The sequence below is a fragment of the Bolinopsis microptera genome, chromosome 3 (assembly GCF_026151205.1).
Source record: "Bolinopsis microptera isolate Bmic1 chromosome 3, MBARI_Bmic_1.0, whole genome shotgun sequence".
Taxonomy (NCBI): domain Eukaryota; kingdom Metazoa; phylum Ctenophora; class Tentaculata; order Lobata; family Bolinopsidae; genus Bolinopsis; species Bolinopsis microptera.
The window spans coordinates 17,288,241-17,538,367 of NC_087074.1; the positions used below are offsets into that span (position 1 = coordinate 17,288,241).

Consider the following 250,127-nt stretch of genomic DNA (forward strand, 5'->3'; position numbering starts at 1 on the left):
TATCCTAAAAAGCTAAAAAGGATAATAAAACGTTTTAAAAATGCATTAAGAAATATTAACATAAGAATACAAACCTGTTGGAAGGATGAGATAGCTTGAGCTACCTCAGTAGTTGCCACATTCTCTCCCTTCCACCTAAACGTATCTCCGATCCTATCAATAAAGTACATGTTCCTGTATTGGTCCTCTTTAAACAGATCCCCTGTATTAAACCAACTATCTCCCCCACTAAACACATTCCGTAATATCTTCTTGTTAGTTATGGACTTGTCTCCCACGTAACCATCAAACGGGTACCGGGCTGACATTTTACCTATCAATAATCCAACTTCGTCAGCTGCTGCTTCTTGGCAGTATCCGTTAGCATCAGTGTACACTTGGTCTGTTTCTATATTGTATCTGATAATCCTCGCGCAGTGCAGGAAGGGAAGAACACAGGGAGCGAAGCCTACTGAGTGTCGTACATTGTGCCGGTTAACGAAGATAACATTTCCCTCGGTCGAAGCGTAGAATTCTCCGATTTGTGGAATGTTGAATTTCTCCCTGAAGATATCCCAGACATCAGGCCGGAGACCGTTACCAAATGCAAGACGGAGCTTATGTTGCTGCTGAAAAGGAGAAGTTGGAGTGTTACAGAGATATCTACACAACTCTCCTACATACTGGAACACAGTGACGTTCTCTTCCGCCACATCCTGCCAGAATCTGGTGGTAGAGAACTTTTTCCTCAGAATTACAGCACACCCAGTTGTTATCATGATACCGAACCCAACAGTGGAGGCAGCACTGTGGTACATGGGTAGGGTGATGTAGAGCCGGTCTTCTTTTGTGAAGCGGAACAGAGCAGCGTACCCGTACGCTACCCACATTGACTTCTTATGCTTCATGATAGCAGCCTTGGGGAGACCCGTCGTTCCACTGGTGAATATGTAATAAAGTGGGCTGAGGTATGTTACATTCTTCCTGAAGATAGCGGGAGGAGCACACGCGGACCTAGTTTCGGGTTTTATTGAGTTAGAGTCATCGCCACCAATGGTGAAGGAGGAAATTAGGAGCTCACACAGTTCAGACTGGATTGGCTGCAGAAACTCTGCCAGCTCATGGTTTACAATGACTGCTCTTGCTTTGCATGTTTTAATTCCGTGTAGCAAGCTAACACCTCTGATGTTGTTGTTAAGAAACGCACATTCAACCCCAACCTTAGCAAAACCCATCCACAGAGCAAAGAAATCCGGACAGTTTGGTAGGAAAAGAGCGATGACATCTCCCTTGATAAACCCAGAATCAAGTGCCCAGTGAGAAAATTGGTTGATCCTCGATTCAACTTGTCCGAATGTTAATGTTTTACCCTCGAACACGATACAAGGTCGATCTTTGTGCTTGGCAGAAGTTATCTCCCACTGGTCCACGAGGGTGAAGTTTCCTTTTATCAACTGGATCAGGTCCACACCAACCCTCACTTTGTAGTTTATAAAACCAATCCGGGCATCTCGGAAAAATGTGGGGTATTTCCAAAGAAAGATGGAGAACAAAACCACAGACCCCACTGCCAACCACAATACCATGCTTCTTCCAAGATTTAGTTCATGATCTGAAAATAGTTTAAATAGTTTACATTTATGATGTCATGATATGGTTATCGTTGCTATCTGTGAAAAAATGTACGATAGAATATCTGAAATCGAGAAATACCTTAAAAATCGAATTTCATTGAATTAGTCTTTTTTTGGAATTATATTACATAATGTTATACATTTCAAGATGGAATTATCATGTTTTGAAAAGCAAAGAAAACAATTTAGATCAGTAATAAATAATATATCATCATTATATTTGATAATCAGAATAAATTCAGAATATAATGTAAAATTTTTAGTTTTCAAAACTAAGTCTTAAAATAATTTATTAAGTTTACAGGATATAATGACTTCGTTATCCGTACAAAATAGACAATCATATTCAATTCCTGGGAACCGAAAAACGTTGCAAAATATTATGCGTTCAAACATTCCTAGTTTACATTACATATTCTTAGGTACATATTACAAAAGATCACACGCAACATTCGTAACATCGTAAACCATAATTTTAAAACAACAGAGATAAAATTTAACAAAAACCAAGAAAATTGCAATAGAATTGGGGAGAATTAAAAATAAGTCATATAATATATTAAAAACAAAGTAAGTTGATACAATGATGGTGCTTACTGTTATATAAGATTTAGATAAATCGAGCTTCAAACATGAATTCATGAAAGTTGTCGTAAAGACACGACAATTAAACGGGGCGTTGAACAATCCATCCTTTTCACCCATGTTTCATAAAATTAGAATCGCTTGTTGCTTGAGACACTTTTCTTTTCTACAGCTTTGCTAAATTGAAAACTGTCCAAAATAAGGTTCTTTGTCAAGCAGCAGTTTCATTTTGTAATCCTTGAAGATATCTTGATGGGGCTGTCAGGTGTAGCACTTCGAATCTAGGTGATCTACTCGTCACAATCTATGAGTACAGAGTAAAGGACTCAGGCTTCGTTAGCTGTAATTATGTAGGTTTCACTAGCTTGATCTGGATGGGTCGACTTCTGAGTGACAATTTTAAGGTATCATAAACATGAAAGATTCACTATATAAAAATTCCCTCGACCACACCCTTCAAATATTGCAGATACGATGTTCTAAATTGACGTTCCCTCCTGTCCGAATCACTTGAGACTCGCTTCTTCACACTCCGACAAGCGTTCGTAGCAAACGCTGGGTCCCATATTATGGATGATGTCGATCTGTGTTCTTTACAGGGAATGAGTAGCTGCGTGATGATTGCAATAGGATATCCTTAAAGAGTGGTCCTTCACCCACCCCCACAGGAAGAAGTCACACGGTGTAAGGTCAGGACTTCTAGCCGGCCAGTGTGTTCCAAGATGTTGTCCGATGGTTCTGTGGGCGAACTTGTTAGCGAGGAAATTCTGAACTGGTCGAACGATGTGAGGTCGAGCTCCATCCTGCATGAACCACCAGTCCGTGGTGAGGTAGGGGTTGTTGAAGGAGAACTGCGACAGATCAGGATACTTGTTCTCCAGCAGATCCATATAGCGAACTCCGTTGACTGTCACTCTACTTCCGTTTTCTTCGTAAAAGTAAGGTCCTAGGATTCCACGAGAACTGATGGCGCACCAGATCGTGACCTTTTCAGGAAAAGCCGTTCTCTCCACCACTTCATCCGGTCTAGTAGAGCCCCAGTGAATTGCATTCTGGGAGTTGAAATCTATCCTCGATTGGAAATCACGGTCCAAAAGTTTGTGTTTCTTTGTGATTCGGTAGGCTCGGTTAGAAACGTCTTGCTTTAGGATTCGCTGAAGGGTTGTTCTGCTGATGTCTAAGGCAGGAGCTCGTTTCCGGGTGCCAATCTTAGGTGTGTCCATCACGTCACCAACAACCATCGTGATGTTTTCTACAGTCCTCACAGTTCGTCTTCTGCCGACTCTTCGCCGATCGTGTGCAGAAAACGTAAACTTGATCTTGTGATGAATGTCAAAGCAGCTTTTCCGGCAAGGGGGTGGTCGGTTGAATTTCATCTGAAATTGTCGTTTAATCTGAGGGTAGAACTCCCCATTTTCTTTCTTCAGGTAGACGAACAATCGTTGTTCTGCAGTAAAGGGAGGATAGTGAACCATTTTCGATGATTCAATGGATTGTTCATTCCTTTTTATTGATTGTAAGGAACCTGTGACTAGCAGGGCTAACAAGCCCTGAAATGGTGACACCACCATAAATTCGTGTGATAGCGTTTTAGGTGCTGTCAGCTGTATAGGCCGGCCCATAAGCAGGCTGCAACCAATCAAGCGGTGCATGTGAGCCAAACAGGCCATTAACCAAGTGACGAGATCACTGACTGAGTGCTCGGATCACGTATCCGATGAGTTTTGAAATGGTCATAACTTAGCCATATTTTAACCAATGAACTTGAAACTTTGGGAAAAGTTTTCAATTATCAAGCCAAATGTGTGCAAAAAATTTTGAGTTCTTAGCTTAAAGCGTTCTCATTTTATGAAGACAATAGTGAAAAAGAGGGAGTGTCACGCCACGCCCACTGTAATTGGGCGTGGCTTACGAAACTTTCAGGAAATCTAAGTTTGACCCATATCTATAATCTCTGACATTTTGGTGCAATTTGGAGACGAATTACGTGAGTTATTAAGAGGTTGCGTGTGGGTAGTCACTTATGGGCCACCCTGTAATATAAAATAATCAAATAATCTGGCACTCCTATTAAAACTCTCATGCGCTGTTTCCGAAACAATTAGTTTAGGCCAAAATTGAACTAAAACTGATTTAGCATAAATCAACTTCCAAAGATGAAAAATTCATTAATTTAGTAACAGTAAAAACTTAAGAAATAAACGTCTTAACTAAATAAAACCATCCTGTGCTACCTCCTAGTAGTATAAACATTATCCGAATCTGACAGTTCCCGTTGCTTGGGCCACTTTTTCTTTTTCTCAGCTCGCTCACTCTCGGACATGTCCTGGCTAGAATAACTGGTACTTTGTCGAGCAGCAGGTTTCTTTTTGTAGATCCTTGAAGATCCAGCTCTTTGATGTGGCTGCTTGGTTTCAGGCACTGTCGATCTAGCGTAATCCTTGTACTCGTCAAAGTCTATGAGGGAAGGTGACATTAGCTCACAAGCGAACTCCTCAAAGGTCACGTCTCGTTTGTAGTTCTGCAATTTGTCCAGATTTCTAGCTCTATCCCTGTAGAATGTGGGTCGGTTCTGGGTGACAGTTATGGCTCTCTTAGCGTTGATGATGGTTTTCCGGACTAGTTCAGGTAAAATGTCCCTGTCGACCAGGGCCCCGTCAAATAGCGGCCCGATACCATGTTCTATCTTGGACTTCTCCTCCTTGTCACGGAAATTAACAATGACTTGAACTCGGCACTTCTTCAAATCCTTCATAGGGTAGATAACGATAACGTAATTCAGGTAGGACGATTTGAAAGTGTCTATGTTAACATCTCGGTTATGTTCGGACCAGATAACCCCAATGTAATCGTTCCCGATGTACTTAAACCGGTAAAGAGCAGCTTCTTGGTTGCCCGGTTCCAGTCTAGTTCCAATGTGAAACACAACCTCTACTGTAGCAGTGGCGTAGTGCACTGTTGTGCTCTTCATCACGTCTGTACCGATAGTTGGCACGTAGCCATGCAGATCGCTCCAGTTTACCTCCCATCCTAAACCTTGAACGAATTCTTCAAATTCCTTAGATCCCACGTTGTGACTGAGAGCATCCTTGCGTTTCTCGTCCCCCAGAGCGATGTAGATGAGACCGAACTTGTGTATTTCTCGATTGACAACGTTGTCCAGTTCATTTATAGCTCCCAGCACATCTTTCTCCTTCTCGATAATCTTTGATTGGTTGAGGAGTTCTACTTGTCTACCGTACTCCTCAAAACGCTTGTTCCAGGAGAGCAATCCTAGTGCACTTGCGAGACTGCGACATTGTTGAAAGGGGGATCCTGTCTCAAAGAAGATGGACCGGCTGGCCGAGACATCGCTCCCTATTGTCAGATTATCAGGTGTGTCAGATGTCATGGAATTCTCATTCTCCTCGTTAATCTTCTGATTACGGAGCATGCTGCCCACTTTGTTAAACAAATCCTCCTGTCTGTTTGGTTTCTTCAGTTCACGGTAGAAGGGCAGTTCAGGTGATGTTGCTTTTATGTAATCTATCGTCTGATAAAGTCTGTCCCTCCCATTATCAGGGCAAGATGGAGCACCAGAGTCTGTTCTGCAGAGGGTTCGGGAGGGAGTCAGAGTGGGACAGTCTTCTAAATCAACTTGATCAGAAGTGCCATCAACCAGCTCTGAGGGGGGAAGGGGAGAGTCTGGAGTCTCTTTAAGAGCAAACAACTTTTTACTCAACCAAGAAAACCTTCCGGCAATGTTTCTGAAAATAACCCTGCTGTAGCCAGGCTGAGATTCAAACGGTAGGTCGAGGAAAAGTTCAACCTTGTGGGGCAAACTACCAAACTCCACCAACGAAATAACGCTGCTTTTGTCCATCATAAGAATTTGCAGATCCTGCTTCTGGCTGAGGTGGGTGGTCTCCCCATTATTATCCTCTCGGTTGTACTCGTAGACCATGCTAGAAGAGTAGTCAGGTCCACCACATAGAGGAAACTGGTGATAACGCTGACATAAGATGAGCAGAGCAGCAGCTGCACAACACTTGATGTTCTTGTGGATATGGGGTTCTTGAGAACCTGGGAGGACAGGGTAGGACATGTCGATAGTTTCCAGGTTCACGTCCCCTTCCCTCATGTCTGTTATCTTGTAGTCTCTCAGTCTATCTAGGTGTGTTGAACAGTATGCTCCCACCTGATCACTGAATGTTTTCTCCAGTGCCACCAGTTGGAGTACTTTGAAAACAGTTTTAAGAAGTGAGGTGTACTCAGCATAGAGTACATTCCTAGGTCTGCTCAGATCGTCTGGTGAGGCATTGGTGTTGTGGATGTTTTCTGGCATGCACAACACCCAGTCAAGTAGTGCCATAATAGTTGTTGTGATAACTGCCTCCTGATAAGATTTCAAAACATTATCCTTGGCAGGAGGAGGCTTGGGAGTAGAATTAAAACTAGAGCTCTGGGAACTAGAGATAGGGTCAAACAGAGGGGTGGAACCTGGGGTAGTGGGACTACCACAATCATACTCATCATCAGTCAGGGTCTGAGCATCCATGTATTGGTGCAGAGAGGACAGTAGTGTTTCTATAATTTGTTTAGGAAGAGTGGGGTCGACCTGGAGGAGTTTGTTAAAGTCATCAGCAACGTCTCTGACAACGGAGAGTGCGGATAAAGCAACCTTACTGTTGGTAGACCGCACCTGTAACATCACGATATTGATGAGATCTGTGAGGTTCCTGACATCAGCATACTTGGTGTTGGATCTTGAGGACGATATCTCGCTGGGTGATGATATCTCTATTTTGTTGATAATCTGAGTGGGAGACTCGCGACCTGCTTCCACTCTCAAATCTGTTCTCTTTGAGAGCAAGGTAACTATCACGTACCCCAACATCTGGATAGCTTGGCTCCTGTTGAACTGATCAGTCTCAGATTTAGCAACTTCCTTCATTGTGATAACTATCTGCTGTTTGAGTGATTCATCAGCCCACGGGTACGTATAGAGGGAGCCAAGTAGAACGATTGCATCTGCTTTAGGACCACTAGCTAGGGTCGGGTCCAGGACACTGATGGCTCCCTCGGACAAACACTTCATAAGATCGTGCAGCTGACACCCGTTCAGGTTGATGGAGAAGAGGTGTTTTGTTCCTTTCACCACTTCAAACAGCAGGTCTTGCTTCGTTTTCTGGTAGCACCTGTTGTTACCCATGTAGCTTATCTTCTCTACCGGTCTAACTCCCTCTTTCTTAAGGCAGTTCAACAATACATTGTAGAACAGATGAAGCATTGGTACAGGAGGTTTTATCGGATTTAACCTGACCAGGCACTTGCAAAGCATCCTCATGGCCGACTTCTTCCCGGGTAGGAACTCTTCTGACGGGTTCATGAGGAAAGCTTCAAAGAACCAGGGAAGAATATGGTAGATGTAGGTGAATACAGGGTGGTCAGGCACGTTGTCTCGATAGTTGCTGCCTGTGTGCTTCCTGTCTTGCTTTCCCTTGTTGTCATCTAGCCACAGTAACATGTCCAGAATATCACTCAGACTCTCAAACATCCTCTTATGAAGGATGGCGCTCTTCGAGAACTTGTTTGGGTTTCCCTTCAATGTAAGGAATCGTCTCCAGAGGATTATGGGGTGCTCTCCGTTGTTAGGTCGCAACTCATCATCATCGTTATTGTGGTCATCCCATTGCTGGTTGTTCCCGTTTCTTATGGAGACAGATTGTATGAAGATCTTGTTCAGACCGTGATAGTGATACTCGATTGAATGGCAGGGATGAATCCTCTCTCCACTTTTTGTTTTACTTTTCTGAATCGTCGATTTTTCACTTCTAAAAGGACGTTGAAGTTTTGGAAGTTTTGCCAGGGCAGCGTTGAATTTAGCATTTAGATGCGACTTTTCCTCGATATGGCTCTGTAGTTTACCTTTTGCTTTCGGAGTTTTTTCGTCTTTTTCACAGTGAGGTTTCCACTCTACACCGTACACCTGAACAAATATCTCTTGAGTGAGTGTTTTCATGACTTCGTGCCAAAACTCGTTTGCCTTTGGAGCAGTTTCGTCTTTCTCCTCAAGTTTGGATAGAAGGTTTCTAAGATGTTTCCACGTGTTGATCGGCAGAACAACCTTCCTGCCCACAAACCTTACAACGTGCAGCAGGTTTAGAAGCTGCTTCTCGTACGTTTGTATGGGGAAGTTGTTGTCGAAGTTATGCTCGATACCCTTGATCATGCAGAGAATAATCCTAAAGCAGGTGTTAGCATCTGCCTGCTCTATCTGCTGAACAATCAGACTGTAATATCCCATGGTAGTTTGAGCAACTAACTCGATCATTTTCTTTGTCTGCCCTGAGAAGTTCGAGTAGGAATAAGGATATCTGAGAAGGGGAGCAACGTTCAGAGTCGCTGACTTCAGAAAGCTCCTAATTACTTTAGAGTTTTTCTGCCTCCGTCTCTTGCTGTTCCTAGGATTATCAGAGAGGAACTCGGGACAATGCTGGCTCTCCGTCTTGTTCCCCAGCACATTGCAGTCTTTAATGTTGTAGATCAGTTCGCTGTACAATGTTATCATCTTGATGAAGCTAAACTCCTGGTGTTCCTCTAGCGACATGAGATCTGCAAAGTTACTCTCCGTTCTTCTCTGCAAAATGAGAGGTCCATGTTCGAAAGCGTCGTTCATAAGTTTAACGTTGTCTCTGTCCGTGAAGAGCACTCTATCCACTATCCGACACACTTCAATCTGTTCTTTATAATTCTCCGCCTCTGTATACGTGTCACCCATTTTAGAAACAAACATACAATTGGTCTTTTCGTGCGGTAAAATTGATTTCCCGTGCTTCACAAACCACTTCATGATCTTATCACTCAGCAGGAAGATGCTCTCCAACTGATCGTTTGGCAATTCATTCATTGGTTTGTTGAAGTGGTCTCCCACCTCTTTCTCAATGATCAGCGGGCAGTCAGTTCCCCTGTGGTTAGATTCACAGCGTGGACAAAGCGGACAGTTCCTGGTGCTGTGTCCGGAACTTCTACATTTGGTGCACCGCTCCTCTACCTCCTCGTAATCGTGATAGCTAAGGGGCTTGATAGCAAAGATATTATCGTCTGTGGGCAATGACTGAGGTAAGGGTGAGTCGGGAGTGCCTGTGTCCGGGTCGGATCTGTAGGAGGAGGTAGAGGAGTGGACCCGTTCTAGTCTGTGTTCACGAGGTGGGAGAGCTGGTGGCAGTGACGCTGACTGACTGTGTTCACTCCGGTGTTCGGGAATGTTCTCGTAGAGTCTCACGTGACCACTTGAGGATAACGTTGAAGAGCGTTTACACTCTGACGTTGTCCGGTGTTTCGAGCTTCTTTCTTTACGTTTTTCGTAACCTCGAAGTATCTCTTCGAGGTAGTTTTTCTTGCAGAGGTTAAAAACTGTTCTAAACCCTTTGATGCGGCGTTCTTGCAGCTCCACTTCAGTGACATTGGGCCAGTGTATGTGTGTTATGTTGCAAGTGAGACTGTCCAGTAGGAACTCGAACCGTGGGACGACTGTTTCTCTGTCAGGACTGTCTTGTTCGGGATGCTTTATTTCCGGTAAGATGTGGTTGAAAACATCAACCGCTATTGAGTTGTGCTTGTGTTTCAAATCCATGAGACCCAAAATCCAAAGTACCGTTAGCCTTATACCTTTTTGTTTAAGTGTCGCTGTATTATTTGGAGCGAGATTGACGGTTGATGATAATATCTCTTTGAGCATCCCAGCGATCCCATGGTAATGCCACAAATCATTGATTTTGTCCGGTAGGTATTGTAAAACTCTTTCTAAAGTCGGTATAATAACATCCAATAAATCAGCTTCCTCAGCCCCACTTTTCTTGTGTTTCTTCATTTGTACATGGTCAAGATAGTGCCAGAAAGCTTCGTAGATCAAGAATATGATCTCACCACAATTATCCCTCAAGAAGGAGGTACCTTCATACGGGTCCTTACTGCGACCATCTTTAGCATGTAGATAAGCCTGTAACCGCTCCTTTGGACTCTTGCTAGTGTCCGCAAACTTGCTGATGCAGCCCCCATCTTTGGGCTTCTTCAGTTTCATTATTCAGGTGATCATTTCTACTCAGATATAATTAGTTATCAAACAATATTTAAACTCGTTATATTATAATTGAGAGTTAAAATGGATCAAAGAATTATAGAATAGACATAATATGTTACCATGGGGAGGTGACATGAATTTTCTTCCAAACATTGAGCCAGGAAAACTAAGTAATATGGCCTTGAAGAGGATGCAAGATATTCCTAACAGCCACATTTAAACGCCTTCTATAAGCTATAATTTTTATAGCGAAAATTTAGGCCGCCTCCCCATAGCCGTGATTTCCTTTATCTTTAGACCTACAATCATTCAGTTACAAAACAGTAATACTAAAACTAAAATTGGTTACGAAATCAATTATAATTCATTAAAAAACAGCACGGCAATCATCATGATCTATCAGATAGTGCTATCTGCTTTATTCATTATTAATTGTTGAATATAGCACTTAAAAAAAACATGATAATCTTACAGTCAAACACAAAGTAACAAATTATTTAGATATGTTTTTTGAGACATCGATTAAATCGTTGATTTTTGATCAATGAAACTAAGCTCTACTCTTTGCATGTAATATTTGGGCTTGGCAAATTGCATAAGATTTTCTGGATAATCTAACTGTAACAAACAAACAAACTATCAAAAGGTTGAAAGCGGCAATTTTCTAATTTCAAGGCGATAAATAATAGATGGAATTACATTTTGAGAAGAAACAGCTAGGGTCAGAAAAACAAAATACCGGAAATGTTTCACTAGGCCGGAAAACATTCAGCTATCCTAAATCATCTGCCGTTAAATTCGGAAAAACTTCAAAGTCATGATTTAATCCAGAGAGTTACGTAGTGCTCCATTACATAATATAAATATGTACAATATAATGTACATTGTACACATCATGTTGATTTGGAAACAGAATTCTAGTTGCGGGATAATGGGGTTGGTGAACAAGTGGTGAACGTATTGTTGGGTAACTTAATGAAAACAATTGACATAACAATTAACAACAGACAAATTAAGAAGCTTGCAAGGAATGTGAAATTTGTGTAGGGACCTAAAATGACAATTTGACCAATTATCCGGTTCAGCAGTTCGAGTTACGTTACACATTGTGTTACACATTGTGTTACACATTGTGTTACACATTGTGTTACACATTGTGTTACACATTGTGTTACACATTGTGTTACGTGTCAAACCTAATGTTATGCTCAGTTTTGTGACATCATTATACAACCAGCACCAATCACCCTGTCAATAGTATTTAATACACTGATGAACGCTATGTACCCAGCTTGTTACGACATAATATGTGTAAGTATAAAACTGTATATTTCAACAGGTAATTTAAACTATTTCTAGGGTACAAAAGAAGTACGTAATTTCATAATTACTCTACCATGCCCCTTGTTATATGTTAGCTATTCTAGGTCCCCTACCTTCTGTCAGGGATGACCATAAAAATAGGATCCGGTTGGAAGTTTCTAATCCTCTAACTGCGCTAATAATTACATTGCATTAATTAATTAATTACACGTTATGCAAGTGCAAACACTTGCAACAGTTCTACAATGTTCACATGCTACGTAGTGATTTACAACAAGTTAATGTATTACTTCTGAGTTCTGTTAATGACCACATATCATAGACTTATAACAATGCTGATCGCTCTTTTTGTGAATTTAGTGTAAAGAGTCGCAGATGTAGAAGGAGCAGATTTTAAGCCGGTATTCTTTAATACCATCGACATCACTTAAACGATCTTGAATTCAAAGCTATAAAAGATTGGTCTGTGATCACAGCTATAGCTATCTAACTTAATTAATCGTATAAAGTCTGATGTGCTCATAATAAGCACCAATAGCAAGTAAATGACATCATTATTACCATTCTCCAAAAACACTTCCCAGAGTCAAATTACCACCATTAAATTTACCAGCATTCATAAATTATCACTAGTTCAATCATCACTGTTCAGGTAGCAAACGAAATAACAAAACATCCTCCAACTGATTCAAACCTCTAGTTAAATTACTTTTAGTACTGTGACAGTCAGATGTGACCCTCTCTAGGTTAGCTTGTAAAGCTTTACAGTCAGTGTTTAGAAATCTTATCCTGTTCACAACTCTATCAAAATAACCGTTAACTAAACCGGTTATCTGGTTTGAAAATACTGCGTTCCTTTCTCGTAAGTTTTCCTCGAAGAGGGTGAGAGAAGGAGAAGGAGGAGGGAAGGAGCTTGTGGAGACTACTGATTTCACTTCAGTGTCAGGTCCTACAACTGGGGAGACATTGTAAGTTGTCATGACAACCGGGGTGGAGTCTGCAGGTATTTCCTCGTTATTCGTGGTAGCTGGCTTAGTTGCTGAATCAGGAATAGTAGAATTGTCAATAGCTTCAGAAAATTCCTCTTCTGAGTCAGAGTATTCTGATTCTGTTTCTGAGGCCTCGCCGTCAACAACAACATTTGCATCCATGATGATAACCTGGAGTATTAGTTGTTATCTACAAATTATATCACATTTTCAGCATAACTGCTCGTTTTAATTTTTTCTAAATTTGAATACAGAAGAACATGATTTAAAAACTTTAGTATATAAAATACTAAAGTTTTTATATAATATAATCAACTTTGCAAGATTATTTATTTTATCAGAGAGAATGAAGTAAAACTCAAAGAAATGAAAAGTTGGATTTATAAAAATCAAAATGTATTATTTCATCTCAAATAGTATTTAATTTTGCAGTATTATATATATATATAATTATTGAACAACATAATATCAATACCATCGTTATATTATATTATAAAGATTGAAGTGTAGCGTGCAAGTAAGGTTTGACTTAACTTATAATATCGATACAAAAAAAGATCTCATGGAAAGTTAATAGTTTAATTTGCACATAGCTGTTTAAACTTTTAAAGTTTTGTTAAAATATTGTATCTTGATATTCGCTCTCAACAGTTTTGCTTCAACACTTTGAAATTAACAAAATTTTATACCAATTCAAAAGCAGTATGGAAATTGATGTCAAAATAAACTGAACTTTTCTCGAAGGTCTACGAAGGTAGATGTTATGACCTAAAATACAAATCAAAATTAAATGGTTAATACAAAAATCAACCTCATGTATGAAAAGAGTTTTTACAAATGTATAGTATGCTGTAAACCAGCCAGCAGCAACAATCAACATCTATGACCCAGAAAAAATGATGTAATACATGAAATATCAGATCAAAATCATTACTTATCTATCGACCACAGAAATCTAGAAATTAATCTCTACGGTACATATCATTAAGATTTGGCTATAATCTTGTTCATGTCCTTGGTAAGCTTGTTGACCCCAAGATTAGCCTTATCAGCCTCCTGATTCACATCTACTAGTTTCTTGTTCTGCCTATCCAGTTCCCCTCCCATAGCTAGCGCCATTTCCCTCATGCTCTGTACACCCACACCTATCTGCTGCAAATTGTCGTGTGTCCGGTCTGTGTCCAGCCTGTGTTTCTCCTGTGTGAACACTGGGCCAGATCTCACATCTCTCCCTGGTCCTGCGGCTGGGCGTGGTGGAGCTGCTACTGGTTCTACTTTAGGAATGTTGACTTGCTCTTTCGGAGGACCTGTTGCTCTGTTCCACAGGGCCCCGAATATGCTCTTAATCCCCCTCACGTGATGCTCGCTCTTCTTCACTGACTGGTTTATATCCACCAGGTTGTCATGGATCTTGTCTATCTGTTTCCCCTGACCCTCTAGTTCAGCAGCTGTTGCAGCTCCCATGTTCAATGTTTCCTGGACTAATCGGAGGGATTCAGTGGTGCTGTCCTCGATATTCTTCTGTTTCTCCTGACATTGTTCCTGGACAGCTTGGTGGTCTCGGTAGTTGTACGATGTTCTGGGTCGGGAGTAGTTTCGGGAACTTGAACTTGGCTCGTCAAACGGGTTAGACATAAGAACTGAGAAACAGGAGTTTTGTTAGACAGCTTATAATGTGTACACATTCTGCATTATATACGTATTTATTTTGAACAATGAAATACTTGAACGCTACTTGAAGACCAGCGAAACATAATTAAGATGTTTTTGAAACTTGTAAATACAATAAAACCAATTTCGAATATTTCATGCAAATTGTTTATATTTGTAACAAATGCAGTTATCTATTATCGTACAATGTTTATAATTCATATTCATAGCTATGGATATACTATTTACCTAGTTGTACGTTATGTAAATATTTAATGTCTAATACGAAATGCAAATTGATTATGAATACTTTGTGGTATGTTAAGTTGATTAAGTTGGAATTTACAAAAACGCTATTTCAACCAAGTACGGCAACAGAACAATAGATTAAAATACTTACTTGTACTTGTACTTGAAAAGGTCTCCTCCTAGTCGTTGGAGTGGCCTGCACCACATAGTAACTCCTTTCTCCGGTGTATTAGACCTCTCCAGTGAACCCTATCTGTAGCTTGTTGTTCTGCATCTTCTATCGTGATGTTATCGACACCTGTGAAGATTGCTGCATCCTCCCGGACGCATGACAACCAGTTTTTCCGAGGTCTGCCTCTTGATCTTTTACCATGTTTTGGGATCCAGTGCAGAAGATAGTTGGGAATTCTTTCTTCTGGCATCCTCACCACATGGCCAAACCATCGGAGCCTAGCTGCTCGTACGAAAGTATCAACAGGGGCGATGTTAGCCCGCTTAAGTACGTCAGCATTAGATACGTGATAAAACCATTTGATTTTCAGGATTCTTCTCAGACATCTATGATGGAACACCTCGAATCTTTTCATCTGCGTCTGAGTGGTATTCCATACCTCACTTCCATATAGCAGTATAGTGAGGACAGCCGCTTTGTATATCCTGATTTTAGTTGGTGTCTTGATGTTGCGACTGTACCATATACTGCTAAGCTGATAGAATGCCCCAGAGGCCTTTTGAATTCGAGCTGACAGTTCTTTGTCAATTGTTCCATTCCCACTGATGATAGCACCCAAGTAAGTGAAACTGCTAACCTGCTGTATTGGGAGACCTTCCACACTGATGTCCATAGTGTCGTCTTTAGAATACGGCCTCTGCGATGCACTTTTACTGACAACCATGCTCTGTGTTTTGCCAGCATTAATCTTCAGACCCGCATAGGCACTGTATTTGCAGAGAAGGTCAGTGGTTTCCTGCAGCCCTTCTTTTGAGTTATCTAACATGGCCATGTCATCAGCGTAATCAGTGTCCAAGAGATGTTTTTCTTCTACCCCGGGGGCTGGCAGCTGTAAAAATAAAAAAATACACTATCAAATTATATCATTATGTCAAACAATTTAGCTCATGTTGAAAGTCAAAATAGTACAAGGTTAAAAGCAAGATTATCAAAAATAATAATTTAGTCTTTAAAATATACCTACCTAAAGTATTCTTTAAAAATTTAAATTCACAAAAACCTGAACCATGTGCAACAACAACGATAAAAAAGGGCAGCAGCATTCAGGAATGATTAAAAAAGCCGATTGACTTGACAGCTGTTTTTGTGATTGCAATTTGTTTATACTAGTTTGCAATAATTTAACCAAAGTAATAACATTACGTGCGTTCTCTAGTAGGATTAAATAGGATTAAACCCGATCCCACACATCTTCATACCGGTACAATGCTTATAATACCCATGCTATACTGTTACTCATGTACATGCTTCATCTACCCCACATACTAACAAGTTTAAGTGATTAGTACGACCAGCTTATTGTACTCGAAAATCCATCAAATAGACAAACTAAACATCACAAATTCTTCATAAAACTAACTAATAATTCAATCTAAAATGGAATAACTTTTTCTTCTAACATCCATGTCCTTAATTTGGGTGCAAGCAGTCCACCTAGCAGAATCTGACAAGGGTGATACATCAACAGAGGAATGGTAATGAAGCTGAGAGTCGGATCTCCACTATACATTATTTTCAGCATGGGAATACCAAGAGTGAGACTTTTGTGAGTAGCACAATACATGGCACACACTGTATCAGCACGACTGAAGCTGCACCACGAGGATTGGGAGACAGAGAATACGGTGTAGAGAAGGAACATCTGGATGAGAAGAACACAGAACATAACTGTTACCAGCTCAGAACGTGGCAGATCAATGTCCTTGTTAGAGAATGTATCACAAAATGCAGAGTAGATAATGAGCAATAAAGTGCAGCTCGCTATTGTACCAAAAGGAGGTTTCTTCTCCTCCATCCAGTGGACAATTTTAGGGCGGATATATTGTCCAATCATAATAGGCAACACAACAGTGCAGCACAACTGAGCAAAGATTTTGAAGAAAGGGACATCTCCAGAGAGACCTAGTGTCATCAGTATGAGGACTGGAGAGACAAATATACCAATGAAGCTACCTAGAGCTGAGTTGAATATGGCAGCAGCATCATTTCCTCCAACAGCTTTAGTGAGAATAGCAGCAGAAGAAACAGGTGGGGGCATACAACTGACCACAATAAATCCGTTAATCAGGGTGGGGCTGAGCAGGCCGTGATTGGTGAGAACAATTGCCACAAACTGCATGAAAACAGGAATAAACATCATGGTAAACATCTGGATGAAGGTGTGCAGTTGGACCTGAAAATGTAGATGGTTAGTTATCATAGGTGGCTAAAAGATGATAGGTGGTCTGCTTTCAAGGGTCTTATAATAAGGCTTATAATGATACAGAACTTTTAGTAAGCTATCCATTTTTTTGCCTCCATTTTATAGTCAGAAAATACAGTTAAACCAGACAAACCTGAGACATTGCCTTCTTAAACTCTTCTGATTTAAGGGATAGTCCACTGTTCAAAAAGATCAGACAAACAGCAAAGTACTTTATTGTTATTTCAGGCATCAGAATACCACCTTTTTTACCAACACTGGGCTCTAATTTAGCAAGAAATATTGCCATGAACAACCCAATAAGAAACCAATTCTTCGCTATGAAGGTGGTCATAATCAGTCTTGACACCATCTTTCACGATTTGAAACTTCCTGATTAGTTAAAGATTAGTTAAGTCTAGAGTAGTTGAGAGTGCATCAGCGTACATGTGTTCACAACAACCGACAATGTCTATCACAAGAACTTGCAATGACAACTTGCGAAAGAATAATCATTAAAGCTGTACTTGTAGAGGTGATGTCACTGATGCATGTAATCAACACTGTTTAATCTGTAAGTATTGAAACAGGACGGCAGTAAAAGCAAGTTATAACTACGACTAAATAAAAAGAATTACGATTCTGCAAGAAATTAAGAGTAGAAAAGCGGAGCAAAACCACAACACAATGCATTTTTTGTTCACTCAATCTAAGAGTGCATCATGTGGGCAAAGGATTCGATCGAGAAGACTCTTTTGGAATCTTTCCTTCACAATCCGTTGTCTAGTTGTTTCGGTAGTGAAATACCTGCTTCATTAAACATGTTAATAAATCTAGATTCAAGAAGGACTTATTATTACTAATCAGGCCTCCATAGTTGATGCTGATACACAACCAGTCTCTCAACTCCCAAGAGACATCAGGCAAATTAAAATCTTCTATCAACAAATTTCAAAATCATGATCTACATTACAAATATTTTTAAATATTCATTTGAAAATTTTTTCAAATAAATATTTAAAAAAAGATAAAAGAAAAGAATACCGGGTATCTCGGTATAGGTTTGCCAACCGATATTATCGACCAATAATTATCAGCGATAATTTTCTAAAAATCGTTAATTTTCGAGAATTATCGCGATAATCAACAAATTTTTATAATGGTAAAATGGCCAACATTTAACATATTTTTCGAATCTATTTCTCTGTTTGTAAAGTTAAAACCCAGTGCTAGCATAATTTGCAGTGTGATGGTCTACTGACGTGCTGTGTAGTGTGTACTGTGTAGTGTGTATGAATTTGTGGCAGTGAAAATTGAAATGTTGCGTTATCACATCTAGTAGGTATAACTTGGAGGTTTAGTTGTATGGTCAGACCTCGGCGAGGCCCAGTCATGCAGTGTATTTTGCCGATCTACCGAAAAGAAAAATTATTTGATGCGCGGCACGGCCCAATAGTAAATAGCCCAGGTCAATATCATTACATTTTTTTTTTTTTTTTTGAAATAAATTTTCGTGCACATACAGAATGAATGGTTAATAATTTAATATATATGTAGACCAAGGTCTGTGCACGGGATGCTTCCTGGAAGAATCCAGTTCTTTTAGCGGGGCACCCTACCTAAAGCCAAATTGAGATATAATAATCATATTCCTAGAGAAATAATCAGAAATCGAATACCAATCAAATAATATGATATATAGGAGTAGTAACCATATTTACTATGCAAAATGCCCCAACCACATAGTGTAAATTTATATAGAATTCAAATTCCATATCATCATTAAACCTCAATAGTCAATATAATAGCCCAAGCAAAATTAAATAACTTCTTATATATATATACCTTACTGTCATACTACAAATTAATTAAACATTTGAAATCTGTTAACCAGAGAATAAATTTCTAAACCTAATGCAAGTGAAATAATTTAGATGCAATAATGAATGCCTAATGTGAGTATCATCTGTCAATGTCCTTGTAAAAAAGTCTGTAAAAGAGATATGAGTAACTAATATAGAAGAAAAAACAGGAAGTTGTCGTCTGTTGAAAAATAAATAAAATATCTAGAATATAAATTAGAATATAAAATAACATTCAGTCAATGTGTCGTTAATAAACTGTACAATTATCAAATGTTAAAACTGGGTGATACAGTCACCAAAAATAAATACTAAGTATAATAAGTAAATAAATTAAATGTGGTCTATAAAACTACCACTAGGTATAATAGGTCAATAAATTAAAAGTGGTTTATAAAACTACCACTGTGCGAACCCTTCCTCCAGTTAAAACATGTCAGTCATGTGCAAAATCAATCAAAAAAAGGTAAAAAAAAGGGAAAATCCTTTCGATACATCAATTATATATGCCTCAGATTTAAAAGAATTAGAAGATACTTAGTTATCGTCGACTATGATTGCAGTGTAAAATTTGTCATATGAATTGTCGACGGTATAATTAGGGTCTGTTGTTATAGATGAGAGTAGCTGTTTCTTATACGAATCACTTAAGCTTTTAACATCGGGCAGATTTCGTAGATCTGTTGGAACATTATTCCAACATTTTGCCCCCAAGTATTGAAAGTTTTTATGTGATGTTGATCTATTAACATATAGGTTGCAGCTTTCGCCGCTCCTACTACCTCCTGATATGTAACTAAATTTGTTCATAAAGTTTGTAGGACAATTGTCATGGATGATTCTAAACATATAATTTGACAGATGGAGTTGTCGTCTAAGATGGAGTGGTAACCATTTCATGTCTCTATAAACATTAAGGCTGCTCTCTGTTTGTGGAACGTTGAGAGCTATTTTGGCTACCTTTTTGTACAGAGTGTCAAGTTCAGCAAGTTTTGTCTTGCCAGCTCTACAATAGATCGTGTCTAAATAATCGAATTGTGGCAACATGAGTGCATTGGCAAACATTTTCCTATATTTAATGGGTAGCAGTGCTTTACTTCTATACATGGCACCAATTCTCTTCATGACCTTCTTAATAATATAATCTACATGGCTTTTGAAGTTTAATTTACTATCTAGAATGAGGCCAAGATATTTTGTCTCTTTGCACTCCTTGATTGTGAAAGTTACCTCATTACATTCAATGGTTAATTCATCATGTTGATCAACAGAATCAAACAATAGGAATTCAGTCTTCGTTTCATTGAGTGATAATTTATTTACACTGAGCCATTTAAAGATTGTCATAAGTTCTATTTTCATGTTTATAAATGTGCTTCTGCAGGTTTGATCAAAGAATAGTGCACCATCATCTGCAAATAGAAAGGGCTTAGATAGGTTACAGGCATAAATGATGTCATTTATGAAGATACTAAATAATATAGGCCCAATGATGCTTCCTTGTGGTACACCACTCAGAACTTCTAAAAATGAGCTTATTTTGCCATTGATCCTTGTGCATTGATATCTACAAGATAAGAAGTTCTTAAACCAGGTTAAAGCAATGCCACCAATTCCATAATATGCCAATTTTTGAAGCAATATTTCATGATTCACTGTGTCAAAGGCCTTCTTAAGATCAAGAAAGATGATTCCTGGTTTATAAGACTTAGATTTACTCATATATATTTCGTCCATCAGATCGTACATCAAATAAGTTGTGGAGTGATTAATTTCGCATATTATATATAGATGACATATTTCGCATATTAATATACGACATATTTCGAAGGAAAACCACGACATAACAAAATTATTGTTAAATTAAGTTACAAATTAATTTAATTTCAGAAATAGTTGATTACAGAATTCCTTTTTAAAAAATTTTTTCGAAAAAATTTCTTGAAAAAATTTTGCGAATATTTTGATATTTTCATGACATCCGAAATCATGACATCCGAAATCTTGACATCATGTCATGATTTACAAATATCTGAGAAAGGTGACGCATATTTTTACCTGTATTTTACAGGCAAAACTTGACATGAAAAACGTCCCCGCATATTTGATAAGATGAGCGCATATTTGACATGGATCTAAATATCTGACGGGGGATATCATATAAAAAATATCCTTGTGTTTGAAAAATTATATCAAAAAAGTTAAGAATTTTTTAATAAATTTTTCTAGGACTCGCCTGTAACAGGCTTTGTCCCCCTGGATCGGGCTCTGCCAATTTGGATCATTGTGGGGCCCAAAAATGCCCCATCGGGTGATAAAAACCATGACATATTTCACCCAGATATAATAATATACGACATATTTTTAATGATATTGACCTGGGGTAAATAGTGCATTGTAGTAGAGGCTCTTACGGGCATTGTCTGCTCGATACGCTAGGGACCCCAGATACACCTTACTAGACGTATTTTTGACCGTAGAATCGATTAAAAGTGGTTTTAAGATGATTGGACTGACTTTTTGGGGGTAAAATTGCAAAAAACCGATTTTTGGGCAAAAATAGGCCAAAAAACCATGTTTTTTGATATTTTGAACAAGTTAATTTTGTTGGCATGTCGGCAAAACTTGCATGGAGATAGCTAAAACACAGCCGCACAAGATGATATAAAAATTTGAAAAATCCCTCTATTTTTTTGGGGGTAAAAATCCAAAAAAGTGGTAAAAATTTGACTTTTTTTGCTTGAAGTTTGAATAATTTTTTGCAGTTGCATTAAATCAACCCAAAAATAGTCACATCGTGTTTGCCTAAATTTTTCCTTTCCGAGAAGTACCCACTTCATATACTTTATCGAAGTTTGAATATTGTCACTCCGCAAGCGTTTTTGCCAAATTTTCGACGAGGTTAAGTGAGTGAGAGTTGTGTTTGAGGTCTGTGTAGAGTAACGTGCAGTGATAGTGAGTGCAGCGTTAGTGTGCTAACCCATTACCAATTTGTTAACAATTCATTTACTAACCCATTTAACCAATTGTTACCAATTTAGTTACTAACCCAAATTACAACTTGTTTTACTTTGTCTCCCGTGATTGATCAGAACATACAATTTAACAGTGGTAGCAGGAAGGAACGATTAGATCAATCATGGGGGAAGACAAAGTCCCTAGGTTAACAGATACAACGTGTTATGGGGATTGGAAGAGAAGGGTTACTGTATGGGAAGTCTCAACAAGCACAACTAAGAACAAGAGAGCAGCTACCCTTATAACGTGTATGAGCGGTAGACCAGAGCAGGCTGCTATCCAACTCAAAATCGACGATTTGAAAGGAGAAGATGGAGTAAAGAAACTGATAGCAGAAATGGACAAACTGTTCCTACCAGACAATACCCAGCAAGTGTTTAACGCTTTGGATGCTTTTTTGGAGTATAAAAGACCAGCTGATCTATCTATGGAAGACTACTGCAGGTAGTTTCACTACAAGAAGAAAATAGCAGAACAGATGAGCGACAAGACAGACAGGTTTGATGATGGTGTCCTTGGCTATTTCCTACTCAAGAACAGTGGTCTTGAACAGAACAGTATGACCTTAATTAGAGCTACAGTGACTAAGCTCGAGCTCAGTTTGGTGGAAGGAGCTTTGAAGAGAACGTTTGGAACAGGACTATCAGGTACGCTGATGGGTTCTTCGGGACTGGGAACATCAGCTATGTCGATTAAACAAGAAGTGATGTACAATCGACACTCTTCAAGCGAGACTGATCAGTCAGGGGACTGTTCCTCAAGAAATCAAGCATCTACATCGCTCACTAGTTCAGATGAGGCAGAGAACGAGACCTTCTACAACAAAGACTCAAAATCGTATGGAAACAGAGGATCATACCATGGTTATAAGGCAGGAAACAGTTTTAGCTCAAGAGGTAACTACAGAGGTAACCACAGCGGTGATTACAGAGGCAGAGGTAACTACCAAGGGAACTACAGCAACAGAGGAGGCAGATACGGCAGCAGAGGGGGTTCCAGCTTCAGGGGAAGAGGAAAGTACAGTGTCCAGAACAACCAGCAGAACAACAGGAAGGATCAGAACTTTGTTTGTTTCTACTGTGGGGGTGAAGGACATAAGATTGCAGACTGTCCCAAGAGACTAGCTGAGAAGTCTACGCAATACTTCCAGTCCTTTGCTAACGTCCAAAACAGTGAGACTTTCTTGTGCCATAAGACCTATAACGGTGCCTTGTTGGATTCAGGCGCTAGTGCTACAGTTTGTGGGGAACAGTGGATGACGAAGTTTGAGTATTCACTGACGACTAGGGAGAAGAAACTGGTGCAAGAAGAGCCGTGTCATCAAGTGTTCAGATTTGGTGACAGTGACCCCATCATATGTACGACGAGGAAGAACATACCCATAACCATCTGTGGGAATGATATCATGCTATGGACATACGTTGTGGAGAGTGACGTACCCTTACTCTTGTCCAGAACAACTATGTCAAAGATGGGCTGTCAGATAGATTTCCAGAGGAGCGAAATCAAGGTATTTGGACGGACAAAGAAGCTTGTTATAACAGATTCTGGTCACATGATTATCCCATTCGAAGCCAGAAAAGTGATCAAGTGTGATGAACCAGAACCAAGCCCAAAGACTAAGCCAGCTTCAACTGATCAAGCATCATACATTGTAGATTTGGAGAATAGTAAAAAGACGGCAGAACATCTACACAAGTATTTTGCCCACGGATCTGCTAACAAGATCAAAGAAGTTGTGTTAGAGTCAAGCTTGGAAAAGAAGAGCGAAGTGTGCAAAGAGCTTGATCTGATAGAAAAATCTTGTGATCAATGCCTGAGACACAAGAGTAAGAAGATACCGCATAGAAAAGTTGCTCTACCTGCAGGGAAAGCTTTCAACGAAAGAGTTGCGATGGATCTAAAGATGCTTGAGTCTGGGGATACTATTTTGCACATGATCGATTGTGTAACCCGATATGCAATGGCGATCAGTGTAAAGAGCAAAACAGCTACTGAAATACTGGAGAAAATATTCAGAGTCTGGATCTCAGTATTTGGAAGACCTGGTCAGTTCTTAACTGACAACGGAGGAGAGTTTGTCAATCAAGAGTTTAACGAGATGTGCCAACTACTTGACATCGTTATCTCCACTAGTCCTGCAGAATCACCTTTCTGTAACGGTATGGTTGAGCGCCATAATGGCATCCTGGGAAAGATGATAGACTCAACTATGGGAGACACAGGATGTAGCTTGGAAACTGCGATTTCCTGGTCTGTAAATGCCGAAAACACACTGACTAACGTGCAAGGATTCTCCCCAAGTCAGCTAGTGTTCGGCTACAATCCTAGCAACAGCAGCTTACTTGATGAAAGACTGAAGCTATCAGTTCTTAAGACTGAAACTACAAGCAAATTGGTAGCTAATATGATAAACGCCAGGGATACAGCAAGAAAGAAGTTTGTACAACTTGAGAACACCAGCACCATCAAGAAAGCTCTTACTGAACGTGTGTATGCAGGGAGGAATAAACAGTATAAGAATGGAGATAATGTTTATTTCAAACGTGAGAAAAGCAAGTCATGGCAAGGACCTGCTGTGGTAGTTGGACAGATTGACAACATAATTGTTATCAAGCATGGGGGACTGCTATATCGTGTCCATCCTTGCAAGATAATAGAGAAGCACGAGGCTGACAGTCAGATTAATGGGGATGCAGAAGAAGGAAAATCTGATCAGTTGGAGGAGCCTGACACAGCAGCTGTCAAACGAATGCTATCAACACTGGATAGTGATGCAGATCCAGATTCTGATAGCAACTATGACATCCTTGAACCCAGTGACTTGGTTCAAGAGCTGGAAGAAGACGAGATTCAAAGACCCTCGGAAGAACAGAGTCAGGTGGGAGTTGGAGGACAAAAACCCTCTGAAAAGCAGAATCAGACGGGAGTTGGAGTTCCCAGAATGAGCCAGAACGCTGCTAAGCCTAATACAGGAAGTACACCTTCGCAATCCAGCGGATGGAAGCCTGTGCCAACTTCTAACGGAAAGTTGAAACTGAAGAAAGATGATGTGATACGGTACAAGAATAGTAATGAAGAAGAATGGAAAAATGGTATCATCATCGGCAGAGCTGGTAAGGCTACTGGGAAGATGAAGAACGAGTTTAACATCTTGACAGAAGATATAGAAGACCCAGAACCCATACTGCTTGATAAAGTTGAGGTTGAGGTACAAGGTACCTACCACCTTGTAACGGATGTTGAAAAGGACGACCCAGCTCTCATCAAGGCGAAAGAGGAGGAGATCAAGAGATTTCAAGAATTCGACGTGTTTGTTGAAGTTAAAGACCATGGACAAACCAGTGTAACGTCTAGGTGGGTCATAACTTCAAAAGGAGATGGAAAGTACAAGACAAGACTAGTTGCCAGAGGATTCCAAGAAGAACTTAACGGACAGTCCGATGCTCCGACTGTGAATAAAATTAGTAAGAGGCTCATGTTCACAGTTGCTGCATGCCGAAAATGGGAAGTAAAGAGTTTAGATGTAACAAGTGCTTTTCTCCAAGCAGATGAACTCGACAGGGAGATTTTTGTCAAACCACCAACTGACATAAGGAGAAAAGGCATTGTTTGGAAGCTAAAGAAATAGTGCTAGAAGATGGTATCTAACTTTAAGAGATAGACTCATAGAGGCTGGATGTGTTATCTCAGTTCTAGATCAGTCAGTATTCAGGTACTATGATGAGAGGAATAGTTTGTGTGGTATCATAGTAACCCACGTTGATGATCTACTGTATGCTGGGAACACCAAGTTCCAGAGAGAGATTATGAGAAAAGTACTGTCATACTTCAAGATATCAAGAATGAACGGAAAAGATTTCACATACCTTGGATGGTCAATAACTCAAGAAGATGGTTACATATCTGTGAATCAGCGAGAATACTGCAAGTCAATTGAACCTGTAACTGTCAACTCAAAATCGCCTAAAGACAGTGAGCGTTTCTTGAATGATTCAGAGAAGACCAAATATCAAGAAACATTGGGGAAGTTGTTAATGGTTGTTATGGCTACTCATCCTTCAGCATGTCAGAACTCGACACGGTTCTGAAGTCCGCCAAATCCTCCAAGTCACCCGGTCTGGATAGCATCCCTCCCTCAGTCTGGAAGCTTCCCCAGCTACGTGAAAACCTCCTCGGATTCTGTAACAAAGCACTCATGGATGGTGTGATCCCTCAAGCCTGGAAAACGGCCTCAATCATTCCTATCCCCAAAAAGGGTGATCTTACTAATCCAGGAAACTACCGTGGCATTTCACTGGCACCGGTTGCAGCAAAAGTTTTTAACAAGCTCATCCTCAACCGGATCTACCCATTCATTGATCCCCTCTTGCGGCCAAACCAAAATGGTTTCCGTAGAGGAAGATCCACACTCCCACAGGTCCTTGCTCTACGTCGTATACTCGAGGAATGCAAGATCGGAAATCGCTCAGCCGCAATTGTGTTTGTCGATTTTTCGAAAGCGTTCGACAGCATTAACCGGGATGCCCTTTTCCACATCCTCTCCCTCTACGGTATCCCTGCTCCACTTGTAGATGCTATCAGGCTTCTTTATGACTCATCATTCTCTCGTGTCCAGACCATCGACGGCCTTACTGACTTTTTTAGGACACTTATTGGAGTTCTCCAAGGGGACACTCTAGCACCCTTTCTCTTCATCATCGTCCTTGACTATGTCCTCAGAAGCTGCATGGGTGAAGAATTCGGTCTTACCATCGTGCCTAGGAAAAGTCGAAGAGTGCCTGCGGTCAAAATCACAGACCTTGACTTTGCTGATGATTTGGCCTTAATGTCAGACACCATAGAGCAAGTCCAACTTCTGCTGACAGACCTTGAAAATGCAGCCGCACAAGTTGGTCTTGCTATGAATGCTTCTAAGACCGAGTTCATGACCATCAACATCCCCGACACTGTCGACTTACATTCCATCTCAGGCCGCCAGATTAAACAGGTTGATGACTTTAAATACCTCGGCTCTTTCATTGCGGACAGTAGAAAGGATTTCAACACAAGGAAAGGAATGGCCTGGTCAGCCTGTATTAAACTGCAAAAAGTCTGGTCCTCTGGCATTTCCGAACAACTGAAAGTCAAGTTCTTTAGAGCCTGTGTCGAACCAGTATTGCTCTATGGATCAGAGACATGGACCATAAACAAGCAGCTTGAGAAGCGCCTCAACGGATGCTACACCCGTCTTTTAATGAAGGCCAAGAACATCTCGTGGAAGAAACATCCAACCCTCAAGCAGATCTATGGCAACCTTCCATCTATTGCCTCAGTGGTTGCGTCGAGGCGTTCCAGGTTTGCTGGGCATTGCATGAGAGCTTCTGACCAAGTTATCTCCACTATCCTCCCCTGGCGACTTGCCCAATCCGGCCGTGGAAGGAGACCACTCACCTTCCTGGACGTAGTAGCTCGTGACACTGGGCTCCAGTTAGACGACCTTCGAACTGTTATGTGCGATCGAGACGTGTGGAGGCAGACAGTGAATGGGATTTCGATTGAGGATCGCCCAAAGTAAAGTAAAAGTAAGTAAGTTATGGCTAAGTAGTCAAACCAGACCTGACCTCAGCTATGACACGATGGAACTGTCGACCTACACAAGTTCAGCTAAAGTCAAACACCTCAGTATTCTTAACAAGGTCGTTAAGAAAGTTAACTATGGACCCCAAGAGATCAAATATACCGAAATGGATATTGATCAAGGTGAACTGCAAGTAATATTCTACTCAGATGCCAGTTTGGGTAACCTGCCCAACAAGATAGACAGTGGGAGAGGCTATCTAGTCTTTATATCTGATGGAAGGCGAGCTTCACTTGTTGCCTGGTCTAGTAACAAGATCAAGAGGGTAGTTCACTCTGTGTTTGGAGCAGAAACTTTGGGATGTGTAGATGGTTGTTCAGCAGCCATTTATGTCAGACAACTGATATCAGAGATACTCTACGATGATCCTACAAAGGCAGTCATACCTATTGTTGGATATGTGGATTCCAATCAGCTTTACCAACAGGTTACATCTACAAAACAGTGTCTAGACATGAGAATGAGGCTAGACATAGCTGGTATCAGACAGACAGTGAAATCAGGAGAAGTTCAAGCTATCAAGTGGATTCCTACTAAAGAGATGCTTGCTGATTGTCTCACAAAGAAGAACGCAGACTGCAGTAAACTGAAGATCATATCATATTTTACCTTTAAGTTATTATATTCATAGACATGTCTGAGTGGTTATGTTTTGTTGTTTCACACACACTCATTCCCTTAGCATGTAAATACAACAAAGATGTAAATATAGAGGATTCAGGTGAACGGAACGAGAGCTAACCCTGAAGGGCAGGTAGTGTAATGTTTAGCTTATTTTGGTTTCTATGTAGTAGTTTCAGTTTCTTTGTAGTAGTTCCTTTAGTCCTAGGTTTGTAGTTTTGGGGTTACTACTTTCTAACATACTTTCTTATATTTACAGGGTTGTTTTTAGTTCTAGTGAGTGTCTGCTGCTGTAAGAGTGAAAGCCAGACAAGTCAAGTTCCAGTGTGTGTGTGTGTGTCACGGAGACCACACAGAAGAACCTAAAGAGAAGATCTAGTGTTTGTGAGTAAGGGAATTATCACAACACGTTCACATCACTTCTGGGGAAGTGATAGAAGAATTAGTTTCTAAGAAGTTAGAAGAAGTAGTTTCTAAGAAGTTTGAACTGTTATTAAGAAGGATTTACAGTTTTGGGAAGATTTGTTTGTAATCACATTACCACACCACTCACGAGGTTAAGTGAGTGAGAGTTGTGTTTGAGGTCTGTGTAGAGTAACGTGCAATGATAGTGAGTGCAGCGTTAGTGTGCTAACCCATTACCAATTTGTTAACAATTCATTTACTAACCCATTTAACCAATTGTTACCAATTTAGTTACTAACCCAAATTACAACTTGTTTTACTTTGTCTCCCGTGATTGATCAGAACATACAATTTAACACACTACGCGCAAAAACATTTAGTTGTTATCAATTGGCAGCCGCCCGTTCATCATAAATTTCAAACAGCTATAACTCAGCGAGATTATGTCCGTTCTAGCTCATATTTTCACACTAAATAGAAAATAATGTGATCTTATTGCTGACAAAATATGAATATAATTACTCTATTTGCCTTAGAGTAATAGACTGTCAAAGTTTAAAACGCGCATTGGTATAGCACGTGACTAATAAGGCCAAATTTATACTTCTTAACATATTATCGATCCTTAGACATCATACTATTGTGTCCAATTAGCGGTTAGGTCTCTAAACTCGTAGCAGAAAACACGTCTTTTTGCCCGTAAGACCCTCTACTAATATTGTATATGCATAATTAAAGTGGATGTGCTTTCTGTGCAGATATAGCAGTATAGCATATTACTGGGCCGCGCTCAGCCTGTCATTCCGCCGAATCTCTATTCTATGTTTATGAACATGATAGCCTGAGGTCCCCAGGTAAATAGCACATAGTGCGCGCCTTATTATTTTAATTAAAATAAAATTGCCGACTTTGAAATAGCTAAGGTCGCAAAAACTTGCAGTTAAATTTAAATTACGCTTGCACTTTACTGGGCCGCGCTCAGCCTGTCATTCCGCCAAATCTTTATTAATGAACATAATAGCCTGGGGTCCTCAGGTAAGCTTGCACTATACTAGTATGTACCATTTTTATAACTTTTAATTTATTATGTATTGTTATTCGAACTGTTCATTTTCGAGAGTGTCTATCCTTATAGCTAGACAATTACCATTGTTGGAATTATCTGTATACTGTTAGAAACATTTTTAATCATTCTAGCATATAATATTTGTATTTTAAATTTCGTTGGGTACATGTTCATTTCTTTAGTAATTTGTGCACAAATTACAAAAACCTAACATGCTACCTTTGTAATGGGTAAAATATAGTTTTTCAGGAACTACAAGTAATTCATAGCTCATTTAAATTTGAAATTGCTTCCTAGTATTTTGTGACTCGAAGCCAAGACGTATTTTAAAGTACTTTTATACCGATCTTCCATGCTTAAAGATTTTTACTCTTACTCCGGTACCCTTCAGTACAAATTAAATGAACATATTTTTCCTTATCTGGAAGTCTGTGAATAAAGCGCAATGCTGGAATTTAGATTAAACATATTTTACAACGAAATATTATGTACAGTTCAATTTTAGATCCTGGAAGTAGAGAAAGGAAGCTTCACGCCGTTAGTTTTCTCAACGTCTGGTGGAATGGGTGGTGAAGCTGAAAGACTAGTAAAGAAGCTGGCTAGTAAGATGGAATACCACACAGGGCAGAGGTACTCAGATGCTGTGGGATACATTAGGAAGCGCCTTCGTTTCGAAATCTTAAGAACGACGGTAATTTCTCTCCGGGGAGACAGAGGGGCGAGAAAGAACTTTGTCAATATAGACAGTTTAGATTTGAACTTGGAGCCGCAAGGCCAAGGGTGATTTTCAAAATATTGAATTTTTGAAGGGTTATTTTTATATAGGGTCATTGTGACATTATGTGTATACTGTTTGAAACAATTTATTATTTTAGATCTGTCTTTTTGATAGGCAGTTTACAACTCGTGGTGTTCTTAATTGTCTTGCAATGCTTCCACGACCTTATCATTTCCAATCTAAGGCGATGATTGAATTGATAGTCACATATCTTAAGCTTTGTTTCACATGAAAGGGAAAATGTATCTATTATACTTGCAAGTGTGTCTCATGAAACTGCTCTAGGTTAGCCTTGTACTGCCTTATGTTAGCCTTATGTTAGCCTTAAATTGTGGGGTTGTGAACAAAGGAAGAAAGATCTCAAGGTACCCTACACAGCAAACCATGGAACAAGGTGTCTCCAAAAGATGCCATTAAGTTACTTTTGTCAATACTCTCCTTATCTTTAAACGTTTAAGTGTCTAGTGCACTGTGTCCCAAATCGAAAGCCAAATTGACTCCCTAAATTTCAAGGCTCTAACTCCTTCAAGAGCTGAGCGAAAATCATCATATCTACCTTGTCAACAACCACAGGATCTAATTAGCGTGTGGGACCTCATTTATCGATTAAATGCCTAGTACTTAGCTGCATGCTATTGAGTCAGCAATTCTGTTTTCGAGTGAAACGAATCGATCAAGTACCCAATCAGCACATGGCCCCTGCAATAAATTGCTAATTTTCTTTGTTTGACAATTCCATTTGTCATTGTATGTGCGAATCAAGCATTACAATTTCATTTTTACAACATGCCTTTGCTATTTATTCTTTATATTAATGATTTACCTGATATTCAGTTCAGTTAGTTCACTCCAATATTCTCTGTTTCATAGACTACTGCAACTCAGTCTATTATGGTATAACAGAAAAGAATCTCCATAAGCTACAAAAGATACAGAACAATGCTGCTAGATTTATTTTTGGTCTTTACGGAAAAAATATACGTGAACCTATCATGCCTTACCTCAAAAAGCTCCACTTTTTACCTGTTCGGTTCAGAATCAAGTTCAAAATATCACTTCTGCTCTTCAAGTGTCTTAATAACATAGCCCCTCAGTACTTACAAGGACACATCAATCTAAGGGAAGTACGAAGACAAAGTTCCAGACTAGATGATGACTTTTATTTGTTGAAAGTTCCTCCTGCTCCTCATTTCAGACGAACGGATGCTGCATTTATGTTTTGTGGACCAAAAATTTGGAATGAACTACCCTACTCAGTGAGATCATTATCATCTGTAGAATGTTTTAAAAATGCTCTAAAGACGTTTTAATTCCACCTAGCTTTTGATAATATTTCTAATATTTGTCCATAAAGTCTGAACTGATATGAAAGTGCATAATTTTGGGAACTTCATGCAAATATTTGTTCATAAAATCTGAACTGATAAAAGTCCATCCAACTGATAAAAGTCCATAATCTTGGTATTTCAACACTAAGTCTCGCTTGAATGACTTAAATGTACATCTTTGTTGGGTATATTTTAATGTCGAAGCGTGTAATAAATGTTAGAATTTATTTATTTATTTATATAGTCAAGAATAAGATTAAATTATTTGCAGATGACCTCAAGTTGATTGATAATGCAGCTAACCACAGCAGTGTTGCTGAAGATATTGTAGAACTGCAGGTCTGGGAGAGTATTTGGCTCTTAAAGTTTAATCCTGCCAAATGTAAAGTTGTTCATATTAATCTTAATAGCAACCCTAACTTAAATTATTACACGATTTTTACACGATTTTTACACGATTAGAAAATTTATTTGTTATACTGGAATAATAACAATTTTAAAATATAAAATAAATCACTTCCCTCTGAAGTAGAACAGATGATGGGAGAGCTTCAAACATGGCGATGGAGGGAAGCGGTGTCTCACCGCTGGGAGGTAAATTAATACCCGTATCGCGATGGTAAAATTTTATGATATGAGATCTCAAGTAAAAAATAACACAAAAAATAAAAAGTGAATGTTGTCAGTGTAGTGAAATCGGAGGCAACATTAATAAAGACGTATACACTTAAACCGTTACAATTATAGTCCCCATCTTGTTTTAAATACTCACAATAAAATACACACAAAAAACACACAAACGTCCCCAAAACATTAACTTCAATTTATATTTCCCTAGTTGAAATTAACTTATTTTATGAAATTGATACATTCGAGAAGATGTCGTGATTACATGGTAGCCATCCATGATCCCCATTTAGCCCTAGGTTTTGTATATGAAGCAAATGGTTCTTAAATCTGTTTTTAAATAGTGAAATTGACAAAATATGATACGGTACATCATGATCAAGGAGATAATTTAAAATTTTGGATGCATTAAAAACAAAATTACTATTCTTGGTCTTAGACATTGAGAATTTAGGATATAGAAGTCTGCATGATCTACTTGACTTGCTAAACCGGCGATAAACATCAACAGGAATTTGTTCTTTAAGTAGCCTCATTGCAATACATCCAGTAAAGTATGTAAATAAGTTAAACAAGGTTAATAATTTCAAACGAAAGAACATTGGTTTCGTATGTTGAAACTTGTGATCAATCTTTATTGTTTTTCTACTCACAATACGAATACATTTTTTCTGCAACACAAACAGTTTTTGCAGCAAAGGATGGTGAAAAACAGCACCCCACAGTGGTATACAATACATTAAATATGGTTGAACAAGTGAAATATATACTTGTCTTAACACTTTGGCTGGTACTATAGAACTTATGGAGTAGAGTGATCCGCAAGATTTTGAAACTTGCGTTATTACATTGGTAATATGATCATTCCACGTTAAATTAGAATTAATAATGACTCCCAAAAATTTACACTTATTCACTTGATTAAACTGGTTGTTAAGTATTATTTATTAAATAGTGAAGAACTTGAAGTTTCTGATCAGGAAAAAGATTTGGGGGTTATTACCCATAGTTCCCTGCTTTGGAATGAACAGATAAAAGCATGTATTTCCAAGGCAAATCGTATGATTTGCTGGATTGTAAGGAATTTGATAATTAGAGAAAAATGTGTAATGATAGCCATCTATAAGGCTTTGATAAGACCTCTTCTAGAGTATTGTGTCCAATTGTGGAATCCAGTTGCGGCTTATGGAAGTTGGGGGACTGTTTTGGAGCTGGAGAGCGTCCAGAGGCGATTTACCCGTCTGATTGATGAGGTGAGTACTCTTCCTTACAGCGGTAGACTGGAAATCCTTAATTTGACAATGCTGGCAGAGCGGCAAATACGTGGGGACCTTATTGAAGCTTTTAAGGTAATTAATGGTTTGACTGAATATGGTTCAGACTTGTTCAGACAAAGCAGATCAGGTCTTAATCTGGTGTCATCCAATAGATATAGTAAGAGTATGACAAAGGTCAAGAATCTTCAGTGTTCTTTTCTTCCAGAAGGTTGTTCCTTATTGGAACAAACTCCCTTCAGAGGTAAAGAACTGCTTGACAGTTTTCAGTTTTAAAATTGGATTGGAAAGTTTGAAAAAGGACATGATTTCTTAATGTATTGTAAAATACATACATAAAATAAATCAATCCTGTCTATGTTGGTCTGTCAGTGTGTCAGTCTATAGATTCTTATTATGATTATTTCTATATAGCTATGATATTTCACATCCTTCACGTTGCTCATTATTATACTCTATACTACTCTTCTCTCTCCCAGGTCCTGAGGCCTGTCTGACGGGACACCACCCCGAACGGTCCACCGGCTGCCCCCGCCTTTTCTCATAATCATGGTACACGATAGATCTCTACGGAATGCTCGTCCTCACAAGGCTCCACCCAACGATCCGAATAACAGCCTCTATGACTCACCTCAATCAAGAGTTTCCCTCTTCAAGGAGCAACTGAAGAGTAACACCGAATCTCCTACTGTCATACCAGAAAGCCCCATTGATGTTACTGGAGACAAATTCTTTGATGCAGAGTGCCTTGTCCCCAAAACCCCATCAAACCAGGGTACTCCTAGTGCAAGTGCCAAGAGCACACCTTCTCAAAACAAGAGAACTCCTACCCAAAACAAAAAGAAGTGTCCATGCAAGAAGAGTGACAAAAACTCAACCTACATCACCTGCAACAAGTGTCAACAGCAATGGCATAATAGGTGCAGTAATCTACTCGGCCTTTCACCATCAGATATTAAGAAAATGGAACTGTGGGAGTGCCCAAGCTGTTATGTCTGTCCCGCACTTAGTAAGGTACCTTCATCCCTCTACGCTGACATCCGTTCAACTAAGGAGGTTGTCACTGCATTATGTCTTAGCGAACGCTCTTCAAACCAGGGGTTGGTTAATGATGATGTCACAGAGAAACTGAACATGCTACAGCAAGAGATAAAAGGCCTCCGTGAGTCTGCCTTCCAGAGAGTTGACCAGCCACACCCAGAGAGCACGACCCTGTTGACAGCTGAAGCTGTCACTAGCATCCAAAACAGCCTATTACACCTGACTGAACAAGTCACATCCATGAAGTCGTCGCTTGGCAACAGAAGCAGCAGCAGCCCTCGGCCTCCACCAAACAGGATGCCACAGCCTAACCATGGTCCTGGTCCCACATCCCCTCCCCTACCTAATACTGTCTCTCCACACACAAAGAAACATGTGACACCGTGCAAGCCCTATGAAATGTATGACCCTCTAGCCCTTACACCAGAACTTAAGGAGGAAGTCCAAGCGTTCATCAGTGGTAACTGTAGCGAATTTACTAGTGTTGGTGAGAACTCTCGTGAAGTAATGTACTTTGGTGACTTCTCGTATAGGTACACTGGCACTGAGCACCCAGCAAGAGAAATGCCGCACGTGCTGAAGAAGCTTATTGACACAATTGTTCCTAAAATACCTTCTCCAGTGAATGATAGGAATATCAAGATTAACTCGTGTCTCATTAGTAAGTATAGCTCTGGTGCTAACCACATTCCAATGCACAGAGATGATGAGCCTGTGATTGATCCCGAATCTCACATCCTTACGATCTCACTAGGAGCTGCCCGTACCATGTCCTTCTGCAATAATGATGACAGCCAATCAGAAGATCTCCCCCTTCAGGACAACAGCTTGTTAGTCACAACGAGATATGCGCAGGACTTTTGGAAACACGGGATCCTCCCAGACGAGAATGTCTCCACAGAGAGAGTGAGCCTGACCTTTAGACACATTTCTCCTCACTTCATCAATTCGACCATCATTCTGGGTGATTCAAACACCTCCAGGATGACATTTGGTGACTCAGTACAGGTACCTTTGGTCGTTGGGTCCCTGGGAAGCGTGTTTTGGTAGGTCACATGGAGGCTCTCCCTGATGCAATTGAGATTGGCCCTTACCGTAATATTGTCATCCATACTGGAATCAACAGTATTAACTCCCGGTCTCATCCACGATCAGAAGCCTACCTCCTCCATGTCCTCGAATCCAAGTGCAGAGACATTACTGAAACCTACCCCAAATCCAAAATCCACTTGTCAATGTTACTTCCAACTAGACTAAACTCTCTAAATAGAAAAGTTGAAAGCTTTAATCGGGGCATCCTCGATGTGTCTTATCAGCAAAGAAACATTTTTATTATTGATAACTCTATTTTTGGTCGCCAGCTCTCTGATGAGTATGGCAGATGGGATATTGCTGCAAATGGCCCTCTTACCTCAGATATTGTCCACCTTGGTAAAAGTGGTATCCGTAAATTTGCTGCGAATATTAAGGAATCTGTAGCTGGCAGAAGGAGTAGCCAGTCTAGAGCACGTTTTAACACCAGTCAGGGGAACTTCGGCGGAGCGGTAGAGGGTGGTAGGCGCCCACCATAATTATGATGATCAAACAACCACAAATTACTAAGAATGTTTGCAAGGGATGCAATAAATTTATCTCAACACACCACAAAATTTTGAACTGTAGCTCCTGTGGAACAGTTACTCACTCTAAATGTGCCAAAAATCTCTTCCAATACACCCACACCAATGATAGCTGGCAATGCTACATCTGCATCGCCAGCTTACCACAACGGTACTGCCCATTTGCTTCTGCACTTATACGTGACAAACATGACCCAGTCCACCTTGATGAAATTGAAGATGTTTCTGAAATCAATGAAATCCATAAAAGCTGTAAAAATTATGATCATAAAAGCTTTAAGAACCTCATAAAGCTGTATCATAGAAATGGGCAGAACCTTACTGGTATTTTTAACAATATTGATGGAAATGCTGCAAATTTTGATACATTTGTCACAGAAATCTCACAGTACAGTCATCCACTCTCGTTTATTGGCTTGGCTGAGACAAATATTGATGCAAACCTCAAAGACCTGTATAGGATACCCGGTTATCTCTCTGAATACACCAATAAATTACGTGACAAATCTAAAGGTAGTGGAGTGGGAATTTACATCAATGAGTCACTTACTTACACCCGTATTGACAAACTATGTATGTGTACCCCTAACCTTGAATCAGTGTTTGTCTCCATAACAAATGTTGGCAGGCCCCAAACAGTTGGCGTCCTATACAGACCACCTGGTGGATCTGACAAAGATGCCCTACACGAATTTGAGAGCCTTCTTAATCAGGTTCCTGATAGGAACGTTATCCTGCTTGGAGATTTCAACTTTAATCTATTTAATAAAGGCTCTGCCAGCTTTGAAAACATTTTATATGGAAATAACTTCATCCCACTTATATCACTGGCAACGCACCATAAACCAGGCTGTGTCCCATCGCTTATTGACAATATTCTGACAAACTCCACTGACAATATTGTGTCAGCTGGACTACTGGATACCAGGGTTTCGCATCACTCTCCAATTTTCTGTATTCTCGAATGTAGCATGCCTGAAGAACCAGAACTTGACCCTTGTAAACCAAAATACGACTACTGTGAATCTAATATGACCAAGTTCTTAGAAGATATTCAAACAAATTTTTGTGGGCAGGTGTGCTACAACGTAGAAAACTTTGAAATTTTTGCAAATAAGATAAAACTTTTGATCGAAGAAAACTTTTTAATTGAATCTGAATCGTTCAAAAAGTCAAAAAGAAATATGATTGCAAACCCTTGGATCACACCAGGGATCATTGCATCAGTGAAAAAGAAAGAATATCTTTACAAGCAGTGGAAGAGTACAATTAAGGAACCCAACCCTCTTGGAGACTCTGATCTATACTTAACCTATAGTAAATTCCGTCGACAGTTAAAATACATTATCAGATCTGCCAAGAAATTGTACTATTGCAGAAAATTCTCAAAAGTCTCAGGTAATATGAAGCAAACATGGGCACTGATCAATGAACTGAGGGGAAAAACAAAAACTGGAATAAAGGCCTCGTTCAAAATAGATGGTAGTTTAGTAAAAGACAAGCGTGTCATATCGAATGGCTTTAACATGTTCTTCTCTTCCATTGCAGGTAAACTTAATGCGAAGCTCTGCTCCTCCAAACCAATAAGTCGTGACACAGCTTGCCAGAGGCCCCTTAATTATAAGAACTACTTTAACAAAAGAGTTACCAACAGTATGTTCTTAAACCCCTGTGATTCTGAGGAAATCGAAAAAATTGTTAAAACCTTCCAGGGTGACAAGGCTAGTGACATATCAATAGCTGTTCTTAAGAAATGTTGCACTACAATCTCTAAACACCTAGCTGGTTTCCTAAACTCATTCATGAAGCTGGGTCTATTTCCAAATATTCTCAAAATAGGTAAGGTCACCCCCGTATTTAAGAAAGGAGACCCACAGCTGTTTGATAACTACAGGCCTATATCCATTCTACCTATCTTTGGTAAGATATTTGAAAAAGTAATTTACTGCCGACTATATAGCTTCTTTACTTCACATATGGTCATATACGATAAACAGTTTGGATTCAGATCCAACCACTCAACGGCACATGCCATCAATTACTCCATTGACCACATTCTTAAAAACCTAGAAAGTAAGAATCATGTAATTGGCATATTCATTGACTTAAGCAAAGCGTTTGACACAATCGACCACAGAAAATTACTTGTCAAACTTGAACACTATGCTGCATAAGAGGGCCCTGTCTTGACCTAATTGAAAGCTATTTGTGTAACCGACAGCAGTATGTTGATTTCCAAAATACACACTCTGATCACTGCAAAATTGAATATGGGGTACCACAGGGATCAGTTCTAGGCCCTCTCCTCTTCTTACTCTACATTAATGACATTACCAACTCTAGCAAACTTGGACACTTCATACTGTTTGCAGATGACACGAACATATTTGTTGCTGGAAAAACTGAACAAGAAGCCTATTTGAATGCTAATAAAGTACTTGAATCTGTAAATGACTATATGGAATCTAACTTGCTGCACATTAACCAAAGCAAATCGGTCTACATGTTATTCAGACCTGGCCGGTACTCGTCCTGTGCACGTGCTCGTGAATATGGCTCTGAGAACTCACTCACGTTATCAGGCAACACGCTTACACGAGTAGATAAAGTGAGATTCCTTGGTGTTATCATAGACCATGAACTATCCTGGGAACCCCAACTAGATAACATAAAAAGTAAACTAACTACAAGTATAGCTATAATTAAACGTATTATGAAGTTTATTCCAGAAACAGAGTACCATAAGCTGTATGACTCCTTATTCAAGTCTCATATGAGCTACTGTATCAGTAGCTGGGGTGGTGTCACACCTTATAGACTATCTAAACTGTTCTCCATCCAAAAAAGATGTGTACGCCTTCTATTTGGAAGCAAACCAAGCTTTGACCGGGCAGAGTATTATGAAACATGTGCACGTGCAAGACCATACAGTGAACACATCGCAAAAAGGAGCTTTGCTTTGGAAAACACTAAGCCAATATTCAATACCGAGAAAATCATGTCAATCCACAACCTGTACACCCAACATATATCCACTGAACTGTTTAAAATCTTGAAACTGCATCAACCTATCTCTCTGACAAGTTTATTCCAAACAAGTTCCAGAGCATGTAGCCAAACTATGCGGGTCCCCCGACACAAACTTGAAATTTCTAAACACAATTTTGTCTTCAAAGGTACGACTATATGGAACAGTTTGGTTGATAAAATATTCGACAAATGCACTCCTAATGAAAACAATGTCATGGTCCCTGGCTCTAGTAAATTTTCCGACCTTTCCTCCCCCATCTCAATTATCAAGAGCCGTATCAAAAAGCTCTTACTTGAAACCCAGCAATTGACAACACCTGGGCGTGAAATTGAGTGGCTCCCCCTAAATAGCTGGGGCATTGAACCAGCTTAGTCAATCAGCATCCCATCCCTTGCATACAACTAATTACAAAAGCGCTAATTATACCTGTTTCAAAAGCATCCTGTCTGGAAGTTCCCTGACTGCCGTGTGAATCTTTGGATCTATTTTTGGATCTATTTTTATATTGATATGATTTTTATATACCTATATATTCCTCGCATAATTTCCATGTCCGCCTGAACAAACCTGGCACCATCAAATCTTACTCTAGAAACCCCAGAACTCATCAAGCCTAGTCTGAATTCAAAACTAGTTGACCAGCTACGTACAGTTTCCTGGACAGCTGGAACCTTTTGGGCCATGCACAAGCCAATAGCATGTATGGTCCTGCAGTGGGGTCTCCTTGTCCTTGGATCTGTGTTTTGATCCGTCTTTTCTTAAAATTTTCCATTTGTGTCACTTAGAATCACCTTTTAAAATGTTAATCGACACCACTGGTCCTAGTTAAATTTAGCCATGGCACGACTACTCGAACGTAACAGTTAAATAGGTGTGACATACTATTATATTCTTATAATTATATCATATGAATTGATTGCACTGCTAATAAATAAAATACTTTGTTTTACTAAAATACTTTGTTTTACTAAATGACTTTCATTTTTGGAATGTTTCGAAAGAAGTTTTAACAAGAATTGAAGGTACCAATTATGTCAGTAATAAGAAAAAACACAATAATTATCTTTGGTTTCATCCTTATGTAGCAAATCTTTACTCCACTGGAAAGTATGAATAAATGTTTAATGTTGTTGTTATTCATGATTAATATTTGATAAATTATTACCTTTAAATTTGATGGAGAAATAGTTACTGTATATTTTTCCATGTAGTGCGATGATACTTTGTAGACATTGGTGATGATTTTATGTCATAATTTTTTCCCGATCCATGACTCAAAGTGCCGAAGGCACAAAAGAGTCAAGGACAAGGGTTAGCGAACAAGGTTTTTTTTGTATCAGAATAAAACAAATATTCAGAATAAAACAAATATTATATTCAAATCTCTTTATTCAACAATATTAAATCATTATGGGGACCTAATTTGTGGCGTGATCGTTATGTTAGGGCTATTCTGTTAGCTGATGCTGACAGGCACCGCATGGGGCAGAGACTTAGGACCATTACGCTGAAGGCTTACAATGACCCTTTTTGAACCCCATGGCAGTGCTAGTTTTATTATGGTACAAATTGTAAATCGAAGTTATGAAAACGATCAGGTCACTCCTGTTTTACACTATCAACAGCTACTTAAAACAACCTAGATTGTACAACTCACTTTGAAGATTAAACTGTTAAGTGATGAGTGATTTTTTTTTTTTTTTTTTAGAGAGGCTGGGCCTGGTTGGCCCACGAGAGGATAGCATATGAATGCTTTGCCTACCTCTGGGGTATGGCAGTCCTGTGGGAGGATGCCAGTGGAATCAAGATGTGTAATCAAGGATGATGGTAAGTGTTGTGGGGTGTGTCATAGATAAACGCTTAAGTGGTGGTTGAGTGTGGAAGATAGAGGCGAAATAAGACGGTGATGAGTGATAGGGCTCATTAAGGGGGCCGGGGGGGTCTTCATCAAAATTCTCTCGAAATTGACTTTGTAGTTGTTTCTGATGGAGGGGATTGATGTCTATCAGCTGTTTTTGGTCCCATGGAAAAATATTGTTCCTAGCCGAAATTATTGCCGGTCAAAGGTCAGCGCTTATGTGTAATTGTATTGCGCGAGCAATTTTCAATCGCGCGCCCTGAAAATCGAGTCTAAAAATCTATCTTCTCCTACATTTTTTGAGCAATCACTCTGAAACTTTCAGGATATGTTCTAAGGACCATTTAGAAGAGATTGTCGGGCCAGAATTTTGAGATAGGCCTTAGACATTTTTTTATTCGATTTTGAAAATCTTGGACCTGAAAAAATCGTCAAAATACGAGGTCCAAGATTTTCAAAATCGAATAAAAAATGTTCTAAGGCCTATCTCAAAATTCTGGCCCGACAATCTCTTCTAAATGGTCCTTAGAACATATCCTGAAAGTTTCAGGGTGATTGCTCAAAAAATGTAGGAGAAGATAGATTTTTAGACTCGATTTTCAGGGCGCGCGATTGAAAATCGCTCGCGCAATACAATTACACATAAGCGCTGACCTTTGACCGGCAATAATTTCGGCTAGGAACAGTATTTTTCCATGGGACTAAAAACAGCTGATAGATATCACTCCCCTTCATCAGAAACAACTACAAAACTTCAATTTCGAGAGAATTTTGATGAAGACCCCCCCCCCGGCCCCCTTAAACATTTTAGTAGCAGAGACATGCAGATCAGCTTCTTTAGGTTCTAATAGTTCATTCAAACAAGAAATTTTACTTTTTCAAATTTAGTCGTTCAAGCTGCCTGAGTTCAGAAAGTTTGCCAAAGGGGCCCAGGTATTCTTGTCACCTTTACCCTGGGACGAGAGAAAAACTTTTTTACCTTTGATTTGAATACACCATGAGTGATTTCAAGGTCGTTCAGTGCCAACATCTGACGGAATGAATTCCAAAGGCAACTAGATTGGTAAACAAAACTGTTTGAGGGCATGGTTGTTATAAGAAGAGTTTCTTTGCCGGGTCTTTTAGACAAACAGAAAAGTTCAAATAGTGCAATTGGTGTTCAATATTTAAAGACTTTAAAAAGTTCATTGCAGCAGTGATACGCGTATAAATTATGCAATGTCATGAGTGATTGACGGGCATAAATTGGCTTGGTGTGCTCTCTCTCAAAGAATTTGCTCGTAAGTTTCTGTTCACTGATAGGTCTAGTTCTAGCACATATCATAACCCCAGTGACATAAAGTGATGAATCTAAGAATCTAATTCCTAGCCATATTAATTTCCATAGCCACGCCGACTAATTTTTGTCAACAAAATTATTAAATCAACTTTAAAATAGTCGCTCTCGGTTGTTACACACTGTAACGCCGCGCACTGTACTTTAATTCTATATTTATCCGAGAAGATGTTCAAATCGAGCGCAAATGCCAGATTCCTGCAGATTCCTAGTTCTTGCGCTTAACTTGCGCGTTACCAAATAATCCAAGATATTCCTGTCAGGATCCAAGATTTTCCTACTACCAGTATGGCCTGGTAGTATGGACTGTTTGGTAGTATGGTAGTATGGTAGTTGCAGGAACGCGCGAAGACCTATATGTAAATATTACATTAGCGTACATGGAATCGTGGCCTAGTTGGTAAATCCGTCGGTACTATATTGGCAGATCGCGAGTTCGAGACCCGGAAAGGAAATCTTTCACAATCTTTTGGCAATTATGAATAACTATACTAATGAATTAATAACTATACTAATGAATAACTAAACCTCTGTAATATAACTAGCAAAGTAAAATGAAATCGTTATCCGGCCGCGGAGCGGCCGAAAAATTTATGGTAGTCGTTTTAAAAATATATGGTAGCCGTTTTTTCTTTCCAGACTGGATTCCTAGTCCCTTTTTAAATTTATGTCACTGGGGTCATAACTTTATCAAGGTATGCTTTTTTGTCACCAAACATGATACGAACACACTTTTTCTGGGCTACAAATAGTGGTTGAAGTTTATTATTACTTGCACCTCCCCAAACGGTAATACCATAAGATAGGTGACTTTCAAACAGTGTGTGGTACAGGTCCTTATGGATTGATGATGGAATTTTATCCTTAATCATGTACAGCCTCCCAGAACAGGACGAGAGTTTTCTAACTAGTTTGTCTCTATAGGGATTGAAAGTTAGGCCTTTGTCGACAATTACTCCCAGGAATTTCGTTTCCTGCACCTTTGAGAGAGGTAGGCCGTTGAGGTAAAGTCTATTTTCGATTAAAAAAGATTGCTCATCAAGATTTCTTTTAGCTGTATTGAATTCTATATAGCAACTTTTCTTGGTGTGTATATGGTAGCTTGCGACCGTGCGTACGTGCCCTCGCCCCCAGTTATCGCCGTGCCCACGTTTCTACCTGCGCAAAGTTATTTTGCGCGATGTAGTTTGTGCGTAATGCGTATTCCTTACGGTCTGCTCTCTAAGATCAGCCTGCTTATCCCTTTTACCGTGCTTAAATTCTAGTTTCTATAGATAAAATTCAAGAGCATGTTTACCAATCTTAATCTGCTTAACTACTCAGAATGATAGGAAACTTAATTGAGGGTTAAATGAGAGGTATGTACCTGTTAAAAGTTCAAGAAACTTCCTAGGATACCCCTTCAGAGCATACTGTAAACATAGTACTATTAACTATTAACTATTAACTATTAACTATTAACTATTAACTAATATTAACTATTAACTATTAAGGGGGCCGCGCCGGGGGGGGGGTTGGTCTTCATCAAAATTCTCTCGAAATTGACTTTATAGTTGTTTCTGATAGAGGGGAGTGATATCTATCAGCTGTTTTTGGTCCCATGGAAAAATATTGTTCTTAGCCGAAATTATTGCCGGTCAAAGGTCAGCGCTTATGTGTAATTGTATTGCGCGAGCAATTTTGAATCGCGCGCCCTGAAAATCGAGTCTAAAAATCTATCTTCTCCTACATTGTTTTAGCAATCACCCTGAAACTTTCAAGATATGTTCTAAGGACCATTTAGAAGAAATTGTCGGGCCAGAATTTTGAGATAGGCCTTAGAACATTTTTTATTCGATTTTGAAAATCTTGGACCTGAAAAAATCGTCAAAATCGAATAAAAAATGTTCTAAGGCCTATCTCAAAATTCTGGCCTGACAATCCCTTCTAAATGGTCCTTAGAACATATATATCCTGAAAGTTTCAGGGTGATTGCTCAAAAAATGTAGGAGAAGATAGATTTTTAGACTCGATTTTCAGGGCGCGCGATTCAAAATCGCTCGCGCAATACAATTACACATAAGCGCTGACCTTTGACCGGCAATAATTTCGGCTAAGAACAATATTTTTCCATGGGACCAAAAACAGCTGATAGATATCACTCCCCTCTATAATCAGAAACAACTATAAAGTCAATTTCGAGATAATTTTGATGAAGACCCCCCCCCCCGGCCCCCTTAACTATTAACTATTATTGCTTAACTACTCAGTAGTCTAAGTCACCATACATTCCTCAATAGTGGAACAATTTTTATGTCTAAATTCAGATAAAATTTAATTGCTATTAATTGAAATACAAATTTGTTGTTTTCTATAGAAATATTTGGGCATGCAAATGAATTACTACACAAAACGGTTTCTGTCAAGTGATATAGTTCAAATTAACAGCACATTCCCTCTATTACCAATACCCGCTTACTGTATATTTTTTCATTGTTAAATGTAGATTTGCACTAACAAATTCCTCTATTTTAGCTCAATAATAGTTCAGTAATTGGACAACAGCTCCTGTCAGTGAGACAACACAAAATCCCCTGCGATCCGGATTGGGTGAGTTCAATTCTTATTTAAGAATATAATTATCATTTCAATTCTGTTTGGTCACGCAAATTCTATGACAATTGCAGTATGGAAAAATGTTTTTCATTTCTTTCAACTTGAGGTTTCAAACTGAAATATCAATGAAACTATTATAAGTACGTTTTAGGCCTAAGGGCAATTAATTCAAATTAGGAATAATTCCATGCTGGCATATTTCTTCACTCGGATGTATTCTCATTCTGTAATACTGGAGTTTTATCTCAAAAACCCACTAAAATGGATAATTTTAGATAATAATTATCGCCAATAATATTAATATAATATATCAAATTAATGATAATTTAATATATTAGGTCTTGATGCCAATCATTTTTCAAAGCTCTATAATTATAATAATCGTTTCATAATATAGTTTTATTGCCTGAGGTATTTCTAGGCCAATGCTAATTCTGAGTGTTTTGGTCAATCATTCTATCATCCAGCATTGCCGTCAGTGCAGGCAAAACTTGCTCTGCCTCATAGTCCCTGCCTAAATAAAAACGTGATTTAACCTCTTATTAAAATGAATAAACGGATACTAAATACGATTGTTTTCTCTAACCAATCTAGCGCAAGCTATGCCCTAAAATTACAATTTACAACTAAATAACTCTCAGTCTTTAACAAAACAGTCTTTATCCACCATCTATCCACGTAATGATCATTAAAAAGCTATTTGACTGGTTACTGTGTTTGGAATAAAACGTGCTATTTAAAAAAATGTTCTACAGAAGTCTAACAAATGATTGGTATAAGTCTACAGAAATTAGAACTATTATATCTTTAGAATAGTACATGCAACTTTATTTTTCAACTTTTGATCAAATGAGACTACTCCTAAAGACAAAGAGAAATTTGGATTTGGGGGAAAAAGTACAATGTCCACAATAAGCAGTAAGTATTAATGATTACACTCAGCCGACAGTAGGACGTTATGCTGGGCCTTAGACCCAGTTTTCCCAACACTAAATCAAATTTAAGTTCTGTAGAATATTTGGTGGCATTTAAGTCGGGACAGATTCTTATCTTTGCTTCCAGTCATGCATTAGCGAGGCTATATACATTTAAGACTTTTCAACACTAAATAAAATAATTCATTTGAGCAAACCATGGAGCTGAGGGACCAGGCTTTTTGTTGGACAGATATTGGTCAAGAAACAACTATGAACATTTCAAGATATAACTCCACTTTTGACCTATTTGACGGCCACTTATTATTTTCATTATTGCACCGGTTTTTTTCATGGAGTGCGATTACAAAACTAATTGCACTGTTTTGAGAGTAACCGAAAACATATTCGGTGCGATTACAAAACTAATCGCACTGATTTTCTGAAAGATACTGTGATATATTAATAGCTTTCAGAGGTGATTTAACGGGTGGTCTGAAAATCCACAGCAGGCAAGCAAAACGTTCAAACAATCATCACAACTGCAGATAATAGGGACGGGCCGATTCTTGGTCCATCCCGTCCTAGCGGCCAATCGCAATCGATGAGTTATGTCACGTGACTCAGATCCGACCAATCGCATAACAGGAGCAATTAGCATCGGACGGTTATCCTATGTTTACTTTTCTTATCTGTATTTGACCCTCCATTGAGGTGGTTATCAGACATTTTTGTGGAGTTACTAGATTGTACAAATCAACCGAGAGAGAGAGTCGGCGGATGACGTCACTTCGTTTCTCGGAAGAGGTTTCGGGTTGAAGTGGAGGGTTGAAGTGCGCTGTTCTTGCTCAGTACTCTCAAACAGTGCGATTAATTTATAATCTTACTGATTTTAGAGCAACTAACAACACAGTCCGTGCAATTATAAACTAATCGCACCTATTATATAATAATACCAGAAGCGTGTAGTTATACACGAATCTAACTGCATATGCAGTTATAATACGATTACACCAGTTATTGCACTCGGCTGTGCCTCGTGAAATAACTGCAATAATTGATCGCACTTTATCAAATCTGCATCATCATCTCGATACCTGATATTTCAGCTGCTCTAAATTATTAACTTTTATTTCTACTCAGCTTACTCCGTATTTGGCTGTGAGACTACTATGCACTAGTAAAATAAGCCTCTGTACTATTAGTATAATATTGCGTGCTTACAAGTGTCATTGTAAAATGTACATGAGAAGTGCGGTTTTTGAACAATAACATTGCCAACATCACGTCTGTCCCAGGAATAGGGATACTTTACAATTTACATTGTCCCTTCCCAACACTCATGATGCTTATTTCATCTGCCCCACGAAAACCCCACCGAACCTCCACGCGGTGTGGGGTGGGTGGCTCGAACGGGAGGTGCATGGGTGTTTCTAACCTATGCAAAGGAAGGGACTAGCCATCTCTACAACAAAGGAAAGGCTCTAATAGCCTCTACTAACCTTAGAACCGCAGCATAACCGCTTTTCCCACAGGCAAATAACACCTTCCGCAGGAAACTAACACGCTCACAGGCTCCCACATCTCGTGTAACCCCAGGGTTTGGTTTTAAATCGGACATTCAAAACAACGATAGAGGAGAGGTCTACACGCTCACAGGCTACCATGTCTCGTGTAAATCCAGGATTTGACACGCTCACAGGCTACCATGTCTCGTGTTAATCCAGGATTTGACACGTTCACAGGCTACCAAGCCACGTCTAGTGTAACCCCAGGATTTAAAAAGCTCACATGCACAGGCTACCACGTCTCGTGTAACCCTAGGACTCTTAACACTTAACAGACTCTAACACGCTCACAGGCTTCCGCGTCTCGTGTACCCTAGCATTTGGATTTGGATCGGACACTCAAAACAACGATAGAGGAGCGGTCTACACGCTCACAGGCTACCATGTCTCGTGTAACCCTAGGATTTGGTTTTGGATTGGCCACTCAAAAAAAAGGAAAGAGGAGCAGTCTACAGTGACGTTACAGGAACATTGCATACTCCTACGAGTTGCACGTTGCTGGCCATGACCTCCCCTGGAAGTCCCTGTCTCTCTGTCGTTAATCCGGCGGGGTTGCACCAGGGGCGGTGGTAACAGAACTTCAAGACTCTCGGAGTCTGTTGTTGATATCTATGTTCAATATATTTATGGTATATAATTTGGGAGTCTCTCTCTCCAGCAGCAGGAGTTGTGAAAGCCACCGTAAGGAAGGCTTACTGTCGACGCCGACCAATCAAAAGAAGCTTATTTCATCTACCACTGCACTGACCCCCTCTCCCAATGTACATCCAACAAAACATATCTTGTTCTAACTTGATAATTTATTTGTGTTTAGGTTAAAGAGGAAGTGACTTTACAGGTTTACTGAATACATACATGTTCTCATTAGGACACGTTAACGCTTTAAACATTTGTACTCTCACTAAAATGTGTAAAATGTGTAAAATGTTTGAAACATTACACGAGTGAGATATATCATATATTGAGTTTATTTGTATACCTTACTTCTATATTGCGACATATTTCTGCTCTACTTGGTAAAGTATTCCTATTAGCTAACAATGCCCCAGCATATCTCGTATCGCACATATATTAATTTGCGGGCTCTACTTTCAATCACAACGAATACAGCGAAATTCATTTTCTGCGAAATCTAAAATGGAGCCCATATAACATGCACTACAATCCGATTCTTCATAATATACTTTTCTTTCTATGAGAAATTTACAATAAAGGAATATGTCGCCCCATTTGAACAAAGAAGAAATATTTGGATATATTGTCATTTTTATATGACGGCTCTCTCATATTATGCCTTTTGGGGGCAAGGTTGCAGCACTTTGTACTACCAAATTGAGTATTATGAGTTATGAGAGTGAATATTAGAAATTGTTTGAATTACCTAACAGTTTAAATGGAGTAGTGATCTACACACATTTTAGTGAGTGAGTCTTCTGTGTTATCCGTTTTGTAAGTAAATACCCTCAATGCAAACAGTTGCGACACCGTAAATTGTGAACTGTTATTACCCAAATAATAACTTCCACTGCACTGCACTTGACAGAAAAATGATGGGTATTTGAACTCTCACCAACTTTTTTCTCGGGATCTTTATTGCCATTGCCAACTTATTACCGATCACATTCTATGTAGATACCATGATCTGTAGATACCATGGTACAATTTGAGAAGCTCCGATATCAAAAGTCGATCGGTTATAATTTTAATGACGTTTCAGATGGAGTGAAAAGTTGACGGCAGCAAACTGAAAAGGAAGAAATAATGATGGAGAATGATAACCGTAAGTTATTCTTTAAACTATGATAAATTATTGCATAAAGTAAGTAAATAAGTAGTTGCTTTTTTAATCTGTTAATATGTTAGATTACCAGTTGGTCAAATCAATAAACTTAGCTTCTTGTGGGGAAGTGAGCCACGTTCCTCTGACACGTGACACCCATTTACCAATCAGATCGATGCATTGACCACGTGTCTAGATAGATCTGGCTTACCTCCCCACTAGTAACAGAGTCGATTTGATTAGAAATATCTCGCTCAATGTTATTAATTTGTATGATTTGGCAGCGAAGTGGTAGGGTTACGACTGTTCTCATAACTTATCTAGCCAAATGTGAGCAGCACATAAATTATCCGTACTGCCCAATAGAATGAAGTGCTTAGAGTCAGGTACTGTTGTTGAGCCTTACCATTGAAACCACTAGGAAATGCCTTAATTTGGCATTCAGCCAAAACGTAACTAGCAGTAGTTTTGCTCATAATTTGCAAGGAGGATGTTAATGCAATCCTTATGCAATCCTAATGAGAGATGCTAAACCATCAATACATACTTTTAGTACCTAGTTGATTGAACAATCGGTGTACAGCATGTACTGGAAAGGCTGTAACTTTGCTTAGGCGACATAATAAATATTCATTAAGTATGATTGTGATACTGAAACGGAACGCGCGCAGCTTTCAGTGTTATGCTGGCGCAATCAAGTTCATTGCAATTTCCGAGTATATTTGCGCGCAATGCGCGCTTTTTGCAATTCGTTCGCATTATTTAGCTAGTCACGCTTAGTAAAACTGGGAAATCCAGAAACCTAATGCCATCCTAGCACATTAGAGATCATTCATAATTAACCAAGATTATGAAACGGGTTAAATGTGAAATTAAATCCCTTAATACTTCAGAACAAAACAACTGTGTCACTGGGAATCGCAATGAAGGTAAAGAGTGAAAATATTATCTTAGTTGTTACATTAGATCCTACTCTCACAGCAAGATATTGCACACGATAAGCTTCTTGACTTGAAAATTTCTTTGTCAAACATTCTCCATATAGTTATTGCTCACTACCTACTATATTTCAGCTGGATTCGGATCTGTCGAGAGCACGACATCCTCAAATTGTAAGTCGCACTGTGTTATCAGTACTGTTAGGGATCATTTATACTATTTATTTGCATTGATATCTTAGTTTATTAAATAACGAAATTTACAACAAAGAGATAAGGTTGCCGGAATGCAAGTTCTTCTGTTACCTAGTTCTATTTTCAGCTGACTCTGAGGCTATTTGTGGTGGTGAGTTTTTGTTATTTTTGTACTATTTTGTACAGCATGTTCATTATTCTCCGTGCGTGATACAAATGGGGATGAATGCCTATTTAGACCTAAACGGGTCTAAACAGCTATATTGTTACCCCTCCTAAACCGACACAAGAAGATGTTGTACAGAAGCCGGATAGGAAAGAGTTTTAAAAGTTATTGTTATGGTGGATTGATATGTATATAAAGTTATTGTCGTTCTCTGATGAGGTCATTGTGCTTAATTGACCCGCCAATTATCCTGTCTTGGAGATGGATGATCTCATACTGAACACGTATGTGAAGTTATTTGGTTCAGATGAAGTATTATACCCATTATACCATCTCAAAACCGTCAGTCTCTCAGTCGGTGAAGTATAATCATCAATTTTCTTTGTCGCGCCACATCTCATGTTATGTTTTAATAGAGCGGTCGTGCCGATAATGTTTCAGACTGTAAGTAATGTTTTAAGTTTAATGTTTTAAGTTTCATATGTCGTGCATTTCATTGGTAATTCAACAGTACAATGCTTTACATAAATCTGCTTGAGAAATGTAAGTGTTGTTGTGATGCACGCTTTTGAATCTCTGCCTTCTATTCACATCGTGTCTATCATCATGATAATCTCTTTATTCGACTCGCAGCTCTAAATTATTGACCATTGTTATTTCCCGACCTAATTCCATGACGCAACCCGATCTAATTCCATGACGCAACCATTCATCTTCCCCTTAATTGGGAACCTCCCTCAATATTGTGATATTCCCCCTATCTGGCCCCATTATATTGCGTAAATGTATTGACAACATAGAATTGTCCACTTGTTCCGCCCCCTTAGGTATAAAGGAAACGCCGTTTATTTAAACTATTGTGTTATCATGCTGCCTCTAGGTAGCAATGGTATTTTAGCTTCCCTCTCCGATGCTCTGTTTATATTTTGTTCCCGTTATCAAAATGTTGGCATGTTGCTGCCGGGGGGTATTTAAGATATTGTCGTAATATCGCCTTTGTTCTGATTAAATACATCAGTAAACCATCAAATAAACTCTCAAACATTATAAAAGAACGGCAGGTCTATCCACGGCCACGGCTTGCATCCCCTTTTCTCTGTAAAAATGCTGGACTGCGCTTTGATCTACTCAAACCAAGATTAAGAGCCCAAGTTGCATTATATTTCATGTGGTACCCGGTAGTACAGATATATTCTCAGATGGGTATGATTTTATTTAAAGTTCCGTTTCAGGGGTGTACAATCCTGCACGTGGTGCATAGTGTCACGTGGCGTATAATGTTTCAATACCACGTTTTACACTAGGCTCCACTGCCATGTGACCGCTGAGCTCCTACTCAAAGTCAACACTTAGTAGCCAAGTCAAAGGTGCGCCGCCCTGTACATATCTACATTGACACTATTGTAATGCTAATAGATTGCACAACCCCGAGAATACGAGCCTCATATCCAGGTTTACTGTCTATCTGAATGTCTTTATCATGCTGTGTTTACAGCATAGTAACATTCTTCTCAGTAGTCAGCAACATTCTTCTCAGTAGTCCGCGTATCCCCAGATACTGAGATACTACAACTAATACTACTTGTGAGATGCTGAATAAAGACACCTGCGAGCACAGAGCGTCCATTGTCAGTAATCCCTCCTTCTTGTGTCATTATACTTCACATACTCAGACCGAGAGAGAGTGTGGGAGAGAGAGAGAGAGAGAGAGAGAGAGCGAGCGCAATCCAAGCTTCCAGCTCACCAGTCTCTTGCTTCCCCCCTTCCCTTGTTAAATGGAGTGACATCTTCTTGCATTAATGTATGGGAGGCGGAGGCGGCTATGATGGCTAATGTATGAAGCTGGCATGATGGCTAATATCTGTTAATCACCATGCCCGCTAATGAGCCCATTCAGGGGTATTGAGTAGGAACTGCTCGTGAATCTCCCGTTCCATGATTCATGATCTGTTCCAGGCACGTGGAGACTGCCGCTCTAAATTCACATTTCCTCCACATACTTGCCTTCTTTCTCTATATACACGTACCTACTTTCTACCACCCTCCCTTAGTCCTCTCTTTTTCTTACAGTTCCCCTGGCCTCAAACCAGTGGTAATAGGGAATACCCAACCGATTATACTCACTTATCTCACTTTAAAATGTCCCTGATATTATGGTAATCTGATTTCTCTATCAGATAACACCTCCAGTATGTAGATTATTGAAACTAAAACTACTAAAGCAAAGGTGTCCAGAACACGCCCTCTAGCTCTCATAATAATGGTTTCAGGTTAAATTCAAATGTGTTCAGTTCCGCAGTATGTCTCCACTTAGTCACTTTCGTGGAAATCCAGCAGCATTTTGAGAAATAGGGTGTTTTAGACGACATTTGGCATTACAGAAATTTGTAGAACAGCAATAAACTGGGACTGAAAAGAATCAAGTACTCACGTAAATTTTGTAACTTCACAACAGCAATCCGCATTCTCCAATAAGAATTTACGACTTACTCAGGCCTCATCGTCTTAAGATTTTGACATTTCCGCAGCCACCCCCCGGAAAAATTTTGAGAAATAGGGTGTTTTAGAGTTAGGGGGCTTATTTTTTTTCTGGGGTTCATTTTTTTTCCGGGAGGCGCGGCCCCCTGGCTACGTGCCTGATAAGAGTGTATTTTTTTTCTTTTCAGCCTTTTCTTCAATTTCGTTAATAAATTGGCTGCTTAAATCTGAATTTCATGACTGATCATGACGCATATGTTCATATTTTGTCTATATTTTTGCCATGATTGGGTTGTTGATTCCAAGATCCCTAAATACATAACCAAATGTATCCAGATACGCCGGGCTAAAACTAGTTAAACTCAGAATTCTTTCCTTTACTCAATTATCATTACATTTTCTTGTGATAATCAAATCTCCGAATGTTGCATTATAATATTATTTGCAACAAGATATAATTATACGGTTCAGAGGTTCCAAAGCTCACGAGTTGGTGTAAGGTTGGTATGAAATAACCCAGAAAAGGATCTGATTTAACCCGGCATTATACAAATGACGAGTCGGGTATCTGGAACCAGTATCCGGTTTCAAATGGTTAATTTGCCAAGACTAGAGTGTTTCAGCTCTCTCTCTGTCTCTGTCTCTCTCTCTCTCTCTCTGTCTCTCTCTCTCTCTCTCTCTCTCTCTCTCTCTCTCTCTCTCTCTCTCTCTCTATCTCTCTCTCTCTCTCTCTCTCTCTCTCTCTCTCTCTCTCTCTCTCTCTCTCTCTCTCTCTCTCTCTCTCTCTCTCTCTCTCTCTCTCTCTCTCTCTCTCTCTCTCTCTCTCTCTCTCTCTCTCTCTCTCTCTCTCTCTCTCTCTCTCCTCTCTCTCTCGCATTATTGATGAACACGTGGAATTCAGACTCACCCTCATTAAACGTGTGGAGGGTGAAGCACGTTTCCCTTCCCGGCCCACTTTAAATGTAATGTGTGTGGTATTACAATATGTGTTCCCTGACTGTAATAGTGTAGTGTACGACCTCGTCTCCCATGAGGCCCCCCCCCCCCCCCCCCCCCCATTCCCCATCCTCGTGGCACCCCCTGGTACCCTGGAACTGGTCCAGGAACTGGAACAACTCATGACGTACTCTGACGGGGAGAGCTTTAAGCCAGCAAGGAAGGTGGCAGACTTCCTTGCAATGGTGTTCGGTGTCAAAGCCCAACGATATATGCCACCTTGTCGGTAGTTATATCGCGTGACGACTATGCTGGCATCTGATTGGTCGGTTCTAATCTAAGAGTCCGCTGACTGGTCAATACAGTGGATCACAGGAAGGCGTGATGGAATAATAATATGTTCTACACCTGTTACCATGGTAACCATCTGCCCCTGCTTCACGTGTACCTGCATTATATTTTGTTACCCTCCTTTTTTCTTAAGTTTATTCATCTTCCAGAGCTATTATTCGTAATAATGGTTCCTTTGTCATCGCTCACCTACCACTCCCTTAATTCAAGGCATTATTTTGTTGACCATCTGTCGCTATCTTTTGTTTTATCATTCGGACTGGTTCAGAATTTCTGAATTAATTTCATAAGCTTTCTTTGTTACCGGCTCTATTCCACTCTTCGCAGCTGTTGGATACTTTCAAATCTTATTACTGCCCAGGCTAAATCAATTTACATTTTGATTTGACAACTTAACCATGTTAATTGTTAACGCATCGCGAACTTAGTTCATACTTTATTTTAATTTGTTCTTACTTCTATTAAAGATAGCCGACATAAGATGAGACCTACCTACTACCAACAATGTTAGTGAACTTTACAATTCTATCAATATTCTGTATTTTAGTGTGCATGCATTTTACGGAACACACGTATTATTCTGCCAGCACAATAACTTTTGCTTTCATATCACGTGACTGCAGAGTGCTTGAAACAGTGCTTGGTAACGGTCCTATATCTGAATAAAACATCTCAATAGTATTATATATGTTTATATATGTGAGCCAGAGCCAATCAGAGAGTTGTCAAGCTGAGTGATGCTCTGCTTGTCCAATCAAATAACATGCTCTGATTGTTTCTCTCCGTGTATTACAAAGGATCATGATATTTTGATCATTTCAAGAGATAAATGTACTGGTGCAGGACTGTGATGTGTACATAATAGCTTCATACCTCGGTGCTATTTCAGGCGGGTGTGGTAAAGTTCTTTTCTTTCTAGGAAGATCCATTTTAATTAGCAGCTTTGGTATTACCTTATTTATTCGAACTTTCAGAGCGGTTTCGAATTTTAATTTTAATGATCATTTTGATTTTATACCGTAAATGTATGCTACTGCTGAATAAGCTGTACCCTGATCGATATTTTAGTAAAATAGAGCTAACATTTATTAAATAAATTAGTGTAGCCACGTTGTTATGTGAATATCATAATTAAACAGATATCTAGCTTTATAGATCTAAAATCAAGTAAAAATTTTAAATTCCAGTCCTGAAAATGGAATGAATCATGACTTTGGAATGAATAACGACTTTAAGTTGCTTTAAACTAAGAAATATTCATATTGCCCAGTTAAGATCTAACCCTGCTCCATCACTACTACTATATAATCACGAAGGTAGTCGAACAATGGTAGCAGCTCTGCCATGTCTAATATATAAGCGACCACATCTGACCAGTTTAGCCAAACGAACGCGTTGATTTTAGATTTTAATCAAATATTTAATATTTAATATTGACAGAAAGGGAAACTAGTAAAAACTAGTAAATACTATAACTTTCCCTTAAAGGCCTCTAACTTTAGTGAATTTACCTACCGCAAGGCGCAATGATTTGATCATTGATTTTAGCCGGCCTCAGGACCATACCAAGTATCTGGTCTCTATAATATATTGAGTACAGAGTGTCTGTTCTGCGTGATTACAGAGAGCTTGTGAGCACACTTACTGCCGCACTTGGAATCCAGCCAAGTTCTGTAATAGTCCCGGAACTGCGAGTATAAATATGCAACGATCTTACCTTCTACATTAGAGTTCTAGATCATTAGATAGCTCGGGGTATGTTTCAATGAGTTCCAGACAGAAAGAATGAAGCTACCTGGTGTTCTTCAGGGAGATATTGACCACATATATTCTGTTGCACTAATGGAAAGTTGTGCCGATTTATTATATTATTATATTATTTGTTTCCTCCGAGACTAGAGTGACGTAAACACCTAGTAGGGTATCCAGTGAGCTCATATCTAGCGGAAACTACCCGGTACCAGTCCTCAGTTCTCAGCAGCCATTATGTCACATGAAACATGGAGTACCGAATAATATCTAGTTAGTGATGAGTCACGTGGGGTGTGTCACGTGGGTGCGTCACGTGGGTTGGTGTGGCACGTGCGCGCCGCTCCATTGCCACGACACGTGACCCAGCTCTGTGTGGTATATTATGAATGTAATATATTAGATTGTGGTCTGGGCAGCTCATTATGAATTAGAATGCACACGAATATATTATATACATGTTTGCAGTGTAGCTACGCACGATGTGTGTTACGTCGCGGCTGCTATATTCTGCTCTTTGGGCTTGTCGTTATGTAGTCGCTAGTGAATGTGGTGGTGGGGCCTTGCCTCGCTCCTGCCCCGCCCCGCTCCAGAGTAAACCTACTGAAACCCAACTTCCGTGTCACCGGTTTAATTGAATTTTCCTGTACTTCCATTAAACAACCTATAATACAATGAGCTTTATGATTATGTATTTAGCATATTTATTCAGAGGCCCTTGACTGCTTTGTCGGTTATTTGCGCTTCTTTGTAGCCCCCCCCCCCCACAGTTTACCACCACTTAATTAATGCGGCTCTCATTCCCTCTTTACAGTAAGATAATTGATATTTGGTACCTGGTTTGGTGCACACGACTGGTCATTACCTCCTATCTCCGGGAATATGGTCAAAATATCACGAGATTGAGCAGTTTTTGCTGGCAGCTACAGAACCACTACTTTGTCAGTCCTCCAGTTCCACTTAATTACTAGGTTTCATGAGGTTAAAGGTGTCACCCTCTGTTGTATTGTCGCACTACTTAGCCCTTAGTTTATGGTAATGGAATACGGTCGTTGACCGCGGTTGTTTATGAATCTAATATCAATCTAATATCAATTATCTGAATTTTACAATGCTAATTTTCTGTGCTGAGTCTCTTGTGGTTTGTGGTCACAACGGGCCCACCTTGCTCAGTCCTCTAGTCAAGCAGAGCGCTATTGTAGTTTTGTTGCTATGATATATTACTTCATGCTTTTTATGTGAACATGCATATTATGGACATCATTATTGAAATAATATTGCGATTTTATAGAAATATTATTATAATCTAGCCACGTCAAAACCTCTTCTACCACGCCAAGCAAATTGTGGTTGTCGGCCAACTATTAGTTGAGCCGCAACAAAAGAACCTCAGATTTGTTTGCCAATTCAACTACTAGTTATGTTTAGTTAGTGTCCATGATAATTTATTACCGGTCACAAGCATCTGCATATTCAGTGTGGGTTTTCTCATATAATGCACAGTTTAGATTGGTAGAATCTCATTATTTGTTCAAACGCTCTGCCAATCCTGTTTAAACAACTCTTGTTTTGTTCGAGAAAGATTCCGATTGTACACGTGGCACCAGCTTGGTCAGAGTAAGCGTGACTATAAATTGCTGTCAGGTGTTAGCACAGCTATTATTCTGATCCGTATATTACCGGGGAAGGAGCCTGTTTGTCGCGGTGTCACTTCTCAACAATTACCAAATCACAAAACCATAGTCTTCGTTAACCTAGTAATTGCTCCGCGTTGACACTGCTCTTTTTGACACTGCTGTTTTTGACACTTCTGCTCCCAGCTCCATATTATTAAGACATACGATATCTAACAGAGCGCCTGATCTGAAACCAGTTAATCATTGTGTTGAAGCTAGGCTGCACTCTGAAGCAAGGCTGCACTGTGTAACGTGTGTTGTGAAGATGTGTGTGTTGCTCTATAGTACTATAACTACGCTAACTACACCAACCCACACAGTCTTGTCACCAGGCTCCGTTCTGGCGTATCATCACTTATCAGAGGTAACTGCTATAATATACTAGAGCAAGTATTGTATAAATCTTCCACCTCAACTTTTAATGCTCTAATCACTAACTGCTTTGCATTTACCCATTGTTCGGCAGGTTTATATGGAGTTGTGTTTTGTGTTGGAGTATCACGTAGACTACGGACTGGCGGCTCCACAGACTGGCACCCTGTTCCACCTTTGTTCATCTAATTGAGCCACGATTAGCGCACTTAACACTGTTTGAGAACTTTGCATAATTTTGCCTCTGACCGTGAATTCTCATAAACTCAGTTGAGGGCGTCTTTAAAACACGATTTTAACTTCAATTCTTAGAATTTCATGTCCAGTTTCCGGCTTATCGCAAGATATATTGTTTGCCATTCAAGGCGTTAGAGTGTACTTCACATTATCATGAGACTGATAAACAGCGAACCTCTCCAGAATCTCATATTATGTACTTCACATTGTTTCACACATTATGCGTTATGTTTGTCTCATTGCTTGATTAATCCATCTGCAGCTCAGTCCACTATATTCTGCTCTAATTCCAAACTCAGTCGACAGTCTCTCACCCAAAGTCCCCAGCTCAGTATCCCACCCGAAAGTCCCCAGCTCAGTCTCCCACCCCGAAAGTCCCCAGCTCAGTCTCCCACCCCAAAGTCCCCAGCTCAGTCTCCCACCCCAAAGTCCCGAGCTGAGTCTCCCACCCCAAAGTCCCCAGCTCAGTCTCCCACCCCAAAATCCCCAGCTCAGTCTCCCACCCCAAAGTCCCCAGCTCAGTCTCCCACCCCAAAGTCCCCAGCTCAGTCTCCCACCCCAAAGTCCCGAGCTCAGTCTCCCTCACGACCCCAAAGTCCCTAGCTCAGTCTCCCACCCTAAAATCCCCAGCTCAGTCTCTCACCCCAAAGTCCCCAGCTGAGTCTCCCACCCCAAAGTCCCCAGCTCAGTCTCTCACCCCAAAGTCCCCAGCTCAGTCTCCCACCCCAAAGTCCCCAGCTCAGTCTCCCACCCCAAAGTCCCCAGCTCAGTCTCCCACCCTAAAATCCCCAGCTCAATATCCCACCCAAAGTCCCGAGCTCAGTCTCCCACCCCAAAGTCCCCAGCTGAGTCTCCCACGCTTAAGTCCCCAGCTGAGTCTCCCACCCCAAAGTCCCCAGCTCAGTCTCCCACCCCAAAGTCTCCAGCTCAGTCTCCCACTCCAAAGTCCCGAGCTCAGTCTCCCACCCCAAAGTCCCCAGCTTAGTCTCCCACCCCAAAGTCCCCAGCTTAGTCTCCCAGCCCAAAGTCTCCAGCTCAATCTCCTACTCCAAAGTCCCCAGCTCAGTCTCCCACCTCAAAGTCCCCAGCTCAGTCTCCCACCCCAAAGTCCCCAGCTCAGTCTCCCACCCCAAAGTCCCCAGCTCAGTCTCCCACCCCAAAGTCCCCCAGTTCCATACCAATGCTCCAGGTGTCGTTCTGTACACCCTACACTCTCCTAAAATTGTTAAAATACCCAATATTCTACCCTCACGGGGTATCTATTTTAAGTGATGTTCCATTCACTGCGCAGTTCAGCTCACGATATTCCAGCAGCCAATGAGCGACCAGCATGTTTGCTTTGGTCATGTGATCCCACGAGCTCTTAGCACACGTCTGCAGCTGAGAATCCTAATATGTTTTAATGGAACAGCAACTTTATGGGTATACATTCCTTTCTTTTATTCTCCGGCCACTATATGAATTCCTTTCTTTTATTCTCGTAAGGGACAGAATTGTTTACATTCCTTGAGCGAGCAACTGAGGCACGTTTGTAGTGATTTGCGAAGGAGATACTATCAATTGATGTATATCCGTAAATATGATTTGTCATCAAGTAAGTCCATACTTTACATACCTGAGCCTATCTCAATAATATCATGATCTAGTTTCAAAGCTTTGAAGATGACGTTGTTCGTCTGCGGTAATTGATGACGTGACGGTGAAGGAGAAGCTAAGGAATTAGTGTGACCCTCCTCAATTTGCTAACTCATTTGTTTAATCATTCTGAATATTTTATAAGTCATATTAAATCACCGCGTATGATTATGGTAGACTACATGAATGCTATTATTATCAATGTATCCTATTTAATTCCTTCCTAAACTCCGAGACGTTCCCCCAATTAAATCATAAATTACACCGAATATTTTACATACTTTTCGTCACGAGAGCACCTTTTTCCTTTCTCGTCCTGATTCTGCTGCTTGTTGAATGTTCATTTTCGTGCATATTTCTGTGCTCAAATTAAACAAGTAATTAATTTATGAAAACATGTATGATGTGGCGATCATATGTTAGATTCTCTTCCCTTGCTGAATGTCATTGCTTCAGTAGCACGTCTAGTAGAAGTAGTAGTAGTAGATCGTCAGATCGTCTAGTTCAGCAGCCTGCTATCGATATAGGCTGCTCAGTGCTCAGTGCTCATTGCTCATTGTTCATTGCTCAATGCTCTCTGCTATTTCAGTAGGACCTCTTGCTGTTAACCTCGTACTCACATTCACAATGAACTGTGGGTCCTCATTGTCCTCTGTCAGACATTAGCTCGTCCCTGTATTGTGCCTAAAAATAGAGACAGGGAGAAAAGGCTACTCTCAAACCCTGCCAAGGCAATCATATTATGAAAGGAGGGCATCATTATGCTCTATATTGCCACTCTGCTCGACAGGAAGCATTCAAAATATAGTGCCGGGTACCTTCTAGGTATATTGTTATATTATCTCGGACAGTATCAATACACACAATAACATAATTGTCTGCTTTTTGTCGCGTCACCAATATCCCATTAAGGTCACTACATTCATATTTAAAGCTTTGTCGACGGCTCTGGAGTCTGGTACTCAGGTGGTATTGCAATTTAATGCACCTAGTGCTCTTATTTAATACTTCATTTCGGTTAAGGTTTGTAACTTAGTGAGTCTCGTATATAATACTATAATAAGATAGTTAGTTGGTTGACAGCTCCTAAAAACCTTGCTTCTGAATTTAATTTGATCATATCAAATGTCTAGCGATATCTTAAAGAGCTGGAAGTTATAATAAGGGTATAACTTTAAAGGTAAATGCTACCTCTCTCTCTCCCTGAGATACCTAATGTATATAATGGGATAATATCTTCTGTCGGGACAGATAAATGAGCGGCGGAGAGAGAGAGCCACATTTCATCAGTTGATGGGAGATTAACTCAATACCAGTTCCTCTTGACTACCCTCATCATTAACCCCTTATTTTACCTGTATTAACTGTAGTAGTAGTATTAACTGCAGTTGCAGGTGAAATAGTTGTTCATCTAGCAAGCCACCGTGCATATGAACCAGTACCACTTTATCATCACTCGTTAGGTCCAATTCGGAGCAGTTTCAATCTGGTATCACGTGTCGCTAAATCAGTCTGGTGCACCAGATATTGTTGTAATATTAAATTATAACTAAGGAAGCTTCGTGGATTCAACTAAAGTTATCTTGGATTGGCTGCGTACTTAAATCTGTAATTGGCGACGTTTGAGATAATATCTATGTGGTTATGTCGATTGTCAAAGCGGCCGGATGAGCGAATGTCGCTCTATTTAAAATATTTCCGGGTACAGTCTCGATAGCTGGACCAGTCCAGAAGTAGATGTGAAGTGGGTATTAGCATGACACACCTAACGTGCACAGATACTCGAGACTATTATCCAGTTATCTTGTACTAATTGTCGCTAAATGCTCAAATAGATACTTTCTTTGCTCATGCTGGATCCCCCGCAAAGTTATTTCGTTAGAATGTTAAAACGTTAACTCATCATGGTAGGACCTGGGAACTAAATTTATTTTACTTAACCTGCTGCGCTTGTCTTCTCCCTCCCTCCCTCCCTCCCTCCCTCCCTCCCTCCCTCCCTCCCTCCCTCCCTCCCTCTCTCCCTCTCTCCCTCCCTCCCTCCTTCCCTCCCTCCCTCCCCCCCCTCTCTCTCTCTCTCTCTCTCTCTCTCTCTCTCTCTCTCTCTCTCTCTCTCTCTCTCTCTCTCTCTCTATCTCTCTCTCTCTCTCTCTCTCTCTCTCTCTCTCTCTCTCTCTCTCGCTCTCTCTCCCCCCTCTCATTATTCCCACAAAAGGAATAATGACCGTATATCTAGGGGATGGATCAGAGTTAAGAGGATTATGTGAGCTCCAGAAATATCTTACAGTACCATACCCTGGCCCTACCTTGCTATATCAACTCCTCACGTTTGAAACATGCGCCTGGACAGTATGCAGCATGTTCCTTGCTCCTTTCTCTATTTCGTCTTACTTAGTCGACAGTTGTTGTGAGGGGACCCAATATTGAGTCGTTAGTGTCTAGACACATATCATCCAGGAGTCAGCACTCTGCCATTAGTGTTGCCTCTTTGCAGACTGTTTCGTGTGGTTGAAAAACACAAGTTAACGGGTAATAACGAAACTCTCGTAATATTCTCAATATTAGTAGTGTTTTGCAATTTTACAATTTAGGGAACTTTTCAATTTCCAATTTCCAGGTCACAGGTCACACTTTGTAACTCGTACCCACCACATATTACCACACATATTATGTGACCTTCAATTGGGTAATTGTAATGGTGTATAATATGTAACTCAAATGGTGTGATAAATGGACAGTTGCGTGTGAACCGAACTTTACGCAACATTGGAAATTTACCACCAGCGGCGCACGTTCCGTGATGTGTTTGATGTGGTCAAAGAAACTGTATATATGCAGAAATAACCATGGAATTATATCGTTTCTTTGAATGCTGGCACTTTACGGTGAACTTCACGCCCATTGGTGATATTAGGTCACGTGATACGTGTAGTGCACGTGATACGTATCTCCTTGCCTGATTGGTTGCTTGGATACGAGTATTTGGTTGCCAGGCATCGCGCTGTGTGGAGTCGCGTGATCGCCAACTTCCACCTACATGAGGATCACGTGGGCTAGCGCGGCCAATGAGCGCCCAGTCCCCTGCATATTACGGTTATCTATTATACTAAAGACGCGTATATTATACCTTTCATTAAGCGCACGTGAGCTGCCCTCACGTGGCCCCTGGTAACCAATGACAACGCGGCTTGCCCGGCAGCTGTGTGGTGATGTCCTGATATTATGTTAGAATTATTATGAGTGCCACATATAATTCATTCGATTGAATATGTTCTCTCTTAGTCTTCGAAGTGTAGATTTTTATTTGTTATAGTTTAATTGTTATGAGGGATCAGTATTATAATTTGATTAGTGTGATAATCACACATAATCGCATCACAATCGCACATAATATACATCATTTGTGTACGTGTCGAGCACCTTGGATTATTGTCTCTCACTGCCTGTAGTTCCCATATCACACTGATACAATATGTTGTATTATTGGGGATATGCCAGGAAGGAAATAGTGTTTACGTGGTACCCTTACATGCCGAGCTCTGAGAAGCCACATTTAATTTCATTTTAAATGATATATGTTGGTTGTACATTTCGTCTCTTTTCTCGTTACGTTTCTTCCTCCGATGTGCCGTATCTATTCAGTAATGCAGTGCAGATATATCCATTGTACAATGTCGTCGTTTGTTTAATATAAAGCATGCATTATGAAGGAGCACATGCACGATGCCGTACAAAACATTCAATTCAACAAGCATAACTATTACACACGCCCCCTACTATTATGCTTATTTGTGCTTATTTCAGTCTCTTTATTTCATATATCTCTATTCCGTATAGATGTTATATTAGTGTGTGTATGAGAGTGTAAACTTGTATAATGAGACCGCTCTCCGTTCAGCCTGGAATTACAGCTCTACTTGTATCTTATACCGGAAATAAGATGGCACGGTTACATAATTTTAGCGCATAGTGAAGGAGTGATGTAACCTGTGTGTTCGCTTCAGGGATGCAGGATGTTACACATATCTCGCATTTCCCATTTAGTAGCGCTACTCTTTTAGTTAGTTTCTTGTTTGAGTTAGTAGTTGCCATTTGGCATGCAGCCAATCCTTATGACGCTGGAGCTCGGTATATTTATTGAGCAGACTGGCTATTACCGCTTTGAATATTATGTACATATCATTTTTCGTCTGGCTGCAGTCACATCAAAGTGGAGCCCCGCCCATGAGTGGTCTCTGCTAACCACGTAACATTTGCAACACAGAACGATTTATTACTTATTAGCTTTGTTTATACGCATCAATTTCGTTTTCTTAGTGACGTCTTGCGGTCATACTCATTCTTGCTGTATTGTGGCTCTTTGTGGGCCTTTTTTTTGTGTTGTGCTCCAGTATAAGTTGATATTTTGGTGTCCGGACTCTACGGTGTAAGACTCTACGGCGTGAGACTCTACGACGGGTTACGGTTACGGTTACGGTTACGGTTAGGGTTAGGGTCTCACGCCGTAAAGTCTTACGCCTTTGAGTCCTGGACCCGATATTTTGCATTGGCATCGACAAATAATGTTACGTCACATGAACTTTTTTGAGCCTATCTCTCTCTCCGCTACCATGTAGTTACCGGACTAACGATCCTTCTAATCGATTATCTTGTAAAACTGTATCACATTAATCATCCTCCTCCAGTGGTACAGGTTGTTGTTTTATCTGATAATCACATCATCACACAGCGACCCCTCGTCCTATTTGGGGCCCACACTGTAATACCACCCCCTGAATAAGGCCTGAATAAACGTGACCTCCAAACCTCCTATCCTGATTAGATTACGGTCGCCTCTTTCAGGCTATCAAATATCCCCATAAGCCCGGAGTTGGGTTATGCTTTTTTGGAGCTCTTAATTGCATTTTACATTTCGGTTATGCCAGAATATATTGTTGTGACCTGTGGCCTGTGGGTCTCTGTCTTATCTTCTGCGCAACACGTACATTTTCTTATATTCTAATTACTCTTGGACCGTTTTCTAATTCCAAGAGCACGTGTTTCGTACTTTCCTATAAAACACGTACTATTTCTTAGAAACATGATTAGATCTAAAGACTAGACATACAGTTTCATAACTGTAATTATCTCAATACATACTCTGTAATATCTCATTAACATTGTACCTGATTCTGATGTTACCGTTATGTCGTGTGTATAAAATAACAATATAACCCCTACTCGCATATCTTCCCTTTGTCTTATGCTGTAGACCGAGACGAGAGCGAGGGGGGGGGGGGCATGGGCACCGCTGCTTTCATTTTATAAATATGTTCACTTAATGCTCAACATCTTTACATTATCTGAGAATAGTCTAATTGAATACTGCTACATTTAGAGCGTTCAGAAACATTAAATAGTTGCTTTTTTTTGCAGACTCAGCGGTTGCGTTGTTTTCACTTATTTTACTGTTATTAATAAGTATAACTTGTAAATTTACTCGAACGACCATTCACAGGGCTTGCTGATTGCACTGTCTTGCTGATTCCATTCTCTCTAATAAAAATAGTCAGCACACACAATAGGTATATGACCGAGTTATTGTGCGTGTGTAACTTACACACAATAATATGTCGCTCTCTAACAAAGACTCTGCTCAATTCAACCCTACACTCCCAACACGTGACATATTGAAATTTGAATAGCATTAGCCGCTCTCTCTCTCTCTCTCTCTCTCTCTCTCTCTCTCTCTCTCTCTCTCTCTCTCTCTCTCTCTCTCTCTCTCTCTCTCTCTCTCTCTCTCTCTCTCTCTCTCTCTCTCTCTCTCTCGCTCTCTCTCTCTCTCTCTCTTGCGAGATAATATCTTCCCTGTGTTTAATGTGAATGTAATTACATCTCCTGGTATCTCCCCTTACATACGTACCAGTTTAATTGTGTTTGTGGCTCGTACGTTTGTGACCCGTGCATTTTGGGTTAGAGCTGAGAATTTTGTATTATGACGTCATGGGAGGAGGTGCTTAAACTTGGCGGATATGACGACATTTTTACAACTATGTAACTTGCTGACGTACAATTTTAACTGCCCCTAAACATTACCCGTTGAAAAGTAATCTTCCGACATTAATTTGCTCTCAGCTCAGTTTGTTCTTGCCAATTCTTCTTCTCGTCGTTTTACTATTTGAAATCGAAATTATTTACCTCAATTTGCCCGAAATCAATATGTTCAAACTCTACATATATTTTATACCGTGCTTATCGCCGATATGAACGGTATAAAATATATTTATCGGTATATATCCCGAATAATCATTTCCTGCTTGTATTACATAATATGAATATTCTTATTAAACACTAATAGTAGCGTACTGTATACCATTATATGCGCATTCCTTGACATGGTCCAATAGTTTTGACGATACTTGGCTAGCAGTTTACCATTAATTTTTACACCCCTATGAGTCTCCAACTCTGAGATAAGTTCGGGTACCAGGTACCCGAACTCATACATCGTGATTCCAGATACCAAACTTTTAATCGCTCCACAGAGGGGAGATTAGATTTTGGAGGGGAGATAGAGAGGGGAGATAGAGAGAGGAGATAGAGATTTTGTTGTTACTAGGGACCCTATGGATCAAGTTCATGTAGAAAACCTGATGCCATAAATTGTTGCTAACATTCTCGCACTATTTGAGGATACTTGGCTAGCAGTTAAACTGTGTACGTGGATATTCGTGGTAGCACGTGACTCTGGACACGTGGCTGGGATCCCGCATTTTATACTCATATGTAACATTCCAGGAATGCTACGTTCCGGGAATGTTTCTGTTTAATGTTACAGTTTGTTGTCTGTTTCAGTGTTGCGTAATGTTCACTTGTATAACAGCGCCTATAGCAAAAACGCTGCTGCTCTTTTCTTTCACCACGTTGTTATTTGAAGTAAACGTAATTGTTTGGCAAAGAGAATACGTTGGGGCTTGATTTTTAATATTATAGTAATGTTTATTTCTGTCCGCTAGATTGTGCAGGGTGCAACATATGACATTATCATTGATTAAGCCTTATACAGAGGATTCTCTGAGTTGTTGATTTTCTACAATAATGCTATGTCACCTATCTGATGCTATGTAACCTACCTGATGCTATGTTATGTGGTTCCTGTGGTTACGTTGTTCCTGTGGACCAATCAGCTAACAGACAGTCTCAGGATCCAGACGTCAGCTTTATAACATAGTCGTTTAGTTAACTAGTATCTCTCTTATTATGTTCCTGCTCTCAGCAGTTTGATATCAAGGTGTTTTATTGTTGATACGATACGTATCCGCTAATCTCCGGTAGAGGGTCCGCAGTAGTCCCATTACCTTAGTATTGCTGTTATACAGCCACTACAGAATCTGATTCTGAGAATCATACCTTTTATTAGAAGGTTTCATTGCCCAATACCACGGACATTGGTCACATAGGTGGCCAATGCTTTGTAAGATATGAAATTGCTCGCATTTTCGAAGAAATTGTGCTCACAGGCGCTACTGTGATTTACATAGACTTTGTGTCGCATGTCCTCCTCGAATCGTGCTGGTTTATGTGCCAAATAGAGAAGACGCACCTTTTAATTTGCACACGTTGTGGTACACAAGCCATATAATGCATTTTATCTGTATAGATGTAATGAGCTGAGCGGTTTGCAGCTTTATATGAGGCGTAATTGGGTTGATTAGTGTGTAATTATGGTAGATATGAGATATCTTTCTCATTACACGCATTAATTACCTCGCTATCCTATGTCCTTTATACCAGTTAGCACACGTACACGTATGGCTTCTACTACAATTTTCGCCCTTAAGTTTTTTGCGAACGACTTGTTCGAAAATTGACAACGCTTTGTGCCGTACAACTAAACATAAGTTAGGGCTTGGAAGCCCGTGAAATGTTCTATCACTAGTTTACCACGTGGTTTGTCACATGTGTTGTCATGGTCACGTGGTTACCACGTGCCTAATCAATGGGTGGATACTAGGCGGCTCTCTAGTATCTAGATAATATATTTGTCATGGCATACGATATTTAAAATACAGTAGTTGTGTTTTTCCTTGATTTTGCTTTGATAATGTTGTTATCGTTTGTACACCGTTAGAACCAGGATTTACTAACCTATTTTTTCAGCATTAAAATTTTAAAGTTGTTACTCATAAAATAACGCTTGAAGTTGAAAAGAAAGGATGCATTAAATCCGACCACACAATTTATCAACTTATTCTTTTTAAACTCATTTAAATAACCTACTCGGAGTTTTAAAACTCGATAAAATTTGCGATGCCAATAGTGCGATGTGCATCTTTTCTGATTGCTGATCTTTTGAATCTCCTGTTAGGCGCATTTTACGAATCTGATGACATTGACCCGAAGATGCGAATTTGCACAGAGGATATCTTACTCATTCAAGACAACAGTAAGCTTTCTCATTAAGTGAACTCTTATTTATGGGGGGCCACGCAAAATTCAACTTCAGATTTGCCTTCTGCTGGATTGAACGCTTTGATTCCAGCTCATTAAAAACTGTGGCTTTTTTTGAAGTTCAAATCAAAAGTTTAATTTTGCTGGTCTTCCCATAAAACCCATTTAATATTCTTTAATCCTTTCTTTCGAGGCACTTCCCTTTACTATCATGTAACGGCAGGTTCCCTTAAATTACCCTTCTTTGTCAAATGATTGCGTCAGAGACAACGGAAATATGCAGTCTTGCCAAGTTATCAACGAGACGCTAGATACACTTTCCGCATGAATACATATTAAGATATAGACCAGGATGTTGAGTCAAGGAAGTGCCTTGTTGGGAATATCTTTGTGTGTACGTTATCAGCTGTTTAAGTTATGACATCTTCAACTCTTTCAACTCTTTCAAAATCTTAAAATTCCTAAAATGAGATGACACCTATTTCTTCTCCCTGTAAACTTGAAGCATGAAACGAAAACACACTAAACACACTTGGGGCACAAAGTTACTTGGGGCACACTTAATGTCACTAAGTTATTGACATGTTACTGTTTGTCCTCACTTTATGTGCCAAGAACTAACTTTGGAACTTGTACTACACTGCCCTCAATATCATCATGGAATGGGATGGAATCGTGAAATAATACTGGTCACTGCTACCGTTAAAATATGATCATTTAACGTTAGTTTCATTAAGTTAGGGGCAATATTTGGAAGCTCTCACTTTCCTATCATATGGGTGGTACGAGGGCCAGTACCTATGAAGTGAATATCTTTTAGAATATTGTCGGTTTGAAGCATTTTGGATGATGGCCAGATTTTATGTCGTATATGAAAGGTGATTGACCGGTGAGAAAAGCAGGACAATTTAGCCTTTTAAGGGATAAATATCCCTTTCCGGTGGTACGGCGACAATCTCAAAAGCATGAAAATGATATTTTATTTTCTGAAAGGGAAGTGTCGCACTGCATTTCTTGGGCAGAAGATGCTCGTTATATAAACAATAAACATAAAGATTAAAGGGTTACGATAAAGGTTTACGCTTCCCCATAGTTATTTTCTGCTATTTTGAATAGTTGCTGACTGCTGTGCTGGTCAGTTACAGGTAGGTATCATTATACGGTAGTAAAGGTAGGTATATAGTAGTGTAACCCAGTATTATACAGTAGAGAGAGAGAGAGGGAGGGGGGATGGAGGGAAGGAGGGAGCGCGTTATCTGGTTTATACTTTGTAGCATACTATTCAACAGTTAATGCCTGTAGAAATGCCTGCTGCCTTTTAATGTAGCACAGATTGATGGAGCTGCAGAGCTGCTGTGATTGAACTATTTTCAGAGCTCAGATGTATTATTAGATGAGTTGAGTTGCGGATGTTGGCTTCGCTCCAATGAATTGCAAGTCCATCAAGATACCGGAAACTTAATATAAGGGTGGATTATAATGCTTCAAGCGACCCCGTACTGCATGACACATGTTCAACTTATGTATATATATGTATATATATACCATTCTCCCCAATTCTCCCCATTTATTTAGGTTATATATAACCTAAATAAATGGGGAGAATTGAAATGTTTGATAAAATGTATCCTATCTAGGTATTTAAATATTTTGTCGAGAACTAAACTGAGTGTTTACATTGTAAATTCCACCTGATGTTTACATTACATGCCTCATCAAATGATTGAGGTGCATACTACAGGGTCAGGGAGAAACAATGCTAGGTATATTTGTAGAACATGGAGGAACACTGCTAGTTATATTTGTAGAACATGGAGGAACACTGCTAGTTATATTTGTAGAACATGGAGGAACACTGCTAGGTATATTTGTAGAACATAGAGGTACACTGCTAGTTATATTTGTAGAACATGGAGGAACACTGCTAGGTATATTTTGTAGAACATGGAGGAACACTGCTAGTTATATTTGTAGAACATGGAGGAACACTGCTAGGTATATATTTGTAGAACATGGAGGAACACTGCTAGTTATATTTGTAGAACATGGAGGAACACTGCTAGGTATATTTTTAGAACATGAAGGAACACTGCTAGGTATATATTTTGTAGAACATGGAGGAACACTGCTAGTTATATATTTTGTAGAACATGGAGGAACACTGCTAGTTATATTTGTAGAACATGAAGGAACACTGCTAGGTATATTTCTAGAACATGAAGGAACACTGCTAGGTATATTTGTAGAACATGGAGGAACACTGCTAGTTATATTTCTAGAACATGGAGGAACACTGCTAGTTATATTTCTAGAACATGGAGGAACACTGCTAGGTATATTTCTAGAACATGGAGGAACACTGCTAGTTATATTTCTAGAACATGGAGGAACACTGCTAGTTATATTTCTAGAACATGGAGGAACACTGCTAGGTATATTTTGTAGAACATGGAGGAACACTGCTAGTTATATTTCTAGAACATGAAGGAACACTGCTAGTTATATTTCTAGAACATGGAGGAACACTGCTAGGTATATATTTTGTAGAACATGGAGGAACACTGCTAGTTATATTTCTAGAACATGAAGGAACACTGCTAGTTATATTTCTAGAACATGGAGGAACACTGCTAGTTATATTTGTAGAACATGGAGGAACACTGCTAGGTATATATTTGTAGAACATGGAGGAACACTGCTAGGTATATATTTTGTAGAACATGGAGGAACACTGCTAGGTATATTTGTAGAACATGGAGGAACACTGCTAGGGATATTTGTAGAACATGGAGGAAAACTGCTAGTTATATTTCTAGAACATGGAGGAACACTGCTAGGTATATTTGTAGAACATGGAGGAACACTGCTAGGTATATTTGTAGAACATGGAGGAACACTGCAAGTTATATTTCTAGAACATGGAGGAACACTGCTAGTTATATTTGTAGAACATGGAGGAACACTGCTAGTTATATTTCTAGAACATGGAGGAAAACTGCTAGTTATATTTCTAGAACATGGAGGAACACTGCTAGGTATATTTGTAGAACATGGAGGAACACTGCTAGGTATATTTGTAGAACATGGAGGAACACTGCTAGTTATATTTCTAGAACATGGAGGAACACTGCTAGTTATATTTCTAGAACATGAAGGAACACTGCTAGGTGTATATTTGTAGAACATGGACGAACACTGCTAGGTATATATTTCTAGAACATGGAGGAACACTGCTAGGTATATATTTGTAGAACATGAAGGAACACTGCTAGGGATATTTGTAGAACATGGAGGAACACTGCTAGGTATATATTTTCTAGAACATGAAGGAACACTATTATTCGGTATGGGTTAAAGAGGGTGGTCACGTTAACGCCACAGCCCAGGGTAGGAAATGATCTATTTCTTTTTGCAATACTACCACGTACTCATGTAGATCATCAGTATTAAGTTCCCTCGTTGCCCTTCCTATGAAAATCATATCCAGCTACTTTGTGATGCATCAATACTGAATTACTATTATCTCGTGTCTTTCTGTAATCATCTCACGTAAATCTTATATTTAGTAGAAAACATTCCTGATGACCACCTTACTAACTGAAATTATGCAGAATTTATTGATTAGTATTAGTTTTAGCACCACATACCATTAATTGCACTACGGCTCCAGTGCAACTACTGTTCCCCATTGAATATGAACCCTCGCGTGTTAACAAGGCCCGCCCATCTCTCTTGAATATGAATATTTAGTAGATTTACCCAGGGCTATGCTATAAGAGATCACCTTACGCCCGCGCATAACGCCACCAGTATGCCTATTTTTACATGGCTGTATGGTTAAGGGCACCTTTAACCTTCGAGCCTTCTAACTCTACTTAATAATTCATATATTTCGCTTTTGTAAAACCTTTTGCTGACCGCATATAATACCGGCATACAATCTACTTACTACTCCCCAGCACTCCTCCCTCAGATCACACTATTTAACCTCCTCCTTTCTGGCTCACTTCTCTAACATCCTCTCTTGTAACACTTCCTGTAGTCCGCGTGTCCACTACACAGTCTTCTCCGGACAGGGCAATTAGTTTCATATTGCAGTACCACCCAACTGTTAGAACACATCACCCCACGTGGTACAGTACGTCACCCACGTGATCACTGTCCGGTACGTCATCTTGCCTCGCATTTCATCACATTCCAGACCTCCAACCTGATCTTATCTAGATATATGCCCACATTGCTAACTACCTGTTAAAACATACCGAGTCACGTGCGCCTCTGCCTGCATTCCTATGGTCTTGCTTCACGGCTTCTGCCACCTGATTGGTTCTCAGACGTTTAGTGGTCTGAAGTCAGAGTACAGTAACATATAGGTGTCATAATTTGTTGATTGCACGGTCTAGAAATTATTCAGCAGATAGGATCCCGATCTATTGGATTGGATTTGTTGGATATTTGTAGATATCATCAGCAGTGTGTAAGCGTTATGTGTAAATGAGTTGCAAGTATACCAAATATGGGAAACCTTGGAAGAGTTAACCCTGAAATTCGACGAAAATAGTACCATGTAATGTAGATATATTATAATAATGGTGGATTCTGGTATTCCTTAATTTTGGAAATATTGTCAGTATTATTAATTGTTACTTGTCTGTTACTATTGTAATACTGTGTCCTGTCATTAACATCTCAAATTCAGTGCAAAAAAAACTTCCTTTTTTTTGTAAAAACTTCTCATTTTCCTCTTCTTAACCTCGAATTTCCTTCTCTAGGGGCAAGTTTAATGCGCAATGTCAAGCGTGAGAAGAGTCTGTCGACAATAGTTTACGAGGGAACTGAAGGAACCGGTAAAATGCAAACTATGACTATATCGGCTGACAGTAACCACATAGCGGAGACAACCGAGCTACAACTGAACAATTCCAACAATGTGAGTTCTTCATTTATTTAAGATAATAACTGTAATTTTATGCAGGTGATTTATTTTACAATATCTCGGTGTAATCCATGTAATAAAAGGGCGGTATCTTTGTTAAAGATGTCATTTTTCACGCCTTATAGTTAGTTTGTTGAGCCGTTGTGTAATACAAATCATATAAGTTGAGAAATATGAGAGGATGTTATCGCGATAACATCCTATCACAAGTTTTCACAACGGACAAAATGGCGAATTTCTCACCATAAGTGGCATTAATATCATGGTAATTGGTAAAAAGTTTGAGAAATTTTAAAATTCGGTGGTAAAAACTGCGACAAATTTATCCCTTTCCTCCCTTCTACACTCCCAAATATAACGTCTCAAGTCATGATAATACTGTATAACATTAGAACTCACTTCTCCATCACACTCACTACTCCATCACACTCACTTCCCCTAACAGTTCTACGTATCTAACTTCATTTTCAGGCCCCCACGCCCACATCATATTCCTTCGGTTCTAAATAGAACACCTGGAGACACCTGTTCCATCCCCCGCATATGTTACGTTCCTTCCCTTGTCCTTGTAGTGACTCAGTATTATGCGCTAAATTTGATCCATAACTTACTTAACCATGTTAACCATGTTACTTAATATGTTGTATAATGCGACAATGCGTTCTCAAGTTTAGTATGAAGAGAAAGTGAGTTGTCTTCATTTCATGATGCATAACTACTCATTTCTCCCACATAGCATGGCACTGAAACGTTGCTTTGTTCCTCTTTGTTTGCAACATTCCTTTTATTGAGCAACCGTGTTTCATAACATCAGGAGTATCTGCCCCCCCCCCCCCCCCCCCCCCCCCCCGCGGCCCCAGTGTGTGTATTGTGTTCCCTTCCTCTGCCCTTCCTCTGTCGTACGCAGACCCTGCCCAGATTCCATGCTGTTTCCATTATCCCAGCTATGATCGCAATGTAATGCTTTGAATTGTTATATCAATGAAAGATCGCCACGTAATATCATTCCGCACCTGCCATCAAGTAGTAGTAACATGGAACGTGTACGTGTGTAGGATCTACTCACACTGTGTAGGTCCCATCTACATTACCCCCTCAATTCAGGCCAGGTGGATCTGTTCCACTCTCAGCGCTCGTTTATAATGAAACTTTATCTCCGGGTAGGGAGGGTATTCGAGAGTTTAACCGCTTCATAGGTCACCTCATACCTTAACTCACTGGAAATGTGCGGAATATTGGCTTCGAGTTAACCAGGTCATCAGTGTGTGAAGTATTATGATCTTAGAAATAGAGGGGTTTTTGTTGTACGTTCCATGTATACGGGGAATCGTATCCTTGTGTAATATCTAGGTTAGTCATGCCCACAAATAATCGAATTTCATTAGCGTCTTAATTAATGATAAGTCCATAATTCATTTATTGTTATCCAAAGATATTGCTTAATTGAATGGTACATTAGTTACCAGATTTGGCTTTTGATAATTACCAGATTTGCCTATTGGACTTTTGGATCGTTTTTTTTTAGCAAATGTGCTCTTAGTAATTTATGTCATTTCGAATTTTTAACGGTTCGTTCTGAAAAAGCAACGTACACGACCGATAGTTGTCCTTAAAAGTTTACTTGGAGATGTCAAAACTTAAAAAAGGACCGGTCAATATTATCAAGGTTTTTGAGATGTCTTGTTGTTTTTCTTACGTTGAAATTTTGTTTCAGAGAATGTCGTCGGATGACGATGAGCATGGAGACCTGCAAAAAGAATACGAAACCCTTATGGAGGAAAATCAAAAACTAAAAAACCAAACTCAGAAGGTATTATAGTTGAGCATTTTCTTTTCTTGATCTGCTGTTGTTAGCTGAATAATTGCATTGTTTTATTTATAACTTTCTTTTGTTCCGCTTACATTGTGTTGAGCTCAAATATTTGGTTATGAATTTCTAACAGCACCAATCCCCCTCAGAAAGACTTACTAAAGCGCAAGATTTCGATGTTACGCAAAGAAAATGAGACATTAAAGTCCGCTCAGGAACAGCAGCTCAGAGAAAACTTGAAACCGGACAGCTCGGAGCCGAACTCTCAACCAAATCACAGTAGCAGTCCTCGCGAGTCAACTAGCAAAAGTGATAAAGGTAAGAAATCTTTTCACATAATAGAATTTCTGCCTTAATGGCTGTATAAGTATACATTTAATGGCAGTAAAGTAAGCTAATTAAAAGTGATTATTCAGAGAACTGATGATATTATTGATTGTAATATTTCCATTGTACAGATAATTAGTTCATGTTGTACAGTACTACTACTACTAGTTCATGTTATTCAAATTTTTAGAGAGAAGTATAGTTATATCAAATCCTATGTTTTCAGAGCAAGGGGTGTTTGCAAAGTCATTTCTGTTGACCAGTACACTAGGAGGAATATACATAGAGCCGATAGATGGTTCCAACGGAATAAAGGTCCCAGATGGGAACTCTCTATCACCCACCTCCTTCAACAACATCATCTCCAGCTCTTCGCCTACATCCAGCTACGTGTACAAGCCAGATAAAACGACCAGCACCACAGAAACACAAACCCTGTCCACCTTCCATCCTCCTGCCACCTCCAGCGCCAAGTCCGTCTACCACTACTCTCCCCGGGTTAAGGTAGCTACTACTGAGGAGGATGAAGAGGCTCATCGGTTCGTACAGGAGTTCAAAGCAAGGAGAATCGCACTGAAGCTGACTCAGAGTGACATTGGAGAGGAGCTGAACCTGCGAGCTGGAGCGAGGTACGGTCAGAGCTACATTTCCAGGATGGAGAGCATTCAACTTAGTACTGCTATCGTTCTGAGGATGAAACCTCTGCTGCTGAAGCTGTTGGAGGAGAAGGAAGATGAGCGGAGACGAATGAAGCAAAGTATGGACTTTGACGAAGAGGAGTACCATATTGACAGGAAAAGAAAGAAGAGAACAAACTTCACTCCTGAGCAGTCCCTGCTGCTGACAAAGTACTTCGCTGATCAACCAAGACCTTCTCCTCAGGAGATCGACGACATTGCCAGAAAGATCGACGTTGACCGCAACTCTGTAAAGATGTGGTTCAACAACAAGCGGCAATCTGAAAAGTTTAGAGGAACCTCCTTACCAGGTATTGGTTCTATCAACTCTGTCGGCTCCTTGAATCCGTATGCAAGTCCGTACGCCGCGATGCCGTCTTCATTCCTCATGTCTGGTTTGATGTCCAACATGGCACAGAATGCCATGAACCCAATAGTGACGACCTCCTCGCTCAACAACCTAAAGTTGGATTACAACCTGAGCAGTAAAATTCCCAGCACCACGCTGAGCTTGGAGAATGTGAACCTGGCAACTACCCAGGCACCATTTGTCTTCAACAAAGATTTGAACCAGCTCTACACCGCCGAGACAGCTGCTCGCATCAACAATGCTGTGAACAACAATCTTAAGAAAGACTGTCCTACCAGCAAAATGAACGACAACAACGCTGGACAACCTTTTTCCCTAGCCTCGCAAACCTCAAACCCGTTCATTTTCAACAAGGAGCTGACGTCCCTGTACCAGAACAACTCCCATGACCACCACAAGGTGAGCAACGACCTGGCTCAGCTCTACAAGGAACGAGTCAGTGAAGCTCACGCAAACGGTAACTTCACCCTGCCGAGCAGCCCTCCCACCACTATGCACAGCATGCAGCGAACAATCAAATCCATCTCACCTCCAAGCTCTACTCCTGCCTTCTCGCTCAGTCAGAGCCTCATCAACCGCACCCTTTCTCAAGCTGCGATGAGTCAAGAAAGCAACACAACTTCCTCGCCCAAGTTCTCGAGGTCGCCCTGATGAACAGTAGAGAACATGTTAAAGCGGTCTGGTACTACAGACTGCAGCTGCACGCCGGCCAGCCAATGTACAGACTCCTCTGTACTGAACCTGGTCTATTTCAATGAAAGACTGCAACAGTGTTTTGAGAGAAGTGACCTACTGGCACAGTGAGTGCCGCGCAGTGAGCGCCGCGCAGTGTGTGCCGCGCTCTACTGGTGCACTGAGTGCCGTTAATATGCTCTGTGGACGGTAATGTCAAGTTCGCGATCTGTGAAGTGGGGCAGGAGACTGCACCCGGGGTACGCTTGCTCTAGTACCGGGCCCTCCTGCTCCATCTTGTTTGCGAAATGCTGCCATAGTTATCTAACAAATATCTTTAGAACAAACAACTTTTGCCGCTCTAATAGTGTGATTTCATTTTCAATGCCTGCCGTTTAAAATTATCAAATCTGTTTAAAATGTTAGAAAATCTTTTGGCATTGGGTGAAACTCGCCAAATATAAAAAGGTTACCGCACGCCGTACAGTTGGGCACTTGACACCACCCTGACCCTGACCAGACAACACCAAAATGAACCATGTCTCCTATTGGTACCTGGGCTGAGCTGTTGTCGAGTTCCTACCTGACTATTATCAATATAAACTGATTGTCTTTTCTTGGTTCGATGTCTTTTTCCATCATGCTTGATGAACGAACACTTACATTATATTTGCATAGTCTTTCGCACGAGCTCCCGTGTTTCTAGCCAATACCACGTGACATAAAAAAACTTAACCTACATCCTAGATGCTCCATGACATCTCAAATACATGAAACTTCATGTTACTCATACGCCTTGCTCCTTTCTCAATATTTCAATCTGAGAATATCACTTATTAAACAAATCAACACCACAAATCAAATATTATGTCACGTGATTTTGCTAGGGATGTAATGACCCTTGTTTCCCCTAGCAAAGGGACTGTTTTCCCTAGCAACTGGACTCCTCCTAAGATCGCTCGGGGACATCACCCTCAGAGAAATAAAATAATTTGCATGACCCAACATTTTGTTGCAATATTATATTTGGTGAGGAGGTTGAGCCGCTATTTTCTGGGATTCAACTCTTGAGCCCCCACTCTTGATAGTTCGAGTATTTTAAAGCAGTTTGATTTTTAAAATATATTATTACAATAGAAAATGTTCAGGAATGTCCACACTTCAGGTGTGTTTTCTGTGTTAGTACCTTTGCCAAAGTATTGTAGTATCTGGTAATATAGTGATGTAGTATTAATAACTGTAAGCGATAAACAGCTGTAATCTGATAGATACCTCTCGTGCGTTTTAGTAATTTTGTTTCAACTGCCGGTTCACTCCTCCCTGCCAAAATAATTCTTTTAAATAACCTGCATCATCCCCGAAAAGCTTGTCTTTTCATTTCCAAATTTCACTAGATATACATATCACTTACTTCTGGTATGATCAAGCTTTTTTTGGTGGCTTTTTAGAATTGTAAAACCTCGCACGGTGTGAACTGGCAGAGTTCTATCTTTTGGTGCATGGATGGTAAATCCCCATGCCCTAGATAACATAATACAATATATACATAATACTATATAGAACTGTTTAGATGGCGGGCTATCTGGTCACTTACGTGACCGGCCACGCCCTTTTCGGTATGCTTTATTGTAACTAGTGTTATGTGTAAGTGACTGAGATACGTGTATATCAAATACGGTTCATGTTTCATATTTATAACATTCCAAAACACAACTCCCCGTTCAAGATTTTGATTGTAAAAGAGATGATGATTTCTCTTTTTGGTTAAAATTTACTGCTTTTAATGAGTAAATATAAAAGTTAATGATTTTCCTTGGAGTTATGTTTTAAGCTTTGCTGTTTGTGCCTTAATTTCCCGATATATTGTATGATACATTGTTCAGAATCCCTTTCTGACTGCCCCCTCAAAACGAAAGTAATAATAATGCCAGTTGATAACTCAAATATAACGTATTGAATATTGTGATTTGTAGTTTCATATTTACATTAGTGGAGGGGCCGCGGAATGACGCACCGGAATGCAGTGTAGTTCCGAGGCCCCTAGCAAGGTTTCACATGTCACGTGTTGCCCCTAGCAAGGTTTCACGTGTGTTCCTGAGATAATAATGTGCGGACAACCAACTTTCTTTTTTGTTCTGCAAGCAGCAAATATCATGATTTGTAATTCTCACAATTTGTATGGTTGTCCGGGCATTAAAGTAGATTGATGAAAGGTGTATGCACTTTTCAAGGTTGGTTTACATTTTGGTCCGTGTATAATATTTACTAATGATTTGGATGGAGTTTTACCAGTAGCCGCCCTATTTTGTCAGCCCTAAAACATAGGATAGACGACGGACAGGTTTCCGGGAATTGAAATACCTACACATCTTTCTAAAACTCAATTTATGTTGTTTTTAAAACGGCTATGGTTATTGAGGCTGGTCCTTGAGTTTTCCTAATATTTATATACTGTGTGAACTGCTGACGCACATTTTTAGGGACCTGTTTACTACGAAGTTTATTTCATTTCCTTTAATTCTATATTAACAGTTTGTGCATAACCACAAGTTTTTTTTGGGTTTACGGTTTGCTGAAAGTCTTATCGAGTTTGTAAAATACTAAATTATATAGCATACAGTGTTAAAGTAACGACTTGTCGTGACTAACTAGTTTTGGGCGATGTTAATACTGTTTAGTGTTGTGGCATGGATGTAATGTTACATAGCTCCTCCCATGTCGAAATGAAGGGCCAGTAAAAGTGGCAGAAGAGAGTGGGGTATTCTTGTAGACTCACTCTGCATAGTGGGCCATCAAGCTCACTTTGTGTGTTCTGGGGCAAATCTGACACGTGACACTTCGCGCCTGATTTGTTCTCAGCAACACTTATCATATGATATTATCATTGGTCTAAGTATTGTATAGGGCTACTAGTGATACGCACTCATAAAATTGCTGATTCTCTCGTGTTAGCGGAGACTTGTGCCTGCTGCTAGCTTTTCTAAATCCTCAACAAATTTGCCATTTTACCGTCAAATTTCGTTTAACAATTTTAAATTACAATTTTGTTTCTTCTAATTTTATTTAGAATCCGCTGAACTGAAAGATTTCTTTTGACAAATTTCATGAACAACCCTCCCATATTACAAATCACTATAAAATTCCTCCAAAATTAGCCTCGCCAGAACATTGTATCCCAAGACAGGGACAGAATATAAAGCTTGCAGCAAGCCTTCGGACGTGATCCGCGGTATGCACTCTCTTAGTCTCGTAAAATAGCTGTTTTGTTTTTAATACGCTACTGGGTGGTTCGAATTTTTAATATCCCTCCTAATATTTAATTTTTGATTTAGGTAACCTTACATTTTAACATTTAACCAGCAAGTGCACGTCGAATTATCCTTTCAATTTAAACTGAAATGGCCATGGAGATAGTAAGCTTATTTTGAGGAAAAGGTTATATTTTCAGATATTGCTTTCAGTAATTTGGATATGATAAATTGTTATGAATCATGTGTGTGTGCGCTGTTTTGAATTTTAATGGAAGCAATAATAATAATAATACCCTGCAATGAAACTTAATGATAATCGACCCCAATTATGTTTGAAAAAGGTGTTTCATTTCTCGAAATATTACCAAAATTACGTTTTTGAGTATCTTGTCATACGTTGTATGACCCGCCGCGCACGAGTGCGCGGCTCCACCTCTACCTCATACCTACTCCTAGTGAAACAACCGTGGGTGTCACGACGTGATACAATTGAATATCTGGAATTAATTAATAAGAAAACATGTGAGGATGCTGCCAATATCGAGTTATACTTATGGCTTAGATGAATTAGAACCAAATATGGCGAATTGGACCATCCCTAGCTCTAGTGGAAAAATCGACCTAATAATAACTCAATAATATAACTAATATAACACTTGGAGGACTCCGACGCGCCGCGCAAACTATCATTCTTGCTTCTCATCGAACGGCGCCAGCTTTTCTATATTCTTTATAGTCGCGCGCGCATCCAATAATGCTTCTCGCAACCGCAGATGCAGATCGGCGAGATGCGAAGGATTGACATCGTGAATCAACTACATTCTATCCTCCCCACTGGCACATATATATGTTGTATGACTGTAAAGGTACATTTTAACGACATTTGAAGTCAAGGCGTTGTTTTACTGACAGTTGTGGCTGACTAACAATATATATGTATATATATTAGATTAGATGATAAGAATAAGATGACATTAATTGACGATGTCAATTCATGGCAGCTCGGCGCGGCACAGTAGCGCATCTCGCCGATCTAGCCAGATCGCTGTGAGAAGCCTCATTGAGTGCACGGCGCGGCAAAGTAACGCATCGCGCTACAAATAAGACCCTAACTAAACAGTATGCATTTAGTCTGATATTTGTTCCGTTTCTATATTATATTATTATTAAAACTCTAAGATTGCGCTCCTACTAAATCGCTCGCCTGCAAATTTTAAAAAAATTTTTGTTGAAAGGCCCTTTGGGCATGAAAGTGATCTGGATCGGTGTATTTTTGGACGCTGATTCCGAATCACCCCCCATGACGTAGGGTTAAAATTCTTTCCTTGGAGAGTTATGGGAATGGGCAAAAAACCGTTTTGGTCACGTGACAAGCTAGTAAAATACGAATTCGATTGTTTAGGGCCCGGGTTAGGGTTAGGGTTGTGGTAAGGGTTATGGTTAGCTTCGGGGTTATGGTTAGGGTTAGGGTTCACCTAACCATGTGCTTTCGCGCCACTGCGGGCGCACTTGTTTCACAAGTCAAGGCGGGTGCGCGCTACTGCAAGCGCAAGGGCTCTGGATAGAGCAAGGGTTAGTATAGGGTTGGGATTAGGGTTTATGTAAAACCGTTTTGTACGGCCGCTGCAAAACCATAAAAACCAAAGTCACGTGAAATTTTTGGGCGAGCGAATTAGTAAAAGCCCTAAGATTGACGGTTGACAACTAAATTTGATGCAAAACGGCTTTAAAACGAGATTGACGGATGTTACTCGTCTAAATTTCTTCGAAGTAGCGCGCCCCCCTTTATTCTAGCCCGATGGCACGTTGTTTCATGTGGTGACCCTCACTGTCGCTTCACTATAGAGCTTCGACGATACAGGGGGAGCTGCGCACTCGTGCGCGGCGGGTCATACAACGTATGACAAATGGCACGAGCTACAAAGTAGCGCGCGCCGGGCCAGATCATTAACAATGGTCAAAATCGAGAGTACAACATCTATTATACCTGAGGTACTATAATAGCTATATACGCGCTACTTCGAAGAAATCAAAAGAACTTAAATATTCATCCTGTTTAAAATGTTCATTTATAACGATTGCATGCTTTTCCTTTGATACAGTGAAGCAGAGCATTACGATCCCCTCAAAAGGAAATCTTTTACGATCTCCTTACGATCTCCTTCGAAGCAAAGCAAAAATGATGTTCGCACGGCGCGTTGAAGCGGCGACGTTCTCCAATGTTATTCTTAAACTTGATTGACAGCTTTAGCGTTAATGTGGCTGATCCTGCTATGTGTCATGTTGGTTCAACAATTGCAAATTTAAGTTTATATTTCTAGTTTATATATATATATAAACTAGAAATATAAACTGACGTGTCCCAGTAGCCAATCATAATATATGTATTTCTACCGGTGGCACATACTGGATGGCGGTAGATGAGTACACTACTCTCTCAAGCATCTCGAGTCTCTCGGTGATCCTGCCTCCACACCACACTCAGTCTGGACTCCCTTCCGGCCGACCGAACTATTTTCCTAATATCTCCTAATATAACTTTGATCGAACTGGCCTAAATTCATGATGCACTATAAACTTGATTTGCGACAGAAATTTTAGACAATTTATCTGCTTACGTGTAATTTCAAACTCTTATCAGTTACCATGTCTTTTATCTAATTTTTATCAGCAGATTTATAAATCTGCTGTTCATTTGTAGTTATTACCTTTCTAGTTATGAGTAAATTTTTGCCTTCCATCAATTGAGTGCAGCTTTCAGTTTCAAAATTTTCAGTTTATTCAGATTTTTCGTTTTCAATATTGCAAATTTTTAATAAATCATGTTCAGATTATGGTGATAATGGATGTAAAGGTACTTCAACCGAATTAACAATCCAACCGTGTGTATGACGTGTCCCAGTAGCCAATCATAATATATGTATTTCTACCGGTGGCACATACTGGATGGCGGTAGATGAGTACACTACTCTCTCAAGCATCTCGAGTCTCTCGGTGATCCTGCCTCCACACCACACTCAGTCTGGACTCCCTTCCGGCCGACCGAACTATTTTCCTAATATCTCCTAATATAACTTTGATCGAACTGGCCTAAATTCATGATGCACTATAAACTTGATTTGCGACAGAAATTTTAGACAATTTATCTGCTTACGTGTAATTTCAAACTCTTATCAGTTACCATGTCTTTTATCTAATTTTTATCAGCAGATTTATAAATCTGCTGTTCATTTGTAGTTATTACCTTTCTAGTTATGAGTAAATTTTTGCCTTCCATCAATTGAGTGCAGCTTTCAGTTTCAAAATTTTCAGTTTATTCAGATTTTTCGTTTTCAATATTGCAAATTTTTAATAAATCATGTTCAGATTATGGTGATAATGGATGTAAAGGTACTTCAACCGAATTAACAATCCAACCGTGTGTATGACGTGTCCCAGTAGCCAATCATAATATATATATATATATATATAACTCTAAAACTCTGGTCACAAGAGCAACTGCCTAAACGTGCAGAAGTGAAAACAAATACATAAAATACTAGCAATCCTTTAAATTCGCAATAAATAAGTTCGTTCAATGTCATTATATAATTCTTAAAACCGCGTATATATGTGACCGGTAAATAATTTAATTGGTCTATAGACTACTGTATAAAATTCTCAATATAAACTTTTTAACAATAATAAATTAATTAAAAACACACAACAACCTTTGGTGTGTAAGAATGATTAAACAGTCTCATTTTGACACAAAATATCTTCATAATATTATAGTATATGCTATAATATTAGAACTGTTAAGTTGAGTTCAGGTAACAGAATTTAACTGCAATAGAACCTCTGCTGTGTTATCCACTGTTGAGATGTAGCCATATTTTCGTCTGGTCTAACATTGACCCCGGCTCATGAAATATATGCTTCGTCCGGTCTAACATTGAACCCGGCTCACTAATCATAGGGATGGTGTAGTTATGGTAGTTGGAATATAATCAACTGTTTAAAGTTTTATCTCTATTCGAAGGAATTCTTCTGCATCAAGATGGATCTTGTGAGCCTATTGTTGTAGACAGTGATGTAACACTCCCAAAGATTGACAGTTCACACAGGGACAAGACAAAATGTCCATGCAATAAGTCAATATCGTCATGGAAGATTGACTGTGTAAAGTGCAAGCAATATTGGCACATAGACTGTCTAACTATGAACGGACTCAATCAGAAAAACGTCAACAGCATGACCAATTGGCACTGCCCCTTTTGTTTGGTTTTACCAATTCCCACACTCGAAACTGCTGCAGATGTGTGTTATGTGTGTAGGAACACTCTGACACTTCAAAAATCTAACAGTCAGTGTGAGACAGCTATTGCCACAGAGAAGCTTAATACCATCACAGCTTTTGGTGAAAAGCTTGGCAAAGTTGACTTTGACAGTCTAAACGACAGCATTGCCGCCATCCAGAACCTTGACCTCCATATCAAGCACCTACTGGTTAGTGACAAGAACACCGCTCCAGCATGGGTTGAAATTATGGAAGGAGATCTGAAGCAGCTGAAAACTTCAGTTGACTCCGGACTCGGAAAGGTTTCTGAGACTGATAGTGGCCTAACAGAACAGATTAGAGTGTTGAACAAGCAACTGCAGGACTTTTCTATTCCTCAAGTAAGTGCTCAATCTTCATCCAAGACCAAAGATCTCATGGAAAAAATAGAGAAGAATCTCCATGAGCTAAATTCCAAGCAGTCTCTGGAGACGAATCAGGAGCTAACAGCCATCAGACAGTCTTTGAACACTCTTGAGCAAAATTCTTTGGCTTCTTCTGACCATTTAAATGCCCAACTTACCAATTCTTCACTTGCCCCTGGCCCAGACCTAACAGCTAATGAGCATCTCAAATCAAGAGAAGAACCAGTTGTAGGCGCTATAGAAGAGTTTATCACCACAGAAGAGCAGGATCTTCTCCTCCTTGCCTGTCAATCACTTGACGAGGATTTTGTTGTGGAAGGAGCTCGTGCTGTGTATTCTCTGGGAGAACCATACAAGTATAATGGCTCCAAGTCACCCAATGGTCAGCTAGAGTCAACCAGCTTCTCTAAACTGATGGACAAAATCAATGGGGCATTCTGTAGTGGTGAGAAACCGAAGATCAATAGTCTGCTGATCAACCGCTTCAAAGAGGATGGCTCCCTACCAAAACATTCGGATGATGAAGCCACCATCCACCCCGAATCCGAAATTTTCACTGTGTCCATCGGAGGCCAGTGCAACATCAAATTCTTTGACAAGAAGACGGATGATATAGTCCTTGACCACCCATGTGTTCCAAGATCCATGTATCGCATGACACGAAGTAGCCAAGAGTATTACAGCCACTGTATCATGGATGGGGCAATAACTGGTGGGGTCAGATACAGCCTAACTTTTCGTTCAGTTAGCTTCAGGAACAAGAACTCTACGTGCATCATAGGAGACAGTCATACAGGGGGGCTTAAGTTTGGGTCAGATGCCAGGAAATCGTTTGGACAATGGTTCCCTGGGAGGCAATATTTTGCACCAGTGGTTGACCAGATTGACCCATATGTCACATGTGGTTATCGTAACGTTGTTTTGATGTGTGCGATTAATGATCTTAAAAAACCTGAGATCAAGAATACAGCTGATATTAAACGAAATGTATTTATTCCCTTTATTAAAAAGATTGAGAAAATTCATGCTATTAACCCTAAGGCACATGTATATGTTTGTCCAGCCCTGCCTACAAAGCTTGCTGAACTGAATAGAAAAGTTGTTTGCTTTAACCGCCTTATTCTGACAGAGCTGATCCCTTCAAATTTTGGTGTGACTTACGTCGATGGGTTCGGTGGGTTTTGTGATGATGCTGGGCTTCTTAGCCAACAGTTCTCCAGAAACATCGGCCGAGACCAGCGACCAGATTATCTCCACCTTAACTGGAGGGGTACAGCTAAACTAGGCACTTTGATTCGTAACACAGTGCTTCTTAGAATGAATGGAGGAGTTGATAGAAGGAAAAGGAGAACAGACGAGGTTGATGGACGCTCATATCGGAACGTGTTGAGTGGGACGGGTTCTACTACTGCTGCTGAGTCTCGACACCAGGATGGTTACCAGCCATTCTGACTCCCCTGAGTAAAGAGGTATGCCTAGTCTGTGCGAAGTTCATTAACGTAGGACAATTCATTGTTGAATGCTGTGAATGCGACTGCCCAATGCACCATAAGTGCTATACCAAATCCATTAACAATGACACATTATCTGACGATTTTTACTGTCCCAAGTGCGTACATTTAGCAGTTATTCGTTACAATCCATTTCGACTTGCATGCACTAATTTAAGTGATATTGAAAGTAGTGAAGTGGATGACACTATCATAAAAGTAGATCAAATACTAAATAACTGCGTATCGTACAATGTCAAGGAATTCAACAAAGCACTAGATAATCAAATGAATGAATTTTCATCGCTTCTCTTCCAAAACATCGACGGCAATAAGTCAAATTTCGACACTTTCGCTATTGAATCCCATAGGCTCACCAAGAAATTCTCGATCATAGCCTTAGCGGAAACAAATGAAGGTCCTGAATCCAGCAGTTTGTATCAATTAACTGGATACAACAGTTTCTACCAAAACACAATACCAGATAAAAAAAAGGGCACTGGAGTGGCTCTCTATGTTTGTGACACTCTTAGTGCCAGAGTAAACGGCAATGTATCCCATATCACTGAACATTTAGAAACTCTTTTTGTGGCCGTAAGTAGTACAACTTCCCCAGTAACAGTTGGTGTAATGTACCGTCCTCCAAGTGGTAATGTCAATGTTGCACTATCTGAACTCTCTGACATCCTTGACAGTCTCCCCAAGTGTAGTTACCTAGCGGGTGATTTTAACATTGATTTACACGATAAGAATAGCACAATCGTACAACGCTATGAAGAAATACTATTAAGTAAAGGATTTTTCCCCCTAATTTCGTTAGCAACACATGAGAAACCAGGCTGTAAAGCATCCTGTATTGATAACATAATAACTAACGACGTAGAGAGTATAGTAGCTTCTGGAATACTGACTGACCGTATATCACACCACTCACCCATCTTCCAAATCTTTGATAGAAACTTGGACTCTAGCAGAATTGACCTGAAATACAAACAGTATTATGATTACAACAAACCGAATGTAAAAGCTTTTTTACAGACTCTGGAACATGATCTCAATAATAATGTTATCGACAATTTTACAACATTTCACGACATATTTAAGGACTGTATAGATAGAACTTGTAAGTTAGAAACCCCTAAATGCTCTAAAAGAACAGCACTGAACAACCCATGGATTACACCAGACCTTGTGGGCAAAATTTCATATCAGCACGAACTTTACGATAAATGGGTAAAGGTCAGAAAAGTTAAATGTAAATTTGGGGAAATTGAAAATAAAGGGGGGACATGCCAATGCCCAATATGTTGCTCAAAACGTGACAAGTATAAAAAATACAGTGACTGCAGGCGGAAGGTCAAAAAAGATCGCCGCAATGCTCAATCTAAGTTCTATGGTGGAAAATTTGCAGAGTTGCACGGAAACAGTAAAAAGACGTGGGAATTAATTAACCAAATACGGGGTAAACGAAAACGACAAACCAAACCTCTATTTACTATCAATAATGAAAAAATTACTAATCGTAGGGTAATAGCTAATGAGTTTAATAAGTACTTTGTCTCCCTAGCTTCTAATCTTAACGAGGCATACAATGAAATCGGCGAACTAGTAATTAATGGCATCCCCAGTATCTATGACTACCTACCAAAATCCAACACGACCAGTATTTACATGCATGATTGTACAATCGATGAAGTATGTAAAATAATATCAGAATTGAAAAATGGCAAATCGTCTGATATCCCAATACATGTTGTAAAAGCGTCATCCAGAATTATCGCCCCCCTATTATCTGTACTATACAATGAATGTTTGAAGGAGGGAATATTCCCGGACGATTTAAAGATTGGCAGGATCAGTCCCATATACAAGAAAGAAAATGAAGAATTACTTGAAAACTATAGACCAGTCTCTACCTTAGCCGTATTTGGTAAGTTATTCGAGAAAATTATATATAGTAGGCTATACAGCTTTTTCCAGTCACAAAATATGATCTATGAAAATCAGTATGGATTCCGTAAAAATCACTCTACAAGTCATGCCCTGAATTTCTCAGTGAATTATATAGAATCATGCCTTAATAAAAAGCAGCACGTGCTCGGAATATTCATTGATCTAAGCAAAGCATTCGATACCATCTCAGCTGACAAATTACTGAGTAAGCTAGATAATTACGGAATTCGAGGCAATGCCAACAAACTCATTGCTAGTTATCTCTCTAATAGATATCAATACGTCTCGGTCCTAGGAGAAGAGTCTGACAAGCTTCCAGTTCTCTTTGGAGTACCCCAGGGATCTTGTCTTGGTCCGTTACTATTTATTATTTATATCAACGACCTATATAGGGCAACTGAACTAGGCAAGTTCATTCTATTTGCTGACGATACAAATATATTTGTCGCGGATGAATGTAAGATAAAGTTATATGAACGAGCAAACCAAATTCTCAAACTGGTACAACTGTATATGAAATGTAATCTCCTGCATATTAACATTAAGAAATGCTGTTACATTCACTTTAAACCAACGAATAGAAAAAGCAAGGTAGAACATAATGAAGAAGAACACGTACTTACTCTAAACAATGTAGTAATAAAGCAAGTCAAAAAGGTGAAGTTTCTTGGTGTTATTATTGATGATCAGCTTAAATGGGATGCTCAAATACGGTCGCTCAACACAAAGCTGAAATGTGAAAGTGGGAAAATTTGTAGAATACGGCACATTATTCCAGAAAAACTCTACAAAGAACTGTACTACACACTATTTGAATCACACTTGCGATTTGGGATATCAGTATGGGGTGGCCTTAGTAACAACAGGCTTGAACCAATATTTATCACTCAGAAGAAATGTGTTAGAATACTATTTGGTAACCGAGAGGCGTACTTAGAAAAGTTTAGAACTTGTGCTAGAACACGAAGTAAAGACAAGCAAAAATTAGGAAGCGACTTCTATGAAAAACAGCACACAAAACCCCTATTTAAGAAAAATGGTTTACTAACCATACACAGTTTGTTCAAACACACATGTTTATTGGAAATGTTCAAAATCAATAAATTAGAATCCCCAGTCCCACTCCTAAATCTATTTCACAGATCATCAAGACGTGCTGATCGATTCATCACTCCAACCCCATCCACCTCCTTCATATATCAATCGACAAAAATGTGGAACGATTGTAGGAACACTGCTAGCAATATCAACTTCTCTACATCAACGAACCTTGTGAAATCCACAATAAAAAAGGAGTTACTCGGCATGCAGTCCAGGTACGACGAAATAGATTGGTGTGAACTGAACTTCGATTCCAACGAACTGAAATTCTAATGTCTACTCAATGAAGATATGCTGAGCGCTAAAGCCGATTGAAATGTTAATGTCTAAAGTATAAAATTTCGGCGGTCACGCCGCGCATTTTGCGCGCTGTGCCGCTATTTTTGGCCCATCTTATCAGATATTATTTACAATGTACTCGCACAGTACATGCAGGGCATGCCTCAAGATCATATTAGTGTAGGAATCATTATGTTTTCAACAATTCATTATATGTCGAATTCAGCAGTGGGTCCTCTCTTCGTCCGGTTTGTGTGTTTGTCGCCTGTCTGGACTCTCGTAGTCATGTAATTTTTAATTTTTAATTTCTAATTTGTTATTTTAATTTTAATTTTTCAATTTTCTAAATGTGTGTTCTGCTCCGGGACTCGATTACCGTTTCGGCTTTCTTGAGACTGTAAATTTTGAAAGCCAACTATGCGGGGCGCCTGCCCACCGGCACTGAAGAGTGATCAAAGAATTAACTAAAATTTCCTAATATAACGATTGAATATAGAGTTGTTTAACCGGCGCGGCCATGGGTGTGTGGCCTAGCTTTGGCTGCACACCTATGACTGCGCTGTTGCTGGTGGACAGGCGCAGTTTTTGTTGTGCAGTAGTGTTGCAAGAGAATAAAACCAACTTATTATGTACTAAATGGAATCAAGAATATTATTGACTATATTTGATAACGATGAATTGTAAATTTCGATCAATTTATATTTTTCGGTCTCCAATTATTGAACTGCGGAAGCTGGTTGCCTCAACAATGTTGACTACGCATGGTATGACTGAATTGTAAACACGTGATAATTGAACGAAAAATAAATGATGAACATGATTCAAAAACTGTAAACCACCAAATGAATTATCGCTTAAATTTAAATAAGTATTTAAACAAAAACCATCATGTGCCGTTAAGCAGCAGGGCGCGGCTCATCTGGGCCACAGCAAATCGGCGAAAATGGGTTCGAAAAAGCCACTATTGGCACTCGAGTCCTTGATCTTTCCGATGGTTCACTGGGGCTTTTGAGCTGCCGTCCTTCAGCTTCTGTAAACTGAAATTACTACCAATCCAAGTTGAGGCAATCAGCCGACGCGCGGCTTTTGTGGTTATATATGATATGTTTAATCTGTAATAAAGATCAAAATTCAAATTTGTTTCTCTCTCTCTCCCTTTGTTATTTCCAGTGCTAGATCAAAGAACTCACGAAGTCTGCTCCATGATATCAACATTGAGTTCCCACCATAGCCTTGGTTTTTGATGTTGTGGAAAGGGTGTCTTTCAAGAAGCTCACTCATTTTGTTCCTTTTATCTGCTTGTACATCAGGACAGTCGGTAAGCAGGTGAAGTGAATTTTGAGCCCCTCGCCTACAATCACACAGTGGAGAATCAAATTTACTATTTTTGAAGCGGTGTAGAAATTCATTCATTATGTTGTTTGGATAGAACAAACTTAGAAACAAGGTTTCAAGTTGCCTTGATGTTTTGGGCGGAAACTTGAGCTTTGTGGCGCTCACTGTAGGTGCCTCTGTATACCCTTCCAGCTGGTACTGGCTGTTTATGGACGATTGCCAAAGCTGTTCACTGTAATGTTTCATCACTGATTTACTGTAGCTGCATCCTTTTATTGATAGACTGGTGAGTTTTTCTAGATCATGGTTATTTATGATTTTTAGATCCTCATTAGTGAAGTGTTCAGGAAGTATTGAAGATTTCCACAATAGAAACTGAAATACATCTTTTACCTTTCCAGTTAGTGCGCTGTAACTGCCTGATTTCATTTGGTCATCAATAAGGTGTTTCAGTGGATCCTCTTTATTCGGGAATATATTCAGTTTAAGGATGTGCTTCACTGAGTTCACTTTGTTTGATATGTTGAGTGGCAACACACCAAGTATCATTTCAGCTGTAGTTAGTCTTACATTGAACACTGCACCCAAAGCTGCTTTTATAGTCTAGTTTAGTTAAATACAACTCATTGTATAACTTATAAATTATATTACAATACCATTGCTTTCGTTAGTTTTATATCAAAATGATGTCAATGCAGTTTTGCATGGCTGGAATGAAACGATTGAATAAGAAATAATAAAATAAAAAACCATATATTTTTAAACTACAATTTGGTATTTGATTGTCAACTCGTAGCAAACTACTGCGGCTCAAGTCGTCTGTCTAGTATAGCTCAACAAATCAGTAACTAATTTTAGAAACTTGTAATTATCGAGCGAAGAGTTATTTAACATCAGGATCACCCAAACATTTTGGCTTCTACCTACAGTTTCCATATTAAAATATACAAAACAATTGTTTTTGAAAATATTTGAACATTTTGAAGATGGAGAAGAAAAAATGTCCAGTAGTTTGTTTTCAGAATGTACTGATTTACAGAATGTATCTTTAAGTGTCTTTAACCTCAACTTCAATTTTCCTTCCTGCTCTTATTCTTCTAACATCCTTGTCATTGGTTATTCTGACATCTGGCAGTTTTCTTATACAAACAATTTCCTCCCTATCTATATCGAATTCATTGCATAACGTAAACTTGAGCTCCTCAATCGTCTGCCCTAGGTCTGCAATATCTATTTCTATGAAGTCCGCCTGACCAGTTATTTTCACCTTTACTGCATTGACTGCGGATAATAATGATTGTTATTTATAAGTTTGTTGGCTAACGAATGTACAATGAACATTTCATTACCACACGTTGCATGTACCTTTTATCACGCACGCCAAGCGTGTGTGTTGGCTGCCGTAAAAGGGGAATATAATGTGTGTCAAATGTTTCATGGAAATAATGATTTGTTTTAGATGTTTGCCGTCATATGTTTATGAAACAATGAATTTCTGTTTATAAATATCCTTTTAACGTTTTCCAACATTTAAAACTGAGTTAAGGTACCACAGCATCATTTATGATGTATTATTTGTCGTGATTAGTTTCTATGATATTCAAATCGTATAATATTTAAGCTTTTTATATACATATTTTGACCCTCATGTTGGCTGCATTACCAAAATGATTATTTTCTGACTAAATCTGATCCTGTTCACCCGGTTAATAGATATTGAAGAGACTACATTACCTTCTCTAGCTCCAAAATCAACAACATTATCGTCGTTGCAATTGTATATAATGCTGTACAATACGTCTGGTCTGTTTGCCGTCACTCTCTTGATCCCTGGTAACATAAATTATAATAAATTATGCGCGTATTGGTAAGTTACTTACAACTTGTAAGTTTGTAACCTACCATGATGTGCGCCAAGTTTGACTCGTCAATATTTGGAACAAATATGTTACGAGTATCACCCGTTAAACTAAAACTGAAACCTTGCGATGTTTTTAACTTATCCAGACCACCCGGTGATGACAACAAATTATGTTATAGACCCTGTCCCTGTCCCTGTCCCTGTCCTGAGTGTCCCTGTCCCTGTCCCTGTCCATGTCCCTGTCCCTGTCCCTGTCCCTGTCCCTGTCCCTGTCCCTGTCCCTGTCCCTGTCCCTGTCCCTGTCCCTGTCCCTGTCCCTGTCCCTGTCCCTGTCCCTGTCCCTGTCCCTGTCCCTGTCCCTGTCCCTGTCCCTGTCCCTGTCCCTGTCCCTGTCCCTGTCCCTGTCCCTGTCCCTGTCCCTGTCCCTGTCCCTGTCCCTGTCCCTGTCCCTGTCCCTGTCCCTGTCCCTGTCCCTGTCCCTGTCCCTGTCCCTGTCCCTGTCCCTGTCCCTGTCCCTGTCCCTGTCCCTGTCCCTGTCCCTGTCCCTGTCCCTGTCCCTGTCCCTGTCCCTGTCCCTGTCCCTGTCCCTGTCCCTGTCCCTGTCCCTGTCCCTGTCCCTGTCCCTGTCCCTGTCCCTGTCCCTGTCCCTGTCCCTGTCCACGACCAGGACCTAAAACATTAATAGCATGAGGGAAAATAATACTTAGGACTTCACAATGGGTAACATTAAAAGCACTGACCTGGATTTGATTGTGAGTATATGTTGGTTGAGGTAAGAGATGGTTGTGCAGGTGTTTTAGCAAGACGACTGCGTATGACAGAACTCAGTTGATTTGTGGGAGAGTCATATGATTGTAGTTGTGGGAGTGTCATGTAATTCGGATCGTCTTCTGACAAGTCCAGGGAGGAAGTGCCTTTCTGAGCCGAGAATTTTAGCTGCATCTGTTCAAAATATTGATCATTATTGGCATAGTGATTGGACATCTCACTATAATATATATAATATATATACTACTGTATATTACCTTATTACTACACCATATTGATCACATCTTCTTTTCAAGCTATTATCTAATTCTGAGCTTTTAAATGTCATATCACGATGAATATCTTTGAAAATTTTGTTAAAACAAGTATTACTAATTACTTATTAATTAATTAAAACAAGTGTTATTTATTATTTACTAATTACTTATCAATTAATTAAAACAAGTATTATTAATCACTTATTAATTAATTAAAACAAGTATTACTAATTACTTATTAATTAATTAAAAAGAGTGTTATTAAATATTTACTAATTACTTATTAATTAATTTAAAAAAGTATTACTTCCTGCTGAGCATGAGGTACTGAACATGCTGTCATGTATCCCTCTTTTTCGTCAAACGAATTTTGTGTACTTTTGAGGGAACAAGTCTGTGATTCTGTTCGATGAAGAAGCTAAAATGGTTGGTACGGTAAAAGAAAAATCGATAAATATGTATCGAAAAATCAGTCTACAAAACATTACATTCATTTGGATCATATTGACTATTGCAAAACCTTATTAATATACTAATATTGTAAAAATGTGTATGTTGCCATTCTTCCCACCTACTTTTGAACTGGATGCTGAACTTGATCTTCGACTTTCAAGTTCATCGTCTGACGAGGAAGAGGAATCTGAATCTTGAATTTTGGTCATTCTCTCTATACCAATTGAGTCTGCATCTTCATAGTCTCTCTGATTTAGCATAGTAGTCAAGAATATCAGTTGATTACTATATTAATGAGAATAACTTACAACTAATCCTTGTAAAATTGATAAGGTTAACTTACAGTTAATGCTTGTCCTGATGAGAAATATATGGCAGCTTGCTTATACTTCTTGAGAATAAGTTCACGGATGATGTTTTGAGACTGAAAAATAATCCACTCATCAACAGACGTATATTAATATATTATCAAAGTAAATAATATAATATCAGGCCTAATCTAGATAAATCGACTAACGAAGATTTAGAAGTTCAAGTAAACAGTAAATACCTTCATGTTGTTCATGTATTCCAGTGTGCCCGGTCGAAGTTGTCTGCAAAAGATAAATTGAACTCGAGACTGCACAGTGTACAGTGTACAGTGTACAGTGTACAGTGTACAGTGTACAGTGTACAGTGTACAGTGTACAGTGTACAGTGTACAGTGTACAGTGTACAGTGTACAGTGTACAGTGTACAGTGTACAGTGTACAGTGTACAGTGACTTTTGGAGTAATAGAAATGGGGACACGTTTTTTGACGATTTTTCCAGGTCCAAGATTTTCCAGGTCCAAGATTTTGTTAATTTTACGCTGGGAAACCAAATCTTAACTAGACTGTCAGAGATGAGAGAAGGATATATCGGCGCTACTAATCATTAATGTTCAAATCTCTCTACAGATACCTCATTGTGGGCCCGTAGTTGTTGTGCAATACTAATGTTTAATGTTGAGATAATATCTCTAAATACCTCATTGTGGGCCCGTAGTTGTTGTGCAATACTAATGATTAATGTTGAGATAATATCTCCAAATACCTCATTGTGGGCCCGTAGTTGTTTTGCTGTACTAATGATTAATGTTGAGATAATATCTCCAAATACCTCATTGTGGGCCCGTAGTTGTTGTGCAATACTAATGATTAATGTTGAGATAATATCTCCAAATACCTCATTGTGGGCCCGTAGTTGTTGTGCTGTACTAATGATTAATGTTGAGATAATATCTCCAAATACCTCATTGTGGGCCCGTAGTTGTTGTGCAATACTAATGATTAATGTTGAGATAATATCTCCAAATACCTCATTGTGGGCCCGTAGTTGTTGTGCAATACTAATGATTAATGTTGAGATAATATCTCCAAATACCTCATTGTGGGCCCGTAGTTGTTGTGCAATACTAATGATTAATGTTGAGATAATATCTCCAAATACCTCATTGTGGGCCCGTAGTTGTTGTGCAATACTAATGATTAATGTTGAGATAATATCTCCAAATACCTCATTGTGGGCCCGTAGTTGTTGTGCAATACTAATGATTAATGTTGAGATAATATCTCCAAATACCTCATTGTGGGCCCGTAGTTGTTGTGTTGTTCTCCATTAGCTATCCAGAGCATGCTCGCCTTAGCAACATCTGAAGTACACAGGAACACGTACCGTCGCGCCTTTATGTCGTCAAACACAAACTCAAAGTGGTGCTGCTCGTTATGCTGCAACTCAACTCTAGAAATGTTATGACGTCATTTACCAACTAATTTAGCAGCAGATTAATATGAAAAGGTACAAACTTAGTACATTGTTATACACAAAGTACATAGTACATTGTTACATACAAAGTACATTGATATACACAAAGTACATGGTACATTGTTACATACAAAGTACATTGATATACACAAAGTACATGGTACATTGTTACATACAAAGTACATTGATATACACAAAGTACATGGTACATTGTTACATACAAAGTACATTGATATACACAAAGTACATGGTACATTGTTACATACAAAGTACATTGATATACACAAAGTACATGGTACATTGTTACATACAAAGTACAATTGTACATTAGTACAATAGTAGTGGAGGATTATTACCTGACTCCAGCTATGGGAATTGTACCAGATCTTTTGTCTGAATCTATCTTGTAATAGTCCACTCTGTCTGCATGGAATTCCAGTCTTCTTTTCTGATCTGACGAGAAATTTGTTATTACATTTAAAACCCCAATTTGCTGTACCTCGATTTACCATACCTCTTCCTTTTCCCTCAAAACTTTGGAAACATTCTCAGTATGACATCACGTGATCCTTTGAATTAAAGCGTATAAATGGGTCCCTGAAGTCAAACGAGCTTGTCAGGCTTGTAACTTCCCCTAATTACTTCTTACTAAAGTACTTGTGAACCATAACCCTTACGTGGGATCCAGTGCTGTGCTCTAACGAGATGATGAGATTAATCAAGTATTTAATATTTATTTGTGCATTTGCTCTGACAACGGTACGGAGAGAAATGTCAACATTTCACTTCAAATTCCACAGTTTATACAGCAATACTGCCCCGAATGTCCTGCTGTTAAGAATGGTTCGCCAGGTTTCATGTCAGGTCCCGAAAACTATTTGCAACAATCATTCGAAATGCTGTGATAGCCCAACTCAAATCTATAAAGCTGGTGCCTTCATATTACAGATTCGTATTTTACTTATCAGCAAAAATATGATAAAAGCAAGTCGAAATACGATAAGAAAATTTCTCGAAAAGATAAAATTCCATTAGCTAGGTGCTACTAAGCTAGTAAAATCATAAAATTGGGATGGTAAATGTGATCTGTATCTATAAACATTATTATAAAACCTACATTTGGTACTGCTTCGTTTGTGCAGCTTCTTGACAACACCAGAGTAAAGGAACCTCGGCCTCGTGAAATTAGTACTATCAACAGTGCTGCTGTCTACAGAGGACATCTCTTCGATTATTAAAGACGATTTGTTTTTAACACGTGCTTTCTTTTTCCCTTTTCGTGACTTAAACGAGCCTGTCAATCTATTGAGTGGCGAAGAAATGTTGACTACGATGCAAAACAAACAATGAAAGTGACAATTTCTCGAGGAAGAGCAATACACTTCTGAATACCCACTTCACATACAGAGAAAAGTAATGCGACCCTAGTACATTCACTCATCACGTGACTAAAAAAGAGTAAAATGTTTTGTTGAGTACTCCGGGGTTAACTGTTTTAGAGCTTTTTGTAGAACTGCAGCTTCAACTAACGGCTTTTGTCCTGTCTCAAAAATATTGCATCATCAAACATATTTTATCCTCCCATTACTCGAACAATAATTTACATTATTTACCCAACAATTTAAAATTACCTTCTGAAAATACATACGTTTGCATTTCATTCATCTATGCAAACAAAAGCAAAATTCTAAAATATGATTTATGAATAAACTGAAGACTTGGGAGGGATACAAATAGTTAAAAAAATAAAAATAAATAAAATGTAGGATGTGAATTGTAAAGAATTGTACAAGATGACTGCCGACATTCCTACACAGCTCATTTCAACTGAAGGGTGGATTAAGGTTAGCCTCAATTTAGAAACTTCTCCTTTGCTCCTAGTTTCCACTTCTGAATAACTTTATGACAGCTTCCAATTATTGATTGATACCTAAGCACTAATTATAACTCTTCAAATAGCATAACATTAAATAACACGATGTTCTACCGAGCTAACACTCTCAGGAGCACGGGTTGAAACCCAGGAAGCTGACACGTGACCACATTTTAAAGAAGATAGGATTTAAAGCAGCTGCAGGGTATGTGGGATCACTAAAGAAGAATGTAAAGTCACGTTACAGCCTCGACATGTACAACATTGTTAAAGATGGAAATGGAAACAGTGTCTTTGTAAGTTACCCTTATACTATCTGTACTATATTACACTTTTTAAACTAATAATCTCATATCTAATCCAACTTGGAGGGGTTGTTTGAAACATATAAGTTATAGGAAATGTTTATTAAGCAGTTATCCAACTTGATGTTCCCCCCGGCCCCTTTAACACAAATGCTAGTAATTACACTGTCTGCTCACCCCCCCGGCCCCTTTAACACGAATGTTAGTAATCATACTGTCTGCTCACACTATTCTTCTTCAGCTAACAGGCCGACTGGAGGATCTGCAGAAAGAAGAGGCAAAGCTGCGGTCCCTGATCTCAGATATACAGGAGAGAGTAGAGTGGCTGATGAGTGGGAGCAGGGAGAAGTTTGGGGTGGTCACTGAGCGGAGGGTGGTGCTGGTCATGGCCAGCTATCATATTAGTAATGTTACTTTTGGCAGCTTTTGTAGTGCTGTTGCGGGATTGGTCAGGGAGCAGATTATTGAGATTGACTCTTATAACGTTATCAGGTATAATGATAGTCTTGAAATTGGTATGATTATGGTTTCAGCACTAAAAACAGCACTCTTTTATATTTTCTAAAGCGGTCTAAAGAACCAATATCATTTGAAATTAGTAACATAACCCCAAAAATTTAACATGATGATTTCAGAGCCAGCGATACTATATCAGAATGTTGGAATGAGTTAAGAGACATCACTCGAGACAATCTGAGACAAAGTCTGGCTTTTGTCCTGTCTCAACAACCAACAATTCTTTTTAATAAAGACACGCTTTGTGAGGCTGTTAAATCTGCGGTAAGATTACGGCATATATTACTGAGATTTCATCAGCAATTTGTAGAACTTTAGCACAGGTGACACACAATGTTGTGCTTATGATGTAATGTAGAAGAGTGTAACGTGAGGACAACTTAGCAAACTGAGCTGAGGGTGTTTTGCAGCACAACAAGTAGGGTTTGCTTTCTGATCGGTATGAGCTTTAAGCTATCTGCAAGTGACTGTTAGTTATATTGCGTAAGCCAGCTTTTAACTTTTATTCAGACCCCCTCCCCCATTCTCCCTCCATAACTTAGCAACTCCTTTTGTGTCAGAATTACAAGCTTTCCCACTCCTCCTTGACTGGCTTGCGCAATAAGTGAACGATACTTTAGCCATTTTACATGTGTATAACGGCCTGAGCAAGGCTTTAAAAGCCCTAGAATTAAAGCAGTTACCCTTTTCAACGCTCATTTAACGGCTATAATACTAAACATTGGAGAATTACGAGTGGACTGAGCACAATCTTATTTCTCGATCCAAGTTTATATTATCTTGCCTTAACAACTTCACATTGTTATTCTTCTTAACTCGATGCTAATTTAACCTAAATATTTCTCTAGATAAATGCAGCAGACGTGGACGGTGTTTATCTGTTGGTACAGGGATCTCCTGACCAAAATACCCACGAACATCTCACTAGACTGGTAAATGGATTTAGTTTCAATTATTCATTAATAAGTATTAAAATTAAATTATGATTAAATGGTTTTCCATTTTACCGTACCACGACAGACTAAATGAACTTCATTTTAGAGTTTTATTTTGTTACTTACTGTTAATTTAGACACACTTCGTACGGCATCTTTTTATAGCCAAACAAGCACATGAAAGACCTTATTGACATTTTGTATGTATGTACCGCTTGACAGGTACCGTGCATTATTTTTCTTGTTTGTTTGTTTGTTTATAGAACCCGTCCCCAATCTCGTATTGGAAAATGACTAAACTCAGGTCTGAGTGTGAATACGGGTGGTACCTGCAAGAGTGTTCATTAAGCATTTAGAGTTCTGTAAAACTGCAGTTACAATTGTGCTAGAGTATTTTTAGTATATACGATTGGTATCAGAAATATATCCCTACATGCTTCCAAAATTTGTAAAGCCGTAGTACATACATATCACATTACACCAGAGCCTACACAGTGCAATCTCCTCCAGTCTATCTGCGCCGCGTATATTTGTATAAGCACACGGCGCAGACTGGAAAAAACCACACTCTGCAAGTTCAATCCAGTGCAATGCTACATATGTACGTACTACGGCTTCATCTCCAACTTTCTGCACAATGTACTGGAATGTTTTGAGGAAAAGAAAGAACAAAAAAAGTGATATATATAAATAAAATCAGCGATTCAATGTTAGCCTTGGGACAGTAACTTTAATTCCCTGGTTTCTAAAATCAGCTTTTTAAAAAAAAATAATAATAAAGTATGTAACGTCGATACCAAACCGATTATTAAGCGATAATAACTGAGTAGTTGATTCCTGGGTTGCAGAGTCATTCAGATGTTCCAGTCTTCGAATGTGGTTCTTGTTCAGTTCTTGACCAGAAGTGTCTAATGAAGTAAGTCAGACAAGCAAACTCTTCCTTAAATGCTAATATAAGTCGTCTCAATCCCAAAAATTATGAATGATGACCCAGTGTAAAAGTGCAGAAATCGGTCGAAAATAACAAAGACTAAAAACAGTTAAAAAGTGAAAGGATTCAAACACAAGGAAAATTAATAACTTAGAGCGTAATAAGTAATATCTCCAAACGGAGTTTTCTGAGAGGATGAGAGGTTCTTTAATTAGAGCTAATGATTAAATGAGACCCACTAAAGGTACTAAATTAACCGGACTGCTAGCAAGGAATCGAGAGTGGGAATAAAACTAAAAGCGGAATAAATTTTGAGATAATGAAACAGAAACTGAAAGCTAAAATATATATCGTTCTAGAATGCCTCCGCAAACTATTGCTCCTTTGTAATGTGCACGTGTGAGAGGTTCTTTAATTAGAGCTAATGATTAAATGAGACCCACTAAAGGTACTAAATTAACCGGACTGCTAGCAAGGAATCGAGAGTGGGAATAAAACTAAAAGCGGAATAAATTTTGAGATAATGAAACAGAAACTGAAAGCTAAAATATATACCGTTCTAGAATGCCTCCGCAAACTATTGCTCCTTTGTAATGTGCACGTGTGAGAGGTTCTTTAATTAGAGCTAATGATTAAATGAGACCCACTAAAGGTACTAAATTAACCGGACTGCTAGCAAGGAATCGAGAGTGGGAATAAAACTAAAAGCGGAATAAATTTTGAGATAATGAAACAGAAACTGAAAGCTAAAATATATACCGTTCTAGAATGCCTCCGCAAACTATTGCTCCTTTGTAATGTGCACGTGTTAGTAAGTGTAGTAAAAAGATAAAAATAATAAAGCTATACAAATGAACGGAGCGGTGAAAATCTGAGAGGGTGAGAGGTTCTTTAATTAGAGCTAATGATTAAATGAGACCCACTTTCTGAGAGGGTGAGAGGTTCTTTAATTAGAGCTAATGATTAAATGAGACCCACTAAAGGTACTAAATTAACCGGACTGCTAGCAAGGAATCGAGAGTGGGAATAAAACTAAAAGCGGAATAAATTTTGAGATAATGAAACAGAAACTGAAAGCTAAAATATATACCGTTCTAGAATGCCTCCGCAAACTATTGCTCCTTTGTAATGTGCACGTGTGAGAGGTTCTTTAATTAGAGCTAATGATTAAATGAGACCCACTAAAGGTACTAAATTAACCGGACTGCTAGCAAGGAATCGAGAGTGGGAATAAAACTAAAAGCGGAATAAATTTTGAGATAATGAAACAGAAACTGAAAGCTAAAATATATACCGTTCTAGAATGCCTCCGCAAACTATTGCTCCTTTGTAATGTGCACGTGTTAGTAAGTGTAGTAAAAAGATAAAAATAATAAAGCTATACAAATGAACGGAGCGGTGAAAATCTGAGAGGGTGAGAGGTTCTTTAATTAGAGCTAATGATTAAATGAGACCCACTTTCTGAGAGGGTGAGAGGTTCTTTAATTAGAGCTAATGATTAAATGAGACCCACTAAAGGTACTAAATTAACCGGACTGCTAGCAAGGAATCGAGAGTGGGAATAAAACTAAAAGCGGAATAAATTTTGAGATAATGAAACAGAAACTGAAAGCTAAAATATATACCGTTCTAGAATGCCTCCGCAAACTATTGCTCCTTTGTAATGTGCACGTGTTAGTAAGTGTAGTAAAAAGATAAAAATAATAAAGCTATACAAATGAACGGAACGGTGAAAATCTGAGAGGGTGAGAGGTTCTTTAATTAGAGCTAATGATTAAATGAGACCCACTTTCTGAGAGGGTGAGAGGTTCTTTAATTAGAGCTAATGATTAAATGAGACCCACTAAAGGTACTAAATTAACCGGACTGCTAGCAAGGAATCGAGAGTGGGAATAAAACTAAAAGCGGAATAAATTTTGAGATAATGAAACAGAAACTGAAAGCTAAAATATATACCGTTCTAGAATGCCTCCGCAAACTATTGCTCCTTTGTAATGTGCACGTGTGAGAGGTTCTTTAATTAGAGCTAATGATTAAATGAGACCCACTAAAGGTACTAAATTAACCGGACTGCTAGCAAGGAATCGAGAGTGGGAATAAAACTAAAAGCGGAATAAATTTTGAGATAATGAAACAGAAACTGAAAGCTAAAATATATACCGTTCTAGAATGCCTCCGCAAACTATTGCTCCTTTGTAATGTGCACGTGTGAGAGGTTCTTTAATTAGAGCTAATGATTAAATGAGACCCACTAAAGGTACTAAATTAACCGGACTGCTAGCAAGGAATCGAGAGTGGGAATAAAACTAAAAGCGGAATAAATTTTGAGATAATGAAACAGAAACTGAAAGCTAAAATATATACCGTTCTAGAATGCCTCCGCAAACTATTGCTCCTTTGTAATGTGCACGTGTTAGTAAGTGTAGTAAAAAGATAAAAATAATAAAGCTATACAAATGAACGGAGCGGTGAAAATCTGAGAGGGTGAGAGGTTCTTTAATTAGAGCTAATGATTAAATGAGACCCACTTTCTGAGAGGGTGAGAGGTTCTTTAATTAGAGCTAATGATTAAATGAGACCCACTAAAGGTACTAAATTAACCGGACTGCTAGCAAGGAATCGAGAGTGGGAATAAAACTAAAAGCGGAATAAATTTTGAGATAATGAAACAGAAACTGAAAGCTAAAATATATACCGTTCTAGAATGCCTCCGCAAACTATTGCTCCTTTGTAATGTGCACGTGTTAGTAAGTGTAGTAAAAAGATAAAAATAATAAAGCTATACAAATGAACGGAACGGTGAAAATCTGAGAGGGTGAGAGGTTCTTTAATTAGAGCTAATGATTAAATGAGACCCACTTTCTGAGAGGGTGAGAGGTTCTTTAATTAGAGCTAATGATTAAATGAGACCCACTAAAGGTACTAAATTAACCGGACTGCTAGCAAGGAATCGAGAGTGGGAATAAAACTAAAAGCGGAATAAATTTTGAGATAATGAAACAGAAACTGAAAGCTAAAATATATACCGTTCTAGAATGCCTCCGCAAACTATTGCTCCTTTGTAATGTGCACGTGTGAGAGGTTCTTTAATTAGAGCTAATGATTAAATGAGACCCACTAAAGGTACTAAATTAACCGGACTGCTAGCAAGGAATCGAGAGTGGGAATAAAACTAAAAGCGGAATAAATTTTGAGATAATGAAACAGAAACTGAAAGCTAAAATATATACCGTTCTAGAATGCCTCCGCAAACTATTGCTCCTTTGTAATGTGCACGTGTGAGAGGTTCTTTAATTAGAGCTAATGATTAAATGAGACCCACTAAAGGTACTAAATTAACCGGACTGCTAGCAAGGAATCGAGAGTGGGAATAAAACTAAAAGCGGAATAAATTTTGAGATAATGAAACAGAAACTGAAAGCTAAAATATATACCGTTCTAGAATGCCTCCGCAAACTATTGCTCCTTTGTAATGTGCACGTGTTAGTAAGTGTAGTAAAAAGATAAAAATAATAAAGCTATACAAATGAACGGAGCGGTGAAAATCTGAGAGGGTGAGAGGTTCTTTAATTAGAGCTAATGATTAAATGAGACCCACTTTCTGAGAGGGTGAGAGGTTCTTTAATTAGAGCTAATGATTAAATGAGACCCACTAAAGGTACTAAATTAACCGGACTGCTAGCAAGGAATCGAGAGTGGGAATAAAACTAAAAGCGGAATAAATTTTGAGATAATGAAACAGAAACTGAAAGCTAAAATATATACCGTTCTAGAATGCCTCCGCAAACTATTGCTCCTTTGTAATGTGCACGTGTGAGAGGTTCTTTAATTAGAGCTAATGATTAAATGAGACCCACTAAAGGTACTAAATTAACCGGACTGCTAGCAAGGAATCGAGAGTGGGAATAAAACTAAAAGCGGAATAAATTTTGAGATAATGAAACAGAAACTGAAAGCTAAAATATATACCGTTCTAGAATGCCTCCGCAAACTATTGCTCCTTTGTAATGTGCACGTGTGAGAGGTTCTTTAATTAGAGCTAATGATTAAATGAGACCCACTAAAGGTACTAAATTAACCGGACTGCTAGCAAGGAATCGAGAGTGGGAATAAAACTAAAAGCGGAATAAATTTTGAGATAATGAAACAGAAACTGAAAGCTAAAATATATACCGTTCTAGAATGCCTCCGCAAACTATTGCTCCTTTGTAATGTGCACGTGTGAGAGGTTCTTTAATTAGAGCTAATGATTAAATGAGACCCACTAAAGGTACTAAATTAACCGGACTGCTAGCAAGGAATCGAGAGTGGGAATAAAACTAAAAGCGGAATAAATTTTGAGATAATGAAACAGAAACTGAAAGCTAAAATATATACCGTTCTAGAATGCCTCCGCAAACTATTGCTCCTTTGTAATGTGCACGTGTTAGTAAGTGTAGTAAAAAGATAAAAATAATAAAGCTATACAAATGAACGGAGCGGTGAAAATCTGAGAGGGTGAGAGGTTCTTTAATTAGAGCTAATGATTAAATGAGACCCACTTTCTGAGAGGGTGAGAGGTTCTTTAATTAGAGCTAATGATTAAATGAGACCCACTAAAGGTACTAAATTAACCGGACTGCTAGCAAGGAATCGAGAGTGGGAATAAAACTAAAAGCGGAATAAATTTTGAGATAATGAAACAGAAACTGAAAGCTAAAATATATACCGTTCTAGAATGCCTCCGCAAACTATTGCTCCTTTGTAATGTGCACGTGTTAGTAAGTGTAGTAAAAAGATAAAAATAATAAAGCTATACAAATGAACGGAACGGTGAAAATCTGAGAGGGTGAGAGGTTCTTTAATTAGAGCTAATGATTAAATGAGACCCACTTTCTGAGAGGGTGAGAGGTTCTTTAATTAGAGCTAATGATTAAATGAGACCCACTAAAGGTACTAAATTAACCGGACTGCTAGCAAGGAATCGAGAGTGGGAATAAAACTAAAAGCGGAATAAATTTTGAGATAATGAAACAGAAACTGAAAGCTAAAATATATACCGTTCTAGAATGCCTCCGCAAACTATTGCTCCTTTGTAATGTGCACGTGTGAGAGGTTCTTTAATTAGAGCTAATGATTAAATGAGACCCACTAAAGGTACTAAATTAACCGGACTGCTAGCAAGGAATCGAGAGTGGGAATAAAACTAAAAGCGGAATAAATTTTGAGATAATGAAACAGAAACTGAAAGCTAAAATATATACCGTTCTAGAATGCCTCCGCAAACTATTGCTCCTTTGTAATGTGCACGTGTGAGAGGTTCTTTAATTAGAGCTAATGATTAAATGAGACCCACTAAAGGTACTAAATTAACCGGACTGCTAGCAAGGAATCGAGAGTGGGAATAAAACTAAAAGCGGAATAAATTTTGAGATAATGAAACAGAAACTGAAAGCTAAAATATATACCGTTCTAGAATGCCTCCGCAAACTATTGCTCCTTTGTAATGTGCACGTGTTAGTAAGTGTAGTAAAAAGATAAAAATAATAAAGCTATACAAATGAACGGAGCGGTGAAAATCTGAGAGGGTGAGAGGTTCTTTAATTAGAGCTAATGATTAAATGAGACCCACTTTCTGAGAGGGTGAGAGGTTCTTTAATTAGAGCTAATGATTAAATGAGACCCACTAAAGGTACTAAATTAACCGGACTGCTAGCAAGGAATCGAGAGTGGGAATAAAACTAAAAGCGGAATAAATTTTGAGATAATGAAACAGAAACTGAAAGCTAAAATATATACCGTTCTAGAATGCCTCCGCAAACTATTGCTCCTTTGTAATGTGCACGTGTTAGTAAGTGTAGTAAAAAGATAAAAATAATAAAGCTATACAAATGAACGGAACGGTGAAAATCTGAGAGGGTGAGAGGTTCTTTAATTAGAGCTAATGATTAAATGAGACCCACTTTCTGAGAGGGTGAGAGGTTCTTTAATTAGAGCTAATGATTAAATGAGACCCACTAAAGGTACTAAATTAACCGGACTGCTAGCAAGGAATCGAGAGTGGGAATAAAACTAAAAGCGGAATAAATTTTGAGATAATGAAACAGAAACTGAAAGCTAAAATATATACCGTTCTAGAATGCCTCCGCAAACTATTGCTCCTTTGTAATGTGCACGTGTGAGAGGTTCTTTAATTAGAGCTAATGATTAAATGAGACCCACTAAAGGTACTAAATTAACCGGACTGCTAGCAAGGAATCGAGAGTGGGAATAAAACTAAAAGCGGAATAAATTTTGAGATAATGAAACAGAAACTGAAAGCTAAAATATATACCGTTCTAGAATGCCTCCGCAAACTATTGCTCCTTTGTAATGTGCACGTGTGAGAGGTTCTTTAATTAGAGCTAATGATTAAATGAGACCCACTAAAGGTACTAAATTAACCGGACTGCTAGCAAGGAATCGAGAGTGGGAATAAAACTAAAAGCGGAATAAATTTTGAGATAATGAAACAGAAACTGAAAGCTAAAATATATACCGTTCTAGAATGCCTCCGCAAACTATTGCTCCTTTGTAATGTGCACGTGTGAGAGGTTCTTTAATTAGAGCTAATGATTAAATGAGACCCACTAAAGGTACTAAATTAACCGGACTGCTAGCAAGGAATCGAGAGTGGGAATAAAACTAAAAGCGGAATAAATTTTGAGATAATGAAACAGAAACTGAAAGCTAAAATATATACCGTTCTAGAATGCCTCCGCAAACTATTGCTCCTTTGTAATGTGCACGTGTTAGTAAGTGTAGTAAAAAGATAAAAATAATAAAGCTATACAAATGAACGGAGCGGTGAAAATCTGAGAGGGTGAGAGGTTCTTTAATTAGAGCTAATGATTAAATGAGACCCACTTTCTGAGAGGGTGAGAGGTTCTTTAATTAGAGCTAATGATTAAATGAGACCCACTTTCTGAGAGGGTGAGAGGTTCTTTAATTAGAGCTAATGATTAAATGAGACCCACTAAAGGTACTAAATTAACCGGACTGCTAGCAAGGAATCGAGAGTGGGAATAAAACTAAAAGCGGAATAAATTTTGAGATAATGAAACAGAAACTGAAAGCTAAAATATATACCGTTCTAGAATGCCTCCGCAAACTATTGCTCCTTTGTAATGTGCACGTGTTAGTAAGTGTAGTAAAAAGATAAAAATAATAAAGCTATACAAATGAACGGAGCGGTGAAAATCTGAGAGGGTGAGAGGTTCTTTAATTAGAGCTAATGATTAAATGAGACCCACTTTCTGAGAGGGTGAGAGGTTCTTTAATTAGAGCTAATGATTAAATGAGACCCACTAAAGGTACTAAATTAACCGGACTGCTAGCAAGGAATCGAGAGTGGGAATAAAACTAAAAGCGGAATAAATTTTGAGATAATGAAACAGAAACTGAAAGCTAAAATATATACCGTTCTAGAATGCCTCCGCAAACTATTGCTCCTTTGTAATGTGCACGTGTTAGTAAGTGTAGTAAAAAGATAAAAATAATAAAGCTATACAAATGAACGGAACGGTGAAAATCTGAGAGGGTGAGAGGTTCTTTAATTAGAGCTAATGATTAAATGAGACCCACTTTCTGAGAGGGTGAGAGGTTCTTTAATTAGAGCTAATGATTAAATGAGACCCACTAAAGGTACTAAATTAACCGGACTGCTAGCAAGGAATCGAGAGTGGGAATAAAACTAAAAGCGGAATAAATTTTGAGATCGATATTTTTCTTACGTCACTACTCATTCTTATATTCTTGGCAGCGAAATTCCAGTAAATGTAAGCGCGCGCGAACGCCGAATCAAGTTATACCATATAAACTTTTTCGTGTGTGCTAAGTTTCAGCGCGCATAAAGATCGTTTAACTGTCAGGTCGCGCGTATTAAGGTTTGTAGTTCATAGTTACCATAGCAACGAGATAGTAACCGATAGTTCATCTGGCAAATTGATCCATTCAGGGACGTTATTAGGCATTATTGACCAAGATGTCTAATGAAAACCAATATTCGATGTAATAAATGTCTTGAAATGAGGAGCGAACATATTTCGATCGAATGATGAGAAAATGTGAAGCAAGAAATCGGGACTTGTCTATTGGTCTCCATTGAATAACTCGCATAAATTGTATTTTAGACATACCTGAAATGTATAAGGATTTTTGCCCAATATAGACATAAATTCGCCACTAGTTATTATCTCCTCCTTAACTCCTATCAACCTGTAAAGATTTGGCAAAATTGTATCATTTCATGACTTGTATCACCACAGGTGAAGGACAGCACTGTTCCAGTAAATACTTGTTTATATGGACCAGCTGATGCTGTGTTCACAAACCTGCTCACCGAGGTTGCTGCTAATTCTGGGGGAAGGTATGTTGACATCACAAATGTGGCAGGGCATTTACTTTATTTTCTCCCTTGGTGTTCTTTTTATATATATTTTAGGGAGCAGCTATAGAATCGACTTATATCACTAATCTTATAAATACTACATAACTATTTTGCAAGGAGAGTTTTCTAAAATATGTACTTCCCTTTGTCGTATTAAATCATGATTGGTACAATATCCACCATCGGCTCACCTAATTAGCATTTACTAATTTCACCGTCTGCCGTAACAATACTATTATAAACCTCTTGGACAACTGAATAACGTTACACTGTTTATTTGGTTAATGTTTCAGATGGCACAGATACACTGAGTTGGAAACACAAAGTAAAGGCGCGGCAAAGTTAAGAGATGAACTGAACAAAGCAAGAGATGTTCTAGCCGAAGTTTCTGCTCTAAGACTTGAAATACAACTTAAAAACGGTAAACGTTTTTAAACGCTTATGATTTTAAAATATCATATTATCTGAAGCTTTACTGCGTTATAAGTAAAATATTGTGTTCGTTAACATAAATATTTCAGAGCCGAAACTGCCACAACTTCCGCCCAAATCACCCGAGAAATCAGAAAAAGATATGACATCGGCCGAGTGGTTGAACCAACACGGATTAAAGTGTGCCAATGCCAGGTTTTACGATGCCCTGACAGCCCAAGCGTTTAGACATTGTGATAAAGTAATGAAGATAGGGGACTCAGATAAATTAGTTAACGCCAAATACTGCCAGAAGTTTGCACACGTCAAGTGAGTAGAGCATAGGTTGCTTAAAAGTTGGGGGTGAGACATTTGTGATGATTTAAAATGTCAAGCCATTTCTACGGTCATGTAGGTAAGTAGATTAATAGATTAACTTATATAAGATACTTGAAGATCTAAAGTTACAAAAATTTACAGGTGGTGGGATGGTTCTATAAAGCATGTGATTATCAACCAAAACTTTTTTGAGAAGTACAAAACAAAGATCGAGAATATTGTATCAACGATCGACAGAAGGTAATCATTCCTACTTTCTGTTACACCAGAACATTTTCCCTGGTTGTTTTCAAATAGTACTCTAATCTCTATTATATGTAGAAATTCAGTTATCAGTTTTGTAAACATTTTTCACGTAGAACTAGAATTTTCGCTAACTTCTGATTCATCTTTTTCCCAGAATAAACTGGGTGGAGCAAAGCAGTAAGACTTTGTTTGGAACCCTACTGGAAGACAACGTGTGTATTCTCCTGGACACTAGCCACAGTATGGAGCCGCATCTTCCACAGCTCAAGAAACGGTATCATAGTAAAGCAACTGTTTTGTGCACCAATAGTTTTATAAATATTTTGGTTTTAAAATGAGCGGTTTGATAGTTTGTGTTAACTTCATGGCTGTTCTGTGCTAGTTTAACATCTAGATTGTAACCTAAAAACTAACCCACGATGCTTTCAGTTTAGAAAAGTTGATAACAGAACAACTTAGACACAAGGAGAAGTTTACTTTGGCTTCATTCGGTAGTGAGATCAGACACTTCAGTGAATCTCTTGTCAAGTAATTCTAATTCACTATCATCATTCACTATCATCAAGTTTTCCATTATTTATTTCCGTAAGCAAATATAAATGTGGCAGTAACAGTCTGAATTAGTAACCAATTAGTAACCAATTAGTAACCACCATGAATTAGTAACCACCACGAATAACTCTCAATATCACAGGGTATCACCAGAGAACCTGCAGGCGGCCTGGAAGTGGTGCAGTACTCTGCAGTGCACTGGTTCCACCAACACTCTGGATGCTCTCAAGTTCGGGCTCAGTGTTACAGATGTTCACGGAGTTTACTTACTTACTGACGGCAGTCCTGACTTGGTTTGTTAGTTTGTTTGTTAGTTTGTTTGTTTTTAGGGATTGCAATAACAATTATTGTGCAATGAACATGGTCTATCGACCAGGAATCTGTCATATATGGAGCATCTCCTTCAAAATGCCACTTTATGATAAACAGACGGAATTGAGAAATGGAAAAATTGATATATAGTACAATTTGAATTTGTAATTTGTCGCCACAATTGCTTCACAGCTCTCTTGGATGTGGTCTCATTTCAATCGATAAGTTGAGTATCTTTTGTAACAAATAGACGATTTGTTCTGATGCTAATAATTTAAAAGAAATGATAAAATAAAGCACTCTGATGTCTTGACCTATAAATACTCTTCAGCCGGAGAATATGATCCTGAGTCAGATCAAGTTGTACAAGGAAGTACCCATCCACACAATATCGTTTAACTGTAACGACAGAGCCGCTAATGAGTTCTTGTGTACCCTGGCTCAGGAGACCGCTGCTAGGTAACCAACTTGGTAACCATTAGTAACTATTAGTAACCACTAACCATTAGTAACCATTAGTAACCATTAGTAACCAGCCACGTGATCCATCTCACTCATTAGTCATCAGAAGATATCCTCACTCATCACTCAGCTCATCAAAGACGATATCGACACAGAAATATATCAACCACCAATAACTGTCCACGTCAGTATTACACGCTTCACGCTTCACCTTTTTGAATTTTTTGATCCTTCATATCCATCACATTATATATGACTCCTTATTATATTGGTAAGTCTATAAAATTAGAGCAATAGTTAACAGACCTCCACAGGTTCCACGTGGTTCGCAGTGACAGATCTACTGATTACAACGGGCCGGACCCCTACGAATCAAACGACATCAAACTCCTAAAACTTGAAATAGAATCAGCAGAGCTGGACGTCAAGAAGATGACTGAACTGCGTGCAGAGTGTGAGATCCTGGAGTGGAAATGTGTCCGGAAACCGCCCACTAAATCAGGGAATAATCCAGAAAAGTCTAGAAAGCGGAAGAACGTGAAGAAGCCCGCTGACCTGAGTGACACAGAGAGTGTCATGTCGGGTAAGGGAGTGTTCAGTGCCAGGAAGTGGCTCGCTAAGTACGGACTTGTTGCTCAGAAGCTCACTATCATGGACGCGCTGGCTCCGACCGTCATCACACAACACCCTAAATACGTGGGGGTCCTCAAGAAGAAAGTTCATGCTAAGGTAAGGGGAGTGAATACTGAATAGGTTTTAGTTATCAAACTGTTATTTTACTGTAACTGTTACACTGTGTAACACGACTAAAAAAGAAACCGATACGAAGTCAGCATTTGCTTTAAAGTTCATGAAGCTTGTACTGAATATTTCCGATTAACAGTTACATTGTCAGGTGTTTGATGGGGTTATGCCCTTCGCGTTTCTGAGCCCTGAAGATAAAGATAGAGTTAGTTTTGTTAACCCTGCCGGGGTGGACCTAATAGCCTACGAAACTAAGGTATGTTTGTTTGTTTGGGGACCGGTTTTTGGTACCCGGCCAAAGTTTACAAAATAATATAATACATAACAATATAATTTTATTTAATATGCGTGAATATGAAAATTGAAAATGTTGATTACGTTTATTCATTAAAAACAAAAACAGAAACTTTAAAAATTAAAACTTGCATATCATGATTTATTAACATAGTGACAAATAATTTGATTTGATACGACAGATGATCACACGCACTGTTTTATAAGCTACTTGTGTCAGATTAATGATTAGTGGGCAGTGCAGAGTCGATGGTATAGTACTCTGTATCAGTATAGTGCTCCTGATTGAGGTTAAAACAAAAAATAATAACTGAGCCCATGTCTTATCAGCACCTGCTAGCGCTATCTATATGATGCTATCAATATGACAGTGAATGGGCAGTGAAAAAAGTGGCATATGGTTGATAGTGACTAGTGTGCTAACCGTCTGGTTTTATTTATTCCTTAGTTTATTCTCGGTAGTTGATTTGTTGTGTGCCTGATCTTGTCGATTTACGTAGCATAACTGCTCGTATTCCCTGCTTTTGTTTAGTGAACAGTGATTCAATATGGGATTTTGCAGCAAAGCCCCAAACTAGCGAACAGAAATTTAAATGAGATTGTACAAAACTTTGGAAGATCTGTAAGCGTGCTTTGATTGGTAATTTGCGTTTTATTTTGAACATAATACCTATAAACCGTGACATTTTTGTTTTGACGGCTCGGATGTGGCTGGCCCATTTTAGTTTGTCGTCGACGATAACTCCTAAAAACCTGGCCTCCGTTTTGCGTTCTATAGGAGAGTTGTCGATACTTACTTGTAGAGACGATAGATCTACCCGTCTTTTTGAAAATACCATATAGCAAGTCTTCTTCAGATTAAGAGCTAGGCCGTTCGAGCTAACCCATTTTATCAACACGTCAGTGAGGTGGTTTACTTTGGATATAATGTCTTGTACATTTGATCCGGTGATAATAATGTTTGCGTCGTCTGCGTATAATATAAATTTAGCTAGGTTACTGATTCCTGGTAAGTCATTGATATATATGACAAAGAGCAGGGGGCCTAATATGCTCCCTTGTGGAACACCGTATATCATAGATTCTAATGATGAATTGGAGCCGTTTAGGGAAACAAATTGACTGCGACCACTGAGGTATGACTCGAACCATTTCAACGCAATGCCACGAATACCGTAATGCTCAAGTTTCCTGAGTAATGTCGCGTGATCTAGGACGTCAAATGCCTTGCTATAGTCTAAAAGTAATAAAAGTGCTATTTGGTTCTTATTTAGAGAATGCAGAATAGAGCTCTGAGCATTGAGAAGTGCGTGCTCACATGATCTTCCTGGTCGGAATCCGTACTGATTCTCGAATAGAGAGTTATTCTTGTCGAAAAATTCTAAAACGCGTCTGTGCATTAGTTTTTCATGAATTTTTGAGAACGAGCCCAGAAGCGAAATAGGTCTATAATTCGCTACGTCGAGTTTACAACCTCCTTTGTGTATAGGTGTAACTTTTGCCGTTTTCAAAGCTTTAGGGAAAGCTCCCTCTACAAAAGATGTGTTAACTACTTTTGCTAAGGCGCATACAAAATTTTGGCATGTGCTGGCTATTTTCAAAGGCTCAATCTTTGAATCGAGAGTTGCCTTATTTTTTAGGCCAATAGTAATTCTATGAATCTCGGTGGGCCCAGTAGGTTCGAGGTAGATAGACGTTGGACATGACCCGGTCAGATACTCCTGGAACCCCCCAGGATCGAAGGTCTGTCGGGAACTGATCTGAGACTTGATGTTGGCTGCGATGCTGGAAAAGTAGCCATTGAACTTTTCAGCGACTGCCGAGTTAGTGCTCAAGATCGTCCCGTCAGTATCCCTCAATCTGATTTGATCAGATCCCCGTCTTTTTCTGTTTAGCAGGCCGTTGATTATCTCCCATTGTTTTTTGGAACAGTCCTGATATTTTTCAAATTGTTTTTTGTAATACCGCTCCTTGGCAATGTTAACGTGTTTACTGCAAAATAGTTTCATTTTATCGTATGCAGCTATGTTTTCATCTGTAGGCTCTGTGATATTAAGATGGTATAATTGCTGTTTACGTGCACAAGCTGTTTCGAGCCATTGAAGTATCCACGGCTTCGGATCAGACCGTTCATTTTCACGACGATTACGATTACTCTTAACGGGGTATGCAGTGTTGTAATGTTTCATGTATTCTATCATTTCTTAAATATCTTATCTTATCTTACGATAAGGTTCTGCACCAATTCTTAATGGTATTCGCATAGTTAACTTCATCAATCAACTAAACGACCTAACAACAATATGTTCACTATGAACAAACCTTCAAACTTGCTCTGTCAGGTAAAGGGGGCTGTGGCGCTGTATGACAACAAGATTGCAGGGGTGGTCTGGCGGAAACTAAAAGAGGAGGAGAAGAAGAAGTTTCTAGGTCTTGACGAGGGGGAAATACCGGGATTCACTGAAAATGGGGCTCTTTTCAGGTATGGTTTTTACTGAGGGACATATCACTCTCTGAGATAGATAGTAGTAGTGTTCACGTAGTAGGGTTGCGAGGACTGATTTTTACATAAATAGTTCAGTTTTGTTAGAAAATTAGGTCAGGAAATTGGGTGTTAATTAGGTAACCTTTTAATACAATCATTTATAGTATAATTTGTTATTATATGGTATAATTTGCTCGCACAAAGTAATGAAACTTGCCATCATATCAGGAGTATCCTAGAGAAAGCAGGATGGCCTGTATCCCAGAAAACAGTAAAGTTAGTGTCAGATGAGATCGAACTAGGAGAGTTGTATCTTACACAAAGTGCTCAGCTCAGAGAGCACATGGCCAAGTCTGCTGACAAGTGAGTTATAATATTTAGTGCTAAGTTTATTGCTCACTTATCTACACTTTCGAACTGATAACGATCACCGCGGTTGTGTTGTATTTAACCTTTTTTGTGGATGAAATACATTTTACATCTCAATCTTTGTAATATTCCCACGGTGGAGGAGGCAGACTGATACCAGTTGTCATCTCCTTTTAGATATATTTAAATAATATTTAGTGTTCAATTTTTTCCCGATCCATGACTCAAAGTGCCGAAGGCACAAAAGAGTCAAGGACAAGGGTTAGCGAACGAGGTTTTTTTGTATATGGTAGCTTTGCGACCGTACCTGCGAGCGTGCGAGCGTGCGACCGTACCTGCCTGCACACACTGTAATCGCCTACGTGACTACCTGCGCAAAGTTATTTTGCGGAATAATCCGAATTAGCTAATTGTTGGCGCGCGGCGCTGAACTGACCAAGTACATTGTTAATTTCACCATGTACATATCCCACTAGGCACTAATTGATAGCATACTATTATTTTGAGTTACTTATACTATTTTGCACACATCCGTGTCGGGTGTCAGGTTGCATAAACAATAAGCATATGGTTTTTAAAAATATACACGATTTTCAAATTCAATATGGAATTATATTAACTTGGTGGCGCTCGGCCTGTCACTTCGCCATATCTGCATACTTATAAACAGTAAAAACTGGGGTCCCCAGGTTGTATAGAAAATGATAAAATACGCCATCACGGATCGGGAAATTGAGCGGCCATGCACAAAAAAAGCGGCCGCATTTCTTGTTTGCTCACTTATCTACACTTTCGAACTGATAACGATCACCGCGGTTGTGTTGTATTTAACCTTTTTTGTGGATGAAATACATTTTACATCTCAATCTTTGTAATATTCCGGAGGAGGCAGACTTATACCAGTTGTCATCTCCTTTTAGATATATTTGGTCTGATGACTACTCACAATATTATTGGTTGACAGTTTAATTCCAATCCAACTCACCTAATTCCTTTACCCGTAGAGATAAATCTGGTGGTACAGCGCCAGGAGAGAGGAGGAATAGTGCTGGTTCTGTTAAATCAGATAGTTACCTGCTGGGTTACAGGGTAGTCGCGCAGAATAATGTGGACGGCTTCTACTACCCAGGTATTTTAAATATTTACAGTAACTAGGTAACTAGGTAACTAGGTAACCAGTAGGTATTTTAAATATTTACAGTAACTAGGTACTACTACTATACAACTACTAGGTAACTAGTAGGTATTTCAAATATTTAGTTAATATCATGAGATCGTTGGCAAGATTTGAGGTTTACGAAGTGGATTTAAAGCATTCACATTGCATTAAGATTGATTATTTTCTTATCATAAACTACACTTGAAAACATTTCCCGCCACACGTTTCAGGTAAGCGTAGGTTTTAGTAACGGCTGCATCCACAGTTTTAAACGCTATATTTTTAAGTACTTGCACTAAAGTTTAATACTAAAACATCAGTTTTCTTTACTTAACGCCAAAATACTGGGAAATATGTGATGTTTTTGATGTACGATTAGTAATTAACAGTTAATTATTAAAGTAACGACTTCTACATTTAACTAGTAGCGTGGATATGTAAGTGTATATCTGTACAGGTACGGTGATAGGGAACAGAGGTCGAACTAAGTGTGAAGTAGAGTTTGATGACTTTGACCGGCAGATCGTGTTCGTCAACAACTTGATACCTACACAGGGATCAACGTCCAGACCTAAAGTTAAGGTACAGTAAACACTGTGTTTTTCATTGTATTTTTATCAGACCAACAAGATGTTATTTAAAAAGAGACTTGTTAAATGTTAATGAGTCAATATTGTCTACTGATGGGCTCTATGATGACCAGTGCGTACAGCAACACAAATATGCTATTTGTTCTTTGGAAGATTAAAACAATTAGTTATGCACAAAATATGTCACAAGTTTGCAGTTATATTATTCAAGGTATCGTTAGCGGGAGCATGGAGGGGCCTTTTTCTCATTTTGCAGTTTTTCCCAGATAAGATTTTAGCTTCGATTTCAAACTCATCGTTTAATATTAAAACAAGGTTATTATTTATAAAGAAGATATCATTAAACAAAGAATAACATTACTATTTACTAACGATAAAACCTACGTAATCTACTACTAATGATACAGCAAAAAAGATGTACAATAAAAATCAGGCTCTGCCCCATTCACGACTCGGTAAAAACAAGATTCACATTCAGTCACACCCATCAGCACTGATGACTATTAACGACCAAAAGAGGAGGTGAGGTTAGAAAGTAACAACCTTGCGTGAGTCTGTAGAGTATGTTTCAGTAACCATGGTAACTGGGTTACTAGGTAACTTGGTAACTAGGTTACCAGTAGGTTACATTAACTTGGTTCAGAGGAGGGATTTGTTAGTTGGGTTGGAGAGGAATGTGTTTAGAAGAGTCTTGCAATGAAAGGGAGAGCAACCATCAGTCCAACAGTATGGGATACGGCACCTGAAATAGTTTGGGTAACGGCACCTCATATTTGTTATTTGCACGTTGTTTTGTTCTTTATACTTGTTGTATAATGTATAGTGTATAATATGCTGCTAATACTTCGTAACATAGCGAGATCTTATCGGGGAGGCGTTGATATTATCATAAACAGTTTTGCAATAAGATATTTATGTACATCTTTATTTAAGACATTTATATAACTTAATCTTGAGGAGTGGTTATAGTTTTGAATAAAGCACAAGTAAAATACGTACCATCAGTTTTGTCACCTTCCTCATCAGTAGTTTCATCAGCTGATTCTTCTGTAAGGGATAACACCGTCAACATAATGCAATAATAGGACTCGTGTACTTATGTTTGAACGTATTTAATGATGTTTGAAACATTTACTATATTATTCAGTTGGGAAAATCGATATGAATTGTTAATAAAGAGTTATACAAGTTGAATACGCACCACTACTGCTGTCATCACCGGTGTCTTCTTCAGAGTCATCAACGGTTTCTTCAGCAGGGACATCTGCGTTATCGACATCTGCGTCACCTTCAGCGTCACCCTCTGTTGGAATAAATTGACAGTTAAATTAAGACCTTATTACGGCCTCTGCAGGTGGGAAGCAGGTAAGGCCTTATTACGGACTCTGCAGGTGGGAAGCAGGTAAGGCCTTATTACGGACTCTGCAGGTGGGAAGCAGGTAAGGCCTTATTACGGACTCTGCAGGTGGGAAGCAGGTAAGGCCTTATTACGGACTCTGCAGGTGGGAAGCAGGTAAAGCCTTATTACGGACTCTGCAGGTGGGAAGCAGGTAAGGCATGTTGTTCACACGTGATCACGTGATCATTGGCTCTGGGGTTTCAGACAATATGTTTATTGCTGCTATGTGTCAATAAAATATGCCCTCCCTACCCACCAGGATCCACATCTATAACGTACATATTGATACGTGATTAATGAATCCATTTTCCTAGAATTTGGATCATAATGAGGATGCACATTTTTCTGCATCAGGTTGCGAGTACATGCAAAAATTGGAATTGTTTAACCAAGGCGAAATTTTATATGCTCGCTTTAATTAAGTGGTTTCGCCATTCCATTTAGCAAACAATTACGTTATCTTTAAGTAATAATAAAACATAATGATACTAATAATACAACATACTAAAACAGTGATGGTTAACTAACCTTGAGCGAATGTGAGGGCGAACACGGCAAAGAGTGAAAGGATAAGAGTCAGCTTCATCTTGTAGATTGTAGTAGTGAGACTTGCTACAGAGGATATAGTGAGTTACTGATATTGTTATCTGACAAATACTCGAGCAATACTAAACTTCGAGTGTATCTGCGCTAAAGTTTCTACATTAATTTTGGCGCTATTTTTAGCTAGAAAAACGAAATAAAGCATCTAAATTGGTCGGAGAGGACAAGCTCGCTGCAGATGAGGCACACACAACGACGGTAAAATTATAATGAGTTCGTTGTCCTGATGTAGTCCGCAAAGGAAAAGTGAAAGTGAAACAGTTCGAACAATTACTCCCTCTCAAATAGTCTGATTGCTGAAACTACCGTCTCGCTTTCTACTGCTCGTTTCCTTTAGATCATTAGCGCAACGTGCGGCAACCTTTACCCACATGGTACCTTCCTGCGACCAGACCATGTCATGTGGGATCACCTGACTGTCAGATCATGTAGTCACATGCTCCTAATTCTGAATCACTTTCTTTTTCCGCCATAAGCCTCGAGCACGTGCTCGTCACAGGGTCGTGTGGCAACGATTTGCTAATAACATAATTATTCCGTTGTTATAGGTACTGCAAGAGGATAACAATATTTTGGCTGGTGACAAGCCAGCTACCGAGTATAATGAAAGTGAAACCAAGAGAGATTCTCCCGACGCTGCTAATGAACGCAAATAAGAGGTTCCGGCAGCCTCTGAATAGGCTTAATTCGCGATTGTAATCAAAAGGAAGATATTTTATTGCCCGGGTAGAGCCAACAAGAATACCAGAGGTAATACCGGAGAGTAATTATTTGACCGGGAAATTAGCCTTTAATCAGTCTTCCTCCGACAATGCAACTGTTGTTCACATTTCACATTTCACAATATAATACATATGTCTAGTCATTCAATAAACAAATGAATCGGTTTCTGTTATAATATGGCTGATTTGGTTGTAAGCGGAACAATGGACCTGGTATAGAGCAGGAAATTGAGGGTCAAATTCATATTTACGGACTCCGCAATTCTGGTCGGGACTCGGGAGGTAAGGAATATTGTTTGAGGGTTTAATTGGTTAATAGTGGAGGCCAATTGACTTATTGCTGTTACGTGTTAACAAACTATGCCCACCAGAATACAGCTGTGTCATATTAAAACGGAACTGCTACATACACAAAGTAGCTACCAAATAGGAACCCTAACCATAGAATATCTTACAGTTAAATAATCTCCATATACGAATGAGATGGATTATAGAGATGGATTTTACTGATTAAACAGATCTGTTAAAGATCTGTGCGCATTCCTGGCATTAATCTCACGAATTATATATTTTTTGTACTCTACAACCCCGTACAAATGCCACAAATCCTTAATCAGTAATTATAATCTCTTGTTATAAATAACGATATTATATATTTTGATAATTGGAAGTTTTTGTTATCTTTAAATTAACTATATCTAAATATCAAATTAATAAAATATGTTACTAATAAAATATGTTTTATAAATTGTGTTTATAATTATAGTACATTGTTATTATATTTATATTTTAGGCTGTAACCTTATTAGTCCAATGGAATAAACCTAGCATGCCTTGGTTGCAGCATCGCTTCACTTATAGGTGCATATAGTGCCCGATGTAATTGCTATGACCAGTTTACTGGTCAACTGGTGTTTCAGTGTCCCTAATTTTGTTTACACTCGGTCACTTGTCAAGGCATGTAAGGTCATTCGGCGAATTTTTTTTGAAATAAAATGATGTATTTCTAAACATTTTGAAAGTTTAATGATTAAATAAAATAGGACACAATAGCATATCGTATGAAAAATCCCTTTTCTGCTCTCTGATTTTTTATAATACAAAGATACAAGTTTTGTATTATAACAAGTTTCAATCGAGACTCCTGGGTATGTTGCAGTTCATTGTCATATAATGGATGATACTTGCAGGCAGGAGACTACGTACTAGTTCAACTAATTCTAAACCATCGAACTGAGGATTCGAAACAGAAACTTCTAGCTCCAGGTCTGGTGGTGAAATCTCCAGAACACAACGGGGACCTCTCTTTTATAATCCTACTTTTCACTGGAGAACGACTCATCGCATCAAGACATGATGTCATCAAGGTCAGAGTGGAAATGCATTGTATATCATTTGCCTTCAATCATTCTAAAATGAAAAGCGTTTTTTAATTGCTCTCAAGCTTCTTTTTTTCCTAATTTTATAATTTCTCTCTAAGTCATTCCTCTAGACTTCTTCCATTACTGACCAATATTATTCTAATGTTCATATTATGTTGCAGATCACGAAAAATCGCTACAATCAGACATCTCAAGCAATCTTCAAGCAAATATCACGCCAAAGGTGCAGTCAGCGACTAAGGCTGGTCGCTGAAGGACAAGAAAGGAATCAAGCAGACGACTCCATGAGCGTGGCCAGCACTTTAGACGAGATTCTCAGATCAAACCTTCTCTTGAACAAACCTTCAAGTGTAACAGAGGACGGGACGAAGTTAGATGATATGCTCAACACTCCGCGTTTGTCCGAGGTAGCGGAGGAAGAACATGATGATACACTAGAGGGGAAATTGAACGATCTTAACATCTCAGATGATGAGCCAAACGCCCTTTATCCCTCACGTGACGTCACACCACGCAATCGTCACGTCACGCAATGTGACGTGGGTGTGGAAACCCAGCAAGAGATGGCAAAGGTGACCCTGGAGTGTGGATTACAGGTCGGCGGGTACGATGTTGATGCTCAAACTCACATCAGCAACGATTTCTGGGAGGATTTAGACAAGATGAAGTACAGTAGCGAGGAGATCATACACCCCTCGGAGATACTCGTAGATAATGAACTTATCCCAGTGCTGCACCAGATAAACATCCCCGTGTTGAAAGTATCAGCTACAACTCCCATACAGACTGATGATATCTTGTCAGTTCCTGATGTTCATGATTTGGCTAAAGATGCTGACACGACACAATCAGTTGTCATGGAAGGAGATGAGCAGCAATCTGTAATTATGGAAGGAAAGGACGATGATGACGTCACGGTGGTGACTGTTGATGCTAGAATAGTTGACGACGATGACGACACACTTTCTTCCTCCTCTTCCTCCTCCTCCTCCTCATCCTTATCATCTAAAAATTCTAAAGGCTTCTTTAGTTCGGATTCAAACTCTGACAAAGAAGAGAAGCCCAAAAAAAAGAAGACTGGCAGAAAGCAAGCAGCGACCATCGCTAAGAATGAAGATTCTAAAACAGTTTTCTCTAAAGGTCTAGTGGTCCTCGCAAGGTGGGGAGATGAAGGGTGGTACTTTAGAGGGAAGGTAGTGAAACCTACTGTAGGTGGTTATCTGGTGGAAGATAACAGTGGTCACAGAGAGGATATAGATAACAAACACATTCTCGTAGACGAACAAGTTAGTTTATCTTACGTACAAATTTAAATGATTGATAAATTGATCGTCTAGCCTCTTAATTCCTGTTCAGTTCATCATAGTTCAGACTCTTAACCGCGCTATTATCCAGGACATAAAAAAGTCGTTAAGTGCTGGGAGTCACGTTGTAGCACTCCATCCTGACTACTCTTTCTCATACGCCCCTGCTAGGGTAACAGGCACTGATGACAACTGGTTCTTTGACCTCAAGTTCTACGATCAAAGCGAGGTTAGGATCGTTTACATCAAAGAAAAGAAGAAAAGGAGTGTACATCAATGAAAGTTATTATATGTTGACGGAAATTTTAAATGACGAAAGTTGGTAGCAGTAGACTAATACAGTTTCTTAGTCTAAGATTGATACATACGAATAAATGTTAAACTCGTCTCATTTCAGGCGGAGGTGCCCAGAGAAGAAATGTATTTCATCTCCGCAGAACAGTACCAGGAGGACGCTAAGTTTATAAGGAATATCGAGGAGGCACTTTTAGGTAACTTTGCAGGATACCTGATATTTTCATAAATCATTCTTAACTTTTCATAATCCGGATGTTGATCACATTAAAATAAATGATTACTGATGGGATAATAGGCCAGTTGGTAGATCACCGACCGGCTATAAGCCGGCTACTAACCGGCTATAAGCCGGCTTATAGCCGGCTACAATTTTTATAGCCGGCTATAAGCCGGCTTATAGCCGGTTAGTAGCCGCTTACATTTGTTGTTGAGCGACGGCTATTAGCCGGTTATAAGCCTGCTATTAGCCGTTTTGGCATTAAAAGTGGTTATAAGCCGGCTATAAGCCGGTTATAAGATATTAACTCAACTACATCGTACTGAACGATAGTCAGGAGCCGGCTATAAGAAATTCAGTGAAAACGGCTATTAGCCGGTTATAAGCCGGCTATTAGCCGTTCAGGTATCGAAAGTGGTTATAAGCCGGCTATAAGCCGGCTATAAGCCGGTTATAAGATATTAACTCAGTTTAGTACGATGAAGTTAAGTTAATATCTTATAGCCGGCTTATAGCCGGCTTATAACCACTTTCGATACCTAAACGGCTAATAGCCGGCTTATAACCGGCTAATAGCCGTTTTCGCTGAATTTCTTATAGCCGGCTCCTGACTATCGTTCAGTACGATGAAGTTGAGTTAATATCTTATAACCGGCTTATAGCCGGCTTATAGCCGGCTTATTTAAACCACTTTCGATACCTAAACGGCTAATAGCCGGCTTATAACCGGCTAATAGCCGTTTTCGCTGAATTTCTTATAGCCGGCTCCTGACTATCGTTCAGTACGATGAAGTTGAGTTAATATCTTATAACCGGCTTATAGCCGGCTTATAGCCGGCTTATAACCACTTTCGATACCTAAACGGCTAATAGCCGGCTTATAACCGGCTAATAGCCGTTTTCACTGAATTTCTTATAGCCGATACCTAAACGGCTAATAGCCGGCTTATAACCGGCTAATAGCCGTCGCTCAACAACAAATGTAAGCGGCTACTAACCGGCTATGGGATACTGAAGGGAAAGGAAGCAGTTCTAACGAGCTCTTCTCAAACACAAGGATATAACTTGTGAACTCGGCTAGTATATATGAAACATTTGTCATGGAGTTGTAGAGGGAGTTATGTGCCTCGCCGGGCTAAAGTAGTAGATGACCTTGCTGTACGGCAAGTTAAACAAGGATCTGAAACTACTAGGTTCCGTACAGACTCAACTCTGCACCCGTGTCAATATGTTCATTATATGCAAGCCTCTTGATTTATAAGCCGGCTTATAGCCGGCTATAAAAATTGTAGCCGGCTATAAGCCGGTTTATAGCCGGCTTATAACCGGCTTATAGCCGGTCGGTGATCTACCAATTTCCCGGATAATATTATTACACGTCGTGATGATCAATTGTTTAGATGTCACAATTTGTTTCTAAAAAACAAACTGTACTTAAAAATTATACATCAAAAGTACCTTTATGCTTTAGATGTGATTGTACTCTAACTGACTACTTGTCAAACATTCCGTCCAATCTGTTGATAAAGGCTCTTTTCCTTACAATTTGGTTCAGGAAGGTGACAAGGGAAAGTACTTCAAATTGAATAAACGGTTAAGAATTGTAAATACAATGTCTCAATGTTCCTCAATATAATATCTCAATAATTCAAATATCCTAGGTCTCTAACTGTAAACTTCAACTGTGAACTTCTGCTGTGTTCAAACCAAAAAGGGTATCCTCCCTTCAATAGTCCCACTCTTAAGTATCCCCAGAAAGTATAAACAATTTTCTACTCTCCCTAGCAATTTATAAACAAATCCTAAACTATCCTCCTAGTAACCAAAACAGAGGTGTTAAACTGAACTCTCTGATAACCAAAACAGAGATGTTAAAATAAACTCTCTGTTCCCTAAAGCTCTCTGCTCTAAACAATTCCTAAACTATCCTCCTCAACTATCCTCCTATAGCCAAAACAGAGGTGTTAAACTGAACTCTCTGATAATCAAAACAGAGATGTTAAAATAAACTCTCTGTTCCCTAAAACTCTCTGCTCTAAACAATTCCTACACTATCCTCCTCAACTATCCTCCTATAGCCAAAACAGAGGTGTTAAACTGAACTCTCTGATAATCAAAACAGAGATGTTAAAATGAACTCTCTGCTCCCCAAAACTTTCTGCTCTAAACAATATCTTAAACTATCTTCCTTGTAACCAAAACAGAGGTGTTAAACTAAACTCTCTGTACTACCCTGCTGTACTAAATGTCGTACACTAATATATGCCCTAAAATACTACCCTAAAATACTGGACAAATACTGACATGCATATAAACTTATAATATAGAAACCAACGTTAATCAAGATTCGAATCTAAACAGTTTCAAGTCCATTTGCCATTAGGGCTCCACATCTCGCGATCTCCTCTGCGCATCCCTTCGGCTTCCCCTCGTATTCTTCTCTCTCCACGGTCCTTTCTTATCAGTCGTCTATCTTTATCATGTCCACCGATTCATTGTAGTAATAAAGTGTTAGACTATGACCAAAATTTTTATTTTGGCAAATGCCAAAATGACCCTACAACATATCCTCCCCACAAAATTGTGAGGAAGTTCTCCGCTGCATTGCAGAGGATAACTTCACAAATTATGAATCAGAGATATCAATTGATATGCAATAAAACGACTGTATCCTCAATTGTACAATTGCACAAATTGTAAAAATAAACGCATACAATTGCATGTGAGTATTAGATTGGTACATCGAGATTATTTCAAAACCATAATCTCCTCATCAGTACACTCAACTCTTCCTCTACCAGTCCATCCGTTATCTCTTCTTCATCCTCCCATAACTCCTTCACTATCCCTGCTAAAGTCCTACATCCCGGGAGAATTCTCCCACTCTATTCTTAATATAGAATTTTATCATCTTCTTCCTCTCCTTTCTGGTGTTATCCTCCCTTTTCCATTCCACCGCTGCTCTTTCTTCCTCCGTTATTCCGTAGCACACATCCTTAGCCGTTAACTCCACCCTTGGTGCCAGTCTATTCAGGACTCGGAGGAAATCCTCTTTGTCCTGAATAAACACTCCCAACTCTGTACTTATTGCTCCTATCTGTTTGGTCCAATTATCTTTACTTTCGGGCAAATCCCCTAAGTATAACCCCCTTTCTCCAATTTGCCTGGGGATTTGAGATAATTGGAGCCTGATGTTTTCTTTCTGCCTTTCTCTGCATCTTTCTTCAGTTTCCTTCAGCATGACTTCCTGCTGTTTCCTCATAATTTCTAATCTTTGTTCTTCCCTCCTACAGTGCTCTTCTTCTTTGATCCTCTTCATTTCTTCTGCTCTTCTCTTCTCTTCTTGTAATTCCATTCTCCTTCTTTCAACTTCCCTCTGTTCGTCGTGCCTGCGCTGTCTGTCCTCTTCTTCTACCGCTCTTCTCTAGACCATCTCTCTTCTTTCTGCCAGGCTTCTCAATCTCTGTCTCTCCACTGCTTCTTCTCTTTCTCGTGCATATATTTCTCTGTATCCTCTGTTTTCTTCGTTCCATCTTTCATTTCCCCTCTGCTTGTCTCGTGCATCATAAGAATGTCTTTCTGGCTGCATTCTCCATCCTTGTTGCCTGCGATGTCTATTTCCTTCTTCTGCCAATCTCCGCTGGACCATCTCTCTTCTCTCTGTCAAGATTCTTCTTCTCTGTCTCTCCGCTTCTTCACGTACATTTCTTTCTCTTCTTCTTCTGTCTTCTTCGTCCCTTCTCTCATTTTTCTGACGTTCTCTCTCCCAGTGAGCAACTCCTCCGACTGGTCTGCTTACGCTTCCTCCCTCCTTAAAACTCCGGGTCACATGTTATGTACGACTTCTTTGTTCTTTGATTTCCCCTGCATCAGTTGATCGACATTCTCGGGTCTTGGTCTTAACGGAATTACATTCGACCTGTTCTGTTTGTAGTTTTCAATGTGCCCCCTGCTTACCCCGTATTTCATCGGGATAACACTTTTTAACCCGCTATAACGGTGGTCTTCAGTTTTACTGCTATTGAATGACCTACCCGGGTTCATGATCATAAAGAAATTCTCTTTATAGTGATCATGACCCGAGCAGGCGTCCCAAGTTAACATTGCTAACCACGGATCTGCAATCGTCACGAACAACCGATCTTGCTGACAAAGGGAATTCCCTTCATCAACAGTCTCGGAATCCAACAGAACCTCCAAATCATCCGTCATCTTCTTTTCCAGTGGATTGTTTTCTGAATCCTCATTTTTCTTTTTCCCCAGTTCCTCTTTGTCTCCTTTCACTGCACATCCTTGTTCTTCATCTTTTCTTTTTTCCGAATCTTCCTCTCCATCATGCGCTTCTTGATCTTGCTGACAAAGGGAATTCCCTTTATCAACAGTCTCTTTCACGCTTTCCACATCCTCCTTTTCGTCAGACCAGATATCTTCCAGTTGATCCTCTATTTCTACTGCAATCCGTGTGTTCTCCATTTTCTAGTTTATACGATATTAAGCAAATACGAGCGTCAATCAAATTAAGATGAAACCCGTATCAAAACCCCTTAAGTAGCCCTCACACAATTGCGTGAGGACCTCCCAGCAGGTGACATTTCGTGTTTTAAAGGGATGCACATTTGTTTAACTTCAATCCTCTCGGGTTCCGAGACTCATGAGGTTGCACAAGTAGCCTCAATATTTTGATTTCCTTCGTCAATCTCCGATATACCATGAGAACCATGATACCCAACACCGCAAGTGTTAAAACTATTGCGACCAGTAATGCCCATATCATAACATTTTCGTGCACATTGGACCTATTATTCCAGTCGTCCACCAGCAGGGGCAAAATACTTTCCAAAGTTTTATTATACTTTCTACAAATCCCCGTCAAAGTGTCTGTGACATTTGTTTCGTCTAGATACAAATCTAGCGAAGAAAGATTGAAGCTTAACGAAGAGGGATACATTGGGATCGACACCATGACTGCTCTGCCCGACTTTTCTATTTTTACACCAATCTCAGATGCAATGATGTCCCTCTGAGATCCTTTCTTTTGAAACGCGGCACTTGCCGTGCCCAACATTATCCATATCACCAAGTTGTAAATAACCATGTTCTAATTGATGTCAAGATTAGTATCACTGTAAGTAAAGTGTTGTTATGATTCAAACTGAATGTAAAAAAGAGGTGATCAATCTCCAGAATACGGTAGGAATCAACTCTCAGGCGCCTAGTAATACAATATGACTGTTAAAACGAAAAGGCAACAACAAGGTTTATCATTACAATATAATCTTCAAATCCCTGATACCGTGTTTATGTTGAAATATTTAAACAGTTCAGAAAATTTCATATTTGAAAATGGGACAGAATTTTGAAAATAACAGCTTTTCGTTTTGTTAAGCTTTCTGCTGTGGGCTTCCTCCGACCAAAATCAAACTTCCAGCACCTCAATCGTGTTTTTTGGTTGACTTACTAATTGGTTGCGGGTGAAAAAATCAGTCAAAACTGTAAAATTTCGGTCCTGGAAATTTCATCTTCAAAAACTGAAAATGGGACAGAGATTGGGACAATATGATTTTGCAATTTTATCCGGGATTTTGACTCCCAGTACCTCAATTTGGTTTCATACCATCATCAATCAACTTACTAATTGGTTTCTGGGCAAAAAGTTCGTCCAATCTGTCAAATTTGTGTTCAGAAAATTTCATATTTGAAAATGGGACAGGATTTTGAAAATACAACTTTTCGTTTTGTTAAGCTTTCTGCTGTGGGCTTCCTCCGACCGAAATCAAACTTCCAGCACCTCAATCGTAGGACAATATGATTTTGCAATTTTATTCTGGATTTTGACTCCCAGTACCTCATTTTGATTTCATAGTTCATACCATAGTTAGTTAACTCTATTGTATATACTGTTGAACTGACAGACTCTTTATTGTACAGGAGCGTTTGTTGTGGTAAGAGACAACTCTGATGGATTGTACAGAAGAGGAATGGTAACCAAATCTTCTGGAAGAAGTTTTGAGATATCCCTTAACGGGGATACCATTGTTCAGGTTATTAGATTAAATTAAATTAATTTTAAAGAGAATCATCTTTCCGTCCATATTTAGTAACTAGACCTACCTTTACTGATTACCTACCAAAATACTTTTATTAAGACCCATAATTCTTATTTTTCGTTTAGAGAAGACTCGGAGCCCTGCTGATTTTCCTGTTTCCAAGTTTTTAAATCTAACTTTTTCGAAAAAATGGTTAATCCTACCCAATATGAGAATTTAGATTTGTTAAATAACAATACACGTTTATCCAACAGGATCCCTCTCAAGTGTTCACAGACAACAAGAAGTCTCCAAACCAGTCCCTTCCCCCGGGTTCCCACTGCATCTGCCCTCTTGATGACCTCCAGAACTCCTTTGCCCCCGCTAAAGTATCCTCTGTTAATAAGGACGGGTCTCTAAAGGTGGTGTTTTATGATGACAGTGAGCTGTACTCGGTGGAGAAGGACTATGTTTATCCTGTTAGTGGCGAGTTTTATGTGAACTCGGTTAATTATATAAAGTCTAGATAGGACAGAGATGTGTCACTGTTATGTCTTGATAACACTGATGTTAAGATTTGATTTTTGTGAGCTAACTAATTTCTTTTCGAAGCATTAGCAGCTTGCAGTTTGAACTTTCATAAGTGATTCATACATAAAATTATACATTAAGAAAGAAGTTAACATTTATAATCGACGTACGATATATTTAGTTGATAATTATCAGATACTACTCATGTACAATTTGTATAAATAATAATGTAAGTATACAAAGTAAGAGAAGTGCCTGACCACATAAATACAGTTTAATTTGACAGATCAGGCCAGACAATACCAGTTACCTGTTATAATTATAGTATACAAACTTGTGTACTTATTATGTAGGTTAACGTGCGGTGAGTACTTGTAGTTGTCCAGCGCTCGTAACTAATAGTACTTTGATGTGTAGTGGTTGAAGATGTTAAGGTACGATATTTTATAAATTACGTTTGAGTGATCAACCGCGGAGACCATTATAATTTGCCATTCCCTTTGTAATAACAAAATTTAAAATAGCTTTTATTCTTACCACTTAGACTGCTGCTACTTAATGATCGTCTGTGATTATCGTTGGGGATTCTTGTAGCTTTGTAGGGTACGATTTGACGTAATCGAAACGTTAGTTGGGCGTTGGCTGTTATTGCGATCATGCTGCAATGTCATTTTACGTAATTTTGTTTCCGATTATATTTTGCTCATAAGATTGTTGATATGCTTATATATACTTTATGATATATGCTGTGATGTGTTATGGAGATGACCATGGTAAATGGCTGTTGTTTTATAATTTATTCTGTAAAATTTTGTTAAGCTGTGAATGCTCTACCAAATCCAATCTGCGATGTCGTAATTTGTCTTTGAAAATCCGCCATTAATTTTGTCTATGATAACGTTCAATCAAAATATTTGTTCGGCTGTGATTGAGGTTCGCATTCCAGATAAACGAAAGATCTATGGTAATAAACAAGTAAGCTATAAGATTGAGTTGTAATTATATAACCAGATATTCTCTTGGTCAACGGTGTAAGCAGGAGTTACTGTACTTGGTTACACTCCAATACCTATCCCCCCCCCCCCCCCCCCCCCCCCCCGATTAAAAGTTTAAAGTTTCTTGAGGTATGGCCCTGTGAATTGATTAATTGATTATTGTGCTCGGAAATCAAAACAAAGAATGGACCTTATATAAAGAAGGATAATCTTACCCACATCTCTCAGCTGCTTAGTTGAGTGACGCGAAACATTTTGCACACATCAATGCATGTCGTCTTCGATAATACTAAACTTAAATAGAAATCTTTCATTAAGATGGGAAGTGCCATAGTTCGGAAACCAAAGAGTGGTTATCATTACCGGAGCAAGCAAATGAATTCTATCTTTAAGCGTGCCTCTTCTTATTACCTGGACAGGATGTTTGTGCGAATTCTCGTTAGGGTAGAGTTTTAGGAAATGCTTTAGTACTACACGATTTTACACGATTTTTTTACACGATTAGAAAATTTATTTGTTATACTGGAATAATAACAATTTTAAAATATAAAATAAATCACTTCCCTCTGAAGTAGAACAGATGATGGGAGAGCTTCAAACATGGCGATGGAGGGAAGCGGTGTCTCACCGCTGGGAGGTAAATTAATACCCGTATCGCGATGGTAAAATTTTATGATATGAGATCTCAAGTAAAAAATAACACAAAAAAATAAAAAGTGAATGTTGTCAGTGTAGTGAAATCGGAGGCAACATTAATAAAGACGTATACACTTAAACCGTTACAATTATAGTCCCCATCTTGTTTTAAATACTCACAATAAAATACACACAAAAAACACACAAACGTCCCCAAAACATTAACTTCAATTTATATTTCCTTAGTTGAAATTAACTTATTTTATGAAATTGATACATTCGAGAATATATCGTGATTACATGGTAGCCATCCATGATCCCCATTTAGCCCTAGGTTTTGTATATGAAGCAAATGGTTCTTAAATCTCTTTTTAAATAGTGAAATTGACAAAATATGATACGGTACATCATGATCAAGGAGATAATTTAAAATTTTGGATGCATTAAAAACAAAATTACTATTCTTGGTCTTAGACATTGAGAATTTAGGATATAGAAGTCTACATGATCTACTTGACTTGCTAAACCGGCGATAAACATCAACAGGAATTTGTTCTTTAAGTAGCCTCATTGCAATACATCCAGTAAAGTATGTAAATAAGTTAAACAAGGTTAATAATTTCAAACGAAAGAACATTGGTTTCGTATGTTGAAACTTGTGATCAATCTTTATTGTTTTTCTACTCACAATACGAATACATTTTTTCTGCAACACAAACAGTTTTTGCAGCAAAGGATGGTGAAAAACAGCACCCCACAGTGGTATACAATACATTAAATATGGTTGAACAAGTGAAATATATACTTGTCTTAACACTTTGGCTGGTACTATAGAACTTATGGAGTAGAGTGATCCGCAAGATTTTGAAACTTGCGTTATTACATTGGTAATATGATCATTCCACGTTAAATTAGAATTAATAATGACTCCCAAAAATTTACACTTATTCACTTGATTAAACTGGTTGTTAAGTATTCCAACAAACTTTTGATTCTTAGGAACTTTACTACTTCCGAATTCCATAAAACAGCATTTTTCAAAATTAATGATTAACCTATTTTAAGCAGCAATAGTCGTGAATCTTTGATAATACCTCATTAGCATTTTTGTAAAGTAAATTTCGGTCTTTATTTTGAAGAAAAAGGTTTAAATCATCCGCAAAGAGGATAAATTTAGCTAACTCACATATATTTGCCAAATCATTGATAAAAATAATGAAGAGCAGGGGGCCTAACACTGACCCCTGTGGAATACCACAGGTTATTTTCAAGAGACAACTTTCGAATCCCCCATAGCTAACATACTGAGACCGATCTGACAAATAACTGTTTAATAATTTAATGACATTTCCTCGAATACCATAGTTCTCCAGCTTTTCTAACAAGATATTATGCCGCACTGTATCGAAAGCTTTGGAAAAATCTATAAATATACCTAATGTAAAATTTTTATTATCGATAGCATCATGAAGATTTTCTACTGCTGAAACAAGTGCATGAAAGGTTGAGTGCTTACTGCGGAAACCAAACTGATTATCACAGAAAAGATTGTGCTTATTAAAGAAATCAGATACGTTTTTATGTATTAACTTCTCGAAAATCTTAGCAAAAACAGGTAACATTGAAATAGGACGATAATTGCTTATATCAGAAATAGGTCCTTTATTCTTATACAAAGGAATTATTTTTGCTGCTTTTAATTCTTTCGGAAAATAACCTTCATTTGCACATTTATTAAAAATATCAGCCAGTAAAGGACTTAAAGTGGTAGCTAAAAGTTTGAGGACCCTAGGAGAATAATACGTACCCTTGCTATTATTAAGCTTACTTATAATATTATTTATTTCTTCAATTGAAAAATTAATATCCGATAGCTCGCTTATGTTCCTCTCAGGCATATATTTATTAAAATCTGTTAAATCCGCGTTAGCATTTTCACCATACGTTTTTAGTAAAAGATCATTAGCAATATTAACAAAATAATAATTAAAATTATGCGCTGCATCTTGATTAGGAAAAACTAGTAATCTGTTTGATCTCTTCCTACCTAGTAAACCGTTTATCAGTTTCCAAGTCTTTTTCAAATCATGTTGATTTGCTTTAAAACATTTATCAAAATACTCAAATTTTTCTTTACTTCTAATAGCATCAAACACTTGTTTGTAATCAACATATTTGTTCCAATTAACTCTAGTTTTATTCATAACCCAAATATCATAGAGTTTGTTTTTAGTGTCACTACTCTTGGCCACTCCTATTGAAATCCAATCAGAGCGAAGAAGAGAATTATTACCACTAGACTTCTGACTTTTAATAAACCATTTATCATACAGAGTTCTAATATTTCTGTCAAAAAAGGAATACATATTTTCGGCAGAATCACTTTCAAGATCAAATTTTAATAATTTAAAATCATTCAAAAACCCTTGTAATAAAAAGTCATTAATATTTACTTTATTTCTATTTCTACACTTTTCGTTAGGATCAAAATTATAGTCCAAAACTACGAATGTAGGAAGGTGACGACTTATATTACATCGTATAAGGCCGTTACAAATTATGTTAGATATATTGTTAGTAAGTATATGATCAATACATGTGCCATTTAAGCCTCCAAAATGAGTAGCACGTGAGATAATTGGTAAAAAGTTATTGCTAAACATGCAGTCTAAATATCTCCTAACAACACTAGAATTGGAGTTATATAGATTTACATTAAAGTCACCAAGAATATAGCTTTTGTGTCCCTTAAATCATAAATGTGTTCAATTTACTTAAGATACTGCCAAACATATCGATAAATGAATCAAAGTTTCCACTTGGTGATCTATAACAATTAACAACTAGTAACTTTTCAGATTTAACTGTTATTTCAACACAAAGTGATTCAAAATCAACGGTAGAATAACAAAGCTCAAATTTTTGATTAATATTATTAAATTTGTCACGCAAAAACGTTACCAAACCAGAACCTTTGTGTTTAAGCTTTCCATCCTCCTTCAATAATCGATTAAGTACAAATTTATTATAACCCGGTATGTAAATGTTAGGATGGCTACCGGACAACTGAACCCAATTTGGACTTTTCCTAGACAGGGTAGCTTGGGAAAATAATTTTAAACCCAATCAGTCTACCTAATTAACTTTGAAACGACAACTGAACGCAATCGTCACTAGAAATAACTAACAGATAAAAAGGTTTTCAAATACCGCTCTAGTTTAGCTGCTGCCTGGTTTCTAGTGCTATAATTTCGGAGTCAAAACAGAGACAATATTTCATTAGCTTTCCGCTTCAATTCTGCTCTGAACTCTGCTTTCACAGCTACTAAGTTGTCAGGTTCGTGGGAATGAATAACTGGCATCTCCAGGTAGAGGTAGTAGGGGTATCTCGATCCTTTCTCCGGGTGTAGAGGAAACCGTCTGTGTCCAGAAGTATTTGAGCTCCTTTTTGTCCGCTGATGTACTTGCTGAAGACAATCATGATTCGATACTATGACCACCATCTCTCTTCCGTATGTATTGATCCGATCTGTATAACAAGCGTACTGATAGATGACAAGGTCTCAGGTGCCTTTCGATCGCGAGATCTGATCTAACAAGGCAACAAGCTTAGGTGTTCACGAAGCGTGCCGAAAAGGATACGATCCACTGCTCCTCAAGCATCGAGATCCGACCCAAGGCTCGAGATCTGAACCATGGCAGGCCCTCCCAAAGCATCAGAAGACACGAGATCTGAGCCAAGTAACCTGAGCCAAGTAACCAGCGTGCTAATGGTGTTATGGTGCGTTTCATCAGCTTTGAAAGATATGAAACAGTAGAACTTTAAGAACGCCTACCAAGATACGTATTTACAAGGCTGCTGTTAGTACTATTCTGTTATATGGAGCTGAAGTCTGGAACACAACAAAGAAGCAGATGGTGTCGATAACATCAGCAGAGACGCAGTAAAACAGTTAGCTCTAAAACGAGTTGAATGGAGGAACATGCTACACCGTAGAAGAGATGTGTGTGATGCAGGCCACTCCAACGACTAGGAGGAGACCTCTTCAAGTCTTCATGTAGCATGTATGTATTAATATTTTACCGGGGTAAGCACAGGGCTCCAATGCTCTAAATTACAGTGGTCATGACCTATCCTATAGTGATAATGACCACAGTCTCCTGCGAAGAAGGAGAACCTGAAAATATCCGATCGTTGGGTTCAGTTGTCGTATTTCCAATTTAGGTGCAGTTGTGATATGACCTGGGTTCAGTTGTCGTTTTGGGATTTAAGCTGATTGGTCACCCAATTAAGCTGATTGGGTGCCTGTTAACTGCGTGGGAACTAGGTTCAATTGGGTTCAGTTGTCAGTCACCCGTGGCAATGTCCAACACTGAGAAAATCAGACTGAGAGAGATAATCTGGAGATTCAGGGACTGCTTCTCGCATTATGAATTTGATATCGGGTGCTGCAATATGTATGAGGCAAAGATTAAGATGAAGGAGGTAGAGTCGCCCAGCTGGACATATCCTATACCTACCCCGTACAAACTTCAGTCAGAGATGGACCGCCAAATTTAACAGATGGTGAGAGCGGGAATAGCAGAGCCCTTGAAAGGACCCAGTGACTTCAACCATCCCATATTTCTGGTAAAAAAGAATACAGATCCTGAATCATGGAGGTTAGTAGCAGATCTGAGGGGAACCAACAAAGTCTGCATGTATGAGAAATACCCTTTACCAAACTTGAATCACGTATTGGACACGATAGGGTCGGATTCCATTTATTCGAGTTTCAATCTCTCCAAGATTTTCTGGCAGATACCATACTCTGAGGATTCGAAGAAAGTCACAGTGTTCATGCACAGGGGAAGGTCATACTGTTGGGCTCGTATGATCATGGGTCACAAGAACTCCAGTAGCATTTTCTCGAAGGTGATGTGGAAACTTCTGGCAACAGTTCCTATAGAACAGTTAATATTCTTCATCGACGATCTGTTCCTGAGTTCAAAGACTGTGAGCGAACATCTCGACAGATTGGAGCTATATAATATATAATATATATTATACTTATATACCATCCTCCCAAAGACTTCTGAAAAGAGTGCTCATGTTTATTGTTAAAACGAAAGCTCTATCAGAAGCGGTTCTATAAGATTAAGTGTCATCAAGGCTTTGTTTGTTCCGTACCAGTGAAGCACGGTGAGTGACAGGCTGAGTGCCGCCCAGTAATACCTTATATGCCTATCGAACCTTGATAACAAATGATGAATGCTAATAATAACATTCCGGGAAGGTTTCATAAATTTTGAACTCGAATTACAAGCAAGATAAAAGTGTAGTTTTACACAATACATTGCATTGTATCGTTTTTTCGTTTGCAACATTAAATCACATATTTTTCATGGTCTTTTATTTTTGGCAATAACAGCTTATATGCTGTAGAACCTACAAATAAACTTCAATTGGGGATGTACTTTTTCCTGTGATAAAACTCTTCTTTTCGTTATAGCTAGCAATCCTATCCTTATAATAGCTGTAGATTAAGAAACGGTTAAAGATGATAAGACCCTACGATCATTGTTGTCCACAAAGGAATGATCAGACTCCACGCAACCCTATAATTCCTGCCTTTGAAAGAGTTCAAACAGACTATCTAAAAGGGTGGAACCGGGACAGAAATACCTTTTCTATTGTAAACTTCAACCTTCACCGTAAATTGTTGAACAGCAGGACTGAAATTGAGGAATTCCTAAAACGAAACATCAGACAAAAGATGATTAACAAAGGAGCGGATGCCCTTAGGAGCCATTCTTTGTTTCTTCCAAGAAAAGCTGACCTCTGTTTTTTCGGATGTAAACTTATTGACACGTTACGACGAGAGTTTCCAAATCTGAACCAAAATCAGATCAATGATCTGGCAGATTACCTGTTTGAGAAGAGATTTGTCATTCCTGTTATGAAGTTTGTGAGAAGTTTCAGAGGGAATACAGTGCTATACCGCTTTAGTACCGATGAAATCATCGTACAGGATCAACTCCTCTCGGAACGACACCGATTACTAGACTTAACTATGGAGATTATCAAAACCTTTGAGGTTATACCCGGTGCACTGACTGGAGAAAGTTTGCTGGATACTGTCAGTAAAATACTTAAACAGGACTATCCTATTGGACTCGGAAGACTGTCTGCAAAGTTTCACATGCAGTTTTTACTTCTTCACGGGTTCATATACCCTGAGAGAGCTAGAGCGGGGAATGAAGAACAGTTCCAGGTATTCAGTACCGACTGTGACTACTCTTTCAGTGATTTCTCTGGAGAAAGAACGACAGATGTCGATCCAATAGCCTCACAATCTGAATTGAGTGGATCTACTTTGAGCCCAGAACCAAGCTCCGAGGAGTTAGACCCAGACAGGATCTCACCTCGACGTCGTAGAGGCAGTGTTCTAACAATATCACATCTCCCTACCCTAGTTCTTAAACCAACCATTCGAGATGATTCAAGACAGGCTGGTCCCAGCAGAAAAATCAGTAGGAATTTATCTTTTTTGACGCCAGAGGTTGCCAGAGGTTCTACCAATTCAAGCTACCAATGTTTATCTAACGTGGCCCAACGGCCGGTAGAGAACCAAGTTCAGCGCTCTAAAAGTGACGCTAGAAAAACTAACAACACCGTAACAACTAACGTCAACCGTCCTCTCCGGAAACGAAGCAAAACATTATTACTAGATTATGCATTGATAGAAGTGGACGATAATGGAAATGCAAGGATTGTGGATTCCATGGAGATAAAACCGGCCATTAAGCCGCTGGAGCACAACTACAGGCCTTTACCAGGTAACTATGAGTTACTCGAGATGATCGATAGTGGACGATTCGGTAACATTTATCTTTGTAGAGATAAGCCCAGTAAAGCAATCATGGCTGTGAAACAAGTTCATTATAGTCCTGACAGCAAAAAACCCCAAGAACGGTTTAAAGCGCTTAAGAATGAGTTGGAAATCTTGAAAACTGTGGAATATCGTCATATTGTAAGATACTATGGTTTTGATGATGATCTTGATCGAGGGACCTTCAATATTTTTATGGAGTATGTTGATGGTGGGTCCATGAGACGATATATACAAGTAAACGGACCCCTGTCAACCGAGGAAACTGTAGAATCGCTAGCACACGTGTTGCTTGGCCTTTCCTACCTCCACAGGAACTTCATTATTCACAGAGATTTAAAAGCAGCGAATGTGCTAAGAGCTGCTGATGGGGTTCTTAAAATAGCCGACTTCGGGTGTTCTAAAAAGTTCGAGGAAGAAAATGAAGAGAACAAGACGTTTTCCTACGCTGGGACTCCATATTGGATGTGTCCAGAGATCATCAAATGTAAAGGGTATAATAACAAATGCGACGTTTGGTCACTAGGTGCGACGTGTTTAGAGTTTTTAACGACAAAACCTCCATATTTTGATCTCGATGCTTATCCTGCGATGATGAAAATAGCAAAGCTCCCTATGAGAGATCACTTGCAGTTCAGCATGAACATATCTACGGATCTAAAGGTCTTGATGTTGCGGTGTTTTGAGATGGATCCTATATATAGACCATCTGTAGATGAAATTCTGACGCTCCCCATGTTTTCAACTCATGTGTTTCGTAGGCGCTGTGTTTTTTACATGTGATCATATTTTAATAGCTCTGCAATTAAACTTTTCAGCAGTTAGAATTATATTTTGAATCTCAAACGAATATAAATGATTTACTGGTGAATTTCCCTGCAACAGTTTGAGTTTGTTGTGCCACTTTCCTTCTTTCTTTCTCGCAATATTAATGAAGCAGTTGCCATAGCCCATATTACCACTGAGCAGTGTTGCTACGCAATATACAGGTGCGGTAAACGTGTACAAATAGTGCCATCCCGCACCTGCCTGAATTTTGTATGTGCAGCAAATCTTGAGGGAAAAACACCGCGATTAAGCCTCTGGGTAGTCTCTTGATTATTCAATAGCATAGTTATATATTAAAGTCACTATTGTGACGGTACATTAGAACTAGACAGAAACAAAGTGTGAAGGGCCTGAACGGAATCCCTCGGTTTCAGTTCCTTGTTTAACACTGCCGTACAGCAAGGACATAATCTAACGTTGCATCATACGATTGTTTAGTTTAACACATCAAATAACTCTAAAGGTTAATGTATCACACAGAGTTTCTTGACAATAATTCAAGATGTAAAATTCTAGAATTAGACGGACATGATGACTCATGACGTTTAGTTGAGCGCCGCAGATTGAAATTGAGTCACTTAAGTCACGTTTAGATAATGTTAAGAGGCAGTAAAACTAACGGGCTGCAATGATTTTATGCTCATAACCAGCGTTAGTTTTACTGCCTCTTAACATTATCTAAACGTGACTTAAGTGACTCAATTTCAATCTGCGCAGGGATCGCGATCCAGCTTAAGGAGTCATTTGCCAAGTTTCGTCCTCTTTTGTTTTTTCTTCGTGTTCAAACACCATATAATGCATCGTTAATAATAATATGCATGATACTATCATTACTTTATTAGTTTTGATATTTGAAGCTCCCTTACACAATACCTACCTAGTTAGCTTCAAAATGAGTACCTCAACTAGTATCAGTTAGCCTGTTAACTACAGTCTCAGTTACTGTCACAATATAAGTGCCTGTATAAGTATTATTAAGCACACATTATGTCGCAACATTGGTTGATCCAGAGTCACGTGCGTTGTGATTACTCTCGTTACACCTCCCTTATTAGCACACAACACAGCAGAGTACTTCACTGCTGCAGAGACTTGTTGCTTGCTGTGTAACTCTTGAGACATATTCTCCTCCTCCCCATTGTCCTGGTTCTCTCTTCTATTTAGCGCATTCCAGTGTTCTCTTGGTCCTGACTCTGATTATAATCACAGTGTTTTGTTGTGTGTAAGTATTTAAGTGTACCCAGTCCCTATACCTGTATTAATCTCACATGACCCTGTGATTTAGCAACACAAAGATACTGGTAGCTCTAATTTGATGTGATGTAATCACACCTGGTCTGTACACACACACACACACAACAAAAGACTGGCCCTGGCCCACCATGTGACTTGCACGTGTGCTGGGAGCGCAGTGTGTTGCTATGGTGACGTCACACACCACATGACACGCGCTAGTTGTGTTGCCATAGTCGCGTCACTTACACATGTTACACGTGTCTCATGGCATTGCTCTCTTTCATGAGCTCCATTTTGTGTGTAAGTAAGTAAGTTGTACCTTGTACCTGGAGTCATTGTTGCTTAAAAGTTGCGAAATTTTAAGTTCGCTACTTATTTTCACGATATTATTTTCACTGTGGTTGTTCTTTATTGGCCAGATTCAATAAACTCGATTGTTTCTTTCCGCATTTTGCACCTGATCGGGAGAAATATTTTAAGTCTAAACCTTCATTTCTTCTAATAATGCACATAGAATGAAATGGGATTAATTGATTGTAAAATAGAATAAAATACTATTGCATGCATAATTGAAAGAAACTCAGAATGTGTATGGTTGTATTTTGTGTGGATTGTGTGGATAATTAATATTGGATCGCTAGATGGACATTTTTAGCTCGACTATACATTTAATTTTATTGCAACACCGCAGTCTTTAAAGTACACGTGTGAATTGTGATGCATAAAGTCAAAACACCTATCATATTGATAAACCGTACTATTGTCTATTGATAAACCGATATATTCGATTTCATACGTGTCTTTATGATAATCCTTCTTTGGACAGTTTGCTAAAAGTAAAGTGGAAATTAATTATAAACTAGCGTTGTTACTTAATAATTTCCAATGTTACTAATTAGCCATCTATTATGTGATTTATGTAAAATTGTCAATAACATAACCACTGACACAGTAAACAGCTACTAAATGTCTACAAATCACATGCATTGGCCGGCGTTGTTCAACTGCCGTCTCACATTTGATAGCCATGGCCCATGGTTGTTTACATCTTCCCGTCCAATTGTGAGCAATATAATCACACCATATCGGGGTCTTAACTGTGTAGTAATGAGTTTGCTCCAATCAAATTATCAGGTATGAGCTTGCCTACTCAATATCGAGCAACCCTCACCCCATCTCTATAACTCTACTCAATATCCCTCCCTCCCCCTCCCTCCCTCCCTTCCTCACGTCAGCATACGCATCAAGTAACCCAACCCCGGACTCCTTTAGAAGCCCAGGTGTGATGAGGCGATATAACAAGAGAGTGTGTGTACTGAGTGAGTGTGTGTGAGTGTGAGTGGTGCTGAGAAAGGTATAATGACTGTAGGATGGAGAGGTTTAGTACACATTACACAATAACAGCTGGGGAGGAGCTAGAACTCTCCCTCTCTCTCTCTCTCTCTCTCTCTCTCTCTCTCTCTCTCTTAATACTGGATCTGCTAATTAACACACTGGACACAGCACACGTGCTATATTTCTGTGTGTTCCTTTGTTTTGTGCTCGTCTTGATGAGTAATTAACTTTTACAGTGGTGTACTTGTTTTATACGCGGTCACTAAGCCGGCAGCCTTTACTTTTTAAATCATACGTCTTGTAGCTGCCTCATGCGAAATCTTTAGTTGAAGGTCGTTGTTATCCCAAAATGACGCTATTATCGAGTAGCTACACTCCCTTAGATTTGTGAACCGGTTGTCGCTGATGAGTACTTGTCTCACAAATTATAAATCGGAGAGAAAAGCAATAACGCTGTTTGATCATGCCTTATCCGTGATAATTTGCTGGGTACTATGCAATATCTTTAGCAGTTGATATCGAGACTCTAGCTACAGATTTGTGTATACCACAAATGTATACTACAAATGTAGAAGGGGGGGGGGGGGGGGAGGGGGGTTACCCCCTCCCCGCCACAGTGTAATTTTCGCGGCCGTGCTATATAATCGATATTACGCAGTACTGGTACATGGTAGTAACTTAAATGTTAAAGCACAGTACAGACTAGTATAATGTATATTTGAGCATTTAATTTAGAGTTAAAACAAGTCCTTCATAACATTACGGAGCCAGGGTGTGGCCTGGCTACACCTGGTTAACTAGCACTTCCATCCATATTCCATATAATATGTGCATGAAGCTCAGATAGAAACAGTAACAGAGCAACTTTATCTCTAAAGACTTCCCCTCCAATTTCCACCCGACTGCCTAGAGTGCTATTCATTATACACAGTACTCAGTACACGCTCTCCGCACCAATCCTGTAGCTGCATTCATTTCCGACTATTGAAATAGCTAGAGTGATCCACAGAGTTGAGCTTCAGCAATTATACAGTTCCTCTCTCTTGTACAGTGTACAGTGTGTGTTTGTCTGTCTGTTTGGGTGTTTTATCTCAAAGACCCCCACTGCAGCATGTGGGCAGCACACACCTTGCACTTATTGGTGTCCTTTATTTAATTTTAAGAGACGATGATTGAACACGTTACATTTATAACGTTGGGACATGTTAAAAGTCTCCCGCCGCATCAGCTAAGATTTCAGCTTAATAGCTAAAGCTATATAGCAACTAAAAGGGCGTCATCTTGGCAAGCTGTGCCCGCGTTTTATAATGTCGATTATTCTGCTTTTGGTAGTGACCTTTTTGTGCTCATTTAGCCTCTGATCGTTTGAACCTATCCTTTGATTTTGTACGCTAAGGCCCACCTTGGCAGAGCATGTTCGCTAGCTTTCAGACTGCTTTATCCCAGTTTAGTAATTGGTAATGACTATGAGTTGTTAAACTAATATTTAAATCTACATCATCCGATATATCGTGAACTGGGCCCATTCATTTTATTTGGGACGACTGTTTTGGCAATAGACCCACATAACAAGTTTTCTTTGGATAGTTTTTGTTTGACTTTGACCATGATAACGCGATTGTTTATCAAGTTGTTCTCCTACATAATATGATAAACACGTTCTCAAATGTACCTTGTTGATAACTAACCAATGAACTGTCAGGATGAAGTTGTTGGCAGGTTTGTCTCTTCTCCTGATAACTATATCAGCTGGTCCTACTCCTGAATACCAAGCTGGAGACCAACCAGACACCCCTGACTCCCAGACCAAACAATGGGTAAATTATTAATATTCAGTTAAATATGTTCAATCAATCTAATTTGTTAGTTGATGTAAAAGATCAGGTTTCAAACTGTTCTTTTATATCAAAATAATAAAATGCTAATGGATCAGATTTATCTGGAAGATGTAAAGGGATAAAACGTCCGGCTCCATTACAAGTTTTAAGATTTGCTCAAATAGAAGATTTGGTACTTAACTCTGTAATAATAACTGTAATAATAACTGAAATAATAACTGAAATAATAACTGTAATAATAACTCTGTAATTGATCCATTTAAAAGTGTCTTGATCAGTTGATGTAATGTTGAAATAAGACTATGATCCTAACGCAGTCCATTTTCAGAAGCAGAATAAAAATAAGAACAACGTAGATGAGCCAGCAGAAGCACATAAAGTACCAGAGACTAAGAAAAACTCTACCCAAACCCCAACTGTGAACACAAATGGTAAAGTGCTATTTGGTACAATCTTTTTGCCCAAACAGCAAATATACGTTTTGTAAAACTAAAGACGACCAGTCGATTTGTGTTTACCTGCCCTCTTTAAAAAAATAGGGTGAACAGATTTGATTTATTCCAACTTTAAAACCATATTATATGAAAGATGACCTAGAATTATAACTGCAGTCACCATTATGATTAACCCGTTATCACCTCAGACAAGCCGGCCGGTAACAGTACTACCGCCCCGGAAATTCACTGCAGCAGCCTGGTCTCCTCCATTGCCAGCAGCGGGATCACCCAGAACTGCACTGTCCACGAGGATTGTATGGGAGCTTGCTGCAAGCTGACCCTGCTTGCTCACGAGATGTCTTATAACTTCTCTGTGAAACCTTGCGAGAGTCCGTCAGTGCAGATCGAGTTCAATGTCACTGACATTGAGGGTATGTCTAATTATATTGGCAAGTGGTCGAGAATGTGCTCTGTTTTTACTTTTGGCTGTCTTCAATTTTGTAAAATGACTAATGCTGAGGTTGTTGGTAGACCTGAAAGTAAAACTCCAATTTCAGGAGCAACAATCAAGAAAGACTACAAGACTTCAGACTCAGTGACGATACCCAAGGGAAACATGAGTTACGCGGGGATATACGAGACTGAGTCCAGTCTGGATATTGTTCTAGAGAAGGTTCTAGACATCACTCACTTCAGGGTTAGTATAATACCTATCAGTGTTTCTAGGCTAGATTCAGAGTCATGTCTATCGGTATCAGTTACGATTCATATCAAGTTGCAAGTGGTAAGTGATACAACCGTGACCTGAATTGTCGACAAATGGCGAACTTGAACAGATGTTTGTGTTTTAAAACACGATATTGATGCAAACTGCTTTCAAATCTGTAAGTGATAATTCTCCTCAGCTCGATTTTGGAGTGCACTACCGAGTGCTGAAGAAGGACCCTCTGAAGTCTCTCTTCACTCACACACTGATACCCATGCTCACACTGCAGTTCTCTAAAGATCTTTGTGTCATCCCTACAGGTAATATGAGTTTACTATTATTATGAAAAACAGCTCTTATAGTTCTAGTCTTATACTTATAGAGTTATACCCCATGAGTAGGGCGATAGAACCCTGGTGACTAATATGATCGTAATTAAGATGGTTAAAGTTGCAATTTGCATGCATAAGCATGTATTTTGTAATGTTTATTTTTGTGATTGCATGGTTAGAGTATTATACATAGCCCAAACACAATCTATAATATTGTGAGCCCCCCCCCCCCCCCTATTATTAATATCCCTATTGATTTCTTGAAATATAATTTCCTAATCTAAATTGCAGAACCACCCGCCACGGAGCCAATGAGCAATGGTAAGGCACCGAGTGTTCAGTGTAGTCAGTTCAGTGTGTCTCCTTTTCAGGCTTAGTTGTCGCATTATTTAATATTTGTCGTTAATCTCTTCAGTCACTTAACCTTTCGTCAATCGCTTTAGACCACAACGTTGAGAGAAATTGAAAGTGTGCTCCATTAAGAAAGCTATCAGTAGCCCGATAATGCCCAGATAAATGTTGACAAATGTTGAATGTATATAGTTCTGCAGGTTGCAAGTACTCTTTCTTATTCTTTGGATATTCTATTAGAAATTTAAATGGCCTTGTCTTTTATTCTGCTGAATTCTGTACAGCCACGCTGCCTTGCTGTCAATTAAATTACCTTTGTTCATCTGGTTTGTGTATGAACCAGTGAATACTTATAGCGAGCTGCGAGCAATTAGTTGCAAATAAAATGAAGCATGCAGCAACTTTAAAGTGAGTTTAAAACCCAGAATAGAATTGCTACATTTTAAACAACCCAGCTAAGTTGAATATTGTAAAGAGTACCCCAAGTCCTGGGGTAGGCCCAGGATCCCTTATAAAAGTAAAGTTTTACTACAAGTACAATTATATTTCAGGTGACCAAGACGAAAAGTATTTCGGAGTGATACCCAAGGAGTACGTCAAGGACAAGACCAAGCTGGCTCTGGTGGGCACTATCGTAGCACTTGCAGTGGTTGTTCTCATCGGATTGATATACTTCATTGTTGCCAAGAAACGGTTAGTGTAGTTTAAAAGGACTTCGCCACGTTCAATTTAGTGTTTTGGATGGGAATATTGCTGGGTTTGGGTACATAATCAATTAACTTATGCCTATGGGCATACGTTAGGTTAACTAGCAGGAACCCGTATAACCTAAAATTGTGAGAAGACTCAAGAGACTAAAATAATTATTACCTATTTAATTCGCGTTTTGACACCACTTGGGGGTCCAAATTTTGGGCTCTAAAATTCCTATTCCTTGGCCTATTTTTTATTTTTTCATTCTGATTTGGAGGCCATGAAAGCATTTGACCCAGTCAAAAAATTTTGAGTTGTATATCTTTTACGATTTTTTGCACGGATAAACACATTCAATTTCATCCATATATATCGTCTCGCTTTATATATAGTAAGATGGTGAAATATTATTGTATACGGGAATCGCCAATCATTTCACTTTCTGACTATACTAAAATATATATTGACCTGGTTATTTTCAGGGCTGAAGGAAATTTCTACAGAACGTACGTATCAACGGACGAAAACAGGCACCTCACCAAAGGAAACGATGGATTCGAACCATTGGACGACTCAGACATCGATTGAAGGGGTCAATTCTCATAAATGTTTTATCTAAAAATGAGTAGGATTGCTGGCTCAGTCCGAGATTTTTAAATATTCAGATATATTTCCGGTTCAGACGTGATTGTTGATAAAGATATATTTATTCTTGATTTTCTTTTTATCTAATGAAACTCTGAGGGAGCGAAATGTTACATAATTGAATGTCGGAGATGAGAAAATTGAGTGATTATGTTTTCACTGGAAAGCTCTCCGAAAACTTTTGATGCATTGCAATCAATTTGATGTTATTACTATTAGGGTACTTTAGAATTAGAAATGTTGAGAATTTTATCAATTATAAAGAAACTTTTAATCTATAGTTTTTAATACCAATCTGGTGTAGAATTAGCAGTAAAGCAAAAAGAATAGTAAGATCACATTTATTCTTTATGACATGGACTGTATGAGTAATGAGGAGGATGTACCAATTATAGTTTTTAACGTTATTTGTATGTAAAAATGTCTACTGTCATTTCAAATCTCTCGGGTAAGCTGAACTTTGGGTATCACAAGAGTTTGAAATTTTGAGATGATATATAGTCAGTGTTGAAAATATTTATTAATTTGTATCTACTTCGAATATAAAATGGTTCAGTTTTATTTCTGATCTCGGTCAATAAATACAATGTAAAATAGTCGTTCAGTGCACGATGAGAGCGAATGATCACTGATCAGGACCAATAAAACATATCGACCCTTCTCCGTATCTATATCTGATAATATGTAAATTTCATATAATTTTAAATACATAATATGCTAATTTTGATCCTGTTACATGATATGTCTCATAAAACCAATGATTATAGATCACGCAGATCTTGTGGTTAAGTAAGCCCATCAGTTGACAAGCACAAAAGCAAAACAAAGAGGAAATGACCGCTACCCTCTCTGATAGCTGATAGTGATAGTGGTGGGTGATCATGTGATGATAACCCTCATCTTCTCCAAGTGATCATGTCTTATTCTGTTATAACCTATAGTTGACTCTTGAGATGTGAGTACTTTATTATTTAGCGTTGAACTATTACCAACTTAGCCTTGAGGTTCTGTGGTATAATTGACCGTACATTTTCTCCAAGTTACGAGTTGAAAGTTCATGGAGAAGGGGTGGCAACGGTCAACGGTTTTAGTTTTCTTAGTTGTTAGTTTAACTTTTAAAGTAGAATTGTGGAATGTGTCGGCGAAACTGGTGCAGGTTGGAGATAATGGTTAAGTAACACCAACTTAGCTGCCCAGTGCTCAGTCTGTGACTGTTATGATCGGATTATTAAACAGGAATGATAGCGCAAATTTGTAAAAAATAAATAATATCGAATATCGATACTATTTTAATCTGAACGAAATCACACCGACAACCTGCGATCATTAAACTTGAAGAACTTGTCAGATTTTTGAGGAGAATTTAGGGCATTGCTTGCTACATGTTGTTCATGGTTGTATGCCTTTTATTCCAATCATACAAAATCACAAAACCCTTTAGGGGTAAATCATACTTCATATATTACGTAATCAGCCGAGGGGGGTGGGGGGGGGGATAACAAATTTGAATTACAAATGGGCCTTCGATTTTAAATTATAAGCGAATCGCAGTATTATCGTCCTATCCAAAACCACTCCCATTTGATTGTCACAATATCTTACAGGGTTTATGTCAGTTCAGTATGAAAGAGAAGGGAACTTTACTAAGAGGCAGAAATGGAGAATAGATTGTATCACAACAATACTAATACTAATAGTTATACCTCATACCAAGCGCCCCGCAACTTTTTAAATGGGAACTACAATTTAAATGCAGAGATTTCCAATTACAGCCACAATGCTGGGTACTATAACGGAACTAATGTGAACTATTATAACCATAATGCTGGGAAGTTCAGCACAACACATCAACAGCGGACAGAGCTGCATCACGTCGCTAACACAACCACTAATCAAACTGCTCAGTTTAATCCTAGCGTTACAGCCCAGCTTCAACAGCAGTGCGCGGCACCCGACTTCCATGAGCCTACCATGAGGACTACACTCCCTCTCAACCAGCAGAACTACTATCTCCCCAGTAACAGCGTGACTCAAGGCACAGTCCACAACCCCGGCTACTACACTTCCATCACCCGTTACAACCTGACGGACACGCTGACCAATAAACAATACGTAGGTCCGGAGGTGCTGTACAAGTTCACGGAATCTACCAATTGTAGTGATGCTGACTCGCCAACTGTTGGGGCTGTTGTTAGACAGGGTGAACACACAAGTGATAGGGGAATTGGGCAGTTTGGAAACGGGAATTTTTGGCCGCATTGTGAATGTAACTGTGGCTATAATACTTAAATGTTAACGGAAAATTTTAGACTTTCGGTATTATGATTGAAAGTGGATATAATCAATAATGATTAACTAGCACGCCAGTCCCTGTGCTCTTTTGAAGCTTCCTCATCCTGGACAGGAGAGAGCAAGCAATATACTAGCAAGCTAGGTGAATATAATGATTGATTAATGATTATGGGGATAATCTTTGTCTGGGCAAGGATTAGTAATACCCAGTTATAGTTGAATGTAGTTTCTAGCTTTTGAAATTGGTGCTCTTGTTTCCAACATTTGTGCTATCTTGTGAGCGGTTCTTTACAATTAAATTTATTTTACAAGATACTCATTGTTATTTTCGTGTAGATGTCAACATGAAACTGTGAGATAAGGTTTTTACTATTTTGAGCAAAGAACCTCTAGAAGTGATTAATGATTATGGGGATAATCTTTGTCTGGGCAAGGATTAGTAATACCCAGTTATAGTTGAATGTAGTTTCTAGCTTTTGAAATTGGTGCTCTTGTTTCCAACATTTGTGCTATCTTGTGAGCGGTTCTTTACAATTAAATTTATTTTACAAGATACTCATTGTTATTTTCGTGTAGATGTCAACATGAAACTGTGAGATAAGGTTTTTACTATTTTGAGCAAAGAACCTCTAGAAGTACAAAATAAATTCCCGAGTTTTAATCGAATTAGAATGCAATAAAAACAAATAACATCATTGAATTTCGCATTGAAGGTATTAAAAACGTTTAAGCCAACGAATAAAGACATTGATTTTTAAAGTAAGAAATGTTGCTGAAACCAAACTCTAAAATAAGTTCGAAGTCGCATTAACAGTATAAACTGTCCGCTACCAACATGTAGTAATAAATAATCAGCGGTAACTTCTCATTGATATGATTATGATCCTGCACTGCAGTCGTGAAGGTTGTTTACAAGGCTTCATTGCTGTTCATTTAATTTCATAGACTGAACTTCTCGACACTGATAGACCGAACTATCAATTTCCTGAAATTCAAGATATAAGTAAGTTGATGAATTTCATCACTGTACAGACACAGTTCATACGTTTCAAACTGAATCATGCGATCTCCACCGTTTTAGTAAACAGTGGTTACCCCGGAACATGTCCATGAATGATAAGCTACACAATCAACCTTACTTGATTTCAAAAGTTGGAAGGACATCTCAGAATCCTAGCATCCACAGGAATATCTACCACATATCTCAACCACATCACCATTTTATTCTATCTCTTGAAAAGGAACATCTTCTGAGAAATTCCTGAAATTAATAAAAGTTAGTTTGCTGTTTAGACAGAATGTTTATGGAAACACAAGGAGTAACTATGTTGTGATAATCGAAGTAAACTAATCAGATGCAGGATTCGATCTGAATTAGAAGATAATGTTAACTTTCCTTTAGTTTAGAGAATTTTCGGAATTTAAATTAAATTATTTATAATTTTTATAACTTATTGTTATAACAATAATTTGTCCACATTAAAACAGTAAATAGAAAGGAGTCAGCTAGAACCCAATGTAGCCTTTTTCAAGTCTGAAGTCTACTTCTAGACTTCAGACTTGAAAAAGGCTACATTGGGTTCTTTTGCCGAAGTGTACGGGGCACCCGTACACTTCGGCAAAACAAGAGGAGAGTGCTCCTCAATCATTTACACGAGAATTTTAGTCTAATTTTATTTCATTTATCGGGCCCTATAGAAGGTACTATCGACTATTTTTAGGGTTATTTAATTGTTTTTCAGGGATGTTATAGATTGTTTTTTATAAACAAGTTAACTTTAATCGAAATATCTGTTCCTGTGTCCATTTCATAAATCTAGTAACAAATTTCATTAAAAATAGATGCCATAATTTTATCATTGTAATAACTAAAAATCATTACTAATTAACTAAGTATAACTGTTACTACGACAATTCATAGAGGAAAACATGAATAACAATGGACGGCTAAGACAACCAGCGGTGCCAGCGCCGGTTACCAAGAGGCACGGCGCTCACTAAAGCGGATTCTGGACTCAAGAGGAGCGTTTGTTTTCACAATGATTGCCGCGTTGATAGAAGACTGTTCTGAGCTGAGAAAGACCAGTAAGGTGTTGAAACGGGCGTTTTTTGGGAGTCTAGACCGATCGCAAAATGGGGTAGAGTACCGGTATTTGGGGATGGTGGCGTAATTGTTGAATGAGGAGAAATTAAGGAGATTGGTATTTAGTGAGGACTTTTGGCCGGTATTGACCTTGACGTTAAAACGGAAGGCACGACGTGATTAGCTCCGGGTACATTACCAAGAGGCACGGCGCTCACTACAGCGGATTCTGGACTCAAGAGGAGCGAAGGTCATTATAGAACCTATGAAGATTTATACGATAGTCGCAGTATACAGGAACTAAAACATGGGAAATGAGGGGAGAATTTAAAAAAGCTTCATATAATAGTTCAAGCTTGAAGACAAAATTCTTGTCGCAGTGATTTAATTTGATAATTCTATCGCCTGTTAAAATTTATTAAATAAATATTAAATGTGGCTAACTAATCTTACTATATATAAAGCGAGACGATATATATGGTTCCGTGCCATTTTACTGACACCATGGCATCAACTTTAACGCGACTTTCCGCAAAAACCGTAAAAGATATACAACTGAAACTTTTTTGACTGGGTCAAATGCTTTAATGGCCTTCAAATCAGCATGAAAAAGTAAAAAATTGGCCAAGGAATAAGAATTTTAGTGCCCAAAATTTGGACTCCCAAGTGGTGTCAAAAACGCAAATTAAATAGGTAATAATTATTTTAGTCTCTCGAGTCTTGACACCACTTTAGGGTAGACGGGTTCCTGCTAGTAATAGTAATAAGTTCTCTTGTCTTATTTATCGTATTCGACTAATTTCTAATAAATATTTGTAAATTAACCCATAATAGTAGGCTACACGTTAATCATAATGGAAACACTAATGTTACTGTATCTTTATAAAATAGTAATATTCCTGATATAAATGAGAAAATGTTTGTGCTTTTTGTTAGTTTAGTTTCAGAAATCATACATAATAAGTGTTATAAGTTGATTTATATGCAACACGTTTGTACTTTCAGCGTGAAGATCAATGTGGTTGCATAAGATGACTGTAAAGATAGAACATTGCCTGAGGTAATCTTTCAAACTATGTTGGTATAACTCTCATTAATGTATTTCACGAAGACTTTTTGTGTATATAGGTAGTAGGTGGGTTAATGTAATATTTTATAACAAAATTCAAATTACAGGTAGAGGTAAGACTCCAAAAAAACAGGAAGGGGTTTTACAACCTTAAGAACATCATCAAAGCTGACTTTGACCGTATTATTATAGATGAACTACTGAAAAGACCGAGGACTAAAATGAATAGAGTTCATTCCATAATTCAAGAAAGGACAGTGAACAGGTGTTTCGCAGGATGTGAGTAGTAAAGTAATTTAGATAATAAAGTGTACCGTGGTTAATAACAGAGATAAATCCGGTGCTGAAGAACTATCGCCGGTTAATTATTAAATAAATATTAAATGTGGCTAACCAATAATAGTAATTTAAAGTTCTCTTGTCCTATTTAATAGGTTATCGTATTCGACTAATTTCTAATAAAAATTTGTAAATTAACCCATAATAGTAGGCTACACGTTAATCATAATGGAAACACTAATGTTACTGTATCTTTAAAAAATAGTAATATTCCTGATATAAATGAGAAAATGTTTGTGCTTTTTGTTAGTTTAGTTTCAGAAATCATACATAATACGTGTTATAAGTTGATTTATATGCAACACGTTTGTACTTTCAGCGTGAAGATCAATGTGGTTGCATAAGATGACTGCAAAGATGCAGCAAGTGAATCTGCAGACAATTTTTTCACGGACATAATTATTCACGCAAGGGCCCTCAGCGTGAAAGTTATGTCCGTGATAATATTAACTTACTAATCGTCGATAAACAGTATTACTTACCAAGATCTTTATTAAGGCAACGTCATGGCACAACCGGTAAGTAAAAAAGCAAAGATTTCGCTTCAAGAATGGGTGAGGCGACCTGATGTTGGACAGAGTCGGGCGCGAAAGAGTTTGATATCGGAGAACCCCGCGATAAATCTAGTCAAAAAGTGTGAAGTTGAGGCAATGAAAGACGATGACGCAATCGAGGGTTCCGTTCAAGACACACCTGTAGCGGTGTGGACGACGTGGAGGGTTTCAAACAGTGGACGGATTTCGTTAGAAGACCTACTAGTACTGATGATGTTGGGCAGAGACGGACGCGATTATCCGGTTAGAGTTTCTCCAATCGATGATACCACACGGACTACAGTTAATGTGTTGGTGTTAAGCAGTAGTGACAACACTCACTTTGTCTGCATTAAATCACTGAATGCTCTACTCATGAAGGGAAGAAACTCGAAATACCATTGCAAGAGCTAGAGGTAATTTTTTTAATAAAAAAATATGTTGCTATAACCATGATAGTTGTTAGTTTACACTAACAAAAATAAATTCAAATATGCAAATGAAATACCATTGCAAGAGTTAATCTTTTAAAATATGTCGCTCTAACCATAATCGCTGTTATATTATATTAGTTCACACTAACAAAATATATTCAAATATGCATTCACATTACAGGTGCTTCCATGGCTTCAAGCAGGAAAGTAACTGCCAAGTTCTACATAAGTGTTGAGATCGGTTTGTGTAAAGCCGTTGGACCTGATGAGGGAATGCAACCGTTCCATACACCTGCAACGGAGCTTCTAGAATCTACCGACATCGAAGAAATAGGACGACAGATTGATATAATTGCTGTGCACAGATAACAAATTTTACCAGAAATGGTGAGTCTATCAGGTTATACTATAAAAGTTACAATTACCCCTCATCACACGAAAATGAATACGTATAATAATTAAAAATTGTATTTTAAGAGAATATTCTGCTTGACCACAATGCTTATTTATTTACCTTAGGATCTGGATGGGTGGTGAAAAGACTCAAGTGTGCACATCTCTTCATCACCAAGTACACACCAATGCGAATTAGTCAACATTTCCCTCTGCCTTCTAGGTTAAGGAAGAAAAAATATGCCCTCCTCAACATAAAGAACAAGGATAACCGTTTAGTGATTGTGAAGTTTATTTAAGGTTTAAATAAAAATAATTATCTTTTTTCAAACATATTATGGAATTAAGTTCACAATATTATGTATTATTAATGTAAATTTCACAATTATCATCCATCAGAAGTTTGCTGCGGTGTGTTATAGCAGCAAAACACCCATATCCACGAAAAGATGGAAATGCAAGCGAGCTTGTTCATCCAGCGAGAGTGGATGAACAAGTTAGTTTATCACATTATTTTAATCATAAATATAATTCTTCGAATATTCCTGTATGTATGGCTATGCTTTATTTTTTATAGTTTATTTGATTTTGTTACTAGTTTCGTTTCAGAAATCATTTATAATAGGTTGACTTATATCCAACACGATTGCATTTTCAGTGTGAGGATCAATGTGGCTGCTTATGATGACTGCAAAGAGGCAGCAAGTGAACCATATTATCCGGTAAGAGTTTCTCCAATCGATAATCCCACTCTGACTGCAGTCAATGTGATGGTGTTAAGCAGGAAAGTAATTCGACCAAGCATGAAGAGAGGTGCATCCGCTTCAAACCACAGGGAATTAAATTTCCGGTTGATGATAAGCTCTTCTTTAAGGGTTATGACAAGATGGTACATAGTAGCAGGTAACATCATCACAAAACTCATAATACGGATCGCTTGATATTATTTATTTGAATATATATTGATTGATTTAGTAATAAAATGGTGATCTAAATAATAAAAATGTTCTTTCTGAAACAAAATCTTTTCCTAGACCGTGATGGGGCAGAAGAGAAGGAGAGGCTAACACTACGTATGATATTGGTGGGGAAGGCGAGTGTAAAGTACCAGTAGTACTGGTCACGACCTGAGATGGGAATCAAGGTCGTGATCCCTTTTGAGAATAAAATTCACAATTTTAATTAAAATTATAACAATACTTTATTCACAACAAAACAGTAGTATTGTTAGCCCCCCAATGATCAATGAGCTTACTTTCAGAGCTAAATTTTCCAGTATCTGTTTTGAGCACTCCAGATTACATTCGTCAGACATGTCGAAGCAATCGAATTTCCCATTACATGTTTTATCTTTTGTAATGATACGAGTAGAGTCGCACGTGAAACCATTGGTACATGCCAACTCATCCGATCGGTCGCCGCAATTATCAATCAAGTCACATACTTGAGAATAATCAAGTGGATTGGTACGAACAATAAAGCTACGTTGGGTAGTACGAGTATCAAAAATCTCAAAAAGGATAACTGCACACAAAAGCTTTTCGTATTTCCAGATCATCACTTTTTTGAAGTGGACACGAAAACAGAGTTGGATTCTAAACCCGATTGATATCTTCAAAAAATTACACATAATTATGTTAGATAATTATAAATGTGCACGGAACATCATTCCAATGATGGTATGCGTCTTCATAACGATTAGCTCCGGCTCCGTAACAAAGATAGGGTTAAACAAAAAAGTTATTGAGCTATTAAAATCCATAGAAGACTTTGTGACTTAATCCAAATTTATAAAAGTAGTAAAATATCATTAGTCTCCAACCTGCAGATCTGAGTCATCAGCCTGCTATAATGGTTTGATATAAGACTCGAAATCTATAAAATTTATGAATTAGTATATAATTGAATTGGAGGGAATAAATTTATAGCGTCACTTGTATAAACATTGAAAAGTTGTGATGTTGTTACCAGCATCTTGTCACAGCCCTTAAAATATAGCTAATTTTAATTAAAATCATAACAATACTTTATTCTCAACAAAACAGTAAATAGAAAAGAGTCGGCCAGAACCCAGCGTAGCTCTTTTGTTCATACCAATCCACTTGTACGAGACCTACGTTAATCTAAATATACCATACTACTTAGCAAACCAGATAGAGTTGCAGACGATTAATGGTCAGTATTATCAGATTTAATTGAAGTCAAAACTATTCTGATCCAAGATATGACCTAAAGTAATTCATAATAGTCCTTTTTGAAACACCAGGGATAATATTCCTAAAGTATTCCACTAAAACTGCATTGAACCAATACTGCAACAATCCTGGTTATGTACGCCTATACAGTAGTTCATGAAATGAAAATGTCTTAGTCCTTAAACATGTCCAACTCTGCAACCTCACAACAGGCGGTTTTTTAAAGTTTAGACGGATCGCAAAATGGGGTAGAGTACCGGTATTTGGGGAAGGTGGCGGAATTGTTGAAAGAGGAGAAATTGAGGGGATCGGTATTGAGTGAGGACTTTTGGCCAGTATTGACCTTGACGTTAAAACGGAAAGCTGTGAGGATGTCGCTGGGAAGGCTGTCAGCGCACATGTACCATAAAACTCTGAAAGTAGGGACGTGTGATTATGAGGAGCTAACTTTTGAGGAAAAAATTAGGTAAAATTCGAGATCAAGCCAGTCGGAGTGGCCAGTGGAACCGGAGAGGTATTCATGTACACTATGTGGAAACGTGACCAGTCCAATGATCACTTGCACAGCGATTATCTCTTGGACTTGAATTGCTCCATGAGATTTACACGGACCCAGAGCATGATCCAGAAAATGTATCTTTGTTATGTCATCCGTTAAGAAGAGAACCTCCTCCAAATTTATCCAATAAACATTTCAGCTAGCAAGAACTCTTTATTGAATTAAAAACAATGAAATATTTATTAAAGATCTTTAATTCCCGCAGTAGATAACTGGACTGTCTCAATGTTAAGAGAATTTATAATTATTTTTTGTAAGTAGAATATAAATAAGTACTATGTAGGTAACCAGATTTGCCACACTACTAGGACAAGGATTCACGGAGATAGACTCACTACATGGGTCCCATCATGTCTCTCAAATGGCGATGACAAAAAGGCGAAACTGGAGGTTCTTTGTAAACCCGATTAGGACGACCCTAAAGTATTTGGTCTACAAAATCGGGCAGTCGGAGTTCCTGACAGAACCTGCACACGATTTGCCGGTTTCCCTAATCAAGAGACTATTAATAGTAAACGACGATCGTTTTCACTAAAAAATGAACATTATAGTATCACCTAACGTGATAACTTAACTTATTTTAACTTACATTTGTTTGATGAGGTTTTCTAATTGTCTCATAATAGGTTAGAGATTATCTAATAATGAATTGTTTGCATTTAACTATTATATTGATTAGTGCTATTTATTGATATACATTATTTCAGCTTGATTAGACATCAACTGTTGTTTCATTGCTAAGAGAAATCAGCAAACATAGATAAACAAATAATACAGTTAAATAATGTAAGGTCAGCAAAGACAAGACACAAAAGGTCAAAATTGATGCTGGAAAAGGACGAGGAAGAGGACAAGTTAAAATAGTAAAATCGAATAAAGCTAAGGGACGAAGACGAGGGAGAGCAAGAGACGAAATTCTGGACTCAGTGAATTAGGGAAAAAGATAAAGTTAGGGGAGAGGAAAAATAGAAAAAGTGAACGTAGACATGACATCTAGGCCTGTATTATAGTAATTATAGAAAAGTTTTACTGAGAGACTGGTAGTCGGTCGATTAGTTTTGAAGTCTTTATCAGTAGGGTTGCAATGTCCCACGGCGTGAAGCTGTATTTAGTATTTTAAGTTTTCGTCACTTAGTAGTTATTTGGAATTGTAAACTTCCCGATGGGAAAAGCAGTGGCTAAAATATTGTTAAGTTTCAAATTTATTAGAGCTTATACTTCCCCGAGTGAGTCTTAAACCGGAAGACTTCAGAATGAGTTGAATTTATTATAATTCAACTATAGTATACTTATTTCAAATAATATTGTTAAAACCGGTTATATATTTCAGGATCTCAACGCCTTTTTGGACATTGATTTCTAACCCCGCTGCCGTATCCCGCTGTCAATCATCATAACACCGGAACTTGAATTTTCATACTCTAGTTAAAAGAAGCCCGATTATACGTAGTTAGATTAATGTCATCTAAATTTAATGAAATATAATAAATAAATAATCTCTAGTAAGTTATGGAGAAATAATACTTGAAGTAGGCCGTTAAGTAAGTTGGCGTGCTAAAATCCAAGCTCGCCTCTTAACAGGCGAGCAGCGAGAACCGGTGAAGTTGCCATCCGTCCACTGTGAAGTTGCCATCTGTCCACCGTCCACTGTCAGATCAGTTAGACCAGTCAAAATCACCGAGTTTGTGAGGCTTCTGGGTCCTGTTATTTTGGACCAGAAACTTTACAAATAACGAGATAACTTGATTTAAACCACTTCTTTTTCAGGAAAGAAAATAAAAACCTGCATAAACAGGGCAAAAGACTTTGGGAAAAAAAATTAGTGAGTGCTCAGCTATGTGCTTGTAGCTAAATTAAAGCAGAAAGTATATTATTTCTTATAACAGCTGGTTTGTTGCACTTAAATAACATACGAGAAATAACGATCGCCCAATCATCCAATGAATAATGAATTAATAATGAAAAAACGATGTAACGCTATAGTCGTTCTACGTCTCTTTCAAATCATGTGTATTGTTCCGTTTTTCTTTCGAATTTAGATCGGTCCTCATTGTTTTCACACTTTTAGAACAGAGAAAATTGCACGTTGGAGGTGTGCGAGAGCTCACAGAGGCGGCTCGTGGTACCAGGCTGTTGGTTTACTCGGGAGTCCGGTCGAGGGACTCAGGGGGTTTGGGGGGCGGGCCCCCCAACCGCCGGAGGCCCGCGCCGGCTGGCGGAGCCGGTTGATTTGAAGCTCCGAAAACCCCTCAGAACGGCATAAAAATGCCTAAAATTACCTTTTCTTCAGTTCATGCATTTAAGTAAATTGCCATGTTTTGAGCTAGCTAAGTTAAATATTTTACGTTCATTTCGACATTTTTTGCCAGACTAAACTCTAATTAAATAGTCTATAAAGGACCGAAGTTCACCGGTGTACTCCTGGTGATCAGCTTAATAACTTAATATTTCTGTTGACTGTTTGGTAAGCTTAAAGCTGAAGCACAATAAGTATGACGATGTTATCAGTTATTATGTAGAATAAGCAGTTCAGAAAGTAATACATCTCTGCTTGGATCAACAGCTAGCTTTTCATGTTAAGTTGTTTCTACATAGTACATACTGGAAACATACTACTCATTAAAATGGTGGAAACACCAATGTGTGGCGTACGTAGGTGCGCGCGCATTTTACTGGCTGTTACAAATACAACTTTATTCATTTTAAATTATTCGCGCGCGACCGCCACTGCATAATGACCTTCTCACATGGATATTGGATTGTGAAAGCCATTTTGCACATTGCCTCTTATAAATTTAATAACCGAATATCAACAATGCATACACTAATTAAGTATTGACTAACAAACTACAAAGTTAGAAGCAAAATTAAAGTTTACGCCGATATTTAAAGAACACAAAACAAGACAGAACGATCTAACCGGGTTTGGCTTTCCGCTTTTGAATGTCAGTGTTAGCCTAGCTGCTTTAGATTTTAGAACTCTTCATTTCGTTAGCCGTATATGTCTTCAAGGTCCTGGAAGATGTATGGAGAGTAATATGCTGCGAATTAAACCCAAAAATGAACAACTAGTAGGAGCTAGAGGGAGATTTGAGAGAATTGTGTGGGTAAGCCTTAAGAAATTTGAAAATAGCTTAAGACATTAGTGTAGGAAAAAAGTAAGGGTGTAGTCAGTAGTGATTATTTAAGGACTGTCTAATCAAATAACTACCTTTAGACGTTGAGGAGTCGGGCTTCTCAAAAATAGAGTCAATACCGCAGTGTTGAGTGTTCTCAATGCTCATAGAGGGAGAGAAGGGAAGGGGAACTGCCAAGGTTTTACAGTACTCCAGTATCTTAATGTCAACTGACAATTCTGCAATAAAAATGATCAGCGATTGGCAATGCTATTTAATAAATCCCGGTCCCTCACCGACCCATTTGGTAGGTAATGTTTGTAGAAATGGATAGTGGTGGATAAAAAGTATTTTTTTCATTTTTTGTTTTTAAAGGAGTAATCACAAAACCTACCAAATGGCCCAACACTTGGGACGTTGGGTGTTTGTTTAACCTGGGATATATCATTAATCATATAATGTGAATAAAATTATGTAAGTATGTAAAGTTCATTATTCATTATTGCCTAAAATTAAAATGTATCAAAATACTTATCTTGAAAGAAAACAAATAATAAAAGTTGTTCTAAGTAGTACGAACCACACAGCGTACTTGTAAAGTGTACGATCCACACAGCGTACTTGTAAAGTGTACGATCCACACAGCGTACTTGTAAAGTGTACGAACCACACAGCGTACTTGTAAAGTGTACGGACCACACAGCGTACTTGTAAAGTGTACGATCCAACAGCGTACTTGTAAAGTGTACGATCCACACAGCGTACTTGTAAAGTGTACGAACCACACAGCGTACTTGTAAAGTGTACGGACCACACAGCGTACTTTAACGATTCACATAGTATGCATTTTTGAGTGATCCACAAAGCTCCCAAACATCTAATTTCTCAGAGTCAATTCGATTCTGCGATCTTTTTCAGGTCAAAACCTGTTGAGTCAATGAACATTAAAATAGAGCAAACTATCAATGGAGACGTTTCCACAAAATCTTTTTGTGGATGTGAAACCTAACTTAAGAGAAATCTCAGAGCTTTGATGAAACTTCATTCAACTAATTCTGGAGACTTTGCTACTGGTGGCTTACTTCCTGATGTTGAATTACCCGTTATTCCTTTGATTGATGTGAAAGACTATGGGCTTTTACCATTCCCACTAAATGACACAACATTTAACTGTGTGAAGCCGCTTTGCAAACAGTCCCCCTATGGAATGGGTGAAGAGACATTAGTTGATACTTCAGTGAGAAATAGTTTCCAGTTAGAGCCATACCAGTTTGAGATAAAAAATCATGAATTTGTCAAACAGGTCAGTGTTCTTATCCAAAAGAAGATAAAGTCGGCGTTTAGGTCTAGCAGGTGCGACAATATACGCCATACGGGAAGATCTACAAACTCCTTATTTATGAAAAAGAAGGCAAGTTTGCTGAACATAAAGACACTGAAAAAGAAGAGAACATGTTTGGGACCCTGATTGTTCAACTTCCTTCAGTTTTTACTGGAGGCGACTTAGTTGTGAACCACCTGAAATCATCCAAAGTCTTCAACAACAGTACCACTGGTAGTAGCACTCACTGTAAGTTTGTTGCGCACTACGCAAGTTGTCCACATGAGCTGAAAGAAGTTACCTCAGGTTATCGTGCTGTACTTGTTTACTCACTTTGTTGGGAAGGTAATGGAATGAAACCTTCACCTTACACTGTTTCAACTAATGCTGTGAGACTGTGTAATACTCTGAATCTACTGATGGATTCTCCTAAAATACCCTTCCTCTGCTGGGGTTTAGAGTATGAGTATTCTGATGCAAGTTTGAAAGAGAACTCATTAGAATTCTTCAGAGGGAAGGACAGCAATATCGTTGCTGGGCATCTAATTTCTCAGAGTCAACTCGATTCTACGATCTTTTTCAGCAGCGAATCGGTTAATAATATTCTCGATATCTAAACTTTCTACTAGCTGGATTTCAATTGCAATAACAGCAAGATTCGACAGTCGATCGTCTCCCATCGTATTCCTCAGACGTGTTTTAATTCTTTTCAGAGCAGAAAAAGATCGCTCTGCACTGCAAACTGTCAGAGGTACAGTCAGAGCTAAGTTTGTCAATCTGTAAACTTGAGGAAGGTCGTTCTTCAGGTCACACTCATACAACATCTTGGCCAGATCTGACAGTTTTCCAGGCATATTACTATTGTAGAGATAGCCTAGCTGATCTTTAAGGGCAGCTGTGTTGAACAAGGAGCCGTACACAGAGTTCTCCAAGTCAGCCAAGATACCATCCGGAAATTTGTCCTTTTTACTGAAGTTGGTGAAACTCTCGCTATTGAGCAGTTTGCAGAACTTAAGTTCTTCAATGTTACCAAATCTAATCTCAATACAGGATATTGTATTGTTTTTTTTTAAATCTCGGTGTAAAGCTCATTACATCTGTCGCGATGGCTCAGTTCAGGATTGTCTCCTGCAGGCACTCTATGATAGCCAGCTACCCTTGTCCGTGCCCTAAAAATAGTATTGTTTTGCTTGCTCTCCTTCCAGCTCTTGTTCCTGCTAACGTTCAAGCTATTGCTCCACTATGACAGATCGGTTTGACATTCAGATTGATGAACTGCTTTCCAATCGTGTTCCGGACAGTACAGTTAGAGTCAACAACTGGGCTCTAAACAAATTTAATTCTTGGCTTCAGTCATCCAGATTTGCTCGTGACTTCAATGACTTTGACCAAATTCCTGTTCAACGACTCAACTACATTTTAGAGTGCTTTCTTGTTTCTGTTTACCTGAGGACCCCAGGCTATTATGTTCATTAACATATAGATTTGGCGGAATGACAGGCTGAGCGCGGCCCAGTAAGTTTCTGTTGGATTTGACTTGAAGATGAAGACTATGTATTCTGTATAAATCCCTTGTCGAAATCGCCGGAGATAATTATAATCCATAAACACTTCACGCTCAGGGCTAAATAAATGTAATCCCTCAGTATAATCGGTTAACATACGGTTTCTCCTCCGTGTACGTGTTTCTGGAGGGTTAGCGTCTACCTTACAGTCATAGATGTCAGCAAATTTGTTATCCTCGAGATGTTTGAGTTGAGTAACAGCTTCCTCGACGGTCGAAGAACTCCATCCAAGATCGAGGCCGACTTTCTGCAGTTGTTTGTACATGATATCGGTGATTCTGAAAATATCGTGATAAGTGTGCAATAAAAAAAGAAAATCAAAGTCTTCCAGCTTATTCAGAAATCCCTGAGCTGTGCTGCGGCAGTCTGGAGTCCAGACTGCTGAAGTGCCATGGGCAATTTCTTGAAAGCAGTGCCTGTATGCTTCCATGTCATTTACTATACCATTTACTGTTCGCGATTTGTAAGCCCATCGCGTTGCAGAACTCGCAGCTTGCGGCTTTCTCTTCCCTCCCGCTAGTTCGGTTGCTGTTGGAATAGAAAATTGATGAGTCATGAGATAAATTAATACGACAAAATGTTTGCCTTGAAATAAAAGCACCGGCCCACATATAATCGACATCACGACAATAATCATTTTGAAGCGAACTTACTCTGATGCAGATGACATGACTTATGGAACTGTGCAGTTCTCTTGTAGCTGACACCGAAGAATGCGTTTATTCCTGATAACGTTGCAAAGAATATAACACATTTGGATATCGCCTTCGTAGCATCTTGTAGGGCCAAGTTGAGTTTGTGGGCCATACAATGAATAAAGATGGCTCTCTTGATCACTTCACGTATCCTTGCCTGAACACCTGATGTACGGCCAGACATTGTACTAGCTCCATCATATGTCTGTGCTACCAGCTTGGATTCGGGGTCAAATTCTTTTAAAATATTTAGTATGAACCCAGCGAGACCCTCAGCTCCTGCGGAAGGAACAAGATTGAAGTTATAGATCCAAAACAATTTTGCGCCAAACATAGTTAAAGAAGGATTAATTTAAGTTTTCTATTGAAAATTATTGGAGCTAAATTACAAACCTGAAACTTCAGATACGTTATCGAATCCCAGAAATCGTTCTTTCAGCTGTCCGTTGTGCACATATCTTAGAATCGTTGTTAGCTGGTTTGTAGTGCTAACATCAGTGGTCTCGTCAGCAATAACAGCGAAGAAATCAGCAGACTTGACTTCTTCTTTGATGAGCTCTCTGGTCATCTAGGTATGATGATAATATATTAATGATTTATAACTTATCAATGAGAACATTCTTTTTAAGACTGACAAAAAGATGACGAAAAAAAGGTTAATTCACTATTAAGTATTACCGTTGCGATCAAAGCAATAATTTCGTTCTGGATCGTCTTACTGTCACCTTTGAACACTGTGCTTGAATCTAGGTGGTCAAAAAGCAGGGAATCCGTCTTAGCTACCATGCTGAAAATATAAATGTTTTAGCTTCAACAAATCGATTGTCAATGATGGTACAATACTTGACAATAGTGGAGGTACTAGTAACTGTTGTTCAATAATATATTAAAGTTATAACATCAGTGAATTATCCAACCTCAGCAGCTCTTTGAAGGGTCCTCGGTTCACTGAGGTTTCACTTTCATCATGTCCACGGAACGCCATTTCTTGTTTTGCCAAATAGATAACAGCATTTATTAGTCGTTTTACAATCTCCCTGTTTCTGCAGACTAAATTGTTGTGGCGCTCTATCTCATCACTGTTCATGGAAATGAGACTCCCAACCTCAAAATGGTTCGTTCTTCTCAGGAAGAGCTTCAGATCTATCACGGCGCTACGGTGTTCACGAGCCTGATCATGCTTCTCCATACTACTGCCAATATAGCTTATTCTATGAAATCCTGTTTCCACCCAACACGTATCTCTCTTTTTTGCAAAAAGGAGACAGGGAAAGCAGTAAAGTCTTTTATCTTCTACGTCGACGGTAAGCCATTCACGAGCCGATAAGAAGTTGTCTGAGGATGTCCGAATTCAATGACTTCTAAGTTCTATATATCAATCTTCACATGAGCCAATGTCGATAGCTATGTTCCACAGTTTATTAATATGTGTTTATCAAATAGTGACTACACTATAATATTTGAATACTCATGATTGATTAATACTGCTAAGCAGTAAGTTTCTTACCCATTGGATTGACGGTAGGATTGTGTTTCTGATTCTGAACGTTTCCTGCTTTGGTTTGATACTGTATCGTTACGACAGGTTTATGAGGGCCAAGCTTGACAACTGCTCGCTTCTCGTCTACAGTGAGAGTCGCAAAAGGACGTCTTTTCAAAGCACCAACAGTATTCCTGTAGATTTGTCATTATAGGCTATTTAACTAGTATAACATATTACATAAGGTTCGGTACAGTTTCATTTCTCAAGTTTGCAACTAGTAACTATAGCTTCAAATTTCAATTGATTTTTATTATAAAATGTACGTAAATCATTTATCATAAATGTATTTACTATTTATGAACTCACATGTTTGATGTTGTCTGTTGAGGCTGAATCCCAAGTTTTTGAAGAGTTTAAGATGTAGAATGTACGATGAATATTGAATTGGCAGGAAATTTGATGTGCTTGCTAACAAAATAGTGGATTAAAAGATAATAACGAATATAAATTACGAAAATGAATAAAAGTATAACATTGAGACTTGATTGATGTTCAACATCAGATGTTGTTAGATTTATCATTTATTGACGATATAATAAACACGTATATCATAAAATAAAATTCATATAAAAATTAAAATTCATAACTATAAACTAGCTAGTCACAACAGGTGGTGTTGGTGGGTGGGTTGGAGGCTGGTGGGGGGCCGGTGGTGGGTGGGTTGGAGGCTGGTGGGGAGCTGCTGGGGGGTGGGTAGGAGGCTGCTCAGGCTGGTGGGGAGCTGCTGGGGGGTGGGTAGGAGGCTGCTCAGGCTGGTGGGGAGCTGCTGGGGGGTTGGTTGGCAGGGTGGGTGGGGGCTGTCGGTAGGGATCCAAGCAGTCCCTGACCAGGTGTCCCGGTCTCTGACAGCTGAAATTAATTATTCCATTAGCCTAAATAATAAAATTTGTATCTTTAATCTTTGAGTTGTTTTACTCACCAGTCACTTCAACTTGCAATGGTAGAATATAAACATTTAACATTAAATCGAGAAAATGACAGAAGACTGGAGTTCCAAGTTAGTATTTACTATTTAGTAATTACTAATTACATGTTAGTTGTTACAACAATGAACAAAAGTTAAACTTTAAAAGTTTAACGTACCGATAGCACAGTCTCGGCCGGTTTCTCCTCCCAGACCCGCCAGTCTGGCTTCTTGGTCTGGGAGGGTCGCCACGGATCGATACGTTGCAGTTGGAGAAATTAAATGTCGACATTGACTGATGAATCAGTGTTAAATGTTAGTTACTGTTAATATTAATTATTATTCACATTTTTGATTTTACTAATTCAAAGTTAAAACCTACTTAACACTTAAATAATAAATTATAAATAAGCATACAGGACGCAGCAAATATCAAAACAGAAAACTCGGCGAACGGCAAACCGAAAATTAAAACGGGAGAAATGAACACGTACAACAAGTACAACGAAAGGAGTCGTCCAGATGATCTGAGCGTGTCGATTCGACACGTGCAGTGTAAGTGACGCGCACCTCTGCCCTCAAATGTTTGGTGTAAAGGGTCGGGGGTCTCGGACCACCAAATCTGGAGTGAAGCCATCAATTTATACAGCGAGACGCGCACTGATTTGCTTTGTACAGTTTACAATTGATTGTGTGTTAAATCCAGATTTTCTGGGAGTCCAGCCACCTCTCTGGACCACCTAACAAATTGTCAACCTGCCGTGCCTGCGTTAGCAGTCACGTGCGCGTGATCTTGAACGTTTGCGGAGTAAAAATTACAAATTTCAAGACTGATTTGGCGAGAATGTTTTTGCGCGGCTTATATTAAAATGAAAACTAATATTTACGCGCTTAACCGCGGAGCGAAACTTTTTTGTTCGATTCATCATTAATCAATTTTTTCCCGATTAATTATTTTAGGGCGTCCGTGGACGCCTGGACGCCTTAACGAGCCGCCTCTGAGAGCTCATGGTAAAGACTCAGCAAGAGGCATAAAGTTTTATATCTCCCTTATAAATAATAATAATTTGTTAAGAACAATAGATAATAGAGATTATCTACATTCTATTAATTCTTCATATTTTTAAATCTTCTCCCTTGTACTTATTCTGATCTTTCTGTTCCGTTTTTATTTTTTCGATATTTTCATTTCTTATTTGTATTTTGAGTTTTCAAAGCTGATTTCACACATTTTTACACCATCTTTCTTTTTTTGTGATTAATTTGCGAAAATCAGATTTCACTAGCATATCTCAACAAATAAAAAGCTTCCTGTCCTGGGGGTCCTTTCCGAAAAAACGTTTAAGTGGCACTTAAGTGTATGGTCGACTAAGTAGAATTCGTAATGGTATGGACTATGGAGATGATATATGGAGATTAGGGTAAGATAATTAGTAAGAATGAGTATAAATTAAGACATGGGCTGTGGAATGAGTAGCCCACCATTTACTGTCCTAGTAAGGGTGGTGGACGTAGGTAAAGGTACCCTGCTTCTATGCTTTGAAAAAGATTTGATCGAAAAAATCCGAGACCTATTCAAAGTGGGGCTGCAGACGGTCAGCGATATCGGATATGCTCTGGGCTGACGGGAAGAGCCTGTCCCCGGTCCCGCGCCGGGGACTGGGAACATAATTAACATAATTCAATACAATATCATAATATAAAATGCAGTCTAGACTAAGCAAAATTATTTCATAGCTGCATCCTCCAATCTACTCCTGGGAACTAACGCGCAAATTAATTCTATGAATATAAATAGATCTATCAAAATAGAAAAGACATTGCGCGAGTAATGTCGTCGATACCAGGCCATCGGTTATCGTACAACCAGGCTGGAGCTGATAGGAAAGCCGAGGAAAAGGACGTGTTACGGGTTGGGCACAATCTGGGGGGCAAAAAGGAGCTGATGTCTTTCACCAGCTTGCTGAAATGATATTTTACTACTTTTATAAATTTGGATTAAGTCACAAAATCTTCTATGGATTATAATAGAAGGAAAAACAAAGCTGATATTATATTGTAATTCTTTCAGGCTACAAAACGTGTCAAGGAGCATGCACCTTGTGGGTCCCCTATTAGGTAGCTCACCTGGTCACTTCTCTTACTTTGTAGAGTGGCGCTCTTACCAAATGGTACAAAGCGACCAACGGATAATGTACTCTCTGGATAACATTATCACCATACGCAACTTGTCCTGGACGAACCAAGAACACTCACTTGCACTAAAAACATACCTGTCAAAAAGCTCGCATAAACTGATCTCGCTAAACATATCCAGACTCAAAGACGAGTTAACTAACACCTCAATCCTAGCAAAACTAGATGACACGCCTAATTTCTTAAGTCTTCATGTATACCGAAACAAGTTCCTAGATTACTCAAGTGTATTTTCTATAGCCAGCACTATCCTCTCTTTTGTAGGAATAATGACCATTTGTTGCATGAAAAGACTGACCAAACAGAATCATATGCTACGTACCGTAATGGCAGGAATGCGACTAGAAAATCAACAAGCTCAAGCACTCAAATATGAGCTCGCCCCACATTTGCAAGCTCAACATCACGCTGTACCCCATGTAAATTGTAAACCTCTCACGCTTACCAAAACAGGTAGAACAAGCTACCTATTCAAACTTATTGCAACTTCACACGGCCGTACAAGGGCATTCATCAAGCACATCTCCTTCAGTTTTAGATCCTATTGAAATCGACCCTGAATCGATGGCTAACAATGATTTTACCCAAACCATTCTTAAGGAAACGAATACTTTGTCGGATCCTAAGATAGATCCCTACGGTTCTATGTAACAAATCTATACCAACTTCAATAATATGTCAAATCCAATAACTAACCACGTTACACCTCAGTTACCTAATCATGTCTACATCTGTTTCATCTACCCCGACAAGGAGTCCAACTGAGCAAACCCAACTTCCGGGTACCTCATCATCCTATAATACCCAAACTGGGTTATCTCACCCAACTACAAGATCAACACTCCTGGGTGATTTTTACCACCCAAACATCGAAGACGCCATCGCAATAAAGCTTTCGGAGGAGGACCTTGACTTTCTTACACCTAACCTGACAGAGAGAAAACAAACTCCAACAACCCAACCTCTGTGAGTTACTTTCACTTCAACCTCAAGAACAGTGAGGGGAAGGGGAAGAGGAAGAAATACACCCCCAACCCAAACTGGGTATTCAAGACCTGGAGTCACGTCAGCAACCCAAACCCAGGCGTCCTTAAGACCTTCACCGAAAACAGTAGACTCAATGAAACAGACCTCAGCGTCTGTTGAGGTGCAAACAGACCGATTAGCTGATAGAGGAAACATGGTATCATCCACGAATGATCAGATTCCAGGGCCGGTCAAGTTACCTCAAAACTTCACCCTTAACCTGGAGCTCATCGTTACACAAGCGGTAAAGATGGCAGGAAGGAGAGAGTACCTGCAGCTGGCCACAAGATTCGCGACCTTGCTGGGGCAAGGATTCAACGCCATCGACTCGATACATGGTTCACCGGATACTTCCCAAATCTCAAATGCCCAGGTAACTATATTTTGATAATCTGCTATTATATATGTATTCCCGTGTGAGACCCTCTAGACTTTTACTGCTTGGATTTAATATATCGCTATAATATTGATATAAAGTAATGATTAGACATAAAATACAATTAATCTAAAAATATTTCACTTTCAGCAATACACATGTGAAGAATGCGATAGGATTGAGGGGGAGGATATGGCGACATACTTCAACCAACGGGTGGTGATACAGAAGGTGGTGAACAAAAAGTATAGCTACAGCATGGGTTGCCATCTGGAGTTTATGTTTGAGAAAGAAACATATCACACATGTTTGGTTTTCGAGAAAGACCCCATCTACCAACAGTTCATGGAAGTGGATGAGGGTGAAGCAAGGACAATTAAGGGATGGAAGCAATTCCTTGTGAAGCAAATCACACCGACTTGTATCATTTAATTGTTTTATTTATATTTAGTTATCATTATTTCTGGTCAGGTTGAAGAGTTATTTTGACTTTTCAAACCTAGCGGAAGATCACCCGCTGTCGGGCGCTGTTCTCAAATGAGAATAAAGCAGTTATTGGCAAGTTCAAGGATGAGGCTGAGGGGTGGATCATCATAGAGTTTATAGGTTAGTTTTTCATTTTATTTTAATTCTGGTCATGGTTTTAATTTGTTTACTTTAAATTATAACTCAATCTGATACTGTTCATATATTGAATTACACTGCTACATCATCTTTAATAAATAATTACTATACATTTTTTCAGGATTACGTTCCAAGATGTATTCAATACTCATTGATGACAAGGAGAATGGCAAGCAAAAGAGTACTGCGGCCGGGGTTAAGAAGTGCGTGAAAGACAAGGAGTTACATCACGAACTCTACAGGAAAATCTTACAGGGTCCAGTGGTGATCAATGAGACGGAAAAATCGCCAGAAGATCACTATATCCATCAAATGACATTCCGTTCCAAGAACCACACTGTCTGCACAGTCGACCAGTGTAAAGTTGGTTTGACGCGGTATGACGACAAACGCTGGATCCTGCATTGATGACAAAGAGAACGGTAAACAGAAGAGCACTGCAGCCGGAGTAAAGAAATGTGTGAAAGATAAGGAGCTGCACCATGAAAGATTTAAAGGAGCTGCACCATGAACTTTATAGGAAAATCTTGCAGGGTCCTGTGATGATCAATGAGATCGAGACGGAGACATCGCCAGAAGATCACTATATCCATCAAATCAAAGAACCACACTGTTTACACAGTGGATCAGTGCAAGTACAGTGCAACCCAATAACTAACCACGTTACACCTCAGTTACCTAATCATGTCTACATCTGTTTCAAAATCAACCCTCCTTGGTGATTTTTACCACCCAAACATCGAAGACGCCATAGCAATACAACTTTCGGAGGAGGACCTGGATTTTTTCACTCAACTGCCTAAGTAAGAAACTCAGAACAGAGTCTCTCGACCCACTAGTAGGGTTAGCTCCAACCAACCAGACAAGCGGTTTCATCTGTTCGGAAACCAACCCCTTAGAATTCCTTGGAATCACAACGCCTAACCTGACAGAGAGAAAAGAATCTCCAACACCCCAACCTCTGAGAGTTACGTTCACCTCAACCTCAAGAACCGTGAGAGGAGGAGGACGAGGAAGAAATACACCCCCGACCCAAACTGGGCATTCAAGACCTGGAGTAGCTTCAGCAACCCAGACCCAGGCGTCCTTAAGACCTTCACCGAAAACAGTAGACTCAATGAAACAGACCTCAGCGTCTGTTGAGGTGCAAACAGACAGATTAGCTTATAGAGGAAACATGGTATCATTCACGAATAATATAAGATCCCAGGGCCGGTTAAGTTACCTCAAAACTTCACCCTTAATCTGGAGCTCAGCGTTACACAAGCGGTAAAGATGGCTGGAAGGAGAGAGTACCTGCAGCTGGGCACAAGATTCGCGACCTTGCTGGGGCAAGGATTCAACGCCATCGACTCGATACATGGTTCACCAGATACTTCCCAAATCTCAATGACCCAGAGGAGGAATATAGGATATACTTAAAATCAGAGTTTAAATGATGCAATATTTTCAGGAAACTGCTTCCAGGACTCATGCGGTAACATATGGCCCAGAGATATTCGAAGCAATCAGAAATCTATCCACCTCTCAAACTAGTACAGTATCCTCAAATTCAATCCGAGTAGCTCTACAAGCTGAGAGTGATCAATCACACGATAGTTTTTATTTTTTAAATCAAGTCTACCTACAATGTTCAGCTTTCGTATATGTGTCCGTCAGCGAGAGACTGACAGACATCTGACGATAGTCTTTCATAACTTCAAGGTAATTTTACTGATATAAATATATCTTTAAACAAAATAGAAATTATGGTAAAATTAATCCCAATTCCCACTTCACATGACCAACATTACTGTCATATTCTTAAGTGGGTAATCATTAGCAGGGGTACGATGTGCATATTATGGTGATTAAAGCGCTCGCCAATTTAGAGGATGACCTCAACAACATCGCGATCATACCTAACAGTATGGAAAAATATGCATCTGTATCGACAAGGAAGTTCCGGTGTTCAAGGGGAGAAACTGTATTATTTTCAAGTTTCCCCCTTGAACGGGAAGAGCTGTGAGGTGGAGGACGAGAAGACTGTGAAGCTGGAAACAGCGTACACCATTATCACCACAGGATTCCTTTCTTACCGCCCAACAGAGGAAGCTTCTGAGGGGCGGTGCTAAGGAATATTGTAATTTAAAACATAATAATGATTTAATCTTTATATCACAAGGGAAAGCCTGCCAAAAAGCGTGCTTTTATGTTGAGTCACGTCGACTTTGTTCGTTATAAACTGATAAATTCATACTTAGCCCCAGATTACCATCGGAAGTGTAAATTACCATTTTGAGAGGGGCAGAAGAGCAGCAATGCACATTGCACATGCTTTATAATATAACCTTCTTTAATATCTCCAAAGTGCATGGCATGGTCTTAATCTTTACTCGCTCAGAAAGGGTGATTTTAAAGTAAAGACAATACAGCAAAAAGAATTACATCCTCTACACTTGCTACTTGGCAAAGTCGACTCTAGTCTAGTGAGAAGCCAGCAGGACACGCATTAACAGGTTGCGACACTGTTTCAAAAGTAGGCACAAAGTTAGCACAACTATTTCTGGTGAAAGTTATAGCTAGCAAGGCCTTCAGAGCTTAATGAACTGTGCAACTTTTGACAAACTTAGACTAAGGATGCGGCAGCAAAAAAGAAACGTAAGATTCGTGGATCTTCCATGCTCGTCTAATGAAATAAGGCAGCATATTCGAAGGGCATATTTCCAAGCAAGGTTGTGGCTCGAAGCTGAAACAGGGGATGCATTTAGAATCTTTGATGTTACAGAATATCGATACGACAACAACTTATCTCCTACTTGGTCCGCACTATAATGTATTGCCATTTTCAAACAAAATTTATAATAATATTATATCCTTCTTGTCTTTGAATTATTCTTTATCTTTCTTTCTGTTTTTATTCTTTTTTATTATTTGTATCCTTTTTTTCTTTGCATTCATTTTGATTTTATCATGGTATGTTTTTCTTTCATTTTCTTGAATGACTTCTCAACGCCACGTTTCTTGACAGAAAAATAATAACCCCGCCCAATTTTTATTTTTAAGCCAATCAAAGCTTGATTTGAAAAATGTTGACCTACTAAACGTATCTTTACAGGTTTGGTTCGAAGAACAGGAGCGAATAATGTATGACTTTATTGGTAGTTAGAGATCAAATAAACATGGAAAAGTAAATTTTTGCTGTTCCTTACACATGGCAGGTTGAAATTTTACCAGTTTATTAAAACTTAACCGGGTTCACCAGAAGAAAGTTTTTAAAAAATCATACTTATCCCGTATCCCCCCAAAGTAGTTTGGGGCGTACTATTTGGAACAAGCTATAAAATCCGAAGAATGAACCATTCAAAACATCATACCAAACAATATGTAATATTGATGTTAACAGAGGGCCAGTAAATGATTGCATCAAGCCGGGTACTTCCATTCAAGGTGCAATTAATAACTTTAACCATAACGAAAGAACTCCAACTGGAGTCACTCAAACCATTAGTGCAGGCTGATGACTCGGATCTGCAAATTGGAGACTAATAATATTTTACTACTTTTATAAATTTGTAGTAAGCTGAGCGGTGCTAAGGAATATTGTAATTTAAAACATGATAATGATTTAATCTTTATAATATTATATATCTTTTTTGTCAGAAAAGTGTTGAAGAGGAGCACGTTGAACAGGATCAGGAGCAGCAAGATTTCACACAAATGCAGTGTGCGAATTGGATCAATATATTATGGAATGATATTATCATTTTTCATAATAGAAATAAGACCCACGCTAAAAATGTAGATATATTGTATATTATTTTTTAATATACGATTATGACTTCTGTTTTGCCTTCAAAAATTTGTGTCCACGGTCACAATACGTTCAGTTTGAACGACCTTTTTATAAATGTAATTTCTTTCATCGGTAAGCTACAGTTGTTCTCTACAGAGAATCCAGAGAAGCTGGCGGTAAGTTATAATATGGTACTTAAAATAACAAATAAGACGGCATATTATATTAATATTCTATTACTATATTGAAAACCCAAACTGATATTAATTAAATATTATAACTTCTAAAATTATGAAAAAAAATTCGTCATGATTCTATACTTTCTCTTTTATTTACGTTTACAATAAAAAGATTTTCGTTTTGATTAAACACTTATTATCACAGTTCCTGTCCCAACCCGTTTGCACTGATGCGAGGACAGGTGAACGGACGTCAGCTACAGAACCCGAATGCAATAAGGAGGATGCTGACATCACGCATCTTCGAAGGCAAGGCAAGGATCCTCAACGTGATGCCCGGAGATAGGAGTTACCAGCTAGAGTTTGATGTTCGTGGGTGGCGCTACACCACCATCATCAAGAAGAAGCGCCCCACTTCGAGTGGATGGAATATCATCTGCAGCGTGGGTTGCTCACTGGAGCAAGAGTAGTCCTCGCGGCATCGAATGCAGTCCTGGGGTTCACAAGCTATATCCTTCTTATCTTTAAATTATTCTATCCTTATCTTTCTTTCTGTTTTTATTCTTTTTTATTATCATTATCCTTTTTTTCTTTGTATTCATAATGGTTTTTATCATGATATGTTTTTCTTTCATTTTCTTGCATGACTTCTTAACGCCACGTTTCTTAACAGAAACATAATAACCACGCGCAATTTTTATTTTCAATCCAACCAAAGCTTGATTTTAAAAATATTGACCTACTAAACGTATCTTTACAGGTTTGGTTCGAAGAGCGGGAGCGAATAATGTATGACTTTATTGGTAGTTAGAGATCAAATAAACATGGGAAAAGTAAATTTTGGCTGTACCTTACGGATGGTAGGTTGAAATTGTACCAGTTTATTAAAACTTACCCGGGATCATGAAAAGAAAGGTTTTTAAAATCATACTTATCCCGGATCCCCCCCCCCCCCCCCCCCGAATAGTTTGGGGCGAACTATCTGGAAATAGCTATAAAATCCGCAGAATGAACCATTCAAAACATCATACCACACAATGTAATATTGATGTTAACAGAGGACCAGTAAATGATTGCATCAAGCCGGCATATTATATTACTATTATATTACTATATTGAAAACCCAAACTGATATTAATTAAATATTATAACTTCTAAAATTATTCGGCTAATATTCACCTATCGATATAATGCAATCCACTACGTCTTTACCTACAATAGAAAATAATCTCGCATTCTACAAGCGGTAACTATAATGAAGGGGTAAATTACCAAATGTAGGGAGCTGAACCGATATTGGTACAAAAATATTGGTCGTTAAAGAAACAGCCAAACTAAGTACGAGATAACGTACCTCAAACTGTGTCCCTCACTCAGCCACATTCTTCCTCAACAGGCGGGGGGGAGGGCTTATGTATTCGACCAGCTAAATCTCATTTACTAATGCATTCCACCAGCTAGATCTTCTCACTTCGTTGCTCATCTCCGAATGAATGTTTTTATGAACCGTAGATCATCTGAATTTTACATGCTAGATTTCTAGAGAAATTGAATTATCAATTCATTTCATCGGTTTATCATCAATCATAAAATCAAATCTTTTATAAGAATTAAATGAACGGACTAGAATTTTATATTTGGAAGTGTTCTGATCGTGTTCAAGATTGAATTGACCAAGTTAAAATGCTCAAGTATTTGAAGAAAATAGTATAAGTTTATCAAATATAATACAAACAAAACTCCACAAAAACTATAATATATATGTTTCAGCAAATTGGGGAGAGCATGTATAGTGTATACAATACATTAAACGTCCAATTAAACGAGTAAATAAATGAATTATTCAAAGGACCTTACTATTCAGCAAAAACAAAAAGCATAGTAAACGGTTACATGATCTTGAATTCTGATAAGTTAAAGTTCCATATATAAAGAGAATACAGATACAGAAGCAAGGGATAGATGACACGTATTTGTGGGGTTTTCATGAAGATTTCAGTTTCTTCATCTGATACAGGTATGTCATGCCGTGTGGGATACTCTGAAATTTCAGTGTGTTAGAAAATCATCTGTTATATTATAAATCTTAGATAATTTGTTGATGTTAATCAAATGTTTATCAAAGTTGCTTGGGATTTGAGTTCTCTTAAACCTTTATAAAATTTAATTTCAAGGGTCAATACAATTAGGTATATTACAATAGTTTATAATATGCGATTACAGCGCGGATGAGATATGTTAAATGTTAATTTATTGACGCTGTCCGAATGCGGTTGAAAGTTATTAAGTATTGAACCGCGGTAATACCACCACGGGAGGGGAAGAATAACTCAAGAAAGTTTACCCCGACGCAAAGGTAGATTGTACCAAGGTAGGCAATAACGGCGATAGCAAGGAACAGATCGAACACTGCTGGTTTTACACTGAAATATGTCAGGTTAATGAATCTGGCACCTAGTTTAGCAAGTTTTACACTAACAATTGTTTATTCGTAAATCGTTATTATCAAACAATCAAGAATAATAAAAAATAAGAGCACATTGTCAATGTTTAGATTATATAACGGAATGCCACAAAATTGATTATGTAATATTTGAACGGTCCCTATAATAACAATAACAAGGTTAGTGGATGCCAACACTTACTTGTTAAAGTAACCATGGTAACCTTAACCGGTACTTACTTGTACGCGAAGAGTTTCGTTTCAGTCTGATCGTAAAACTGGAACTCAGGATCCCTCTTGGATGCTTTCAGTTCAGATACAATCACCTCGGAAGCGTATTTGGACAGCGTCTGAAAAATAGGGAGTTAGTTTGGTGGGTGCTACAGAAGTGTGGGTATACCACGTTTAAAATGTGATGTATACATACACATTAATGTAATGTATACATACACATTTATGTATTCCCAGGGGATTCCCAGTACTTTTGAGTTTAGACTCAAAATTAACATTGGCGACGAGAATATGGGAGAATCATAACCAATTCATCTGTTTGATAATCGAACATTTGGTCAGATAGTCCAGCTAGTGATATTTTAACATAGGAAAAATTGTAAGGATCATTTTAATAGACTGATAACTTATTATGACATTGCTCAACTTATATGACATTGCTCAATGCTTATGTTAAATTTACTCATTCTCGTTATCTTTTTATTCTTTATTTTTTATTCTTTATTTTATATTCTTTCTTTTTATTCTTTCTTTTTTATTCTTTATTCTTTCTTTTTTATTTTTTTTATTCTTCTCGACTTTTTGGAACAGAGCTAAAACAATCGGACCCAGAGACTGGAATACAATCCGGTGGCAACAGAATCACAGCGGTCTAATTCTACAGGACGATAGCTACTTACCATACGAGATGATTAGTTACATCCGTTCAAGGCTGCTTCATCTACGTATGTATTTACTGCTGGAAACCAAAGCAAAACTACACCATATTACTTTATGCCTAAAGCGGACATTGTCGATATTTGCCAGGAATGGGATTTTAAGTATCCAACAGTTTTAGAAGATTCCCCTTGCTTTCTAACGCAACTTGCAAGATACCGCTCTCTAAGCGAGGCAAGATCTATCAAAACGAAGTTTTAAAAATTCTTTCTTTTTTATTCTTTCTTTTTTATTCTTTCTTTTTATTCTTCTTATTTTTCTTTTATATTTTCAATATCTTATATATTTTCAATATCTTATAATGTCTTATAATATTTCACATAAAGTTATTGCTGTAATCTTATATGTATAAAAGTTTTGAATTTAACAAAAATGAATTATCCATGAAAATGGAAGAGAAACGTATGATGCCAAATTGCTCAAAGATACAAATGTATTGGACAATATTGCGGAATATCCTAATACTTTTAGGTACCACAATCAATTTAAGAGAAGTAGTAGGTCGCAGATAAAACAGTGTTACAAGAATTATAACCACAAGTACAAACGCTGTCCTCCACCACACCTAGCTCCAGAACTAGAAGTAACTACTAGACATGAAAAGAAGGCCATTGAACACTCCAGTTCAACCTGGGAATATTTTACAAAGAAACTGAAACCATGTAAACAGGCCGACGCGAGTGTACTCATCCGCTCAGTATAACTTGCTAAAATCATTTCTCCACATAACTTCCGACCAATCACTTGGTTTCCATCATTTAGATTTGGGAATGAAAAAGACATCTTTGATGATGTGAACAAATTCGAGTCCAGCATGATTCGTTTTCAGAACCATTCCAGACTCGTCTGCTGCTGTAAACATTGAAAACTTTATAATTACTCTTCAGTAATGTGGTTATCAATGTTTTAGCTGCTATGTGAAGATAATAATTTTTACATATTAATAATCGTTAATTTATTTAGAATAGTTTATTACGTCTTATTATCGCATTTCTTGCTCCATCTGGAGGCGATCGATTTTAACCCCATGGCGTGTTACACGCACCAGACGGATATGTGTGTACAACGAGAGCTTCTCGCCATTGAGAAAGAAGGGGACCAACATTGCTGGTATTTGGCACCAGGCATTGATGGGAAGAGACGATGAAGATATAGCAAGCGTTTTTGTACGTTTTATTAAGTTAGATTTGCATACGCTTGGACGTAAATATTCAAGCTTCAAACGCGGAAGGAGGCGGTTCGTTACACACGTGAGTAAAGACTACAGACATTAGATCAAATAAAGGATGGAACCAAATCTGGTCTACACCACACGATCAAATCTGGTCTAGACCACACGATCGCGGCCACATGATAAAGCAGCGCCGGTTATCTAGTTTCATCTCTTTCGTCTTGTTCAATACGAGCATATAACGACAAGGTGTGTTTTTAACAAGAAAACCGGCTTTAGAAAACTAATTATTATCATTTTACTTTGGAGAAGAATGTTCCTTTGAGTTCCAGGAATCCAGACTCCTTAAAAGAACATTGCACCATTTAGGCATTGTCCAATGTCCCCAGCCTCTTACTTGTGAAATAGTTGCCGAGATTCGCCTGATTAGTTTTGTGGCCGCATTCCGCAGGTGGGAGTCATATATTTTGATACTTTCTTTTAGTCTTGAATTATTTTATAGCTCCTTTCACGTTTACCCCTTTTACTAGTAGCAGTTTGATTTTCTGCTCTTGGGTAATTTTTAGCCTTATTTTTAGTATTTTTAAAAAACTCTAATCCTAGTTTCCCCTCCAGACCATGAGCAGCAGCCCCGAGTTTCAACCTAAATATAAAGAAAGGAGAAAGACGGGGAAGAAAGGGTAGTATTAAAGAGTATTGTATTGGATATTATATATATATAGTACGTTTAGTCGTTAAGTAGATTAGGTAAGTGTTCTTTCGGCATTTCATAGGACGCTACTTCATAGGACGCTGTAAATAAAGTGAACTAAAGAGAATTCTAACCATTCTACTTTACAACATACCAGAGATTTTGTTTTATCGTTCAGTTCCTGTATTCACTACTTACTATACGTATCTCATTGATTTCTACAAAACTTTATCATCAATCATGATCGTGTCTCTGTTGGTTTTTATGTAAGTAAAGTACTTCAAGCTATTACAGTTATAGTTAAGTTTGACTGTAACGAAGAAGGTATACTAACAGTAACAGCAACAGAAACATCAGGATTATTTCCCACCGGCTTTAGAAAACTAATTATTATCATTTTACTTTGGAGAAGAAAGTGGAGGAAGCAAGTCTTATTGGGCTACCTAATATACGTATTGAAAATGGATCTGAAATAAATAAACATTGCCTCTAGACAACTTCCCCGCTGCTCACTAATTCCACCACCTGCTTTATATAATAAACACCCTAAGTCGAAGCGGCTGTGATTCAACATTTCACTGTCCATCAGTGTCACTTGATCACTCACGCGACTATAAAAAGACGGAAGGTAGTATGGCAGAGTTTGTGATGTACTACCATTATTTTAGGTTTTGCGGCGAAGAAAGATCATGGGCCCGATGGTGGGCCTGATAGGGGGGAAGCCAAGGGGAAATTTGTAAATGGATTTGGTTCGAACAGCTCGGATGTGGACGTATAAGTCTCCATATCTTCAGACACCATCGGCAAAGCTCTAGACACGTTTAACAGTTTCGGACGAACAAATCCAATTTCTCCGTGACTAGAGTGGTCAAGAGAGCTATAGTGCCTATCATTACTTTAAAACACTTGAGTTTGAACGTAGAAGTGGACATATCAATAGCCACTCCCGGCAAAAACAGGAGTCACGTAATCAACAACTCTCAACTGCTGAGAAATTACAGCACGCTCAGTTACCCTTTTGTTAAAGTGTTCAAAACTTATAAATGGTTCTTTGCGGGCACCAGGATGTTCAAAGCGTCCCAACAGGGTCTTTGCTCATATGCACACGTGACGCTCTTCCTCCACTTCCTTAGGAGAAAGAAATGGATCGACTACATTAACCCTCAAAAGGGAACAAGCTCTAACGATTCAGAATCTTTCATTCAAAGAGCTTCCTCAGTACTAGTGCAGTTCCTGTCTTACCTGTGCGACACAGATTTGACAGCACACATAATCCACCTGCGGTTAGATCCTAGTACGGATCTGAAGAGAAATCCGATATCAGGCCTCAACATCTTGGCCGTGTACGAAAATAAAAACATAGGACACAGCATGTCTTCTAAAAACTTGGGAAAATGCCAAGCAGCGTGCAGGATAATTCTCACTTCCTTATGGGCAAAGGAAGACATAGATAACAATTGTTCAATTGGAAAACTGTTCAACCGACCACCTTCTCAAGATGTGATCAATAAACTGAGCACTTCACTGGAGAAGGTAAAAGCGGAAGTCAAACTCATGTGCTAACTCCACCAGAGAATAGTCTTCACCGAGAGCATTGAGTACTTATAAAAATTTAGCGAATTTACATCAGTCAATTACTGTTTCACTGCTTAAATACCCAAATTATCCAATTTAAACATCCTAAACAAAAATAAATCATTCCTCTTCTCATCGATTGTACTAGTATTCAATGCATAAATAATTTAGGCTTTTATAATGAAATTAGACTCCTCCTAACCACTAATCTTTCAGTAGCTACGGTAACCATGAAGACAGGCGTTTGGGCAGTAACAGAAATCTCAAACAATGAACACGTGGTCGAAACACTTCGTAGTCACTCACCAGACAATGCTTACTTTACTCTGGATCTACGGTTGCACATAACGGCTCCAAAACCCAAGTCATCTCCGAAGAAATCAGACACACCTAGGCTAATAAGCTTGCCCAAATTCGAACATTTCAATAGCAACTCCCAACATAAACAGAAGCATAGATGATACGTACGAACTCTACGAACTCCTCAGTGACAACGAACTCTACGAACTCATCAACCCAAAATTACGAACTCTTGAGGAGTTCGTTTTGTACAACTTACGTAAAATGAAATATTGGGAAACACTTGGTGGTGGGACCCCTGAACTGCAAGAACTGGCCATTAAGCTCTTTAAACAACATACGTCAGCTTCCTTGTGTGAACATAATTGGAGCTCATTTGAGTATATATTCAATAAAAAGAGGAATAGATTGTCGACTGATAGAGTTGAAAAGCTGGTTTACGTTCATGGAAATCTACGTTATTGTAAGTCAAAACAGGAAGTTCGCTGTTCCCATAAACATGCTTCAACAAGTCTGTTGAAGTATATTTCCGATGTTATGTCTGCTGAAAGTTAGTAAAATTTAACATTCTGTATTGCTCGTTATTTATTTATTTATACAAAAATATTATAGTTTTATTCTTTATTTTTACCCCAATAAATATCTGAGATCATGCGAGAAATCCTGAGCTGATTACTTTTTTAAAAAACATTTTCCATGTTTTTTTTGAAAAATTGACTAACGAACTCCAACGAACTCTAACGAACTCCAAATTTTGAACGAACTCCACGAACTCTACGCCAAAAATCAACGAACTCCGCATCTATGAACAGAAGTCACGTGATCAACAAAATTACTGAGAAAATACAGCACGCTTAATCACACTTTCGTTAAAGTGTTTAAAACATATAAATGGTTTTTCACTGGCACCAGGATGTTCAAAGCGTCCCAACAGGGTCTTTGCTCAAAAAGTATCAGTTTTTTGAAATAATTTTTACAGAATAATACAGAATACGTAATCAGCTTGTTAAGATTATTTAAGACAATTTGTCTTCTAAAATTACCTATTTGGTATCAAAAGAATCAGAAACAGCGGACGTCCGCGTCACCAGTCACGGAGTACGACTCAAAGGGAACATTGTCAATAAAAGTAAGAAAGGAGGAGTTTGACAAAATTATACGTCCCAAACTAACCACTGTCACTATCCACATAACGGGAAGACACAAGAGGTCGACTGCGTCCTATTGGTAGGAGGAAGCTGTCGTATTTCATTGTTAAAAACAATCGTCGCAAACACCCTACCTAATGCATCACTGATCGAACTGATCAACGTGGAACAAGCAGTCGCACTCGGTGCCGCCAAGCGAATTAGCCAGCTGCTGGGTAACCAAGATAGCATGGAACCAACGGAGATCACAGAAATGGCAAACCACACCCTCGGCATCAGCGTAATTGGACAATCTAAGACGGAAACTCCCCCCTCTTGTAAAGTTTTATCAAATTAAGAATTATACCGTAGGTTTACAAGGTTTACATCGCTCTATGGTTACTTAATTACCCCAATCAAGGGCAACATATAAACGGGATTAGAGAGCACAATAAGAGAGTGCAACTTTACGTTTAATCCTGATCTCACGGTATATTAACTGCTGAGTACCTTAACCCAGAACGGGTTGTTATTTACCTAGACTTAGGTTTTCAAATTTATACATTATACCCTGAAATAATGTTACTTTACATCATTACCTTATCCAAACAGGATTTCATATAACGTGTCTCCTTTGCATTTGTACTCACTTACATATCAAACTAAATACAGCCCCCTTTAATCCAACCTGAGTAGCTCTACATAATAAACGACGGGTTCGTCCCAAGAGGAATCAAACTACCAGCTACGCGGGAGAAGGGATTTACTACCAGCGTAGTGTTATGGAGTGCGTATATCAATCTTTCATACGCTATATAATCAATATGGTACACCGTACAAGGTTCATGATTTAGTTTGGAGATTAACGGGGAAGTTCGAAAAAGGTAGCAGAAAATGGCAACGTAGGTACGATGGACCTCGTGTATTTTTATAACAACAATCTAACACTTCGTACAAAACCAAACACGTTAAAACAAAAAAGGACGAAATAATTCATTTTAATAGACTAAAACAAGCTCACCCTGACACTGACACACTCAATAATTATTTAGACTTGACATTTATGGGGATACAAACACAGACCCTCAACGAGAGGACACTGATGATGACATATTACCTGGAGACGAGGCTATAGTTATTGCATGCCGAGCACCACAACCTGTAGTTAACCGCCAAAATCTGCCAATTGCACGTCCTAATAACAGGCCAGCTATACCCATTAGACGAAATAGACGTGTGGGACAATATAATTTGCGGCAAAGACGTGTCACAACCAGCGTGTAGTGCGATATGTATAGTAACAATTACTTTAATTGCAATTAAACGTATCTTAATCCACGTTTTACATGATTATATTTTTAAACAAATGATATTGATACCCTGCTTTCATGTGACCGTGTTTTATTCTCAATCGTCATTTAACTTGTTAGTTATAGAATGTTTCATTAATCAATAATGTTATCTTTTAAGAATCTGTTCACTAGCATAACAATTTACCCTTATTCAATTGCTCACTCTTAATACTTGACAGAACAAGTATTCAGTATTTATGAAGTACGGAATCCAAGGTTACGTAACAGAAGGCCTGTTTGAAATTGAAAACGGCTGTTTTCCGCACACGCAAGACATTCCGACGTCGCGGGATGACTGCCAAGTGGAGCCCCACTTTACTGCCATGTACAAGGATCTCAACCTGATTCTGACGTCCTCGTAATCGCACACATTGTGTTTATAATCGTATTATATATATAATTATCACCATGTAGCAATGCTTTGAGTTTTATTTTAATTCGGTCACCAAAATGATGTCGGACTGCGGAGTGGAGATTACGTATGAAAAAACTTGGTAAGTCTTACTTCCCATAATATGACCCCCTCATTCTTTAATCGTATAACGGCATGTGTGACTCACCACCAATTATAACCTTGCCAATCTTAGTAGCATGTCGTGCACTACAAGTAGAAAGGCCGTCGTGGGCACCATGCCCAGTCGAGACAGGACGTTACGACTAAACGTCCCAAGCGAATTCGTACGACAAAAAAATTACTTACGAAAAGACCCGGAATGTTTTACGGCGGGTCAAGATCGTTGGCTGATTGGAGCGACAAGCATCCTCCTGTCAGTTGTCAATTCTTCAAGTCAATAAGCTAATAATAAATCAAGATTCTAATCGATAATCACATAAAATAAATCGTTTTAAAATATCCTTTTATTAAAGTATTAACAGGATGATGTCACTTGTGAAGATTAAATTACTCCCGACAATTATCATGTCCACGAGCGTGGACGAAAAGGGGACACATATGTGTAGGAAATGTAATAGGAGAAATCTACACTATAACAATTTATTTATAAAATATAATTCAGTCAAGTGTGGGGCAGCACTAAAAAGGCCAATGGTCCATTGTTACAGTTGTAACAATCTAACCCCCCAATTGAATACCTATTGCTATCATTGTGGATGAAGCACTGCCTGGCAGGTAGATTGTGTACAATATATGTTACGGAAGGAGAAACAAAGGAAGCAACCACACTACTCAACTACTGAGTAACCACCTGCACCCTGCGGCAAGGGTAGCTCGGGTTGCAGTTTGGTAAGGAGGTGGACCCTGGAGAGTGCTCGAACTTACAACAGGACAACTAGGTCCTCTACGCCGAAAAAAAAACACTGTTAACAGGTGATCTCTGTTGTAATTATACATTTGATAGATAATTAAAAATGTATTAGCGTAATATTTAATATTTATGAACAGCAGTTTAACCGTTAGTTATCAGTATGTACTTCTTAGTTCTTGTATTAAAAAGCACAGCTTTGCGGGCGAGAAGAAACCGGTGAATAACAATATGCTTTCCTGAACGAATCTTCAAAAAAGGTAAATAATACAACAATTTCCATATTATACTACCAGTGTATGGAGTTGATAAGTCAATAAAAGGACTGTTTATGGGACGATAAGCCAAACTCGCTCGGCTCAAGGGGCTTCATCCAGCAAGAAAAGTTTCACTATAATTTTCTGAAAAACTCGGAGAACAAGAATGATATGTACGAGATGTTTATTGCTTTCTTGTACGAAGCCTCGGAAAAGATTGATGATATAACCATCTTCATCACCTCAAACAGTGAAGTTCTGATCAACCAAGGAGAGGCTTCATTCGACGAGTGCAATCACATCGAAGCGGACACAAGGGTTGCTCAGTTTGTCATTGCATCAATCAAACTTGGCAAGACGAAAATTCTTGTCAGAACTGGAGTAGAGAGTAGAGACAGTGCTACTGTTAATCAGATATAAAAGTTGTATTGTTTACATCGTAGAGGTCAATAATTCATCAATCATAACTTTAATGCAGAGTATTTTATTAATGTATAATTTATATCATTTCGTTATTGAGAACACACCACACCTCGTCCCGATCAGATCAGGACAAGTAGCTGCAAAACAACCGACACAGAAACCACACTGGAAGACACACCAAAACCAGATGAACTACCACTGGACTTAAGGCGTATTGATGGAACGAACCGGGACCCTGATCACACACACCGGGTACCAAGTGGCCAGTGTAGTGGTTCAACTAAACCGCGTTAATATCTCTGCACTAACATAAAGACTAAATTGCAGAAATTGGAAGAGAACACTGCAATATACGTGGGGGCGGCAGGAGTGCCCGAAAGATAAGATCTGATCATCTACCTTCTCGACAACCGGACATGGGTTACTGAGTTGAGAGCAAGGACATTATCAGCTATTTTCACAGACTTTTACAACTGCGATGTTTTGTGTAATGAGATTTAAAAAAAGAAGGGGTCAAGTGTCCTGGAAAGACGGCCTGTAATTATTTTATCAATTTTATCATTAAATATTAATTATTAAATTATTATTTTTGCTGAGAACACACCACACCTCGTCCCGCAAAGCAGTAAGAGTTATTGTGAAAGAAGAGCCCAGGGGGGTCGCCATAGCAATTTTTGGCAACTTTCACCTAAATTTACAAAATTTCCGTAATTAAAAGGTTGCCAAAAGTCTTGCCTGCGAGAGTCTTTCATCAAAGAAGTCAGCAATAGAAACAAACTTGCCTTTCCTCCAAAGTGGAGATCTTACCAACTGATATTCAGGAAGCAGGGTTTAGACTGCTCTAAGAGCAGCATTACAAAGTACCTAATGGGGTCAAAGAAGGTGCTGCCCTCTAAGGGAATGGCCAACAAAATGTCAGAGATAATGGCTGTCGAGAAAGACAAGAGGGATGATGCTCTCCAGATCGTCAGACCGTCACCCTCAGCAGGCACAGCAGGTCCCAGTAGGCAGGTCCCAGTTGCCACAGCACCAGTCCCAGCACCAGTCCCAGCACCTGCCCCAGCACCTGCCCCAGCACCAGGCCTAGTAGCCCCCTCCATAAAGGCACATTTCAACATCTCAGTCAAGGAGAGGGAGGCACTCTTTGCGTTCCTAATGTGGGCGAAAACCAGTGACGATGTCAAGGACCCTGTCGACATCCTTAAAGAGAGAACATGGTAGATGAGGAATGTGCTAAATCAGTTCCTCGACTATTCCGAGGAGACAGGGATCATCACAAAGGGTTATTGGGAGTTTATTCGTAATGACCCAATGCGGTTCATCAGTCTCTTAGAAAGATGTTATAATGTGATGTTATTAACTGTTATCATTCAGGATGTTTTTGTTAGACTTAGCAGAATACTAATCATTATATATTCATAGCATGAGAACCGGTTGAAGTTTGTAGAAAGAGGATTTATGTTATTGTAGAGTATCAACCGGTACGTATTCCTTTAAACTATATATTTACAATGATCTATATACTACTATATATTTACAATGGGTAATTGGAACTTGATACAACTATTTGAGTTTATATTATTGGTGTGATTGATTGGGGGACTGGTCCGTAGTACCAGCCAATGTTTACTCAAAAGTAATATATAATTGAAATAAGTTAAATATTCATCCCCGAGGGGCACGCAGATTATAATTGTGATGTTATCTATTAAAACTATTCAATTAAAATTTTATTGGTCGAGTCGACTGGCCCTGATCTGCAAACATATTTGATATTAGTAACTTTATGACGCTGCCTCACCGCAATTAGGTGTGTTATCAGTGTAGATATTATGCGCTATGTGGCAGTGAAATAAGGAATGTGCTGTTAGAATGGCAGGTGGTTTGAAATGTTGTCCTGATTCAGATTGTTTAATTTGAGCTGTATGAGTTTGGTTTTGAGTGATTATTGACTATGTTCTTTGTGATTTACGTAATCCAGGTAGGTTGTGGAGTAAAAATGGTGGCCATTCGTCGTTGCAGCCAGCACTTTGCAAGTCTAGTAGTACTTTTTTTGACGAATTCTTATATATGTTGATAGAAAATATACTGGATGGGCATGTAATGCGAGTGTTATGCTCTGAAATAGCGAGCATTGGGCCTTTATAAAAGATGCTAGATCTCAGGTCAGTCTGTGAGTAAATTGATAACCAGTCTAAGTTTTGTTCGTGTGTCGTTCCTTGTTTGGGTGTGTTAGGAGGGAAAAGTTCTGAAATCGATTTAGGTAACAAACTAGACATATTTCGAACTTTGTGCAGTAAAATAAGTGCGTTTTTAACGATAACCCCTTGAACGGTTAAGACCTCGTGTTCTTTAAATGCTAGTTTTGTGTGCTCTGGCAGTTTTCCGTCCTTGTAGTAGTAGTTCACATTTCCGGCCATAACTGCCCTCATACCTTGTTTTTGTTTAGCAAAAAGAGATTCTATAAGAGATTTTGAAGCAAATCCCCAGACAAGTGAGCAGAAGTTTAAATGGGACTGAACAAAACTTTGGAAAATCTGTAAACGGGCCTTCATCGGCAATTTATGTTTTATCCTGTACATCACCCCAATAAATCTTGACATCTTGCTCCTCAGTGCTTTTATGTGGTTACTCCAGTTAAGCTTTTCGTCTACAATTACACCAAGAAACCGAGCTTCAGTTTTACGTTCTAATACTGTGTTTTCTATTTGTACTTTAATCAATGATGGTTCTATACGCTTTTTCGAGAAAATCATATAACACGTCTTTTTTAGATTTAGTGCTAATCCGTTGCTATTAACCCACCGTGATAATGTTTCCGTTAATTGGTTGACCCTTAGCATTAGTTCTTGGACATTGGAACCGTTAATAATGATATTTGCATCGTCTGCATAAAGTATGAATTTTACCATCATGTTAGAAATACCGGGAAGATCGTTGATGTATATGACGAAAAGTAAGGGACCTAATATGCTCCCTTGTGGAACACCATGCACAATAGGCTTGTGGGACGAATGTGAATTGTTTATTGCTACATATTGGCTTCTATCACTTAGGTATGACTCAAACCACTTTAGAGCTATTCCCCGGATGCCGTAGTGCTGTAATTTATTTAGCAGTGTAGCATGATCCAGGACGTCAAACGCTTTACTGTAATCTAATAATAGCAGTAGTGAAATTTGGTTTTTGCTAAGAGAGTGTAAAATTGTACTTTGTGCATTAAGAAGAGCATGTTCACAGGACCTTCCTGGACGGAAACCATACTGATTTTCGAATAAAGAACTATTTTTGTTGAGAAATTCTAAGACACGTCGGTGCATCAGTTTTTCGTAGATTTTTGAGAAGGAACCTAAGAGAGAGATGGGTCTATAATTTTCAACGTCAAGTTTAGAGCCTCCTTTATGGATGGGAGTTACTTTGGCAATTTTAAGGGCCTGTGGAAATATGCCTGTACTTAAGGATTCGTTGATAACTTTTGCTAATATAGCAAGGAAACTATCGCTGGAACTGGCTACTTTTAGTGGTTCAATTTTTGTGTCAAGGGTCGCTTTGTTCTTCAAACCAATAATAATTCTTTGAATTTCGATCGTTTCGGCAGGCTGTAGATAGATTGATTGAGAACAGGATGTGGGCAGATATTCCTGGAACCCCCCAGGGTCAAAGGTCTGACGGGCACTTATCTGAGTTTTGATGTTCGTAGCAATGTTCGAGAAATAGTCATTAAACCTTTCAGCCACGGTATCTTCAGAACTCAAAATCGACCCGTCCGAACCCTTAAGTCTTAACTGCTCAGTTTTCCTGCTTCTACCAAGTAAACCGTTGATTATTTGCCATTGTTTTTTGGAGCAGTCCTGGTATTTTTCGAATTGTTTTTTATAGTATCGTTGTTTGGCAATGTTGACATGTTTTTTACAGAAAAGTTTTAGCTTTTTATAGGCCTCTATATTATTCATTGTAGGTTCAAGTACTTTACTATGATAACTTTCTTGTTTCCGCGCACATGCTTCTTCAAGCCAGGGTAATATCCAGGGTTTAGTATTAGAACGCTCATGCTCACGGCGAATATGATTGATTTTTAGTGGATAGGCAGTGTTATAGTGCTTGGTGTATATATCTGCAAGTTTTCCGTATTGCAGACTAGCGTCGTCTGTACTTAATATCTCTTCCCACGTTTCCCCATCGATGAGTTCCCTAAAAGCAGCATTGTTGGCCTCATTTATGACACGTGTTTCATAACTAAGTTTAGGTTGTGTGTTAGTGGGTAGCCTGAGATGTTGTTGCGAAGAGTTACTTAGTTTAAAAGTGGTAACGATAGCAAGATGATCCGATAAATCCACCGTTACAACGTTACTGCTTATTGTGTGACTTATATTATTTGTGTAGACATGATCAATTAAGGTAGCACTATGATCGGTGACTCGTGTCGGCCTTGAAACCGTCTGAACAAATCCATACTTGGCAAGGAGGTCTATGAGGTTCTGTCCAGAGATATCAGTTTTGAATTTTATAAGATCAATGTTCGCGTCCCCAAAAAACATGATATGCTTGCGAGAATGTCTGTCTAGACCTCGTAGCACCTTTTCCAAAGAATTTAAGAAGTTCTGAGTACCTTTAGATGGGGACCTGTAAAAGTTTATCAATACTTTTGTTTGGTTTGTGCCTTTGCAATTATGCACCTTAACTAATTGAAATTCAGCGCACGTGTCTTCGGGATCTGTGGTTGCCTTAAGATTTTCTATATTTTCGGGATCACAAACCCTCTTATTAATGTAAATTACAAGGCCACCACCTTTTCCTGATTTGCGTAATGGTTCCTGAACAATAGGCTCGTGAAACCCTTCAATTTTAATGTCGGAGATTCCGTTTGGTAATTTATCTAACTTCAAATTGGTTTCGTTAAGACACAAAACGTCATACTTAGTATAACTGTCGATTTCTTCACGGAAGTATGTGATGTTCTTTACTAATGATCGCACATTAAGAGAAAACACTTTCAGTTCATCACGGGAGGAACTTTTAATGTTCGATGGCTGCTGATACTTACAATTGGTTAATATATCGCTGATTTCGTTCCAGTAATGGTAACTTTCATCGTTATCCTGATCTAAAGCGTTACCAATCAAATCTAAACCATGTGAGCGGTCGTATGGATTGAAAAGAGCAGTGATTCGGCTGCTACAGTCCATAAAAAGATCATAAGATGTCACATAATAACCTGGGATTAACGACTCACAGCACTTTATGCAGCCTAAATTATCTCTAAAACACTTTTTATGAATGTACTCATCGCACCATGGACAAAACCTAATGTTTAATCTAGAATAACAAAACCCGTTACAGGCCATGCACTTTGTTTTAAAATTAGTCTTGTTAACACTACTTTTTTTATTCGTCGGGACATCAGAGGCATTGATTGGGAGAATTGAGCTTATGCATTCATAGCAGAACCATGGGTTCCCAGAATTTATAATGTGCCGGGCATCGTTTTTTGATAGTTTCTGGCATTTTAAATGTTTACGTTCAGCACATAGGTCACAAATTAGGTCAGGAGAACTTTTAGGGATACGAACATAGCATTTGTCGCAATTGGGCTGTGAGCCGTGTTGCCTTTGATTACTTCGCTCCACTTTCAGTGACAGAATAAAGTAAGAGTTGAAAACAGATTAAATAAATGAAACAAAAACTGAAAAAAGAACAATTGATATTAATATATAATCTGATGGGTGTAGACAGTAGGCTGGTCAGATCCGTTTGCAAGAACTTTCAGTTCTGTGTGCAAGACAAGATCGTGACGGTTGGGCCTATTTGCTACTTAAAAACTACAGATTATCGTCTGCTCAATATCAACAGGCTCTGCAACTAGTTCTCTTAAAGAATTTGATAATAAATAACAGAAAAGATTGACTAATGCGAGGGGCGCACGGACTGTGGATCAGTCATAGTCTGTCAGAAGTCGGTAGTTGGGTAGATTGTCGATGTAATTTGTCGTTTTCTGTATCAATTGTACAATGTAATAAGATGTAATAATATACAGTAGGCCTCGTATTTTGTTTTATAAATGAAGTATTAAACGATGCGATTAAGGGACTGTAATTAGAATGACTGATAAGTGTAAAGCCGAGATTACTGATAAGGCGAGATGTTGTGACAGGTGTAAGTGAGTTGCGATAATATTAGTATTCGACGTGTTTTGAAATTGTTATACTACGTTGGCTTAATTTGAAATATGATTGCAGATCAGTCCTTTTACAAATTGATCATAGTACTAGAGTAGTTGTATGTGTTTAACTCTCAGCCGAAACCGCAACTATTCATATAGTTGTTACATATATCTAAAAATGGACGTCTTAGAGGTAGTGATCCTTTACGAAATCCTAAACTCAGTAAAATCAAATTTATCCAACATGTCGTGAGAACAGATTTGCCAGTGTTATTTAAATGTATGCCATCCCGTGCAAGGTGAGGCAAACCGAAATTCAAATTGTCAAACAAAAGAAAGTTGGGCGAGCGTAGTGAGAGATGAACAAGCAGCTCGTTCAGGTTGTTAATACTGTCGTTCAGCTCATGGTAAGGGTCTGCATTCAAGTTGACTGGTGATATGGCGTCGAAGATGAATTGAGTGCCAGAGTGACTTATGAAATGTTTTAGGTGGTCGTGCAAGGTCATAGGATCAGCATGACCGAATCTGAGGTCGTTCACTCCGGCACTGATGAGGACTAAATCAGATTGTTCTATTGAGGCTTGGTGTTGTTCTAAGTCTCTCAGATGGAAGAGATCTTCTCTGAACGCAATGATCGGCTCTTTGAGGAGAGAGCAGTCGAATGTACGGTTCTTGGAGTCAGACAGTATAAGAACTCGCCGAAGTCGTTTCGATGTTGGGTGGTCCTTGTGTGGTGATGATAGGCCTGACGACAAGGAGCCTCGTTGGGGACGTCTGCTCTTCTTGACTGTACTGGGGTCTTCTAGCAGTCTGAAGGTAATGCTCAATCGGGGCCCCTCAAATTTCTCTTCAGGGATTCCTGGAACGGAGTGATCCCATTCATCCTGGCTTTGTCTGGACATGGTATAGAGAGAACCATGAGTAGCTGTGAATGTCTCCTTCTTGTACTCTCCAGGGATCTTCCTCCGAAATACCACTTCTCTAGGACAGCCGAGTGACAGAGTGATGATGTTACTATCCCTACTGATACTGGGTTCGTTGTCTGAGTGGGGTGGAATGCAGGAGCGGGGAGAATCGTATGAGGTGACCATGGCTGAGTTGAAATTAAGATCTGGATATTCGGTCTTAAGAACATTAGCAATTTCACTCAAATATGACGATTTTGAAATGTCTCTAGCATGATGGGAACCGCCGGAATAGCGATATGAGAACTGACCATAGTAGGCAACACGTCTATTAGGAAAAGTACGGTCATAAGTTACGTCATCGTTCAGCGCAGAACTCGTAAATGTGTCAAAATGCGCACCATCAAGTGTCTCAAACGGTAGTGTACCTGAGTTTGTCGAGTTACCGTGTAGTCCTGGGCTGTGTAGTCGTTGGCTGGGGGGTGGGGGGATGGGCGTCTGCTGAGGGCTGCAGGGTGGTTGAATAACTGTGGTAGTTGTTGAACTGAGAGTTTGGCTAATGTCTTTTTGAAGTCCTTTCAACTGCTTACTAGCGTCCTCCGTGTGCCTCGTAATGATTTCAGTTAAATTATCAACGCAATTAGATAACAAGTTAAATAAAGAATCTTGTTCTTCGCCAATAAATTGTTGGAAATGCTCTTTTAGGGCCACACGAGCTTCGTCAATGTCCTTTTTACTACGAGTTTTACGTGGCAGATTCTTGATAAATTCAGGATTCAAAATGAGGTTGCTCTCCCTCATTATCTGATCTTCATCTAGCTTGTCGACTAGCTCTAGGCTGGTCAGCGCTGAGAATCCCCCTAATCGTTTTGGTTCAGGTTCCATTATCAAAAACTTACTTTACTGGAAAGTTTGTGGCAGCTTTATGTAATTGGACGGTTCTGATTCCCGTACCGCCTAGCCTCAGTCTGTCAGTCGTAGTTAGTTACCACAGTCCACGTCACAAGCACATGCAATTTAGCTGTTATCTACATACAGATAAGAGTGGACAAACGTACTACAGAAAGAAATGTGTGTAATAAATCCTATTTATTACAGGTTCTGTTTCTATTTCAAACCCAGCGAGTTTCTCTTGTCAACACCCAAGTCCTGTGAACACACATATTAACAGTGGTAGCAGTTCAGTTAACTTTGTGATACACGACAGAGAAGATCCACCGCATCGAAAAGGAACTCTGAAGGAGTAAGTAGAGAGAAAAGGTAATTGGAAAGTACCGAAATTGTTATAGACTGTTCAGTTAATTAGAAGAAAGAGACTAATCAAGTAGAAAGTATTGAACTGTTATATACGAAGTATTGATTCAAGTGTTGAAAGTAGTTAGAATTAAAACTCAGTGTTAGTCAGTGTACATTTGTTTGTGTCAGTGTACAGTAGTTTTGTGTTTGTAGTAATTGTCACATTCATTCACATTATGAGCGAGAGGATACCGAATCTAGAGGATACAGCCGTTGGAAGAAAGCGGTCAAAGTGTGGCAGTTGGGAACAACAGCAAAGAAAACTCAACAAGCCAGCCGTCTGATTGGATTCATGAATGGAAGAGCGTATGAAGCAGCACTACAAATAGCACCAGCAGACTTGGTTACTTTGGAACTTGGAATCACTGTTTTACTTTGTACTGAATGGAACTGGAACCCATGCAACTGGACAACGTAGAGGATTGGCTTAGGAGTGTAGTTGTACCAGAGTGCAATGAACCGGTGTTGATTGAGCTAGATCTTTCAGACTCAGAGTAGTAAATACTTGTTTTAATAAAGGATGGGAACTGGGAAGGGCCAGAAATGAGTTGTTTTATAAATTTAAATTATTGTTCTAATTTATTAATATTAGAAGTTTGTACTTTTAGTTTTACGAATGCCTTTTAAATGTACATTGTGCAATCCAATTAAAATACCCTTTTTTGTTTTTTTACCCAGGGTTTTAATTTAAAAAGGTTTTTCAATCGTTGTTATTTTATACAATGTACATTATTTGGCATGATAAATAACAAACAATATGTTATTTCAAATTTATATTTTGAGATGGTATTTATTGATCAAAGGCAATGTCAAAATGAAAAGAGCGTCCTTCCGGCATCTTTACTTCCCCCTTTCTTTTTCAACAAACTTCTGTTCCCACTTACACTTCAAATTCTGCGGGACGTCAATGTGATAATAAATATATTATTCCAGGATGCCAAAGTACACAACATGTTCCAATTGGAAGTGCCTCTAAGGGGGCCACTAAGTGCCTAACATGTGGAACAACCAAAGAAAAAGGGGAGAGCCAGGATGTATTGCCAGGCGACTGGAAGAGTGGGTGTGGGACAAACAACTTCGCAATGACCTGTTACAGCTGCAAAAGACCCAGGAGAGCCAGAAAGTAGACTTAGAGGCCGAGAAGACATAGTTTTTCATCAATTTGTCTTTATTTTTAATTGTAGTTATGTTTTCCTGCTTTCCCGCGGTATCTAAAATTCTGGGGTAAAGTTAACGGGAAATCACTATTTTTGGCAACTTTTGGCAATTTTTCGCAATTTTTCGCAACCTTTCACATGAATTTTCAAAATTTCCAAAAAAAAGGTTGCCAAAAATTGCCAAAAATTGCTATGGAGACCCCCCAGCCCAAGTTGCTCGCAACGCAATCAAAACACCACAACAAGCTGTGAGACGTCCTATAACCTGGCTGTTCAAAGACACACGATTCTACTCAGCATACACAAATTTTAACAAAGATGAGGTAACTTTCTGCCATCAAATTAGTTCCAATGTGTTGTCACTTTCTAAGCCAGAATCAAAAAAAAAATAATAAATTAAATAAAATAAGTCAGATTTTATACAGCACTTTAATAACATTAAGTAGTGGTATTAAACCCGCTACGAGGAGCCTCGATAGGATATAGCGTACGTTTATGTTATGATAATCATATATTAAGTAATATCACCGATGGGGCTGCCATTCCTGAGTCTCATGAAAGGGACAATGGTTCGTCCTAAACACGCCCAGAGAATGCCTAACTTTCGGACGAGCTATGACGTGTCCCGAATTGGTACACAAATACCAAGCAAAAAGCTAAAACAGGCGTCCCCTGACCCCCTGGCCGAGTTGTCACCTAAAATGAGCGGATTCCGCTGCTCCGACTTTAATCCACTAGATTTCCTGGGAGTAACCTCGCCCAAACCGGAGCCAAAGAAGGTAACTTCCACACTCCCACCACTACAAGTTACAATCATCCAGAACAGGAGGACCATTATAATATGATTATTTGTTATTATTGAGTTTTCACCAATAAAATTGTCAGTAACATCCATCCTCGCTTGGGGGCTGTTATTTTACAACTCATTTTACAAGTTCTTGATATTTTATTAATTGCATCTTCAAAACATCTCAGGTGAAGGTGACGTACATGGTAAACGGGGCCTTCAGGAAGCTGGTGAAGATCGAACTAGCAACCCTAGACAGCTGTACACGGTGTAAGAGCACCATACCAACAGAGGAGGCCTAGGTTACTATATAGCAAAAATAGAGTTGTTAGTCACGAACATGAGGATCACTATAACCACAGCCGTCTGCTTCAATATCGAGAATATACGTTATAGCATTTGGGACAGAGTAATGAGACGTCGTGCAAGAAAGTACGAATGCCAAAATGTAGCTAAAATATAATTGTTAGCTACATCCATGAGGATTACCATTACCACAGCCGTGTGTTTTGGGATAGACACTATGCGCTATAGTGTTTGGGATCGTAAAATGAAACATATTGCAAGAAAATATGAAGGTCAAAACGTAAGTATCATTGTTCTTTATTATAGACATTATACAGCATGTTGATAGTAAGGGTGTATTGCAAGATGGTGTCCTAAATTAACTACGTTGCAGGAAGTGAAGACAAATACGAAGTTCATGCTCGTATACCAGAACGAGGCAATGAAGTCCATCCTAAAAGACCATGGCGACTACTTGTCACACACAAAAACAACCATGTTAATTGTGTTCGTTCTCAGGAAAACTACAAAAGGTCAGCGACTTTCGGAGTTGAAGACATTCTCAGAAATGATGATCACTTCATCATAAGAACAAGAGACTTCAGTATAGAAGAATATCAATCGTACCATGCGTACAAGGTCAGTGTTACTAGACGATAAACTATAATTACTAATCTTACTGTATATAAAGCGAGACGGGTAGCGTACTGTAGTGCGACAGTGTCGATCTTGAAGGTTTCGCACTAGGGTACGTGTATGATTATTTGTTATTATTGACTTTTAACCAGTAACAATTATCGCTTGGAGAGATTAGTTTTCTAGTTACTAGCATGTCATCATCAAGGGACCTGATGAAGGCCGTTACTGCCATCAGCAGTGCGTATACCGATGACCTGAAAGAGTTAGAAGAACTCAAGAAACGCCTCAGGCGGGCAGAAAGAAGAATAAGAGACCTAAAAGTGGAATTGGAGTACTTGGCGGATCAACAGGCGGCAAGAATGGACACCCAGCCGGCGCCCCCGCCCTATTTCCACAGCCCCACCTCGCCCAGCACAGAGCCATACAGCAGCCCTTATTAAGCTCGGGAGGACGAGGTGTCTCGCACTGGCTGTTCTTATCATTCTTGTTTTTTATTTGTTTAATACATTTCATATTTTATATTTAAAGTGTTTTACTTGTACTCATTCGTATGGAATGGAAATGAGGATATAAAATAAAGGTTTGAATGGAAGGAGGAAAGACGGAGAAATAGGTGAGTATTGTAAATTATGATATTGGATTTGGAATAGTATAGGGTTAGGCGTTTACTTTTAAGATTCTTTCAGTATTTTATTTTTAAGGCGCGCAGAGCCGTGCTAGGGAGTAGGGTTACCTTACGGTACGCCCTGCCGTTCGTGCTTCGTGACTAGAGCTTGACTAGCATACACTAAATACCAAGAAACTCCGTTTTCTATAGGGGCTGTCATTTTACTACTCATTTTTTTGATATTTTATTAATTGCATCTTCAAAACATTTCAGGTTTAAGTCACATATTCGATCAACGGGGCATACCGGAAGCTAGTCAAACTGGAGCTGGCAGAGCTGGATACTTGTGGCCGGTGCAAGAGCGTCCATTTTAGCAGAGGAGGCCCAGGTAACTATATATCTGTATATTAATAATCTGCTATATATGTATCCCAGTGTTAAACAAGGAACTGAAACCGAGGGGTCTCGTTCAGGCCCTTCACACTTTTATTTCTGCGCAGTTTTAATATATCGCTATTAATAATAACTTTAATATAAAGTAATGAATGATCTTAACAGTTGTGTTTAAAGGTATTTTGCATGATCTTAACGGTTCTGTTTAAAGGTAAACACCGTTATAATTGCGTGATCTCAATCCAATTTTAAACCACCCTACCCTAGTTAGCAAAATATCAACAGATATGCCGCGCACCCTCAAGACAAGTAGTAATGGCTACTCGAAGCTCTGTACAACTTCCACGAATGCCTCAGTTCAACTGGATCGGTGTCACACATATGCAAACCTCGGAAATGCATCAGAGAATCCTACATCTCAACGCGTACGCCAATGGGACTCTTACTGCGTACTAAAGAAAAGAACGTGCAGCTCGCCTCCCAGAAATCAGCAGCGAAAGGCGAACACCATCCGCACCGACAGACCAAATCCGAAGTCTCGGCAATCAACGTGCCGGTCTACCAAGTAGTGTTTGTGGAGTGGACCGTTAATGCAACTAGTGTCAAGAACCCGACGGTATCTTATATCGCAAACCACCACATTCCTGAGTCTCCTGGAAGCCTTAGCGATTCCTGACGTAGGAACCGACAAGTTGGTAGAGATCATGGAATCATTTCAGACTCAACCGCGACGCCTACAACAGAAACGCGAACAAGTCGAGGTTGTGTAAGCTAATAATAAATCAAGTTTCTAATCGATAATCACATTAAATAAATCGTTTTAAGATATCCTTTTATTAACAGGATTATTCCACTTGTGAAGACTATAATACTCCTGACAATTATCATGTCCACGAGCGTGGAAGAAAAGGGAACACATATGTGTAGGAAATGTAATAGGAAGAATCTACATTATAACAATTAATATAGAAAATATATGCGGGGCAGCACTAAAAAGGCCAATGGTCCATTGTTACAGTTGTAACAATCTTGAAACCAGAATAAATGACGCCCTAACATTCAAATAATTATATCACATGCGCGGCTCGTCCGCGCGAAAAAATTTGTTTCTTTATAGGAAAAAGTACGTAAAACTAGTTGTAGAGGAGAAGATAACGAGATGTCAGCGCTGTCGATGATAAAGAGTTTTTCTAAAGACAGTAAAGAGGTTGCAAATTAGTCGAATAGACTTTGCAAAATTGGTCCAGGATTTGAATACTACCCTAAAGCTGAAAAGACAATACTGATAGTCAAAAATGCAGAGGACCTGTGTTCAGCCCACTGTACAAGGAGCTGACAAAGATACTGATGGAGCTCCCGGGGGATAGCTGGCTAGATCAATTCACCCTGGTCCGGGACACGTTAGTAACCGGGTGTTACATGTTACGTGCAGCCAGGTCAGGGGAACCACTCAGCATCTCAGCTAATGACTTAGCTGTAGAGGTAATTGCACTACACGCCAGTTATGAAATATTAATCATCAATAAAAAGAAAGCTTATTATAATCAATGTGTTTAATAATTAGTGATACAACATACTGTTACAGCAGTTGCGTGAATTGAAGTTTGATGTGGACGGCGAAGTTCACAAGCTATACTACTTCCAATATCCCCGTTTTGTGGAAAGGATGCAGATACCAACCTGCAACAACACCTTAACGTGAAAAGTATAGGAAAGTTAAAGACTTGGCCTACCCAACAGGAACGCGAACAAGTCGAGGTTGTGTTAGCTAATAATAAATCAAGTTTCTAATCGATAATCACATTAAATAAATCGTTTTAAAATATCCTTTTATTAACAGGATTATTCCACTTGTGAAGACTATATTACTCCCGACAATTATCATGTCCACTGTTGTATCTTGTTATATTCCTGTACTAATTGATTTTATTTATTAGGGGTTTATGTTTGGGAAGTAAGTGTCTCTCTTGTTATAGTGTATACACAGCAAATGGCGACGAGAAACGAGCCCTGGTGCGGTAATGCCACATATCTCAACAGCTGGTTGGAACAATTGCGTGGAAGAAAAGGTAACACATATGTGTAGGAAATGTTATAGGAGAGATCTACACTATAACAATTTATATATAAAAATATAATTCAGTCAAGTGTGGGGCAGCACTAAAAAGGCCAATGGTCCATTGTTACAGTTGTAACAATCTTAAAACCACACGATTAGGGGAGAAATGTGAGAACTTGGAAAGGGAAAACAAAGTCCTGAAAGAGACACGGAAACCCTCAAGACTGACTACAAGGATCTTAAAACCACACGATTAGGGGAGAAATGTGAGAACTTGGAAAGGGAAAACAAAGTCCTGAAAGAGACACGGAAACCCTCAAGACTGACTACAAGGATTTGACAGAGGTCCTTCATACAGTGAGTGAATCTGTGCGAGAAATAAAAAAGGCTGCTCTGCAAAAGCCTATGGAGGTTGTAGTTGAGGCTTCCAACCAACTCGGCAACTCAGCCTTCCATTATCAGACTCCCCCTGGCCCTCCTGCCAAGAAATTGTGTTTGAGTGATGAGAAAGGCAAGAAAAGTGACTTGAAGCTCCCTGCCTATAAAGACGGGGGGAATTAGAGAAAGAGTTTAGACAGGTTCTTTTGGTTGCCAAACTAACCTCAAAAAAGAATTCTATCTCTTTATGGAGGGTACTCCTTGATCATCAGTACCAGAATGATCCCGACCTATTGAAGGTCATTAAGTTGCCGCCAATTTGTGGAGCAACGAAGGAATCATTACAGGGATATGAGAACGCTCCCCATAAATACATGCATTGGGATGTAGTAATTGCATTAATTAGGGTAGCAATGATTTACCAACCTAATGCGTTTAAAGATGTAAGAGACGCGAGGAGAAAGCTGTCAAATTTTATAGACAACTGCAAGCAGAAAAATGGAAATAAGCTTGCTTCAGAGGTGTCCCGCAAGAGGGCCATTGACGAGATGACCAACACACCCCGACATCCGTTTCGGCATGTGAACGATTTAAAATACAGTAAAGTAAGTATACATTATACGACTAAAATAAACAAGTTATGGAGCCATAGTCTACACCCCCAGCAATTACATTCTGCTAATTAAAACAGAACAAAAGTACGTGACCTAATATAAGGTAATAAACACGCAGAAACTAAGTACGTTGAGACGTACCTGTTCAAGGTTGAGCATGACGGGACTGTCTCGTTGCAACAAAGTGGCTGATCTCTGGGTCTTGGCGAGGAACTCTACGGTGCGGGCCAGCAGTTGCTTGTTGGGTACCTGCACAATGTACAGTTACATTAGTAGATAGCAAATAGTGCAGTGTTGGGTACCTGCACAATGTACAGTTACATGAGTAGATAGCAAATAGTGCAGTGTTTATATAGCAAATAGTGTTTAACTAGCAAATGTGTGCGGTCACAAAGTGGACCGTGTACTCGTGTAGGACTATTCTAAGTTAAGAAAAACTATAAAGAGTATTTGAAAAAGGAATGTTTAACGTCTGGTTGTGAAATACACGAAAGTTATCTGAAAAAAGTGATATCAAAATGAGCGACATAGATAATAGAAACTCACCAAATAATCATCGAGGATAGTGACAGATTTGTCAGAAAGGTCCGAGATGTAACGGGCAATGCCCTCCGCAATAAGATGGGTGTGAGTGTAAAGCTTATCTACATCAACTGAAATAGGATCAAGTTTCAAATGAAGGCATTGTGGATCACTCAACACTATTACAACCAATGCTTAAAACTAATTAATATCACCAGGTTAGCATTGTCTTCACTAATTAAGAAATTAATCGTTACTGATTGGTTACATGATCACCGTGGACCCCTGATATATGTTCAGGGGTACCTTTTGTCCCACTGATCTAATTATGAGGCAAGGGAGATGTGTATTTGCTAACTTGTCTAACTCTATTACACTTCACATTATGTATGATCACGAGAAATAAGCCGTAAGATACACATGCCCCAATTTAAATAACGAGGTTTACTGGTATTTAAAACATGTAATGCAAATTGTACTGTTGTGTTACACTGTTAACCTGTTTACTAGGTTACTAGGTTTGTTACCCTGTTTACTAGGTTACCCTGGTTACTAGATGTGTTAACCTGGCTACTAAGTTACTGGTTATTAGATGTGTTGGTTGCTAGGTAACTGGTTACTAGGTTACTAGGTTACTGGTTACTAGGTGTGTTACCCTTGTTGTCGAAAGTGTTGAGTCTGCCGAGAGAGTTATAAGAGAGGTAGTTGGAGATAGTTGCTGCTGAGAGACGCTTTACTGTGAAGATCTCGTGGTGCCAAGCAAACAGGGGGTTACCCAGGTTCACCTGAGGGGGGGGGGTAACATTATAATACATATAATTAGTTAATATACAATATACATTTCTGAAAATGCTTACACTGGGCAAGTATTTAGTGTGGAGTGTGGACAATGACTGGAATGTAACTGGCTAATTACAGGAAGCTTATATAAGGTATACAGGAAGCTGAAGAATGTTAGAAGTTGTAGCGTGGTTAATTATAAGTTTACCAGGCTGCTTTCACCCATGGATTCGTTACACGTGTACATCCTAATTCGACTTGGGTAACTAACTCTATAATAGAGGTTTACTGATCGGTATATTGCCAGCGTTATACAAAACACTACCAACCCTTCTAAGTCATGAGCTGCTTAATAAACTGCTTAATAAACTGCTTAATAAACTGCTTAATAAACTGCTTAATAAACTGCTTATGAAAATGCTTATGAAACTGCTTAAAAACAGAGTGAGATCATACTTTGATGATAGACGCCTGTTTGTTGAAAACGTGCTGAAAATATTTACCTTCTTTGGAACGGTGTTTACTGATATGTTGGGGTTGATGAGAGCAACAGCTTCTTCAATAGCCATCAGCATCTTATAAGCTGCTGTTCCTGTAAATATTACAGGGTTGATCACCTTTGAGAGTGGAAAACACAATAAATATGAGTTATGAACAAATAATTTAGTATTACTAGATATTTTAGGCGATGACTGCTTATTCTATCCAACAGAATTAATTGTTACTTTACATTCTGGACAATAGAATGGCTAGAATCATTTCGCAAAACCTGAAAGCGGATATTACATATTATTGTGATGAATTATCAAATTGACGAACCTTCTTTTGGCTGCTTTGAAACGTGGACGTTAAATCCGTCATTACCAATACCATCCAGACACAGCACAAACTCCACCTCATTCAACAGAACTGTTTCTAGGGAGTCAGATGAGAGCTTCTTCTCAAGCCAGGTTTTAGAGGCCAGATAGTTTAGTTTCCCTCCACTTGATAGCAGGAATAGCACGTCGTATTTTGGGGTGTTGCCTGATTTACTATATAACCTGATGGTGTTCAAATTTAATTAATTAGATGCTAATTACTTTTATTATCTAATGTCTCGTTTACAATAATATGTTTCTGTAGTGGAACAAATATCGACACGTTACATGCCATCATAACTAGCACGATGTATATAGTGATAAAACTGCTTTAAAGCTTACTTAGAAAGAAGTCTGGATATTTCTAGTAGAGCTGCTACCCCACTACCATTACCATTAGCTGACTTAGCTAGGTGAGGAGCTATACCGTAGCTGTCAAAGTGGGCTACTATCGCAATACTGGGGTTGGTTTCTCTTCCTTGGCTCAGCATCTTACCCTGGACAAGGTAATAAGCTTTAAATATTTGATACATAAATATGGCCATGCTTCTGAGTTCTGCACAAAAAAAACCTGCCGAGACGCGACTAAATCGTAATCAATAAACTTAAATAAACAATGTTGTGAGGAAGGGAGTGTAACTACCTGTATAGTATAAAGGGAAGATTTGACAGGAGCAGGAGTAGTTCCGTACGTGACTATCTGGTAGCCGTTAGAATGGAACACGTTACCAAGTGCTGCAGCGGCCGTGGCTGCATGGTCACTATTCAGACCAGTCCGTACCTGACATTGAATCATCAGATGAGCCACAGTTAATAGTCTTTTCAAGGTTAGATTGTTTAAACTCTAAGAAGCACAAGCAGTTTATAACAAGGATTTAAATATGTTAATTGCCTGATATCATGTTGCCCCCCCCCCCCCCCCCCCCCCCCGGCCGCCCCCCATAATAATATTAGAATCTCACCTCATGGTATATACTCATGAGTTCTGGTTTCTGATAGGTGAAGTAAACACTTGTGTCAATTGCTTGCTCCATCAGTACCTCTTCAACCTCATTCCAATTGTCGATCTCATCTGCAAAGTTTGCATTGTTTACAACTTTTAAAAGGTTATCAATTACATCAATTATATCAATATACCAACCACCTTTTTTGCAGAATTTGAAACAAAGATGTTAAACTCAACGCACTTAAAAACGGTTTAATTCACTTCAACGTTCTAAGAAATGGTCCAGGCTTCTGCATATTAAGTAAAATAGTATAAACTAGTAACCCGCTAGTCGAAAGCTTTGTTCGAGGAAATTAAAAAAAATCAGTTATGTTTTAATTTCTCTTCATCATCTAGCTCTGTTATACTGTAAGAATTATGGATTTTTTTCGTCAAGTTTAAAATATAAATAGATATATTCTCGATAGTATTGCCTGAATAAATAGTATCTGGAGAGAAGATTTGTAGGATACAATACTTGAGTAGGAACAGTGCAAGTGTGCCTCGTGACGTGTAAAGCTGTAGGTACTTCGCACGACAACAGCTGGATAACGCAACATTGTTCACACACGTGTACTACCTTGTTAGCTTAACAATTACAGTAAATCAGCAAGATCAGGCACTCAACAAATCAACTACCGAGAATAACCTAAGCTCCTAAGGAATAAGTAAAACTAGACGGTTAGCACACTATAACTAGTCACTATCAACCATATGCCACATTTTTCACTGTCTTCTCACTGTCAAGATAGCACAAGCAGGTGCTGATAATACATGGGCTCAATTACTTTAATTATTTTAACTTCAAACAAAAAGTTTCCACTCCATAACTTACCAGGATTTCGTAAATCAAAAAGAACAGCCGACACTTAATAGTAACCTAACATATGCAGCTCAACTTTCCCTATTATATCAGTGTCCCATCTAAATCACTTATCGTGCCATCCTGACAGCACATTCCATATTTCACTGCCAACTAGCGCAAACCTATACCTCTATACTGATAAAACACCTACGACAGTATTATCAAGTAAAGAATTGTATATAAACGTTTAAGCTTTTAAATGTGTTTGCAGATCAGGGTCATCAGAATCAACTGATAAAATCTAGATGAAATAACTATGAGTTCGATGACATGTAATTTGCGTGCCCTTCGGGGATTAATATTGATTATTACAATTATTATATATTTTGAGTAAACGTTGACTGGTGTAAAAGCCAGCCCCAAACAAACAAAAGTGAATGGGATATTGACTTTGAGTAGGGAATGTTAGTCGACATGATTGGATCTTGTGATATAAAGTAAGAATTGCTCATCGCATGTAATCCTCAACAAGTTAATATATTTTTACTACAAGCTCGATAGACTCGGCCAGGGTAAACTGCCTTATAGAGCGAAACATAATATCTATTCATTCCTATAGCTCATCTTATATACATCATATTCACGCTGTTATCAATCTACCTTTTTGTTCGTATTGATTCGTGATCAAAGGGACAGGTTCAATAATCAATATTCCGTATATTATTACGACCTGTTCCTGACCATACATTTTTCTTGTACGATTTTAAAGCTTTTTTCGAGTATGAGTGTTGTGCCTTATAATATGATAAACACTGAGTTTTCTGCCTACCTAGATCATAGGCTTCCCCAAACCTGTACACCCGCTAGCTAAAAGCTTTATTCAAGAAAATTTAAAATCAGTTATGTTATAGTTTCTTGTCATCATCTATCTATCTATGATCTAGCTCCGTAATATAAATTGTATGGATTTTTATTTGCCGATAACGATAAAGGTTTTATTTAAGTATTCCCTAGTCGATACTTTTTACTGCATCAAAAAACATCCATCACAACCAAAGGGGGGATATAGTATAGATGATAAAAATGGAACCTTTGGTAAGGGACGAGGTATCTTCAGGGATGGCAATGAGGATGGAACCAGCCTTGTTTTCAATCAGCTCTTTCATTCTGTCCACCGATATTTCACCCATCGACATGAGAACACAACGCCGGGTAACTATGTTAGCGTTGACAGCACGAGCCTCAAAGTTAACCTGTAACGATAAATCATCAATTAGTAAGATTTTTAGAACATTTAAATCCAAAACTAATGTCGTAACACAGTATATAATTATAATCAATTCAATACGAGGCCGAGTACGATGAGGTAAAAAGTAAGACCTCAGTTAACTAACCATGTTTGACTTGCAACCATAGTCACTTCCACTGAGAGTGTACTGGTTCATTCTGTAGGCGGTGAACTCGTGGACAGCTAGAGCTGCAGGGGCACATACCACCAGGATGGAGACAATACCCCACATTGATCCCAGGGATCTTGTGAAATCGTTGAGGGTTTCCAGCATGGCTATTGTAAGTAATACAAGGTTTAACTTTAAATTTAATGAAAAGATTGTAAAGATTGTCTTAGCTTCAACATTTAACAACAGAATTTTGAGCACTATTTATAGATTAGGGAAAGTCATAAGTATTTGAGATATTCATATCTTAAGGAAATCTTATGATTCAATAAAATACTGCAAACTTTTGTAAAATATACAACACAGCTGTTTGAAACTATGGAAAATGAAAATATTGGGATGAACATCTGTCCAGCATAGCACAATGCTGTACTTATTATTAACTGCTGTTGTTTTATCATTCATTTAAGTGAACCTGAGTAGTGAGCAAAACACAGTAATTCAATATGCTTTACACATTTTAAAAGTCGTATGATAAGTACACCAGCTGTCCATTTAATATTATTATCACAACAGTTGATATCAGTCAGGCAGCGTAAATAATAATATTTAAAATAATACTAGTTAAAGCAATCATCACAAGTGAAAAAGTTATTCTTTTCTAATTACAACTCAATGGAGACTTCTCCCTCACTGTGGATTCTACTGTCAGTTAAACAAAGATTTAGCAGGCATGTCACCACGAAATGAACACAAGCACTTCCTGCAGCATCAATGAGCAATACAGACATAACTCTACCAAGGAGGATTGAACAGCACAGTATAGCAGATTCCATTGTCTTATTCTGAACTAGATCGCTTTGTTTTCCTCGACTTTTTTCTCCTGTGAGATCTTTCTTCAGCTGAGGAAATTGACGAATCTGATTCGGAGTCTGATGATACAGGTTTGGTTACTCTTGATTTCCTTGAGTAAGATTTTTTATTATAGTTTGACTTTGGGGATTTCCTAGATGATGTGTCTTTTATTTTTAAATTTGCAGGAGATTGAGGGTCTGGTGATACAGATCTTGTAACTCTTGATTTCCTTGAGTAAGATCTTTTATAAGAGTTGGACTCAGGCAATGCATCATCAACTTTTTCAGGAGATTGTCTTCTAGAAGGGGATATGGATGGGGAAGAAGATTTCCTTGAATAAGATTTTTTCTTAGGTTTGGACTGAGGGGATTTTCTAGCTGATCTTTCTGTGAATGTTACAGGAGATTCAGTGTTTCTTTTAGAAGGGGATGGGGAAGATGAGGAGTCAGATTTCTCTTTCAAATCAGCCCCTGTCTGCAACTTATTGGATATTAAGTTTGATAGCTTTTTAGTCTTGCTCACCTTTTCATTATCATCCTCTGAATCTGAAGATAATGAACTCTCTGAGCTTATGACAACCTTCTTTTCTTTCTTTGGAATCTCTAAGGTTTTTGGAGGACCTTTGTCAACTTGTTTACTCCTTGGCTCCCGTTTTACATACTTGCGTTCATTCTTGCACTCATACGTCCAATGACCAGTCTCTAAACATCTCTGACATTTGGTTGGGGCTTTTGCTTGGCCTGTCTTATTGAGAATAAACTTTTTGGTGTACTGAGCAGCAAATGACATTTTCTTCACTGAAAACAAAATATGAAAGTTAGTGTGATATCAAATACAACAACAGCCCTGCAGATCGACTACATGGCGGGGTGACACGTCAGAGGGGGGGGGGGGGGGGGCCGAGGGGATACATTTAAGTGGACATTTGAACTATAAGTTTCAAGGGGGATAGTAGGCTGATGGGGCTTACTAAGCCCCTGTTCAAAAAAAGTCACTCAACAGTGTTGAAATCAAAAAAATTGGGTTAAAACCAATTAAAAAATTAAACGGATAATTGACCATCGTTTATCCTCACTGTCTATGTGCGATCAACAATCAATGAAACAAGAAGTTTTCAATGAAACAAGAAATTTAATTTTAGCACATTTTACAGAATAAAAAGATGTAAAACAATTCATAAAATATAATGCCCATTTGGTGTATGACTTTTTGTCCTTGACTGCTTGTTTGGTTTTGGAAGGACAGGTAACTAATGGGGCAAGGAATGCGCGTGCCTGGAAGCTTTTGAACACACCGAAACGCTAGTTCAGTTAAGTTTTTAGAGACAAGGCTCACATTAGGATTAGAAGAAAAATTGTTAGCAGACATTAGGGGTTCTGTTTAAGGGTTTTAATAGGTTGCAGTCTTATTGAGACAAAAAGTCTACACTAAAACATGCTTCAAGAGTTTATATTGTGTAGTTCAAGGATTAAAAATGCAGCTTCAAGGTGGATATTGGAGAGCTGGCGAAAGATTATGGCCTAAATTTATCAATGGTTTATAAAAATAATCACAAGATTCACATGATGGAAAAAGGTTGAAAGGGATAAGCCCAACATGAGATTCTTTGGACTTTACTAACTGCTTGAATCTAAACTAGTAAATATAGGTATAGTGTAGACAGGTCACATTCATTTTACTGATGAAATGAAAACTAATAATGAAAAATGAAGTTTTATATGTCAATTAAAAAGTAAGGTCAGGTTAGGATTTTTTTCCCTGCTCTTGCCGAAGGCAAAAAGATCGTAGGGAATAAGTAATCGGGTTTGGATATATGAGGTGGCCCGACGGTCCTACGATGATGACAAAAGTCTGCTCCTTCGCAATATAGACCACTCCCCTATAATTATGTGTATAAAAGGAGTCTATTTTGCGCGCGCGACGCCAGTTATGTGTTAATTAATTACAGCCATAGCAGCAAAATTTTGGTGCTTGCCGACTGTTACACAGGTTTCCATCGGGTTACAATTCACTCTAATTCATTAATATAGCATATTAGTCATCTGAGCGGATCAATCATCAACATAAGTGTTATTTTGGTGAAACAAGCTTAATATTTTACCGAGTGATAATATTCAGCAAGTCAAAACAAATTAAATTATGATATCAGCTGATAAACTCGTGGCTGATTATTTAACAGTTGATTGACACTTAATGGTAAAAAGCGAAAACATATAGTTGAGAAAAGATGTTACTTTACATTTACATTCAAGAAGCAACTAAGATCAATATTGTGGTATGCTTTTAAAGAATCCTATATCAAATCAAAGGCTCGATAATCGATGGTGCTGTAGATGTGTCGAGTATTCGAGTAAGCATCAAAATGTATTAGTTTATGTTAGATAATAACTAAGATGATACAGACTATTTTATAACAGTCATTAAAGTTGGCATACAATGCAATAATATGACGTGACATGATTGATGATACGCATCGTTAACACGTAACAAAATTGCGCAAAATATGAAATGATCTACAACCAAACCACATACAGATCGACGGCGACACCTCAGATGCGCGCAGAATTTTTCAAGTTCTGCACGCCTAATATAATATAAACGATTATCACGTGCGCAAAACACCACTCTGGGATAACAATAAAGTAGAACAATTACATGGTAGGCAGTAGGGAAATTTGATCGTGCGTGGTGTTACCGCGGCGAAATTCTTGTTTAAGTTGGCCGTGTTGTACGATACATCAAAGCAAATAATATTTTTTGTTTTCACTACCACACTTTCCGATATTGTTTAACGGCCAGGTAGCGCAGTTGGTTAGAACGCCAGCTTTTCAATCGTGAGGTTGCGGGTTCAAGTCCCACTGTCTGCCTGGTCGTGGGGTGAGTGTCGTTGACGTTCAGCTAAGGATCCTGAGTGGTCTATGCAGCCCCCCGGTCTACTCAGCCGAATACTCGAGAAATCGGGTGTGAGGGTTAAATGAGGAGCTGCACATTGCAGCAAAGTCTCGGACAAAGAAAGTATGGTACACACTACCTTAACCGTCACTGGCTAAAAACAAATCCTTCGGCTTCCTGTAATTGCCTGGTTGCACTTGTGTAACAATGTGGCTGTTGGAATACTCCGAAGTAAAATAAGTGTCTTGATAAAAATAACTGCACCGCGCGCTGTGCAGGACATTCAAGTTAGTCAAACAGAATACCCTTTAAGAACATAGAATTAAACATGTAGTATGTAATAAGTTATCAGTTAATAAAAACGGTACAGTGAGATTTAACATTAAACTGTGGGCATGAAGGTAACCATTAAAGTAGTACGAAAATTACATAGATATACCCACTTTGACATTTGTTGACAGAATTATGTACAATTATATACAGAGAAGTATATAGACCTTAGAGTGAAAATGGCATCAGGTCAGACGTGGTAGGCGGATAAAATAAGAGAGACATTCGCCATACAGATCTATACTTCTTCACTTAAGTTTTTAAATTTAGACTTGCAGCTTAATTTGGTCAGAAAACACATGAGACCCTGCTACTTAACTAAGACTCCGAAACACCTTTTAGTTATCATAGAGACATACATACATGTTACATGGCGAGATCTCCATCCAAAAGTATTAGTCTGCGTCATCTGCGTCATTACTTTGTATTATACAACTTCGGCGGGTAATATTTCTCCATCCTTTTCGATCTGCAGCCAATCTTCTCATACAATCAATCGTGAGTCCATTACGATCCAATCTCTGCTCAGCATCTTCAATAAATACATCATTTAAGCTCTTCCTAGGCCTGCCTCTTGATCGTTTCCCATGCTTGGGTTTCCATTCAAGTAGATAGTTAGGTAACCGATCTTCAGGCATTCTACTGACATGTCCAAACCAACGTAGCCGTTTTGTTGCTATTATGTCAGTAAGAGCAGTTATTGAAGCCCTTCTTAAAACATCTTCATTTCTTACTCGATGGAACCACCTCACTCTCAGGATTCTGCGTAAGCATAACATAACATAACATAACATTATAAATAATGCCTCTCTGGGCATCTCAAAAAGAAATTCATAGAAAATGAACACTTTACGTTTGAAACCATATAATTACAAACTTTTTAAAAAATTTAACTAAATACCTTTGATATTAACCTTCTTCCTCTTAGCTACCAATGGGTTCTCTTTCATATAACTTACATAACTATTCCTATTAGACACAGACACATCTATCCTATCAAAGATGTCATATGACAGTTCCCAGTGATGACCAAGCTTATTAGCTCGATATCCATGAAGCCGAAAGGCATCTAATCCCCTCTTGAAACCAGTAACTGACTCACTAGCTTTCACAAGTGGTGGTAGACTGTTCCAATAGCGCAAGACCCTTTGGGCAAAGAAATCAGTCTCATTTGTGGTGAATCTATGAGTCTTTGATCTAGCAGCAACGGTCCTACCAGAACGACCAAATAAATCGGAACCATAACCCACAAAGCCTTCCTGGATCTTGAACATCTCAATGAGATCTCCACGAACCCTGCGTTCAAGCAGGGTTGTGAGGTTCAGCTTATCCAGTCTCTCTCTGTACGTCATGAGTCCCAATCCATCAATCATACGGGTGAACGATCTTTGAACACCTTCCAATTCAAGAATCAGTGACCAGTTTCCATGCCTAGCCATTGGAGCCCATGCCTGTGAACAATACTCTATATGAGGCTTTACTAAAGACTTATACAAGCCCAGCATAACGCTTTTCTCCCTCGATATAATATTTCTTGTAAGCCAGGCAATGGTACTATTAGCTTTAGCAATGCACTTTCTCACATGACCCTCAAAGTTGAAGCTGGTGTTAAAGACAACTCCAAGGTCCTTCTCGCTTTCAACACATCTCAAAGGCACACCACCAAACAAGTACTGATTCTTAGGATTACAAGAACCAATTTGCATGACCATACACTTATCTACATTAAAATTTAAACACCAACGAGACTCCCAAAGTTCTAGCAACTTCAAATCAGCTGTTAGATTAATAAAAGGATTAACAATCATTTTAACATCATCAGCAAAAAGTTTGATGATAGCTTTGATTCCTTCTGGAAGATCATTTACAAATAAAAGAAAGAGCAATGGTCCCAAAACACTGCCTTGGGGCACTCCTGAAAGTATATACTTAATCTCAGAAAATTCATCTCCTACTTTAACTTTCATAGACCTCCCTACTAAAAAGTTTTCTAAAATACCAATTATCTCCTCAGGAACACCAACATTTCTTAATTTAACTAATAAACGGTGGTGTGGTACGCTATCAAAGGCCTTAGAGAAATCAAAGTATAATATATCAGCACAGCCACCTTCAGCCAGCAAGTCATTGACAGCGTCAATAGACTCCAGTAGGTTAGATAAGCATGACCGACCCTTCATGAAGCCGTGCTGCGTGCTACTAAGCACCTGTTCAACACCGTCGAGAATATACTCCCTAAGAAGCTTCTCATAGGCTTTGCATAGTATACAAGTCAGTGACACAGGCCTGTAATTATTAGGACTATGTACTGACCCCTTTTTGTGCAAGGCCACAACAGTGGCAGTTTTCCATACCTCAGGAATATACTGCTCAGAAGCACAGGCACTAAACAGCAACACAACCGCATCCACAAAGGAACTGTTCTCACTTAAATACCTCAGGAGTCTAGGATGAACACCATCAGGACCCATAGCTTTACTAATATCTAGTGATCCCAAAATCTTGGCAACACTTTCAGGGTGCACCATAAATTTACTCCAGAAGTAATCATTATTACATTCTGTATAACAATTTTGAGGCAGAGGGCCAAAAGGTTCAGGTTTAAAGACTGACTGGAAAAAATCAGCTAACACTTCTGCTGTTTCAGAAGGAGACTTGGTCTCAGAACCATCATCTGTTTTAAGTCTTTCTACAGATTTTCTTAAAACACTTTTAGATTTAAGGTAATTAAAAAGAGGTTTACAATTTAACTTAAACAATTTAGTCACTTTATTCTCATATTTGATCTTTGCCTTAATCTCAGCGTTCTGGTACATCCGCTGCTCGTACTCGGCTGCGTTAAACATCACCATCGTAGGATCCTCGTCAAAATCCTTCCATGCCCGGTCCTTGCACTTTCTTTTCCTAACCAGACTAGAGCAATCCCAGGGTAACCTCTGTAAAATCTCCCCACCTTTAGTTGTTTTAAGGTGGGTGGTTGGAACACGATCTGAAATGACACTAAGTTTTTGGTGTAATTCTTCCCACATCTCTTCGACCTGAAGATCTTCTCTAGAGTACCCCCAGCTGATGTCTGATGACTGTGTGTTAACAAAGTCCTGATCCACCTTATACCAGCTTTTCTTCTTAGATGTAAGGAACTCGACATTGTTTTTGACTTTCAGCTCGACCAGTAGTGATACATGATCGCTTTTACCCAGAGGAGCAAGGATATCAACATTATTTACAAAACAATCATTATTGCAGAAGACCTGATCAAGCAAGGAGCATTGAGTTGTATCACCAACCTTCCTGACACGTGTCGAAGACCCAGTGACATACCACTTCAAACCTTTCCTGGTAAAGACATTCAAGAATTCTGATTCCATCAGCAACCTTCTGTCACATGAGTTTGGTGGGCGCTCGACTAAACTTTTGTCCCAGTTAACATGAGGTAGGTTCACATCGCCAACTATCACCAACTCCTCATCCGCATTAACTGGTAAACGTTCAAGAGCACCTAACAGGCCAGCATTGTCCTTCATATCAACAAGTGAAGTAGACCGATACAGACAAACAACATTGAACCTAACAGAGTCGATTACAATATTTACCGCAAGTGATTCAAGACCAGTAAACCAATCCAATCGCTCTACCCTCAGTGCTTTGTGGACAAAGATAGCAGATCCCCCAAAACGTGTTTCATTAGGTCTGTCTGCACGAAAGAGGTTGAAATTAGGAATAGACACTTCAGCGTCAACAATATCTGAATTTAGCCAGGACTCTGTCACACAAATGATCTGAACGTCGTGAGTCTCTGACAAAACCATGAGTTCCGTCATCTTATTGTACAGGGAATTAGCATTAGTGTACAGCATCCTGATACCCTGTGATTCCTTTACGCAACTCGCTACTCGTTTTTTGCCTTCACAGCATTCTGGACAACATCTTCTTTATTATCCGCACGCTCTACATTTGTTACAGGAGCCACATCAGTTGGCAGTTCCTCTTTGGGTGGTTTGTCAGCAGTTACTTTCGTCCTCTTATCAGTTTCCAGTTTAGCATTGCGTGTGTTCCACCGGATATCTCGATCCGCCTTGATCAAGTCAGGATTTATCCATACATCATCACTTTTCTTTTTTCCATGATAAGCAAACCCACGTCCATGGTTGTGTGTGTAAGTAGCTAACTCTTCACTCTTTAGCTTCGCAATGACCATTCTTCCCCTGTACTTTGTACGGTTGACGTTGCCAAATACACCTATTCTCTTTGCTGATACAATGTCACTCTGGTTAAGATCTGTTGCATGTCGACAGATGATAGCCTTTAGTTGTTCCTGACTCTCATTTTCCTTATCTTCATCAGGTAAGTTTGACAGAACAATGTTATTCTCCCGCTTTTTCCTTTCCTGCATGTTAGCATCAATCTGTTGTGAGATGGTGGTTATTGCAGGGCCTGCTGCGTGCTGACACACTTCAGCTATCAATTTCTTCTGCTGCCCACTGGCTATCTCAGCCCAACTCTTGTGTATCTTCTTATTGGCTTCTGAAACAACATCATTTACAAGAACCTTCTGGATAGATTGTTCCACACTGGCGCTGACAGCAGTCTGTATAACACTTGTCAGTTCTTTAGCAACGTCATCAGTAAGTTTTTCAAATTTGAGTTTCTCAGGCAAAACGAAACAAAAGTGGCAGTTCCACACTGTCAGCTTCTTGACATCTGTAACGGTTAGACCAGCCAAGCCGGCACAACTACTATGCCACCAATTCTCACATGTTGAACAACCTAGCCAAACAATCTTCTTTCTCGCAAGTGGTTCATCATACTTCTGACAATAGAAGCATATCTCCTTTCTCTCGTTAGTTTCTGTACTGGCTGGGTCACTATCGATGTGCCCCGTTTGCCCGCCATTGTTAGCCATCCCTGAACTCAATAAATGTAATAGATTTGTAGTGTAGTAATTAGTTTAAAAGCAGTACTGATGGAAAGACTCTAATCTTCTTGTCTGCACTTGAGTCGTGTTCCATATCTCACTTCCATAGGTCAGAATGGTAAGAACAGCTGCGATGTAGATTCGCACTTTGTTGTTAATGCTTATGTTCTTATTCTTCCAAATGTTATTGAGTTGGTTAAAAGCTCCGGTTGCTTTTCCAATCCTGACACTTATTTCTTTATCGATCTTGCCATCCGATGTAATTTTGGCACCCAAATAAGTGAATTGAGTGACCTGCTTTGCAGAGTTTCCATCGACAGTAATATCTATGGTCCTATTCTCTGGGAGTGGGTGCTGCGACGTATCTTTCCCAATTACCATGATCTCTGTTTTCTTTGCATTAATCTTTAAACCCCCAAGCCTACAGTATTTCGCAATATTGTCCGTTGTTTCTTGCAGTCCCTCGACAGTGTCATCCATGCCTGCTATGTCATCAGCATAGTCCAAATCAATGACACATTTTTCCGGTTGTCTGGAACTTTGTCTGTACTGAAGAGTAAAACCACGCGATATATTTTTAAACTTCTCGGCAAGTTCTAATCCCCAGTTAAGTACAAGGTTGAAAATGGGAGGCCCTTGCACATCACCTTGTCCAGTCCCCGAATCGACATCAAACCATCTTGTCAATTCCCCATTGACACGAACTGCACTTTCAGTTGCTCTAAAGAACGCTTTGAAAACATTGATGTATTTTGTTGGAAGACCATAATGTTCAAAAGCTTTCCAAATAAAGTCACGATTGATTGAATCAAAAGCAGCTTTATCATAAAGACGGAGTGTAAAAATAGTTAAAGCTATTGTTAATTTCATATGATGGGACACCATTAATTACAGCCAACATAAATGAGGATTTCATCACTGCTGCGCGCAGTGTTGTGACCCCTCTTCGTCGTATTTTACACATATTTGGACATTGGCAATTTATTCAATTGATAATTTTAAAGTTTTAACATTTTTATATTAAATTCTTTTTTAATATAGTTCTAAAACGATTAAGCTTGCTTTCTGTGCAAATTTAATGTACTTTCGTAAAATAATTTTGATGTGGCAGCGATTTGAAAAAGAAATTAGTTAAAAATGATACAAAAAAATTGGACATTTTTTGATATTAAAACATGCATAACTTGGGCTGTGTTGACAGTAGAAAAATAATTTAACCCTTGTCCGAAAGGTTTACAAAAGTTTTACGCGCCGCGCATAATTGCCGCGCAATTTCGCGTGTCAAATCCGTCTAAGAGTGAACATAATTGATGAAGGAGCACTTTGACCTTTACACCTCGTGCGTTCACTGTTCGCGCCTCAATTGCGCCCAGTTCACTGTTGCCTCGCGTTATTCCATCATCCATATTTCTCCTCTTAGTTGCTTTATAATGTGTCAGCAGTAATCAGCCCTGCTGTATTATATATTGTGCTTGATTGTTGATACCTAATTAATTAACTGTTAACAATGGCAGTTATGTTGGATGATGATTAATCACTCTACAATCGCCTGTCACGTGACTTCTTCAACCCGTTCTGTAGATGGCCCTAAACAACTATTCGAAACCCGGAAACCATAACCCTCTAATCAGATCCCAACCCTAACGGCCTAACCCTAACCAAATCCTTTACAAAAGCATATACTGAAACACTATAGAGAAATTAGGCTAACTTCCTTATTGTCATATCACGTGATCGAGACAGTTTTTCGCCAATATCTCGTTAGGGGAGAATTTTAACCTTATGTCATGGGGGTAATAGGTAAGTGCTTAGGAACCTCTTTGCTTTTATTCGAGCCTTTTATTAAATCGAAGTTACAGTTCACGAGGTTGATCCTTTGGGAGATATTATAAATCCTGTTTTACTATTATTTATAAATTCTAACGTTTAACTTTAATAATAATAAGTAAGTTTGGACGCAGACTAGAAACGAGTTTAATCGACTAAGTTTTTGATTTTGTGTACCTTTTTATCATACAACTTTTTTATTTCAGCAAATTTTAGTTCAAGAGTAAATCAAAGTTAGCAATCATTGAACTCAATAGTTAAAAAGGTGACTGTAAAAATAGAACTAAGATTTCGATACTTTTAAATGAACTTCTAGTTCTAATGATATAATTTTAAATCATTAGATGTTTAAATTTTCCTGATAGCTGGATCATAGTCATGTTAAACATTGTCATGCAGAAATTAGGTTGAAATAATTTTGTCCATAGAAAACACAGTCAAGCCTTACATTATTACAAGCTTTAAAGGGCTCGTGAGTCGTGTTAGTGTTACTATTACTTTTGAGCTTGAAAGCAGACAAAACTTTGCTTATTTGTTTGTTTATTATTTTGTTTGTTATTAGAGAGTTTTAATACTTTCAACACTACTATATAACAAATAATTTGAGGATGTACCATGAATGCACAATGACCATGTATCTCTAAACTCGTTGGCAATGGGGTAGCCTGTGTGGAACCTGCAGGGGTGGTGAAACAGAAGACTTGCTGATGGCCCTGCTTGAGAGTTGAGTACTTGTTGTGCTGTTGTTATGTAAACACACTTCACTCATCCTCACAGTCATCACAGTCACCACACCTGGAGGGCTCACAGCATAGTTTATTCATGTTGCTCCCTCCGGCCATCATTAAAATAGTAGTGTTGAAAGTATGCGAATTGTATCTTATCTGTCTTATTGAAATATACCCAGATTTGATATTGAATAATTAACACTCTTTCGGCTTTGCTATTTGTGCTTGCCAGCCCTCACTTTCCACAACATCCTCCATACCATCCCTCACATAATCAACCATATCATCTCACTTTCATATCATTCCTGTCTACGTTGGCATGTCAGTGTGTCAGTCTATGGATTCTTATTATAATTATTTCTATATATCTATAATATCTCACATTCTTATTCACGTTGCTCATTATTATACTCTATACTACTCTTCTCTCTCCCAGGTCCTGAGGCCTGTCTGACGGGACACCACCCTGAACGGTCCACCGGCTGCCCCCGCCTCTACTGATAATGGTTAATAAGCAAACAGAAAACAACAAGAAGAAGCTCAGCCTGAATAGCCCGAAGTTCAAGACGCCTGAAATCCGGAGTCCAATGTACGGCAAATCCCAGGGTAGCACCACACGGAGTAGATCCAGGAGTGAAGGTGACCAGAAGAATGTTAACTCAACATTAGCTACCACACCGACAAGTTCAGAGAACCGAAGCCTTCTGCAAGTATCCCTTCTCAACCGCACGGGAGTATCACCAGGAATATCACCACTAGCAACCCCCTTCTCAGATACTGAAGCAGAGACCTCAGCCTCAGACAGCAACAGTGCATCACCGAAACCTAAGCCCAAGAAGAGCAAATGCCCCTGCAAGGCAACTTCAGGCGGGAAGTCTTGGCTCTTGACATGTTCGCGCTGTAACCAAGTCTGGCATTCTGCTTGTGCAAACCTTAAGGGCAGTGAACTAGCTGGCCAGAAAGCCATTGATGAAATACTTAAGAGTTGGGAATGCCCTTGGTGCTACACATGCCCTCATCCCTGCCCAAAAACACATAAGTCTGCCAAACTTGCATTAAAACTGGAGTCTTTATCAGAAGCAAATCAGGTGTCAGCATCAGTTATTGAATCTCTTGACGGCATGCTTAAGGCAAGATTTGCAGAAATCACCCAACCATCCAACAATCTGATTGATAGTATCCAGAAACAACTCAGCTCCCTGTCAGATCAGGTAAAGTCCATGCAGATCCCTCAGGCACCACCCGTACCCCCACCACCCTCTGATATGCCCTCCACGTATGGACAGCAGCATCATCCAAGAGCACCTCCATCAGTTCCAAGGATTGAAGTAAAGGATACCCCCCTTACTCATAATTTTAAATGCATAGAAGGGATAAAGGAAGATTTCTTAACTCCTGATGAAGAGATGGAGCTCACAGACTTTCTCAAAGCTGAGAGTTTCACTAAAGAAGGTAAGCATGCCACAATCCAGTATGGCCAACATTACCACTACATGGGTGCAAAATCGGAACCAAAGCCCATGCCCACCCTGATTGGCAACATCATGAAACGTCTTAACACTGAATTCTCCTCCACACACCCCCAGAAACAGTTCCACTATGACCTAAACTCCTGCCTGGTTAACAGGTATGCAGATGGGAATGAAGCACTTCCTGAACATTCAGACAACGAGGGAGACATTAATCGGGTGTCATCGATATTCACAGTTTCCTTAGGCTCATGTCGAACACTTAGCTTTCGTGAAACTTCTACAGATAAGATTACGGAGATAAAATGTCAGGGTAGAAGCATGTACCATATGACAAAAGCAAGCCAGGAGTTTTTTAAACACTCAATCAAGCCTGAAACGTCTGATGAAGTAGGAATGCGATATAGTCTAACCTTTCGCTCAATCCACTGGTCAAATTTTAACTCCACAGTGCTTGTTGGAGATTCAAACTTTGGACAAATCAACTTTGGTACAGGTCGTGGAAAGATGGGACAAGCCACCCCTGGAGTTCGCCTCTGGGCAGCTACGGTTGAGGAGATCGATCCCTTGTCTTGTGTAGGTTACAGAAACGTTGTCATCATGGAAGGAACCAACAATTTAAAAGTAGATGGAACGGATGAGAGAGAGTTGTATACCAAGTATAAGAACAAAATCGCTCAGATTAGGAAATACAACCCACGTTGTAAACTGATAATCTGTCCTGTGCTGCCAACAAGAGAGAGAACTGTGATGTTTATGCACTTGATGGATATTCACACTTTTACGGAGATAAACTCCAAGGCAAAGCTAAAGGCTCAGGCGTGTGCTTGTATATTCATGATTCCCTAAATGCAACAATTAATGACCAACTTTGCACAATCACACCAAATTTAGAAACCCTATATGTAACTATCAACCATGGAGATAGCAAACTCAATGTTGGGGTGTTGTACAGATCTCCAAACGGAGACTCAGTCAAATTTGATGAAGAATACACACAATTAATGTCCAAATTTCCAAAAAATGCAAAAACTATAACTCTTGGAGATTTCAACTACGATTTGCTTAAAAATCAGAGTAATAAAAAACAGGTTCAGAATTTCGAGAACACAATGCTCTCTTATGGTTACTTTCCTCTTATATCTCGTCCCACTCACTCAGTAAATGTAGGCCAAAGCTCCTGCATTGACAACATTTTTACTGATGAGATTGACTTGGTAACCCTCTCTGGAGTTATTGAAGACACTTCTTCCCATCATAAACCAATCTTTGCTTTCTTTGACATCAGTCATTTAACTTCTAGGAAAACTTCCCCTAAGCCTAAGCAATTGCAAAGCTATGATTTCTCAAACCGAAATGTTGAACTACTAACAAAAAACTTGCTATCTAAGAAATGCATACTAACAAACAATGAAAATCCAATTGAATTTGACGAATTTTTTGAAATTTTTAGCTCAGCTATTGACTCATGTTGTAAACTCGACAAACCCAAACTCACCAAACGAAATCCTATAAGTAACCCCTGGATATCCGACAGCATAATTGAAGCAATTGAAAAGAAAGGTCAGCTGTATGATAACTGGGTGAACTCAAAAAAGCTCCCTGACTTCAAGCCAGTTGGAGATCTGAAACTCCACAAAATTTTTCGTGATTACAGACGCTGTCTTAAAAAGATAATAAAAAACCAAAAAGATACCTATAACTGTAACAAAATTCTTGAAAATTCTGATAGTTCTAAAAAGATGTGGGAAGTAATAAATGAGATAAGAGGGAAAAGGAAAAAAACCATCAAACCCCAATTTATGGTAGATGGAGTCCGTGTTGTTGAAAGACGGGTGATAGCCAACAAATTTAATGAGTACTTTGCCTCTATTGCCTCAAAAATGAATGAAAATACTCAAAATGGCCTTCTTTTAGAACCTCTTCCCTCTTTCCTCGAATTCATGCCACCAAAAACTCTCGATTCAATTTACTTCCATGACTGTAGTGAAGATGAAATTTCTGAGATTATAGCCAACTTGAAGAGTGGGAAAGCTAGCGACTTTCCCATAAGAGTAATCAAAAAACTATCGGGTATTCTTAGCCCAACTCTTGTTGTTCAATTTAATCGCCTAATATCTCAAGGGATATTTCCGTCAGTTCTGAAGCTTGGCAAAATAACCCCAATATACAAAAAAGATAACGAAGAACTGATTGAGAACTACAGGCCTGTTTCCACACTTCCAATTTTTGGTAAAATTTTTGAAAAGATAATATACAAACGTCTTTACAGCTTCTTGGTTAGTCAAGGAATCCTTCACGACAGTCAATTCGGATTCCGAAAGAGTCACTCAACATCACATGCACTTAACTACTCAGTTTTTCACATCCAAAAGGCCCTAAAGCAAGGTCTTCATGTTCTAGGAATTTTTATTGATCTAAGCAAGGCCTTTGACACAATAGACCACACAATTTTGCTTGAGAAACTTGAAATATATGGGATTAGAGGAGTGCCACTTAAGTTACTGGAAAGTTACTTGTCGGACAGAGAGCAGTGTGTGTCCGTCCTGGGCGAAGTATCAGACAGACTTCCTGTTCTCTATGGCGTTCCACAGGGGAGCTGCCTTGGGCCTCTCCTGTTTTTAATATACATAAATGACTTAACAAACTCTCAACTCGATAACACTAGCTATGTCCTATTTGCTGATGATACAAACATATTTGTAGTTGCCAAAACTAGAGCAGAGGCCTACAATAATGCAAATAGGGTCCTACGATCAGTCCACGAGTACACATTGGCTAATAAATTACATGTTAACGCCAAGAAAAGTTGCTACATAGAATTCAATACAGCTAAAAGAAAACTTGATGATCAATCTTTATTAATTGAAAATAGACTTTACCTCAACGGCCTACCTCTCTCAAAGGTGCAGGAAACGAAATTCCTGGGAGTAATTGTCGACGAAGGCCTAACTTTCAATCCCTATAGAGACAAACTAGTTAGAAAACTCTCGTCCTGTTCTGGGAGGCTATACATGATTAAGGATAAAATTCCATCATCTATCCATAAGGACCTGTACCACACACTTTTTGAAAGTCACCTATCTTATGGCATTACCGTTTGGGGAGGTGCAAGTAATAATAAACTTCAACCACTATTTGTAGCCCAGAAAAAGTGTGTTCGTATCATGTTTGGTGACAAAAAAGCATACCTTGATAAATTTATGACATGTGCTAGGACTAGACCTATCAGTGAACAGAAACTTACCAGCAAATTCTTTGAAAGAGAGCACACCAAGCCAATTTTTGCCCGTCAATCACTCATGACATTGCATAATTTATACGCGTATCACTGCTGCAATGAACTTTTTAAAGTCTTTAAATATCGAACACCAATTGCACTATTTGAACTTTTCTGTTTGTCTAAAAGACCCGGCAAAGAAACTCTTCTTATAACAACCATGCCCTCAAACAGTTTCGTTTACAAATCTAGTTGCCTTTGGAATTCATTCCGTCAGATGTTGGCACTGAACGACCTTGAAATCACTCATGGTGTATTCAAATCAAAGGTAAAAAAAGTCATTCTCTCGTCTCAGGGTAAAGGTGACAAGAATACCTGGGCCCCTTTGGCAAACTTTCTGAACTCAGGCAGCTTGAACGACTAAATTTGAAAAAATAAAACTTCTTGTCTGAATGAACTATTAGAACCTCAAGAAGCTGATCCGCATGTCTCCGCTACTAAAATGTTTAATGAGCCCAATCACTCATCACTTAACAGTTTAATCTTCAAAGTGAGTTGTACAATCTAGGTTGTTTTAAGTAGCTGTTGATAGTGTAAAACAGGAGTGACTTGATCGTTTTCATAACTTCCATTTACAATTTGTACCATAATAAAACTAGCACTGCCATGGGGTTCAAAAAGGGTCATTGTAAGCCTCCAGCGTAATGGTCCTAAGTCTCTGCCCCATGCAGTGCCTGTCAGCATCAGCTAACAGAATAGCCCTAACATAACGATCAAGCCACAAATTAGGTTCTATAATGATTTAATATTGTTGAATAAAGAGATTTGAATATAATATTTGTTTTATTCTGAAATATTTGTTTTATTCTGAAGAGAAAGAAGACAATAGTACCTCTCGATTATTTCAGGAGAAGCTAAAAGCGCTGAAAGCCAAGAAGCATCTCCCGCAGGAGCTCAATGAAACGAAAAGTTTTCAATGAAACGAAAAGTTTTATTTTACATTCCTTTAATCATAAATAAAATAAGAGCTTAAACCACGAACTAGTTAGCTAGAAGTAAACTTGAGGAAATATTTTTGGTGATTGTACATAATTATTTAAAAACTTTATTTGGTTGTTAGTATTTTTATTATGGTAAGTGGTTGAATTTAGTGAGACAAGGTCAGTTTCTCTATTATCTTAGAAAAATTTCTACTTTACAGTAGGCAATGCTGAGTGGCAGGAATGAGGGACCAAAACGCTTGGGGCTTATAATGGCCCATTTACAAACCACTTCAGACATGGCAGTGATGTCATTTATGCTTAATTCGTCTGAAACTGACCCTACTGCACTTCTAACATTCTATAAAAATCTCTTCTAAAATAGGTATAAAAATGCATAACACAAAACACACAAATAAAATGTTTATAATCCTTATATAATAAATTTCTATAGAACTTTTAAATTTCTATAAAACTAATAAACCTATTATATATATAATATTCATTTTGCACCCAGAGAAAGATGTGATCACAGAGGTAGTTTCGATATTATGTTCATGACAAGGTATGGGGCTGCTGCAAGTTATATTTTGCTAAGATATTACCGCTTTTTCAAGCTTAAGTAATCTAGGCAAGGTCAATTTTAAAGTTTTTGCATTTTGTCGAACGCTGTTTAAAGCTAAGTTCCAGTCATTTGGTTCTCCTTCCTTTTGAGTGTGAGTGATGGTGATTCTTATGGATGATTTGAGGTGATTGGGCTTATAACAGGTGAATGTAGTTAGCATGAGATTTTGTCGTACTGTATTCCATATTGTCCCTGCTCTGTATATGTAGCTGTCTGATGGTTTAGGTGTGAGAATTAGTGTCTCTTTGCCAAGTCTGCCAGATGTTTCAAAGAGGGAGTATAGTGATATAGGGGTTCTATATTTCAAGACCTTGAAGATGTCATTAATACAATGGTAGAAGTACAGATTATGCACATTCATGATTTCATGAGTGTTGAAGAGGGGTTTTGTATGCTCCTTTCTGTAGAATTCCTTGCCCAGGATTTGCTCCCCGTAGGGTCTGCATCGTGCACTAGTTTTAAATTTATCCAAGTATGCTTCTTTATCTCCAAACATTATGCGGGCACACATTTTCTGTGCTTTGAACAGAGGTTCAAGTTTTTTGTTAGATGCCCCTCCCCAGACAGTTATACCATATGCAAGATAGCTTTCAAACAGAGTGTGATATAGATCTTTATGGAGTGATGTGGGAATGTTATCTTTAATTCTATTTAGCATGCCACAGCAGCTGGCTAGTTTTTTTGCTAATTTCCTTCTATGTGCGTTCCAGTTTAGGTCTTCATCGATTGTTACACCTAAGAATTTAGTTTCATGTACTCTCTCCAAGGGTATGCCATTGATATTGATTTCTTGATCAGAGGGTGTATCTTTATCTTTGTTGGATCGAGAGTTTGAGAATTCAAGGTAACAGCTCTTGCCAGTGTTTATGTGAAGTTTATTGGCAAGCATGTAGCGGTGTACGGAATTTAGGACTTCATTGGCTTTTTTGTATGCTAGGTTTTTACTTTTTGCAGCGACGAAGATATTTGTGTCATCAGCGAATAGAACAAATTTAGAGTTCTTTTCAGAGTTTGTAAGATCGTTTATGTAAATTAAGAACAGAAGGGGCCCTAAGCAGCTCCCTTGTGGCACTCCAAAAAGCACAGGTAGAGTATCAGATATTTCATTGAGCACACCAACATATTGTTTACGGTCGGAAAGATAACTTTCCAGGAGTTTGTGTGCCCGTCCTCTGATCCCGTATGTGTTTAATTTTTTGAGAAGTATTGAGTGATCTATTGTATCAAATGCTTTACTTAGGTCGATAAAGATTCCTAAAACATGATTACCGGCTTTGAGTGACTGCTGAATGTGGTGAATAGAGTAGTTGAGTGCATGTGATGTTGAATGACCCTTTCGGAACCCAAACTGGCTATCGTGCAGTATTCCCTGACTCGAGAGAAAACCATAAAGCCGTGAGTAGATAACCTTTTCAAAAATTTTACCGAAAATTGGGAGAGTGGAAATTGGACGATAATTTTGTAAGTGTTCTTCGTTATCTTTTTTGTATATGGGGCTAATTTTACCTATCTTAAGGATGGCGGGAAAGCATCCTGTTGACATAAGGTTGTTGTATTGTATGGAAAGCACTGGGCTGAGAATGTGTGAGGCCTTTTTAATAACACTAATGGGGAAATCACTAGCTTTGCCATTTTGTAGCTCAGAAATGATATGAGATATTTCACTCTCAGTGCAGTCTGTTAAGTACATCGAATTTGGGTTAGTTTTTTGGTAAAAATTCAACAAATGAAGGAAGTGGCTCAATTTTCATTTCCCCATCAACTTGTTCATTCAATTTCGATGCTATTGAGGCAAAGTACTCATTAAATTTGTTGGCTATGAGTCTACGTTCTGTGATGCGTACTCCGTCGACACAGAATTGAGGCTTTATGGTTTTTTTGCATTTTCCTCTTAATTCATTGATAACTTCCCAAGTCTTTTTGCTGTCTCCTTGATGATCCATAATCTTAGTACAGTAATATTTCTTTTTTTGACTTTTTATTACACCTTTAAGACATCGACGATAGTTTGAAAATTTTGTGTGGAGATCAATATTTCCATCTGGACTAAATTCTTTTGACTTTTTCGAGGCTATCCAGTCATCATACAGCTCCTCTTTAGTTGAAATAGCTTCTGAAATTCCATCTGTCATCCAAGGATTGTTAATTGGATTTCTTTTGGAGACTTTGGGTTTATCTAGTTTGCAGTTAGAGTCAATTGTATGTGTGAAGATGTTAAAGAAGGTTTCAAAGTTGGTACTGTTTGCCATGATATCTTCTTTGGATTCAAGGTCTGTAATTAAAGTATCAACATTTTTCTTGGAGAAGCTGTAGTGTTGGAGTAGCTTTTTGTCTGAAGAAGTTTCGTTCATAGGCATGCAAAGGTTGAACATGGCTATGATTGGTTTGTGGTGGGAATTCATATCATCAATTACCCCAGACATCGTGACGTGTTCAATGTCGTTGGTGAGTATATTGTCTATGCAGGAATGTTGGTGAATGTTTGTGGAATGAGTTGGTAATGAGATGAGCGGAAAGAATCCCAATGAAAGAAACAAATTTTCAAATTTTTGAGTTGTGGGATTTGTTCTCTTTAGAAGGTCAAAGTTGTAGTCTCCCAAAATTATAGATTTTATGTCTTTGGGAAGAGTGACTTCAGGTGTGTCAACTCATTGAGAAACTCTTTCGAGTCCCCATTGGGTGATCTATAAACCACACCAACATTAACTTTTTTAGTCCCTTTATTGACAGTAACAAAGAGTGATTCAAGGTTTTTAGTTGTACTGATAAGCTTGTCGTTTATGGTTGCATTGAAGGAACAGTGGATATATAAACAGACACCTGTTCCTTTTGTTTTATTTGGAATTGTATCATTATAGAAATGCGAGTAGTTGCTTAATTTGTACAGATCACCTTTGTTTTGATTAACATTTGTTTCAGCAAGAGCAATAGCTGAGTAGGTAAGTTTTTGCATGCTCATTTCTGCAGAAAAGGAGTCAAAGTTGGATAGATTTCCATCTATATTGTAGAACATTGTGCTAAAATCAGAGTTATTAGGGACCTTTTCATGGACTGATTTAAGTTTGTAACTCTTACAGTTTTCCAAAATTGTGGATGCTTGGTTAATACAGTCAAAGGACTCCAGGAAGTCTTCTGAGTAGAACTTATCATCAGACTCTTTGTCAAGTCCTATGAGTTCCTTAAAGGGATTGTAGATCATGACACTAATACTGAAGCAGTTGGTGCATAAGTGTCCAGAGCCTCCTTGGCTAAATTTTGAATTTTTGAAGCATAATTTGTGTATTATTTTGGGACAATTTTGACATTCCAAGTATCCTTGACCAATAAGGACGTTTTTGTTGCAGCAGTCGCATATTTCTCGTTTGATTGATGGAGTCATTTATCTATACAGGGTTTGGTGGGCCACCTCTGAGTGCGTTAGAATATAACCTACTGCTTGATAATTTAGTTTTACTAGATTTAAATTGAAAGATGCAGCGTTTTAATAGGACAACAAGGATGCTGGTGCCTTTTCTATTGAGATGGAGTTCATCTCCAACATCAGTCTTTGCAAGATCATAATCTAAAAGATTTGTTCGCTTGTCTAGGAACTTGATAAAACCTTCAACTAGGATAACTTTAAGGTCACACTGGCATAAATCTTCAGCAATAAATCTATTAAACATAAAAATTCTACGGTTCTTGTCGTGTGATTTTGTGGGAAGTACTGGACATATGAATATTTTACATTTAGGGTTGTACTTCCTTATCAGACTAAGTTTTGTTTTATATTGCTTATAAAGTTCTTTGACCTTTTGGTCGGTAATTTTGTTCTTAAGGTCATTAGTGCCCACCATTAGCACAACATTACGGTATGATGTGCATGATAGTGGGTCTATTGAGTCTATTGTAGGAGCCCAAGATCTGAGGCCAGGGGTCGATTCACCAAGTTTACCTTTGCCGCTTCCGAATGTTATCGGCCCAAAGTTAGAATCTCCTATGAGAATAGTTGAGTTGAAGTTTGACCAATGGATGGCCCTGAATGTTAGACTGAAGCGAATGCCGTCAGGGACAGAATCATCATCTTCTTTTTTGATGGTGTGTTTGAAGAAGTCTTGACTATGCCTAGTCATCTGGTACATGCTCCTGCTATTACATTTGACAGTCATTGTTTCGTCAGACTGCAAGTTCCTAAACTGAAGGTGACGTGGGATCCCTAGAGATATGGTGAAGATAGATGACTTTGGGTCAATATCCCCCTCATTGTCTGCGTGTTCTGGGAGAGTAGACTCCTTATCATCATACATGTTCACTAGGCAAGAGTTTAGTTTGTAGTGGTGCCTTTCCTCTTGGTGTGAAGACCCATACTCATTGTTGAGACGCTCCATCAGTTTCTTGATGGGTTCAGGCATCACCAAAGGGTTTGACTTAGAACCCATGTACTTGTAGTGCTCTCCATATTGAAGTACATTTCTTTGCCCCTCTAATGAGAATTCTGCGAGTTGAGTCTGTAGCATGTTCATAAGGTCGCTCTCTTCTTTCTCTGTGATGTAGTCTTCTAGATGGTTTTCCACGTGCTTTATATCAGGAACCAGGTTGATTGAACTGACACTTTCTACTTGAATTGGGGCCCTTCTAGGGGGTTGTGGTGGTTGTGGGGGATTGTAGTCGTTCATTTGAGGAGGAGGAGGACGGTTAGGAGTGTTCTTTAAGGATGCTATGTTTTGGGTCAGCTCTGTCAGCTGATTTTGTATTGATGCAATGAAGTCAGTCGTGGGTTGGGTAATATGCTTCATTTTCTGCTCGACTATACCCTCCAGGGACTCAATTACCTCAGCCGAGATTTGGTTTGCATAGCAAGTTGTTTGCAATGCATTCGCTAACTTAGCCGACTTATGCTGCTTTGGTCTTGGGTATGGGGCAACAAAGCACCAGGGACAGCCCCAATTGGGAAGCAATGAATCAATCCCCTTCTGGGTAAGATCAGCACCATTCAAGTTTGCACATAGAGAGTGCCAAACCTGGCCACAGTCCTTACAGGTCAAAAGCCAAGACTTACCCCCAGAGGTTCTGCAACAGGGGCATTTGGACTTGACGACTTTAGATTTTGGCTTTGATGTGCTGGTGCTGTCATCACTAACATTTCCTTCAGACTCTGACATTGATGTTGCCAGAGGTGAAGCACGGCCATTTTTGAGGAGTGACGTCTGTAGGAGGCTCCTATTGCTGGGGGTTCTTTCAAAGGTAGAGTTTACGACTGCACTTCGTTTCTCACTTTCACTCTTGGATGATCTGGTTCTTTTCTCTGTGTGGGGGCTCATCAAGGAGGTGGGGGTCCTAGGTGAGTTTCTGTCAAGTCTTTTTCCGCTCATATTATTGAGAATATTGATCACAGGGATGTGCTGAGTGCCCTCTGGGCTGCCACCACCGGCGAATTAGCTGCACCTGAAATGAGTAGATCATGGGTGGACGTCTGATTTATAATGGAAAAAGGGGACATTGATTGCTTAAAACTATTTAGTAACTATTTTTTTTCATTAGATATAGCATAAGGAAGAATTGATTTCGATTGAAACATAATATAACATAGTGAAATAAGTTGCTTTAGGGGTGGATGGTTGGGTAGGTGAGGTGGTGGATGTTGTTGATTAGATTTGGTAGTTTGATGAAGCATATGTATCGTTTGGAATTGCTTTATGGGTTAGAGGGTGGGGTAAAGGGAATTGTGGGATTCCTGGGTAAGGAGCTGTTGAATCAGCACGCTGAAGAAGTACAGAGACTGGTGAACAAGCTGATAAACTCAGACAGCAGCAAAAACTTCAAGTGAGCTTCGTGACGTCATTGACATTACCGTCGTTGTGACGTCATTTTCGATGTTGATCGAATGAATTTATTTGTATTCTAGAGATTCTATTTTAGCATTTGACAAGTAACAACTTTGGCTCTGTTAATTACTGTGCTGTAATGCACTGAACGACCGGGATTCCCGGCGCCGGGGGAGGTGTTTATTCCCGGCCCCGGCCAATTTTGAGTTTTTGGCCGGGAATTATAGATTAAAAAGTCACATAAGAACATAAAAACTACTGTCTTATTTGACCCACAATTCATACTTACATTTACAACTTATCTTATATTGGTAAGGGATTAATTAGCCGAAGTTAAAATGGAAAGTGCCAGTTTTACTTTAAAGTCTGAAGCACTGCAGAGCGTGAAAAGTGATATTAAAATGGACTCTAAAAGTGCCTGTGTCTTCATACTATGGTGTCCCGCCTCACTTCTATACTACTATAATCGAGCACAGGACTTGACAAGCCCACTAAAACAAGTTGTGTAAAAAATACCACCAGTTCACGGCCCAACCACATTGTTTATTTGTACACCCAGTGAATTATTCCTTATATGGCGCGGAACATTCCTGGCCTAACGTGTGTGCCGTGTTTCTCCGCACTATCAGTTTACTACCATTCATGTAGTTGACTGCCACTGTACTCGCATTTATGTGTTACTTGTTTTTACGTGTTTGATTTAAATTGCTCGTGATTAGACACACGTTCGGTGAAAGGGGGGGGGGGGGGGGAGGGGGGGGATAGTTTTCACTTTTCAGACAAGGGAAGGGGCAAGGAAACGTGTGATTACTTGATTATTGATTTTTCACGTTTTAAGTTAATCTCGACACGTGTTCAGTAATTATGTGTTTTATAAATACCCTACTGTTTACACTTTTTAAATCCCTTTAAAGCCAACAATATAATCCACAAAACAGACTCCTGGCACTAATTTCAGGATCTAAAATAGGCCCGGGCTTTTTTTTAAGTTACTGACATGACGCTGGTCCTCACTTTTTGGAGTCTACTCCCTCATTTCCAGGTTAGTGCACTATTAGTGGGGAGGAGGTGTATCTACTTTATCAGTCACGTAACCTCATGACACTCCCCACCACGGGTAACTTGTAATGGTAACGTTGTCATGGTAACAGAAATGTGTTTTCAGGCTGAACAGGAAGCTGTACAACAACCGGTCTGACAAGTTACAAGTGGTGGACCTACATCATCTAGATGTACAGGTTCGTTCATTTACTGATTGATAGCTATTTTAATGAACTTATTTGTTTAGATTTATGACGTGTTTCTCAATTGACAATTGTATACCCTCGAGATAATACAAAATTCTATGAAGGATACATTTTTAATGTTCAATTACATAAATGACAAACTTAAGTTGACTAAATCGCTGCCTGTATTTGGATTATTTAAAAAAATCAATTTGGTGTGACCACAGTACCATAAGTCGCACTGAGCATAAAACCTGTGAGCGAATCACCATACTTAAAGAGTGTGTGCCAGCTCATGTCCGTCTTCATAACCTCTTCCCTCCACTGTCCCCATCTTGACTGCATCTCAAGACTTCAAGAGAGCCGCATTGAACTTCCCTTTCATGCTCGAGGTTTCTTTTAACTCTCTGAAGGACCTCAGCTTGTTGTTCCCGGGCGTTCATCTTCTTCCACGGTTTCTTCCATTCTCCAAAACCAATCCTTGCCCTGCTGTACGGCTGGACCATTCCTCTCACCGCTTCACAGACTAAGTCCCTCTCAGCACAATCTAGTTCCTTGTCTGGTCTCCAAACTCTCCCTGACCTGACTTGCGGTTGAATCGCCCTTATCATGTCATCAAAAAACTGCTGGTAGAACTGATGGAGTCGACATTTCTCCAGCTTCCAAGTATCGGACAGGCTGCCGATGGGCAAGGCCACACTAGATGTTTGACTAAATAAGCAGATGTTACTCAGTGTATGGCATACACCCTGCCACGTCCTCAGAAAACTGTTGGCGTGCTGCCTCTGCTCTAATCCACCGACCCAGGAACTTGATTGGCTTTTCCGCTACGTTTGGAATCACCTCTCCCCCTAGACTCAGACTTTCTTCGACGCCTCCACTTCCACTGTTCTCTTCATACCATTCTACTACTACCCCCCTCTTCATAACCAGGGCTCTTGACTTGGAGGATTTCAACTGGATTCTGGAAACGTGACCAGTCCACATATCTCTTAAATATATTGAGCAGGGTTTTCATATCCTTCATCCGGGCACATGTCAAACAACTGGATGGATAACATCATTAATTATACGGCACTAATTGGTGATATAATCTGACCCCCTAATAATTGGGGTTCCCCTTTGTCGTGCTAGCCCTTAAATGGGTCATAACTTGGCCAAATTGTGTAATCAACTTGAAATTTTGGGAATCACTTGAATTATTATACCAAATGTACATGTGTCTGTCAACTTTGGAGTTCCTAGTATAAAGTGTTGTCATTTTATGGCGACAATAATTAAAACTAAAAGGAGAGAGTGACGTGCCACACCCTCTGAAATCAATGAAATTTGGCGAAACTTTCAGAAATACTAAGTTTGACCCACATGTGAAGGTCGCTAAACTAAATGTAATATTTCAGGTACAAATTCTACTAGTACGATTCGATGCAGTGGAAGAGGTTGAAGTTGACGTTTAAGCAGTCACCCTGCCGAACAAGAAATCAGTCAGGCAAAGAGGCTAGGTTGACTAGAAACTCAATCACTATATCCGTGAAACTTGCTGGAAGCTATGTGAGTTATTTTACCTCCTTATTTCAAATGACCTCCAAACCAATTACATTGAACTTTGAAGAGGTGAAGAAACCATTAATATTTACTGAATTAAATGCGACTATAAAACCGAAATAGTAATACACTGCTGACTACAAAGAAACATCTTACATGGGGCCAGGCTCATATAAGTGTGCATATGTTAGTGTTCATAGCCGTTGAAAATATGGCGGAATGACAGGCTGAATGTGGCCCATAGTAGAAGAAAAAACATTATAATTCATTCCGACCATCATAGAAATACAATTAAACTAGAATGAAACAAAGAGTATTAAATTTTTAAATTAGTCGAGTCAACCAAATTTCACAGAGAAGCTGGAAATTTATACGACAATTTAAACGCAATGTGTATGCGCCGTGATCAATGGTCACGGCGCATAACCATTGCGCCGTGACCGTTGATCACAGCGCATAACCCGTAAGATGCTGCGCACATTTTTTATTTTAAAATGGCGGGAACACATTTCAACTGCCATTGTTATACGATACATTGAAGTGCATAGTGGAGTGTGTGGTCTGATAGTAGACAGAGGACTTATTTGAAACATTCCCGGTGCCTTCAACTGTTCTTTGCACTGACTATTTGATTGCTTAAACGAATAGGCGAGCCTTCAAAAACATTAGTTTCAATGTTTTCATAGTTTTATGATGCAAATATGATTTTTCCATTTACTTAACTGATAATACCCCCAATATCTTTTCAGGTGTGGAGGTCGGACCGAAACTGTAATCAGACATTAAACATTAACGAGGACCAATTATTTTACTCCTTTAATGATGAATAAAGATCGCTGATTGCTTTTACTAATATATAGTGTTAAAATGAAAGAGAAACTGTTGAGACGAAAGAGAAAAAAGCACTCATTTATTTATAGTTTTATGTCTTAACAATGTTATTCGAAAGCTAATTTTAAAAGCTGGCTCTGAATCCTTGCTAAATGATTTGGGAAGGTGTAAGGGCTAAATATGCCTGTAGACATCATTTTCAGTGGGTTTTATGAAGTTTATGATTAGGGTATATTTTGGGACTGAAATAAGCGCAAGACCTTCGACGTTTCTATTCCTACTGTTTTTTTAATTTAGCAAATATACAAAAAAAATTATACTGTCGTAAAGATAAAATGTTTAGTTATCGGATAGATACTTTAAAATTAAGTATTAAAATCACCGAGCTAAGATATTCAATGTTAAACTCAAAAATGTTCACGCGTTTATGAAGAAATATCTAATTCTGCGCGTAGTTTTTTGTCACAACTATGGCAAATTTTTACCAATTTTGTTCATAATTTCAAAATGTTATTTAGTAGACAAATTACTTTCGGACTAAATCCTTATTGTTTATTCAAATCTAAAAGAAACAACATTTATTTGACTTCAAAATTGTTCAATCTGAATACGAGCTAATTACGACGAAGGGAGGTCACAACACTGCGCGCAGGAGTGTTCATACAATGTGAACATTTGGCCATTGGCAGTTTATATAAAAATAAAAAGCATTCAAACAATTCAAACAAGAATTATTTGATGCGCGGCGCGGCCCAGTAGTGCATCGCGCTACAACTTCAATATTGGATGTGCATGCAACATCCGCTTTGTAGCGCGATGCACTACTGGGTCGCGCGCGCATCAAATAATGCTTCTCGCAACCGGTAGATCGGCGAAATGCACCACTGTGCCTCACCGAGCTGCGAAGGATTGACATCGTGAATCAACATCCGTTTAAAGTTTGCACGTGCAAAAGGTGAGACTTTTACTCATTTGTGATTTAGATTAGATTATGCGTTCCCAAAATTATATATATTCAATATTGTGTCACGTCACCAGTCACGTCGCATGACCCCCATTGTTGTTTCTAGTCTTAACAGTTGACACACGCTGTAACCCTTGTAGGTTTATAACCTACTAGGACGCGCGCCGAGTTGGACTCGTAATAATATAATATTTTGAACAAATATTTTACGAGTATCACCCGTTATTGTAACCCCTTTTGATCGCGTGCAAAGCGCGCGCGGTCGGCTGGCCGGGGTGCACTCTTCCGGCCGTGCACGAAAAGTTCACATAGCCATGTGTCTACGCGTACTGCGTGACGCGCTTGTTTCACAAGTAGAATCTTATAATTGCTTACTGGGCCGCGCTCAGCCTGTCATTCCGCCTAATCTCTATTTGTTGTTTACCAACATTAAAGTCTGGGGTCCTCAGGTAAATAATTGCCGCCTTCGGCGGTCGCGCGCTACTGCAAGCGAGAGGGCTCTGGTTAGAGCAACACGAAAAGTATACATGACAACGTGTATGAAGTCGTTTCACTGTAGCGTTTCTACGATACAAGGGGGAGCCGCGCACACGTGCGCGGCGGGTCATACAACGTATCAAAACGATTATAGTTAATTAATGGCATAACAGTGGCGTAACGAAGGGCCTCGCTGACCCCGCTGTGCGAGAGGGGCATTTTAGTGCTTTATAGGTGTTAGGGGGCGCAAAATCGTCGTTTGACTGTGGGGGACAATTTTTTACAAGCAACGTTACGCCACTGCATGGCATTATATATCAATAAAATACCAACTTGTATGAGTATAAAGTAGCATATTCAGTCAGTGATCGACATGGACAAATATGCTTACATAAACACAAAGAAATGTTTTCAAAGGTAAAATTTCGAAATCGTTGAAATTACCTCCTTATTAATGAAATTATCAGTTTTGACTTTGTATGTTGTAAAGTACCCTGAAATTAATCAAAAAGAGATGATATTTGACCAAAATCCACCCAGGAAACCTTACTGGTGGGGGCCTAACTTTGAAAATAAAAGTTTAAAGCATACCCAACCGTCAAACATTATGTTACAGCTAAAGTCTTTCCCAAACAAAAGTAAATGATATTTATTTGAAATTGAATGACAGTCCGCAAATGCAAAATGATACTGAAAATGAAATCGGTCGGTCGCTTTTCCCATTCATTTACGATTGTAATACTAATAGATTAAGAAGAACTACCCGAAGGCAGCTGTACTCGGCAATGCCAATAACGATTCATTAAACATCAGCTAATTGGATACTAACTTCCGCCCTTATCCCAAAATACTAGGTATCGACCCAATTCCCCGAAAGCAACCAAGGCCGAACGAGATTTACAGCATGTGATTACTAGTACAGGGAAATCCGTCTGAAAAAATCGATCTGCTGACACACGAAGCTTTCAGAGGATTTTTGACGTTTTTAAGTCCCATTAGCTGCCCTTTATGGCTGACCAACTTTTCCAAACTTTTCCACGTGGCTTAAGGCCACTTTTTGCCACTTTACCACTTTTTACCACCTTTCTTGTTTGTCGAATATCTTTAGTTGTAAACATCGTAAAAGGTTGCGAATCAATCGAGTGTGTTCATATTATCAGGAAGAAAAACTTTTGTTCAAACAATTTTTACGTCAGATAATAATTAAATTGGATAATTATCAATTAACCAATTAGCAAAATTCTAAAAAATTTTTATTGGCTTAAAATGATCGGAATAGCTTAAAACACGGAGAAAAGTAGTTTTTAGAAAAAATTGTAAAATTTTTCACTTACATTTTTTTTTCGAGACTTCGAAAAATTTCGAAAATTCAAAATATTTTTTTCCCGCCAAAAGTGATCAAATTGCATGAAACGCGGAGAAAAATGATTTTCAAAAAAACTTAGTCAATTTTTCGTTTCAAGAATACTTAAATCACCAATATTTTTAGTTGGAGTTCAGTAAATCTCGGCAGATTTTAGTAATAATCAGGAATTACTAACTCTAAGTGGAAAGGTCTGAAACTGAAAAACGTTAAGTTTAACCATACGATCGCGATATAAGAGTTTCATAACTAATTACAATACAGCCTTATCGATTTTCACAGAAACTGCACCAATGGCACAGTCAAGATCGAAACGATAGCATGCTGTACTGTCATTTTATTGATTTCAATGATGAATCAGTGGGGTTAAGATAATCACATTTGTAATAAATAAAACCTCTCTGTACTGTCAATTGTGCTAATCTGAACCGGCCTACCTGTATTACCAGACTTCTTCTTTTCCTCAACAATCAAACCGAGTTGTTCATATCGCATTTGGTGGGTGATGTAAAGTAAGTAGTAATACATATCGAGCTATATTCAATCACAATACGACACAATGCAACACGTGTATATTATATTATGGCCCTTAATGAGGTATATGAAACGTTCTATACCGTACACTTCTCGCTTCTCCCGTGAGAGGCCTGATATGGAGAGGTTTTACAGTTTATCACGAAAACGTCCACTTGGTCTCATGGCTCTTTGCCAGCTCAAAGAAGGCAAGAAAAGACCAGAAAGCTTAGAATGTCAACTCGCAAGAGCGGGCTACCGGACAACTGAACCCAATTTAGACATTTAGATTAACCCTAACTCTAACCCTAACCCTAACCCTAACCCTAACCCTAACCCTAACCCTAACCAATTAAGCTGATTAGTTAGTGGGAACTAGGTTCAGTTGTCAGTCTTCGATCTGTCCCACATTAATCTCGGGCTGATCATCATGGGCCCCGAATATCCTGCGGGAAGAACCTGTATTTTTACTTCACGACGTCCGGATTTCAAATCAACATCCTCAATAAGTCACATTAACAATCCTTACTGATCAGGATCTGTCTCTATTAGCAATTTCCAAAATATCCTGACTCTCGTGGAACATTTCACTGAATTAATTATTACCGGTTCTTTACTACCCCTTGCCCGACACTGTACTCGTATCTAAATCTTACCCTTTCCCGTATGTTACCCTTGTTGATTTTACTTTTAGCCGACCCTGACATATGGGCCATGGGGGTGATTTGAGGTATCCCGCAAATGAAGCGGTATGCAGTACAATACAAAACAGTCACAGTAGATGTTGGAAGGTGTATTTACACTTGCTTCCTGGACCTGGCTGTTCCTCAGTTTCCCTGATCTGTTCTTGCCCTTCTTCGAACTGTAAATGAGCCATGAGACCAAGTAGACGTTTTCGTGATAAACTGTAAAACCTCTCTATACCGGGTTTCTCACGGTATAAAGCGTTTCATAAACCTCATTAAGAGCCATATAATATACACGTACTGTGTCGTATTGTGATTGAATATAGCTCGATATGTATTACTACTTAGTTTACATCACCCACCAAATGCGATATGAACAACTCGGTTTGATTGTTGAGGAAAAGAAGAAGTCTGGTAATACAGGTAGGCCGGTTCAGATTAGCACAATTGACAGTACAGAGAGGTTTTATTTATTACAAATGTGATTATCTTAACCCCACTGATTCATCATTGAAATCAATAAAATGACAGTACAGCATGCTATCGTTTCGATCTTGACTGTGCCATTGGTGCAGTTTCTGTGAAAATCGATAAGGCTGTATTGTAATTAGTTATGAAACTCTTATATCGCGATCGTATGGTTAAACTTAACGTTTTTCAGTTTCAGACCTTTCCACTTAGAGTTAGTAATTCCTGATTATTACTAAAATCTGCCGAGATTTACTGAACTCCAACTAAAAATATTGGTGATTTAAGTATTCTTGAAACGAAAAATTGACTAAGTTTTTTTGAAAATCATTTTTCTCCGCGTTTCATGCAATTTGATCACTTTTGGCGGGAAAAAAATATTTTGAATTTTCGAAATTTTTCGAAGTCTCGAAAAAAAAATGTAAGTGAAAAATTTTACAATTTTTTCTAAAAACTACTTTTCTCCGTGTTTTAAGCTATTCCGATCATTTTAAGCCAATAAAAATTTTTTAGAATTTTGCTAATTGGTTAATTGATAATTATCCAATTTAATTATTATCTGACGTAAAAATTGTTTGAACAAAAGTTTTTCTTCCTGATAATATGAACACACTCGATTGATTCGCAACCTTTTACGATGTTCACAACTAAAGATATTCGACAAACAAGAAAGGTGGTAAAAAGTGGTAAAGTGGCAAAAAGTGGCCTTAAGCCACGTGGAAAAGTTTGGAAAAGTTGGTCAGCCATAAAGGGCAGCTAATGGGACTCAAAAACGTCAAAAATCCTCTGAAAGCTTCGTGTGTCAGCAGATCGATTATTTCAGACGGATTTCCCTGTACTATACCTGGGGACCTCAGGCTATTAGTATTATATTTATGTCCATAATCATATTAGAATGTTTAATAGAGATTAGGCGGAATGACATGCTGAGCGCCACCCAGTAAAGCATGTGATTGATGTAATTAATCGAAAATTATTACAATTCGTAAGCCGTGAATAAATGGGAAAAGCGACCAATTTCATTCTCGGTATCATTTTGGATTTGCGGACTGTCAATCTGTCATTCAAATAAATATTATTTACTTTTGCTTGGGAAAGAGAGACGCTGGCAGCGGTCCACTATCTACCCAATTATGGGTTTTGTCCAAATTTCCTATTCAGTATTATTATATTTATATATTGGATACGTGTTGGGCGGTCAGAATTAAATTTACTCTAAATCTAATGCGAGCGTGCTAAATCACTCTACAGTCGATCTTCGAGATTGTTCTAAAAGGGCCCCCGACAGTTGAAACCAACTTCCATCGATGTATTTTCGGACGCTGATTCCGAATCACCCCCATGACATAGGGTTAAAATGCTCCCCTGACGAGATATTGGCGAAAAACTGTCTCGATCACGTGATATGACCGTATAAGGAAGTTAGTCTAATTTCTCGTTAGGGTTAGGGTTGGGATCAGACTAGAGGGTTAGGGTTTCGAATAGTCTTTCAGGGCCAGCTAGAGAACGGGTTGAAAAAGTCACGTGACAGTCGAGTGTAGAGTGATTAATCATCATCCAATCTAATGCGGCCGGTTTCGACTGAGCGAGTTTCTGCTTTTGTGCCGTTTTAACTTTTGCACCGTTTATACTTATGCTTATAGTTATACCGTTTATACTTATGCAATTCAACTGCGATAGTGAAGTCCAGGCCGTAGGCACGGGTTTCACTAGTGTATATATAATTCCTTGAAGCTCAACCCTTTTTGTAAACTAAAAGTGCCTACCGTATTTATTTTACGTATTCTTTTAAATTTAACCACCAATTTGTAGTCCTTATTTTATAGTATTGTACACCTCGGCATTAGGAATGGCCGTTCTCCTTTTGTGTTTTGGGGCTGAATATCTTAATTAAATAATATCAACAATAAGCAGCCTCAATGTTGTATGTCTAAGTAAATATTAATCATGAAGTATTTCGCCCCGAGCATTAATAATCGCACGGCGTATGAACATAGTGTCAATAATTATCCTAATAGGCTCCTTCCTTATAGTTATAGTTATAGCGTATTGATGAGGTTAGCTCGATCACCCTGAGTCATTTATGATGACCGTGGTCTTTAACGGTTATACTTATGGTTAGGGTTGGGATTAGGGTTCATGTAAAACCGTATTGTTCGGCTGCAAAACCATAAAAACGAAAGTCAAGTGATAATTTTTGGGTGAGCGAATTAGTATTAGTAAGAGCCTCAATTATAGGAAATCGTTACCCAATAAATCTATGGGTGTGTACGACGTACATGTGTAATTTCTGAACGGCTTAATCAAGAAAACGGTTAGAGTTATAAGACTGGTTTTTTCCGTATAGTTTCGAATTCGACAAAACTCTGACGAAGCCAATTAGCAAATTTAAAAAATCGGCCGGTGGTATTGGTAAATTGTTTTAATTGATAGTTTTGTACCCCCAAATATGATACTAAAGTGTTTCACTTTCTCTCCCCCCCCCCAGCCCCCTCCCAAACTTTTTGTCTCACTCTCTCTCTCTCCTCATTTACAGCTCCCCGAATTACAGCTTCGTACATAATTAGGTAATTTGGCAGTGGAGTCTATTAAGTATTACCATCGTATATGTGTTCGACACTCAAGAATTAAATTAACTCTAATGCATAATGCGGCCGGTTTTGACTGAGCGAGTTCATAGTTTTGCACGTACCGTTTCAAATTTTATACTGTTTATACTTTTGCACTGTTTATGGTTTATACGTTTGCAATTCAACTGTGATAGTGAAGTCCCGGCCGTAAGCACGGGTTACACTAGTATGGACATAAACTCGTGAGTTGATTGAAGTACAATTTTCCAATAGGAGCATTATTAGTATCCGACATCCGTTCATATGTATTTATTAATATGAGTCGGCGACATCTGTCAGTGTCCGACAGCGACATCTGTCCGACTCAGATGTCGACGAACAACTGTCTACCAGATCATATTACTGCATAACAACAGTATCCCCTGAATCAAGCAGGGTTCATCAACTCCTTCTTGAACAACTACAACTATGGTCTCAGAGAAAACGAAACGTATGAATTCAGCCCTACCCTGCGACCCTATCTGCAAACCTATCTCGCCTCTCGACAAGTGGACTCAAGCTGGTAAAACCCTCATCGTCTCCAGAGCCAACCCAAGCTTCTGCGTTATCTGCAACAAAAGGCATGCTGGTATATCATGCGCTGCTCATGACCCTGTAGCTTCTTCTGAACTATTCACAAACACCTGTTGCTTGATTCAGGGGATATTGTTATTATGCAGTAATATGATCTGGTAGACAGGTGTTTGTGGACAGTTCACAGTTGTTCGTGGACAGTTGTCCGCGGACAGGGGTTGGGCTATCTAGATACTGCCAATAGTTTATGTTGGATCCTACCGTGCGATTTTCTTGATACTTTCCATAAAGTATGGTGGTTAAAGGACGGATAATCTGTGTAAGTTTGAGCGAGTATCTACCTTACAAGACATATTTATGGCGGCCTAATTTGCGACGACCGAAATTTTGGCGGTCCGAAAATATTGCGAAATTGAACAAAAACCGTCAAATTTCGGACGTCACAGAAAATAAGGGTATTTTTCATCATTTTTTGTGACAGTAAGCAGTAAGGAAATTTCTGAAATTCGGTAAAATCATGTTCAAACTTAGTCTGTATTAAGACTGTACGACTTTCATGTTAGCACATACATGTATTTTAATGCAAATTTAAACTGTATTGCTTGACATTCAATTCGTCATTGGTGTGGTGATAATTTGTCCCAAGATGCCAGAATTTATTTATTTATTTTACTTGATATTACTTTTTAGAAACAAAATAAAGCAGTGAAGGCACAGTCATTGAAATAAGCTAAAAGATAATGCGACGGATTCTATTACGACGACCGAAATTTTGGCGGTCCGAAAATATGGCGAAATTTTCGGAAAACCGCCACATTTCGTACGTTATAAATATGTCTTGTAAGGTATTTGCCAAATTTGAGATGTCACCTTAAACACAAAAAATATCTCTAATTCGGTGGTTTGCAGTGGTACCAAGGCATATTCTGGAGATCCAACGATATGATTTTCTTGAAACTTTCTAAATAGTAAGATAGCTTTAAGACAAAATATTTTTGCAAGTTTGGGTGAATTTCTATGTGCCAAATTTGAGATATCACTTCAAACACAAGAAAATAGTGATGTCGTGTTACTTCTATCGCGTTTAGACTATCGCAAAAAACGATCGTCCTGCTCAATGAGTTCATCAGTCAGATTTTCCTAAAGTTGTTTATTTACAGGAACAATCAGCCAAAAATATTTACCATGGCCACTGAATAAAGACGAGGAGAGCCGCTGGTAGCTGGGTAATGGGTATTGGGTATGATGGATAGTTTAAAATACTGGTATGAGTATTTTAAAAAAACTGTCTGCACTGAAGGGGCCGAAGGGAAATAGTTAAAAACTTGCAGTAATCGTGTTTTATTACTGCCCGCGCGGTGACGGGCAGCTTCAGTTTAGTTTTACATGCACCGTATATACCGGTGGCTCATCCAGTATCCGTGGATATTCTAGGGGTATATTGTCAAGTTAATAAGTCCAAAAAACAACCAACCAGCCAGGCCACAAAATACCATTACCGTCTGAAGGGGCCGAAGGGAAATAGTTAAAAACTTGCAGTAATCGTGCTTACTGCCCGGATCAGTGGCGACCCCAGGCTATTATGTTCAAAAACACCGAATAAAGATTCGGCGGAATGACAGGCTGAGCGCCGCCCAGTAATCCCGACTGGAATGGCTAAGAGTACTATAAGAGTTGATCATTCTAGCTAAAAGTTTGCAGATATCAAATTTTGTCCTCTAGTTTCTGTTTTTTTCTGTTGAAGAAGTACTGCTGCTTCACAGAGAATCAGCTACATTTTATCATTACATTGGAGTCATGACAGAAGAAAACTCAGACGAAAACTTGGTCATAGCGAATCCTGTTTTGAACGTTGAGGACTGTGAGTGAACGACCCCTATTATATATTGTGGCAGTCAATCGTGTGAGAGCTTGCCGTTCGCATCGTGATTACGCTGCTAAAACTCTGCTATACTCTGGAATTTTAGTTGCTTTAAATAGTCGCGTGGGTGATCATGTGATAATGTCGCTTGAGTGATCATGTGACACTGATTTTGTGATAAAGTAAGTGTAACTGAAGCGGGTCCAAGGTGCGTGACGGTGATGTAGTAGTAGTAAACCCGCGATGGGGTGGCATGTGCCTCAATAAAAATATTACAATCATTTATTATTATATCAATGTATCATTAAATATTTCAAAAATATCAATAACGTATGGTTGATCCTTCACACTTGGTAAAATATATAAAAATAAAGTTAATCTACACTAAAGAATAAATAATCTATATTATATAAATCAACAATATTAACTCCCCATCTTCATGTAGTCATTTATCAAAGCGGTAGAAATCCAAGTAATTTTAGTACGCGGTGCGCCAGGAATTTCGTTTTTTTTTAATGTGTAGGCAAGATAAGCCTAAGTGTGGCAGTGAAAATAAGTTGCAGAATAAATTGCAGTGACTGACTGTCAAATGCATTATCGCAGTTCATTTATTTGACTGCACTAACGTTTAGGATTCTTACAGCTGTTATATTTTGCTAATATTTTGTTTAAAAGTTGTAAAGGACAAAGTTCTTGTCCGTCCACGTGAGGTTTTCTAGGTCAAGTTTTTGTTTGTCCAGTAAGTAACGTACAATGTTGTCCTTGTATGAATCAATAAACTTATCTTGTAACTTAGGTACGTTGAAGGGAAGGATTTTTTTTATTTCGTTTATCGTGTTGTTATATAATCGTGGTCCTACGTTAGAGATGCTATAATCGGTGATCCGTAATCTGTTGAACTTAATTTCAAAATACTTTGGATTTCTCCTTTCCGTTTGTCTAAGCGGTGATTTTTCAAATATACTACAGATACTCGATGGTGCTACTCCCATATAAACCTTGTGCATCAAAGTTAGACAGCTTTTAGCAATGAGATTAGGAAGAGCCAAAATTCCTATTTTGTTGAAGATGGATTTTGTGTGAGATGGTAGTTTACGTTTTTCTTTGTCGTAAAAATAGTTATGATATTCTGAATCAGTGGCGCGAATAGCTTTCTTTTGAGCAGAGAATAAAGACTGAATGGAATTTAAAGATTTAGTACCCCAAACAGTAGCGCAGTAATACAGGTGAGATTGAATTAAACTATTGTATAGCATTTTTTGAGCTTTATTCGGAATGGAACTTTTAAGTTTCATCATTACGCCTGCATTTCTGGATATTTTAGTCTTTAACTGTTTAATGTGCTGGCTCCAGCTAAGTTTTGAGTCAATAATGACACCTAAAAATCGTTCATGTTCACTTTTCACTAGTCGCTGTCCTTCTATACTAATATTTATATCCTCTGGTAATCTGTTAGTGAATATCATGTATTTAGTTTTTCCTACATTAAGTTTAAGACCGTTGTTTTTAACCCATGTCTGTACAGTATTTAATACTCTGTTTGCACGCATGTTCAGTTCAGTGTACGTGTCGGCAGAAACGATGATGTTTGCATCATCAGCGAAGAAAATATAATGGGCTATATCGCTTACATTTGCAAGGTCGTTTATGTAAATAATGAACAATATGTACCAAGAATGGACCCTTGAGGAACTCCATGTTCTAATCCCATTTTTTCCGAACTGCAACCGTTGACGTGAACATACTGTTTCCGGTTAGTTAGATAAGACTCAAACCAGGATAAGCTAAGGCCTCTTACACCATAGATGATTTGGGAGTGTTGATATCTTACCATCTCTTCGCATCGAAGAGGTTTTAGCTGTACCAGGGCTGTTAAGGTCACGTGAGGTGGACGACCCGCTTCAGGTGTGGATAAGAGTAAACTGTAAGGATTTGGAAATCAATCCTTTACCTAAATATCAGCTGTTACCAGCTGTCATATCATGGGAGACTTATAGGTCTTCCTAAGTGAAGCACAGGGTGATTGTGTGAATTTTTTGGGTGCTTGTTGTCAACGAGAAGCTATAAATGTATGAGCCGATAGCCACAACTGTGTGTGCAGTGATGAGTGAATTAAGCCCCGTCCGTGGTTTTGCTAAGAAGCTTGACAGGGCGCTCCATTTGAAGAAAGGCGAGCCAGGGATAAGGTCTAGATGGTGGATTGATTATCTGTGGCAATCCTGGGAAATGAAGCCGTGTAGCATTGAGCATGTAACGGTTGGTGCATTTTGAGGCGGGTCCTGTGATCAGGGGTGTAGGAAGCGGGGGGGGGGGGGGGGATATTGCGTGATCAATTTTTGGCAATCACGTGATCAAGGTTGTTAAATACGTATTAGGATTGAATACGTATTAATCCTCGAAAATTGACGTATTACGAAAAGGTGTGTCGTGCGCGCAAAAAATTGTTTGCTTATCGGATTATCCATGAAATTTGATTAGAAATTTAAGTTATCATGTATAACTGCACTCCTTTAATGCATGATCAATGATGAGGGTGGCGCGCAGCTGTAATGTTTAATTTTGACAAATCAGCGTATTACGGCGTATTATGGCGTATTCGTGGACGTATTTAACAATCCATAGAAATTACCGTATTACGGCGTATTACGACGTATTCTTTATTAGAACCGAATACGTCGTATTATTTCACGAAAATTTGACGTATTTAACAACCTTGCACGTGATATCCAAGTGTAAAATGATCAATCGTCAATCGTCATCTCCATATATCTCATCGAAAATAATAATATGACAGAATAACAGACTGAGCACCACCCAGTAACATTAATCTTTTAGATTAATGTTACTGGGTGGTGTTCAGCCTGTTATTCTGCCATATTATTATTTTCAATCGGTGTTTATGACCACTACGCTGACGCCTTGTATGGGATCCCCAGGTAAAAATGAATGTAGATATAAGCACGAAAGGTTGAAAACATGGAATGTACGCAAAAACGGATACCCATTGACCATTCCTCAATACAATTACAACCATGCAACCACCCCGGCCATGGAACAGTTCATTTGTTCGCTTATTAAACTTACGCCTTTTGTTACGCATCAGCTCGACTTTATGTCACACATACAATTATAAATCCAACCACTGCACACTGAATTCTGTGATTAGCGATGCACAAACATTTTTGATCGAGCATGCTAATTATTGATAACCGCATTTTGATTTTTAAAACTTGATATTGTCATGATTGATCTTATAAAGCATAAAGGAGCGAAGCAATTGCATTTCCAATTTGGTTTAAGAGTTTAAGGTGCTTGTTAAATCCAACGATTTAGTTTTGAACAGAATAATATTTTGCTGTACTATGTAGTTCTACAGTAAATTATTGAGGCAACATTTATAAGTTGAAAGTATTATGGAGAACTGTCTGGCCTGGACGAAAGGAGATAAACTAAAAGCTCTGCAAGTGCTGTTTGCAGTTTGCATACAAGGAATAGTTGTTTACATGTCCTGTGTAATTGACAGCTCCTACTACGTCACTCATCTTCTCGGCAGAGGTGAGTTTAACAATGCACCATGTAAATTGTAAATGGCTGCCGGACAGATCCCTTTCTCACCCAACCTAGATCAAGTTATCATCAAATAAAACGGATTTAAATGGCTTAGCGAATTTAGGTCTTGACTAGTACTACACTGGATTCTTATATTATATATCGGCTCATGCTCAAATCGTAGTGATGTTAAGCGAGTAATCGGTTATTATATGTACTTTGATTGGCAATGTCAATCCTTACGACAGCTCGTACTATAGTCTAAGATCTGCGCGGCGCGTCGAAGCGACAATTACAAATGAGTAACGTCCCCTGATTAGGACTCAGATTGAGTGAGTCTGCGATGTTTTCACTCTTTTGATGGATTTCTTCAACTTGAACTTATAGTAAGGTTTATAAGTATAAGTATAACCTACTTCGCAAATCAACGACGATATTAATATTTGAAACAAATATCGAACGAGTATCTATATCACCCATTTAAATATCCATTTAAATACTGGTTTTTTATGGCAAACAGTCAAACAGTATATATAATTATATTATCAAGACTATATTCTTCTTATACAAAGATATAACTTTATTTATTTCCAGGGATTCCAAATATTCAAGTGGGATTGGTTGGTATGCTTATAGCTATTGGAAGCCTTCTGAATGGGTTCTACGACATTCTTTACTTCCTGCTACACACCAAGAAATTCTCAATACGTGCTGTCCAATGTTTTCTAATGGCAGTGATAATCGTTAATTGTGCAGGTCAGACTTTTCGTTTGTTGATTAATTATTAGGAATATTTAATATTAAGATTTTTAACTTGCATGTTTAACATTTTAGTTTAAAGAGGTCTGAAATTTAATAGATTTAAAATGGATTAAAAAATGTTTATGATGTATACCGTTCAAATAAGAATTACGCTCATGCATGATAATACAATTACAACGACTACGACAGGCTTTGGTAATCATAGTCTATCAACAAGAAAATGATGTAACTTTATTTTCAAGAGTGAATATTTCAAATTTACTATTTATCTTCAATTTTGATGTATGAGAGTCCTTTCGATTTATAACACATGTTACGTAAGCTTTTTCAGGCCAGGGTTTGATAGAATATCTCCCGGAAGAGGACAACCAACTTCTGTCTGCAGTTCTCATGATGCAGAAAATGTTCCATGGCTTCGTGGTATTTCTTGGTTCCAAAGTTTATATAACATGTTGCATGGTTTGGTTTCCGGACCACGTCAACCTAACTGTGGGTCTTGTAGTGAGCACCAATTATATTGGTGGAGCTCTGGGTGTACTGATGGGAGGATACCTATACCAGCTCCTCAGCTTCAACGAGCCATACTTCGTAGCCAGTCTCATTTGTGCAGTATGTTGGCTTTACAACCTCATTGTCTTGCCATCAACTTCAGATCCGTTGTACCGTAAAGCTAAAGTTGAGGAAAGTAGTGATAACGTCCATCGTGGAAATGGACAATCTGATACTGCGGATGAAATGGCCGAAAACCCGGACGAATCAAATGAAAAGGGTCTCTCTTGGTTGGTGATATTTCCTCTGATTGCTCATGGTTTAACGACTGTGTCGGAAGGATTTTGTTCGGCTATAACAACACCTTACCTTCTGGATAGATTTGGAATAGAAATTGGTCAGGGAAGTAGCTACGTGTTCGTCCTGTTCATATCCTTTATAATCGGATCAGCTGGAGCTGGATACATTCTACAAATGGGCTGGATATCCAACTACAAAACAATGATGGCAGGAAGTGTCCTCACCATTATAGGGCTCCTGATAATCTTTCCTGGACAAGGCGTAAAGGTTATGTACGACAATGTCCCAAAGTTGGCCTACCCAGGATATATTTTAATGGGGGTGGGAAACCAACTGATATCCATCGCAGCCCTGGAAGCACTGGAGGAGACCCATGTTACCATTGCGAGACGAACGTTCACAGAGAAGAACAAGTCACTGGCTGCATCCGTGTGGCTGCTAGGCTGGTGGACGTGTATTTATGTTGGTCACCTGGTGGCTCTCATGGTTATGAAGTTCATGACATTTACCACGGGAGGATGGTTGGTCGCTGGGTGTTCTGGGGTATCTGCTTGTATCTGTCTCGTTTTCGAGGTTTGGGTAATAAGATCTAGAGTTCTTGTGGTGAGGCCTTTAGAACTGCCACCTACTCAGAATCGTTAATGATCTGTCCGAGAACACTTTTATTTTATGATGAAGAATATTGTGTTACTGTTACCTTGAACCCGAACATTATTCATTATTACTACTATTGACTCAATTTTGCACTTTTAAATATGATTTGACTTTATTTTCTAATCCATTCATCACTAAAAACTTAAAATAATTTGTAACTAAAAAATAAATAATTTGTAACTAATTTGTAATTATAGTTATACCTTAATTGAAATGAAATCAGAACGAAAATTGCAGAAAAATTGATCACGAAAATAAAAACTTTTATCATCGATACATAAGCATAATATATTTTCCTTCCGCTGATATTTAACGGGTGATACTCGTATAATATCTGTTCCATATATTATATACCGTCGACGAGTCCAACTCGGCGCGGCGCGCGGCGTCCTGGTAGGTTGTAAACCTACAAGCTGATATCAGATATATAGTATTACATATTACTATTAGTATGATATAGTAGTGACAGTACATACGTCATACAGTATAGAATTATAGTAGAGCGAAGCTTGCTGCACGTTGTATACCTCTCGTGTACGCGAAGCCGCGGCCGGCGCGCGATCAAAAGGGGTTGCAGCGTGTGTCAAATCATAGCTATGCCTATATACTATACATCTAATCATGGTAGTCGGGTGCTGCGCGTTACGTTATGTTGTATCACGTGGTGACCCCCACGGTCGCTTCACTATATATAACCCCTGTAGAGTTTCGACGATACAGGGGGAGCCGCGCACTCGTGCGCGGCGGGTCATATAACGTATGACAAACGTTATGGGCATTTTCTGCTCTATACGCTAGGAACTCCAGACAAACCTTTCTAGACGTATTTTTGACCGTAGAATCGATTAAAAGTGGTTTTGAAAAGATAAGACTGGGTTAATTGTTGTATCACGTGGTGACCCCCACGGTCGCTTCACTATAGTAGAGTTTCGACGATACAGGGGGAGCCGCGCACTCGTGCGCGGCGGGTCATACAACGTATGACAAGTTAATTGGCAATCGCCGGGTAAAGTTGCAGAAACCGATTTTGGGCCAAAAAACCATGTTTTTTGAACTGTTGAGCATTAGCAAGATAATTTTGTTGGCACTTTCCTGGGGACCCCAGGCTATTATGTTCATAAACATATAAAGATTCGGCGGAATGACAGGCTGAGCGTTAACCGTAACGGGTGATACTCGTATAATATCTGTTCCATACGGCATACCGTCGACGAGTCCAACTCGGCGCGCGTCCTGGTAGGTTGTACTTGTAAACCTACAAGCTGAGCGCCGCCCAGTAAGTTGGCACATCAGCAAAATTTGCATAATAGTCTATGTCATACATCATAAGCGCCATAAATTGGCACAGAATTTTTTTCCTCATATTTCGATAAATTTGGTACCAAAAGTTGTCTAAAAATGTAAATAAAATAATTTCACCGTGTAGCAATTTTCACTAAAAATGCTGCACGGCGCTTGTTCGCCGCGCAGGGCCTCTGCTAATATTATATAGAGACGAGGGAAACAAACATGAGTGTTATGTAAATTTGGATTTATGAGCAAACTTGCC

General features: G+C 38.8%; 13 protein-coding genes and 3 long non-coding RNA genes across 20 annotated transcripts in view; 4 read left to right on the plus strand and 12 right to left on the minus strand.

Moving 5' to 3' along the window:
• Positions 1-1,605, minus strand: part of LOC134812384 (long-chain fatty acid transport protein 2-like) — a 3,535-nt gene extending 1,930 nt beyond the window's left edge. The window contains exon 1 of the mRNA XM_063819780.1: positions 75-1,605. Coding sequence (XP_063675850.1) covers positions 75-1,565 — 1,491 coding nt within the window. The 5' untranslated portion in view covers positions 1,566-1,605. The remainder of the gene's footprint in view (positions 1-74) is intronic.
• LOC134812705 (POU domain, class 2, transcription factor 2-like) overlaps positions 1-80,769 on the plus strand; it is a 1,142,226-nt gene extending 1,061,457 nt beyond the window's left edge. The window contains exons 1-10 of one of the 2 annotated variants that reach the window (XM_063820232.1): positions 44,877-44,958; positions 49,164-49,226; positions 50,120-50,155; positions 50,300-50,338; positions 50,487-50,510; positions 68,304-68,381; positions 73,159-73,316; positions 75,037-75,132; positions 75,282-75,450; positions 75,686-80,769. In XM_063820232.1, coding sequence (XP_063676302.1) covers positions 49,208-49,226; positions 50,120-50,155; positions 50,300-50,338; positions 50,487-50,510; positions 68,304-68,381; positions 73,159-73,316; positions 75,037-75,132; positions 75,282-75,450; positions 75,686-77,157 — 2,091 coding nt within the window. In that variant the 5' untranslated portion in view covers positions 44,877-44,958; positions 49,164-49,207 and the 3' untranslated portion in view covers positions 77,158-80,769. Of the gene's footprint in view, positions 1-44,876; positions 44,959-49,163; positions 49,227-50,119; positions 50,156-50,299; positions 50,339-50,486; positions 50,511-68,303; positions 68,382-73,158; positions 73,317-75,036; positions 75,133-75,281; positions 75,451-75,685 lie in introns of those variants that run through there. The other variant, XM_063820233.1, reaches the window with a different exon arrangement.
• Positions 4,336-10,336, minus strand: LOC134813630 (ral GTPase-activating protein subunit alpha-1-like). Its single transcript, XM_063821508.1, has one exon. It carries the CDS (start codon positions 10,258-10,260, stop codon positions 4,429-4,431), a length of 5,832 nt encoding a protein of 1,943 aa, XP_063677578.1. The 5' UTR covers positions 10,261-10,336; the 3' UTR covers positions 4,336-4,428.
• On the minus strand, positions 12,947-14,208 carry LOC134812557 (synaptosomal-associated protein 25-B-like). Its single transcript, XM_063820040.1, has one exon. It carries the CDS (start codon positions 14,205-14,207, stop codon positions 13,557-13,559), a length of 651 nt encoding a protein of 216 aa, XP_063676110.1. The 5' UTR covers position 14,208; the 3' UTR covers positions 12,947-13,556.
• LOC134813632 (sodium/bile acid cotransporter 7-B-like) lies at positions 14,380-17,279 on the minus strand. The gene is made up of 2 exons (XM_063821511.1): positions 17,040-17,279; positions 14,380-16,876 (listed from the first exon to the last, which is right to left on the minus strand). Exons 1-2 carry the CDS (start codon positions 17,256-17,258, stop codon positions 16,076-16,078), a joined length of 1,020 nt encoding a protein of 339 aa, XP_063677581.1. The 5' UTR covers positions 17,259-17,279; the 3' UTR covers positions 14,380-16,075.
• On the minus strand, positions 14,651-15,475 carry LOC134813254 (uncharacterized). The gene has a single exon (XM_063820942.1). The coding sequence runs from the start codon at positions 15,473-15,475 to the stop codon at positions 14,651-14,653; it is 825 nt and encodes a 274-aa protein (XP_063677012.1).
• Positions 80,770-86,575: 5,806 nt separating the features above from the next.
• LOC134812720 (uncharacterized) lies at positions 86,576-90,160 on the minus strand. Of its 3 annotated transcripts, none has more exons than XR_010159946.1 (3): positions 89,825-90,160; positions 87,479-87,583; positions 86,576-87,316 (listed from the first exon to the last, which is right to left on the minus strand). It is a non-coding gene; the product is annotated as an uncharacterized LOC134812720 (long non-coding RNA). The 3 variants fall into 3 exon arrangements; XR_010159945.1 differs by lacking the exon at positions 89,825-90,160 and adding an exon at positions 89,605-89,740; XR_010159944.1 differs by lacking the exon at positions 89,825-90,160 and adding an exon at positions 89,179-89,558.
• Positions 90,161-91,999: 1,839 nt separating this feature from the next.
• On the minus strand, positions 92,000-97,792 carry LOC134812827 (uncharacterized). The gene is made up of 10 exons (XM_063820403.1): positions 97,513-97,792; positions 96,752-96,848; positions 96,213-96,371; positions 95,160-95,202; positions 94,953-95,033; positions 94,732-94,857; positions 94,464-94,574; positions 93,872-94,073; positions 93,005-93,100; positions 92,000-92,551 (listed from the first exon to the last, which is right to left on the minus strand). Exons 1-10 carry the CDS (start codon positions 97,616-97,618, stop codon positions 92,319-92,321), a joined length of 1,254 nt encoding a protein of 417 aa, XP_063676473.1. The 5' UTR covers positions 97,619-97,792; the 3' UTR covers positions 92,000-92,318.
• Positions 97,793-98,148: 356 nt separating this feature from the next.
• Positions 98,149-130,674, plus strand: LOC134812721 (von Willebrand factor A domain-containing protein 3B-like). The gene is made up of 25 exons (XM_063820254.1): positions 98,149-98,239; positions 98,400-98,564; positions 98,815-99,065; positions 99,209-99,353; positions 99,938-100,021; positions 109,241-109,341; positions 109,656-109,783; positions 109,884-110,103; positions 110,254-110,352; positions 110,513-110,632; positions 110,788-110,886; positions 111,053-111,203; positions 111,554-111,681; positions 111,999-112,413; positions 112,580-112,684; positions 115,065-115,204; positions 115,436-115,570; positions 116,581-116,705; positions 117,193-117,317; positions 121,240-121,416; positions 121,593-122,717; positions 122,827-122,964; positions 123,133-123,226; positions 129,178-129,290; positions 129,551-130,674. Exons 1-25 carry the CDS (start codon positions 98,189-98,191, stop codon positions 129,803-129,805), a joined length of 4,689 nt encoding a protein of 1,562 aa, XP_063676324.1. The 5' UTR covers positions 98,149-98,188; the 3' UTR covers positions 129,806-130,674.
• LOC134812722 (uncharacterized) lies at positions 112,885-146,966 on the plus strand. 2 transcript variants are annotated; one of them, XM_063820255.1, is made up of 9 exons: positions 112,885-112,890; positions 143,409-143,525; positions 143,875-143,977; positions 144,190-144,414; positions 144,541-144,680; positions 144,889-145,009; positions 145,313-145,342; positions 145,924-146,065; positions 146,548-146,966. In XM_063820255.1, the coding sequence occupies exons 2-9, from the start codon at positions 143,412-143,414 to the stop codon at positions 146,651-146,653; spliced, it is 981 nt and encodes a 326-aa protein (XP_063676325.1). In that variant the 5' UTR covers positions 112,885-112,890; positions 143,409-143,411; the 3' UTR covers positions 146,654-146,966. The 2 variants fall into 2 exon arrangements, with proteins under 2 accessions (XP_063676325.1, XP_063676326.1); XM_063820256.1 differs by lacking the exon at positions 145,313-145,342.
• LOC134812724 (uncharacterized) lies at positions 117,624-119,358 on the minus strand. The gene is made up of 4 exons (XM_063820257.1): positions 119,253-119,358; positions 118,527-118,628; positions 118,325-118,372; positions 117,624-118,067 (listed from the first exon to the last, which is right to left on the minus strand). The coding sequence occupies exons 1-4, from the start codon at positions 119,308-119,310 to the stop codon at positions 118,006-118,008; spliced, it is 270 nt and encodes an 89-aa protein (XP_063676327.1). The 5' UTR covers positions 119,311-119,358; the 3' UTR covers positions 117,624-118,005.
• A 2,691-nt stretch (positions 146,967-149,657) lies between the features above and the next one.
• LOC134812726 (uncharacterized) lies at positions 149,658-175,456 on the minus strand. Its single transcript, XR_010159947.1, has 3 exons — positions 175,282-175,456; positions 150,142-150,263; positions 149,658-149,987 (listed from the first exon to the last, which is right to left on the minus strand). It is a non-coding gene; the product is annotated as an uncharacterized LOC134812726 (long non-coding RNA).
• On the minus strand, positions 161,248-165,290 carry LOC134812387 (zinc finger MYM-type protein 1-like). The gene is made up of 10 exons (XM_063819784.1): positions 165,154-165,290; positions 164,812-164,978; positions 164,222-164,639; positions 163,983-164,091; positions 163,698-163,872; positions 163,263-163,583; positions 163,061-163,137; positions 162,727-162,856; positions 161,788-162,062; positions 161,248-161,331 (listed from the first exon to the last, which is right to left on the minus strand). Coding segments are annotated over exons 1-10 (1,758 nt in total). The 5' UTR covers positions 165,156-165,290.
• A 165-nt stretch (positions 175,457-175,621) lies between the features above and the next one.
• On the minus strand, positions 175,622-215,116 carry LOC134812725 (BOS complex subunit ncln-like). The gene is made up of 14 exons (XM_063820258.1): positions 215,090-215,116; positions 206,100-206,269; positions 205,796-205,958; positions 203,878-203,987; positions 203,559-203,696; positions 203,258-203,412; positions 202,878-203,098; positions 202,562-202,650; positions 201,934-202,063; positions 201,303-201,409; positions 200,898-201,005; positions 176,611-176,720; positions 176,272-176,350; positions 175,622-175,968 (listed from the first exon to the last, which is right to left on the minus strand). The coding sequence occupies exons 2-14, from the start codon at positions 206,265-206,267 to the stop codon at positions 175,912-175,914; spliced, it is 1,635 nt and encodes a 544-aa protein (XP_063676328.1). The 5' UTR covers positions 206,268-206,269; positions 215,090-215,116; the 3' UTR covers positions 175,622-175,911.
• LOC134812216 (zinc finger CCHC domain-containing protein 10-like) lies at positions 206,447-207,754 on the minus strand. Its single transcript, XM_063819477.1, is given in 1 exon segment — positions 206,447-207,754. A coding segment is annotated over 1 exon segment (849 nt). The 5' UTR covers positions 207,747-207,754; the 3' UTR covers positions 206,447-206,897.
• A 14,550-nt stretch (positions 215,117-229,666) lies between the features above and the next one.
• Positions 229,667-230,987, plus strand: LOC134813365 (uncharacterized). The gene is made up of 3 exons (XR_010160005.1): positions 229,667-229,745; positions 230,706-230,789; positions 230,913-230,987. It is a non-coding gene; the product is annotated as an uncharacterized LOC134813365 (long non-coding RNA).
• The last annotated feature ends 19,140 nt before the right edge of the window (positions 230,988-250,127 follow it).

Coding starts and splice junctions, on each gene's coding strand:
- LOC134813254 (XM_063820942.1), bottom strand. CDS start 15,475: ATGGCCATGTTAGATAACTCAAAAGAAGGGCTGCAGGAAACCACTGAC.
- LOC134812725 (XM_063820258.1), bottom strand. CDS start 206,267: ATGCTGGAAACCCTCAACGATTTCACAAGATCCCTGGGATCAATGTGG. Junction 203,697..203,877: donor TCATGAGTATATACCATGAG/GTGAGATTCTAA, acceptor ATTCAATGTCAG/GTACGGACTGGTCTGAATAG. Junction 176,721..200,897: donor TCATGCTCAACCTTGAACAG/GTACGTCTCAAC, acceptor CCTATTTTTCAG/ACGCTGTCCAAATACGCTTC.
- LOC134812722 (XM_063820255.1), top strand. CDS start 143,412: ATGAAGTTGTTGGCAGGTTTGTCTCTTCTCCTGATAACTATATCAGCT. Junction 143,978..144,189: donor CCCAACTGTGAACACAAATG/GTAAAGTGCTAT, acceptor TTATCACCTCAG/ACAAGCCGGCCGGTAACAGT. Junction 144,415..144,540: donor CAATGTCACTGACATTGAGG/GTATGTCTAATT, acceptor CTCCAATTTCAG/GAGCAACAATCAAGAAAGAC.
- LOC134812387 (XM_063819784.1), bottom strand. Junction 163,873..163,982: donor TTATTGCTTTGATCGCAACG/GTAATACTTAAT, acceptor CATCATACCTAG/ATGACCAGAGAGCTCATCAA. Junction 163,584..163,697: donor TAACGTATCTGAAGTTTCAG/GTTTGTAATTTA, acceptor TTCCTTCCGCAG/GAGCTGAGGGTCTCGCTGGG.
- LOC134813632 (XM_063821511.1), bottom strand. CDS start 17,258: ATGGTGTCAAGACTGATTATGACCACCTTCATAGCGAAGAATTGGTTT. Junction 16,877..17,039: donor TTAAGAAGGCAATGTCTCAG/GTTTGTCTGGTT, acceptor CTACATTTTCAG/GTCCAACTGCACACCTTCAT.
- LOC134812721 (XM_063820254.1), top strand. CDS start 98,189: ATGACTGCCGACATTCCTACACAGCTCATTTCAACTGAAGGGTGGATT. Junction 110,353..110,512: donor GTATCAACGATCGACAGAAG/GTAATCATTCCT, acceptor TCTTTTTCCCAG/AATAAACTGGGTGGAGCAAA. Junction 112,414..112,579: donor AGAAGAAAGTTCATGCTAAG/GTAAGGGGAGTG, acceptor TTACATTGTCAG/GTGTTTGATGGGGTTATGCC.
- LOC134813630 (XM_063821508.1), bottom strand. CDS start 10,260: ATGAAACTGAAGAAGCCCAAAGATGGGGGCTGCATCAGCAAGTTTGCG.
- LOC134812827 (XM_063820403.1), bottom strand. CDS start 97,618: ATGTCCTCTGTAGACAGCAGCACTGTTGATAGTACTAATTTCACGAGG. Junction 96,372..96,751: donor ATTCCCATAGCTGGAGTCAG/GTAATAATCCTC, acceptor TAACATTTCTAG/AGTTGAGTTGCAGCATAACG. Junction 95,034..95,159: donor AATACATGAACAACATGAAG/GTATTTACTGTT, acceptor ATTATTTTTCAG/TCTCAAAACATCATCCGTGA.
- LOC134812724 (XM_063820257.1), bottom strand. CDS start 119,310: ATGAAGCTGACTCTTATCCTTTCACTCTTTGCCGTGTTCGCCCTCACA. Junction 118,373..118,526: donor CGGTGATGACAGCAGTAGTG/GTGCGTATTCAA, acceptor TATCCCTTACAG/AAGAATCAGCTGATGAAACT. Junction 118,068..118,324: donor GGAAGGTGACAAAACTGATG/GTACGTATTTTA, acceptor AAACTATTTCAG/GTGCCGTATCCCATACTGTT.
- LOC134812557 (XM_063820040.1), bottom strand. CDS start 14,207: ATGTCTAACCCGTTTGACGAGCCAAGTTCAAGTTCCCGAAACTACTCC.